This window comes from Phasianus colchicus, chromosome Z (assembly GCF_987193195.1).
Source record: "Phasianus colchicus chromosome Z, bPhaCol1.hap1.1, whole genome shotgun sequence".
NCBI lineage: Eukaryota > Metazoa > Chordata > Aves > Galliformes > Phasianidae > Phasianus > Phasianus colchicus.
The window spans coordinates 16,479,884-16,765,754 of NC_143476.1; the positions used below are offsets into that span (position 1 = coordinate 16,479,884).

Genomic DNA, 285,871 nt, shown 5'->3' on the forward strand with positions numbered 1-285,871 from the left:
TCTGGGGGAGGGTAAAGAACATGTGAAGAGCTTGTGAGTGAGAATTATCCAGTGGGCTTGTATGGGTGATACTGTTGGGGGGTGTACTACAGGTCACCAAATCAGAAGTGTGAAGTTGATGAGGCCTTCTATAAGCAGCTGAAAGTAGCCTTGCAATCCCAAGCGCTAGTTCTCATGGGGCACTTTAACCATCCAAATACCTGTTGGGTAAGCAACATGGCCAGCCATGTGTGGTCCAGATGGTTCCTGCAATGTGCTGAAGATAATTTTCTGTCGCAGGTGGTGAAGGCGCTAATGAGGCAAGAGGTGATTCTGAACCTTGTTCTTTCCAACAGGGATGGTCTTGTTAGGGATGTGAAAGCTGGGGACAGCTCAGGATGTAGTGATCATGAGATAATGGAGTTCAAGGTTTTGAGTGGAAGATATAAGGCAAAAAGTAGGATTGCTGCCCTGGACTTTTGGAGAGCCAACTTTGACCTTTTCTGGGGCCTACTTGGAGGTATCTCATGGGCTACAGTGCTTGAAGGCAAGGGGTCCTGTGAGAGCTGGGCAACATTTAAACAGTATTTCTTCCAAGCTCAAGATCTGTGCATCACTAAGAGTAGGAAATCAGGGAAGGGGGCAGGATAGCTGCGTGGATGAGTAAGGAGCTTATGGATAAGACCAAAGGAAAGAAGGTCTATGAAATGTGGAACAAGGGCCTGTCCTCTTGGGAAGAGTATAGGAGTGTTGTCAGGGCCTGCAGGGATGTTATGAGGAAGGCTAAAGCTCACCTGGAGCTGAAGCTGATGAAGGAGATAAAGGATAATAAGGAGGGTATTTTAAAGCATGTGAACAGCAAAAGGAAGACTAGGGATAATGTGTGTCTGCTGAACAAGGGGCATGCTCTGGTAATGGGGGATGCTGAGAAGGTGGAATTGCTGAACAACTTCTATGCTTCCATCTTCACTGCAAAGACTCCCCCTTGGGACTTCTGCACCTTGGAGGGAAGAGAAAGAGTCAAAAAAATGGAGAGCTTCCCTCTGGTTGAGGAGGGGATGGTCCAAGAGCATCTGGGTGGGATCAGTGAGCACAAATCTATGGGCCCATGTGTTTCTGAGGGAGCTGGCAGAGGTGATTGCTGAGACACTCTCTACCATCTTTGACCAGTCTTGAAGAACAGGACAGGTACCTGAAGACTGTAGGACAGCCAATGTCACTCTGGTCTTCAAGAAGGGCAAGAAGGATGATCCGGGAAACTACAGGCCAATGTCTCACCTCCGTCCCTGGAAAGGTGATGGAACAGTTTGTTCTAGACCCCATCTCCAAGCAATTGGAAGAAAAGAAGTTTGTCAGTAGTCAGCATGGATTCACCAAGGGGAAATCGTGCTCAACCAACATCAAAGCCTTCTATGATGTCATCACTGGCTAGGTAGATGGGAGAGAGCAATGGATGTAATCTATCTTGGATTCAGCAAAGCATCTGATAATGTCTCCAATGACATCCTGATAAAGAAGCTGAGAAAGTGTGAGATAAATGAGTGAACTGTGAGGTGGGTTGAGAACTGGATGAGCTCAGAGGGTGGTGATCAGTGGCACAGAGTCCAGTTGGAGACCTGTATTTAGCGGTGCTCCCCAGGGGTCAGTGCTGGGTCCAGTCTTATTCCATATCTTCATCAACAACCTTGATGAGAGAGTAGTGTCCACCCTCAGCAAGTACACCAAGGATAAAAAGCAGGGAGGAGTGTCTGACATGCCAGAAGACTGTGCTGCCATTCAGCAAGACCCGAACAGGCTAGAGAGTTGGGCAGAAGGAACCACATGAGGTTTAACAAAAACAAGTGTAGAGTTTTGACCTAGGGAGGAATAACTGCATGCACCAGTTCAGGCTGGGGGATGACCTGCTGGAGAGGAGCTCTGGAGAGAAGGACCTGGGGGTTCTGGTGGATGACAGGTCAGCCATGGGCCAGCGGCGTGCCCTGGTGGCCAAGAAGGCCAGTGGCATACTGGGGTGCGTTAAAAGGGGCATGGCCAGCAGGTCAAGAGAGGTGATCCTCCCCTCTTCTCTGCCCTGGTTAGGCCTCACCCGGAGTATTGTGTCCAGTTCTGGACTCCCCTGTACAAATAAGGCAGAGATCTCCTGGGGAGAGTCCAGCAAAGGGCCACAAAGATGATAAAGGGCCTGGAGCATCTCCCCTGTGAGAAAAGGCTGAGTGGCCTGGGTCTGTTCAGCCTTTTGAAAAGAAGACTCAGAGGGAATCTGATCAATGTCTAATATCTAAGTTGCAGGAAGCAAAGAGATGAGGCCAGATCCTTTTCAGGGGTGCGTGGCAATAGGACAAGGGGAAATGGCCAGAAACCGGAGCATGGGAAGTTCTGCACCAATATTTGTAAGAACTTCTTCACACTGAGGGTGATGGAGCACTGGAACAGGCTGCCTAGGGAGGTTGTGGAGTCTGGAGATATTCAATACTCATCTGGATGCCTACCTGTGCAACCTGCTGTAGGGAGCCTGCTTTGGTAGGTAGATTGGACTAGCTGATCTCTAAAGGTCCCTTCCAGCCCCTACAATTCTGTGATTCTGTGATCTACAGTGTATGCATGTAGATATACACATAGTATACGTACACGTGAATGCATAGACAAATGAGAAACCATTACTATAATTAGACCAATCATTAATTTAGTAACTGTTTTTTTTTTTTTTTTTTTTTTTAAAACTAGAGGCTTTGGGAAGTAAGTGAAGCATTTCTGAGAGAGATATAAAAGGAGATGAAAAAGCCTTAAAATCCCTGCCCTATTGTTAGCAATATCTAAATTTGCTTCAGAAGAAAAGCTTTTAAATCTGACAAATGAGAAGGATTGCACACTAATTTAAAATTTGCAACTGCCAGAGTAATGATGACCTTGGTTTTTGATCGTCAGAGCAAAACATTAGATTTTAATAAAAACATAAGGATTAGTGGGTTTGAACAAACAACAAGAGAACTGAAAATTGCCCCTGAATAGCACATTTAAACTTAAAGATGCCTTAAAATATACAGTTTGTCTTTTGTTGACGTTCTAGAGGTTGAGATTTGTCAAAAATGTTTTCATATGCACTACAATTAATACAGGCTTCCTAAATATGCAAACACAACCTATATTATATGCATAATAGTGAGCATAGCCTGTATGTGGCAACATAGCAGCACCTTCCAAATTTTTTTTTTTTTGAAGTTACAGAGTAACTACATGGAAACAAAACGACAACAAAACCCCCCCAAAGCCCACCAGAAAACAATAGTACAGTCCTTTTAAGGAATGCCTTGATGTTTCATATGTATCTTTCTTTTATTGCTCCTTGAATGATAATTAATAGACACAACCATGAAGGAATGGTCTCTTTTGACTCTCTGGGACTCTAACTACATGCAGCATGCTTGCTCCTGTCATTTGTACATATGAGACAAAATCGGCTCTGGACACAAGCATCCTCAAGCTCTGGTTACCCTTTTTCATTCTGTGACACATAGCCAGGTCCTGTGCTGGGCATTTGCAGCCAGCACCTGTACACACACCATGTTCTTCCCTGGTATGTGACACCTGCCTGGCCTTGGCCCTGCTCTGCTTTTTGCATCTTCCTTGTGTCCAGTGGCTCCGTTTCCAGAGCTGGGCTCACCCACACATGATAGGTCTGATAGTGGAGGGGCTGAATGTGGAGAAGGTGCTGCAGTGGGGCTGGGGGCATAGGAGGGGTAAGGATGATCCATGGGCTCTTGGCTTTGGGGAACAGGAGGGACTAAATTACCCTCCAGCCTAGCACAGACCCTGGTTGTCTCTAGCACAGTGCCCCGGTCAGTGTCACCTTCCTTGCAGCTACTGTGAATGCAGGTCCTAAGGGAGAGTCACTGACTAAATTCAGATGATCTGAGGCTTGGTGGTTCAGTGGAGAATGGAAATCTTCACATCCCCCAACCACATATCCTGGTTGCCTCACACTGCCCTGTACCCCAAAATGTCACTCACTGACCTCCACTGCACAGCACAGCTGAGCTTTGCTATGCTAAGTGCAGTGACAGAAGAAGCAATATTATTCTCAACCTTGGGGCAGAAACCTTTAACTATGACACAAACAGAGCTTGAGCTGGGTCTGAGAATCAACAGCAAAAAGGCTGATCCAGAGAGAAGATGACAAGGCAAGAAGGGCAAATAGAACAGGATGATATTCCTTAGGTGGTCAATGAGGCTTTCTGGAACTGGAAAACTGATTAAAACTATTGAAAAAAGACAGGAGCAAATATATCTTACAGCTAGTTGATGCAGTGCAGCATGGCAAGCCGCCTATTTAACCCCCTGCTGTAACTATCTGCAACAGAAAGGGTAATAAGTGTTTTCTAAAGCATTATCGCTAAGTAGATCAGGAAACCTTGATTCTAAAGCTCAAGCTGTGTAGTAACATGCCATGGAAGATCTAGCAAACTGACACCTGTGCCTCAGCAGATCAAGCAGAAAATAACTCAGTGATGAAATCTGGAAAGTAGAAATTAAAAAGGGTACTTGATTTTCACAAAACATTTCAAACTACGTATATAAAATTACTGGTTTGGAACAAGCATCACATTTTAAATGAAAAGTAGGGCAGAATTACATGTGTTTTCAGTTAAATTTCAGTAGTAAAAAGTTCATTGTTAACTACCAAATAAAGAAAAGACTAGCCCTTACATGCTGGAGCTTATACCACTAATGACAATAAAAATGTAGGTTAAAAAAGAAACAATTTATGTTTGCTATCTTATTCAGTGGAAGTTACCAAAGTTCTGTCTGCATGGATACAAAATCTATGCAAAAGAGAAGCAGCACATTTAAATCACTACTACTTCAGTGCCAGACTCTTAATTATTTAGATAAGTTTACTCATAAAAATTTCCAATACAAAACTGTTTCACCATACAAAAAAAAAAAAAAAAAAAAAAAAAAAAAAAAATCATTATGCCAGATAAGAAATTCAAACTGAAGAAGCAAATTTAAATAGAATTAAAATGAGCCCAGATCTTTCTCAACAGCACTGTGTTCCCGTTAAAAACAACAACAACAACAAAAAAGTAAACATGGTGCTGGAGTAATCTGGATTGTAACCAGCAAACCAAGTGAAGGAATAATAGCTTAGTGCTACTCAGCATTGGCAAGGCTACAGCTGGAGCAAGACATTCTTCTCGGGCATCCCAGTTCAGAGAAGATGTGAGCCTGGTGGCAAGAGTCCAGGAGTATGCAGTGCATGTGGAGCAGATGGCTGCAGGAACCATGTAGTGAGGAACAAAGGGAAGACACGGCCTCGTTCAGCCCAAAGCGATGCCAACAGAGTGTTCTTTGTGGGGTGCAGCGAGACAGAGTAGACTTCAGTGTCACAAAAAAGGTGTAGGAAATAGCTAGAAACCTGCCAGAGATAGAAGGATACGAAGAGGACTGAAGAGGACTGCTGAGAAGTGGTGGTTGGGTATCCCCAGAACTTTCAGAACAGGCCTACAAATGCCTCTGATTATTTCTGTTGCCTCTTACTCCAAGCCAGATGAGCCTATAATACAGGAATGATAGACAAGAACCAAGAATTTCTGCTTTTTTATGGCTTCCTAGAAACTTTTTTTTTTTTTTTTTTGCTGTAGATTGAGACTGAGTGGGCTGTGAGAACTGTATGCTAAAGCACCAGAGTGCTCCCTGCAGTCCTGTATGTCTCTGTTTTCCAAGACTCATCTGCACTCTGGTGAGATAATCTCAGGCATGCTATTTAAACCAACTTGAACACAATTGTCAACATATAACATTAGTTACTTTTCAAAGCAGCCTACTCTCGCTCTGAAGGCGAAAATCTAATGCTTAAATCTGTGGGTTTAAAGACTTCATCCTGTATGGCACTTGGTGCACACTGCTTCTCAAAGCACTTAGCTCCTTGTGACTCATCTAATATTTTCCAGCTGCTGAATCCAGAGGAAGAAATGTGACCCCACAGCTGATATTTTATAGAAAGAAACAGTATCCTGTTTGCACAGCACTGTTTCAGATTTGTATTGCACGTGTCCACAGTTAAACTCATGAATCTGTCCAGACAGATAATTGTATTGTTGGAAAATTTAATTTAGAACAAATCCTGAATGCCTGAAGAAGTCACGGCAGTAGGCACTTCTTTCTTTCCAGACACATGCTCAGGATGGAAGTACCATCCAAAATCTTTATGCATTTTTTTATGTGTTTTCTTGAAGATTCGAGTCTTCAGTTCATCTCAACAAATTCCTATTAATATAGGATCTAATTAATTTTAATATAATTAAAAACCTAAAAAACTCTTTGCTCCATGATTTCTCCTCTGAACACTTCATCATCCCCAAATTAGCATTTTTATCAGGAGGTATCAGGGTGTATTAAGCTACTATTTAAAATTCTCTCTACCCAGCCACTAAGGACTTACTACTGATTGTCCAATTTTCTACAGCACAGCTACTAAGCAGCAAGATTCAGATGCTGCTGACTTAGGGCAAGACTGCAATAGGTTTACCGCTCTATCTAGATTTATTTTCCCACTGCTTATGCAATCAGCCTTATTGCTGACTGTACTGACAGCTGCACAATTGTTGCTCGAGTTGAGCAAGTTTGCAGGCTGCCAAGGCACACTCATCTCTGGAGGTTTCACTTCCCTGTGAATCACTGTGGCTCAATCACTTTTTCCTCACTACTGTCTTCTGGGAGGGGGGGGTAGGTTTCTGCCCATTAGTCACTAGTTTGATTGTGGAACCCGTCTGGTGTGGTCTCTGGAGAGGATCCAGAGACATCAAGTTTCCGGCACACACATCAGTTGGCCATTCTAAACCACCTGTATCCTCTCCGAAATTCACAGTACATTTGCTTTCTTTTCAAGTCCAACCAGTTCTCAATGTTTCCTTGGTAGCCCATGTGAGCTGGCAGTGCTGCTCACAGGAAGGTCAAGTGAGGACGGGGCTGTGTGGGGCAAAAACAGCCTCCAAAAAAAGAAAGGGGAGAGGTATAAGAGGATGCCTGAACGTTGTATTTGTAAATAAACAGCAGTAAGTTATCAGTAAGTAACTGTAGCAGCAGGAAATGTCTCTGTCAGATGCTGGAAAGCTAACTGTTGGCAGGAAACTGTTATGTAAAGTACAGAATTGCTTCTATTTAAGTGTGTACTTTGATCAACAAAGTGAGAAGAGATGTATTTCATGCTTTTTTTCTCTGAAATACAGAAGTTCTGTACATTTCTTTCCAGGAGAGAGCCCCAAGTTTGCAGACTTGCAGTTTACTACCACTGGTGAAGCTCATGGCAGGTCAATTCAAGCACATGAGCTGAGTAAAGCTGATGTCCCCCTTCCCTTCTCCCATTGCTGCCTGCTTGCACATGTTTGGCCAGGAAGGTGAAGCTGTGCTGCAGCTGTGGGTGTGGAGCTGCATCCCTTCACTTCCTCACATCCTTCTGCCCAAGGGTCACAGGCAAGCATGGTTTAGCCACAAGCATCCCCTGTCTAGGAGTTGTGTGAGCTAGCTATTAGATAAAAGTATGTATTAAAGCCATCTCCAGGTGTGTTTGTTCCCATGAAAATGGGACACACAATGTCTTGGATCTGGGGAGAATCATACTAAAGGAGAGGAGTGGGGTCACCCAGTCTCCCCAAAGCAAGAGTGTCACTGATCTGGAACAGGAGGAATGACTCCCTGTGGTAGAAAAGAGGAACCTTAATCAAATCCTTTTACATGGCTAGTGTTATCTATCCTAATTTCCAAGAAATTAGGTGGACAGTGAATCCAAGAACACTATGTGTCTAAATCACATGCCAAAACACCAGGGATGTTGAAAGAGTAAGCCATCAACTTGATCTCACACAAATGTAAATCCTGAGCTATTCCACTGGAGTTACTAGGCTGAATAAACAAGGTCAGAACTAGATTCATCGGGCTGATCCAAATCTTTCTGTGTACTTGTAACGCGGATAGGTCAGCTGGGCAGGAAATTGGAGCTGTGAAGCTTACCCTCAATGCCTGGACAGTCACTGAACATGTTCCAGCAGAGTGCAGGCCTCGAGCAGGGCTAATAGCTGAGCCCAGTCAGCAGTATGGAGCTCTCTCCATCCATTTCAACCCTTCATTGGCATCTGAAAGGGAAACCTGAGATTTTCTCTTATGCACTTGACTTCAATCTTCTCACACGTTTTAAATGTGGTTGCTATCCTGGTGGTCAGTGGGTTTCCCTTCTGATCGAGATGGCTGTACTGCAGTGAGCCCTGCCAGCCTGCCCAGCTCTGCTTGTCACAGACACGAGTCACAGCTGCATTTGTGCTGGGGCAGCTTGGGATCTGTTTCTCCTTATCCCCTAGGAAACCAAGTCTAAATCACACTTAATCAGATACCAGGTAATTTTTGGTCAGGAAATAACTTTGTACTGATTTAAGGATCAAGACCCAGGGAAAGGAGTTATAACACAAATTCCATGAATACTCACTTTCCCTCAGCTGCTTTAATAGCTCTCGCACTGCTCTAATTTGCTCAAGAGATGAAGATGACCCAAGATCAAGGCCAAGAAGAATAGATCTTTGTTCTGCTGAGCCACCATGAAGGCACAAGAGGGAAGCAACTCCCTGCTGCAGTTCCTGTCTGCACCTTGCTGCCAGGCCAATATCCTTTTATCTGACACCCCCAGTCGTGTTTGGAAACGTTAATCCCATGTATGTGAATTGATGAAGCTATACACCAGGATGGAAACAGAGAGCATCTTGTTTGTGGATAGACAGTAACATTTCGTCCAGTGTTAAATCAAGTTTGTTTCTACTTCTGAAAACCCTTCTGTCTTGCTTATTGTTATGTACTAACATAGTTCAGAGAGCCTTCCTTATATCTTTTTGAACTATGCTTGAAGCACTAGGCCTGTTCCCGTGTACCCCAGACCATCATAAACATACTCTCTGTGTGATATAACTGTGTTGAGTAACTGCATTTTCAATGAGTGGTAGAATATTACTTTTTACTGGTGCATTTGTTTTTCTTTGGAAAATAACATACCATTTGCTGGTAGGCCTTTAAGCCTCAATCACCAGAAATGAGTAACAAATACATCGGGTAAGAAATACCACAGAAAAGCAAAAAATACATTTCCCCAGATGCCTGCAGGAATGGCAAACTCTATAGGCAGGTGTGTTCAATTTGAACATACAATTTCCATATTCTAAATTAACTAGAGCAATTAATAGCAATTTTTTTAACACTATGATGAAAATAACTAGGTATGCTCAAGGTGGTAGCTGCAGTGGAGCTGCATCTGGATTATAAATAACTAGGTTTGGCCTGGCTGCTACATGGATTATGCAAGTTTAGTGTGGACAAGCAAAGAAGATTAAGGGCCTCATGCTGCCTATCTGTGAGCCAGCACTTTGCTCTTACAACACCAACACAAGGCAAAGGAATAAGATTGGAGTGTCTGCTGTTCTGGTGATGGTGGCAAGCTGTTTCTGTGGCAGAAACATGAGACCATGGGCAACTCCAATGTCCTACATGCTAGGAGCAATTCCCGTGCTATGCAAAAGACACTTCTGGATAATCTGAGATTTTAAAGGATGCTAACTAGAAAGCTGTGCCCTCAGTATGCCAGTTCAAAATACCTCAGTGCCTGTTATGTGCTCCTGAGAGAGGTGTGAATATTGAAATGACTGTGGGTAGCATAGAGTATTTGTGGCTAATTGAAACTTCGCAGTTCCACTTGTGAACAGGCAGATCTCAGCCTGAACATCTCCTTTCAAGTACCCCAAAGTATACGATTTCTACTCCATGCATGTGCCAGAACCTGCTTTCCTGATTTCATTCACATTTCCTGAATGATGTGGAAGTTGCTTAAAAGTAAGAGAAAAAAAAAGAAATTGGGTCAGAGGAACTACTTTACCTAGTGCACTCAAAACTCCTATCTTCTACTGCTTGCTAGAAAAATCTTTCTTTTTCTTCTGTGAAAAAATATGGCAGCATCTTGGATCAAGGCATTTGCAGGAGTACACACCTCACACTGCCAATCTAAAAAGTAATGTATGTTCACTGTCATGTTATTTTCTTGATTTGTTGCTACATAAGGCCCATCCTTGGCCCCCATAAGGAATAGTACTTAACATAATACTTGATAAACAAGACATCCTGGTTTGATATTCTACCAAGATGGTACTCCGAGAATTCAGAAAAATTGTTGTCTGTAATAAAAGCAAACAGTTTTAAAAACAGAGGTAAAGTCTCCAAGGGAGGATGTTGATGACCACAGCAGATGAGTCTATTCCCCAGCGCTAATACATCTGCACCATTTGCAGTGGGACCTGTTGTTGCTGCTACTGATGCCAATAAAGCCATCTTTCTCCAGATGAAGGATCAGAGCCACTTGCCCCAGCACAGCAGGAGGCTTGGGCAGGTGACCATGGGGCTTGGTGAGGCACTAGGGAGCATCTTTGTGTGCCTACTGCACTGCCTCCAGTGTCACTGACCCTGAGGCAAATTTTGCAAGGAAGGATGGTTGCAACTTTTGGCTCCTGAAGTTGTGAATGTGGACAGCAGTACTGCAGCTGAGGTACTTTGCAGAATTTGTTAATTTGTAGTCCCTCTCAGTGGTGTTTGGGGATTGTGCTGTTTTCCTTTCTCATTGAGATTGTTTTGCATTTGGTAACAACAAGAGATTTCTGTAAGAGGTGAACAGGTTGAAGGCCTTCAAGATTGCAGGTCCTGATACACCAGCTGAAAAGTTCTTTTTGAAAACATAGCTTTAACTTTGTGACCCTCTTTTTTCCAGATTTAAGAAAAGATAATAATGTTTACTAGGCTTTGTAATGTGTGAAGTTGTAGTGTTCTTTGAGGGCAAATTAAAAACAGCCTATTAACTGCCAAAAGGCCATAACATGATCCTAAAAAATACAAGAAACTGGTTGATTCCATTGATTTCCTAAGCAAACTATGGCAAATCTGTCAGACTTTTTTTTTTTTTTTTTTTAAGTACAAAAAGTTAACCAGCTGCAGATTCAGTGCTGTAATCTGCTTACTGGTGTTACAGAAATGCAATTTCTATCTCACCTTGTCTCCCTCACTCCATAGTCCCTTTTTGACTGTAACAACACTTCCCTCATCAATGGCAGTGCTGCAGGTACACATTAGGGACTGTGAAACAGTGAAAGCATGCTGATCTTCTTCACACAGGTATGAAAGATTTGTACAGCAGTTGCCATTATCCTTTTATATATGCTATTACTACAGTGATCCACAAAACTGATTACTGATTTTTTTTTTGCTCTGTACAATTATGAAATGTCTACTATAGCTACCACTACTTGCCTCATCTCAGAAGATTTATCTGAATTACATTCCTTTATTCAAGGAGTAACTGTTCTAGGATCATCAGTGGTTCTTTCTTCTCCCTATACATTCATCTCTGGCTTACTTATCAGGAGGATCTACACACTTATTGCTTCCCCCCCTCCCCCCCCCCCCTTTTTTTTTTTGTTATTTGTGGCTGTTTGATTATATTCTTCATGAAAGCTATTCCTTGACCACCTAAGAAATATATGAAGTCACTCATCTCTTCCCAAGACAACTTTGCAAAAGCCTTATCATACCTCCAAATAGCAGTAGTCACTGCTGGTCATCAAAACTCAGAGAAATTACAGACCAGAATATCCATACCTTTCCATGCCTTTCATGTTCTCCCCTGAGCAAGCCGTCTGCTAATAGACAGAGGTTCCCAAACTTCCTGTGGAGTTTGACACTTACCCTGTTTCTGTTAATCTAGTCCTTGAGATCATTCAGATAGGTTGATCTTCTGTGCTGAGCAGCGCTTTGCAATATAACATTTTAAATTCGGCTCTGTCCTGCAGGGTGCAGTTGTGCAAGTTTTGTTTGTTAAGCTGATATTATCACAGATAAGATAATTTTGTCTTAGTCAATTAAATGAAGTGACTGAATAAAGTTTTAAGAAAATAAAATGAAAAACTTTAGTCCAAACAAAATGATCTACTGATATTAAAGCAAACAATTTTTTAATGGTGAGAAAAGATTCATCAAGAAGAAAATCACGTCCAACCAATTTCATTTCCTCCACAATAATGTCAAAGACCTGTGAATAAACAATGGAAGCCATAAATCTTACTTTTAATTATGCTTTTGACGTTGACTGGTGTGATCTTTATAAAAGTAAACTAGGCAAACCAGGTCAGGATGAAATATGGTTGGGTGGAAGGAGAAGTGGATAACCATACCAGAAAAGTGTTTGGTCATTTGCTACAAAAGCACAACAGTAGATTAAGTCCTATCTTGTTTTTTTTGTTTGTTTGTTTGTTTTTGTTTGTTTGCTTGTTTGCAAATCAACATATTCAGAACTAAGGTATCAAAATAGGAAGCAACCCTATTAAATTTTAGGCACCAAGATAGTGGCACAGGCAGTGATGCTGGTGAGTGTCATTAAAGCACAATATTTGCTTGACAATCTGGAGAAATGACCTTTCTTCCTTTCACGTAGGCACAGCTCAAAAAGAATATAGCATATGCAGCCATTACTCAGTGATTAGACAGAAACCAATTTTTTTGGGCAGTACTTCTGCAGATCTGAGAGCCACAGTGGGTCTGAAGCCAGCAGGAGTTAATCTGCTGCTGTTGCTAGAAAAGCAAGCACAGCACTGGGATATATAAACAGAGGCATTACCTACAGGGTTTGTACAGTATTTGTTCCACTCTAATCAGCATTTGTAGCCAAACTGCTGCATCCAGTTTCGGGAAAGGCACTTCCTGCAAGGTGGGAGTAACTGGAGGGAGTCCAGAAGGGAGCAGTGAGAATAGCCAGAGGTCTAGAAAACACATTTGGTGAGGTGAGACTGGGAGAAATAGGACTTTTCAGTTTGAAGTGAGAAGAACATGGCAACATGCTTGAAAGCAGCTGCAGAGGTGAAGGGGAAAGTTTTGTTTCCCAGCCCATGAAAATCAGGATAAAAAGGGGCCTACACACCTCAGTATGAGGCTTTAAGATAAAAGGTGGGAGGTGTCTGCTAATGGATAGGGCAGTGCTAGAGAACATCTTGGAAATTTTCGGATAGACACTAAGGAAATGTTACAAAAAATTGTCTCAGAGATATTGGAGCCATGCAGGTAGTTCATCCTGCTGCTGAAGGCTAAGAAGACCTTTCTGGATTGATAACTGTCATCAACTCCATTCATTTCATTTGCATCAAACAAAAGAAAGGGAAACTGAAGATGGAAGATTGGTACAGTACGGTAAATAATTTAGGGGTAAATGACGCCTCTATTTTACTTTGCAGTAATTTAAGAAATATAATGATTGAAGACTGCATGATGGAGATACCCTGGCTCCCCAGAAGTGCCATGTCCCTGGTCCAGCTAGTGAGATGCCTGTTGACTCTTGCTCTCTGTCAGCTAAGAGCAGATCTTCTGCAGACCAGCTGGTGGCTATAGCAGCTGCAAGAAGCTGGACCAGAGACATTGTGTGCTGTGCTGAATTTGTCCACCAGCAGCTTCACAAGATCACTAGCAATGAACACACAGAGAGGCCATGGCACTTCTCATCTTCTCTTACACACACGGGCCTTAGTGTCAACTCCCAGACTTACACATAAAATCCCTGAAGATAGCCACTCAATAAGGTTAGCTGAATTTTCACACCATATGGGTGATTTAAATTACTTTTAGTAATATATGATAAAAGAAGGCTTGGTGGATTTTCTCCTTACTTGCAGTCTCCCTCTACATAGATGAAAAAGAAATGGGAATGCCATGTCATATCAAAGAATCAAGGGCTTCAATGATTCATGCTTCAGATATTTCTATCCTTTTCTACCTTCTTCACCCCCATTTAAAACATTTCCTGTGTTTTTAAGTGCACTGCTGTCTACAGAGATACGAGCAGAGAAGCATGCGGTACTTCAAATAATGGCTGCTTGCTTTTCACACTGTTGTAGGGCTATATTACATTTTTATGTAACCTACCAAAGTCCATAGGCATAGCATCAGAAGAAAGTGGCAGTCTGTGGCCATCTGGCTCAGTAGTGATCTGAAGGTGAGGTGCTGAGTGTAACAAGCATGAAAGGGAAGATGAGCAGCATGTGCAGTAGAGTCAGCATAATCCACCATGCTACATTCAGTCTCCACAGTCTACTCTGTTTATGTTGTTTCAGCAACGATTTAAATTTTTCCCTTTAGAACACTGCCTTAAGAAAATTATTAATTAAATGCAAGGGATGGTTTTAAGACAGCCATCCAGGTACTGAGCAGGATTTCCCCTCAGAGCATCCACCCGATGCACTGCCAGGAAGCACAAGAAATTCCTGCAGCAGTACGCTGGGGATCTGTATGGACACAGTGCTGCTCAGGATGCCAGGCCCATCCTACTTCAGGGTGCTCACAAATGTGTGCAGCAAACCTACGCCTTACATGTTTTTCCTACTGCTTTGGTTACGTGAGGCCATGCAAGAGTTCACAAATTAATCTTACTTTCACATTAACATTCATATCATATCCCTCAGAATCTCTTTATTCTACCCATTAATATGCACATCCTTCACTTGAAATCATCATCAGGATGACTAGATCAATTCACACACATTTCAAATACTATAATTTATTATGAATTTCCCTGAGTATATAGATCTGTTTCTGGGCATCATTATTCTTTAATTCTGGGGCTCTTAGTGTTTTCGAGGAGTCTGTGCTGAAGTATGGATAGATCTGAAGTTGCACATTCAAACAAAACATTTAAACATTCTTTATTCTGGTAAAGTGAAAGAAAAGCACCTCTTTTCAGACTTTCCGCAGGGGAAAACTTGCTAGGAAGAATTATTCGTGTTTCTTGTGTGACATGGAAGCAGATTTGTGTCAATTACTTTGCTTTTCCTTGTGTTGTGAATATTAAAACCTTGGATTACTTTGTGTGGTTTTCCTCATTTCAGAACCAAGGCAACCATTACTGAACTTCATTAAAAAGAGCTTTGTAAGCATTCTTCTTCAGAGGTAAAGTCAAGAATCTGTGAAGATTTGTAGAGCTGGCTTTCATGCAGACAAGAGGACCACCATCAAACAGTATCTCTTTAGCTTCCCTTTATTTTCTTATTTTTGCTATTGGTGATAAAATGAAAGAGCTAACCTACTTTTTTGCACAGTTATCAAATGTATCTGAAACTAGTCACCCTAAGAGACATTGCACACAACCAATCAGGCTGCTGGCTTGACTTAGTACAACAATCCCTGTATATTAACATCAAAAGAGATTTACCAGCTTCTACTACAGTATAGATGAGTTGCTAAAAGGTAACTTGTAATGATGAGGAGAATTCTCCAAATTCTCAGGTAGTTGATATCTAGGAATGCTCCTATCTAGTCAGAAATCCTGGAAAATAACGTTTGTGGCAGAACACAAAAAATACAACCTTTGAAATATACAATGATCACTGTATTGCTATATAATACATTCTCTGAGCTAAATCTGTACTCACTAGACCTGAATCAATGTCTGACTGGTTTCCTCCTGGTGCAGCTCTCAGAGGTTTCTAAAATGATGCAGTCAATAGCAAACACTGCAGGCTGCTTAGGATCCCTTGAACTCCACATTATCCCTGCATTATTCCTAAATCACAGGAAGGGACAAAACAAGCTGTATTTCCATGTCTATAGAAAAGAGTTAATGTGCTCTCCCTTTTTTGAATGCTGTTGCTGGAAGACAGGACAGTGTAAGCACTAAGAGAGTCTGCAGCAGAGAGATCTAAGGGGAAAAGTGTGCAAAGCATGGAGGAAGCAGATTCATCCCAAATTTCTAGCAGGATTTTCTTTAACTTTGGCATGCTGCTCTTTATAGGCATTACTATAGGAATTATAAGAACTATTATAATTAACCCAGTGTTTTCTAGGTATTTCAGTTTAAGTAGAGTAGTACTGCTAGACATGAAAGGTACAGCACAGTCACAATGAGTCTTACCAGCTGCAGCTTGCTGCTTGGCATTGAATCGCATCTGTGGAAGTAGGATAGATCATTCTTTCTCTGGAAATCCTTTCTGAAACTGTATTGATTTTGGGGCTGCGTGCATGGCAGCTGTTACATGAAAACAAGAGAGAAGTAGCTTCTACTCCTGGCTTTTTCCTCTTTGATATTGTTCATACAGAATATCTGTACTGAAAGAAGTAACCAGTGAATGTGAGCATCCCCGAGCAAGCATTGTGAAAGTGGGAACTAAGCACAGCTTTTAAAAGGGGCTATACTGCTGATCTAGCTCCGTGGGAGCTCTGCTGTGTTTCATGTTTATCTCACACAAAGAAAAATCAGCATCCTGAAGGTCACCATTACACAGAGAACATCCCAGTGGCAATCCCTCAGGTTTTGATGCAGCATATTTTCAGCATCTGTCTGTTAGAAAGATACCAAGAACAAGATTGGGGCATTCTGAATGAAGAAAAAAATCTAGAAGCTGGTGATTTCAGATTGCCTCAGAGGTATTTTTTCTCTTTCATGTTCAGACAGGAAATTGTGTTTCACTGAAAGACTTTCCCCTCTCTATTTTTAGCTACTTGGCCCCTTTTTTTCCTAACAGTTGTGCATTTGTAAGCAAATATATAATTTCTAACTAAACCACCAATGCTGTTTAAAAACACAAAATAAAATTTCTCTTAAAAAGGCCATTAAAACCAAGAAGTATATCAATTAAGAGCCCGAGTATTTATGTTTCCCAGCAGTGGTGTGAGGATTTCTGGTCTTGTTTGCTTATTAATGTAAATACACTGCTAAACTGGATCCTCCCGAGGACCAAGGAGGAGTTGGAAAGAGGGAAGCTTGATCAGTTCTGTGTGATCTCTGTCTCAAACATTGCCATGGGGGAGCTGAAAAGGCACTGAGGTATGTTGTGTGTGATTGCTTATCAGATTTATCATTTGCAGGGCCTGGCCTACACACTTCACAAAACAGTCACTTTCCCAGAAGACGGTTTGCCCAAAAGTCTTTCTTTGTTTTTTAGTCAGTATCTGTGTTATGCACTGCCTTCATATCCATGCTTATTCACCTTCACCTCTTCTGTCAGCAAAACCACTGTGAGAAAAGGGAGAGCGGTGTGAACATGGTGAAACTTATTTGGTGGACTGGAGGCACGTGTTTGTGCTCAGCTAATGACACAATTTGGACTCAGTGCAACAACTTGGGCTTTTGTCCATGAATTTTAGGCAATTTATTGCCTGTCTATCCAGGTACAGCTCAGTGAATGGTTGCTTTGGACTTCCGCAGTGAGTAAATGTTCTGTGAAATTACTGGGACAACCTCAGAGCTGATGTGCTATAACCCTGCAGCACTACCACAGTGAAGGAGAGCAGTGAGTATGTGACCACAGAACACCTTCCAAAAGCCATAAAAAGAACAACACCAAAAAGTTAATTTCTTCCAGAATACTCAGAAGTACAAGTCAGTTCTTTTCTAACATTATCTTTCAGTATTCAATCCAAGTAATAGCATTTCTAGAGAAAAATAATCCCTTTAATTTTGAGATGTTGCCAAAACCCAGGAACACCATAGAATCTATATATGATTGTATGGACTGTTTCTCCTCCACCCACAATTTTCTAGTTCTATGACTAACAGAAACAGAGCATTAGACAGACCTTAAAGGAGAAAATAAAACGGAAATACCACACACACCCTCGTACTTTTCTTCCTTGTATTAACTGTTTCATTTTCTCTACAGCAGACCCATTAATCCCCAAACCAGACTTTTTTTTTTTTTTTTTTTTTTTAATTCAGTTAATTGTGATTTATGGGGTGGAACTCCACTCCTCTGAGCAATGTGCAAATACTGGGGCAGGCAGTAGCAAGCAGGCCATAAATTCGAAACACAGAACAAGTCAGAAAAGACAAGTGGAAAAGTGCAGAGGGAGATATTTGTCCAGAGTGCCTCTGAGAAAGCAAGCAGCACTTTGACCTTTAGCTTTGCTGGGACTGCTTGTGTGCATAAATGGTTACCTGGTCAAATCACTTGATGGGAAAAGAAGTAAGAGCAGAATGAAGAAACTGAGTGAGGGAGTAGAGAGGAGGTGTTGAAATTCTCAAGTTCATCCAAGGGAGCTGCTGTACCCATTTATTCTGACTCAGTACTGTGGTATCCGTCACTGCACTGCGTGAACAGCTTGGAGCAGAAAACACAGATTTACACAGACACTCATGTGCTCACATGTAGTGCAACACACACAACCTCCCAGAGCTCTGGAGAATCCAACCCAGTGGTGTGGTAAAACTACTTTGTGCACAGAAAAACATGTTGAGCAGAAAAAGAAAAGCAGCACTCTTCATCTACCAAAGCTGAGAATGATCTGCTGTGGCTACCAAGTGGCAGTGTCCTTAGCTGAGGAGAACAATAGTAGAGCCACTCCTCTCTTTCTGCTTTGTCTTTGTTCCTTTCCTGCTAGGAGTTGTGGTCATCTTTCAAACCTTCCCCCTATAACCCGCTTTTTTTTTTCAACATACACGGGATTGTTATATGTGGGACACATGCAATTCTTGTTCTCTTTGTTATGCCCTACACCCAGACTCATCAACTTGGGATGAGGACACACAATTAGTGACAAGTGGATGGCCATCTGCGATTGGTGCTTCCACCCCTGGTCTCCTGTGCCTGTATTTTAAGGACAAGCATCTTCTAACATATTTGATGATTTCTTCTGCCATCTTTTGGTTGTGTGTTTGAGGTCCCATGCTAAAGAGTAAGATAATCTGAAAGCTATGTAATTGGACATCCTATCTCAAGCCCTTGTTAGAGTCAAAAGTCCTTCAGTTTGAATATAATTGAAGGTTTTAAAGATTGTTCTTGTGTACATTTCCTACTGTAAATATAGATGTCAAGCATGCACAGGGGTCTGCATATAATGCTGATTCTGTCTCCAGTAGGGTTTCTTTTGTGACAGCAAGCACATGTCCTTCACATCAGTAGTCTTTAGCCAGACCTCAATGAGAAGTAGGACATAACCTTCTTATGCAATTATAAATACTGTAAAACTCAGAACAAACTCTGCCTGACCTTCAGCCACTTTCCAAGAAATAGTATAAGTATTTTCCAAAAAGGCAACAGTTATGTAGGAAGTTTTCCAGCTTGGCAAGTTTATGAGAAAGAAATGCCAAAAGTATAATCTCACTTTCCAGCCTCAGGAGTGTAATATGTACCTGCAAGTTTCCATTTGGTAAATCAGGGTTAAACATCAAACACTTTTCTTACATCATGAGAACAATGTATCTGCATAAACACAGAGCAAACTTTCTAGTTCACCACACTTATTTTGGTTGCTATGTTAAACCATAAGCTTTAAACCATCTTACTTAAGTACAAATGTTTTGATCTAACTTGCAATTCTATTTTAAATGGGCAGAATTCCTCCACCAGCACTCATTCACGTAAACTGAACTATAAACTAAACAAAAGTCAGATGTTTTGAATAATGGATCAGGAAGAATTATTCCAGCTTTTGTCTTGCATCTAACAAGTTTGCTCAGACAAAGTAAGGAATAGAAATATTTTGCCCTATGTTACTTTTTAAAACTTTCCTAGAAAAGTAGTTGTCTACAAAACTCTTTATTTTGAGAGCTATCAAACTCACGTGATCTCTTCATTCTCCAAAACAAGTACACACGACCGATTCTAAGCTGTATTTGTTCTCTGGTCTTCTTACCATCGGAGTCATGCAATCAGATTTAAAGGTGGTTACATTCCAAGCACTCTGCAAGCAGAGAACCCCAGTACTTTAGAGTTTCCTGGTTGACAATATTTTTCCAATGCCATAATACCACAAACAGTTATGTAGTCATATATATTTTTTTCTAAATATAGGGCAACAAGTTTACTGACAGGAAAAAAAAGAGAATTTTTTTACCCATCTCTGAAAATAAACAGGTCACAATATGTCTAGTATGACCAAATGCAGTCTGAGGCATGTGGAAATTATTTGTTTTAAATGGTCCTGTGGAAACTAGGCCAGTTTCCACAAGTAGCCCTTAATCAACCCTTGAAAAACTCTCTTGAAAATGTCAGGCAATTACTAGTTATTTTTTATAGAGTAATTCAACCATATTAACTTGATGCACACTGGCACACTTTGAACTTGAAAAATAACAAAGCAAAGAAAGGAAGGGCTGAGCTCTGAAATGATCCACACATCCTGGCTGTGGTCCAGCAAAGCACTTACTCATGTTCTCCATTTAAAATAACCAGTTCCCTGTGGGCTGCTCACATGCAGAACATCAGGTAGCACAGCTGTGCTGAGTTTTCAAGAGAAAGTTCCCATATACAAGAAAAGATTGCTTGACACAGTTTTTCTGTAAGGAGACCGCAGGTCAAAGAGAAAATATTTTTAAAAGAAGATATGAAATTATATTACTTTAAGCTTTGTTACCAACCTAAGTAGCTAGTAAATAGAAGAGTGTATTTACGTGCACTGCAGTTGAATTCCTTTACATGTATGCTTTTTCTTCCTTGGAAATTATGCCTAGATGCAGTAGTGGATTTGATTGTCTGGCTGGGAAATCAGACAGCCTGGGTGGAGCATAAGCTGCAGATGCCCAGAAAACTTGTATAAATATCTTGCATGTACAAACAGATCAAAACAGAACATCAGAATCTGCTGTACTTGTATTGAATGGACATTGCCCAAACTGCCAGTCAAGCATGCTATCATAGAAAACCTGCCACATTTGGATGTGCTGAGTTGTTGAACAGCAGATGCATGCAAACTTCTGCTGGGAAATAATGTACCTAAGGTCACTGTGAATATGTAGAGAGGATATGCTGCTGGCTGCATTGTAATTATATGATTTCTGCTCTCAGCTGCAGAGCTGAGTATTGTATAGCTGCTGGCGCACGAGCTGTAGTGATAAAGTAGTAAATGAGGAAAATCCACTAGCACAAGTAATCATGGACATTTTTTTAAAAAAGATAAAGTAATTATCTGTAGAGTACTCATTGTTGCAATTTGCTTTATCTGGTCTGTCATCCGAAACCCAGGCTGTGACAGCTCCAGCAGGATAAAATCAACAAACAAACCAAAAACAGAATAAGCAAACAGGTAAACAAACATCAATAACAACATCATTAAAATGGTTTCTGTATTTAACAAGGATAGCAGACAGAGTACAGAAAGTTGCACCTCGCTCTGCCACACAGCTCATGCACATACTTCAGGAGGAAAAGCAAAGAAAGTTAATGTGCACTGAATTTTGCAGTCCATGCAGGCAGCCTGGTAAACAAGCCACAAAATAAGAACAGACCTGAGTGCTCCTCGTCTTGCTGACTCCCCTTGTATTGAAGGTGTCACTGATCCAAAGGGCTGCTGCATAAATCTTTCATACTGTCCTGTGTGTTCCGGTGTAAACAGGACAGAAGTCAGAAATGTTAAGCTAGAACCATTAATGTATTCACAGCCCATGTATTAAGCTTGCTGGCTTGAAAGTTTACCAGCCAGAAAGCAGCATTTTTCAGTGTTATTAAAACATATTCCTATATGCTTGTGGGAAATCAGATGTTTATGTAGTACTGCAGATGAGAAGGTGGTGAAATCCATATACCAGTTTAGTCACCTATTTTTTTAAAAAGACTCTTGAAAAGACAGTTTATGTTTGCAGTGGAAATGCTAAGTCACAGCCTGAAACAGTGATTGAGAATCTGGTGGGAAGGCAGGGCCAGCCCAGGGGAGCTCAGGTGTATGCAGTGCACCTGAGTGACTGGAAGGGGTGCAGCCAGAATCCACCCTTTCCCAGACCTCATTTAAGAGTTGGCAGTGGAGGAAAGGGCAGCTCTTGCTGGAGATCCCTTCCTATTTGAGGTTTTCCAGAGGCAAGTAGCTCTTTTCCTTCATTTCTGCAGATGTTGTATTTGGGCTTGTTCTCATTTGCTGTAACCAAAGACTTTGCTGCCCCACTATTATTGTAGTACTTTCCATCCCATTATAGCATTACAATGTTGGTATTGTAACAATTCTATAGGTAAGCAAACAATATTATCACAGCAAGAAACTGCTGCAATTTGACAATCTCTCATAAATATCAGATTCCTTTCAGAGATAAAGAACATGCCCTTACATGTGGTACACAAGATGAAGAAGGGTGAAGGAACTGCATGAAAGTAGGGCTTCTGGAAGGCACAACTCAAAACTCTCAAAGGCTAACCCAAGACCCTTCAAGGAGAGACAATGAACTGCTAAAATACAAATAAAATAAACTAAAATAAGCAAATAAATAAAACTTTTTTTTTTTTGTTAGTTCTTTATGATCCAAGTTATACTGATAAAGAATTCAATACTAAAGTTATTCAATTCTTAAGTTATTGTAGGAAACATAATGCACTACCAGTTTGTAGTTATGCAAAAAAAAAAAAGAAAAACCAAATCCAAAGCAAACAAAAAACCCCACACATAGAAAATAGCAAAACAAAACAAAAAAGACAACCAAAAACCCCAAAGTCTGTTTCACACGTCAATACAGTATTACACAATGATAAATGTTATCAGAGCAGTATCTGGTGAGAATGTTAGGACTAGGGGGAGTGGCTTCAAGCTGTGCCAGGAGAGATTTAGGCTGGATATTAGGAAATACCACTTCTCTGAAAGAGTGGGCAGGCACTGGAATGGGCTGCCCAGGGAGGTGGTGGAGTCACCGACCCTGGAGGTGTTCAAGGAACGTTTGGATGTTGTGTTGAGGGACATGGTTTAGTGAGAACTACAGGTGAAAGGTGGATGGTTTGACTGGAGGATATTGTCGGTCTTTTCTAACCTTGGTATTTCTGTGAATGTGCTAGAGGGTGATGAGAATATTTCTGTTTAATTACAAGGAAATGTTTGAATTGATTATCCAGTATTTACTGCTGGTAAACCTGGGTCAAATATAGGCTTATTTATTCCTTATGTGACACTAAAAGATATCCTCTGGATTTAATCAAGAAACATTCCATAAATCTAAGCAAAATATGGGCAATCTTATTGTATCTTCTGTAAATCAGCATTTAAAAAAAAAAAATTGCTTTTTATGTGAACGATAAGATCTCTAAATATTAATAAACAATAGTGTTCTGTCAGGCATCCCCCAGAATAGCATGAACATGATGATTTAAGGGACTTGGTCATGCTTCCTGCATGTCAGTGGGGAAAGCGTGGAAGCAAACGTAGGAAGCTAAATTTTCTAGCAGGTACAAGAACTGTCCAATCAGAAAAACTAGAGTTTGAGCTGCCTGAATTGGTACTGGAGGTATTTAAAGACCAGACAGCAGCTTCCATTCCTGAAATCTTGAAAATTGATTTGCTCTGGTTCCATGAATACCTAAAATCCGTCTCTTGCACATTGATCTGACATCCTCTAGCCAGCAGAGAAGCACGTAAGGCACCCAGGTCAGGGTCAATTATAGGGCAAGATGTTGGCCAAAGCTGGAAGGTTTGAGTTCTGTTTGGAGGTCCTAATTCCTTAGCAAGGACACCCATGTTTACTTGAGACATGTTGGGTAAGACTATTATCTCATATCTTGTTAAGCTCTCTTATCTTCCTCCGCTGTAGGCTAATATTTCCATGGAAAGGGCAAGTTAAAAGGAGAGTAGCTTAGTAGTGAACTTGTTTTAACAGCATGGAGGAAATCCCAGGTTCTCCTGGGATATATATACATCTTGCATTGTACAGAAATGTGGCAAAAGTGGTCTCGAGCAGCCTGAGAAAGTGAGCCATCTCCAAGCACGGCACAGTTTGTGCAGCTTTCACAATACTTGTGGCAGAGGGCTGGATTCTTGTTACTGAGTGCCTCAGAAATAGCTTTTGCCAAGCAGTGTGAGCAGAACAATATCTATTCTATGGTTGATGCTCTCCATCTTTCATTTTGTGAGATTCACAAAATATGTTCCCTATCTGCCTCCTCCTACAAAGGCTGGGCCGGTAGAGGCAGGTGCCTGACTCCTTTTGTTAAAAGGGCTACGAAGTTCACTTGCCAAGGGAGCTGTGGAAAAGTTGTACTGCCTGTGAGGTTTTTCCTGTTTGTGGCAAGAGTCTTCTAAAGAAGACTCTTCTAAAGAAGATCGCTTCTAAAGGCTGTCTGACAAAGCCAGTGAAATCAGTAGGAGAGCAGCTGCTAGAAGAGCCTGGTGGGATAACTATGATACCTGAGGACACTTGTATACAAAATGGATAGATCTGGCCCCTCTTGAATAGCAGCTTTGAGGCTTGAGGTATGTATTTTGATGGGGTGCATTCTCCGGATTGACACTCAGGAATGAACAGTTATATAACTGTCATCTTCTGAGCGAAGCAACAAACAAAAGAGACAAATAGAAATAAGGACTGAGTGCAATTGCAAAAGTTTTTGAATTGTTTCGTGTATGTGAAAGGTTACTATTTGGAAGCTGTGTAAGTCTCTGTAATGGTGAAGCTCAAAAGCAGGTACAACCATATAAGACACTCCTGAATTGCAAATAAAATAGAAGGTTGAATCTGGGAGTGAATGATTCCATACTTAATACCATTATCCTTCAGAGCAGGGCTCCTTAGCTCAGGATGAGAACAAGCCTGACAGGGTTATGTCCTTTCTAGGGCAGAACTACTTGGCTGCAGCTAAGGGTTCTTCACAATGCTTTCTCGTCTGGGTACATCCTAGCTCAAAAATGGTGGAGCAGGTTGAAACATCCCTACAATGACCAGTGTTAGGAAGTTTGCTAAGAGTCAGCCACTAGGGTGACAAGACAACGAATACAGGAACTTCAACTGAAGATACAGAAATAATCAATTTAAAATCAGGCAAAGGAATTACATTTTGAACTAAATCATTAGGGGGTGGCCAGCAGGGACAGGGAGGTGATTGTCCCCCTCTACTCTGCTCTTGTGAGGCCCCATCTGCAGTCCTGTGTCCAGGTCTGGAGCCCCAAGAAAGACAGAGGGCTGTTGGAGAGGGTCCAGAGGAGAGCCACAGAGATGATCAGGGGACTGAATTACCTCCCCTACAAAGACAGGCTGAGGGAGCTGCACTCGTTCAGCCTGGAGAAAAGAAGGCTATGGGGTGACCTCATTGCAGCATTTCAGTACCTAAAGGGAGCCTACAAACAGGAGGGGAATCAACTCTTTGGAAAGGTAGATAACAGCAGGACAAGCAGAAGTGGTTTTAAGTTGAGGGAGGGGAGATTTAGGTTGGACGACAGCAGGAAGTTCTTTACAGACCAACCTGGCCATTCTGTGATTAGTAGAGTACCTTTCAACCCACACTATCAGAAAAAGAAAGGGTTAAGTCAGATGAAAAATAATTTTTTAAAATCTGACACAGCTGTTATTTGCTGTTACACTAAAAAGAACTTCAGAATTAACATGGATTAGATTTATGGTTTATGTCAGAATTAGTGACTGAGATTTACACTGTGAACAAACTCTTCTTATTGGCATGTTAAACTGTATAAATGGATTTGTGGAGGTCCTACATGTGTTTGTGAAGCTCCAAATCTATCAAAGTCAAAGACATCACTTGGCATTACAATGTTTGAGCTTCTTCACATCCACTCAAATTTTATACTATTTAATGACAGCATTAAAGTTGAAGATAGAAATAAGGAATGCTGCAAATATGTATAAACTGTTATTTTGTTTTATTAGGTTGTGGATAATAACACAATCCTTGGAGGTGTTTCAGATCAGGCTGGGTAGAACCCTAGGCAATCTAATCTAGTACTTGATCTAGCAGCTTGATCAAGCCTACCCATGGCAGGGGGTTTGGAGCTTGATGATCCTTGAGGTCCCTTCCAGCTCCAGCCATTCTATGCTTCTATGATTCCATTCTGTGAATACAAGAAAATAGTTTTTTTCATGATGTGTGAATGGTCACACAGGTTCCTAGAGAACCTCTGCTCTACTTAAACTTTGCCCAGACCTTGCTACAGTGCCTGAGATCTTTATCTGCTCTGTCCCATGGTTTGGCTCTCTCCTTCAGAGCACACTCCTTGTGCATTTCCCTACCATTTAGCAAAGTCTTTCATGACCGAGAACCATGGAGGAACAAATTTTAAAATATCAAACAAGTCACTTTCTTTCAATGTATACACTTAAACTATTTTATACCTTTATGCATTTGGAAAGGTGTAGGCAAGAACTGTGTTTTCTTAGGATCTCTCCATCCACAAATGTTGAGTATTTGCTGTCTGATTTAGAGCACTGATCAGAGTCAGTGTTCTTTGTGGAGAAAGGTCCATACCTATCTCATTACAGTCTGAGACTTCATCTGTATCATCCTGTTTATTATATTATAATAATATAAGATATATTATTTCTTTAGCAAACTGGAACACAACTCCTTCTGATGGAAATAGACTTTGAGAATACGGTTCAATAGAAACAGAGCATTTTTAACTCAACCAGATTTGATTCTAGTCTGGAACTACACTTTTTGATGTGTTTTCCCAAAGGACAAGAAAGTCCTCTGACAGTATGCTTAGGTGTGAATTGGTATATCACTTCTACCTCCAGACTAATCACAAAGCATCAAAAATGATTAATATCTGGTACCAAATTACAGAATGCTTTGTTTTGTAGTATATTGTATTGCTGTTTTTTGTTTTATGCTTTAAAAAAAAAAAAAAAAAAAAAAAAAAAAAAAAAACTATCAGGAGCACATAAAATTACTGGTAAACTGTCATTTTATTGATAAAACTCAGAGCCCTGTAGGAACACAACTTTCTTTAGAAGTAGGTGAGAATTCCAGCAGTTCTGTGTTCCCTGGCAGGTTCTCTGGCAATTTACGAATATTTTCTAGAAAAATAGTTTCATTCATATGCCACTAGAACAGAGTTCTTGCTATTACGTAGTAAATAAGTGATGTATAATGCAAAATTTAAACTTCTGTCAGCTACATCATTTAAACCCATGTGGTGGCATGCTATAATTCCTCTGTGTTTCATTTTAATAATCAGTAATGCAGTAGCCCAAAGGAGTACTACATGTGTAAATGTAATGTTACCTATGTAAATTTTTGTCTGAAGAGGATGCAGTATAAACAGATTACTGAAGAGTATAATGGGTTGAGGAGGAAGAGCAGAAAAGCATGCATTTCAAGGAAAGCAAGTGTTTCAAGAATTGTTTAGGTATTGTACTGAGGGACATGGTTTAGCAGGAAATTGTGGTGGTAGGGGGGCAGTTGGTCTGGATGATCTTAGAGGTCTTTTCCAACCATGGTGATTCTATGATTCAAAAATGACATTGGATAATTCTTTTCCAAAGTGACTAAGTTAGAGAGAATAGTAACATGTCCACTATTTTATCTTTATCTATAATTCAGGAAGACAGTTTGGCTAATACTCACATTTTTACTGCACACTGCCTATTCTTTTTTTTACCACTTTGATTATCCTGCTATATTAATCTTGAACTAACTTTAGGAAAATGCAAGTCAAAGGCCACTCAAAGGAAAAATCTAAGCTAAGCTCTACCCCTGGGAGGTAGGTCCTACACCTGTTGTGACCTTTGTGAAGTCATTTAAACACATTAAAGTCATTACATCAATTATACCACCTGCAGTTATACAGGAGCAGGAAAGGCAGCTGTGATTTTACCATGATTATGATATGACCTCAATGTTTGTAGTGTAATTGCCTTCTTGCTAATAGTGGCAGAAATACTTAATTTTCTGTGGCACAACCATTCCAGTACGTGTACTGAGGGAAATTAAGAAAAATATTTCATGTAGGAAAAACGTACTGAGGGAAATTAAGAAAAATATTTTATGTAGGAAGTAATTAAACCAAGTTACAGTGAGCCAGGACCAAGTGTTGTTCACATATAATGTCCTAGAAGAGTTCTTTCGTTCATTGTCTATATAGTATCCTCATTTAGAAGAGTTAGAATGGCAAAGAGAAAGTATGTAGTTAACACTGAGGTTTGTATCTTCTTCAATGCCATTTCTGGATGTGATTCCTGAGGGTAAGATGTGTGAACTAATTCTAATGGCAACTAATTTAATATCTGCATTTCACTGTGTCTCAAATTCCTTCCACATTTATCACACTACAACACTACATAAAAAAAAACCAAGCCCTCAGTAAAAAATAGGCTGGAAAGACTAAAAATACTTCAGCAACAACATCCTGAACTAGTATTCAAAGGCAATTTTCTTCATCTGCTACTTGTCTTTTTATTACACAAAAAATAAAAAGGTTCAAAACAAGCAGTTTACGTATCTACTGACCTACCAGTGTAACAGATTGCTAGTCTAGCCTGAGAAGAACAAAGTGGTACAGTATCTCCAGATTTGGAGGACTGGCCACAGTGCACATTTTTTTTTTTTTTTCTCCCGACAGCACATTTTTTGAGTAGAAGCTGTCATAAGTGTAAAGTCCTACACCTGGGAAGGAACAGCCCCAGTCATCAGTCAAAGTAATGCGAGCAAGTGGAGGAAACTGATCCTTTTTCCCTGCTCAGCACTGGTAAAGCTGCATATAGGGTACTGGGTCTAGTTATAGACACCCCAGTACAAGAAAGACATGGTAATACTGAAAAGAGTCCAACAAAGATACACAAAGGTAATTTAGACTGAAGCATCTGTCATGTTCTTCCCATAAAGGAGGGAGGGGTGAAATTCACACATCTCCCTGGTTAGACAAAGGTAAAACAATACTTACAGTTCAAACATAATCATTACCTGGTGTAGGGATCCTGCTTTGGCAGGGGGGTTGGACTCGATGATCTCTGGAGGTCCCTTCCAACCCCTACGATTCTGTGATTCTGTGATTCTGTGATTCTGTGATTAATTTTAATGAGAACCTCTGTACAACAATTACATTAAAGGTGTTGGCATTCTTACAATTATATCTAAGATGCATGGCTAAACTATGCAACTTCATGAGATATCAAAGTAAACATTGCTGTACTTAACAATTTTATGACAGAAAAAGAAAGAAAAGAGAGACAGAAGAGTGCAGGGAAGGGGAGAGAGAGTTGGAGGGAGAGGCAGAGGAGTTCACTACTTGGAGTATCCATGTTGGTCCAGTCAAAAGCAGAACATGAGGGTATCTTTGGTCTGTGAGACTGTTAATCAAGGAATTCTGAATTACCAAAGTCTCAAATGCTTACTAAGTTTACAGGTGTCATCAACAAGCGAGTCTGCAGCAAACGAGAAATATTGAGGAATGTTTAAGATAGAGCAAGATCATCCTGTTGTTCACAGCAGTCCCCTCTTCACCAGCTCTTCAGCCTTCAATCACAGTCTTATCTTGCAGTTGTTGGAAACAATTATAGGCGTACCACAGACAAAGTGTTTTTTGTTGGTCTGCTACAGCACCTCTTTTATGAGATAAGTCTAAGTGAGATGGGACTATTCTGGATAGAAAAGAGAAGGCTTAGGGAGGATTTCATCAATATATACAAATACCTTAAGGGACAGTGCAGAAGTGTTAAGCCAGGCATTTTTCGGTTATCTCCAGTGCCAGGACAAGAAACAATGGGCAGATGAGAACACAAAAGGGTCCTTTTGAACCACAGGAAATACTCAGTACTGTGCAGGTGATGGACCACAGGCACAGGTTGCCCAGAAATGATCTTCCAGATTCAGCTCTCAGCAAAGAGAATGCAGGCTTTTATTTTCATTTGTTTATTTATTTACTGACTAGAAAAGAAAGCAGTCTTTGGAACAGATAGAAAACATACCAGATTTGCTTCTCCTCATGTCTATACTACGTAAAATGTCATGATCAGAAAAACAGAAAAAATTTTATATCTGTCCCTTTTTCCTAACTTTTGTACTTTGTTTTCAGAGGAGCCAAACTTGAAAGGCAGAAAATGCTCTCACAAAAGGTATGTGTGGCCTGGAAATTTAGTCAGTATTCTGGTGGAGGTACTGCCAACACCATCAAAGTTAGCTTGGATCCTGAGCAGTTTTTTCTGGCTCTCTGTGGAAAGAACACAATGAAGTGGGTGGTATCACTTTGCCCTGAAGTCCTAGTTCTAATTAGTTGGACTTGATGACCTTTGGTTGGACTTGATGATCTTGAAGGTCTTTTCCAACCTGAGCACGTCTATGATTCTTTGATTCCCTGGCAAAAAACAAAAACAGAATATAAGGCATGTCCAGCATTAAGTGGATTAGATACTCACTGTCACTGTACTGCAGGGCTCCAGTGCACCTGGTGTTTCTTGTACCAACGTTGCCCAAAGCAATATTTCCTTGGATATCTTTACTTCAGCAGGAAAAAACACCTAAAAAAAACATCTGAAGACATACTGCAGAAGACTAGAAACCAAAGTGCTCAGAAACCCAGCTAGTTTTTGATTCTCTAGTTATCACAACATTATTTCTAAAAAACAGGCGGTGGAGTTCTTGGAAGTGACACCAGGGGTCACACGTATGTTTGCACACATACAATGCACTGTGTATGACCACAGTCTAATCAGAAGTGTGCTTCCTTCGAAGAGTAGGAAAAGCTTTATTAGCACTAATCTACTTGAAGCTGTTATCAGCATTAGCGTCAACATCAAAGACTTCTGCATGGGCCACCTAACGTGCTCTATCCAATCCCCATGAATGGAAGCCTATGACTTCAAACGCAAGCCATTGTATGATTATATGAGTCTTTGACTGTCAAATCTTCTCTCCTGTTGGCATTAACAAATCTATATTGCTGTCATCTTTGCTACAGCTATAAATGCTGCAGAGACATTCAACTGCCATGAAGACCTACTGTAGGCATGTAAAAGCCTTTAAATATAGGTTTGGATACTGTTGCCTCATCATGTTAGTTCCACCTGCTGCTTTCCAGTAATTTATTATATCCTCCTCCTGATTATTAATCTTTCAATTACGGTGGAAAATCATGGCCAAATGTAAGTAAACTAGAAAAACAACTAGGCAAGAAGTTGTAATAATAACATCACTTGAAAGCAGTAAATAATTTGGCCATCAGAAAATAAGACAAGTTGACAAAAAGCATATAACTGCCCCACTGGCACCCTTCTCCATAAGCTTCCCTGAAGATCTCATCAAAAATGAAAATTACACATCAACTAGTGATTAGCATACTGGTATTTATTCTTTCAATATGTAAGATTTTTTTTTTTTAAGATAAGGATACATCCATGAGATTGGCAATTTTAATTTGGAGAAACTTTGTAAAAGTTCAGGTGTTTACTAAGACTTACATAACTCACTCCCACTGAGTTCAAGCCTATAGATATATATGCAGATCAAAATACCCTGCAAAGAAAGACAAACAAAAATATAATTTGCCTTTCCTTTAAACGTGAGGAAACTTAAACATCTAGAAAGAAGACATATTCAAAGTGTCTGAAAGAAACAAAAATAGAATGCTCTCTGTAGGATATGAAGGTGCATACATGTGCACAGATACACAAACACACAAAACCGACTAAAGATGAAAAGTAGAAATTCAACACTGCCCTCCTGAGGAGCATGTTTTAATGGTGCATTTAGAACTCAATTCAGCAGATCAATCTTCACTGAGATTATCTCGTATGGAGAAACCTAAATGTTCAAGTCTTATTTCTAGTTGAACCAGTTATACAAACACAGTAGATAAGTAGGCTCAGATCATCAGTGTTAGAAAATGAGGAGATGACAATGCTACCCAATGATTGTAAGTGCTTTTGAAACCCATTAGGCAGAACCAGGATGAGCTAAGTGCTCTCCAGACCTACAATGAGGGCCTCTTCACATTCAAGGAGTTCAATTTATAAAAGAGTAAATGCTTAGATTAGGGAGAAACATTAAGTATAAAGCAACTTAACAACCAATTCTGCCTATCATGCTCACAATAAAATGGAAAAAAATTAAAAGCAATTTAAACACCAATACATTCAAAGTAGAAGTATATCAGTAAGATTTCTAGTGGCTCTTGACACATTTCTCAGGAAGCAGATTTCATAAAAAATTTCCCATTCTTAGCAAGTGAAATGGATGACAACCTTATAAACAAGTAAATTGCTTATTATCTGGAAAACACTGTGGCGCACACACACACAAAAGAAGGTGTAGAATAAGTGGAAGAGAAGTGTTTGAAGATCAAGTATTTACCACCTTTAAATGGATCAAAATACACATTTCCCGTGCTGCTGGGATTCTAAAAACACTCAACTACTGACACGCTCTTTATGAAAGCCTGTTTAAAAAGAGGTGACAGATGGACTGGAATAAAGTTACCTTTTCACAAGATAAATAGATGATTTAAATAAGATTACTTAGTTAATCTCCTCCTTCTATCATCCTGTGTACTGTAATTATATTCTTGAAACACTGGAATTTTAGAGTTAATGTTAATCACAAACTCTTACGTGTAGTTCTCAGAAAGGAGCCTTGAGGAATTTAATGACTACTGTTGAAAGAAAGCGAAGTTCTGTCTATGGACTCAGAACTACCATGAAGCAGTGGCCCCTTCACCACTTTCAGACAGAAGCAAGGACTGCCTACGCTGACTCTCCATACGTTTGGCTATACCAGACACAGTAATGGTGATGTTTTATAACAGCCATTCATTCAGCGTCAGCCTATATCATGATTCATGAATCTGAACTTTCTACTGCCATTTGCAGACTGGTGTTCCAGCAACATGAAGCAAAAGCACCTCCCAAAACCCAAGACGAGTGAATCTTCAAGTCATACAAAAGTCTTATTGAAGGCATTAATGCCACGTGTGAAGACCTTGTGTTTTGCAGTCACAGTAAACTTGCCTCTATGGAAGAAAAAAGCAGTTACTTACTGTATTTGAAGTGTATATGGATATTCTGATCTGTGCAAGCATTATAAACCCTAATGCTTGCAAGGACTAACTTGTTTATATTGTTATCCTCCACCTGAGGTGAAGGGTGATATGTCAAGGTATTTGCAACTCTGGAAAAAGTGCAGTTTTAGTAAAACATGGAAAGTCTTCCAGAATTAATTTGGAAGACAGAAAAGGATGTCCTGAATAATCAGAAAGACCTGTTTCAAAGCAGCACCTATTATTTATTGTCAAACCACGTACGAAGTGATAACTGAATGCTCAATAAAAACAAAGGCTGAGTAGTCACTGATGAAAGAAAAATGTTGTTTCAAATTGAAGAATAAATAACGTTTCTCAGGTCAGTAATACTGTGCCATTAAACATACTGTGTTGTTAAAACATAAATTCCTTATGAGAACATAGTAATGTATAAGCAAGTTCAAGAATGAATTAAAATACATGGACTACATAAAATGAAAGGATCTCTCTCCTGAATTAGGAATCCTGTTCCCAAAGATTTCAAAGTCTCCTTGAACTCCAGCCTTTTTCTCTCTGTTCTTCTTCAAAAGTACATAAAATCATTGAGAAGTAAGGAAATACCATTTATTCTATGCCAGTACAAACAACTCCTCCACGTTAGGCAAAGAAAACACCATCTGTCATGTTTTCAAGTTATAGAACAGAAAACTGAATAAAACATTTAGGGGCATAATTACTAGTGGAGATTCATAGTGGTCTATGAGTAATTATGTAGTGAGAAAACATTTGTCAGGAAAGGAAAACAACAACAACAGTAACATCAAAAACATCCTCAAACCACAGAAAATAATCTAAGGAACAAAGCCATCCAAACAACCAATGTCACAGAGGTAAAATCCCTGTTCCTGGACATGTCTCAGAGGTGCTCCTGGCAGAATAGAATTGGCCAACAAGCAAATCCTAACCTCCATCAATCAGTAGCTGATCTACCCAGATCCATTACTTGCAAATTCATGTTCATATTAGCCTAGTTTCACCTAAGGTACAAATGCTAAAACATTTGAAACAGGTGGCAAGGAATGTGATGCATTTATCTGGCAGATATTATCTTTAAAGAATCTCTGGATACCCTTTCCAAAGGAGATAAACTTTTGTCCATATAGAAGTACTAGCATATTTTATGTAGATTAGACTGAAAGGACACAGGAGAACTGAAAAAATGTTAGGAGAAATGGGAAAGAAAAAAAAAAAAGACAAAAAAGTGTAGAATTAGTTCTGAACAAGAAATTATTAAGTGAAGACTCTTCAGTGAAGATTTCTGAATGAGAACTTGTCAGTTTGGAAAAATGGAAAACAATGGAGTCAGGTATGTGACAAAGGTCAGTACTATCCAAATATCATGGAGGCATTGAGTAGGAATTGACTGTTCACTGTGTGTTTCACTTCAAGAGCTAGAAAGGACACCGAAGAAAACTGACAGAAAACAGATGCAAAACCAACCCAAGGAGGTGGTTTCCACATAGCATATGGCCATGTTTTGCATAGTAATATTTTACACGGGTTTGTAAAGTGACTAGGCAAAATCATGGAATAAAAATACATAACTTTTTTTTTAGTCTGTGAAAGGCATATCTGTCTTCAGACTGGTCAAAGGCTGGGAGAGTGTATGTGAGAAAATTCACATGTGGTCACCTTGTTATTATCTGTTTTTCAGGCAGCAGTCTTTAGCCATTGCAAGAGCTATTCTTATGTACTTTATAGTTCTTTATATTATGAAAACAATTTTGAAATACAAAAGTATAATGCTTCAGTGATTTAAGATACACTGTGCCGTAAATGGCATACTTTCATGAGATGTGGATAATCTGCTTTTTCTCTTTTCTAAAGAGAATTACTCATATGAATTTGAGCAGGAGGTGAGATCACATTTTATGTTTGATGTCTCCTGCTCTCCTCTCTTAGATTCTGTCAAAAAAGCTGTAAATATTGTTCATACGCTTACGTTCCTATGATTGTGACTAGCTGTATGTAAAAGATGTATATGGATACAGAGCTTTACTGAGTTGAACTCAATCCCTCCAATATCCTGGATCCTGTCCTTCAGTAACTCCTATAAGCAGAAATTTGGAAGTATTGCATATGATCACTTAGTAAAATAATCTCTTTTTCATCAGGAAGCAGCCAAGAAAAAAGAGAACAAGAGAACAGAGCAAAATACAAAGTATGGATGAAAGAAATAACTGAAGATGTGGGTAATGGCAATACAGGGGGAAAAAAAAAATTAAAAATCCACTTACCATACTGACACATACTTTTACTCGATATGAATATCATCTATTAGTCTCTGTGGACTCTTATTACTAGCCAGCTAGGTAGTGTGGGATAGAAGAACTGGATGGCTCTTAGTTCTACATCCCCTTCCACTTCTCTGAAAGGAACTTAATTCTCATTGGCCATGTTGCCAGCCACTGTCTGCTGGAATCAAGTGTTGCAAATTTCCCCTACTTGGAGACTGCTTGAGATGCAAATATCTAAAGCCATTAAAAATTCAACAGCTAAAACTCAAAGAAAAAATACTACAACTTACAAGATCTGCTATGATTGCAGGAACAAATCCAAGAGGATCCATTCCATATGTTTGAAAATCATTTGAGGGATATCGCAAGCTTGACCCGTTATATGCAGTTTCAATACAACAGAATTAAACACCAGTCAGAGGAAGGCTTCTAGGACAGAGATGACTGCTGTATAAATGCTATTATTGGAGTAGAAGTATTTATGAATGCACTTCACTTACACTTCATAAAGACTGGCAGTAACCCACAGAGAAAACATTTCTATTACCTGAAAAAGGTAAATGTGTGTCCTGATGAAGGAGTCAGTTACACAATATAAAGAGGTTATATTATATGTTTATACATATTATAAAGAGGCAACCAACAATACTATTTTATTTTTGAGGAATATGTAGGTTCACCACAAGAAATACGTTCTCAAATCAGATACATTTCACATTTCTTGTATCAACGGGGTATTAATTAGCAAGGCTTGGACCTGCTACTATCTACTCTTCTATAAGCAGGTGTAAAAACCCAGCAACAGAATAAACAGTAGTCAAAGAAACTGAAAACACATCATCAGGATTTCCCAATTTTCAAAAATCACTTTCACAGAAATGGATGTTAGGATTCTAGAAAATGGAAAGGAAAATCCTTTGGGAACATAATTTTAGTTCAGAGAGTAACAGAAATTGCCAAAAGCTTGTAGGATTTTTCCGTGTAGCTGAGGAATACTGTTTATAAAAGTAATGTATCATGTTGTTCTGTTCAAGCCCAAATAGCTCAATGTTTACAAGTCATACAGCTCACTCCATCCAATTCCATCTCCTAGAAGATTAAGGCAGATGGTTTCTTTCAAGGCATTAACTTTGAAGTTATTTGGACAGTAGCTGTAAGTATTCCAGACCCAGATTAAAAACACACACACACACACAAAATCCCTGCAGTTTACCTGCATTTTTCACTTCTCACATTAACTTACCATTACTATAAATTGTTATCTTGCAGAAACCAAATAAAAGCACCATTGAAACATACTAACGAGGTCTATGAACACCCACAAAAACGTAACATTTGTTGGAATGGCTCTTTTGGTGACGTATTTCGAATTTGACTTCACGTTGCAATTTCCATTTGGTTTCTTCAACCTTTTAACTACTTGATGTTAGCAATGTCTACACCACTAAATAGACCGGTATGGTTGAGCAACAGGCTTATTCATAAGCAAATCTTTTAATTAAATGTGATCTGGAAGTTTAATCACTTCTGAAGTGAGCTGTGGGATACAGTTGCCTATAAAAGCAGAAGTCTAGAATTATGTGATATTTTCTGGCCGTTCCTATAAGGCTGAATGCTTTGAATACTGACAGCGTCAAGCAGCTAGGCTGCCTTGGTGAGACTGAATGGTTTGCCTGGAGGATGCCTGAGGACTTCTTGGCAATGTATTTCCAGAATCACTTCAGGGAGAAGTGTTCATGTGCACTAACAAATCCTGCTTCTCTGTTTCATGTCACACCCAGAGGCATTTTGAACCTCCTCAAGAGAGAACAGGGTAGATTAGTGCACTGCAGTCCTGTGCGATAACCAAGGCAATTAGTGAAGAAGATCAGGCATTGCCAGAATCAGAGAATCACAGTTCTATGCCAGCAGCAAGACTGAACAAATACTGCTAGCAGGCACATAGATGCACCACATCTGTACACATACACAGCCAACCACAGTGATGAACAGAGGCACAGAGCATGTGGAGATGGGCCTTGGATGGGGCTGATGGCTCCTCTTATGAGTCTGGTAGCAGCCAGAGCAGGGTATTACTGGGTTCTTCCACCTGTCACTGACTCCATTTGCTCCTTTGTGAGCACAAGCAAAGGAGCACTTATCACAGAGTCTAACAGCAACAGCCAGTGACCTAGGCTCTCCTTGAGTCCAAATTATCTGGTTTTCAGAATATGAGCTGAGGTAATGTAAACACTGCTCTATATATATGTGGAAGGGCTAGCAGTGTGAATGTTTGTCAAAAATACTTGACTGGTTCCCTCCATAACATCAGTATATGTCAGATACTAAACAGTTTGACAAGGACAAAAATCTGTTATGTGGCCAAATTAAGGGAAAGGGAAAAGAAGAGAGTGAAGAAACTGACAGCTATCCAAATCTAAGAGATGAGACTGAAGATATGTGCAAGTTGAGACAGAAGAGTATAAAGTTTTGAACAGTACTTTGATAAAATAAAAAGTGCAAAATCAGAGAAAAAGCCATTAGTAGGACTTCCCAGAACTCAAAACCACCCTGCAGAAAACAAAACAAGAATGCAGTCACACTTCAGCAGAGGCATTTGCCATGCTGTTGATTAATTTTAACCTGCCTGCTTACAAAAGTTAAAAATGCATAAAAATATCCTTTGAAATGACTTTCTAGGACTTCTAAGACTTCTAAGACTAGTCTTTCAATTTAAATAGAGAATATTTTTGCTGTTCATTTCGGAGAAAGATATTTTGTTTTCTTGCTTGTTTTACAACTCTGAGCTTTTCTACTACTCATATGTGCTCCTAATGTACTCATAAGATCCTGAGGACTATGACAATCTACTTAGCAATCACTTCACAGCTATAATCATAGATGATTTAAGACATGGCTGTTATTTTAAACTATTTAACACCACACAAAAGCTGTGCCAGGCATTAGTGAGTGCGTAAAATGCCCAATATTATTTCAAATATAGAATATTCAAGGAAAGAAAATGAGTAAGAGTATGAAGCACTTCAATGTACAAAATGTGTACATACTGAAACTTGAGTAGACAAGTTCAGTGCATAAAGATGAAGCTGGTAAGGTATTTGTTATTGAACCACTGGGCCAGTGAAAAGTTTTACAATTAAAATATATGTACCCACATGTCACATGTATGGTTTATTCCAAGTCAATGGATTCTCTTTCTTCTTCTTCCTGTAAGGAAAATCAAACCAGAATAAAACACAAAACACTGGTTCTCTCTGGACTACAGATCCAACATTTTTCTGTCATAAAAACAGCAGAGGGATTAATTATGGAAAATTCCCATTAACACGGTTAATTTCACAGATCTCTTAGGGAAAGAAGAGACCAATTTGGCCTTCTAATATATCTTGCATTTTAAAATACTTTTCCTTTGAAGGATATTGTTCTCTTGACAAAATTTCAGTCTCTTATTTGTGAAGAACTGCATAAAATTATGTGTCATAGCATCCTTCAAATTTATTAAAATTCCTTCAACTCCATGTAGAGCCTTATTCAATCTATGCCTTGCTATGCACACAGGGATCAGTGTGACTGAAGTCACTTGAGGTTTTACAACTACTATGCTGTACACACATTCTTTCCAACCTCTATCATACTGCTTTTGTTGTTATGGAACTGGATCTTTTTTAATCAACTGAACTATACTCCCCAGATCTTGTTGCTTACATACATGGTTTCCTTGAGTAATAGCTTTGGGTTTGCTTTCATGTAAACTTGATTTATTTGCAGACTTTCTTCATATATCCTCCCTTGTGTCTTAAAAGAATTCTGTAGTCAGTGAGTGATTTTTTTAGACTGTTTTTCTCCTCCCTTGAAGTGGTCTTTCACAATCCCATTTGAGAACTGAGATAGTCTTCCTCCTTTAAATGAATCATTTCCAAAAAATGTTCTACTAATCATTTTAATCTCATCTGGGACTGCCTCAAGGACTCTCCTAGTACTTAGAAAAAAATAATTGTCTCCAATAAGGTTCAGAATATATTCTGAATTTCCTCCCCCATGCTATTGTTCTCCTCAAATACCGAGTCCCAAGATATATTTAAATAATAATCATCTGAAAAGAAAAGCCACACCTCCCTGATTCAGAAGAGTCTATATTATTTGGCCTATTGCACAAGCTTGCACCAGAGGTAAGAAGGCTTTCAAAATAATCAGGTTTAGTTTCCTGCTGTTATCTTATCTGAAAAACAGTTGGGTTTTTTTGCACTCATCAAGAATTCTAAAACAAAACTATGTTGCTCTATTAGTTTATTTAATACTTCCAATATTACATATGTAATTTAAAACTAGGATGAAGATAAAATCCATTATGTAAACTCTGTTTTGAACTGAGTGAAGAAACTGAGGCATTTATTATGTCCATATCATTAGCTGATTAAGACAAAACGTGTGTTAAAACAATCACAACAAGTTCAATTTGTTACTCAAAAACGTTTATTTATTTTCAACTGCTAATGAGTTTCTCAAAGGAAGTAGCTTAGACATTCATAGATAAATATATCTTACTTAAACGAAGAGTTATCAAATGTGCTTTAAGATCTTAAAGCTGTATATACTTAGCCTGGTTGTACTATATTGCTGTTCCCATTGTACAAATAAGATAAAATGGTTAGTTTTCAAAGGAAAAATAAGATGTAGGGAGTGTCTGTTTAAAGAAGAAAAATAAATGGCTGAATGAGACAAAGAGAGAAGTTATGATTAAAAAGTCAAGGGAAAACATTCCAGCTACTATTCCATTTGTGGGAAGGAAAGGTAAGAGAGTTAAATATTTCAGTGCATTTACTGTACAGAAAGAAATTACTGAAAACAAGTATTTCTCTCTAGCCTGGAAATCACAAGGGTCACAAGAACTCATGTTTTTCTTGACAGAAATCATGACCGTAAATATATGTTTACATAAGCTTCATGATGATGTTAGTCCTGTATATAGTTACAATGGTAAACACATCTGTAAAATTAGCATATTCAAACTGACTTTTAAAAATTACAAACACTGTAGAAGTAAATGTAGCATGAACAAGGCTTCCAGTTCTGCTAACATCGGAGCAGAGAGTTTTCATGGCATGTCTGCTGGAAAAGAATATGAAAGCCTGCAGTGTTGCTAAGGGATGTAATAAATGAAATAATTATAAGAGAAACAGAGAAAATGAATATGGTATTTACTTGTTACTGCTGGAAAATGACAGATAGTTGCAAGAAGCTTTCATTGTAACACATTTCCAGAGAAGGTGCATTACTGGAAACTTTCAGGATAACACATTTCTAGAAGAATTAGCCTTATACACAAGCAAGGTTAACTGTTGCTATAAGTTCTCCTAGGCAAAATCTAACATCAAATCATCTTATTATTTCAGTGCAGAATCCTTGCTTTGGTTCAACATCTGCCCTTCAAAAAAATGTCATCTCAACTTTCTATTTTTGTTTTCATATTTCTCTGAAATATGAGTTTTGTTTTTCTGAACCTGAATCGTATTTCCTGACTGCAATCTGACTAATATGCCTCTCTTCTCAAGGAAAACTTGCATTAGTCCTGATGGATTTTCAGATTCACACAAAGAATTTACTTCTGTTACTCACTAACAAGCTTCCATCTACACCGAATTAGGAATTCCTCAACATGACTAAGATAACAAATTAGAACAGGCTCCCCTGTAGCCATAATGCCTTGCTGATGGCACTCACACGCTTCACAACAATCATGGACAATTCACAGAAAAGGCAATGAAGCGACTGCTTTAAATGAAGAGACTGCTTTAGTGTATCAGCTGCTTTAGATAAAGCTTTTAACTTTACTTTAAAGCTTTTACACTTACAGTGAAGCAACATTTCAATAACAAAAAAATCACAAAGCAGTGTGCTGTAGTCCAAAATATGAGCTAATAAAATGTGATGATTATTTTTCCAGTTATGCTTTCCTTCTTTTATTGACAGGGGAACTAAGTATGCACAGATTGACCACGGTGACTTAACTGGCCTGAAAACCCACAAACTACTATTAATTTCCTGTGTGCAAAAAAGTTCTTCAATATGCTATCTGTGCTTTTGATTCATGGCCAAAACAAAGCTGTTGCACCTGCAGAACAGTGCACTTCTTGAAAGGCTCAATACAGAAATCTCTTTGCCATTGCCATATCATCAAAGTCATCTCCCCTAGTTATAAGATGTGTTCCTGGCAGAAGGCAAAACAGATGGCGGCAACAAATGAAAAGATTAGGAACAGAAAGGAGAGGTAATAAAATATCAGACAAAACTAAAGATAACACTTGACATTGTCATTAATGCCTGGCCAAAATATGTTCCACACAGTTTGGAAATAATAAATACTTCTTACACAGACTTCATAGGTGAAAGATCAGATTCAGAAAGCTCTCTGGCACTTCAGAGTACTTAGAGATTGGAAGACCCACCATCACAACAAATGAGGTGGAGTGGTGAATGTATCAAGAAACCATCGAAGGCAAGAGAGATTAAAAACATGGATTTTGGTCTTTTACTCAATTTGCTGCACTTGGAAGAATGTTCAAGAGTTCCTGAACATTAATAACTCCCATGTTCTGTTCTCTGGATTACAGTCAGCTCTATGTAGTATTATGGAGGATTTGTGGAACAGGACACATCCAAGCGATTGACTCCATCTCTCCATGAGCTATATATCTGAATGTGAGCCAGCAGTGCATCCAAGGTGGCCAAGAAGACTAAGGGCACTCTGGCTTGCATCAGAAACAGTGCAGTCAGCAGGACTAGAGAAATGACTGTTTGTCTGTACACGATAAGACCACACTTCAAGAACAGTATTCAATTTTGGGCCCCTCTGTACAGGGATGCTGAGTTATTTGAGCATGTGCAGAGAAGAGCAACAGAGCTAGTGGAGGGACTGGAAAACAAGAGAATTGGGGATGTTTAAAGAAACGGGGATGTTTAGAGGATGCAGTGGGGAGATCTCATCACTCTGTACAACCACCTACAGGAGACTGCAGTGAGCAGGGTGTCAGTCTCTTTTCTCAGGTGACAAGTGACAGAAACAACCTCAAACAGTACAGGGAGAGTTTAGATTGGATATTAGGAAGAACTTCTTCACTAAGAGGGTGGTCATATATTGGAAGGGGCTGCCAAGGGATGTGGTGGAGCCCTCATCTCTGGAGATAATCAAGAGATACGTGGACACAGCACTAAGGGACACGGTGATCTTGACAGTCTTTTTCAGTTTAAATGATTCAAGATTCTATACAACTATTACTGATGCTAAAGCTATACACTGTTACTGTATATTATTGCTACTAATATCATCCTGATGAGGTTTTGAGAATGAAGATGGGATAGAAAACAATCTGTTCACATTGCACAGAAAGAACTAGAAAGGAACAGAACCAACTCATTCGAAATCCACTTGTGGAACTGACTATCACAGTTTCTTAATATCAAGTGATAAAAGCAGATAAAGAAAAAAGATGATTTTAAAACACTTACCACAGAATCACAAAATGACTTGGGTTGGAAAGAACTTCAAGATCAGCTACAACCAAACTCTGATGTGGGAAGGATGGCCAACAAGTAAATCGGGCACTAAATCAAGTTTCCCAGGGTCCCATCCAAGTTCTATCTTTTATTCTTCGAAGTGAGATACCTTCTGAACCTCATCAGCATTTGACTGGTTTTGCAAAACCTAACTGCTTTTGCAGTCAACTTAGAGAATAATGTGAATGTTGTTTTTTTTTTTTCCTGAAGGCACAGATAGCACACACTAATAAAATATAATAAAATTGAGGATTAATCGTCATTCAGGAAAAATCATGGTTCTTCTTCCAGGTACAAAGAGACTTTATTCTGCGTCTCATTTTCATGCACACCACATTCCAGTGGAATCCAAACAGGAAACCATCAGGCCTAGCTTGTTTACTTGCTGTCTCTAGCAAAAGAACAAACAGCAGGTAAAGAAAAGGTACAGTACTATGATTTAGCACAGGTCACAGACCATGCTAATTAAAGTAATACCTAACTCATAATTTATTAAGGCTTTAGCAGCATTTCCATAAGAAAAACCAGTCAATTTCTCCATCGTATCTGTTTTCAGACAGTTTCCAAGTGCAGCTGCCTCAGCAAAAAAATATTTATTTTGCTTTTCTGCCATCTTGTGGCTTAACCACAAACACTTTTTTTTTTTTTTTAAAAAAAAAAAAAGCTAGAATTTCTATTTTGTGAAGAGATTGTTGTGTTGTTTTATTTTTTAAATATTACTCAGCCTAAACTATGATCCAGACCAGCACCCACTGTTACTTCCCAACCTCATGGCACTGCAATTTACAACTGCACAGACCTGAAATCCAATGATTTTTTCTTACAATTTGACCTAACAGAAATGCATCCTGTCTAACAACCATAGAGATGATTGGCCATTCTGATTTCCACAAACTCCCCTTTGACTCACATCTAGCTTGACTCAGTGACAGTCTTAACACAGTCTTATTTCTTGTATAACTATATGTGCTTTGAGATGTGAGAAATGAGATGAATTGCTCTCTCCCCCATTAGAATAGAGCCATATGCTATCAGGGCTACATCAGTAAAATAAGGAAGTCATTTAGCTATATTTTTGCCTACCTGGAAAGTTGCATCTGTGTACGTATGAATGCTAAGAAGCCATGCAAAGCCTTTTGGGTTTTGCATTTACAAGGAATGGTCGAGACAGATAATTTAATACAAATAAAAATAAAAATGAAATTTTAATGTTATTTTCATTACATGTGGGCCTGCACAAAAAAAAAAAAAAAAAAACCTAAACATTTCCTTTCCGTCACTGACAGCAGAGTAGCAGCACAATGTACATTCACCTGAATACACACAAAGAAGAATTCAAATAACTGTCTAAAGGTCAGACGTGAAGAATATTAGAGGTTTTCCACAAAAGTCTTTTGTTGAGGCTTATCAACAGCACTGCAGGAATTATGAGCTGTCTCCATTGTTGATGTGCTTGTCTAACAAAATTAACTTTTGTTTTCTTCTTTTTGTCCACTCTGGATTAAAACAGACTGCAGGTGAATTGGATTTAGTAGCTTGTGTGGTATTTAGTGGTTGGATAGAATCTGTGCTTGTTTTCAGCAAGAAACAAACATTCTGTGGTGAAAGGTCTGGATGTCAAACCGAGCAACAGCCCGCAAGAAGCACACAGCCCTGCGCAAAAGCCCGCGAGCAGCCGGCGGCCGCAAGGCAGCACCCTCGCACCGCGCTGACTGGCAGGAGCTGACGGAATGCGTCTCTCCTCCGCCCAATCAAAGCACGCGCCCGCCCCGCTGCAGCCAATAGCGGACGACGGCGGCCCGGCGGCACATCGCGCGATACGAGCTGACGGGCACGGTGGGCGGGGACTGAGCCCGTCACGCTCCCCCGTTCCCTTCCCTTCCCCGCCCCGAACCGCATCCTCTGCCGAGGCGGGCAGCGTCGCCATTGGCCGCGCCGGAAGACAACTGCGTTCTCATTGGCTGCCGGCATCGGCCGATCGGGCCGCGGAACGGAGACGCCGGGCCGCCCGCCGGAGTTAGCAGGGAGCGAGGTGCGGACCGAGGTGGAAACCGCGGCTGTGCGGAGCGGGGGTGGCAGCGGGTCGGGGCTGGCGCTGAGCTGAGTGCGGAGTGGGGGCACGTAGAGGGCGGGCTCAGAGCCGGCGGGTCCGGGCGGTGGGGTGTCCGGTGGCAATGCGTAGAGAGCCGTGTGTTCGCACAGGAAGAGCGCCGATGGACCTGCTGCCGGATCCCGCGCCCCTGGCTACCAAGCTGGAGAACACCCTGCTCCGCTACCACAGCATCGCCGACAGCGAGTGGCGGATCGCCAGGAAAACTGTGAGTGGTGCTGCGGCCCCTCCCGTGTCTGCTAGCAGGTGTAGGTCGTGTAGATGTTAACAGTAGTGCTCTGGCATCTCGGCTTAGCTGTTTGATAGGCTTAATGCCATCAATTTTTATCTTTTCCCCTTTATAACAACACTTTCGGTTGTTCTTATATTTTCCCTTGTTAGCATTGGTCAGAGGCGAAGTGTTCCAAATATGAGTTGGTTATTTACTAAATTAACAAATTCAGGGTCTTAAAAAGGAGGGACAGAGCACCCGAGCCTCTCACAATCACAGAATGGTTTGGGTTGGAAGGGACCTTAAAAATCACCTAGTTCCCCACTGCCCAGAGCCCCATCCAGCCAGGCCTGAACACCTCCAGGAATGGGGCACCCCCAGCTTCACTGGGCAGCCCATGCTGGCACCTCACCACCCTCTGAAGAAAGAATTTCCTCCTGGCATCTAATCTGAATCTCCCAGCTTTTAGTTTAAAGCCTTCATCTCTTGTCCTATTAATATGGTCTCTGACAGAGTCACTCCCCAGCCTTCCTGTCAGCCTCCAATAAGTACTGGAAGGCTGCAGTGAAGTCTCTCCAGAGCCTCATTCCTCCATGCTGAATAAGCTCTCCTTCATCATCCTGTCTTCATAGAAGAGATGCTCAAGCACTCTGATAGTCTTCAAGCTCTCCTCTGGATCCGTTCTGGGCCAGGAGCTGGATGCTGTACTCCACATGAGGCCTCATGAGGGCAGACCAGAGGAGGACAATCACCTTCCTGCTGGCCACCCCCCTTTTGAAGCAGCCCAAGATACAGTTGGCCTTCTGGACAAATTGAGGCACTTTGTGGACATCTTAAAAGGGTTTGTAAATGACTATTAACATAATATCTTTAATTTTTTTCCAGAAAGATGCAGTGGTGTGGCGTAAACCATCAGAAGAATTCAGCGGATACCTGTAAGTATGCTTGCCAAGAGGTTGAATTTTTAAGATTCCCCAAATATACTTCGTAGTTTAGAAACGATGGCTGTGAACAAATTACACAGATTTTCTGCAGGAGGAGCTAAGTAAATCATCTGCTGTGCCTTGTTGTCTTGTAAAGACCTATACTGTTTCTTTTTAGTGTTATATTTTGATGCTTCATGCTTGTTTGCTGTCTAGAATAATGAACAATCAAAACTATGGAGCACACCACAAAGCTCCCGCACAATGGGAATTGCCCAGGCATTTTAAAAAGATAGTCTGCAATCACATACAGGTTTGGTAGGTTTGCAGCATTGTTGAGTGACAACACAAACAGTGTTTGGACACCCTTACTGGCTATGAAACTGATAGAACTGATAGAACAAAAAGCGTGTAGTTGTGGGAGAGGTGTATGACACGTAGAGCCTTCCTATGAGTTTGTCACTGGTTTTGTAGTTATCTGCAGGTAGAAGTATTGAGTAGAAAACGTCAATCTGAAGAAATGGAAAGTGCTGTGAAAAGATAGTGTTTGATAAGAATCTCAAGGACCGATACACTCTAGGTACTCTGTTCTGGTGAATTTGTGATGGTACTGGGTACAGGGTGTCTACTGACCCTGTGCAGAGCTACCAGCACACTGTCAACACCAGATTGTGTAACTTGAATGACTGCCAGCAGGAGAGTGGCTGCTATATGCGAGTGACTGCGGGGTTGTGTATAAACCCGATTAAGAAAGCACACTTTGAAGAACTTTCCAAATGCAACACTACAAGGCCGTGACCCTTTAATATGGTCCTCTGAAGGAAAAACAGCTGAGGTTGGCCTCATTCCAGGTAACTGTGAGTGAAAAGGGAGTGAGCTGCACAAGTAAATAAATCAGGGAGTTGTGACACTAGTTATCTACTATTGAGAAGAGCTGCTCAATGGATAAGAAATGTTTTGAAAATAATGACTGTGATCAATTCCACCCCCTCAGGAACTTGAAACTCAGTAACTCAGGTAACCAAAACATCTGTTGTCTACTTAAAATACAACAAATGATCATTCTGCAGCCTTACACCAAATTATTTGGCACCGTAGTAGGCTACAAAGCAGAATGTAGTTTATCTTCATCTTGAGTCTACTACCGTTACTCCTACTTTATGAAAACTAATTTTCTCATTGTATTCTGCTCTCATTTTTGTTGTTGTTGTTGTTGTTAGTTTTACTTTTCCCTGGTGGACTCCCTTGCTCCCCTTTCAAGAGCAGCAAAAAAGCATGTTAGAGGAAACATGACAATTCTTCTGATTTGCAATTTAAGAAATACAGATTATAGCGTAAGGGTATTATTCTCATAATAATATTTATTGCATAAAAAAAACACAGATGCATGCTCAGATCTTTCCTGTACTGCCTTTCTAATGCAGTTATCCACTGACTATAAAGTTCCAGATACCAGGGTATTATAGTAAATATGCTGTTGCAGATTAACAGACTACTTCATAAAAATTTCTCTCTTTTAAGTATAAACTTATGTTTCTCTAGGTACAAAGCTCAAGGAGTGGTGGAAGATGTTACTAACAGAATAGTGGATCATATTCGTCCTGGACCTTACAGGCTTGACTGGGACAGCTTAATGACTACAATGGACATTGTGGAAGTGTTTGAGGAGGTGAAGACTTGTTTAGATTCTTAAGGGAAGTGCATGTAGACTCGTGTGAAACATTACAGAAGAGCATTTGTCCCAATAAGTACTGGTGTTTTTCTGCCTGTTTTATTCCATGCTTATTTATATGCATGGATAGTGTATATACATGCTGTGGGTAACCTTGCATGAGGCTTTCTGGCTGCTGAGAGTGGTCTCGCAATTTATTCATGGTCCTTTTGGACTTCCTAGGTAGTGGGAAAGCCATATAAAACATACATGGCTTTTAGTTTCCAGGTGTGACTACAGTTCTGTAGTTTTAGTCAGTAGTCAGGTTTAAAGGTGCCATATGTTCTCAGTTGCTGCAGCTGCAGATGGCAAGTCTGTCAAACTTCAGTGTTTAAAGCAGCACCTTCTTTCATACCTCACTGAAGTTGTCTGGAGAGCAGGTAGTTGATAGAAGCTGCCGTCTCTGTGGAAAAGGCTAGCTGCTGACAAGTATGAATACAGTGTCATTTATTATGCTAAGATGCTTTTGTTTTGTTTCTCTCATTCTTTCACTCAACAAGAACTGCTGTGTGATGCGCTACACCACTGCTGGACAGCTCTGGAACATCATAGCACCGAGGGAGTTTGTTGATTTTTCTTACACTACAAGCTATGAAGATGGGCTTCTATCATGTGGTAAGGCACCACTCAACTCTGCTTAATTCTTACCGTGACTGCTTGGCTTAAGATATGATTTGAATTAATAATGGTTCTGCAGTAAACATTCAAAAATGCTATAAGATGATCTCCAACAAGTATTTCAGAGGTGTTTAGAAGTTCTACAGACTTGAAAAAGTATACAAGTTACTGCGTTACCCAGGAGCCATCTCTGTGTGCCAAGAGTCATTTATGTTGACTGTGGGATGGTTAAGGCAAGCTGTGTGGCCTGTATCAGCTCATACATCAAAATGAGAAGAGTAAGAAGCTTGTTAGCTAGTGGAAGGAATGTCTTTTAATGTTGATTTCTGCTTGTCAAGCCCTGCTTGTATGTGAATGTGTTTGGATGGACAACAGACAGCTTTCAGGCATGAAAGTACCCAAAAACATAGAAGTGTTTCTGGAAGTACTTCTAAATTCTCCAAGCAGAAAAAGGAGTTGCTATGAAATACACTGTATCCTTATTTTTTTAATTTGCCTCAAATTCATTTCCCCTTTTTCATTTGTTTTCATGACAGGTATAAGCCTTAACTACGGAGAGGTGAGACCTAATTTTGTCCGTGGATTCAATCACCCATGTGGCTGGTTCTGCGTCCCTCTTAAGGACTGTCCTAGCCACAGCCTTTTAACAGGCTATATTCAGACCGAACTGCGAGGGATGCTACCTCAGTCTGCAGTAGACACTGCCATGGCTAGTACCCTGGCCAATTTCTATTCTGACCTCAAAAAGGCACTGAAATCATAGACAAAAAGTGACTTAGAAGCCCGTGCATTTCTTGCAATCAAATTATATTGATTAGCTTAATATAGGTTATCTACTGAACTCAAAGCTGAATAAGGTTGTTCCTGAATGATTCCTGAACCTTTCTGTAGAGGGATCCAGACAACTTTGATGTCATACTTAGAACACATTCCTATTTCACAGCACAAGATCTTGTTTCCTGCTCAGCACACTGCAGCTGTGTGAGTACTCTGAACCTATGCATCCCTTACTTCCTTAGGTGAAAAACAGAAGATGTGAATGTAAACTTGGAAAGTGAATCAGAAACTTGGCTCTCAACAACAGTACAGAGTGGAGTGCTCAGGATTTTGAGGGTGCACGTTGTTGTACAAACAGCAGCTCATAGGGGATGCAATTTTTTTATATATAATATATATACATATATATATATATTTACATTAAGTTTTTAATTTATGTAGTAAATTATGTAGTTATGTGGTACTGGTGCATCTTTAATTTCTATGTTAAAAATTTGCTTTGCTTTATCATTGAGACGATCCATAGCCATACTGTTAAATAATATTATTCATAAGAAAGCTATTTGCTCATGTTAGCAACTCAAGTATTCATTATTGGCATTTCTTTAATGTTGTAACTGCAGGTTGTTAACTGTTGTATATAACAGTCTCAGTGCAGTGACAAAGAAATGCCCTTACAGCTGATCCAAAGCTCATGTAAGTCATGAGGTGTCTTTCCATAGTTTTTAGTGGACTTTTAATCACACGTGTAGTTGTTAAAATAGCAAACCTGCAGTGGTTCCTCTGTAGCACTTGGCATTTCTAAGTAGTTGTTTTTACCAAATTTTGTGTGGAATTGTGTTTTCTAGCTTAATTTTTGTCTTCCTTAGCTGAAAATCCTACAGTTACCAAAACTACAGATAGTATCACTAAGTTGCTTAGGCATAGGCTTTGGTTTAACCAGAGCAGCACAGACTACGAACATGATGGAACAGCACAGTAGAGTTTTCTGTTGAAATTTAATATAAGTAAAATAAGCATCTTAAAATATGGCTGACTGAATGTCAAAAATACAAGCTGTGGAGTTGCTCAGAGTCACAGGAAGGTGGAGGATCATATTTTTAAGGATATTTAACCACCTAGTGATGCTGATAGATGTGGGGACTTTGGAAAGCCTACTAACTGTGCTGCTAAGTCCTTAGATCTCTTTAAAACCTGACACTGAGCATTCAGTGTTGGTATGCATCCATTTCTCAGTTGAGATTTTAATTTTCCCTGTGCTTTACCAGTGCAAGTGTAGCTGTGTTGTAGCTTGGGAAGGTACCTTGTAGCCCTAGTGTTTTGGGGCCAGTAGTACAATTAGAACAATTAGTTGTACAATACAATTTTGGTAGTGGACTCTAAGGAAAGTGCATTCACGTGGAAGATGTTCCTCTGGAATACTGGCTCTTTGGGCATTAGCCACTGTAGCTGAACTCTGAATAGTAAGGACTTTTCTTTCTCATTGCTTGAGCAGAGATGTAGAAAAAAAGACACCAAGTAGAAGAGTTCTTCAGATTTGCTTCATGTGTTAAGGTATACAGCACTGTTTAAAATGCTTAAAGATGATGACATGAAACAGCTTTTGTTGTGTTAACAGACAAAGAATTCACTTCTCTGTTGGGTTTTGTGTATTCTTCTGTTCCTTTTAAACTCCTTGGTTAGTTTTCCTGTCTTTCCTGTCTTCTTTGTTTCCCTCACAGCCCGGATGTTCAGAGGGTGCTCTTTTACCACCAATCATACTGAGTAATTACTTTTCCCTGGATGCTAGAGTGTGCTGCTTTCTATTGGTGCTGGTGTAGAAGCAAGTAAGAAAGCCCTAGCAATAGTTGTGTGGCATGAATGTTGACATGATTACAGAAGAAGTTGTGTGCAGTGTACCATATTTGCTCTTCCCAATTACACGGGCTACATAGATAGTCATTAATCTGCATATTCATTGTATTTTTTTTTAAGGCTTCAGGTACTAATTGAGGGGTTGTGATACAGATATATAGTATTTGATGTCTTCATAATGAGTTTAAACCTACAGAGGCACTTCACTGCTGGAGAAGCAGGTCAAAAGGAGCATGAGACGCTTGTAGACGTGAGGATGATGTTTGCAGAGCACTAGATGCTGTAGAAAAAATCACAAGGTCCCTGTTCACATCCAGTTTAAGGACTCTTGCATCTCTACAGAGTTATCCAGGCTTATTTGTTTGAAGTGAAATGGCCTTTTAAGCTTTCAGATGAAGATAGGCTGATGAAGAACAGTGTAGACAAAGGAAGAAGACTTGTAAGAAAATCCTTGGAATATTTTAATATTTGATGGGTTTTTTTTTTAATACACATTTCTCCGTGCATGTTTCTTTTTTATCAGCAGAGTTGTTTTCAGTATGAGGCCAAAGGATGGAAAGATGTAGTGAATGAGGACAAATATCTGAAAGCCAAGTGGGCCTTTTATTTTGCATTATGATGCATTATAATTTGTCCCTTAAACACCAAGTAAACTGGCTTTGTGTGTTTTAATGGATGTAGTCTGTTTCTGACAATGTGTCTGAACATAACAACAGAGACTGCCGGAGGCAGAGACCAGAGCCAGATCTTTTTATGTCAGCATTATACAGTTCTACAGTTTTCAGATGAGGAGAATACATGGAAGGTGCCAGCAAACCTTAAGGATTTATTTCGGATATTCTCTTGCTTCTAAAAATTTTCTAGTTTAAGAATGCAACGATGGACAGTGTACTGATGATGCTACTTAAGTGATGCGTTGCTGATACCTCTTCGCTGATCATTTAAAGCAGTTGAGCTATAGAGTAACACAGAACTGTAAGAAAAGTGTCTGGTTTTACAGAGTATTGTATTTGAAGTAACAACTTACTTTCTTTTCATATAGCTAGGGATTGAGAGGAGTGTCAGGTATTAAGGCAGAGCTGTTCTTTAACCAGAGTACACTCAGAACCAGGAAAGCCAGTATCAAGAACCAATCAGATCAGAAGATTTTCTTTCCCCTCCCATGGCATTGCTTTCCTCCTAAGTCAGTGAACAGTCTGGATGCAGAAAGACAGTACAAAGTACTGGGGACGAAATGCAGGAGCACATACTGTGCTTGTTAGGAGATAGTGGAAGGCAAAGTAAATTACTTTGTATACTTTGCTGTCATCAGTACAGCAGCAGAATTTATGCAACTTTGTGACGTTTGCCAGTGTTTTTGTTGTTGGGAAGAGCCACATGCTGCCTTCAGTACTTGAACTCAGTGTTTCAGCAAGACTGTGTCACCTGAAATAAGCTTCTGGGTGAGGTACACAAGAATAAATGGCAGATAGGTGTCAGTTTTTGCCAGGGAAATAGCATATATATAGACACATCAACATTATTTTTATATGGCTAGTAATTTAAAAAACAAAAGAAAACAAAAACTATTCAGGTGCTTAGGCAATATATTTGTTTATTTTAAGTCTGTCATTTTAACTATGTCCTGTATGTGTGGATGAGAAAGATGGCTAAAGATAAGACAATCATTATGTTTAGCTTTTATTTGTTATCTAAGGCCTCTAGCATTGAACTTTCCTTGTAGCTGTGCTGCTTATTTTGTTTGTGCAGTAAACAGATGTTGAGGTAAGTGCACTGGTGATGCAGCCTGAGGTGCTCCACTGCTCTGGTGAGAGGTGGAGCAGTACCTCAGCCAGGCACTCTGGGAACAGCACAAGCCCTGATCTCAAATTTGATTATCTTGCTGTGTTTTTAATGGATCAGAATGTAAAAACAGTGTATTCCTCCAGTGATCATAAACAACTAGAACTGTTTTGATAGCGTGAGCTAGTTATTCAGCTCACAGGTCCATTGCTGGAAAAGTAGCAATAGTTCTATTGAACCCAGTCGAGTTAGGCCTGTGTTTAGAAAATGAAAGTCAGTCTGGCTCATCAGTGGTTTGAAAGACTGTGTTAAATGCTTAAGATATTTATGTTTGTATTTTGAATGCAATTACAGAATAAATTGAGACATGAATGCTAACGGACTCATGGCATTTTTAAATGTGTTAAAAGGTAACTAACATTAAGTTCAACCTAAACACAGTTGCATTTAACATCTTGCAGAAGGCATGTAGATGGGCAATATGGGGTGACGTGCTAGCATGTTTATTTTGACGTGTGTTTAATTAGAACTTAAACAAATGAAGAAATGCCTGTACCTTTTGATTTGCCCGTGCTGAATTGAGTGAAGACTCATTGCCTAGGGCTGCACCTAGAAAGTTCATCTGAAAGTAATGCCTCTTATTTATTTAAATGCAAACTATAAGCAATACAGAGCACAATAGCACTAGTAGAGCAAATTTCCATCTACGAAACACTGTTTTTCAACACAGTCACTATTAGCTATGCATTTTTGCCAGCCATGAACAAGAAGAGCCTGCATGCAGCACACAAAACAGTCTGCACCAGGGGAGGTGACCCACTGTCAGTGCTGCTGAAATGCGCAGCGTCAGTGTGCTCACATCCACTGTTTCATTTCCATAAACATTCAGCAGGCATTGATGAATGCCAGTGGGTGCTATTTCTTCTGAATGGAGGAATTCAATTCCACTTCTTTGTTTCATCTGCACTTCCATGTCAGGTGCCATTTTGTCAGGCTGCCTCTCTTGCTGCCATCTGTCACACAGCAACAGAAAGGAACGGAACCTTGGTGGGAAGGTTCAGCCTCTACTACCATTCCACCAATATCTGCTTCTGATGTAGGCCAACCTAATGAAATAGGAGGCACAGCTTTCAGAGGAGCCCTCAAAATATAGTTCATGTATATAAGCAACAAAATTTAATGTGTTTTTGTTTTTAATTATTATGAAAACACTAAACATAAAAAACATAAAAACAGTGAAATATGTGATCTTGCTTTTCTAAAACTGATGAATCACTGTAGTTCAGTGGCAGAGGTTGCAATCCTTAGTGAGCTCTCAAGGTGCTCATCAGAGATTTTTGATGAAATTTTACTCTTCCTGCACTTCATCTTTGACAGTAGTTGCTTACAAATGTGTGAACTGCAAAAACTGATGACATGAGTCAGGTGTGGTGGTGGAGTGAGGGGTATTTCTCTGTGATAAGAGAGGTCTTACAGAAGTCTGATAAAGCGACTTAATCACATTTTGGATTGCACCTCCATACACTCCATTAGAAAATTTGCAGGTCATGTGTTTATGTTAACTGAAAATAGAGTTGCAAATAAAAAAAAATGATGTTTTTTTTTGGCTGTTTTGAAACTTAGTCTCAAATTCCTTTATCAAAAGAGAAAGCACAGCTGCATATTTTCGATGCTCACAGAACTGTGTTTAGCCCAGATATCATAATGCATATTTTTTGCCGTAGATTGAGTTGGAACTGCACTGTGCCCTCCTTGTGTCCCAGTTTCAGCCCAGATGAAGCTAATAGTGCACCAGTGTTCACTTGGTGCTCAGCGATGGTTGTGCCCGGGACTGGGCCAGGCCATGTGGTGGGAAGAGCCATCACTGTGATGGAGCAAGGCAAGGATGGCTGCACTATGAGCTGTGCTTCGGATACCCTGGCTGTCAGAAGATCCATCTAATTGTGGGGTTGCTGTGAGTGGAAGAGCAACAGGTACCCATTGCCACAACAATGGTGCACAGACAGCAGTACCGCAACAACAGAGGTTGCTTGCTCCCCATTCATAATTTGATTCATCAACTAGAGAGTCAGGGAGTGATAAGCAAAACTCACTCATCTTTTAACATCCCCATATGGTCAGTGTGTAAAGCCAGTGGAGAATGGAGGTTGACAGTAGGCTACTGTGGCCTGAATGAAGTCACACCACTGACTTCACTGAGTGCTGCTATGCCAGACATGTTAGAGCTCCATTATGAACTGGAGTCAAAAGCAGCCAAATGGTATGCCACCACTGACATTGCTAATGCCTTCTTTTCCATTCCTTTGGCCACAGAATGTAGGTCACAGTTTACTTTCACCTGGAGGAACAATTTGCCCCAGGGGTGGAAACAGCAGAAGTTTTCAAGAAAGGAGAATGAATAATCCAAATTCTTCTGCATGCTGGTTTTGCTATTAAGTGAAGCAAAATGAAAGGACCAGCCCATACAATTCAGTTCCTAAGTATAAAGTGGCAAGATGGATGTGGTCATATTCCAACAGATGTGATCAACAAAATCACTGCCATGTCTCTGCCCACTAATAAGAAAGAGACACAATCTTTTCTGGGTGTAGTGGGTTTTTGGAGAATGCATGTTCCAAACTACAGCCTCATTGTAAGCCCCCTCTATCAGATGACACAGAAGAAGTATAATTTTGCATGGGGTTCTGAGCAGAAGCAGGTTTTTGAGTAAATTAACAGGAGATGGCCCAAGCCATAGCCCTAGGGCCAGTATGGACAGGATAGGATGTGAAGAACATCCTCTATGCTGCTGCTGGAGAGAAAGGTCTCACTTGGAGTTTGTGGCAAAGAGCCTCTGGAGAGACACGAGGCCGACCCCTGGGATTCTGGAGTAGAGCATACAAGGGGTCTGAAGAGTGCTACACTCCAACTGAAAAGGAGATCTTAGCCACACATGAGGGGGTTTGGACTGCTTCTGAAGTAATTGGTACTGAGATGCAGCTCCTTTTGGCGCTCTGACTGCCAGTGCTAAACTGGATGTTCAGAGGAAAGGTTCCCTCTTCCCATCATGCTACTGATGTCACTTGGAAAAAGTGGATTTCATTGGTTACTCAACGAGCTCAGATAGGGAATCTCAGTTGTCCAGAAATCCTAGAGGTGATCATGGACTGGCCTGAAGGTAAAAGGTTTGGAACATCACAACCAGAAGAAATATTGCAAGCTAAAGAAGTCCTACCATACAATGAACTACCAGAAAATGAAAAGACATATGCCCTGTTCACTGATGGATCGTGTCATACTGTGGGAAAATATCACAGATGGAAAACTGCTGTGTGAAGCCCCACACGAGGAGTTGCAGAGGCCACGGAAGGGAAAGGAAAATTGAGTCAGTTTGCAGAAGTAAAGGCTGTCCAACTGGCCTTAGATGTCTCTGAATAGGAGAGGTGGCCAATGCTTTATCTTTACACTGACTCATGGATGGTGGCAAATGTCTTATGGGAGTGGTTACAGCAATGGGAGCAAAACAACTGGCAATAGAAGGGTAAACCTATTTGGGCTGCTGAACTGTGGAAAAACATTGCTGCTCAAATACTTTATTCGATATGGTTGTAAAGACATGGATGCTCATGTGCCCAAGAGTTGGGCTACTGAAAAACAACAAAATAACCATCAGGTAGATCAAGTTGCTAAAATTAAGGTTGAAGGCTCAAATAGACTTGGACTGGCAACAGAAGAGTTAATTATTTCTAGCTTGGTGGGCCCATGAGACCTCAGGCCATCAAGGAAGAGATGCAACACGTAAGTAGGCTAGAGACCAAGGGGTGGAGTTAATGATGGACGCTATTGCACAGGTTATTAATGACTGTGACACATGTGCCATAATTAAACAAACCAAGAGGATGAAACCTTTCTGGGGGAAAGGTCGATGGCAAAGGTATAAATATGGGGAAGTGTGGCAGGTTAATTATATCACCTTGCCACGATCTTGCAGTGGTAAGTGTTATGTGCTTACCATGGTGGAGGCAACATTGCGTGGCTTGAAACATATGCAGAACCCCACGCTACTGTCCAAAACACCATATTAGGTTTTGAGAAACAAGTCCTATGGTGACATGGCACTCCAGAAAGAATTGAGTCAGATAATGGGACTCATTTCAAAAATTCTCTTGTAAATACTTGGGCCAAAGATCATGGCATTGGATGGATTTATCATATCCCTTATCATGCTTCTGGTAAAACTGAATGACACAGTGAGTTGTTAAAAACCATGTTGAAAGCAATGGATGGCGGAACATTTAAGCACTGGGAGAAGCATTTGGCAGAAGCCATCTTGTTGGTCAACACCAGAGGATCGATCAATCATGATGGTCCTGCCATCTCCCTGTATACTAGCAAGGGAGATAAGGTCCCTGGCAAAGTCATAAGACCTGGCTCTCTCCCCTTCTGCTCACCCTGACTGCACGTTTTGCCTCAGCATTAGAGTAAGGCTTTCTGTTTTCAGACACTCTCTCTCATTTAAATTGATTTATTAGCTTCAATTCTAATTATATTGTATTATATTGTATTAGAGTGTGTTACCTTGCATTCCAATCTCATATTTAGTAAATTAGTTTGTTTCTCCTCAGATCGTTTTTGCTGTTTTCTCTTTCCAGGGCATGGGTCTGTGGGTTCCCCCACCATGCTAGTCACAGAACTGGGCCGAACCACCCCATAAACACTTGACACACCTTCTACAAAAAGTGGGATGGGAATAGGTACAGAAGCTACTTAAGATCATTAGACAGTAGTTAAAGATACTAATTAGAATGATTAAGAAATATTGTGATATTTAATCTTAATCTAAGCCCATTTCCTTATGGGAGACATAAGGATGGGTGAGATGAATAATAAAATCCAAGGTAAGGAAATGTTCTGTAGGAATGAACATATCCTGAAGTCCTAGACCAGTGGTTAAACTCTGAGACACATTCTGCCTCTTCCAGTCCCCACCAAGTTGTGCTGGTGACTCAGTGCTACTGGACAGGTAGCCTTCCAACCCAGACACAGCACCTGGGCTGGTTGTGTGCAGAGCAGGATAGCAAAGTATGATCCTGAGTCAGATCTCCTAACTTGCTAAGGGTTACAATCCAAGCACCGCCTTGAATTTGGGTTCCAATCACACTGCACTGAGGCTAGGAAGTTGGTGTATGATTTTGATCTATCAGCTCACTAGGACTACAGGACAATGCTTATAGACATGCATCTAATCAGTTGCAAGGAAGAATACTTTGCAATCCTACCCCAACTCCCTTAAATCCCAACAGGATTTTGAGCTTCACACAATTTGGAGAAAGAAGGAATCAGAGCTTGCCTATTCAGTGCAGCATGAAGTATGTCCCTACAAACCAGTATCTCTTATGCATACAGGATTAAGCAAGGAGCCTCAGTGGGCACTGCCATCAGGAACTCCATCACCTCTTTGTCCCAAAGGAGTTAAAGGTAAGCATTTAAAAAAAGCTGCAGCAGGACAAGAAAGTGACCAAGCATCTGTTCCGCAGGAGAGGAGCTGACAGTTGTGACCCAAAGCAAAGAGACAGGAGAGAATGCTTCTGAGGAAAAACAGCTGAGGAAACAGAGCAGAGAAACAGAAAGTAATCCTTCCAGCAACTCATTCTTGCAAGGCCTACACTCAAGAACCACTTGCAGCCATGGCTTTTGACTATGTAGGTAGAGAGTAACTAATTAGAGGTAGAAAAATCCAAGAGCAGTCAAAAACATGGGACAGACAACCCGTGGGGAAAGACTTGCTGAGAGAACGCTTAACAAAACTGCATTTTGATAGCATTTGGGTTCATAAGAAATAATTGCAGAAAAAAAGATCTCTGTGATGGGCAGGCTGCTAACTGCTAAGCTTTTGAGGAAGTTGGAATATTCCAAGTTGGAATTAATTCACAGCTGTGCTAGGAACAGGCAACACAACATAATTTCATCTTACTATAATGATGGCTACCATCCCCTGCTTAGCTGGACCTTAGCTGTCAGCAAATAAAAGATGTAGGCATGTTTAGATGAACTGGTTTATTTAGCACCAGATCAGTCATGCAAGTCACTTATTAAGAACAGACTTCCCATCATACAAGCACATTCTCGTGTCATATTGGCATTTCCATACAAGCACACAAGCAGGTACATTGGACCCAAATACAACACGCTTACACAACAAAATTGTCCAGGTTCAATCTGGTTCATTTACAGAGTATCAGAAAGTTACTACACAAACAGGTTTAACGTGAAGTAAATGTGCACCATCAAACAAGCAATCCATGAATTTCTGTTTAGTCACTTAGGCCTTTGCTAGTACAAGCAGTGTTGATAGTACAGGTGTTCTTAGACATCATAAAGTAGTAAAAGCAGGAGTCAGGTACTCAGGACATGGAGCTAATTTGAGAAAGTCAATACCTAGATGACACTTTCCGATATTATTCTTAGGAATCCAGACACCATTGCTCTGAAACCAATGAACTTCTGCAACAGGCTTATAAAGTACTCAGTGTGACAAGTCAGTAGCATTGTTAGCCCATTTGTCTTAGCAGCACGTCCCCTACCTCTTCAGCCTGAATTAGCACAAGCTCAAAGCTTCCCACACCCACCCTCCAGGAGCAACCAGGAGCCAACCAGGCCAAGCAAGGCACTAGACCTTCACATACTGCATCCCCTCAGGAAAAGAACAGCTTAAGCTGATGAACTTGACTAAGCTGATGTCTTGACTAAGAGCCCCTCTGCAGGGGTCTGTAGCAGACAACTGCCTTTGGTTCTGTGCCTCCTAAGCTTGCAAGGACATTCCAGCATAGCTCTGTGTGACTAATACATTTCTTCCTCCCAGTAAGGAAGTCTCTTTCTTCCTTCTGCTCCTACTCCCAGGCTGACTCAGCCACACTTGCTATCTGTCTTATTTATCTTAGTCCTAAGAACCAGAGTTCATGATCTCCCTATTCCCACTAGCATAGGTCTCTTAACACTGTTTCTTTTGCCAAAAGAAAAAAGAGAGGGAGAGAGAGCGAGGGATTGAAAGAAGAAAGTCCTCAAAAGTCCCCTTTGGAACATTAAACAAAATTTCTGCTCTTTAATCAGGAGCACTAGCATGACTTTCTCATGAGGAGTGTGCGGTGTGAATAAGGAAATAGTTCCTGTTGTAAGTAATGGCACCAAGCTGGGGTTTGCTCACAGCAGCAAGCTCTTGCTAGGAATTACTCTCAGTAAAAGCTCTTATGGTTTGCAGTCACCATCCTCTTGCAGCTAGGGCGGTGAAGATCTGAGCACAGTGATCGAGGTGCCCACCTCTGCAGTGAGGGCAGTATGGCGGCAGTGCCCACCTGGGACCTCCTGCAGTATGCTTCAGGTTCACTGGGCCCTGCTGTTCCCCAGCAGGGAATGTTTCTCATCAGGAATGTTTCTCAACACAGTTGCTCACATTAAAAACTACTGCCAGCTTTTGGAGTAACAACGCAGCTCTGAGGAAGACACATCCATAGCAAGCCAAGGAAAAGACTGGGAGATGCATTAATAATATAAACAGAACAGCTTTGGTTTCTAATAAATGAACAGTGGGGTCAGCGGTGAGAATTTTCCACCTAAATGATTTATTTGCTCAACTTTCATAAGCATGGCTGATTGCGAGGGCTGAAAAAGGGATAGAAATAAGGGAACCTGAGACCCTGGAAAAAGGACTTCTTAGAAAAACTTTGCTCTATCTTTGTTGTTCAGAGAAAGCTGGGGAAGAGCTCTACAGCTCTATTTGATGTGCACTGTAGCAAAATCCTCTGGTGTTCCTGTTGCAAGAACAACCCCTATCGTTTGGCAGGGCTTAGGGAATTGTGATGGTTGTAGTACTGGTTTATGTAAAGTTAGCCTTTGTAAGTAACAAAATAACATTACGAGTTTTGGTTTTTATTTTTCCTACATACTCTGGTTCCAGCAGGTGTGGGACTTACAATTTCTCGCACTATTATAAGACTTCTTAAGTAAGATTGGATGGGGCCCTGGGCAACCTGGTCTAGTATTAAATGGGGAGATTGGTGGCCCTGCCTGTGGCAGGGAGACTGGAGATTCATGACCCTTGAGATCCCTTCCAACCCGGCCATTCTGTGATTCTTTGAGATGATATTTGGTTGGTTGTGTGGTTTATACACTCTGTATTAATCTGCTAAGACATCATCCCATGATTGCCTTTACTGCTGTGATGAGGACAATTGATTTAAATCATTTCAGTTACATCATTCATAAGTGGGAGACAGACCTTAATAGCAGTATCTCAGATAGACAGCACTTCAACAACCACGGAGTTTTGCACTTCACCGTTCATATACCCAGTTTTGTTAGCTAAATATGGCTAAAACTGGGAAGTTGATCACTGGACTTATGCAAAATCTAGAGCTTCTCTGTCCTGCCTAGGAGGAAGAGAGAGAATTGCTGTGCAGGATTATAACTGCATGGCCTTGTCACAGCTGATGTGCTCAGCACTATTGCTTTGAAAGGGGATGAGAACAGCATTCTTAGCATTTTGAAGTGTCAGAGAGATGTGGCTGGCTTTGTGCACAATTAATTTACATTTCTTAGATTAACACTAAAGCTTTATTATCAGCAGCATTAGCTCTAAAGGGCGGAGAAATGATACTAGGGGCTGGAGTGATAAAGCAGACTTAGTGGCTACTGGAGAATATTGTCTCTGGAGATCACATGCCATTTGTAGCTATAAAGCACACCTGAGGGCTTGCCTTGCCTTTTGCATTACCAGAATAACTGCCTGAAGTCTAATAGACACTATTTTCATTTTGGAGCAGCATCTCAGACCTGCCCAGTAGCGGGATAAGGACTACAGTCATTTTTCTATTTGATTGACTTTCCCTATGTGTAGATATGTAGGTGCAATGATTGATTCCGCAGTGTTGTATTACAAAGCAGGTAACTGTTCACAGCTACAGACAACAGGGACCAAATATTATAAACAGACTTTGCTGCATCTTCTGCCAATGCTCTAAGTGGAAATGCTGCAAAAATAAGAGTACTATTATATCAGCTGGTATTAAGAACATCTTTGGTCACATATAGCACACATGACATCTTTTAGGGTTTCTGAGCCCAGTGTTTCTTTGGGGTGACTAAACTCACATCTCCTCCACAGAAAGGAGAAGACACAGTTTGACGTAGCAGCCCCTGGTACTGAGGAGCAGGACCTGTGTGGTACTTTTCTCACCTCACCACACTCTGAGCCTTTCATGCTCTACTCTGGCACAGCCCAAGCACTTGAAGCAGCCCAGGTGCCTTCCTTTTCTGTTTAAAACTAACACAAGACGTTGAATTATTTTCTGGTTCTGGCATTTGTTGCACAGCTTTGTGTTCTGTCACCCAGTTATACACTCTTAAGAAAGGAAAGGTGCCAGAAAACTGCGTGGTTCTAGGAAATGGGGAGGAAAGGAGATACCCCACCCGCACCCAGCTGGACACTAACTAGAGACAAGAGATCAGCCAAGCGCTCTCCTGCAGGCAATATGTTTATACTCAAGCACTACCCAGACTTTTGGAGCAAAACCAGTCTAAGGAGGAGGCATGAGCTCCTCAATGCCCCAAGGTGATGCAGGTCTTTCAGAGCTCCTGGAGCCTGCCAGGTGCAGTGTGTCTCCTCCCATCCAGCAAATGGCAGCCCTTCCTGGGCTGCAGCCAGGACACAGGATGGGGCATAAGGCAGGAGAAAAGCATGCCTCTGGCCTTGAGTGCGTGCTGGCAGTTGTTCTTGGAGTTGGAGCTCCAGACAGAAATGTACAGCTTCACTTTGTGTACTACCATATAATGCTGCAGTGCAAACAAAAAAAAGCAGCTGCTACTTTCCATTATGGGAGTGCATCTACAGAATTTAATAGGAGCAAACACATGGTGTTTAAAGCTCCTTGGCCAACAGACATCTTCCTAGTGTACAGATAAAGGGCTGGACTCATCTTCTCACTCACACTGTGGCAGCTTTCACCATCTCACAGTGCTGTGCTGGTGTTGTCAGCCTGCTCCAGCCATTTCTGCAGCACACTAAGGGAAGAGGCCACAGCAGTGCTCTTTTCCAGCTGTGTCTTGGTATGAAGGAGCCACAGCTGGGGAAAGCTGTTCCACTGTATCCATTAATCTTTCATACCTTGATGCCCCTGACACTGAATTTCATCCAAATGTGATCCATGTGTACAGGAATGTGAAACACCAAGGTTTCAGTTCCAGCTGAGTAATGCTGCAAATGGGAGAAGACAGCTCAAAAAGTTATTGCAGCTGTTGTGGCTCTCAGAGACTTTCAGAATCTACCTCTCTCTTTCAATACATTTAAATGTGTGTGTGTACTTTTATATAATTATACACGTATCTATGAAGTTAATTTAATTGACAACTTCAGAATTGGGGCACTCTATTTTTTAGTTCCTGCTTCTGTACTATGCCTACCTCCACATGCCTTCCAATAAAGTGCTTTTGTTTTGTGTTCCAAGTTGGAGGGGATGAAGAGCATCCAATGTAGTTTTTTGTTTTTGTTGCGTGTAGATTTCTAATCATATAAATGCACGTTCTCACATCCTTATGTTAGAGGATTCACAGTGTTTGTACTGACACTCCAACAAATATTCACTGAATTATTCTGGCCAAAGTTTTAAATCCCAGACATAAAGCAAAGTTTTGGTTATGTGGAGAATCTACAGTCTTGTCCACACAGATTTATACATGTCCTGAAATCAACATCCTTAAATTCCATAATTATGGACTACGTAATTATTTCATTCCCATCTTTCTCCTCTAAGCTACTTATCACATTTTTATTATTTTATTGTGTTCCAACACAGCTGATGATTTCTATTCTATACAATGCTGTATTATGCAGGGGCTTTCAGGGAAACCAAATTTCTTTATACAAAAGCAGAATTACCTTTTCCCACTGTGGTTGTATGTTCCAACTAGATTTATTCTGAAAAGGAGGGAAGGACATTTTCTGAGCTATTACTGTACTATGAAGTAGCTTTAAGGAAATTCTGGGCTGCCTCTCGGGTTACCTTTGGTATCTTTAGGACTTTGCTGTATCATTGCCACATCATCAAGCCACATGGCTTTCTACAGCATTTCACTCTATCCACCAAGGCATGAATCCTTGCAAAAGAGATTCTCAGCAGTGTTTGTCAATCTCCTTTCACATACCCAGCAACCAGCTCACCATCAGGGACTGAAGCATGTTGTATCAAACTTCTGCTCTTAGGGTCTTTTGTATTCAGAAGTTTGACTGTGGTGAGCCTGCATCTTACAGCATGCTTGTAAAAAGCCACGGACAAATGCCAGCTAACAAGCAAGCACTGGGCTGATGCAGTGCAATCTGCCATCAGCAACATCACAAGCAAAGTGTTCAAAATGGTACAAAATCTATCACTAGATTCACTGAGTGAATTTTTCTGAACTTGTAAAAAAACGTCTTGTTGTATAAAGGCAGGAAATCACTGGCTGTTTAACAGAGGCTGGATTCACAGTCTAGCTTTCAAATTTTAGCCTTTAATTTGCTACAGAATTCACATCTAGAGGAAAAGTTTTGCTAAGTTCAAATACTTCAGAGCGATGGCTATGTTCCCTCTTTTTTTTTTGTACCAGAAGAATTCAGATGATATGCTGAATGTTTAAAAAATCTAAAGCTTAAAGTGTCAACACAGAAGAACATCAGTAATTTTCTACCTAGTTTATAACTACAAATGTGGAACTGGCCTGCCTCCAGTCTCTTCTGGGTGTGTTCCTGTTTTTTATTCACTGTAAGACACAAATGTTGTGCTCCACTCCGAAGTCTGAATTATGGGGTGTGATTTTCTAGACAAAAACAACGCGCATAATGTTCCTCTCCTCATGTAAGTGCATACACCCTCGTGCTGCTGTTCCTTCTGCACAGTACTGACAAAAAAGGCATAATATTTTACTGAGCCAGATACTGGTAATTCCTCCAGCATAGACACTCTGATTGTTTTACACTGAAGATAATGAAAGTCAACTGAGCAAAAGCATTTTAAGCCTCAGAGCCGTTATGCACAAGGCTGAGCTGCACCCAACATCACGCTGTCACGGAGCAGTCTCTAGTTGCATGGTGTTGGTTCCTACTTATGATGCGCTACGCTATAATTTAACAACAAGCAGATTTAAGATTCAGCCAAGACTATACTACTTATAATCTCAGACACACCATGTTTCAGAAGAATATATTTCCATTATATGTGCTGTGACTGTGCCACCGGTTCCACTTCCTCAGATCAGAAGCAAGTATCACCACTGGAGAAGGAAATGTTACCAAAATCTCAACGAACTCGGATGCCTCCATCACTGTGAGAGAGGAAACCTTTGGCTGAGAAATGCACTAGTTCTGGTGCCCCTTTGCAGAAGATGAGAAAGATAGTAAAAGGCAAGACAAGTGAATGTGCCTATTACCTTCTTCAAAGCGGTTATTCCTAAAGAATTTTCTTCCAAGGGAAAATCTGTAAGTGGGTCTTGTTGGCCTGCTAACAGAACAATAAACTCAGGCAGAACCTTCAGCTCCGCTTTAGCAGCCCGCTGCCCCACCTGCTCCTCCAGCTGGCAGTGCCAGATCATCTCAAAATGTATCACCCAGAAGAGGCAGACACGTGTACTTCAAATTTCAATCACACGTAGCACAAAGTCAATGGGTTTAAGAAATGGGTAAATCATATCCAGAACAATATGTTCATTAGCATTCATTTTACTGAGCAAGCAAAGTATTCCTTCTTATAGTAATCTAGATTACGTTTTATGTAGCACATCTGCCAAGAGTAATGTTCTACTACCTTTTATTTTAACTTCTTCAGGAAACGTAGCTACTGAATGTTTTATCAGTGACTTTTGCAGCTGGTATACCTTTTGAAGGCAAGTTGTGCAAGGCCTACCTTAAAATAAAAACTGAACAAAACAAGAATCTTGAGTGTATAAAGGATGTAGGTCACTATCAGGACAGAAAGTTTAATAAACACAAATGACAGTGTTGTACATCAGGTTCTTTTTGCCACTTCTGTAATATAGCAATAACATGAAATCCCCATGCTATCAAAGTGATATCAAAGAAACGTAAACAGTCATAAATACTGATGCTCGGTAGTTTCTCAATTTCTACTGATCACATTCAAACAATGATCAAGACAGCTGAAGAGACTGATACTAATTTTGCAAGCTGCCGCATGCACACAGCTTGTAGCTTCAGACACAGGAGCTCTAGGTGGATGAATGATCTGTGCTTGTGGAGCATTTTGCATGAGAGGTCCTTTCTCAGGAAAATTTGGACTAATGGCACTGACAAGTGGAAACTGGTTACTTGTGATGATAAATTATCTAGGAAGCAGGCAGATAACACTAACTGTCTCCCAGAGTGGTTCCCCAGAGCAAAATCACTACACTGTGGAATAGCTTCCTCCAAGCATTTAAAACTTGTATAATTGCAGATTATTCTCAAAGGCCCTATAAAAATGTCTTCTAGCTGCACAGTTTAGAAAGTCACAAATAAATGCAACAGTATTCCAAAAATCTACTTTAATCCCCCATTTCTCTGTCATTTTGTTTGGCTAACGCTTTACTAGAGAATGAAATAGCAGGAAGCTGAGTAATTTTGGTTGTCATTAAAGCGTTGTATATAAACACGAAAATTCAGAGTAAGGCATTCTCAACAGAAGCTTGAGGAACATACATTTTCATGCCCGGTAGAACTAATATTTCAGTTTCTTCCCAGAAACAGTGGAATGTTTCTTGCATATAAATCCCCAAATACTTTTTAAATTTTACAGGTAAAAAGCATTATTTCATACAACATTTTTTAAAAGCACTGGTTTGGTATTTCCTTCCATTTTGTCTACTATAGGATTATGAATGTGGAAGGAAGCAGTTCAAAGAAAATCATGACATAAAGAAGACACTTCCATAAACTGAATTAAATAGCATTTGTTTCAAACAACATCTAGAAACACTTTATAGATGTATATGAAATATACGCATCATGGTAGGTAGTTATTCATCCCCATATTTTTGCCTGCCAGCATTACTGCAAATAACACGGTTTCGTTGACATGCCTTATGGAACAGTTTATTATTTTCATAAGTAGTCACATGCATTGAAGGTAGAATCACCAGCAGTGCATTTGGCACCCCAAAGCAGAACCAGAGAGGTCAAGCTTACGAATCTGTCCTGCTGAATGACAAGTTAGCTGGTGTATGAAATGACAGATCTCAGCTGTAATAAGGGAGTGCATTGACTTAAGACATTTCTTCTGGAGCTGCTTCTGCTTCCTGAGTGGATTTCTCTTCAGGCTTGCCGTCACGGATAGGAGATGCACTACAGCTGGGCTTGTTGCTGTCATGAGTGCTGTGACTGCTGGCGCTGCCAAGACGAGTTGATGCCACAACAGCTTTTACTGCAGCCTGAGAAAGACAGGATCAAACAAACATTCCTTAAAGGATATAATCTACCAGCATTACAGCTATAGAATCACAGCTGTAGTAGCCAGAGCATCACGGTGCTGGGAATACCATGCTGCTTGTTCTTCAGCAAAACTTCATCTAGATACCTCCAGGACACATTTAGAAGGCTATCTGAAGTATGTGTCTGCAGTTTAAAAGACCTGCTTTTATAATGTTACAAAAGTTGGCCAACATGAATATAAATTTTATTTCATCTGCACACACAGCATTATTTTTAAAACCATGTCAGACCTCTTGCACTGAGGTCAGATGGCAAAAACAAAGTTCCTTTCCATTGTAATAACTATTATCATTGATCCATTACTTTATTATGATTGATTACATAAAGAAAACATATATCTACATATGCACACGCATATATTCATACAGACATATATATGAGGGCTGTTCTGAAAGTAATGCCTCCTATATAAGGTTGAAGGTGGCAGCTTTCTGGATTGTATCACTACTGGTGATGAGATGTAGTGTTGCCACTGAGCCAGAGTCAAAGCAGAAGCCTATGGAATGGTGACATACGAATTCCCCATTAATGAAGAAATTCAAGATGTAGCCTTCAGAGGGTAAAGTGATGTGTACTGTCTTTTGGGATAGGAACGGGGTAATCCATCTGACTTTCCTGGAACCTGGACAAACCACCAACTTTGACTGTCACATCACAACACAGACTAAGCCAGGCATGTCTAAGCAGTGGCCTGCAGGCTGCATGCATTCCAACACAGCTTGTAATGTGGACCACCACTGGTGGTGACTCTTCCCTGTCAAGTGGCCAGGTGTGCATCCATTGCTCACAACAACCAAACAATGGTGTGCGATCTGCACTACTGGGGCTGATAGGAGGGCACAAGGAGGGTGCAGTGCAGCACTAACTCCAATTATGCACTGCAATACATTGGCTGAACACTGTCCTGTGAATAGAAAAAAAACACGCTGCCATGCTTTCTGTTTTCATACAGGAATTTGAGAACAGGCTTCAAGATTGCAAAAAAAAAAAAAAAAAAAAAAAAAAAAAAAAAATCATTTTTTGTTTGCAACTCCATTTTCAGTTGATGTGAATACATTGCTTGCATGTTTAATAATGCAGTGTATGAAGTTGCAACTGGATATTCAACTCAAAAATGTGATGTCTTTTTACCAGACTTTTATAAGACATTTCTTAACAGAGATAACTGTCCCTTGCTTCACAGTCATGCCTTATTCATATAATCACTTTTGGTGATTTGGACATTAGTGAGCAACTGTTGTCAAGGATGAAATATAGGAAAAGTAACATTTCATCAATAATCTCTGACAAGCACCTTGAGAGTTCACTAAAAACTGCAGCCACTGCTATTGAACCAGACTGATGCACTAGTTCACAAAAACACAGTCACATATCCTACTGGTTTTATGTTTTTGTTGATATCTCTAGTATATGTTTTACAAGGGCTAGTATGAAAGTAATGCCTCCTTTTTTTTTTTTTAATGTTGGACCACATCAGAGGTAGATGGTGGTGGTGTTAGAGGCTAAAGCTTCCCACTCATATTCTGTTCCATTTTGGTGCTGTGTGACAGATGGCAGCGGAGGGACAGCCTGACAAAATGGTGTGGAATTGCAGATGAAGAAAAAGTGTATCATTGAACTTTTGGATTACAAAAAAAAAAAAAATTGCACCCACTGACATTCACTGATGCTTGCTGAACACGTACAGAGACCAAACAGTGAATGTGAGCACAGTGGTGTGTTTCAGCAGTGGTGACACTGACAGTGGTACAGGTTTTGAAGAGTGTAGCATGAAGACTCTTGGTCACTGCTGGTGAAAATACTAATGGTGGTGAGTATGCTGAAAAATACTGTTTTGTTGCTGAGAATTTGCTCTATCAAACAGAATTACTGTATTCAATGTACCTGTTGTAATTTCCAAGGAAATAAATAGGAGGCATTACTTTTGCAGTGAGCTACATATTTTACACACACAGGCACACACACACATAAAATAGTAAATGTGGTGAACAGGCTCTCATACCACATTAAATGTCAAAACATGAGGACACACATTAAGGCAGTTATCTTAGCCCTTGCTTTTATTGCCTGCAAAAAACCAGACGTACGGAAGTGAGGAGAAGAAGCACTAATCTATAAACAAACCCTAGCTATTGTTGGCCTGGCCAGCAATTTGCAATTTGCATACTCACAGAAGACGTGAGTATGCATGAAGGAATGAGAAGGAATGTGTTTGTGGATGGTTTGAAGATGCAACCATACCAAAAGAAAAAAGAAAAAAAAAAAAACAGAAAAAATCAATATGCAATGAAAAAGCAAACTATATAAAAGTTGGCATCAACAAAGAGTCATCTGGTACATGAAGTCAGAATGCACCGATAAATGTGGCAAGAGTTTTGAAGGTGTCAAGAAGTCTAGACTTCTTAAAGGGAAATCACGTGGATCCATATTAGAAAGCATTTCAGAAAACATATTACAGCACAACAGGCCACTCAAAACAAGATCATTTTAATGTCATTTAGTCTCACTAGGCATGTGGATATTTATGAAACAAATTCAACAGAATCTATGAAAAAGCAAATAATCACTGAAAGCTTTAAAATTAAGTAATAACTGAAGTGCTAGATTCTGAATGTGGGATGGGACAATCCCAGCTATATGTACAGGCTGTAGGACAATAGGTGGGATTGCAGCCTATGACAAGGGATCTTTGTGCTTTGGATAACAGCAAGTTGAACATGAGCCAGCAGCGTGCCCTGGCAGCCCAAAGGGCCAACTGTACCCTGGGGTGCACCAGGCCCAGCACTGCCCCTGGGAGACAGAGGGGTTGTCTGCTCTGCTCTGTGCTGTGCAGCCTCACCTCCACCTGGGTGCAGGTGGGGTGTCGCAATGTAAGAAGGACATAAAACTCTGGTAACGTTTGGACAGCACTCTCAGACATTGGGTTTTGAATGCTGGGTGGTGCTGCATGGAGCCAGCAGCTGGATTCCATGATCCTTGAGGGTCCCTTCCCACTCGGAATATTCTGTGCTTCTATGATTCTATGAATTATTCTGTAACTATGTTCCTTTATGTAAAGAAAAACTGCTACTGGTCTTGTATATTGGGAAGAGAGGGTAATTTTATATTATTCTTACATTATTAACACAATTAAGCTTTGTATTTATTAACTGGTTCGCTGCTTTGTTCTTACTTTTATGGGTAGGAATTAACTATCTAAATACTTATGGCTCATGTTATATAAATATGATAGTATAAAAGACCAACTCTATAATAACTGCTAACTCTGGATAATTCTTATTAATTATTAGAGATTTGATCGTTTAGTCTTTGACAGAAAAGCAATGAAGAAATACCCTTACGAAAAGCAACATCTGCTAAGCACAGAGGTATAAATTTGTTGACTTTATTGGTCTGAATAAACTAAGCAGCTGGTGATCAAAAGTGCAAAAATATGTAGAGAATCAATTCCAAGCGTACAGAGAGGGAATCTTGTTCTTTGTGACTTTCTGGGCAGAGAATATAACAGCTCACTCATGAATAATTAATTTTACGACTCTTTTCAGTGCTCTTGAATTATTTCAGTATAACAAGATTGCATGACATCTTTGGTGAATACACAGCAATCCTGCTCTCAGACTATAGAAATCTTTTAGAAGGGAACTGTGTTAATACACGTCACCAGTTCTGCATGTGCAAAATATCGCTGTGAATTACATCTCCCGTGCCCTAAATGACAAAACTTTTTTCTTTGCTCTTTGTCACAGTACTGTAATAAAACTTATAAAAAATGAATAGAAAGAAAATTAAGGGTCATTTCTCTGTGTATTTAATTTTGCATGGGGTTATAAAATTCACAGACAAGATGCTTTTTAGTCTTATTCCACAGGGCTACAAAGGTAGCCTCACTCTAGCTGTTGAGAATGATTCCTGTGCTAAAGCCAACTTGGAAGTCTTCTCTAAGAAGATACAAATGTTGAACAACTGAAGAAGGGACCAGGGGAAAAGGAAGTTTCTTGATGTTATGTCAGTTAGGTGCTCAATCACCTGTAATTTATTATTTACACATAATAAATCTTTTCCTCTCTCCTCTCATGGTAGATAAGCAGATTAGATAGTAAAGGAGCAGTCTGATAACTCAGAATTCTCACTGCAGGTCTTACAAGCATTCTTGCTTTACAGTATGTAATCTTCCGATAAATAATTCCACAATTGCTTTCACAGATATTTGTGAATGTAAAGTTTGGGCCTGTTAATCACAGCTCAACACTTTGTATAATGCTGGCTCTACTATAACGCTATGAGTTAAATTCCTGTTTTGCATTGATAGATGTAGAAAATGTAGGTGGCTTACATATCAAAAGCTTACATGGTAGACTGTGTACTTCCCATATTTATGGATGCATATTTCATGAGAACACTGCTCAGAATTTTTTTTCTTCTTGTCAGCACTCCAAACATGCAGCGAGCAGTACTAAACAAGACAGACCAATGGATGGCAGAACAGATGGATGGATGGAAAGATGCGTGGAGGGAAGGGAGGTAGGAAAGAAGGAAATGATTTGGGGAAAGATGTTTATATTCTTGGCAGTTTTGTTTCTGTAGAGTTTTCAATCAAATCTCATTTTTAATTTGCCTGGCTGCAGATACTGACTAAATAATTTTTGACTTTTCCACCTACATCAGATATTTTACATAAAAAACTTTAACATGTCTATATGACATTGCTCTGGAAAGTCTACAAGGCCTCTGTAGGCTACTAATTTTATTGCACACTTTCAAAGCCAAAACAGAGACTAAGTCCAGAGACTTGCCTTAAGTTTACGTCGGGCATTGAATTCTTGAAGTTTCTTTTGTGCGTTGTCCATGTGTGCAAAATTTGCTGCTTTTCCTGTGACCCATGGATGCTGCAAAGCCTGTAGAGTGGTGAGGCGTTTCTTGGGATCTAAAACAATTAACTTTTTAACCTGCATCACAAAGACAAAATACAGTAGACTGTTAACCTTATTCCATGTACAGACTTGCACCATATAATTGCTACCAGATATGTAAAAAATCAAGTGCTTAATTCAGTCACTACATAACCTCTTGTAAACATGAACTAGAAAGTACTGTGTAAGTATTTTTTTTTGTAGCCCTCTCAGAAGCTAATGCTATCTATGCTATTGCTTCTGCTGTCGTTACCAGGAGAGTTGCACATCTACAAATGCAAGAGTAGGAAACTTTTGGGAAGTAAGTAGTGTAGACATATCTCTGGAATGGAGATGGTGCAGACTGCTGGGTGCAAGGTGTGTCCAGACAAGCTGCACTTCGTGGGGTTTTCTGCATGTTCTGGAAAGGTTATTTTATTTTTTTCTAAGGCTGAGAATGGAGTAAAGTAGTGTAAGCACAGTACTTAGCAGCAGTACATTGATGCAGGTTTCCTTCCCACATAAATTCTAAGAAGAGAACTGCAAGTGACAGCACAGTTCATTGCTGCTTCAAGCCCAGGTGTGAAAGGTGGATTTACTTTAGGTTCTCTGAAATTTCCTCACAAAGATCTTTTAAACAGTAGCCTCACAGTGCCTGACACATAGGCAAGGGAGTGGCCTCTGTGGCATATGCGTACTGCGAGACAATAGAAAAGGTAAAGCTAAACAAATCACCCGAACTAAACACACCAGAACTGCCCAAAGCATGAATTTTGAGAGCCATGGCTTTCATCCTTATCTGAAGCTTGTTACAAAGTGTTCAAAAGTGAAACTCTGAGCTTTACTATAGCAAAATGGTAGAAACCAGTTTGGACCAAAGCTCTTTGCGTAGGAAAACACATTGTTTTGCTGCAGGCTGCTGCTCGTCTGACTTTTGATGACAAAAAGGCAGTAAATGGTGCTTTCTTTAGCTTATGAAATCTTCAAATCTAATAAAAAATACTTTGAATTTCTCCAATGGCTTTCACTTGAGGCATCAGAAATACTTAACAAACACACCAATGCAAGCATTTTTATGATTCTGTTTGTACAAGTAAAATGGAATTGAGAATTTGTATCTTCAGTGTCAGTGAAATAACTGAGTTGAACAAGTAACCAAATAGGTATAATGCAAAAGATTCTGCACTCTCATTTTTGTTTTACTTACTAAATCCTTGGCATTCAGAGACACGTCATCCCACCAGGGGGACACAAAATCATATTCACAGTTCAGGGTTCTCTTATATATGTACTGATCTCCCCTTTCATCATAAAATGGTTCAAAGCCACAAAGTCTGCAAAGACAAAAAAGAGATAAGTTTATCAAACATTACTTGGTCTTATGTTGCTAGAAATAGTTCCTGATTGATTTTTTCCATCTTCATGACCTATGCCTCACTGTGGGAAACCAGGCCAGGATACATACAGCAGAGCAAACCAAAGTGATGTTATAAGCATTTACAAGCACTGGCAAAGGCTGATCAAACTGAGTATCTTCCACTGTCAGTTATCTGTGATTGGAGCAATTAATATAGTGACTTAACGTAAAAGTAGCTATAAAATGTCATACCAAAGCTTCTTTAAGCCTTTCAGCCTCTGACTACCTTAAATGAGATGTCTAGTGAAGAGTACAAAAACTGTGGCTCAGGATTCAACTTCCATGGATCTTCAGTCTCTTCAGTTTTTCCAGTCACTTTTTGAGATAGCTGAACATAAGCCAGAAGTGTGTCCAGGTGGCTAAGAAAACCAGTGCCATCCTGGCTTGTATCAGAAATACAGCAGTAAGAGGAAGGAGATCGTCTCCTACTGGTGAGGGTGCATCTCAAATACTGTGTTCAGTTTTGGGCCCCCTACTACAAAAAAGGCATCAAAGCCCTGAAGCACATCCAAAGAAAGGCAACGGAGATGTGAAGGGTCTGGGACACAAGTCTATTGGGGAGCAGCTGAGACAACTGGGATTGTTTAGTCTGCTAAACAATAGAGAAGGCTAAGGTGAGACCTTATTGCTCTACAACTGCCTGAAAGGAGGTTGTATTGAGGTGGGGGTTGGACTTTTTTCCCAGGTAACAGTGATAGCACGAGAGGCAATTGCCTCAAGTTGTGCCAGGGAAGTTGTGTCATGGTTTTGTGATTTTTGGTTTTCGGTATTCCACATCATAACATCACGTGGGGCACTTGGAGTTTAACTGTGAATGCTCAAGTTCTGGATACCTGTCCAGAAGAGAAGAAGAACTACACTCCCCAGGGGACTCTGCGGTCACAGAGAAGAGATATAACTCCTGGCAAGGTCACCTTCTTCGTGAGTTCTTCTTTGTCTCCCTGCTGCTCAACTGGACTGTGCATCTCAGCATTGTGGTGAGGCCTTCTTGCACCTATTCCTTCTGCAGATATCTGGCTGAATTCACTTAAATTATTTAGTTACTCCTTAGTCTGAAACCTTTGCTCTTTCCTACCCTTCTTTTGAGTCTCTTTCAGTGTTTTTTAAAGAATACACAAATGCTGTTCAGAAAGCACACTCTGTTGAGTTTCATATTAGCATAAATATGCTTCCTATTTTGATTTCAATTTCTTTCCTAACAGTTCCTGACCTTGGACCTGCTTGTCTGGATTGTTCACAAACAGAAAGGTAGAATGTTCAAGAGTAATTATCAGAATCCCTGTATCTTCTCCCTGAGAGAAAAAAAAAAATAACAGCAGTCCCTCATTTTGCCTGTGAAGTTAGAAGTTTTTATCTATCAAACTTGGATTGTTATCATTGTATATTCTTTCATTCTATCACTCAGATATTCAGTAATGTGAAACCCTCTGGCAGTTTTTCATTATCAGTTCTCATCTTTACTTGTAACTTAAGCATTAAAAGAAGTTCTGCAATGACACTAATGAGTGCATTTTTGAAAATACTGAACAGTACAGATCCTGACAGATCCCCATTGCTGATCCCAGGGAAAGCAAAGTGATAGAAATACTTTCTACTATATTGTGTATATTATGGTCTATTATATAACAACATTTTTGTGCTTTTCAATCATGCCTCCACAAATAATCAGATGCTTCAAAGTTTATTTCCTTTTCAACCAGTAAGTTTTCTGATCTAAACAAAAATTCTATCCACTACTCTGTCCCTGGAAAATGCAACAAGCAACAAGATGATTATAGGAAAATAACAGGAAACTGCAAAACAACAGATTGAAGTCTAGGTAACTTTACATTTTAATTTGTTTTTATTTTTATTTTTAAAGTCAATCAATGTGCTTACTGTCCTGAAGAAGGAGACAGATGTTCAAGGAACAAATGTGTTTTTTTGAGAGGTATTCAGTCTGAACAGCTGCATCACTGCACTGATGCAGAGAAAAAATTTTCCACCATAAGCACATTCTGGGTTTCTCAATTCTCAATTCTATGCTTGACAAAGATGGCTTATAGTATAAGGATTCAGTCTACAAATACAGGAGTTCAGTAGCTGGGAGCCAGGCATGGTCATCCTACCCCTTGCCTTCCATTTGCCTTTCTCAGAACCATATCTGAGCTTGTTTCAGGTTGGCTCCTTTCCCCAAGGAGTATCTCCACAATTAAAGCGGTTGGAACACTAATAGTTCAGCCAAAATTAGCTTCTGGTTACCAGGTAACTGATTACATATAGTGAAACTGTACTTAAAGCTTGCTCTGACTGTGTTGGAAGCCTTTAAAGTGAATCTCTATTTACATCTAAAAATATTTTCATCATAATTCACTACTACTGTCTACTGTAGTCTAATAAAGAACTTCTATACATGCATTTCCACTACTCAAAAAATCTCCATTTCATTAGGCAGATCATTTGCTACATCTCATATTATGTCAGTAAAACTACAGATTTCATTTCAAAGTAGATAAATTAAGTCGGTGAAATCCAGCATGGCTGCTCTTGATTTCATTTATAACAGGATTATGCCGATTCATTTTAAATCATTTATCAACACAATAAAGAAAAGTCAGTGTAACAAGGCTCAAAATCAATTAGCATTTGCCAGACATAGCTTTGTGTTAAGTCTGCTGGTAAAAAAACAAAACAAAATACCTTTATCCACACAATCCATGCGATCCTGACTATAAACAAAGCCTACATACTTGTTGATTGCTATGTAGCAAATGCACAGTGTTATTCCTAACCTATTGTTGGAATACAAAAGGATTACTCCTCTTTGTTGCTAAAATTATAAATGTGACTTCCTTGGAATTCTGAAATCAGAAATAACTGTTCTGTCAAGTATGTGTCATACTTGACATACATAAAGTCTGTATTGGTGAGAAGACAGAGGTTTATACACACATCTTCTGTAGCAAGGTAGTTAACTCTTATGTCTGCTCCATTTTAGGGGAACAGACAACCACATATTTTTGAACTGTGTGTGTGCTCATTCCTCCTGCTAAAATGTGAAACTGGGACATGCAACATTGCCCTTTAGGCTGCAGGATTGATGAATTAGGTATTGTGAAGGTGCCTTTCTGGTCTAAACATTCAGAAATGTTGATCTACAAAGCTTTACACTAACTGGAAAAATACAGCTGTGGAATGTTACTAAAGCTAAACAGAAGAGCCAGTCAAGTGCAACACAATACTACCCTTTTTTGTCTGGCCTACTCCTGTAGATCAAGCAGGATTTTGATGGGGAAGTATGAGGAGAACACCAGGAGGAAAAGCAGAGGATTATCTGTTCTGGTCGTGTTGAACAGCAGGAGCTCATATGCTTGTTTACACCAGTGCAGATATTTAATAAGGCTTGGGAGCATGTCCTGAACAGCTGGAAGATGTAGAAAGGCTGTGTGTAGCAAATAGCACTCCACATAGTATAGCAGAAATCTGCTATATGATCTCACTTGAAGCCTGACTACACCTGAAAGGAAGTTCTGCTTAAAGAAAGCTCTCAATTTCAAGCACAAAACCTATTCATCAATCATTCAATAGTCAGGCAAGCCCATGCCTTAATTCATACATCTGTGGAGAGGAAAAACACCTCTCCCGTCTCAGAGACAGCCATGCTTACATCTTACATCTCATATCTCTCTGTTAAGTGTGGGCTATTAGAGCTGATGAGAAAGGGTCAATTGGATGAATGACCCACTCCTTCACCAAACTCAACCCTGAGCCTGTTGTAGGATGACCACAGGGCCTGTGCACAGCAGCCCTGCACAGCTCTGGGTAAGACACTTCAACTTTTACACACACAAACGGTATGAGCTGAAATAAAAGTGGGAATTACAACTATGTTAGCACTATTAGGACACTGGGTATAAAGAAGAGGCAAAATTTGAGATGTAAAACAGATCTTGAGACAAAGATTCAAATTTAGAAAGAGCAGATAACAAAAGTGTAACAAAAAATGACAAGGATGGAAAGCATGGACTCCAAAACTCATCATTAAGACACGCATGCATTTCCTGACATATTAGAGAAATACTATAGCTTATTTTTTATATGACAAATGAGAGCCATTAATTCTTAGAAGCTTATGGACAGAAGATGTTTTCTATTATTTCCATCGGAGTGTTTATATACCCTTAAATGTAATTTTTGTATAAATCCTAGAAAATACAATTATTTCCAGAAGGCAGAAAGAAAATAATTGCATTATTATCCATTGTACTTGTGGGACACAGTGAGTCCTAGAAGGGGAAAGAAAATGGGCCTAAATATAGCAAACCTTCTGTATTTTTAATGTGTATGTGCAAAATCCCATTTTCCTCCTATAAAAGGCATCCTGCTAGCATCATATACAACTACACACGCCAGCTTAGCATCTGTGTTGCCAAGGGAATAAATGAAGTTATTCATTCTCCCATGAAGAGAAGTGCCAATACAAAAGACATAATTTTCCCTTATCAAAGATCTTCATTTGAAAGACTCCACTGATAGAATAACATAATTGCAATACTTAGCAACTGAATTGGGACTAGCCATATTAAAATGCAGCCATAAGTGCTTACCTCTAGATGCTTCTTTAGCATCTGACTTCTTTAAACAACTTTATAAATATTGTAACTCAAGTTTAGCATCTCTTCGTTTTCCAGCAGCACAGCTCGCACATAATGCTCATACATAATGCTGATACATAAAGTCATAGGTGATTTTTTTAAAACAAAGGAGGCAACTGCATACCACCTTATGACAACATCTGCACTTACAGAATGTAGGTGATGATCCCTAGGGACCACATGTCCACTTCAGGGCCATAGGCACATCCTCGTAGTATCTCTGGCGCTGCAGATGACAAAAGTCAATAAGATGAAATTTGAACCCAGAAATTACTGTCACAAAAGTCACCAGTATAAACTCAGTGCATATCTCCAAGCATCTTTGAAACAATGTCTACTCCTTAAAGTTCTTAGTTAGGCAGATGATTCCCTCCACTGAGCATAAAGAAATAAAAGACATGTCCAAGCACTGATAGAATAAAGTGCAAAATGAATGGTGAACTTCAGAGTCAAATAGCTTTTTGGATTTAGGCTTGCAAAAGTAAAAGGAGTAGCGACAAAGTACTGGAGCTGCAAAGTGACAAAAGTAGGTAGCATTCTTACTTCAGTTTTTATTTATTTACTTGGTACTTTGAATTTTATTTCTGAAATTTCAATTGTATGAATATATCTGAAGTTTATGAGAAACACTGCAAGTGTGCTTTATTCCACTCTACCATTCTCACCACATCCCAATATTACTTAATTCCTCTTACAGCCTACCCCTTTCTTCCCTAGTCTTTCATTTTGATTTTTCTCATCTGTGGTTCTGTACTTTAGTTCAGCTTGTCTACTCGACTGCATTACAAGGAAATTGAGCACCACATCCCTCTGTCTTCAGATGAGGGACTACAAGTATGGCCACCCCAGACACGGGTCTTTCCTTAATTTCCTATAAAGGAAATTAAGCCCTAAAGAAAGACAAGAGCAATTCAGGCAATTGCTCTTGCTGCATGTGTGCAGCAACATCCCTGCAAAGCAACACTCCCCACAGCATGACCTTAGTCTCCTGCCTCCCTGATGGCCTCTGGGCAGCTTGCTCAGACTTCTTCAACCATGAAAGATCTACCATGCCAAAACATACCAAGCATTTTTACAGATAATTAGTACAGAAGGAAAAGTGCATTAATCACCAGGTTTATATAGCCATACTTGGGAACTGGGCAAATGCTTCCTCCGGTATGCACAGACTTTCCCTGCCTTTTCATTCTTCTATCAAAGAATCTAGTGAACAGAGGGGGGATGTTTTTGCAGAGGAATGCCAGATCCCAACTGATCTGAACCCAGATGTAGCTAACAGAACAGCCTGGAGGCAAAGCAGCCAATGGCCTTGAAGAAGGAGATGCAGGGGAGCCAGAAGAAGAGATGTTACCTAATGCCCCTCTGTCATATTTGCTAATGTCATGCGGGGGGCTATGAGCTGTAATTCTGTATTCTGTGATTCTGAGCGAGACAGGACAATTTTTATGTTTATTGGCTGATACTGTTCTTCTAGAGGAAACTACGTTTCTTCTTGTCCAGGAGAAGGAAGAAGACTTTGTTTTCTGCTCCTTCCACCAATACTCTGTAAAATGACCACAAAACAGATCAAAAACCTATATGCTGAGGTCTGTCTTGCTATTTGGACCATGATTACACAATTACATGATTCCTCTGTAAAGTTTGCTTGTGGAGAATGGACTGCACTGATTTATTGCTGTTATTTTAGATGTTGGCAGTAACAGACGTCCATGAATCACTGGTCTAAGTTGTGTTGTTTTCTGTGCTACTGTAAGCAATCCCTTTCTTCTTAAGTTCACTCAAAGGACAAAGACTCAGCAAGTTAAGTTCTTTGTGTTCATCTTCTTGTTTCCAGTTTTCTGCATTACTTTGCTTGTTGCAGGCACTGTGGGATGGTGAAGTCTTGATTCCAAAATATCCAGGCTCCAAGTGTATGTTTTCCTTGCTGTGCCCTTTCTGGAAAAACAGCTGATGGGAGAGTGGGCAGGATGTGGGAGCTGGCAGCCTGAGACTATCAATTATTCATAGTTTAACTTGGCATTTCAACAGTACTCCTGGGTTTCTTCCACTTCTGGAAAGTAACACTTGATTATCTTCCAAGCACCAGGAATTCTGCATGGTCAGTTAAGTCAGATTATAAGGCAAGGATTGCAGGTCCATGTCTGAAGGAACAAAGCTCCTTTCACACCTTCTCAGCACAGACATTCCATCTCACCTCTCTCACCAAACCATCTCTACTCTGAGGGCTCTTTAGTGCGTAAAAGCCTCATCATATTTTTAACAATACATAAAGATAGTCATTAAAAGGCCTAAATAATAACTAGAGTTTTATGGCATTTGTAGTCTAACAGCAATGAGAGAAAACAAGAAGACTCAGAGTACAGTCTTATGACACTAAGTAGATGCTCTAAAGCATACTTGGCATACTTGGCACCTATGTATGCTTGGCAGACTAAGACATACAAGCCAATAGACATATTACCTGAATCTTATTATCAGCTGGGCTACAAGCTCATTAAGCTCATGGTCTTCTCCACTGTCTTCTATCCTTTGCTTCTACGCTTGAGAAGGCAAATATCAAGTCTTTAGTTTCCACCCAGCCTGGCTTAGTTCTGTCCTAAACTACCTGATATGCTTACCTGCCAGTACACTCCTAGGAAGCTGCATTCAGGACCAAGAGTTCACTAAGAATGACAGAAATTAGTTTCTCCACAGGATGACATAGGTGCTAGAGATGAGCATCCACCACAGCAAGCATAGCAAGTTTGCTTTAGGCTAAACAAGACCACCACTATCCTTGGCTATCAGCTTGTTTCCTGACACAGAAGCACCTAGCAGTGAAAACTAAGTACACTGCAAAGGTAACTGCAATCCTCTTTTTCATGAGAGTCTCTTTTTGCATGTTTTGTTAATGGAGGATCCACTTCTGGTGCATTTTCTGGCTCTAGAAGTCCAAGAGAGCTTCTCCTCCAGACATCCACAAAGTGGTTGTTACTTGCTCTGTCAGCCAGTGTGTGCATGCGACAGCTGTATGGCAGCTTGCATGGTATGGCCCAGAGAAAGCTGCTGGACAGACTGTGAGACTCCTGCACTGATACTGCACTCATTATTATATTGTATTGTATTATTGCATACCATACTATACCATACCATAACTTTATGTTACATTACGCTACGCTACGTTACATTATGTTACACTACATTACATTACATTAACAATTATATCAATTATATAGGTCCTGCTCTGGCACAATCTAAGTAAAACTGCATTTAAAACCATATATTATTAAATGGTTAAATGGTTTGAGATTAGGGAGTTAAATTATGAACTTACTGTAAGGGAAAATTCGATTTCCTCTGCATTAAAAAAGTATTATTTAAGATAAATTCACCATAATTAATATTCAAATATTTGTAACCTCCTCTATATTTTTAGTCTTTTCCATTATGCCTTGCAGTGTTCAAATTTCTGGAGATGTTTCTCAAGTATTGTAGCAGTAGTGTCAGTATTTTTATGATGGTTGGACTTATTTCCGTTCAAGTAATGAACTTGTACTGTAACATATGTTTTGATTAAGCTTCAGTACTGGTGAATGTATATTTAGAAAAGTTGAACATGGTCCCAATTCTGAATTTCAGTTTTCTATTTATTTCTGCTTTTTAGATTCTTTTTGAATTTTGAGTTTAGGAAAGAAAAAATGTAACATTCTCACATTAAGACCAGTAAGCTGGAAATAATAACATACCGCAGTACCCTGGAGTTCCACAAACTGTCTTCATGGTCACCTGATCTTCCACAATCTTGGAAAGCCCAAAATCAGCTGTTAAGATTTTTTAGAAATATTAGTGTTTTTACTTCTTTGAAAAATAATGATTGTTACATTGTGCATGTAGTTAAATGAGCAACTATACATTATATGTACAGTACTGTCATTTCAAGAAATGATGGTCAGTTTAAGGAACCTACCCAGACTGCAGTAAAGAAGCAAAAAACTGTCTGTACAAATGAGTATTCTTGGCTGACACAAATGTAACTTGTTTATCCTGAGGATTGCACACAGACAATACAGTGAGATGCCTGAGGGTGTAAAATCAGCGATACAGAAACTTGTGTTAGGCACATACTCAGCTTTCACTTGGTGAGTAATTCAATAAGTAAAATAATTCAATAAAGTAACAATTTTTAAGAATTTCTGTCTTAAAAATCATACAGTGGCGATTTATTGGACAATTTTGGTAATGACAATCTGGCCTTAAAAATGCAAAACAAATGTATTTGTGTTTTGTTACAGTGAATATAAAAATGTATATTTTGATCAGGGTACAAGTAATTCATATTTTATTCTATATATTTATTGTTAGTGTTCACTCATCCCTAAAATGTTCAACACTTACGTATTATAATTGATCTAAGCAGTACTATATTTTACAAATACTGTCATCCATTGTAAAACAGATCTATCTTTATAGCTTAATAAGCTTAATCAAAAGATAAAGAACTACTCAATTTAAGAACAAAGTACAACATACTGTCATTCCATCCCTCACTGCTGTAGGAGGTGCAAGATATACAGCACCTATACAATAAAGTGTGTGTAGTGCTGGGTTTGTCACCCAGAGGGTGTAATTTTGAAAATATGCCCATCTTATTCCAAAGTAGCCTACTTTCTATTTGTCTTAAATTTTGTAAGTTTTTAATGTCAGTAAGGTATAGGTAGCAGCTATGTCTTCATGTTTCACATAGAAAATCCTGCTTAGGAAAGATAATTGTAGCATTACACCTAAGCCTAGCTGCTGGATGATGATTCCTGCCATCTCTTGAAACTGACTAAGCTGAGCTAGTTAAATGAAGCTATCTTTTCAGCAGAGCAGCTGTACTTTCTTCTCACCTCAGTACTATCTAATTTATGATTCACTGATATGGCAGCACCTTTGGAACAGGCTGGCATCTGAGACAGAAAAGGGAAGGAGGGCTGAGGATGGGGGTGAGGTTGCTGCTCTTCTGAGGATGAATGCTCAGAAGCCCATACTACTAGCCATCAAACCATAGCTGCTGGGTACTGCATTAAACTACTGCATGTAACAATGGTTCAGAGCCATGAGAAAATGTAAATCAGATACTATTATCCTGAGATGCAATGCTTTCCTAGAAATGTGTAAGAAATGACTTAAAAATAGTTAGTAAAAAACTGGCTTCTGACACCTGTGATGATCACAAACACAATGAATATGAAACGCTTTCACTCCTCACGTGCTCACCTGCTCCCTGGCAAAGGAGCACAAAGTGGTACTTCCAAACAAACTGGGAGCAATGAGTATCTGGAATATCATTTGCTGGAAAACAGCACGACAGAGTTCTTTAAGAAGATGAGAGCAAAAGCGTCCGGGTTTTTGTTCTTTTAGTATGTACAGATCAGTCCTTTCCCAGCTTGATATATCTGGAATGCCACAACCCAGGGAGCCCTGCACTGCTCTGTTTGTGTGAATTAGGTCAGCAGCTGTCCATGGCTGAACACAACATGACGCCTGCTGGATTCCTCAGAACTCAGAACTTTGCTACAGGAAGAGTGGGACACGCTCAGCTTTTGGAAGTCAGGCCCTAGGCAAGCGGCTGCTGCTCCTGAGGGCACTGATGTATAACACCCTCAGTCAGGAGAGCCTGACCTCTTCTCCTCCTCACCCCTCCCTGTCGCTGCTTCAGGGAGCCTTTCCTGTGCCCTGTAATGATGAGCATTTCTTCTCATCCCAGGTCTGCCCTGAGGACATACTCGGTTTGTTTACGTTCTTCTCTGTCTGCAAACTTGCACATATTGTGTCTGTGAATCTTCTCCCTTATAATACTATTTTAGCAAAAAAAAAAGGACACAGAAGTGGTGCACACAGCTCACACCATGATCCTTCTTGTTCCACCTGTGCTCTTACTGTCTGTAGCTTTCTGCAGGATTTAGGCTGCAAATTAACCACAACAATAATTCACTTCTGTTTGTTTTTAAAACACTATGCACCATCACGTTTCTGAAGTAGTAATGTACTGTTCATTTAAGTATAAGCATTAGCTTAGAACAGAGTGGTGGTAAGAATTACATACTTGTAGCACATACTAGTGATAGTAAGGAATTAGGGAAACATCTATTTAGTGCTGTTTACCTATTTTCAGTGGCGCATCTGGTGCTGGTGTTGCATAGAGCAGATTTTCTGGCTTCAAATCACGATGCACAATCCCATTTGCATGCAGGTACTATAAAGAGAGAAAGTAAAAGCATTTACCTGAGTGTAAGATAGTACGGTCAAGCATGAGTTAACACCTTCCTAGTAATCTATAGCAGCAGTCCATTGACTGCTACTTCTGTGATACGAAGTCACTTAATCAACTTCCAGCAGCTTTTTACTGCAGACCTTCTCAGTATGGGATCCTTAGAAGCGTACTGAGGTCAGAATAGGAAACTGCAAATTGGGAAGGCAAAGAAGACATCACGTTCATTTGAGAAGAAAAGCTTCTCAGAAAACATAACTGACTTGTTAATACAGAGATAACTACTAGGAAGTAATCTAACAAACACTGAGATACAGAAGTCTGGCTGCCATGGTTTGACGATTTTTGGTATTCCACATCATAACATCATGTAGTGCACTGGCAGTTAAAATGTTAATGCTCCACTTTGGTACCTGTCCCAGAAGAGAAGAACTACTACATTCCCCACAAGACTGTTTGCTGTGTTGTTATCATTTCTACTCAGGGTGAATTGATATAAGGCCTTGGTAGGTCAGGCTTCCTTCCTCGTCAGGCTCTCCTCCCTGCTGCTCAACCAGACTGCGCATCTCACCTCAGTGTTACGGTGAGGCCTTTCCACCTTTCAGACACTCTTTCTCATTACATTTGATTTATTAGCTTCAATTCTAATTATATTGTGTTATAGTGTGTTATCTTGCATTCCAATACCATATTTAGTAAATTAGTTTGTTTCTCCTCAGATTGCTGCCACTGTATTTAGTTATTTTGGGATCCCCTGTTTCCCATTTCTGGAGGAGTGGATTCGTGAAATCCCTCCATCCCGCTTGTCATGGAACTGGAACTGAACCAGCCCATAGACTCCTGACACTGGCTCATTGGAGGGCAGATTCTGTATATTATAATATTATGAGAGATTAAAAAAAAAAACGTCATTCAATTAAACTGTTAGACTGTCAAATAGACAACACAGATAAGAAAAGATGTAGCATGTGTCTTGTTTAAACTATTAAAAACTTACAGTCTCTTTTGCAATCCTTCGAGGTTTTAATTCAACACAGCTGTAGACTCTCAGGTTTCCAGCTGTCTTGCTGAAACACATGCAGTACATGCAAATTCACTTATCACTGGATTCATGTAAAAGCATTCCTGCCTTGCAGCAATGGAAGGAAACACTTCTGGGACACCTTCTACATTGCAAGAGATAGACACTGACAGAAGGGGCAACAATGGTAAACTAGAGAAATAAATTCTGCATTTCATGATAAAATCTTCAGCAGAAATCTCTAAAGAGATGGAAGAATGATGCTTAAAGGTAGAATCTGAGTATCTTATTTGATGGTCTCCTGGTCTATCTTTAGTGGAATCTTCTCTCAAGTTTTCACTGGTGGAAAAAATTAGAGTGCTCATTACTATGCAGAAAACAAGTTTTTGAATATTTGTCTGGAAAGTACATTCACAGCGTTGAGTTAGACTCTGAGATGAATTCTTGACTGTGTATCTCTTAGTTTGCAAACTGCAGTTTGCCAGTTGCCAGTGATTACATAACATAAAGAACAGATAGCTCTTTCCTTGAGCATCATTTTAGTGACAGTGAGTGCTATTAAGTATGTTTCCTATAGTCTAATTGCTTGTCACAGCTGTGTTTTCTATAGATAGGTGGCTAACTACTTATCCTAGGTAAAAACAGACAACAATTTAAGGAGGATTCATGGATTACATTCTGCTACATCATTTATTGTGGCCACATCTGCATGGCTGAAAAAAAATTGTGTCTAGCCTGGATAAAAGTACATCTTTATCTGCCAGTGAAGACAATCAGCAAGGATGCTCCCAGAGTTTATGCCACTGATGTGCCTGACAAACAGAGGTAAGCAAAGAGGAAGCACCCAAAAAATGCATCAAAAGCAATCACATCAAAGTGGACAGGAAGAGGATTCTAAACTGATCAACATTCACATCCTGCAAATCGGTTCAGCTGACTCTGTAGAAATGAGAAGAGCAGATATTTCACACTCAGTGGAAAGCAGCAACTTCCAATTAATTCATATGACATAGTTTAGACCGAATTTGTGCAGACAAATGTTCCAGTCAAGTTTGCAGAAAGTCTTCTAGCAGGTCATTTTTTATACACACATAATCTTAAAAACACTATGTGGTGTGAGGCTGAAAACATCAAAAATCTCTTCTTAGCCCATTTTTATTCAAGGGAAATTTGGGAAGCACTTCGGAAAAACTCTTCAACTTTTCCTCTGTTAAATCCTGACAGTCTGACTCCCAGAGCTTCATTTCATGATTTGTAATGAATTTGCAGTGTGAGCTCCCTTTTTATTATATACCCATAAGAACACTTGTAAGAAAATCTCCTCCTCTATTCAGCCCACCATTTGCAAAAAGTAGAAGACACAGGTGGCCAACAGATGTGAATTCCCCAAATAACCTAGTCCACACCTTTCAAAAACTGCTAATACAGCACCCCTCCTCTATGTTCTCTCCTCACAACATTCCAGCTCTTCCTATCCGCTCTGCCACATCTCACCTTATTTCCCCAGCATCCAAGCCAAGATTTCCTGCCCATCCCTAATAACATCCTTACCTGACCTCTCCATGTGGCTACATAGGTTCTTTCATGATTGCTGAAATCTCTATCCCAGTTGTCTCTGTTTTGTCTTCTTTCTCCCACAGCCTCTTTGCTTACTTTTATACCGGGGGACAAGATCTGGTACTTGGACCAGCAAAGACCCACAGGTATACTGGCATGTCAGCCTGCTGCTGTCTCTTCCCTACTGGCAGAAGTAATGCGTGTTGAATGGGCTGCCAAGTCAGACATTTAACAGATGTCCTGTGTATCTGTGCAACCAGTATATCTGAAGGCCAGCCTGCTGTCATCTTATGCTGAGGTTGACAAATAGGGTTACTAGTTGTATTACAAACTGACAAACAAAAAGGACAAATCAAAAAACTCCTACAGTATTTGCACTCATGCAGACAGCCCATTCTTCAACAACCCAGAAGAAACAACTAGCTTCATGGAACTGCAGACTTTCAACAGGAAAGATCTCTGACTGGAGTCCTCTGTGATGTACCTGCGTCCAAATGGCCTTGTTACTGAATGTCTCCAATACATGCAGAAACCCTACTTCCTTCTTTTCAGCCTAATCTGTCCCTGTGCAAAGAAAAAACAACAGAGCTGGGGAAGAGACAAGAATATAAGAATTAAAAGGAGTGGTTGGAGGAACTGGGGTACTTTAGCCTGAAGGAGCCAAAGAAGAGAACTGATGATTCTCTTTGACAAACTGAAAGGAGGTTGCAGAGAGGAGGGAGTTCAGCTCTTTTTTCAGGTCACAAGTGACAGGAAGCAAAGAAATGATCTCATGTTGCAACAGTAAAGGTTTAGATTGGATAACAGGAAGAGTTTCTTCACAGAGAAGAGTGATCAAGCACTGTGATGGGCTACCCAGGGCAGCAGAGAGTCCATATGCCTAAGGTATTTAGGACAGGGCATTAAGAAACATGGTTTAGCAATGGGACTTGGTAGGCCAGCTGGCTGGTTGGACCTTAGGCCTTGTTAGTTTGCACCAGTCCCAAAAACCCAAGTCCAAAGCGTCCAGCAGCCATCTACTCATTATGTTGACATTAGCATCAAAGACTACTTGATAATTGTATTTTATAAAGTGAACAGTCTTCTGAATTTTACTGTGCTTTACAAATTTTTACTGAGTTTTTTTAGGGTCCATCTAGAAACAGATTAGTTAAATTACCATAACTCACACTGTTACAATTAATAGATATTTCAGTTTATATATGCTTTATTTCTCATATATTGATATTAATGAATGGAATTTTCCTTTTTAGTGCCTCTGTGGCGTAAGTTCAAAGATAACTCTTGCTGTCTTCCAATCTACAGTACAGCTTTGGGCATTACATACTGTCATACTACCAGAATAGTTAACCTGTGTTCTTCTACTTACATTCTATGTCTGTCTCTTTCTGGTTAAACAATATGATTAAGTGCAATAATCAGGGATTAAGTGTCAAGTTAGAACAGGTACTGATTCACCTCACAATCTAGGCTTTGCTGAAGTACATAATTTTTCCCATCTGTAAGTTACAGATGAGACTTGAAAAACATTTTAATTCTATGAATGATTGAAGAGTTTTTAGATGCACAATACTGTATGAACATTTAATAGAGAATGCATGTAAAATGTGATTATAACATGAAGAGAGAGTCTTCCAGTAACTAAAAAATCTTGCTTTCCATTTCTTTTGATTTTCAAAAGGCAATATTAAACATTGAAAGAAAGTACGGGTATAGCATTTGTCTGATTGCAGCTTTGCTCATTTGTGAAATAAGGTGGATACAGAAAATTTAGTTATACATTATGATGCTGTATTTCCATGGCAACGTTACATGGCTGTATTTAGAACTAGTATGCCTTGTAACATCTATGTACTAAAAGGTAAGACTTATTTACAGCAGCATTTCATCTGACTGATGAGATGTAGACAAGAGAGGACAGAGCACGGCCTGTGGAAGAAGTCTTATGGAAGAAGTACTCTCAGTGTCCAGCAGTTTCATCAGATAAGCAGGTCCATGGCACAGGGAAGACCAATTACATCTTCACATGTACCTGTTTTTCTGATTTTTTGAAACAGCAAAGCAGATGCTATAAAATGGGACAGTACTGATTTTAAAGAACACATGTCTATTCCACATAGCAAAGATAAATGAATAAGAAAAAATAAAATGGAAACTATATAGGATGCTCTGAAAGTAATTACTCCTATTTATTTCCATGGAAACTACAACAGATACAAATAGCACAATAACACTATTTGGTAGAGCAAATTCTCAAACAAAACACTCTTTTTCAACATAGTCACAACCATTAGCTGTGCATTTTCACCAGTGGTCAACAAGAACCGCCCTGCCATGCTTGTAATTGTATAGCTTTAGCAAAAACTTGTCTTTCACTTTGCACTTTCATTTTAGATGCCACTGTGTCAGGCTGCCCTTCTGCTGCCATCTGTCACACCCGAACGAAATAGAACAGAATACTGGCAGGAAGGTTCAGCCTCTACTGCCATTCCACCAACATCAGCCTCTGATGTCATGGGCCAGCATTATAAATAAATTATTTTTGGAGCAGTCCTCGAAGAAACAATAGAGAACTGCAGTATTTTGTATCAAAAGAATGAATATGAATGCAAAAGAAATAAAATAAACAGTGAAAAAAATATGCTTGCTAAGCACAGGGCCTTGCACATCCTGCAAACACACTTCTTTTTCAGTTGCTTGGGCCAATGAGATGTATGTAGGCCAGGCAGGTGAATCAGCTATACTTCAGGCATACTGTAGGGTACTGCATTATCAGTCCATAGCATATCAAATAATCAGGGGCAAATATATTCTAGCAAAATTGATTATGACAGTCTTATTACTCTTTGATAAACTTTGAGGACAGACTCAGCATGACACTTACTTGGAATAATACACAGGACCTCTTCTGAAAGACAAACCAGTTGAAATACAATCAGCCTTCATCTTGGACTTTATTTGCATGGCACACAAAGCAGCTCATGACTCAATCATTGCCATGATCCCAATTGTGAGTGCAGAAGAAAGATTTTTTTTCTTTCATTTGCCTTTTAAATCTTTTTTCTAATTGCTGCATGAGAGTTTCATTTTATGTTTGTTTTATCCCTTAATACCAATAGTACCTACCCAACTTTAATGATTTTATGACAGAAGGATGAATGATGACTGCTTAAAACTATGCCTTCTTTTTTTTTTCTTAATTTTATTTATGGAACCTGCTGCAGAGAAACGTAGAAAAGAAATGAACCTGAATTATCTACTCCTATACTCCTTGGCAGCATCAATTACATCTACAACGGATGTTTGTCCAATTTATGCTTAAAGTTCTCCCACACTATAGCCTCTGCAACCCCCCTGTGCCATTTATTTCAAGGCTGTGTTACGCTGACCATTCAAATGTTCTTCTCTGTGACTTACCTGAATCTTTAGAGGGGTAGATGAAACACTTGGTTTCTTATACACCATACATGCAGAAAGCAAACTGTTCTATTTTCTGCAAAGGTCTTTTGTGTACTTATTACCAAACATCAGATCAGACTTCCTCTTAACACTACAATACCATATTTCTAGATATATGATTCCTTCTGTTGCTCTTCTGCAGGCTGCACTGGCTTGCATCATTGTATTCAAAATGCAAATATGCATTTCAGCTGTGGCCTAAGAAAATTTACAGGACATACTGATCAACATGTATATGTCTTTCTGCAGCCCATTCCACTCCTGTTTGCTGTTTTATTCAGTGTAACCTTCAGGTCCTTTCCGTTTTGTTCCTACTTCTAGATTTGAACTGTTAACCATTTAGGTTCATACACAATTTTGTCCTTGACAATACAGAAAGAACACTGCATTTTGGCAATTTTTTTTTTTTTGTTTTTATTTTTATTTATTTATTTATTTATTAACACTAGTACTCAACATTCTTGCAGTCTTTTCTCATTTTATGTTGTCCAAAGTTTTCCTAAGTGTACTCTTTGCACCATCATCCAGGGTTGTCAACAAAAGCAATGAAATGAGCAGACCCAAGAAAACTTTTGTTGCCCCTCTGCTCCTGTTGATTCTAGCTTCACCAACAGCACTCTCTCCATACAATCAGCCTTAGAATCACAGCACTGTGATTAGATTTCTCCAATTTACTGTGAGGCCGTCAAATGAAACAAGTACCAAAAGCTTTATTCATGTTAAGTATGTATGATATTTTGTGTTCCTTTTCTATAGCAATGCCTCTTACCCTGCTTGAGAAAAAAAAGCAGACCTATCTGGCATGACACGATCTTGACAAAACCTTTGCATTGATGGTAACCTCCATATTTCGTCTCCAGGTGCCTAATACTACTTTGCTTAGTATTTCTACTTGTTTATTTTCTGGGGAGTCAAGTCAATTAGCCTATAATTCCATCTCTTGAAGTGTGTACTACATATAGGTGGCTCTCTGCCTTGCTTCTATGAGAAATGACTGTTAACAGTAAACTCTGATACAAATTCAAGAAGCTTGATCTTTAAAGAACATGCTAAGGAGGGCACTTGGTGCAGCCAACTATTAAAAGATCTAAAGGATTTGAATAACCTCTAGCCTAGCCTTTTCTCATTCTAGGCTTACATCTTACCACTCTGTAACTGTTAATTTTGGTGTTAATAGGTATTAATTTTGCTAGACATCCAGGAACAGCTGAACTTTTAACAAAAATAAAGCAAAAAATACAAAGATACTTCTCCTTTCAGAAAATTTCACCAGTGTTTCTTCATATGAGGATGACTGATTTTGCTACCATTTCTACCTCATGCTAGATGCATCTCAATTTTTCCCCTGGCCTTTTTCGACTTCATTCTTCACACTCTTGCAATTCTTCTAACTCCAGCTTAAACAACTTGACCTATTTTCTGCCTTCTATATACTCAGGCTGTGTTTAACTCCGGGATGTACAGCCCTTGGTTGAGCACTGTCCTTTGTCTGAATGGACCGGTGAAAAATGATCTGACCAGGTGTTGAAAAACCATCTTTGACCACATCACTGTGCTTATACCATCCTGCTCTCTCTCAGGCATAGAGCTGCAGCTGGCAGCGCTGCAGGTTCCCTTCTACCAGTAAGGAATAATTCTTAAGATGCCTTTGCTTCTACTTCTCCTCAAGTACCAGGAGAGTTATCCTATGAACTTCTGCCAAGCACACCTATATGACTGCTACACTCATGAACTCTGATAACATCAGAGTTATCAGAGTGATAACTCACTCCTGTTATCAAAGGGCAAACTTCTACTATTTTTATTAACATGAAAGTACATCAAATTGAATTGGTTAGGAAATCAACCTTGCAACTTCACAAAGGGGAAATAAAATCTGTAGATATGAAGTTAGTATTGGACACCTAGAGCTATAAATTCAGACACTAAACCTATGAAAAGCTGAAAAAAACAAGTTTTATTCTCCCTTTGCAGAAATGTCTAGACGTATAATTAAGCTATTTCTGTAGCCCTTAGAAAAGTGTGTCACTGTGTAATGAAAGCTACTGCCTAGCAATTTAGTTTGATTACAGCTATGTAATGTTTGATACGGCTGTGGTTAATTGATGAAGTTTCTGAAGAGAAAGTTTAAATAAACTTTTAATAATCTAACAGAATAGAGAGGGATTACTCACGAAAGAAGAAAATATATTTTCCTATTTCTAGCAAGGAAATTGAACTCTCTGTTAATCACTTACATACAGAAGGTCAAAGTCAGTCTCCATGTAACTGGTGTCTGTAATATTCACAAAGTACATACATTACAGCATACAGTGAGACAAATACTCATCATTCAGAATGTACATTTAGTCATACTCTCTACACTGGTGTACTTTGCAAAAGAAGCTACATGTAGCTTTGATAACTAGACTTTGGGGGATCTACAGAAATCTAAAATTTCAGTTAGTCAGGGGCTGTATCCTGTTATTGTCTTCTGTGTGAATCCAGTGATTTGCAATTCACACATATCATAAGTACCCAAAAACTAAAGATTGGTAGAAGATATGTGACCTGGACAGTGTTACCCTAGAGCAAATGATGCAATCCTTCTGCAACATGGGTTCCATAACCTTAAAACTGTTGAGACACATAAGTTGTTTACACTTCCCTAAGTGACAAGTGCAAAAGGGGAAAAAGGCTACCAAACGATCTGTCATTGAAATTGTGTTATCCCTGCTGAACTTGCTATAAAACTCTACTGCTTCAAGGGATTCAGGCCGTGTTTAAAAACAATAATACATCTACTGAGTGGCTTCTTTCCGTGCTTCCACTTATCTCTCAGACAGCAAGTAACCTGGGATGCAAAATTGGATCTGAAAACCTGCACCACTGGACTATGGCATTTAGGTCAGGTGATTTCTGCTAATTATGAAAAAGTGAATTTAATTATTTGCTTTTTACAGAATAAACAACCTATTTAAGACTGCAATTGTTTATTTGCTTGTTTCAAAATGGAAAAAAAAATCAAAATATCTTAGAAATGCAGGGACTGTTTTGAGAAGTGCAGCACAGTCTAAGAATTCTTGCTTAAAGGGCTTTAAAAAAAAAGATATTGTTTTTTTTTTAATGTTCCAGCTGCCCCTGAATCAATGAGGTTGCTGTGGTAAAAGTGTGAAATCAAGTTATTCAGTCAATGTAATTTTCTCTCTTTCACTGCTGTCTCACTTCCCTGACACTGACTTTGGGACCAAATGAACAGACGACCATTTTATCATTTCAGAAAATAAAAGCAATATTGATTTATTTTCAGAAAGTCTATATGGGTAATAATAAAAAGGGATGTTAGAAAGGAGCCAAATTCTAAAAGCCTACCTACAAGCTTATTCTTTGCATTCGTCTTGTTTTTACTGGTAGATATGGGGAAACGAAAGAGAGCACTTTGTTCCTGAAAACACTGACTTTCACATATTTTCATAAAACTTTCATTAGCTTAGTTAAAATAATTTAATATTATCTTAATGGAACAAAGCATATTTGCCTCTGCATTTTGTACAAACATGTATTAGCACACCTAATCCGATTTATGAATTCAGACTGCAAATCTGTGTCTTTTTAAAATATATGCAGAAATGCATCAGTACAGATGCACAGATCCAGACCATACTTTTTTCTTTGCGAGACTTCATACCTAAAGGTATGCTGAAATAATTCAGATGGGAATTTCTTAATTAAGCAGTTAGATTACGTAGAACTCTGTAAGCTTCAAAATTATTTTACATTTGGAAATGTTTTTATGTATGCTGATGTTTCAGAAGACTAAAGCACCAATAACGATGGCGACGCTTTACCGGGTGTGATGACAGCAAGTCACATACAGCCATTTCTGTGCAGTCTAACATACGCAGCAGAGGATAACGCGCACACCTTCCCACACAAATCCCAAACAAATGAGTTTGTGCAGGGAGCTAACTGCCTGCAGTGGCATGAAGTTCTCTGGAACTGTAAGTAGGCCACAGCATCAGAGTAGGCAGAACGGCTTTGCTGCAGTAGCTCTGCCTCAGATCCATGCAAAAGAGGCACCCACTTGCAGAACCTCTGAATTCGCTGAAGAATTAACATACATTAATGCTGTTCCTCACACAGCCGCTCTGCTCAGACTTTCTTTTTCTGTATGCCTAGGGTGAAGTGGACAAGGATGCTGTTTCTTTTCCTGCAGCAGGGCAGGGAACAAGGAAGCTTTCCTGCAGCAGCCTCCTCACCTACTGTAGGACACGCACCACAGGCCTGCCTTCAGTCGGGTTGCTTAAAAAAATGGCAAAGAATTTATGTTGTTTTGGGAAAATTCAGTCATTTCTGATAAAATTCAAAAGAAATGCCTATATAAGATGCAGCACGGTGCCACAGAATGGTAGTGGGCAGAACCCAGTTAAGTTAAAACTTTGTGTGCCAGAGCTGCCAAGCTGCAGTACGTTTCATTCTTCCACGAGGAGGAGTTGTAAAAACACAAATAAAAATAAAATGAAACACCACCCACCCCCCCCAAAAAAAACCCTACACAAAGCAAGCAACAACAAAATCAAAAATCAAAAACCAAAGGCACAGGAAAACTGTAAAAAAACACCATTTACTCCTTATGCAAAACACATGCCAAAAAGTAACAGTCCTGCTCCTAATACTGGCACCCATTCCTTCTGCAGTTCCCCATGACTCACAGCATTTCTCCATATGACCTACTTTACTCACACTACCACATAAAATCCTCCAAAATGTGCTAAGCTTCTACAGCGCTCTGTAAAATAGATTTTGTTCTGTTCATTCCCTGTCTTCAGCATTTTTTACTCTAATCACAATAGAGCTATCAACAAACAAACAAAAAAAATAGTTTGTAACAAGAACTGAATTTAATTACGAATAGCACTTAAAAGGTATTAGAGATGCAACTGTTTTAAGACTAAACTGAAAGAAAACTTGAAAGGTTCATAAATCAACTGCATATGCTTTGGTAAATTAATGTCATTATAGCAAAGGTTAAAGACCTCTTACAAAACAAAGTTCATAAGATTCATTTCCATTCTAGGTTTTCAAGCCTGAATTTGTTTCCAAATTATGACATTAACAGCATACATTTTTATCATACATGACAGGGTACCAGCAGTGTTTGTGAAGGAATTACATACAAAACACCCTGAAGCCTTAAAAATGACCTACACATTCAAAAACAAAATTGCATGTAATTAAGAAATTCTCACCTGTTAAAAAAAAAAGGAGTAGGTGAGGATGATTAGTCTGTGGACATCTCTATTATGTAGGTGATTTTCTCCTTTGGAAAGTTCTCTCAAATTGTATATGAATATAATTATGTGTTTTCTGGAAAGAAATATTACCTGACTTGTGCAGGTTCCTGAATGTGAAAGAACAATTCAGATTCTTCTGGGAAATGCAACAGTCTTGCTGCATGCTGCACTTTTTTCTCACTGTCTAGTGCTCAATTGGAATTCTGAAATATCATGTGTAACCTGGATAAATATTGAACTGTAAACATGAACCTGCCATCAGCTCATACATCTTCAGAAAGGTCACGAATAAATGAACGTGAGATGTTTTGTTTATATGCAACGAAGAAATCTTCCTACGTGCTCAGTGCTCTGCACCAGAACTTTAAGCAACATTATTTTTCAATGGTTGCCATTTTACTGGTGCCTAAAATGCAGAGAGGTTACAAATATGCTCCTCGGTGAGATCCATTGGTTAACAGAAAACACAATAGTAGATTTTATCTAGAGCTCAGTTTTATCAGTCAAAAAGTATCATGTTTTCACGCTTATTTTTCCTAGCTTCTACATGTATTCATTCAATCCCAAAATCTTCTGTTACAGCAGAGAAGTAACGAGCCTAAAAAAAGTTTTCAACTACTGTGCCATATTTTTCTCAGGGTTCAGAAAAATTTGGTAAAAAATATTTTAATGGAACAAAAATAGGATGCCAGGTAACAAATTCCTCCAAGATTCACAGCTCAGTTCAATTCTTCCAAGATTCACAGGAACTGAAAAGAAAATCTTGGTATTTTGACTTCACTTTGTGGGCAGATGGTATTTCCAATGCAATATAAAGCAATGTTTTCCAATCTGCAGACCCTGAGGCTATTTCTGTAGAAAAGCAACAGTAACTCATAAGAAACTCCAATAATCTGAGTGTTTTCTGCAGTAAGTAGTGACAAAATAGAGGTACATGTTGCCACCTTCAACCTTGCCTCAGGTTCTGCAGTTAGAAAAACTGCACATTGCAGAGGAGACCTGGATGGAAAATCAACTGAGATGTATTGTCTTACAAGATCCTCTTGGACGAGATGTTAAAGCACATGTGAAGCAAAGAGGTGATGCAAAACAGCTAGCATAGCTTCACCAAGGGCAGATCAAGCCTGACCAATTCGGTTGCATTCTATGACTAATAGCATCAGTGTACAAAGAAAAATCAACCGATGTCACCTACCTGGACTTCTGCATGGCATATCTTTATCTTATTGGAGAAATATGGATTTGAAGAGGATAAAAAGTTGGTTGGATGGATCACAGCCAGAGGTTGTGGTTAATGTTTCTATGTTCAGGTGAAGGCCAGTAATGAGTAGTGTCCCCCAGGGGTCTGTTTTGGTATCAGTGCTCTTCAACACCTATATCAATGATGGGATTGAGTACACTGTCAGCAAGTCTGTTGATGACATCAAGCTGAGTGGTGCAGTTGATACAGCAGAAGGAAGGGATGTCATCCAGAGGGACCTGAACAAACTTGAGGAGTGGGTCCACAAAAATTTAATGATGTGGACGTGAGCCAGCTGTGTTCTTGCAGCCCAGAAGGTTGACTGTATCATGGACTGCATCAAAAGAGGGGTGGCCAGCAGGGCAAGAAAGGTGATTGTCCCCCCTCTGCTATGTCCCTGTGAAGCCCCTTCCAGAGTACTGTGTCCAGGTCTAAGCCTTCTACAGAAGATGCAGAATTGTAGGAGCAGGTCCAGAGGAGGGCCATGAGGATGACCAGAAGGCTGGAGCAGCTCTCTTACGAAGAAAGGCTGAAGGAACTGAGCTTGTTCATCCCGGAAAAGAGAAGGCTCCAGGGAGATCTCATTGTGCCCTTCCAGTACTTACGAGAGCTTATTAGCAGGAGGCAGAATGACTTTTCACACAGACAGACAGGAAGGGGGGGAATGACTTTAAACCAAATGAGGGGAGATTTAATTAGATGTTTGGAAGAAGTTCTTCACTCAGAGGGTGGTGAGCACAGGCTGCCCAGAAAGGTTGTGAATACTCCTAGAGTTTGGATGGGTCCCAGACATCTAGTGAGTGGCAACCCTGCCCATAGCAAGGGGTTGGGGACTGGGTGGGCTTTAAGGTCCCTTTCAAACTAAGTCATTCTAAGATTCTATGATTACAGCTTACAGCTAGAGAAAACATTACCCACATGTGTCAAACTGCAATTAATTCTACGAAATAAATGGAAGTCTTTCTGTTATCCTCAATGAATTATGATGAATCACCATCGTAATTCAAGTATCTTGCTAGATTTCATCAATCTAATGCCAACACTGCTCACTCAGAGAGAGCTATGGCCTTCAAAATGATGAAATTAAATGCAGTGACCGTCATTCAATCACATTATTATTTTCCTGGCTCTGAGGGATGAAAAACAGTTTAAAGTTAAAAACAACTAAATATGCTCATACATGTTTGTTTCTGGATTTCAAGTTAGGACTGTTTTTTGTAGTGTATGCAAGAGGTTTAAATTTACCTCATGAGGTAAAATTTACCTCATACTAAAAACAACTGCAGAATAATTAGGACTCTTTACGATTCCTAATTATTCTGATACAGTCTAGTCTTTGGTCATTTATTCTGACTTCTATGAGGTAAAACGTGTATCTATTACAAATTGTGAATTGAGGGAATTAGGATGTTAAAATATTGTTCTTAAAAAAAAAATTAGTCAAAATCTCAGTAAATAAAATTAAAATGTACTGAGAAAGAAGCATGTCTTCTAGGGTGAAATTTTTTTATCAGATATCTCTGAACCTAAAATCAAATCAGTGTCATGAGGAACATGTTATTTAGGCCTCAATCAAGGCACTGGCTACATTATTATTGAGTAGAGTGAGAATCTGACTGAGGGACTATGAAGATTATGATAGAAAGTTATGCCCCCCTCGTTACATCCTAATAAGTAATGACTCCATTTAAACGTGCTTCTAATCATAGAGACTTCTGGCTTACTAAGACTTCAGTTATGAGTGTGAAAGACAGCAAAGAAAGATTCAGATAAAAATTCAAAGCCTTTCACAGTGCTATGTGGTAAAAATAAGTGAAAGTAGCACAAGCCCTCTTCATTTAGCCTTTTCAGGTTATGGTTGAGCCGATTTGCTAGGCTAAAAAGTGCTAATGGAAAATGAACCTGTGTTAATCTTAACATGTTTCAGAACATATTATGCTACTCCTACCTCTGGTGAGCCTGTGATCATGAAACCACAGCTACACTGGGCACAACAGCAGATGCAAATGTAAACACTGAAGGAGAAAATAGCAGTCTGCCTTTGGATTATTCATGGAGAAAAAAGGTATAATCTTTGGAGTTTTTGATCAACCAAACTTCATGCAACAATCACAGTTACCAATGTGTCTGGATTTCAGTAAGGTATTTTCTATTACTTTAGATCAAATGTTTGAAGAAAATGGAGATGAGTAAGAGAAATGCAAAGCAGATGGGAAACATGGCGAAATGGAAAAGTGAAGCTAATAAATGATGGGGAAACTATTTCCTCTTGCATTTTCACTTGTTTGGTATTTTATAACTTCCAAAAAATTAAGAGCACTTTTCTTTTACTGAACAAGAGAGCATTACCAGTACCTTCAAAAGGGTAAAACCAACAAAAAACCCACAAACAATCTTAACAGTATTAATAAATGCAAAGTCATCCATTTAGGTATTAATGGCAGGATTTATATTATGTTAGTTTCTTAGTTGGAACAAATGAGTAAAACTTAGCTCTAAGATCTGCTCATAGCTTATGTGCCACCAATCAGACATAGCTCTGAAAGAGATAAACGCAATTCAAGGACAAAGTTAGGCAGTAGCAGAAGGCACTGAAAAGTACTTAACTGATGGCAGAAGGCTGTGGAGAAACCTCTTTTGGAGAACTGGGAATCAGTGGGGGAACAGAGAGGCTGCTGTGTGATGACACTCAACCTTTCTTGTTCAGCAAAGCAAAGCATAGGTTTGATGAAGGATTTGACCGCTGCCTGTAACTGAAACACCCAGCGGGATGGAAGGATATGATTTAAGTAAAGGATTCTTGGCGCACACAAACACACAGAAACTAGCTATGAATATCTTTAGGCTAGAAATAAGAAAAAGCCTCCTAACTGTGAAAGTTGCAAGAATTCAGGGCAACCTTCCAAGAAATGTGGAGAGGTCAAAATATGAACTGCTGTTCAGTACTTAAAAGAGGGCTACAAGATACAGAGTCTGCGTGGGCAGAGACTGCAGTGAAGAGTGAAGGAAATACACAGCACAGCTTTCTCTGTGACTGCAAAGGCTGGTTCTGGGCAGATGCCTCTGCTCCCCACCGGGGCCGCAGCAATGCACACAGGCAGCTGCCCTCAGTCCTTCTGGGGAATGGTAAGCAGCAACCTGCTGGGACCTTCCTTCTCCTCTTTCTCCACCTCCTTCTCCTTGTCATGCTCCCTCTGCTTCCTAGATACCATTAACCAGAGTGTGTGTTGGACATCTCCTCCTCCTATCCCCTGTCTTCTAAGGATCTGTCTCTGCTCAGCTCAGGCAGCCATATACAAAGTGCTATACGCAAGGAAAAGGAAACAGCTTTCCCATCTGCTCAGAGCAGTAATGGAGGAATTTCAGTCAAGGAACGTCTTTTGTCAGACAAGAATAGTCTGAGCTTCAAGGCTGCTAACAGCATGTCAGAAGGGAATGATGTAAGGGGTGCTAGCTCCAGTTCAAGGGGCAGTGTAGAGCAGAGACATCTTGGAGCTCTGAGGAAGTGATAAAAAGGGAAGTTACTGCTGAAAATTACTTCTTTCAGTCTGTGAGGTTCTGAGAAAACTGACACACACCTTTTTCTCAGATTTCTGACAAGTACCAAAGATAGCACTGCAAGGCTATGAGGCTGAGCTCCTGCACTGTCTCATCTAAGATAAGGTCTCCAGTTTACATGCAATCTTTTGCTTGTATTTTTAAATTTGGGGAATTAACATTCTTATACTTATCTCTCATAAGTCTGTTAATCGATCATTTACAACCCATGTTAGAGGCTAACGCTGCATGTTATAAACAGTTTCCAGGTATTACTTTTCCCCCTCTACTCTCTTGCTTCTCATACTACAGGGCTAAATAGTCAAGACACTTGTATATTCTTTGTCCGTTGAGGGCTAGCCTCTCATCTTTACTATCACACTGACCACACTGATTCTCATGTTAGCCCATATCCTTCACTCAGGCTTGTGCGCTACCTTGCACTGCTTCTATTGCCTGCGTGCTCTAACCATGACCTGTGATATTCACCAGCTCACGTTCACCTCTGTGTACCTCCCAGCACCCTGTAACACTCACAGCTCTGTCATTTTCCTTGCACAGCATGGAGAAATGGCTTCATGCAACTATCAGGGATGAACAGCACTCAGTAATGCGTACTGTAAAATACCAACTCCTTTCAAGGGTAGCGGTCATTTCTGCTGCTGGACATCTGTATAATGTTGACAAGTACACAGATGTGGGATCATCAGCTAGAAACTGCAAAGAATGAGAAAGATAGAAAGATCTGTATACCACAAGATAGTTATGAAATCCTAGTGTGACGCTTCTTATGAATGAGATAACTGAACTGGAGAACATGCAGGTATTTTTGAAGAACATGAAAATGGTCAAGAAAAAGACATAACTGGGATGCAGTATTAAATCTATAACGTTGTCTATAATAAATCTGCTATGTGCAGAAAGAAGATCTAGCGGAACTGTCAGGCATGTTTATTCTATTTTTAATATTTTTTGCTTGAATATGTATGCCTGCAATGGTATCTAGTAAAGGTCTCCCACAAAAGCTGAAGTCAAGCACAGATTGCCCAGTAAGAAATACATTAATCGAATGCTGAGGTCATTATGAGCAGAAATTAAACATACAATTTTATTTAGGTCCAGCAAAAAGTGGAGGATTGGTGGGGAAGCAAGTGTTGTTTCTGAAGACATCAGGTAAACACCTGGAACAGAGAAAATGAAAAGAATGGAAATTCACATGTTAGATGTTCCCTAATCTCTGGGATGAGAACAACTTCCCAATAGGAATTTGTGAGCAAAAAACTGAGTGGTCTTATGTTTGAGGCTCACTGCATTGTGAGAAAGTACAACTCTGATAGTGGAACAAGGCTTGACGATCCCAGAGGACCTGCACAACCCTGCATTTCTAATGAAGAATAACCTTGCCATGTAAAATTGCCTAAACTAGAGCCAAAGAGAAGACAGAAACAAAAGGGTGAATTTCAGATTTGACTATCCACAGGATTCAACAGAGAATAGCCCTGTGAAGTCATGATGCTGTTTTCCAACCTGTGACATCAACAAGCCAAACTTTCAACTGCTATGTTTGCTCCACTGGCTTCAGTGCAGTATTGATGACCCAATGATGGAGGATCAAATCAGTGTAAAAGCTGTTCATACACAATGCATACCTATGTTTCAATATAGGCATGTTTTGTTTCTTTTTTTTTCCTGCTAAATCAGTGCACAGGAAGTCTGGGCTTGAGCTGATAGCTACGAGCAGTCAGCATTCAGTATCTGTAAGCCTGCAGAGATGAGAGTAACTGTATTTAGACACATATGACTAAACAAAGGCAGAACAGTTTCAAATAAACCAATGCTGTTTCCAAACAAGGAAACTTATTATCAGGCATACTGTCAAATGCAAGATGAGAATTATAACAGTGATGAAAATGCCAGCATTTTCGACCATTAAAATGACATTTACTGCAGTTAATCTCTAGATTAACTTAATTATCTTAAGTGCCACTGTGTTTCAGCTATCTTAGCCCAGGCTTTGGAAGCTTTTATCACTGAATTGTAACAGCATGCATATGAACTGTGTGCAAAAGCCAGTTTTCCACATACAAAAAAATACTACTGAGCAGACAGTTTTCCAAACTATTAAATTACACCGAAGACTGCATGCATATAACTACATACTAGCCAACACTACGCAAAGTCAGAAGAGATGCCCTGCTCTTAAAGCAAGGCACTCAGGTGTGTAAGCTAGTAAATGTTGGTGCAAAATTCAGAGTTGTGCAGCACACTGGCATTGCTCCAGGTGGAGCAGTGCACTCATACCTGGTGCTGCCCCTCAGTCTCTGCTGCAGCCAAGCAAGGCCACTGTCCACAAGTGCTCTGACACCTCTGCCTGACAAACTGTGCTGACATGCTCTGGGACACCAACCAGCAGCCAGCCCATATGGCATTATGAAAGCAAGGAGAAAGGTCACACAGTGGTAGCTACTGGTTCCATCAGGAGAGTAGCAAGCAGTTGCTTTAGTTGCTCTCTGCTGGCAGTTTTAGGAAAATATTTGCCAAAACCAAAGCATTTTGAACATTAAGATCAGACTTAAAATCAGCAGTCCAAAGGTCTTCAGTTTTTGAGACAGCCCTACTGGTTTCAGTCTATCAGGATGCAATACCCGAGGCTGTACACGTTACATCTTGAAGACTGAATACACTTCCCTGCATACTGCACATTAGAGTATGTCACTATGCAGAGTCACAGTCTTTTTCCTCAAGACAAACTGTATCTTTTCAGGAAAAATGCCAGAAGCAAAGAAGTAAAAAAAAAAAAAAGAAAAGAAAATCAAATACTAAAAGGAAGCTTTAATTGTAGCAGCTAAGAACTGTTGTTTTGTAAGTGGCTGCAGGCCATTTGCATTCATCTTTTCTTGCTGTATCTCAAGACTTTTTCTTTTTCTTTCTTTTTTTTCCTGCTTTAAGAACACAGCTTTCAAGGCAAATTCCACAAAAAGACTGCCACTGCAAAGGTAGTTGCAAGCAAAAATCCATAATGATTCACACTAAAACTCTCTCTCATGCTGCCATCTATTACATAGCCTCTTAAAATATCCTTTCTTCTGGTCCTCACTGCATGGACAAGAGACAAAAACTCACACATCTTGCAGTCAACAAATGCCTTTAGCTCTAACATGTAAGGCCAAAACATGAGTTACACCCCCTAACAATGCAGAGGGAGCTACCAATCTTCCAGACCTTTACTGTTGCTGTTATTGTTTTTGTTTTATGTCCCTCTTTATTTTAAATCTGGTAAGATGGAAGTCTGAAGGTTTCTTTTCTTCCTTTCCCCCAACCAGCAGGACTCCAAGGAACTCCCAATAACCTGGGGCACGGTGGAGTGCAAGGTGCTGCCCTCAACACTTGGATCCTCTTTGTGGAGTGATCAAATCCACCCATCACTGCTGATACGGCTTAAGTGCCATAGCCAGCAGCAAGATGCTGCAGAATAGCACACTCTGATCTCACAAGAAGGTGTCCAGCTCATGCACTTTGCAGAGGGCTGGGGCTTTACAATCCAACAAGGGATAACCCAGTGTGATTTCAGGTCTCAGCTTTTTTGCCCAGATTTGATGCTGGGTTTATTCCAGTCTCACCCAGGTCACATTTCAGAGCACACCTGCTTTCCAACACAGTCTTTTCCTTTTTATGTTGAAATGGGATAAGAAAGTGTATTCAAATGGAATACAATATGATGTAATATAATGTAATGTAATGTAATGTAATATAATATAAATAACACAACATAATACAATACAACATAAGAACAGAATGTGGCTTTGACTAAACTGGTCCAGAGGGAGGTGTTCCTGCCTATAGCGGGGTGGTTGAAACTTTCATCCCAAACCACTCTCACTTTATGATTCTATAAATAATGTTCTAAACAAATTATTTCTAACTTTGTGTTTTGAGAGGCTGTATTTATTTAGCATGCAGAATGCTATGCTGAGAAGTTAATTTCTTTGAAATAAAAAATTGAGCCATATTACTAAATCACTTTAAACAACTTTCTAAGTTCATTAAAATATAAGTTCTGTATACTCATAGTCAGCACTGGAGTCTAAGAAGCACACTAGTGTTATCAATAAAACCTACAATGAAAGTCGTCTTTAACACATTACTTACTGCAAGGAACACTGGCATACTGTTTGCCAGTAATGCTATCTTGTTTATATGAAAGCTAACACTAAATACATGGGAAATGCAACAAAAGAAGACCTATGCTAGAATGCAAAGAGTGGCCAAATTCACAGTGTCTTTCCATGCAGCTAAAATACATTCATTCACAAATAGCTGCAACAGTTACCTTCAAATACTATATTAAATGCAAGGAGAACTTTGTCCCTAAAGTGATCGTCAGAGAGTTGTCTGCCCTGTTGAATGGTCCCAGAGTCAGAAAATGCTTTCGACGTGTCCTACAAACATATTCACTGCTCAGACCTTTGCTGCAAGGTCAGAGACATTCCTGCATAGAACAGGAGTAGTGCAAAGAAACTCCATCCCTAAATACCATACCTTACTTACCACTTTCTTTATAGAAACAATTTACTCAAAACCTCACTTGTTTCAATAAGTTACTTAAATGATCATTGACAGTGAGGAGACTCTGCTTGAGGCTGAATAATAGCCAAGGGCAGGGATGAGTTTCAATGAATGCAACACTTGAGTCACTGAAGCTTCTTTTCTATCCACTGCAACATATACACCGGATCTCAAGTCACAGCAAAAATTACTGGAGCCAGAAGGGAACTATGTACTGGATTTCCTAACAAAAGATAAAAAATGCACAAAGCAGTAAAGAAAGTCATAATGTCTCCTACTTTGAAAAACATTACCTTCCCCACAATTTGCAAATGTCATGAGTGGCATTTTTTTGGGAAATGTATGAGGAAATGAAGAGAAGATTTCAGAGCCATATCATCATACATTACTCTCTGGACCTTGCACATTAGTAAACTCCCATTTAGTGAAACCACACAGCTAAAAGCAGCCAGTCATTTAAACAGTAATGTCCCATATGTCTGTGTTGTTATAGAAACAGCAGTCTCTGAATCTAATTATCATTAAGTATTAAATACAATTGCTGACATTGTCATGTATCACTGAGTGTAACAGCTTTTTAGGAGTACTAACATTGCTTAAACACTTTACCCTCACATACTTGTTACTTTAAAATAAATTTGACACATTTAGGTATAAAATCAAGAGAAAATAAGAACAGCAGCTGAAAAGAACTACAGTATGCAACGTGATGCAACTTAGTGTTACATGATATATGGGCACTACCATTGCATACCTAAGCAGCTTTATGGGCCTATTCCTGCAGCAGAAGGAAGGGACAAAAGCCCAAAAAGCAGAATCGATTTTGCTTCAGTAGAAAAGATTAAATTCTGAGAGAGGTTCAGAGCAGGGTCTCTGATCTCCCAATGCTTGAGATGTATACTTTGTTGCATTTCTCTGCTCAAGTGTTGGACTGCATGACAGGGTACAGAGTTTTAGGAAATAGCTGGCATTTTTGGTGCACCATACTGTGTTTGGATTCATTCATCACCAATAAACATGAATGCAGCAGTCCATAGCTAAGGATTCCAAGGGGAACTACAGAGAAGGCCCTCATGGTATCTGATAACCCAAATACACTGTTAAAGGACTGGCAGATAACCTCCTTCCTTCCCCAAACTAATTTCAGAGCTCAGAATGTTCATAAAATGCAGGATTTTTCTACTATCCTCTGAGTGTTGCAGGGTTCACAGAACAGCAATAGGCTAAAGCAGAATAATAAGCAAGTCAGTCAGGAACACCAGTGACTAAAATGCCTGCAGTTGCTTCTGGAATGACACACTTCTGTATACACAGTGCTTCTCAAAGAAGCACAGATTCATAGAATCCTTAAGGTTGGAAAAGGTCTCTAGTATCTACTCCAACTGTCCACCTACCACCAATACTGCCCAGTAAACTAGGTTCCTTAGTACCACATCTACATAGTTCTTGAGCACTGCCAGGGATGCTGATTCCACCACTCTCTGGGCAGCCTATCCAGTGCACAACCACTCTTTTGGAGAAAAAAAATTCCTAAGATTCAACCTGAACATCCCCTGGTGCAACTGGATTTCCTCTAGTCCTACTGCTAGTTATGTGGGAGAACAGGTTGACCCTCACCTCACCACAACATCCCTTCAACTAGTGGTAGGGAGCAATAAGGTCTTCCCCAGGCCTCCTCTTCTTCAGACTAAACAATCCCAGCTCCCTCAGCTGCTCCTCATAAGATTTGTGCTCCAGACCCCTTATCAGCTTCACTGCCATTCTCTGAACATGCTCCAGGGCCTCAGTTGTCTTTCTTGCAGTGAGGAGCCCAGAACTGAAGACAGTACTCACAGAGTGGTCTCACCAGAACTGAATAAAGGAGGATAATCACCTCCCTTGGTCCACTGGCTACACTATTTCTGACATAAAAAAAGATGCCACTGGCTCTTTTGGCCACTTGGGCATGCTGCTGGCTCATATTCAGCAAAGCATTGGCCAACACTATCAGGTCTTTTCCTCTGCACAGTTTTCCAGCCACTCTGCCGCAAGCCTGTAGCACTGCCTGGGGTTGTTGTGGCCAAAGTGCAGGACACAGCACTTAATTCTGTTGAACTTCATCCCATTGGCATCAGCCCAGTGATCCAGTCTCTCCAGATCTTTCTGAAGGGCTTTGCTACCCCCAGGCAGATCAACACTTTCTCCCAACTTGGTGTCATCTGTAAACTTACTCAATCCACTTATCCAGATCATCAATAAGGACATGAAACAGGACAGGGCCCTATACAGATATAGATCTCCAGGGAACAGTACCTGTGACCAGTCTTCAGCTGAATTAAATCCATTCACCACCACTCTCTGAGCCTGGCCATCCAGCTGGTTGTACAGGTACAAGCAAATCATGTACTTGTTCAGATCACAGGCTGCCAGCTTCCCCAGGAGAATACTGTGGGAGGTAGTGTGAAAGGTTTTGCTGAAGGTTGGCTAGACTACTTCAACAGCCTTTCCCTCATCCACCAAACTGGTCACCTGGTCATTGAAGGAGATGAGTTTGGTCAAACAGGACCTGTCTTTCATGAACTCGTGCTGACTGGACCTTATCCCTTGGTTGTCCTGCAGATACTGTGTAATCTCACTCAAGACGATCTGTTCCATAATCTTCCCTGGCACCAAGGTCAGGCTGACAGGCCTGTAGTTCCCTGGATCCTTACAACCCTTCTTGTATATGGAAGTCACAGTGGCAAGCCCCCAGTCCTCCAGGTCCTCTCCTGCAGACCAAGAACGCTGATAGATATTGGAAAGCAGGTTGGTAATCATCTTCTCCCAGTTTCTCAGCATCCTCAGGTGGATCTCATTTGACCCCATGGACTTGTAACAGTGCAGGTGAAATAGTAGGTCTCTAACTCTTTCTATCTGAATTCTGCTCCCCATCCCAGAGAGTACCTGGAGAATAACTGATCTGACCTTTAAAGACAGACGTAAAGAAGACATTGAGACCTTTAGTCTTTTTTTTTTTTTTTTTTTTTTTGCTGACCTCTCTCTTGACTTCATCAAGAATTGAGAACTCTACCATCTTTTGGACACTGCTTAAAAAGCTCCCAACCTCTATATCTCCCACCAGTCCTTCTCTGTCTGTAAACACCAGGTCTAGTGGGGCACCTCCCCTGGTAGGATCTCTTACCAGCTGCATCAGAAAGCTAGGAATTCTTGTATCATACCTCATGAGTAGGCTTCTGTGGGCATTTTGGGGCAGCAGGGTCTTGCATCTGAAGGGCTGTCAGGTACCTCTGGCTGCAAGATACTTTTGGAAGGGGCTGTGTCAGGATGATTTTAGTTGACTGCTGGGGAAGGGCAATGAAGAAGGCTTTTGTTCCCACGATCTCTGGTGGGTGTGCCAGCAGAGAAGCATAAACAACTACCTTGTTTGCCTGGCTTAGTTTCTTTCTACACTTCCAAAGCTGCGTGGAAAGATTTCAGCCAAAGAGCCTTGCCAAGTACACAACCCACTGGACAGAGCCCTGAAATAAATCTCAACTCCCTAAAGAAGACAGTGTTTGTAAACAACAGTTCAGTGAATTATTCCTTATTTTTCCTCAGCTGTGCCATACCACATTAAAAAAAAAAATTGGATTTTCCTCGCCTAAATCAAACATATCAACTCTAAGATTTTAAGCATATTCATCAAATTGAAAACCAACAATACTTTATGAACCAGCACCCAACTGTTTCCTGATTAGGTACATTAGGTAGTATTTCATTCTGAAAAGTTATTCTAAGAAACAATAAATACAAAAGGTAGTAATAGAAGAAAAGCCCAGGAAGAAGAGTAAGAGGTAACACCATAATTTACTTTTCAAAGCCACATGCCCATCCTGCATAGCAGTTTAATTACATCATATCAAGTAACTCCAGCTTGAATCTCATGAATCGTTGCTCTCACATTTTGAGGTCATTGAATCTATTCATTCCATTAACAGACCAAATGATGAAAAAATGGTCCCCCTGTGACTGACTTGTCCTACTCCAGATAGGCCACTAGCGGTGGATAGAACAGGAGCCCTTTTTCTTTCTCTTGCAGGAGTGCTGCTGTGATGGATTATTGCATTTGAATGGCATAGACACAACATTCATTACATACATCCTGAAAGCAGCCCACTGTGCTGCAACACACGAGATGATTAATCACGACAGAGGGGTATGAACTGCTTGTGTGAGATGCGGCAGCTGGTCCTTCCTACCCCTCCCCTCTCCAAAAAGCCAAAGATGGATATAGAGCATGTGGCATCGCTGCACTGCATGGTTTGAAGTGTGGTGTGTGGGGACAGTGTCTGCACTGGAGAATTTGTGATGCAAAAGAAGTCAGAGAGGGCCTTTCAGAAGCAAGAGAAACGACTGAGAAAAAAGGAAGAGGGGTGGAAACCCTTTATCCACAGTTCCACTCCTCAGGATCTTAGCAACACAGTTATATATTCTAACCCTTGTACTTTTTAAAAAAAGATGCCCATTCAATAATTTTAACTACATGTTGCAGGCAGCTTATTCCTTTGAGACTTAAGCATTCATCTCTCTCTTTAGGTTGAAAAAAAAAGAAGAAAGAAAGAAAAAAAGCAGCCAGGAAGAAAAAAGAGATATTTTTAATCCTGTCACCAAGGGAAAAACTACAATGTAAGACAGACCATCAATATACACCTGAATGCTCATGTGGTGCTCTAATTACAAGCACAGCAATGAAGCACACTTAGAGGAAAACAGCATTCTTATTATTGAGAGATGTGGAGTGTTAAGTTTCTAGTTTGTGAGTTAGTTCAATTATTCATCCTTTCAGTGACACTCCTTTCAGTATCTCAACGGGAGCTGTTAGAAAGAACAGGACAGACTGCCTAGCAGCGTCTGTTGTGACAAGACATATGGAAATGATTTCAATCTAAAAGAGGGTAGACTGAGACTGGATATATAAGGAAGAAGCTTTTTACAATATATGGGTGGTGAGGCACCAGAACAGATTGTCCAAGATGTGGTGGATACCCCACCCCTGGAAACAATCAAGGTCAGGCTGGACAGGGCTCTGAGCAACCTGATCTAGCTGTAGGCGTCCCAGTTCATTGCAGGGGGGTTGGACCAGATGATCACTGTGGGTCTCTTTCAACTCAAATAATTCTGTGATTCTATAAGCAAAGGTAATCTAGGCTGTTGTATCTGCACATAGAAAACTATGATTATTTTTTTGTTAGCAACAATATTCCGCAACATATCTCACTACATTGTAACAGCGTTTAAGATTAAATTTTGATTATTCAGTGAAAAACATAATATTCATGCTCCAAAATGGAGACAGATTTTTTTGTTGCATGCCATTCAAGGTTCGTTATAGCAACATTGAAATTTGCATCAATGTGTCACACAAAAGGATACGAGAACACCAGTGATGTAGGCACAGTTGAATGAGAGAAAAAGGACATACTTGCAGCTATGATAGTTTATGGTACCTAGCTCTACATTGACTGTACCATAAAGTACAGTAATACTTCACTGATTAGAAACCACCACAATGAATTAGTTTTAAAATGGAAGCAAAAAAAAGATGGGTGTGTTTACTTGATAACTGACAACATACTGGTTTCCTGCAATTAGTGCTTATCATATGGACTCAGTGGTGTGCAGTATTGAGGGAAACACATTCCAGTAATGAAATATAATGTCTGCTTACACTCCACCTTCTGTCCATCATCATTAATGTTTGTGTCAGAAAATCACCGAACTCCCCATGTCCTACACTACTCATCAGAAAATCAAATTTCTTAGTGCCTGGGAAACTAACCACTCCTTGCTTTGTCCTATGATCATGTACCATCAGATAAATTCAGAAGGCCTACATATCTGTGGAAGCCCCCAGCTTGAACCTGCAATGTGAATCAAAGAGACACCTGGACCTTATATGTATATTTCTTCCGCTAGCTCTCTTCTATCTCTATCCTTCTATACCTAGCTAATAAAGTAACATACATCATCTACATACATACAACATACTCCAAATCTACCAACCAGTGTTTTAAAGACAGCATTGACTTCTGAAAATAAAATCCTCATCACTCACCTCTGCTAAAGTTTGGATATTCCAGATCCAGAAGTCTAGAAAAACCTCAGGTGAAAATATGGGGTTTATGTTATTTAAAGCCAAGACACTGCTTAGCTTTGCTGAAAGCTATTGGGACGTATTACAAATGGAGGTACAAGAATTCAAAAAGCAACATGCATGTGTGAGAAGGCCAGCATACGACCACATCATATCAGTCACAGAGACATGAAAAGCCTCAGCAGAGAGTAAACAAGAAAAGGATGGAAACAAACTCATGAGTTTCAAAATACCCACAGCTGATCACATTTCAGGGGCTATGTATCATGAACGCACTGGATTCACTCATAGTGTCAGGGTCACAGAAACAGAATCAGATATCTGAAATGACTGGTAAATCATTATACCCTCTGCTCAGGAATGATAACAGTCAGTCTCAGCTCATGCCATCCCCTGCCACTTCAAGGGTCTCTTCTGAAGACCACAGGAATACTCTGAGCATTTACTCAAGCCACAAGTGGGGATGTTTGGGCAATTTTCCGTATTACCTTATAAAAAATATTGTTTTCTAAATAGCTACTTCTGCTGTGAACCTACTATCTGGTCAGTTTTATACTATGGGTTTTATACTGGAGACAAAAAATTGCATAAAAACGAATGTTGAGCAATTGCTTTGCAAATGTTTCTCATTACACAGGTTCACATGCATTTTTCTTCTAAACGATCAATGTATTTTTCTCCTAAGTGATCATGGAGGCAGGAGCAAGAAGACACAGAGAGGCAAGCCTGTCCTCACATTCATCCACAGGAACAGCAGGCCTTTGAATAGTGAGAACTAAAAAACAGGTCCTTCATAGGCTTCAGAAGATCTTTTGAGCAATAAAGCACTGACTTCTGCAGAAGTGCTGTTACTCAGCACCTGCTCATGGAGGTTGCAGTTTGCTGAACAGCAGCAATTACTTTTGATACTCCTGAGGTACCGGTTAGCATTTCTCCACTACCTACTAGCCAGCCATGCTGGGTTGTTTTCTAGTTTGGTAGTTCCCCTAGGGCAACTTCTGAGGCAAGACCTCCACAGTCTGCAGCAGGATCTGGCCTTTTACACTTTGCTTCTGGTGTGTTTTGAGTTAAAACACTTTCCCTTATTCCAAACATTTTTTTCAGAAGTAATGTTGTAATTACTTGCTTTCAAAATGAGAGAAGGATACCTTACTTAAATGAAAGTGTAATTTAAGATGTAAACCACCTAGCAAATACCACACTGACTTTTTGCTGCTCTGGACATTAACTGTAATACAGTAGGTCTGCAACGTGATCATTAGTGCTTGTTCCATTTCCTCTATTAGAGATAATAGCAAATACAATACCCTCATTTCCTTATTGCTGATGGCAGTACTGCCAGACTCTTTTGACTGTAAATCTTCTCTTTCCTCTATGCTGCCAAAGGAGTTTTGCACACAGCTCAAAACAGGTCTCTGAAAATGTTTTTTACAATGGTTCTGAGTCAAAGTATCTGATAAAGCAGATTGGTGTGACAACAAAACCCACTCTATTCCTTTGCCAACCTTTCAGTATTTAAATACATTATTAACATGAAAAAATTAGTTGTAAATCTTACAACAGATGAATGAAACAAATGTAAGCCAGCAAAATGATGAAGCTACTCATTCAACAAGCCTACACCCTGCAAAAAGATTATGTATGGAGCCATTTGTTGTTTAGCCTTGCAGCAGAAACAATATACTTAGGACATAAATCCCTTCCTCTCCCAGAAAGTGGCAGTTCTTCAAAAGGTTTTTTACACAGATAGTCAGTTCACCCATTTGCTTATTTGTTCTTGACAGGAATGCACTAGAAAGATCTTCACAGGATGCTCATGAGACCCTTGTTAAGATGTTGTCATCACTGAAGGGAAAAAAAGGAGAGACGATCTCTCAGCCTTTATGGGGTCATCTCTTTGTAGAATATGTTAAAGCAAAGCAAATCAAGCAAATTTTGAAAAAATAAATACATTTTGCCTGCAATAAATCAAATGGTATTTCAAAAAGAAACAAACACACAGATCAGGATGTTGTTCCTTCTCCACCACACGTCACCATGCTGTCTGCCACACACATGGCGATACTCCCACTTTTGACACAGGCAAAAAACTTGTATATTTGTCCCACGAAACATAGCTTGATACAAATACAATACCATTGGTTCAGCCTGCCTTTGCTGACTGTGACTGTAAGAGCGTACAGGCAAGGAAACAAATCCTCTCCTCTCTGTCAGACATCCTGCCTTGACAGGTAGGGTCTAAGATGTATCAGAGGCAGGTTCTTTTACAGAACTCTTTTTTTAAGAACGGTGTTAGAACCTCTTTACACTGCATTCTCCTACAGTGATCATTGAAGTGAGTGTTTATGTTATTCCAAGAGGCTGAAAATAAGATCAAAACTCATAGCCAGTAATATTTCTTCCTATTTTGTCTTGTGCTGTGATTTGCCTACAGATTTCTTCCCTTATCATGACAGCGGGTGCACTGCGAGCTATCCATACATTAGGACATCATTTAGTTACTGTCTCATACTTTACCTCAGGACACACTTGACATGGAATTTAGAATACCTGACAATTATTCAAGCTTTGCTATATCAGTTAGAACAATCAGCAGATCTGCAGTGACATTCCTTGCATTAATTTGCATAACAAAGAAATGTCATTTTGAAATCTTTTAAGAGTCTCATCACTGACATATCCACCTTCAGGCCAGGTATTCCATTGTAACCAACAACTGTTGGAAACACAGTCAGCAATTGTTATGACTACCATCACTTTAAGGTTATATCTACATACACATAATCTTGTCATATCCTCAAAATGAAAGAGACAAAACCATCATTTGATAGGCTTACATATTAGAATATTTATATGGGACATGTGTTTGATCTATGATCAGTTACATACAAGTTATAGCTGCCCTGTGTAATAGATAATCTGCTTCGAATCTAACACAGACCAAGCACAGAAGAAAAACATTAATTAATTTAGACTGAATGGGATAGCTGGACAAGAGTGAAGTTGTCTCTCATGTTGTGGATACGTATGGGTGCAGGAGAAAGAGGACAATTCAGCTTGTTGCACATGAGACAGAAAGCCCCTTGGACAAACCACTTTTGTGTGCAGCCCTCATGGGAAGCAGAGACAGGGCATGGGATACAGCACTGGACAGCAAGACTGATGTTGGACCTGTCTGCTCTCCTTTTCCTCCTAATTCAGCAAGCTTTAGAAACGATCAGGACTGCACAAATAGCATGAACGATTTGTGTTTTCATGTATTTTGCCCCCTGAATGTAATTAAGCAACTATGCAGTGATGGCCCTGAATATAGAGAAAACACTTGTGCAAAATGAAGGCAGTTACATATTACTTCCTGGGTCAGATTGACGGGGAAAGATTTGAGCTCTACATTTACTTTTATTTTTTGAAAACAACGTATCTTTCAATTAAGCAGAAAAAAATAAAACCAAAGAAAAGAAATCATTTCAGTGCTTTAACAGATGACAGAACTCAATTTGTAATTAGAGCTTTACAGCTGTTTTAGTAAATGTACTTGAATAAAAAGCAAATGTTCTCAGTGCAATGTTCAAATTCCTCTCAGATTTATGTATGGTATGCTTGTGCACCATGTGCTTACACAAATCTCTTATCCACTTAGACATGATTCTGGTTAGGCATTTAACTGGAAATGAGCATGCATCTGATTTGTGCAAGCCCTACTGCCACAAACCATGCAGATGTCCTCAATATGAAATTTTCCACATTAGCTATTTGTAAACAAAGCCAAATTTTTTTTACAAATGGTCCTTTAAGTACAATGCAGATCATGAAGAGATCTGAAGAGATTTGCCACAGGAAGTAATGAATTGTGATGGATGAGTGCACAGAAATATTGCACAGGTGGTAGTTCAGTTATTCACTTAAATTGTTTTAAAAATATTTGATAATTCTCACTATTAAAAATTCAGTAATCTCCTGCTTTCCAGGGTCAATGAAGCGAACTTTTGTACATACACATAACATGCAAAGTACCAGTAAAAAAGGTCAGTAAGAGGGGAGGACTTGGAAAATGTTGTTTGATGTCTTGTTACTTCAGTCTGCTTTCCTGAAATGACCTGAATTTTTAATTTACACTAGAAATCTTGATAGATCCTGTCCTGCATCAAGCTCCTTTGACTCAGTACCTCCTCTGACAGTCCATACAGAACCTACCTCACCACTACCATCTGCTCCACTACCAGGCCTTGAGGCTGGCCTCTTCTTTGCATGCCACTGACAGCTTGTCATGGTTTTATGATGTTTGGTTATCAGTATTCCACATCATAACATCATGTAGTGCACTGGAAGTTAAAGAATTAATGCTCCAGGTAAGGGTACCTGTCCTGGAAAAGAAGAACTACTACATTACCCAGAGGACTGCTCGCTCTTCTGTTAACATTTCTGCTCAGGGGGAAAACATAAAAAGCCTTTGTAGGTCATCTGATGGCCCTTTCAATCGTCTGGCTTGTGTCTTCACAGCATTAGAGTAAGGCCTTTGGCTTCCAGACACTCTCTCATTTAATTTGATTTATTAGTTTCTATTCCAATTGTATTGTATTTTACTACAGTGTGCAATCTTGCATTCCAATATCTTATTTAGTAAAATTGTTCCTCCTCAGATTGTTGTCACTCATCACTTTGGGTGATGCCCTACTGCCACAAACCATGCAGATGTCCTCAATATGAAATTTTCCACATTAGCTATTTGTAAACAAAGGGTGATTGTTGGGCCCATCACTCTATTCTTTCCCCCCTTTTTTTTTCCCCTTTTCCCTTCTGAGGCACGGGTCTGTGGGTCCTTTCGCCCTGCTAGTCACAGAACTGGGCCAAACCAGATCATAAGTCATTGACACAGCTGTTTTTTTGTTTGTTTGTTTGAAGAGTCCTGCACCCGAAGTCACTCACATCCCATCTGCACTAATCACACACTGCTGAGCACATTCCTGTTCCAAGATCTATGCAGTTCTGCAAGTTGACCCCTTCATGCCAAATACCTGCTGCAGGCTACCTCATGGTGCCTGTAATTTCAGATTGCATACAGGGCTAAAATGACCAACACGGAACATTATAGGTTTTGAAATTGGACAGAACATACACGCCACTGTTAACAGACAACTTAGAACATTAAGAAAATTAACTACATTGCTGACTGCCATCTTATGTCACTTCTTGCGCCTCAAAGTGCCACCACCTTAAAAAAAGTCAATACAAACATAATTACAGGAAGGAGGTTATGTGGACAGTCTCCAGTGAATTCCCGTGTTTCTTTCATGCTTAGGTATTTATTGAGCCATTAGGGGTGAAAGATTTGGTGCTGAGCATGTAAGGCTAGACAGTACTCACTGCAACCGCCTCCAGGATCTGTTTAACAGCATCAGCAGCATCTCGTTCACTGTAATAACCCTTTTCCACAATCCTACAAAAAAAAAGCAGTGAGAAAAACTGTGTTCAACGTTATGCATTAAGATAAATTAACTCTGCAGGCAAAAGCTTCTTTTGAAAAATGAGTGAGAAAATAACCAAATTTAAATACTATGAGGAGTGTGGAGTCCCATTTAAAGCACAGGAAATAGTCCTTTGGCAATTCAGGTTATCAGTGATTTCAGCTAAATGAGAAGACAGAGTTAAGGTGTCAGCTCAGTGAGGTGATAGGTTAACATAAGGGCTGCTCCAAAAGTAATGCCTCTTATTTTTATTATGATGGCCTACAAATATTCTGTTTCGTTTTGTTGCCGTGACACAGCTGGCAGCAGGGGTGCAGAGTGACCAAATGTGATTGACAAGGAAGTGCATATGAAGCAAAGGTGTGTCAATGAATTCCTCCATGCAGAAAAAAATGCAAGCATTGACATTCATTGACATTTGCTGAATTTTTATGGAGTAGATGTGAACACAGAGAGATGGTAGCTGGTACATTTCAACAGTGGTGACAGTGACAAGTGGGTAACCTATGCTGGTGGAGATTTTTATGAGGGCAGCATACAGGCTTTTTTCATCACTGGTGAAAATGCATAGCTCATGGCAGTGGCTATGTTGAAAAATAGAATTTGCTCTATCAAATAGTGTTCTTGTTCTCTTTGTAACTCTTGTTTCAATGAAAATAAATAGCAGCCATTACTTTTGGAGGGATCTATAAACATACACATTCAACTGAAAAGTTTTGCAGTTTTCTAAAATTGAAGAAATATGAAATGCTTTCATATAGATATAACCAGAAATCCTTTAGGAATGGCTCTTTTTTCTTTTTTTCTTTTTTTTTTTCCCATTTATAGTTATGTTTTTTTACCTCATTTAGGTAAATGAAGTAAAATGAGGTTTATGGCAAAAACGCATTATGCCAATGCCAATACAGATCTGGATTGCTTAGAAGAAATGCTTGGTGTGAAAACATTAATTTCAAATTATCCCTTCATATGATGGGCTATAACAATCATTCTTCCCCCTTCAGCATGAAATCAGGGGCTCTGTCATCAAAAAAATACAGCTTCATTAAAACAAAATATTTTTTTCTTTTTTTTTTAATGTAAACAGCCAGTATATTAAACTTATTTAGTACAAATGACACACAAAACTAAGCTTGTAAATGTTCTTATCGGGCACAGCTTTTGGTGAGTTCCATTACACTTATGAGCTCTAAACATCCAGAAAATCTTTTTTTTTCCTGTTTGCTTTTATATCAGTTCAATTGTGCTTATATCATACCAACACAAAGGTAAAACAATGCAAAGTTTACTCTGTGACCAACCTGACTCAGACAACTGTATGTCAGTACTGGTAGGATAATGTTTTCATTATTCACACTAAAATACTCAGTGGAAGAAGGGCACAGATGCTGAAGATGATGCAGTTGTGAATTTATACTTTACAACAAATGGATACGATGAAGTGTGGGCCCATATTTTAGGAGAGTAACACAACAGAACTGTAGAACTAGTGCTCAATGTACATGGCTCACCAGCTTAGGCTACCAGTGCACAGTATGCAGTAGCAAGCCAATTATTCCTCGTGTCATGTGCAGCTAATTTCCTCTTTTTTTTTTTTCAGAATTCTAGAGAACAGACTTAATAAGAATAAAAACACAACTATTAATTAACGATTATCTAGCAAGTAGAAAGCCTAATCTTCTGTAACAGCAGTAAATGAAAAAAGACATACTTATTCATTCTATGAACATGTATTTTTAGGGGAAGCCTGCTTTAAAACTGAAAACCTGAAAAGCTCTGAGGCAATAAAGATGAGTACCTAAAGAAGATTCCTGCAGTTCAGGTCCTGTAATAATGCTGGGGGATCATCTACATATCTATTTTTTGCACCCTCCTTGCAGCAGTTTACATAAGACAAATGGTAGGTGTGACACTGCTTTATTATCACAACACTCCTACCTGAAGCCAATGAAGCTTCTTTACAAGGATTTTTCAATTTCAGCTTGTAGTTTAACACTGAATTATTGCTCTTTCTTTCCATAAAGGGAAAGATATCTGCAGGAATGTCTTATTCTGTTATTATGGAAATTAAAAAAATATTTATACTTAGCTTACAGAAGGATCTTTAAGAAACACTTGGATGAAGAAAAAGTAAACCTTCACTGAGAGAACAGAAAGACAAGAACATTAATGGTAAGGAGCTAATTAATTCCTGCCTTTGATATGTAAATGGAAAGTCAAGTAGACCAGAGCTTGAGAGAAAAAGTGGGAGGAAGACAGAAGGCAACTGAGAAGAAAGTATACAGAAATGCTATTTCAAGGTCCAAGAAAAAAGAGGTAGGAAGAATTATAAATTTGGTGGCACAAGCATTCAGAAAATTTAAGATAGCCCTTCAAATTGATGATGACATTACAGAGAAAGCAAAAATATTATACCAATGATAGAAATAATCCATATTCTCACTGTGCAGAATCACATTTATGTATACATATTTAATGAAATATGTTGATAGTAACAGCCAGACACACCTAACAGAGTACACACTGATACATATCAAGTTCCAGGTCTCCTAAAAGGCCACATGCTCGAATGAATCTGAGACAAATCCTTTTTCTGCTGTACGGAAAAGCACTTCTCAAAGGCCCCTCCTCACTGCTTTTCTATAGGGCAGCTGGAAATGCTGGTACCCAACTATAGAAACATAGGACTGAGCAAAACCAGCTATAGTGAATACTGCCATGCAAACCCAAAGGCAGCCTGCAAGAAGGGTGCAGCCTTTTTCCTGTGATCTATTCTATGTAGCAGACAGCTGAAATTTCACAGCTTCCACCTGATCATCGAGACTATTCACAGAATCACAGAATGGCCTGGGTGGAAGGGATCTCAAAGATCATGAAGCTCCAACCCCCTCCACGACAAGCAGGGCCACCAATATGCTCAATAACTTGCAGTGATGCTCGCTAGCTCCCACCTAGTCTTTGTATCCTTTCTGTTCTGTGTATTGTGAGGCTTCTGACTATATAGATACTGCAGTTCCGTAGGTACTCTTTAGTGTAGTTGTGTAGATTTCTCGTGCTGCCCTTCTATGAAAGAGAAGGTTCCTCTGCTGCTTATGTCCTTCATTATGTGCATCTTCACTGCAGCATCATTCCATAGATGTTTCCACTAGTTTGCAGCCTGCAGATTAAGCTGGGAAGAACACAAGCTGGATTCTACTCCTGTTGGAACACTCTCCCTATAGTTTGGGATTGAGCTTTAATTCATCACATCCTTATGAAGCCACTGACAGCGAGAGGGTGTCACAATAAAGGCATGCACTAAGTGTTCCCACTCACTATGCTGAAATTTTGTTACTGACGGAAAAGAAATAAGAGTAGGAGCGTAGTCCACCTAAACATAATACATTTGAGCTGAAAATCAATGAGGAAAGAGGTGAGAAATCCTGATATATCATTTTAAAATCAATTTGCAGAGCAGCATTAAAATTACACTGATACACAACTGTGCAGTTGAATGTAGCACAGGTATCTGAAGACAAGCGTGTTGGGTGACAAGGTGAAGCAATCAACTTCCCACAGAGACAAAAAAGTGAACATTTTATCACGGAAGGATAGGACGAGGCTAGTGAGGTCCTGGCCAGGCATAAGTTGGGGCTGGGTGTCCTTCCTCAGGCAGCACAGACTCGGGGAGATCACCAGTCTTTCACAGCAGCAGCTGCTGAAACTTGTGATTCTGAGTACTAGCAGGTGGGAGAAGCAAATACTGAGAACAAACTGCACAAGGATTGGTTTCTGTACCACATATTGGACCCCAAAACTGAAAGTCTCTTCCTGATTGTTTTTCTTAGGAAGAGAAATCCACTGCAAAGACTATCTCCATAATTTGGAATAGAAGCTGTTTTAGTGACCCTTTGTGACCAAGTAAATCTTACCTACTTTAGCAAACTGACCTTTTCCTCCTCCACTCTCCATACTGACACATTCTCCTATTCTTAGCTCTAACTCCCCACTTCCTTCCTACGCAGGCCAAACTTCCCAACCTCCAGCTCAGTCTGAAATCTCAGCATAGAAAGTCTTGCTTCCTTCACCTCAGAAAGATAAGTGCAGGTAATTTTTATGTAAATCAATCTAAACAGTTACTATAAAATTGGCAAATTCTAGCCAATGCCTGATATTGTTAGTACAAATACTATTTCTCCAAGCTATGGAGCCGCTTCTAAAACAGTATTAAGAAATACATAATTTAGCTTTCAAATGCCTCCAAATACATTTAGCTGTCTGAAAGAAAAAAAAAAGAAAAATCACATCTCCTTTCTATTACGTTACCAGCTTCCAACATTATTTCTTTTTATATCTTGATGCTAAGCTTATATTTGCCTTTTTTGATCATTCTTTATAAATAGCACAATATCAGAAAAAGGTATTACTTTTGTAAGGGCCATTTTCATTCTTTTTCTGTCTGGCTTTTATGCCACCCTCCTGTACCGTGTTACTGGTGGTCTGCATGCCATTACATAACATACAGTACTACTGAGATAATTGCTTATACAAATACAAGACCCATTTGAATAGCACTATGTGCTGATTTTTTCAATATTTGATTTTATATAATGAATGTTCACTTATCTAAAATTCTCTGGTTGCCATGGAGATTTTCTCTGTACATATTCACTTAATTCTTACATAAAGATAATTTAAAAATAAAATTAATGTGCTTCTACAAGGTAAAGTAAGCCTGAAAATTAGTCAGAAACAGGGACAGAAAATGATATCACTCTATTCAATAGCAAAAAAGTTTTCTACAAAGAACGCCTTTCCAATGAGTGATTCATAAAATGGCCCATGCCTCTATTGAGATGGTTTAGATTCCTTACTGCTTTGATACATTTGATTAGTTAAAAAGTAAAGCTTTCTCTTTAACTATGGATGCATTTTTCTTAATAAAGCTTTGAAGAATAGTATATACGAATACCATAGCTCAGATTCAATTTGCTGATTCTCCCTTATTTTATGACCATTTTCATAATTCGTTTCAGAATAGCTTTTACTGTTACTAATGACCAAAACTGTCTGCCCCTAATATGAAGAAGGATAAGGAGAATTACAGAAATGGCTTTGAATCTGACTCTGGATCAACCGAGGAGGGCATTTTCCTTTAGTATCTTGTTCAGAAATGAAATACAGCACCCTAGTTATTTAGAGAAGCTGTTTTCCTTCCTCGTTATGATAATGAGAGGTAGTTAATAAAGAAGTGTGGCATACAGGAGAATTTGGGGGAAGATTCCATATTTCTTATAACAGGTACTAGTGTTTGTTTTCCCAACTTCCTCATCAGCATTTGTACAGCACCCACAGAACTAAAAATCCTCTGAGCTAAATAAAGAATTATACATTAAAAGCTTTGGTAAGACTAAATAAATTGCCACATCTTCGAATATAACCGTAATACAGCCATCTGCAGTGAAGTTAGTAGGAGCAGTTCAGCATCCATAATTTTCAAAATGACAGATTCATCTACCAGAGACTCCATTTCAGTCAGTACTATTAATGGTTTTTAATGGCTAAAGAATACTGCCTGTGCTCACCTGCTCATCACAGCCCTCCCTGCCAAAGTCAGACAGCTGTGGCTATCCTGACATTTTAAGCACACTGTGTTAGAGCTCACTCTGGATGTTGTTTTCTTCCCCAAAAAATAAACAAGTAAAGCAGATGGCCATCAAATTTTGAAACTGCATACTCAACATATATTGTGCTTATATCTCTGTCACAGTGCCTTAAGAACACTTGTTGTTGAGGATTACTCTAGGTTCACTGCCTCCAGCCCGTCAGCAACTTTGGCACCTCTAACAGTGCCTGGATGTACAATACATTCCTTACTCCAGCAGTTATGCTTCAACACTGACCAGAGAATTACATTTTCTGAAAAAGATTTGCTTTTTAGGTTTTGATTGTAAGAACAATTTACTTGTAGTTTAGGACAAGTGCTTTGGTGCCCTAAATACTCCAGATAACTGTACTTCCTAAAATGTTTTGGCTTCCCTTTGTACTTCAGTCATAATGTAAATCAAAGAAGCAATAGAAAACAGAATGTGCAAAGCACTCATATCCTGTATTTTAATTTCAGGAAAGGTTTTGAATTAGGGCACAGTGAGCTCTTGGGTCTGTCAGAGACCTTCTGTACACATACAGCTTTGGGTGTAGAGGCCGCAGTTAAATATATATATATATATCTGGTTACCTGCACAGAACTGTCAAAACCTCTGCATTTCAAATGAACTTAAATGCTAGGTTTGTTAATAATTGAGGAAATGTTCATATTTAAATTAAGTGGCATCTCTTTCATTTCTCTAGCATGCAGGTTGTGTCTATATTACAGTGATGAGGCCGTGGCAGAAAGAGAACATATTTGCTGAAACCACAAGGATCTATAACGACAATACTTAACAAAGTCAAGAGCTCTGCAAGCACCAATCTGCCCTCCCTCCATAAGCACTGTCCCCTTTCCCAAGTATGTCAGTGAGACAGAAGGACAATTCATGGCAACAATTCCAGCAAAGTTATCTTGAGTAAGAACAACAAAAGACAAGAGGATATTTTAAATGAAAACGTCTTAGCTGAAGGGGCTTCCACAGTGAAGTTGAGAGCCAGGCATGCTCTAATGTTGTATCAGTTCACATTTACAGAGTGGCATGAAGCCAACCAGTATTATAATTGCACCATCATCACAGTGTGAGTTGTTTATTCATACATAAAGCTGTAACTGAGTATCCTCTGATGTTTTAGATGCTTCATCTAATTCTAAGTGCATGCACTGACTACATTCTAAATTGTATTTTATAGTAGAACCATTTCCAAAAATTACTTTTTTTTCTTGTCTTGAAGAGAATATTGTAGTCTGCTAGATTCTGACTGACTTAAAAAGTAATTCTGACAGTGTCAGGTATAAAGGCATATCAAGTATATAGACGTATAAAGGTATTACAACTTTGAATGGGAAGGAAACAGTAAATTCTATTAGAAAGCCTACAAATGAGCAACAACACATACCTCTTTATTCTGTAAACTACTGTTATTTTAATTACTGCTGCAGCAGAAATCAAGAGACTTTAAATGAGCTAATATTACATCAATAAGCACTTTCACCAGAGCCAATTTGTGTGTTTTTCATTCTCCTTTTCATTGAATAGGGTGCATTTGGGTAAGTCAAGACAAAAAGAATTCTCCTTCATTTTATTTTGCTAGCCTTGAATGAGGGAATACTATCTCGTTCATGTGAAATAATGTCCAAAGCATGGCTCTGACTCAAGTTCGAAGGACAAATTAATGCGAATTAAAGAGACCAGTCATCAGAAACAAATGAAGGATGCTACTCTGCCACGGATTTATAAAAGGCACACATTTTTGTGGCAGATGAAGTCTTTGGCAATTCTTATTTCCCTATGCAGAAACAAGAAGCTTGAAGAAACTTTGTTCACAAGAGGTAATAATTTCAGCACCTATAAAAAAAAGGCAAGTTCTTCAGGAAAAAAAAAATCATGTTTTGTTAACTTGCACTCCATACAAGACAGTATCAGCTGAAATTGAAATTTCAGAGGAAATAATATTAAACGTGAAATGAAAGCAAGCTGAGAGACCTTCATCCATAAACAGTATTTTTAGACAGTGGTTGGTGTACTTAATAAAATGAAGGAAGAAATAAGAGAGCCTGCAGTCAAGATGACAAAGTACAGACAAGGAGAACATAAGGACTGTCATAATCATATCAAGCTGAAAAAAGAAAGAAGCTAATGAAAACTATTGTTATCAATCTTCATATATTCTGAGGAAAATGAGATCAGTCTTTGTTTTTTTTCTTTTAAAATAGATCCTTTTTTTCTGAAATTAATATTTGGAAAAGTGATTCTGCTGAAAATCAATAAATATCAGTAAAATCTGAATGGAAAAGATCAACTTGAAAAAGAGACAGCTCATAAAAGACAGACAACAGACTTCACTGTACTGCAAGACCTGTCACAGTTAAGAGGTTAACTGACAGAAGCAAAACCAGATCAACAGAGGGACTGAGAATCTGATAAAAGGCAGCATGGAATAGAAGAAAAAATCAAACTTGAAAGTATAAAGCAATTACATTACATTTAACCAAAGAATGCTGAAGGGACAGAGAGCAAAATATAGAAGCAAGAGAAAAATATAACTGAACCAGCCTTAGGAATAATTATCATTATTCCAAAAGGAAAGAACTGTAATGAAAATTGAAGAAATAATAATCAAAGGGTTTAACATAATAAAGAGAGAAGAGTGAGTACATATATAATCAAATCTTGGAACAATCTAAAGTTTACTTATTAGTAGTAGAAGTGTATTAAAAAATTATCTTGATTAACAATTTGATTATGTATGTAAGTCAAGGCTAATTTTGAACAGAAAACCTACATCAGTTTTTATGGTAAAGTCATTCTACATTCCCTGATGGTTGTTGAATTTAATCTTTGTTCTACTGAGATCCCTGACTCATATTAAAATGTTTTATTTAATTTATTTGAGCTCAAATTCACTCTCATCTATCTAAAAGTACTCAGAGAGTTGATTCTATCAATTCTTCCTTTAGCCTTCTTCTTTCAAATTGAAAAAAGCTTTCTGATTATAAATCTGCCTTTTAAAAGTAACCACATAGAGTTTATTACTTTATTTTGAATGCACAATATGATGCCATTCAAAAACCTAGTAAAACCAAATTACTTCTTTCCATCACTCAAACTCCTCTTATAAAATTAGTCATTGCCTAAACTCTGTGATATTCTTCCTGAGAAGTTGATGTAACAAGCAAATTGTAAGAAAGAGATGAAAAATGACCTTCTCCTGTCACTGTGCTTCATATCCAGCAATTTTCTATCCACAAGTACAGAGCAGACATGATATTTTTAAGAGGGACCATTCTTGCAGATGGAGAAAGGAGGGGTGCATCTTAGCATGATCACTCTATCATACATTTGAACAGTTAGGCTATTTCTGGGTTTCTGTTTCCTTCAGTAAGAGCCTTTCCTGGCTGCAATGAGGACTAGTGTCAGTATCAGAGTACTCTTCCAAGGCTCTGTCACAGTGCCCTAGTTCAAAATGTTCCTCAAGCACGCATAGTTGATTCAAACATACAGGGATGAAAGAGGAGAGGCAATTTTAAGAAGCTATATTTGCCAGAAATGGGCTGGAAACTAGAATATGACTTAATTTACACTTATTAGACCCATCCACCTTGACTTCAGCAAGGCTTTTGACATGTTTCCCAGAATAACCCTACTGATGAGCTTAGGAAGTCTGAGCTACACAAGTGGACATTGAGGTGGATTGAGAACTGGATGACTGGCAGAGTGCAGAGGGTTGTGATCAGACGTGCAGAGTCTAGCTGGAGTACTGTAATTAGTGGTGTTCCCCAGGGTTTAGTACTGGGTCCAATCTTGTTCAACATTTTATGAGACTCAACAAGGGCAAGTGTGGAGATCTACACTTGGGGTTGCATCAGTACAAGTTAGGGGCTGATCTACTGGAAAGGTGTTCTGAAGAGGTCCTGGTGAACAACAGGTTGGCCATGCAGCAGCAGTATGTCCTTGTGTCCAAGAAGGCCAAAGATACCCTGGGTTGTTTTGGACCTGATTCAAGGTTGGTCTTTTTTCCTCCTTTTCTCAAAAACAACTTCTGCTGTAATTCCTCACATTAACATACTGCAGGTGATAAAGAGCCTTCCCCTGTTCCAGTGCAGTCTGGATCAGCCTATGACAAATGCCACAACTGCATTTCCACCCCTGGGGCAGTTGATTCCAGGTGTTATGGACACCTCTCCAAGTAAAAGCAAACTCTGCCTGCATTTCCTCATACCCTCTCCATGGTCATGCAGGTAAAACCACAGGATGGCACATGGTGTGTACTCACTATATCCTTTCTATCAAGCAGAGGAACGCTTATTTCTAAAGGACAGCATTCTTGTTTGTACAGGTGGAGGAGCCATTGAACCAGTTTCTTTTTTTTTTGAGTGTCTGAACCAGTTTCTTTACAGGCCTGCAGGGAGGAAGAGAGACTATCTTCACATTGTCAAAGTAGGCTAGTCACTTTATCCACTGTTGGTCTTTCATTATCCTTCCAGTTTGTTCCTGCCAGGGTGCTGGTACAACATAATGGTGCACTCTGTACTACTCTCTACCACATAGGTCACACACATAACAGTGTCATCTGGATCTTGGGAGTTGGTATTATTGTTCAAGTTAATTCCATACATCGTCACTACCACATCTAGCTCCCTTAAGTACTGGATACTTTTCTCCATGGTAGTTCATTTCCATGGATTACATATAAAGTCTTCCTTGAAGGGATGTCTTTCCATCATGGCAGACAAGAGGCGCTGCCACAGGATGAAAGGCTGTGACCTTTTTCCAGTTGTTCTGTCAATGCCACTTTCCCAAGAAAGAGATCTGAGCTGCTTGGCTTCACTGCCTGCTAAGTCCAGGCTGCTGCTTACACCAACCCAGCAGTGATGACAGAGCACGTGTCTAGATGACAGCCATAATCTTTTCACAAAACTTGCACCTCACTAAACATTAGGAGTAATATGCTGTCTCTTTCTCCTCCTACTGTTTTTGCAATGGCCCCAGACATTCTGAAGAAAAACAATTCTGTCTTAGTTGAAACTAAGACAAGAACCCCACAGATGTCTTGCAGAAATGTTTTAACATGATGACTGGTTTTATAAATCCTATGAATTTCAAGTAGCATATCTTTCTTGTTACTCCACTTATCAACTTATTATCTGACATAGCACAGCCCTCCTGGCTGACTGGTTACCACCTACCATTTTTCATTATGACCTGCCTTCTGCCTGCCCCAGCACACACTGACACCACATACATGCTAAACACCTTCCTTGTACCACATAGGCTCTCCATAATTCACTGTCAATTTCTTCCGTTCCCAACTCACGTAATCCTTCAAAAAAAAAACCTTCCCGATACTTACATTTCCAAGCACATTTTTTAAACTAGTTCCAGATTGCAGATTAAGTCTCATGCGAAGAAACTGTATGCTGATGAAATAACTCCAGTAATTACTCAGACAGATTACATGCAGAGCTAAAAACAGGACCATAACATACCAGGAGGAAATACACAGTATGGTATGTAAAGACAGCTTACCTGTCGAACAGTTCTCCACCTGTGACCAATTCCAGAACAAGGCTGATATCTGTAGGGGTCTCAAATATCTCCTTCAGTTTTATCTGGTAAAAGACAATGAAAATCATAGAATCATCGGATTCATTCTTCATATTTTTCTTCTTGTAGAGCATATCACAGTGCCAGCAGCAAGACACAGACCACAGCTAGTAATGTAGAGGATACCAGCTGAAGTTGGTGTCTCCTTTACCTTGCATTCAAGTAGATTATTGTAAACATTCTCCCAACCTTGCTGGTTTTTGATTTTGTTTGGATTTTTTTTCTTTCCTTTTTTTTTTTTTTTTTTTTTGGCTACTTTTATCCCTTCTCCATTCCTCTTTTTTTTTTTTTTTTTATTGTTGTCCTCATACCTCCATAATCTCTGTAGAATACAGCAGTTTTAGAACCTGCTTTCTTTTGTTAGCATCCCTCTGTCAATCTTCTACAGTAAGCTGAATTCCCACTGAAGATGGACAAATGCCACATTTCTCTTATCCTTTACAGAACTCCTTTTGCACAGTTTCTCAGTCAATTCCATGAGAACAGTAATTTAATTTAAAACATACTTCAATGGTCTTTCATAATGAATTGTTAATGAAGACACGAGGAGAAACCAAAGCTTTAACTAAGATTCCTGCAAGTCTATATAAGTGACCTATAGCACAAGTTAACGTGGAGCTCTCAGAAAAATTCTTCTTTTTTTTTTTTTTTTTGAAGACATGGAGTGAAATGTGACTGAACTTACAATGTTGGGATGAGAGAGGCGAAGAAGAACTCCAATTTCCGTACGAACAATTTTCTTGTCTATCTGGTTGAAAGCATGGGAAAAAATAGGTAAATAACTGATTTCTTTGTTAGCCACAGAAAAGTTTATCATAGGAAACTAAGTATGAACAGCAATTCTAGGTCTCTTGGGAGATAACAATGAGGTGACATACATAATTCAAGTATACTGCGTGGAATTCTTCCTTCATCACAAGACAGATGGTGTAACAGAAAAAAAGATCAGCAACTAGCAAAATGATTGAAAACAAATCATGTGGAAGTAGATACAGGAAAGACATCTAAGTAAACTCCTAACATTCTATTTTTATTAAGTCTCTGCTCTTGTCTACCACTACTTAGGATGGCTCCATTTTTGCCAGAATAGCTTTCTTTTGGCACACTCTCATCACCAGCTGTACTTACAGTTTTCTGCAGGTAGGATGAGCGCACCAAAGCAGAGTACTAAGCTGCTTAGTACAAGAAAGCAACACAAAATTTAAACAGCCCTGAGCCACAGCAGTGCATAAGGTTTGGCTTCAGCTTGCTTCAGACATACCTTACAGACAAGCCTAGTTCTGCACAGACTCTCTCTGATTAAACTATGAGAGGATTAGCTCTTCCCTTCTCAGATTGCTAGGTTTAACAATCCAGGCATAACCTATGCTCTCTTGGGGTAAATTGATCATTTCTCACAAAAAATGCAGACCTGGGCAGTATTTCATTCAGGAAAGACAACTGCAGCTCTTCCTGAATTTGAACACTTAAGCAAGCAAGAAAAACACTTGTAAGAAATTATGCATGCTTTTTATGTTGCTAAGGCAATCAATACACTTATGAAGAAACTATCATGGTTGCAGACATACTGACAAACACAAGATAAATTCTACACTGATGAAAATAAACATTTTTCTTCTACTCCACTCTTCATCTTGGGATTATGAAATGCATGAGAATCAGCAAGTTAAGTCACCAGCTTTTTCCAAACTGGTAAAACAAATGACATGAAATAGAAAGATTTTGTTTCTTTCTTTTTAGTGGAGACATTACATCAAACATTTCTAGGTTTTGTTGTGGGGTTGCTGGGTTTTTGTTTTGTTCTTCTTTTTTTAACATTATATTGGAAATGAACTATGATACTACTTAAATCGTTCAAAGGAATATAAAATTACCTTCAAGTTCTTAATGACGAAGTCACATGCTTACAAAAAGATCACTAAAACCAGCTATCAGTGATCAGTGAAGTACAGGGCAGGCAGCATTTGATTCTCCCTGAACACATGGAAGTCAGGAACAATGCCAGATACGAGTATAGAGCAAGAGCCCTCAGGATCTATTGAAAGTCATTGACATTTACCTGCTTTTAGCAGCTCTGATAGGGAGCAAAATAAAAGACACAAAAATCAACATTCAATACGTTAAGAGCATCAGAGAAGCAGCAGAAAAGAAAAATAAAGGAGGAACAAAACGCTCCATTCTCCTAATACCTAATGGGAGATAAAGAGTGGTGCTTATATCTAAAATCTTTGCTGGGATCTAATAAAATGCTGTGGCTGCATATGCTGAGGAGTTCCTTCTTGGGCCCAGGATGCCTGTGGGTCAGCACAACTCCTCACCCCTGGGTTACCCACACAGCACAAAGGCACAGTGTCTTGCTCCAATTATAGGAGGGAGAGAAAGTTCTTTAATATATGTGTACCAGATGGCAAGATTAAGACGCAACAGATCAAATGTTAGCCCAAGTTTAGTGAAAATTCTAGTTGCTTAGGGAGGTGGGGAAGGAAAGATGGGTGATAAAAAGGGGAGAGGAAATAAAAGCAAGGAGTCTTTGTAGAAAGCAAGAGAGAGATAGTCACCACAAGGATTCCTGCCGTTTCCTGTAGTTCATATGTTTATCTTCAGTAGTGATGGGTTGTTGAAGGTTGTGTTGTTCAGCTGATGACTACTTACACTGACAGTACAAACTTATAATAAGTCCAAACCGGTCAAGTCAGCTCTTTTTGGAATGACAGCTTTTGAATCTCTGCATGAACTCCTTTGTTCCCATCTTCCAGGCCATGCAAATCTAAGCAAGCATATAAGAGCAAGGAGGCACCAACTTGCTTCCCCATCTTCCCAGGATACAACGGTATCATCCCCCAGTCTCCCGTACCAAGCTGGGGTTATTTGGTCACAGGACAGGTCTTCAGCCAGTAAATGCTCCTTGTCATTCCCTTTTGAAGGCAAACATCTTCAAAGAAATGCTTTCAAATGTAGAATTGTCCACAGAGTGATGTTGATTGTCATACAGCGACACCCACCACCTTCTAGATAAGTCTTGTGGCAAGGAATGCCTCAGAGAGTGAGATTTCAGCCAAGAAAAAAGAAGGGTTCAGACACATGGCCAGCAGCTCCGGTGATTCTGGCAGTAACACACAGCTGGGATCTTTTCATGGGCTTCACACCTCAGATCAAATCAGAAAAGTTAACGTGCATGACCACAGGCACAGCTGCTGCTTAGAATGAGCAATTCATCCACTCAAAAAGAGCCCATACAAGTTGAACAATCTGCAGCTTATTTTCTCCAGTTCTGAAAATGTTTGCTCATCATGAATGCCTGGCAGGAGGCATGTAAGAGCCTGTCCAAATCATAAGGATGTTTCCTTTGGCACTAAGTAGGCAGTACTGACCAATGACAAAGGCCCCCGCTGAAGTTGCTAGCAGCAGTAAATTAAGTGAAGTGACTTGAGACTCAGTTTCAGGTAGGGAAGTCCTCTATGATCCAGTGATCCAGTTCTCAATCAGACACACATTTTTTCTTTAAGCTTCTTCATACGGTAGTATGAGAAAAAGGTACCCCAAAATTTGAGATACCGAGTTGGAATAGTAAATAGGTCACATATTAATGCTTAGGAGTGCTAAACATTTAGAAGCATCCTAGAAAATGCCTAAAGGAATATATTTTACAATAGAAGCACACATGTGTAAATGATATGAATAGTTTCAGAGTAAAAACAGCAGCATATATAGTCACAACATTTTAGTAAGAAGAGACTGTTTTTTGAGTGACAGCAGCAAAGATTTACCAACCTGAATTTGGGAGAAAGATGCAGTCCAAGAACACTTAACTGAAATGCCTGTCTTCTCTGCAGTCTGTGTTGTGGCTTTGCTGTGACACCTGAGATTCCCAGACAAATGGTAGCATGTTGCATGCACTCAAAACTGAACTCTTAAGTCCAGCTTATGGAGAGACAGACAGACAGAGGGCTAACAATATTAACAGAGTTACAGTAACAGTATTATTTCACAATTTTGCTCTTTGCTCAAAGCAAAGACCCAGAGAGTTAGGACAATATCTGCCAGCGTGGCTCAGTTAAATTGGATAAATTTATCCAATTTATCAAATTATCCCCTCAAACCCTTACTTTACATTAAACATTTACATTAAAAATATTCCTGGATGTGCTAGTATTTTCTCTCCATTTCCCCCCCACCCCACTTTTCTAGAACTAGGTTGCTGCCTTGTAATAAAGTACTTTATCCTGAAAACAAAGGTGGCCCCTCAGACTTAGTAGAGAGCAAGAAGCAGAGCATATTCCTCATCCTACAAGCCTGATCTTTACTGCCCTCCTTCCCCAGGACCCTGAAGATATAGAGGTGTACATCTGGCCAGCTGTGGTCACCAGGGTGCAGGGTGCCCATGAAGTAACAAAACAGCAAATGCATATGGCTTTTCAGAAACTTCAGAGCACAGTCCACCTCGTGGATGCTGTTTTCCCCAGCTCTGCACAGCTTCTTATTTAATTTCTCTTTTATTGACTCATATGAACACCTCTAACTCATCACTGGCAAATGAATGCTTTATTGAACCAACAGCTCAGGCTCTGAGCAGGTGTTTCCTTGCACTTACAAGGAGCATGCTGCATGACTGGCTTGCCATTACACTCTGCTACATGTGTTTCTAAGAAACAATTTATATGTCCGTCTCAGTTAAAAGAATGCCTCTACTCAGACTTTATGATGTTAATTGATAACTACTCTTCTTAACTACATCATTATTCTTTGTTTGTTTGTTTTCTCCTTAAAAAATATACACAAATACAACTATTCACCAGCAGAGATGCACAGTCACTGGTAGTCTGAAAGAGTGTTTCCGACACTCTAACCTAGCAAAGGGCTGCTAGGTTACCAAGCTTCTTTTGAAAGTTTACAAACATAATGCATGAAGGTTTCTTTCTCTTCTGGAGAAAAACTTTATAATATACACTTCCTAGTCAGTTGTAGGCTTTATTTTTTAATTTCAGCGTGTCCCAAATAATGGGAATTACAAGATGAACCTTTTGAACAAAAGGATACTAAGGATAATTCTTTGTTCTAATTAGAGTAGTTATTTAACACCTATTTCATGTGATTTGATTCTTTGTGTAATTTTTTTTTGAATGAAAATAAGAGTTCTTGAAATAAAGAATTTGTCCTATGTTTTAGGGGCTGTTCTTGCCGGGTCGTTGCTTGACCTTCTCAGCAGCTTCTTAGCAGCTCTCTCTTTGAAAGGGAGAAACGTTTGTACTTGGACCAATATTATACTTAAAAAAAAAAAAAAAAAAAAGAATTGATTGAAAATAATATTTTCTGTATTTCAAGCTTAGCAGACTATTCTGTCTCTAACCCTATTGAAGCTGAACACAGGGCCCCTGAAGAACACATCAAACAATACAGTAAAGCATAGTAGTAATTGCACAGTGCTGCAGTATCTTCCATAAAGTCAGCAGGGAGTTCTTACCTTATAGGTTGCTGACAAAGTTTTTGAGCCTCCGTAAGTCTACTCGTATTATTAATGCAAGGAAAACAGACTATTCCTTATTAAATCAAGTATGTTCTGCCTTTAGATACAAGTCCACACTTCCAATTTGTATCTACAATGCTTCAATGGATGCACATTCTTCAGACTGTACACACTTGCATGCAACTACTGCAAGTTAGGTGCCCGGATTTGTCTTTTCAGGATGTTTTATTAGATGCTTAAAGATCTGCTTGTATGCAAATGTGCTGGTTGCAAATGCAGGTCAGATGGGCTTGTACAGGCAAATGGTACAAGCTTTTCAAGAAGGAAGAAAAAATGCCATTTTTTTCATATGATAATACTGTTAATGTTAAGTGTAAATTTTTTCCATCAAAGAAGCAACACTTCTGTTTGTCAAAAAGCACAACGCATTTGCAGACAAGCTATCACATGGACAGAGATAATTTGTGGGATTGTACAGATTACAAACAATAAGTTACATGCTGATTTGTCTGATTAATAGATCCTCCACATTACAACATAGCATTTTAAGGGTAAAGATGGCCAGAGGCAAACCATATTCTTCAAAACCACACAAAGTATCTTCCTGATTAACCTGATGGTGCCACATAAGGATGAATCACAAGGTTCTCATGGTTACACAACACAGGTGATTTAATGATTTACAATAACGTGTTTTCTGCATAGGTTCAGAACAGGTCATATGTTCACTAGAACTGGCCTTACTAAACACATAATGAATTACTGAACAAAAACGAATTTCAGACTACTGGGCATTCATGAACTGCTTGTTTCAGTTATTCACTGTTTATAGTGTCACTGCCATTACTGTTGCTCCCATAGCTGCATATAGGAAGACACTTATAAAATAGAAGAACAATGTGTAAATCTAAGTTAAGTGCATTTATTTCCTGAGTTCAAAATAGTCACAGTTAAAGGATTATTTAGAAAATTGTACTTGCCATTTCCTTGCCCATTCTTCCAATTTCACTTATACAGCTACAAACACGGTTAAAATTTATTAAGCTCTGTTTTAATCTAAGTGATGCAATCAGTATTAGACATCTGGCATTTAGTAAGACTTCATGTTATCACCACATTCCCAAATAAATAAACTGTATCACCATGTAGAATCACAGAATGGCCTGGGTTGAAAAGGGCCACTGTGATCATCTCGTTTCAACCCCCTGCTACGTGCAGGGTCGCCAACCAGCAGACCAGGCTGCCCAGAGCCACATCCAGCCTGGCCTTGAATGCTTCTAGAGATGGGGCATCCACAACCTCCTCTGTGTTCCAGCTCCTTAACAACAACTCTGGGTGAAAAACTTCCTCCTAATATCTAACCTAAACCTCCCCTGTCATAGTTTAAAACCATTCTCTCTTGTCCTATCACTATCAACTCATGTAAACTGTCATTCCCCCTTCTGTTTATATGCTCCCTCCAAGTACTTGAAGGCCCCAAGTCCTTCTCTGCAAGGCCTCTCTCAAGGGGTTCTTCACCCAGTCTGTATTAATACCTAGGATTATCCTCACCCAAGTGCAATACCTTGTGCACACTTGGCCTTGTGGAATCTCATCAGGTTTACATGGACCCACTTCTCTATCCTGTCCAGGTTCCTCTGGATGGCTTCCCTTCCCTCCAATGTATCAACTGCACAGCTCAGCTTGTTGTCAATCATAGTCCTTTGGAAACTGAAAGCTGTATGATTAGAATATTTCCTACCATCTACTATATCATTTTATCTCAAAGCTATTCTATTTTTTCACAAGACTTCAGCTGCATGAGAAAAACTGAGAACAAATACACTGTTCTTACTTACATTATTAGCAAAGTTTGATGCCTACAGCAATTCAAGAAATTGCACAGAAATATAAAGCTAATGTTCACATCTTTCTCTGCATTAACTGACTCACTCACACTGAGATCCATCTCAGCTTTCACTGCTGCTCAATGAAGGTTTGACACACAATACTATTGTAATACAGATACCAGATTATTCCATGTGATGAAATACATACTCAACCACTCAATTTTGTAATGCCTGGCTGGGAGTCTGCTGATCCAATGAGAATATTTTCTTTATCAAACATCAGACAGGAATAAACCTTGACAACTTCAGGTATGGATTAAGTCTTGCATATAATCTCTGAAAAATTACCCAGAATCTTTGGACCTGCACCTGGTCTTCAGCATCTCCTGATGCTGAAAAAGTCTTCTGGTAGATCAGCCCCAGCCACCAACAATGAGGAGTCCTAAAGTCACAATGTCACTTCAGTGTTTGATAGTAGATAGAATCTGTAACTTTACAACTACAGGAACCAAATAAGAGTCCATGTCCACAGAACTGCTTATAATTTACAGGTTATACTCTTTTTAATCTGGGTAACATAGAAAGCCAACAGATCCTCACAGAAAAAAAAAAAAATCCCACACAGAAACTTTGTAGGGAAAATGGAAAATATTTGATACAATATCAAAAGAGGACCCCAAGGAGCAAGTAGATACAGCAAGATGAGTAGAACAAGTAGATAGAGATGTGAAAGTGGAGCCCTATAGCTAAAAGAGCTCCATTCACAGATTGGAAAATGTAAACTGAGATTTCTTTTAGTGTTAACTATCAATGAGTATGAGAATGTGCAGGAATGTTTCTGTCTCTAAGTCTCTCCAAACCCTATAGAGGATATCTCAACGACATTAATGCCTCCTCTATCAGCATCAACTAGCCATGCAGGGAAAAAGAGAAGCAACCAAGCAGGCTGAGAGCATAGAGTGACTGCTCTGTCCAACAGATCAGACAGAAGATCAGTTTAGACTAAATCCCAACCTGTGAATTCTGTGCAAAAGAGCCACAGGTTGCCTTCCATATTTAATCCTGAGTTCCCTGATGCTTTATACAATTTAGGACTAAGTGGAGGAGATGCTGAAAGTAGGCTGTTGTATACTATGTGAGCTTGAACTAGAACCTGTGACCTTCTACCAATATTATTTGAAGTCCTCATTACAATTACTATAGTCTGCATATGCTCTCATAAGCTCTGGGAAGAAAAGACTATGCACAACATTCAGTAGTCTCTCTTTGAACACATTTCATATAAAGACAGAGAAGACCTGTCTTATAACACCAGTTGCAAGACGAACGTGGCATCCATAAAGACTAAGGACATTTCTGCATTGACAACATAATGTCAACAAATAAAATCAAGAACTGGGAAGAACAAGGAACCTTTATCAATCATCTGTAAAGCTGTGCCTTCTTTTGTACTGAGTCAATGAATCTGTGTTGTTTCTAACTCCAAGAAACATTTTAACAGGAAAGATGGAATACTGGTAGAAAAACTTATAGCTGATAAAGGCATTCTTCTGACATAGAGCTAGATCTCTCATATAGTGAAGGACACAAAACTAACTCCCACTCCTGCATGTGTGGTTCACTAAGGAGCTGCAATACATAAGAGCACTGGCATCACCATCCCCTAAATCCACATCCTTGAAAGTACTGACCAAGAGATCTAAAAGGCTTTGGATGCCAATCTCAACAGAGTGCTCCTTTCACCAATGAGTTTTAGAAAATCTGAAACATAATACTCAAGCCTCTCTCTTTAAAGCTTTTCATTTTGTTAGCTACTGCAAGGCAAGTAAAGTAATAGATAAGCAAAGTTACCTAAAGCCTTGTACATACGCACGGTATCTCCACGGATTTTATCTGTGAAGAAAAGTATGCTGCAGGTTGTTATTGCTGCTCTCTGCACTGTTGTGCTACTTGCCTGGATACAAATTCAATCCATATCCAGCTGCTAGCCTCAGTGCCTTATGTTACATTCCATCCAGAAAACATGAAAGAACTATTCTTATTACTGTGATGAAGCTAGAACACAATAATGACCCTACAAGAATAACTAAGATAAGCTGTAATGGTAACATGTATCGTTTTCCTAGATTTCTGTTAAATAATTTAACTTCTAATTTGCAGGAATTAGGATTCTCACCTGCAGAAATTAGGACCTTTCCCACAAATACTTGAAAGCTATGCCACAGAGTACTTCTGATTGTGTCTTCTTTTCACTTTACTTTCAAATCCTGTCCTAATGTATTTGTCACTAAATTTAGTAATCTATAACTAATTATCAAGTTATTTCTTCTCATAGCTTTGTTCTATTTATTGCAAACAGTTCAAACCAATATAAATGTCATGTACCCTTACAACAAAATCTACGTTTCTGCAAGTTGATATCCCTGAGACTATTGCTTAGAAATCCACAGAAGTTGGATCTTTGCAATTCTAAAATATGCTTCAAATAATAATTTTCTCAAAAAGACTGTAAATCAAAGTGATTATAATATTACTAAAATAATAATTTAAAATGTTATTTATGTAAATTCCTATTAATTACATAAATGCTTCCAGAAGGTTTCAACAATACTGCGTAATAGATGACCAGCTGAAGTTTCAAACATTGTCTCATTCAACATAACCAGAGTTGAATGGAATAGATTATTAGAAACAAATGGTAGTATTTGATGGCTGCTTAAGAAGAAAGGGAAGGAGGGAGTATTATTGTTATTATTATTTTACATTTATGGGAACATGTTTTATTACCCATAAATAATATAATCCTAGTAATAAACCCAGGATATGCACTTTTAAGTCGTAAATTGTTCCTGTCTTACTTCAACAACTGAACTACTTGCACTGAAGGGAGCATTATGGCTTCTCATCTTTGGCCTTTCCATACATGAAAGCAGATTTTACTTAATTCTTTGCTCAGCAACAAGTAGAACAAGAAAACTGAATCCATGCCCTCCAAACTAACTGCCACACCTGTGGTGATAGCATCACTGCATATACCTATAATGCAAGTAGGAAAAACTTTCAGAGATCCCCAGGGATCATCTATCTATGCCAAAGCCCTGACTCTTCTGAGGTACAGCTCCACAGCTTCTCTTACTGGCTGTAAATAATGATGGGTTTCTATAAAGAAGGGCTATAATCTGAGGATAAACCAGTATTTACCTCTGTCCATCAGTCCTCAGTACTTTTCAGGATTACACCTTTCTTTCAAGCACTAAATATATCTTCATGTAACAGCACATTTAACTTCTATTTCCTATCTTGCCTCTCTACACTTATGTACATACATTGCTCTAGAACTGTTTGAAGCCATGGAGAAAACAAATCACTGCAGATGAAAAGGAAGCAAGATGTGCTTGGATGGGTTGGTGGAAAAAAATATGCAGCTTAGATAATTTCACAAAAGATTCTGTCAATTGTCCCTTTTTCACTGAATTTTTTACTGAATCATCTAAGGGATATTATTTAGCTTCTTGGAAGTACTAATTCAACAATGCAAAGTGTGCAGTAGGTTGAGCTTCCTCAAACTGCAAAATGAGCTGAGCTTTATATTCTCCTATTTTAACTGATCTCTGTATTTCTGAAATGAAGAAGAAGAATGTTATAATGTTAGCTAATTGTGTGCAAATTTAATGCAGAAAGGAAGAGATACAACACACATACCCTTTCCTTAAAATCTTCCCCTGAGGGATGACTTACTCAGGAAGATCACAGCAATACAATCTAAATGGTGACACGCAAAAAAATATTACTCCATGTTAAATGATTTTTTTACATGTCATCTGCACTGCAATGCGATAGTACAATACACTGTAATGCCGATGGCAAATTAAATAACTTTATGCTGGTAGGACAGGTTCTTTCAATTCTAGAGTGATATCTTTCTCCTTTTCTGAAGGAAAGTAAAAAGTAACTACGAAACTGTCTCTCACTTTTCCTGTGGACTAGCTTATTCAGCTATTCCTCTGCTCTTCCTAGATGCCAATCCAGCAAAAGTACTGATGGTTATTGCATCAAAGAACCAGCATATATGGTCTCATCAGAGATTCTACAGCAGCAGAGAAATATGTAGGCAGCAGGGATTCAAGCTAAAAATCCTGCAAGGCCTCATGGAAGCAGATGAAAATTTCTGTTTTGTAGCCACAAACACAACAAATCTTCTCCAAAAGTCACTGGAAGTCCTACTTAATAAATTTGACAATCCCCAAGTATGATACACAGTCCCTACACTTTTTTCCGGAGTACACATCTATGGCACTTGCCTTCTCATTCAGGTTCAATGAAAACAGCACTACTCCAGGATAACAGACTCAACTTTTGCACAAGCGTCATGTCTACCACTTATTATCACCAATTCACTGCAACTCAGAATAAAAAAGCACAAATCTTTATATTCATTGTACAACTGGGAACATATGGAGTTTGTTACATATACACATATCACAATACATTTAAATTTAGCCCTTGCTATCCAACCCCATTTATTCATACATTTAAATTTAGCCCTTGCTATCTAACCAAGTACTCATTGCTCTCAAATAGTCTAATTTATTAGAATAATTACATTAATCCCAGTACAACTATTGCCAGCATGTGTAGCCTAAAAACTGTTGCTTTTTTTCTGACCTGAAGTATTAAGAATAATGCTGCCTCATAAAAATGATCTTAAGTACCTCAGAAATATTATTTAAACATCAAAAACCCTGTGAGAGAGGACACTCACATACTAAACAAAATGAAATTCTCCGAAGCAGTCTCTGCACTTGGATGCCTCATTATTGAGGCACAGAAGCTCTAACATTTCATAATATTTAACTGCTCTTATGAGAAAATATGTATCAACTAAAGCCTAGCAATATTGACTAGGATATCTTACAAAGCACTGCTGTAAAGATAATCAATAAACATTACCTCCACGCTACGGCTGATGAAGCAGAAACAAAAAGAGCAGATAAGTTGGCCAAGAGCACAGGTTGAACTGGGACCAGAGGAGCACCAAACTCCAGACAATCTGACTCAGCATCCTACTCTGCCTTTCTCAGAGCATGTGGCTTTACTGCAGCGATAGCTGCCAGATTACTTCAGTTAGAACTTGGTACCTTTAAAAAATAAGCAGGCATTCAGTGCCTCAACTTGGAAGCCACAGAGGAGTGGTTATCTATTTTCTCCAGTGGTGATACACTCTAATATTTTTTAAGCAATTTGTCCAGACTCTGCAGGAAATTTAATGCTGAGGTGGGCCTTATTTCTTGGATGGTATTTACCTGTTCAAACAATGACATGGCCTTCACGCTGGCCTCAGTTCATAGGCTTATTCAGCTAGCCCTAATATACTAAAAAAATACTAATTACAGAAGATTCTAAGAATTCACATCTTTCCACAAATCTATATTCTGAGAATTGGCTGATATGTCTTATACTTGTTTTTAAAATGAAATGAAAAGCAAAATGGAAAATTAATTACTTAAATGAAAATAACATGGTCATGTGTTTTATGTTTCTTACAATCTGTTCCCAGCACACAACTTTAATCCAAAAGCATCATTTGTTTCTTATCTGAACTTCTCCCATGAGAAGAAAAACATTAATTTCTGAGAAGCTTCTAGCAAGCAACACACCACTTGCTGCTACCTCCAGTGCAAGATGGATCACTTGCCTCCTGATTCCATTCTGTTCTCTTGGACAATCTTTTTCACCAGGTTACTCTTGTTCTGTGCTTTGCAGTGTTTAAAATCAGGCAGTTTGACTGGACATATTTGAGAATTTGCTCTTTCAACATATTGCTCTGTCTTCTAATCTCCTGTGCTCTTCAGAGCTTCCTTAAATGTATTTAAGAAAGAAAACTGAAGAAAGGTGACTGTGTATCAAAAGCAGCCACAGGCTCTTCCTCTCTCTCCATTCATTTCTCAGATACTGAGCTGCCATCTGTTTGTTTTGCTGGTTAAGGGTTTTTTTTGTTTTGTTTTGCTTGTTTAATAATTCTTTAAAAAAGCCATCTGAAAACTTAAGCCAATCAACATTTTAGTGTATAACTTGGCCCACATAATTATTTTTACTGAGATAGGCTCTGAGCAAATATCAGCCCTCCTGCTGTGGAAATACTAACACACAGTTAATCCTGTCTCTGTGGTAATAATTATGTGTCCAATTTGGACAGCAGCTACAACAACTCATGGCACAGAGACACAAACCACAACATATTGTTACAGCATCTCCTTTAATGTTCCCAATTATACAAATAAGCCAGTCACACAGTAATACCACTTGTTCTGATGGCACAATAAAGCCTCCCAAAGTATATGATTACACCAGAACAGCTCAGCTAAATGAGTTGCTTAAACACACCACTGATTCAGTGAAGGTTGCATTAAGCTAAGCTATTGCTGCTCTGCAATACATAACCATATGCTTACGTTCTTCTTGCTTGTCATCTTTCCCTATTATCATTTTAAAAACAAAATCCTAGTTGCAATAAGTCTATGAAAAATCAGAACCAAATACTTGATGGATCTAGTAGTAACATGATCATCATGAATGTGAATTAATCTCTAAAACATAAAAAAAAGGGGAAAATAAACTATGTAAAGTCATATCTTTCTTCAAAATGCACTGCCGAACATGAATTGTAAGAAAGTATATTCTTAAACTGTTACAGGAATAATAGGCATAGAAAACTGATTAAAATTTACAAATACGGCTCTCTGCATTTTGATTAAGAGAGAAGGCTCCAGCAATGCAAAGACTGTTTCTGCAATGCACCAGATGCTAATTCAAGTGCAGCAAAAAACCTAAATTTTTATGACAGTTTAAACTTTGGCTTACTTTCAGAGATGACAAATTAATACCAACCTTTTACTCATGTGGAACCTGCTTGTTATATGTTGCACAGAGACCACCAGTTAATTCAGCATTCAGACATGTTTACACCTACCCACCCTTCATTACATTGCTGCATGCAAACACTATTGAACTTTCTGGACTAATGAATGTTTTAAAACTAGAATAAACTGAATCAAAACCACACACAAATAAAAATCATACCCATATCTCACAGGCAGTTTCCTTCCCCTCAAATTTATCTTCCCTTCTTAGAAACATGAACTGCTCTTCCTCATCTCTCATTTGCCCAGGATGTTGTGGATGCCCCCATCCCTGGAGTCATTCAAGGCCAAGCTGGATGTGGCTCTGGGCAGCCTGGTCTGGTGGCTACCCTGCACAAAGCAGGGGGGTTGAAACCAGATGATCATTATGGTCCTTTTCAACCCAGGCCATTCTGTGATTCTATGATTCTATGATTTCTTTTGTGCTGCTTGAAGTTTCTCAGACCATTACTAAGCCTTCCTCTTTAGTCTCTCTTCATGCTTTCCACCATCTATTTTGTAACACGCAAAAATGGCCATGGTAGAAGTGATATATATGGAGTTCTAAAAATAAGTGATGTTTCAGCTGGTCCTCTGGTAATTTTGTAGGGGAGAAAAGTCTCCATGAAACATTTAATCTTACTTGAATGTGAATCAGTGTTTTAATCTGTTTCTGAAAAAAATAAATTATATGATGATATTTATACTTTGAGCAAGTCAATATACTAAAGCAATATGTAATCAAAGAAAATTTGAATGACATAGAACCCATTTCTTTTACATAGTGGAAGAAATTTTTGTCTAAAATGCTTTCCCCAAATCCAGGTCCATACAGATAACACCAGATGAAGACAGAAGCAAGATCTATAGGAACAACAGATTTACAACAGAATACTGTTACCTCTAAAAGCTATTTTAACTATGAGGAACATAAGAATCCCAGTTAGAGAAAATAAAAAGGTTAGTGAGGTCCTTAATCTAGTCCATTCCCTCCCACTGAGAAACCACATCCAAAGGAAAGAAAAACAGGAAACCCCAAACATATCCCAAAGTAAAAAAGAAAAACAAACAACTAAATGGCAACAACAACAACAAAAAACTGTAAAAACAAAAACAAAACAAAAAACACTTACTGTCTTCTTCAACTTTTTGATGGCGTAATGTTTCTGGGTCCCTTTCTGCCTGCATCTGTAGACAATGGATGTAGCCCCACTAAATCAAAAAAAAAAAAGAAAAAAAAAAAGGAAAAAAAAAAAAAGGAAGAATAGTTGTACATACATCTCTTTGAATACGTCAATAAACCGATTTCCCTAGCTAACATTTTCTACTTTTCCCACACTAGGTGAAAATACCTCATTTTTTCCGCACACATGGAACAACAACAAAAAAAAACAACAGTGAAACGTGCTCTCTATGAAACCAGTGCAGTTCAGTTATTATTCAGGCAATAGAACTGCAAGTGCTCAAGGTGCCTCTTTGCCACACCTATGGCTCTCGGCACACACTGAACATCACTGTGGCAGCAAGGAATATCAGCTGGCCCTGGATCCATGAGACCCAATCTTGTTTTTGTTAAGGCCATTTGCAACAATTAGTTAAGGCAGATTTTTTGTTTTTTATCGTTGTTGTTCTTTATTTGTTTTTCAACCACTGGTAGCAAAGTGGAGACAGAAAAGAGGAAAAGTACTGTGGTACTTCCTGCCCAGTTGTCCAAATAGCCAAATATGGCAGCAGATGAAGCACGCAGACTCTGATTAAGTCAGAGTAAACTAAAGAGGTTTGTTCAAAGCAAAACCACACAACTTGGGTGTAGAGCTTCAGGTCCTTTTCAAGACCCACCACACGCTAAATAAGAGCACTCATAATATAAAGTTATGGCACTGGTATCTGGGAGACGTTTATCAGAGTGGGAAGTTGGACTATATTCTCCAGAGATCAGGACAGGGTGTCTCAGCAGCTTTATTTGTTACTTACAAAGTACTACCTTTGTATTCTATGAACTAACTAAACAGAGGAAAAAGCTCTGGCTAAACCATGTTGGTTATAAACGATTCAGATTATGCTCTATAACATTTGTGTTTAGATACCTCTGAACAACTCAGTGTCAGCCAGTAGTAAAATGGATGGATTGAAGTGCTACATCTCAGCACAGTATTTAAGGCCCTCTGAGACACAACAATAGCACTGACTGTATGGGCCAAAGCAACGAAGTCTGTCCTCAGGAGACATATCATGCTTTCTAAGATCCAATAATTAATTCCAAAAAGCTGGAGATTTTTAAGTGAGAGGGGACTGGCTCTTATCATACACAACTTCCCGAGTAACATACGCTTTGGAAGTTCATATAATACACACCATACAGCCAACTGTACTGCACATAGAATCACAGAGTCACAGAATGGCCAGGGTTGGAAGGGACCTCAAGGATCATGAAGCTCCAACCCCCTGCCACATGCAGGGCCACCAACCTCGCCATTTAATACTAGACCAGGCTGCCCAGAGCCCCTTCCAATCTGTCCTTGAACACCTCCAGGTACGGGGCATCCACAACCTCTCTGGGCAGCCTGTTCCAGCACCTTACTACTCTCTCTGTAAAGAACTTTCCCCTGACATCCAACCTAAATCTGCCCTCTTTCAACTTAATACCATTTCCCCTCGTCCTGCTATTATCTACTCTTCCGGAGAGTTGATCCCCCTCCTGTTTGTAGGCTCCCTTTAGGTACTGAAAGGCTGCAATGAGGTCACTCCTCAGCCTTCTCTTCTCCAGGCTGAACAAGCCCAGCTCCCTCAGCATGTCTTCATAGGGGAGGTGCTCCAGCTCCTCTCTCTCATCTTTGTGGCTCTCCTCTGGACCCTCTCCAACACCTCCCTGTCTTTCTTGAACTGGGGGCCCCAGACCTGGATGCAGTACTTCAGATGGGGCCTGAGGCAAGCAGGGTAGAGAGGGGCAATCACCTCCCTGTCCCTGCTGACCACCCCTCTTCTGATAGAGCCCAGGATACCATTTGCTTTCCAAGCTGCAAGCACACACTGCTGACTCATGTTCAGTTTTTCATCTACCAGGACTCCCAGGTCCTTCTCTGCAGGGCTCTTAAGGAATGCTCCTTCCAGTCTGTATGGATACCTGGGATCCCTCCCTCCCAATGCAAGGAAAACCTTGCATCTTGCTGTATTGAACTTAATTACACACGTCTCTTCCAACAAGAAAAAACCCATGCCATCTATAAGAGATGGTCAAGAATAGTAGTTTGACACAAACAGCTTGCTTCTGTAGCCCCAAGGTCAGCACAGGAGGACGCTAGGAAGCTTCCTGCTGAACCTTGGTGAGCCTTCTTCTGAATCAGCACATATAACTTTTCAGAGACTGTATAACTTGGAGGGTCATAGTGATTCAAGACTTCATCACCAAAAGCAGTAGGAAGCTTCACTGGCAAAAAGCTCTGTGCAACTGAAAAGCTCAGAGAGATGGTAACTGGAGTAATCTCTTGCCTTCAGCTTTAATTGTTCAGCATTGGACCATGACTGCAAACAGTAACCCCTCAAAAGCTGGAATGTAATTCATATCAATGAAACATTTCATGGACATGTTTTGCCAGGAAATAAAAATGTAGAAAGCAAAAATCCTCATGGCAACATGCACATTACTTTCTGCAAGCATTCTCCACTACATCTGAATAATACATTTTAACAGTGCTACAGAAGAGAGACCATCTATATTCAATGGCTTGGGCACTTCTGTGATAAGCAGCAGGTACCACAACTAGGGAATATTTAATCCTCCAGCAAGAATAGTTTCAGCAGAAGAAACTGAGAGGACTTTAAGCCCAAGCAATTGGTAATCACTTGCAGATCCACACAGCAGAATGTGCTACAACCATTTCCAACTCAGAATAGAAACGTGAAATTAAATTTACTATACTCCAGATGAGACTGACCATAAGAGTACTCACTATATGGAGTTGACATATTTCAAATTAATCCTACCAATTCTTCCCTCTTCATAGTTAGTGAATATATACATACATATACATGCATATATGTACATATCCAGTCTGTGAAACTGAGAGAAAAGGCACAGTCACAATCAAATACACAAAGTCAGAAATAGTGGTGTGAATGCAGATGGAATGCCTATGAGGGACATAATGGAGACAGAAGTGTTGAGCAGAATTTGCACCTAAAGGCAATAAATGATAAAGTATATTTTGCAGATCAAGGCTTGGACTCATGGCAGAAAGAAAAGCCAAAGCAAAAAAACACTCAGAATTTGAGCTGGGTGAGAAAACACATCTTTCTCTCCCAGCTCAAGAAAAAGCCCTTCCGCCTCTGAAACAAGAGAACCAAAATAAAATAGTTGCACATTTATTTGGTCACAGGTAGTCAGAAAAGATAAATTCCTACAGCTGCAGTCTTTGTAATGAAAGAAACAGCACTGAGAGTATTTGCACTAGACACAGTAAAATTGATTATTTTTTTTTAATAGGTCAGCATTGCCATACTGTGCCACTCTGGGTTATATTCTGCATTTTGAATCAACTCAGTACAAACACACTCCTGCATGTAATCTCCTCTAAATTTCATTTGGATTAAATTCCTTAAGTTCTGAATTGATTTTTTAAAAATAAATTAGTTTGTGCTTCATGCAGTCAAAGAACGATTACACGATCTAGTTTGTCCAATTAAATTATGTGACAGAACGAACATTCTGTGGCTATGAAGCCACAGAAATCATTGCTGTCAGCACCACAGTAATACTGAAGTCGTGTTGGTTCCCATGGAGAATACTGAATTTTTATGTAGCCTACAGAGGTATGAAGCTAAAATACATGATTTTTTTTCTTACAAATACAGGATAGGAGGATCAAATGATCAATGAAATTATTGTTGCATGACTTCAAAATTAAACTCCCTGTTCAAATACCAAGATTGCTCAGAATAAAAAAAAAAATGCCATAGAAAACTGACAATTTCACAAATTGTCTTGGGAGTCTGGCAAGGTCCCTGCTGACTAGAAACTAGCCACTTTGCTGATAATGTTTAACTGGGAAATGTTTTAAACTCCCCAGAATGATGAGAGGCCTTCCAGAGACATCCAGACAGGTTGAAGCATAGAGCAACTAGAAACAGCGGGAAGTTCAGCAAAGGTAAATGCTGGGTGCTGCATATGGGACAGAACAATGTCAGACAAAGGTACACACATGAGACAAGCAGCTGGAGAGCAGCTCAGCAGGAAGAGACCTCAGGGTGATGCTAACAGCAGCTCAGCATAAGCATCAGTGTGCCCTGGAAGCGAGAACAGAAATACCACATTAAACATACCACAGCCAGCAAAGCAAAAGAGGAGATTCTCCCACTTTCTTAGTGATTGTGCCTTACAAGGATCCGATGAGGGAACTACAGTAGACCCTATTGCTCTCTCCAGTAGAAGAAGAGGAGGCTTAGGGGAGAGCCTATTGCTCTCTCCAACTACCTGAAAGGAGGTGGTAGCAAACTGGGGGTAATCCTCTTCTCCCAGTTAACAGTGATGAGAGGTAATGGTGTCAAGCTGCATCAGGGGAAATTCAAGTTAGATATTAGTAAAAAAATTGTCTCTGAAAGGTGGCAGTGCATTGGAACATGCTACCGTCCATTCCTAGAGGTTTTCAAGAAAAGGGTGGATGGCACATTTAGTGACGTGGTCTTGAGCAGACACAGGCATGGGTTGATGGTTAGACTAAATGATCCCATTGGTCTTTGCAACTTTAATGATTTTATGATTCACAATGAATATTATATGCTGTTCTTGGCTCCACAATATAAAAAGGATGATGAGGCCTTTGCAAAGGCAATTCCTAGTTAAGAGCAACTTCTAGACTTACTTGTTCATTGCTAGGAAATGCCACTGGTGTTGTGAGAGGTCACAGATGAGTTCATTAGCTAAAAGTAATCTGTGGTTGGAAAAGATTTCAGCAGCTTCTCATTCCAGTGTCTCAACAAATGTGCTTAGTTTCCTGATGAAACTAGTCACTATTTGTTACCATCTGCACAACACAGGTTTTAAAATAATATTTACACTTCCCATACAGTGATTAACACAACTAGCTATTCCAGATCCCCATATTCTTCTTCACTAAAAGCCTCTAAAATTTTGGTCCTAAAGAGGGAATACAGTATTCAGCACATTTTCTGTTATCAGAAAGGCCTAATGGCATTAATATTAAAATGAAAAAAACAAGAGTTAACCTCTGTTTTTATCTATTATCATCCTGAACAGAGTATGAAGATGTTAAATTATTCCCCTAAGCTTCAGTCTACTCCTATCAATTGTAGTGGCAGAAAGTCAGAGCTTCAGATCTTGTTCATTAGAATGAATTTAATTTGCAAAGAGTTAACAGTAATTACCCATAAACAAAGATTTACGGGTAATTAGTCTGGATGCTTAGTGTGTGGCAGTATAGTTTGTTTGATAATGAAAAACACCAGCTGTGATAAATTAAAGCCCCTTGTCTCCACTAAAGTAAAAGAAAGGAGGAGATCATTAATAAGAGAAATCTGGTTCTGAAATTTCATTACTCCATGGTCAGAAAGAGGCATCCATCAGTCTGCATTCATGAGATGGCATCCGAGGGGGGCAGGTGTCCACAAGAAGCAATATGCTTGCCTGTACCCAGAAGAAGCAGCATACCAGCCACAGGCCCCAGGACACAGGCACATGAGGGCTCCAAGGGGAGTACTGGACCTGCAGGGTTTGCCTGCTCCACGGAGAGAGCTGCAGCTGCTCTAGGGAGAGCCTTCTGGTGCTACTGGCATGTTACTGCTGCACAAACTACTTTGTGTGATCAAGCAGTTCAGTTACAGAAGATGCAAGAAAATAATTACAAGATAGCTGTCTAGAGCAAGCTTACAGCCTTTTTGTTAGTCACATGTTTTTGGGTTGCTCTGCGCTGCTCCTAAGAATTTGTGAAGTGTTGATTTGTCTGCAAAAACTTTGTAAGGGCTATTAGTTACAAAAACAGAAAGTTACTTTTTTACTCAACAATAAATTCCAATGCTGGGAATGGACAGCACACAATCTGAAATTACTTGCATTTACTCAAATACTCCTGCAGTGCCAAACATTACTATAAGCCAAACTGTTGTTTTGGTTTCACTTCAGAAATTCATGAATGAGTCAAAAAAAAAAAAAAAAAAACAAAACCTCCATAGTTATTTTTAGCAATGTTCATATGATTAAGTAAACATCATATTTTTACAGTGATTGTAAGAGGAATAACGTAATTGTAATTTTACAGTAATTGTAAGAGGAAAGCCTCAGATGCACACTTTGCAGGAAGAAATAACATCACAATCCGGTAGCAGTAGGACAAGGGGTAATGGTTTTAAACTAAAAGAGGGGAGATTTCGATTAGATGTTAGGAGGAAACTGTTCACTCAGAGGATAGTGAGGCTATTCTCAGTTTGTAGAAGGGTTTAAGGAAAGCTCACTGTGGCCTTCCGGTACTTGAAAGGAGCTTATAAGCAGGAGGTAGACTGACTTTATTCCACAGGCAGATAGTAATAGGACAAGGGGGAATGGCTTTAATCTGATAGAGGGGAGATTTAGGTTAAATGTTAGAAATTCTTTACTCAGAGTGGTGAGGCATAGGCACAGACTGCCCAGAGAAGCACCCTGGAGTGTTCAAGGCCAGGTTGGATGGGGCCTGTGCAGCAGGCCATGATCCTGAGGGTAACAACCCAGACCATGGCATGAGGTTGGAACTGGGCGTGCTTTAAGGTCCTTCCACCTAAGCCATTCCATGATTCTGTGTTCTTACTAAGTGTACAGACTCTGATGGTAAAACTAGGCCAACGTTTAGTTCTTTCTTCAGAGCAGTAAACATGATCTGCGCATGCTACGAAAACGTGTAGCCTTTCTTCATAAGGACTGAAACTGTTTCACTTAGCACTGGAAGGAGCTTAGAATACACAGCATGGAGACAGCAGTTGTTTTGGTGATCCTTATGGGTCCCTTCCAACCAGGCACAGTCTGTGATTCTATACAGGGGCACTCAAAACTGGATGACTCATGAATATCAACAATCTTGCTCTACCTTGGCTTTATTTCCCCATTTGTGTATCAGTCTGCAGTGCTAACACAAGTGTTGAATACCTTTCCTGAACCACCAAGCTACTTGTCTGACTCAAGACAATTCTCTTCTTTCCACCTGAATCTGCACAAAAATAGAAAGCAAAACTCATCCATTCAAATGTTATCATTTACTTCGGAGATAACTACCTAAATTCCTTTTGTAGGTCAGAGAGAAATGGGCAATTTTGAAGCATGATTCACTTTGTTCTAAGGATGTCCAGAACATATCAGGTAGAACATGTCCTGAAAGTGTTTATTTTTCTTTACATGACCATGAAGGAAGCTTTATATAGGCCACTAATAGCAACTCTGAAGAAGTGGTTAGAAGAATTACACCCACAAGTATTGCAAATAATACAGCAAGGCCTTAGTGAAAGACAGTCACAGTAGTCTCTTCTTATGACTCTACATAGCAGCACAAACTTCACCATGACTGCCCTTTCTTATGAACTACAGGTTCTGACATCCACACACCTCTGACAGGGGGCAATACTTCCTTGATGCAGCCAATACTGGGGAGGGGAGGGAAGGTGGGTGGGAAATCACATACCTATCTCCTTTTTCCTCCATGTCCCATACTGACCACTGAAAGCTAACATGAACAATGAAACCATGCTGAGAAGGCATGCTGCTTTGTGTGGTGTGGCATATACCTCACAAATGTATCACTGCAATCCTGCATTCAAAGCACCAGAAGAAAGACCACAGGGATGATCTCTGAAGATAAATCGTCCCAATGGTGAAATAGAAAAGAATATGTTATGTATGTATCTGTCTATATACGCAGAGATAAGATGGGCAGAGATAACAAGATGCTGAAGAAAGAAAGTTGTGGAGATAAGAATGGAAAAGACAGAACACAAGGTGGTGAGAGAAGCAAGCAGAAGGAGAGCATAGAGTGGGCCAGGAGACTTTCAAGCAAAGAGACAGCTGCCAAGAGAGAAAGCAGAAAAGGACTTCAGAATGGAAAGAGCAGCAAATAGCAAACGTATTGATAAGCTTACAGTTTCAGAGACTGAGGAAACAGAACATGCCATGGCAAAGTAACAGCAGAGAACAAGAGTAGGAGAGAAAACTGAAGTGTGAGGGGTGTAGTTGTATTTCCTTCCAAGTTCTGAAAAGGAAGAAGAGCAAAGGAAAGAATAAATTGAAGAAAAGGTAGGTTTTTTTCCTTCCTTTCTTTGTTCTTTTTTTCCATTTAGCTTTCTCCTATACATATATGTTATGCATATATGTAAAATATGCAAGTGGCAAGTATAAAAGTCAGTGCTACAGACCTGTTACATTTAATGCCATTTCAAACTTTCCACATCCTACAACTGAAAAAAAATTTCCACAAGAGTATATCCTCAGTGGCATCTGCATCACCAAACCCCAGACCTGTATCTGAATGTATTTTCACTAAAATGAGATTTAAACAGGACTGTGCCAGTTGTACACACATCTGTTGTGCAACCTAGTCACAGTAACGTGTACCCTCAGACTGCTAACATAAACAAATTTAATTAAACCAGATATGCCTGAATGTCTTATCCTCACAAAAAAGTAAATACTCTGTATAGGCTGAAAAAAATAAAACTTCTGAGGAGGAATGTAAGAAGTAATAGTATCAATCTACCTTTGGCAGGTTGCCTATACTCTTTCCCCAGAAGTCTATCATCTCTTGTACATGAACAGAAATTTCCTTGTGTTCATAAGCATAAGTTAAATATAAAAAAAATAATAATTAGCTTTGTCTTCTACTATTACTAACAATAGATTCTGCAAGCAAATCATGCCCCCTTGCACCATCTTTACTAACCTATTGGTCCTCCATGAGCGTCAGCTTTTTATGCCAAGGATAGCATTTATTTTTGAGTGTGCTTGCAGTCTGTCTCTTAGCATTTAAATAAAAAGGGAGCTACTTTTCCTGTTGCTGTTGTTATTATTGATCAACTAAGCATTTCTCTCACGGTAACACAAGAATAAATCTTTCAGTAGCCATCTGTCTCTCCTGGCATGATTGGAAGACAAGAGAATGCAATGGTTCTGGACAAATCCCAGCAGCACACAACAGAGGCTCTTCAGGCAACAGCTGAAGTAAAGCTGAGCACTCTTCACATCTTTTTGCTTTGAAGAAAAAAACAATCTGCATTCATTTTTACTGTGTAAGACTAAGGATAAAATGTCAAATTTTGAAAAATGATAATGGCATAACAGAATGGGATAAGCAAAGACAGGTCTTGGTTTTTATGGAGTGAATACAAAGAACTGGTTGGTTTACTCTAATTAAGTTCCACTGATATTCAAAAAAGATGTCATAAAAGTCATCACTGAGCTCATTAATTGGTAGATACTTCTCAAAGCATTTCCATGCTACCCTGTCCAGGCCAGCTGTAAATGTCATAGCTGACACACAAAGACAAGGAAGCCTTGTGAGGATTCAGCCATTTGCTGCAGTAGAATGAACACTGCACACAATAACAAAGTTTAATGGTGCTAAGTACAGCTTATCCAAAACTCATTGACAGGTAAGAACACTGTATCTACCGCCAGATTTGAAAAGAGATGTCTGAATCAGCTCTGTTACTCCTCATATCTTATTAAGTATAAAAAATTTGCCATGTCCTAACAAACATATTTGCTTCTTTAAAAGTCATTGACTCCAGAATTTCATTACAGAAGGGAATAGCGATACATCAAGAGCACTGTCGCTCGGTTCTAAACAGCCAGTGCCCATACCAAGTGGTTAGAGTGACCTAGTACAGGCATAAACCAGATGTACTCTTCAAAAGGTAAGAAAAAGGAAAAAAAAAAAAGGAAAGAAATTCCAAGAAAGCAAGGTGACAAATACTTCAGGAGAAAAAATAAATAAATAAATAAATAAATAAATAAATAAATAAATAAATAAATAAATAAATAAATAAATAAATAAATAAAAAAGAAAGAAAAAGAAAGAAAGTAAAGAAGGAAAGAGAGTAAGAAAATAGATGGGAAGTGATTTTGAAATAAAAGGATTTGAAAAACCAATTGAAAAACTACACAGTCAGGCATCACCACTACTATGTGAATACACAAGTACAAATTAACAAAACACTGCAGTTTTCTTTCTGGTTGTTTTAGTCATACAGCACGATAACGTGTCTAATGTTTTTAGTAAAATTATTTATATTTATGTTGTTTTCTCCTACCCATGTGTTTTGAAAAATGAAAAACAAGTCATAATAACCTTGCTAAAAAGCACCATATCTCTGCCATCAATAGTTATTTCATTAATAGGTGATCTCAGGGGAATATACTCAGCATCCAGTGTTCGTGGTTTAAGAAAAAAAAAAAAAAGGGGAGACCACAAATCCATAAAACGCAAAACTGCAGCAACACAATTTGGTCCACACCTGGCATGATGGCTGCAAATGGAAGTAGCCTGTCTCTGAGGGGTAAGAGGATATTAGCCAAGGAACTGGTGGGACTCATTGAAAGGTCTTTAAACTAGGTATGAAGGCAGAAGGGTGCAAAATCAGGGTTGCTGGGGTTGAGCGGGTCGTTTGAGAGCTTGTACCGAACTTGACGGGCGATGACCGTGAAGTACAAAGGACTGGGGGTGCTGGGGATGCTGCTCTTTTAGGGGAACCTAGATGCTCTATAAAAGCAGTGAGACAGAAAGCCCAGCTGAAGTGCCTTTATACCAATGCACAGCTTGGGAAATAACCAGGAGCTCCCTCTGAGAAATGGTCAGGAACAGGTTGAGAGCGCGGTGGGTCAGAATTAGGGATAGTTCTAACAAAGGCCAGCTGGTGACAGGAGTATACTACAGGCCACCTGATCAAGGGCAGACTGTTGACGAGGGTTTCTTGCTTCAGATGCGGGAGGCTTCATGGTTTGAAGTTGAGGGAGGGAAGATTTAGGTTGGATGTCAGGGGGAAATACCTCACCACAGAGAGAGTGGTGAGGTATTGGAACAGGCTGCCCGGAGAGGTTGTGGACGCCCCATCCCTGGAGGTGTTCAAGGCCAGATTGGATGGGGTCCTGGGCAGCCTGGTCGAGTATTAAATGTGGAGATTGATGGTCCTGCATGTGGCAGGGGGATTGGAGCTTCATGATCCTTGAGGTCCTTTCCAACCCTGGCCATTCTGTGATTTTGTGAAAAGCCATTTGTCTTAATTGCTTTTTGACAGCAGATCTTCAAAGATACCTGTGATTACAGCTAATTGGAAATACTGCAGCTGCTGTAATATGCTAGATAACATCAACCTCATCAGCGAGTGATTTCAATAGATTCCTGACAATGTTTGCTCATTGCAGGTTAATTCAAAATACTAACAGGCTGATAAAAAGCATACATCTAGTTTTGAAGGCAGGACAAAAATATGTTCCTTCTTAAGCAACACAGACAAGAATTAGATAAATTTAATTTAGAGGAACAGATCTGCATGCATAAATTTAGTCTGCAGAGATGGCAACTTGTTGCACAGAAACCTTAAAATCCAGTCCAGTCTTTACTCACTATGTGCTATAATTCACAACATACAGAAGAAGAAAATTTAAAGTGATTTACAATGTAAATTACGGTGCATTTTCTTGTTATGTCATTTAAACTGCATAACCACTTCCTGGAAAAAGGGAACAATGTGATTTTTCCTGACAAATCATTTATTTTACTTTAACTATTTTGTAAATGCTAGAAAACAAAATTTGCTGCCTCAGCAACAAACCATTACCCCCTTGCTCACCAAGGAGAAAAATACCAGAATTTACTTTTATCGGTACACACATCATTTCAAAATCAACCACCTAATAAATACTACCACTAGTTTCATTTTCCAACTTTGCTCACAGCTAAGACACAAGACTATTTTACCAATTTATTATTTTCTGCAACTGAATTCAGACTTGAATCAGTCCCCACACACTACTTCAAGAGAAGCAGCATTTTATTTCTACTGACTTTCCCTTCTCCAAATCATTTTCTCCTAGCAAATACAAAGCAAAACAAACAAACAACAACAACAACAACAAAATTTTGTTCTAACAACTTACTATACTAAACTGTTATTGGGAAAAGGCCACAGAAAAGAAATTGGCAGAGTGCATGCTTTTGCTGCACAGTGAATTCATTATGATAAGTATGGGATAGAAAAAAAGGACAGCAAGATGCCAGCTTTTAAAGTAATCAATAAGTAAGGAAAATTTTATTTTAATACCTATGTTTTCTTTTCATACAGAAAAGCAGGTTTATTTTATGTATTTCTTTTTTACATCATCAATAGGTATCCTCTGAAAATTTCCTGTCTTTCCCAAATTTGACATCTACCAATTTGACTGCATGTTTCTGTCTTTCAGAGGATGGTGATGCACTGGAACAGCTTGCCCAGAGAGGCTGCAGATCCCCCTTCCCGGAGGCATTCAAGGCCAGGCTGGATCTGGCTCTGGGCAGCCTAGTCTGGTGGTTGACAACCCTGCACACAGCAGGGGAGTTGAAACTAAATGATCTTTGTGGTCCTTTTCAACCCAGGCCATTCTATCATTCTATGATTTAATACATCATCAGTATTGAAGAGGTTAGCTCTTAACCTGTTTTTCCTGTTAACCTTCACAAAACATCTCATTTGAATCATTTTTGTCAGCATATCCACTACACTCTAGCCCGAAGGAGTAGATTTTTTTTGGATGCAAGTAAAGACATGTAATTTAATTTTCCCTTCAGTTCCTCAATAATTTTTTTATCACTTTCTAACTTGGAAAAATACTAATGACTCCATATTGGTAATTCCTTTTAATGACTCCTTAGCTTCTGTGAGATACTATTACAGATCCTAATCCGGAGGGCGAAACTTATTTGGATTTTTGAAAGAAGGAATATATTTTAAAATAGATTACAGCCAGTTCCCAATTAAGTCAAATCCATCTCAGCATTATTGTCAAAAATCATTTCCTGTCATGATTCTAGTCAAAACTCCCCAACAGACTTGACAAAGAGCAAATCAAGTAGCAACTCAAACATAGGATGCATCCTTCTCCAAGTCATTTCATAAAATCCAAGGGGTTAAGCAATAGCTGTTTCTTTGATAAATCTCTAGTTTACATACTGTCATGGTTTTGTGATTTTTGGTTTTCGGTATTCCACATCATAACATCATGTAGCCCAAGGAAGAAAAAAATACCAGCGACAACGATCTCTGGAGGAAAACTTATTTTACTAACTATGATATCGGAATGCAAGATAACACAATATAATACAATCTAATTGAAATTGAGACTAATAAATCAAATAAAATAGGAGAGAGAGTTCCTGAGACCAAGTGAAACCTGAAAAGCTTGGTACAGCTAGGAAAGCACCCTCCACCATCCACTGCAAGGCAGTAAGAGGCCACCCAGCTGGAAGGGCCAAATCCCATGACTTCCGCGATGTACAGGGACAGGCACCCAGAATTGGAGCATTAACACTTTAACTCCCAGTACACCACATGATGTTATGATGTGGAATACCAAAAACCTCCTGAGCAGGTCCTTTCACTTTACTTTGCTTAATAGCAAAACCAGCACGCCAAAGAATTTGGATTATTCGCTCTCCTTTTGTGAAGACTTCTGCTGTATCGCCCCACACGATATCATCAATGTAGTGCAGGTGCTCAGGAGCACTGCCCTTTTCCAATACTGTTTGGACCAACCCACAGCAAATGGTCGGGCTGTGTTTACACCCCTGGGGCAAACGGCTCCAAGTATACTGAACGCCCCTCCACCTGAAAGCAAACTGTGGCCTACATTCTGTGGCCAAAGGAATGGAAAAGAAGGCGTTATCAATGTCAGTGGTGGTACACCACTTGGCTGCTTTTGACTCCAGTTCATACTGGAGTTCTAGTATGTCTGACACAGCAGCACTCAGTGGGGGTGTGACCTCATTCAGGCCATGGTTATCCACCATTAGCCTTCATTCTCTACTGGCTTTACGCACTGGCCATATGGGGCTGTTAAAAGGCGAATGAGTTTTGCTGATCACTCCCTGACTCTCTAGTTGATGAATCAACTTACGAATGGGGAGCAAGAAATTCCTATTTGTGCGGTACTGATGTCTGTGCACCATTTTTGTGGCAATTGGTACCTGCTGCTCTTTTACTTGTAACAACCCCACAACAGACGGATCTTCTGACAGGCCAGGCAAAACAGACAGCTGCTTAATGTTGTTTGTGTCTACAGCAGCTATTCCAAAGGCCCATCGATATCCCTTAGGGTCCTTGAAATGCCCCCTTCTGAGGTAATCAATACCAAGCACACATGGAGGCCCTGGGCCAGTCACAACAGGATGTCTTTACCAGTGAGGCTTATCTTGGCCTCTAACACAGTCAATTCTTGAGAGCCCCCAGTCACTCCAGAAATACGGATTGATTCTGTCCCTCCATGACCCAAGGGCATCAGAGTGCACTGTGTTCCAGTATCCACCAGTGCCTTGTATTTGTGGTTCTGATCTGCCGGGCCATCAAATCCATACAGTCCAGTAAACTCTATTATCCCTTTCCCCCTTCTCACTGAGGGCAGGGCCCCTCTATTCATTACCTGTAGTAACTGGAGCAATTGCACTGGTGATTGATCTGTTTTGTAATTGTCTCACCCGTGCTCATAGTGCAGGAGTGACTTGGTCATGCCACTTCCTCATGTCTTCTCCATGGTCAAGCAGGTAATGCCACCAGGCAATTTGTGATATAGTATTCCTTACTGGAGCAGGAAAGCATTTGCCTTTAATAACTGAGATTTTTGATGGTGCATGTGAGGAGGAGGGTTCATCATCTTTAATTAGTTGGATGCTCATTAGTTTGATGAGCTCCTTCATTAGACTTTTTTGATTATCCTGATCTTCACAAGCATTTCTGATACTACCACATGTTTGTCACAATTAATCAGAGACAGATGCTCTCACATTTCATTCAGTTGATCCGTTACCTGTGAAATGGAAGCGTGAGTTGGAAGTAGCTGTTATTCATAGTTTTGGAGCATAAGAATCAATTCAAAAACTAAGCGTCTTCTCTGTTAGTCCTGGTATCTGTCAAACATTGCCATTAGTGTACTGGTGTATCTATCTGGTGCTGTTGTTCTGAGTTTCTACCATACATCAGGTGTCATCCTCACTCTCTCAGGGTCATGGTCTTGGCGTAGGTGGTTAGGAACAAAATTAGGGTCATACAACATTTCCACCACGGCTATTTCCCTCAAATACTGGATATCCTTTTCAACTGTATCCCACTTTTTCACCACAGGCTTCAAGCTACCTTTGAAGGGATACCTTTCCTTCACAGCTACTAACACTCATTCCCAGAGAGTGGCAGCCCCATCCAAACATCTACTAATCCCCTGTCAATAGCTGGATCTCTGGCAATGCCTCCTAGTTGGTGAGCTTCATTACCATCTAGAGACAAGCTACTGGCCCTGCTGTCCCAGCAGTGAAGCAACCAGGGAATGAGAGTTTCATTCGGGCACCATGTAAACTCCTTTCTTGAGCCTTGGATTTCAATCATCTTCAGAGGTCGATGAGCAGTGATAGAGACTACTCTCTTCTCCATGTCTCTTAGTTTTTTTCTTTTGCCTTCCCCGATGATGGTGGTTCTGAGGAGGGCCCCTTGCCTGGATCTTCCTCTACCTCCTCTTCTGCTTTTTTTTTCCATTCTTGACGCGAGGACACTTGTTTCCATTTCTTGCCTCCCACCGGGGCAACTGACATTGTTACTGGTGTCTCCTGTGATTGAGATTCGACTTGGAGATTTTCCCCTTTGGCTTGAACCTCAGCTCAGAAACTCTCTTTCTCCAGAGTAGTATTATATAGTGCACGGTTAGCACAAGCCAAGTCCCATATAAGTTGTACCTCCTTAGATCTATGTAATGTCCCTGACTCAAATACTGGCTAAGTTTCTTGGGATTCCACAGATGTTCAAGAGTGAAATCCCATGACACTGCAGGTCCCCACGCTTCTAAGATTTTTCCTAAACCTCTCCATATTCCCTGCCAGTCAGCATTCTCTGGTTTTGGAGGAGACTCTTTCCACATAACACAAACAGATAGGAATACATTCAGGGAGACTGATAACACGCACAGGAGTATGCCCACAAAAAGGAGCATTAATTCAGCACTCGAAAAACGTGTGACAAACTAAGAAGAAAGCCTGGAAACCAGTCTGAACATCATGTTGTTTGTAAAATTAGCTATTCCATTTGGGATATAGTTGTTTGTAAAATTAGCTATTCCATCTGGGATGTAAGTGTCAAAATTCAAATCATATCATATTGCATATAAGTACCATGCAGGTGTCTCCATCAGTGCCCTTATCTGGTTATATATGAACACAATTCCACAACAAGAAATCATGACATTGATAATTGTCCAGTAAGTTGCAAGGAACATAATGGCTTTAAATCCCGTAGACAGCACCCCCATGATAAACAGTGGGTAAATAGCTGGTAGCTGCTAAAAAGGGGTTAATGAATGGAGACTGATGAGAGGTGGAAAAAAAAAACCAAAAAAAAAAACCTGAAAAAAGCACTGCCCAGACTAAATAGTGCTCAAAGTTTACAAGTATCCCAGAATACTGGCAGCCCGCCTGGGCTTTTAAGGTCAAGTTTTTCAGCACAGAAACCTGAACTGCTGATAACGTTCCCTAACAAAGCTCTAAGAGAGCAGAGAGACAGATTTGTTCTAAAAGCTAAAAAGCAGCTATTGCCTGCATTCTTCACCAAAAAACTGTCATGGAGTTAACTAGATCAATCTATGTCCATTACAAGGGGGGGCAGAACTTTTGCAGGCCCCTTCTTGCCCCACAAAATGGGAAGGAAAAGGGAAAAGGGATAGAGAGATGGGAGCTGGGCTCAAGGAAGAAAAAAAAAAACAGTGGCAACAATCTATGGAGGAAAACTTATTTTACTAACTATGTTATCGCAATGCAAGATAACACAATATAATACAATCTAATTGAAATTGAGACTAATAAATCAAATAAAATAGGAGAGAGAGAGAGTTCCTAAGACTGAATCAAACCTGAAAAGCTTAATAGGGCTAGGAAAGCATCTTCCAGCACCCACTGCAAGGCAGTAAGAGACCACCCAATCAGGAAGGGCCAGATCCCATGATTTCCACGATGTATAGGGACAGGTACCTGGAATTGGAGTATTAACACTTTAACTTCCAGTGCACCACATGATGTGGAATACTGAAAACCAAAAATCACAAAACCATGACACATATGTTGGCACAAGAAACACAAATTAAAAAAGAAAAAAAGCACAGTTAAACTGTATATGCCCTTAAGATTCTTTTTTAGTAAGAGTTCATGAGAGTCTCCAACATATTTGAAATTTAGGTTGGATATCAGGAGATGCTTCTTTACAGAAAGGGTTGTTAAACACTGGAATAGGCTCCCAAGGGAGATGGTTGAGTCACTATCCCTGGATGTGTTTAAAAACCTTTTGGATGTGGTGCTCAGAGACATGATTTAGCGAAGGGTTGTTAGTTAGGGTAGTAATAACTACAGGCCAGTGAGCCCTGTCTCAGGGAAGGTCATGAAGCAGATCCTCCTAGAAGCTATGTTAAGGCACATATGAGACAAAGAGGTGATCTGAGACAGACAGCATGACTTCACCAAGGGCAGATGGTGTCTGACCAACCTAGTGGCCTTCTAAGATGGAGCGACAGCATGGGTGGACAAGAGAATGGCGACAGATTTCATTTTCCTGGACTTCTGCAAAGCTTTTGACATGGTCCCTCAACACATCCTTCTCTCTAAATTGGAGAGGTATAGATTTGAAAGGTGGACTGTTCATTGGATTAAGAATTGGCTGGTTGGATGGAGCCAAAGGGTTGCGATCAATGGTTCTGTGTCAGGGTGGAGGCCAGTCACAAGCGTTGTCCCTCAGGGGTCGTCTTGGGACCAGTGCTCTTCAACATCTTCATCTATGACACAGACAATGGCATCAAGTGCTCTCTCATCAGTTACAGATGACACCAAGCTGAGTTGTGCAGTCAGTACATTGGAGAGAAGGGAAGCCATCCAGAGGGACCTGGGCAGGCTGGAAAATTGGGCCCACGAAAACCTAATGAGGTTCAATAAGGCCAAGTGCAAGGTGTTGCACTTGGACAAGGACAACCCCAGCTATTAATACAGATTGGGGAAAGAATCCCTTGAAAGCAGCACTGTGGGGAAGAACTTGGGGGTCCTGGTGGATGAGAAGCTGGACGTGAGCAAGCAGTGTACTTGCACCCTAGAAGGCCAACTATATCTGGGGCTGTACGAAAGAAATGTATAGCACAGAACTAATACATACACGTATGTTGGCAATCAGGCTGATTCCACTTAATGATCACACAAGACACAGGCAATTTGGCCCTGCCCAGAATTAAGATCAAATAATCTAGTTGCACATTTAAGTTTGCCAAGTGGCAACCTACACTACATCAGATTATACAACTCCATTGCAATATTAAAAAATAAAAATAAGAAGAGGTGGAAAATGTGATAGTTTTATGCAAGAGAAAAGCAGACAACACTAGGAACCTGCATTAATTAAAATTCTGTAGTTCCAAAAGCTTTAGCAAGGGATATTTTGTGAGGATTTAAACTGCCATAGCAGTTGGCATTTAATTTAAAAAAAAAAAAAAAAAGAGAGAGAGAGAGCTAATAGGATAGAGTCCTTGAAACTAACAGGATGTGGTTTAACTTGACTTTCCTTCAAGACTATATTTATCTAGTGAGGTTCTCTGAGGAGGAAGATAGCTGACATTTTATTGTTTTATTTCTGATTCATCAATTATAGATATGCACAAATAGAGACAGAAATAAACATAGACATGTAAAAACACTGAAGAAATAAATAAATCAGATATACTTTGGATTAAAACACAATTCAATAATATTCCTTAAAATTTCTTCCAAAGTTACGTAAGCACCAATGCACTAGCATCGGAAATAGTTATGCCAACTCAGTAGTTGATTCCAAAGAAATTAAAAGAAACAACATATATTCTAAAATGGAAAGGATGGGAATTATATGAATGTGTACATAGCTGGTAGCAATTAAAGAGTAGAGCAGTTGCTACTGTAAGCTTTAGTGTGCAAGAATTAAAGAAAAAAGAAAAAAAAGCAATTAAATATAAGCTTTCCCAAATGCAAAATGTTTTTGAAAAAGAAGAAAGATCTTTCTTCTTTCAGAGTTGCACACTAAATCCCACTGGGCTGTGGAATTGTTTTTCCCTACATATTAAGAGAATAAACACAAACTATGTTGCTAACAACAAAACTCATTTCCTCTATGAAGCCCTAGCTTCCCAGAAGTTTATACTCTGATCCCAATACACAGATACTCAGATCACAAAAATTTTGCCACATCATATGCTGTAAGTAACTGCTTCTAGAATGACAGGCAACTATGAAGATTACATTTCTCTGTCAACACTTCTTTGCATTATCTTCGTATACATCTGCATATAAAAAAAGCAAGGAACTTAAGATGCATTCAGTGTTTATGCTATGGGTACATGAAGGATTTCATACCTGTAGGATAATTCTCCCATTTTTACTGCTAGGAAAAGGCAAAATGTTTAAACTATGTATAAAAACAGATTTTTGAAGGTGTTCTTAATTCAGCAGTGCCCAGTATGTTGCATCTCAAAACAGTAATTGAGCTTTATGCTGCCAGACTACACTGAACATTTGGACATTGGAAGTGTTTGCAATAAGATAAGTGTTAGAGAAAGAATGCAGATGTTATTCCAGTGAGTGCTCTGAAAATGCTAGCTGTGGGTGAAAATGAGAAAAGTTAAGGAATTCAAGTGGACAAAGAAGAATTTCCCTTGTGTAAGAAAACTATATTTTGCTGAAGTGATTAAGAAGAACATTTGAAAATTTTTCTCTAATCTCAAGCCCACTCAAACCAAACTTGGGTTAGGATGCAAGATAGTGCGTGAAGTTAGAAGAAAGAATTGCACAGATGGGAAAACAATCTGGAACATTCAATCAAAGTTGGCATGCTCTCTTTCATATCTCTTCAACAAAGTGCCCCAGAAGCTGTAATTCTGCTATGAACTTGAAGGGAGAGGTTCGTTTTGTCCTCCTTTTGTCATCACTGACTACTTAAGAGTAGCATTCTGAATAGAAAGAAGATAGGCAAAACTGGAAAAGAGACCAAAGTTTTAATGTCCTATCATAATTAAATGTTAGCTATCAAGGCAGAAGGAGTAAAAAAATCTGATCTTTGAACTGTCGACACTAAAATGGTGACTGTGTTTGTAGATCGTATTAGCCAAAAATAAACTCCAGAGAAAGGTAAAATTTATAAGACTGTTCTTAGGGAACTCCTGTATAAAAACAGAGACGAGGTAGCATTACCCATTATGCTCTTTATCATAAAAGAGTGAGTTTCTTTCATCACCTCTGGTTGCATGAAATGTATAGGGTTATATTAACAGATTAACATATATCTATAGAATAGGGTGCAACTATTACTCCACAAACAAGCTGTGCTATATTTTGCCTTCGTTCCATGACAGAATCTAGAAAGACAGTATTCTAAATTAAAAGTAAAAATTCCATATAACAACTTTTCCAACCAAAATTATTATTTTGCTTTCATGATAATAAAATAGCTGTTGCACCTAAAGGATACATGGATCTGGAGCTCCAGAGGTCAGTTTTTGTTAACTTTTTCAAAACTCTCCAACCAGTCACATAAACAGTCAGATTTATAAACTTCAATCTGTTCTGTTCTTCTATAACATATTTCAATGCAGCAGAATATGTTGTTACAGATCAAACTGTTAAACTGATGAATTCAATATTTCTCAAAGTTCTTGTGAGCTCACACTTTCCAGAAACTTAGTCTTCAGTTCACAAAAATCCCTTAAACAGCATTTTCCTCTCTGTGCTTCCAAATGTTTTTTCCTATTCAGGGTCTATCTCTTCATCTTCTTACTCCTATGACAACACTCCTGTGCTGACCACAGCATCTAGGTATTTAACCAGCAAATTTTTTTCTTCAACTAAAATCTGCTGTAAGCAGAGGAAACCACACAGAAAGTCTTCTGTCTGTCTTCTTTGGACAATCTGTTTATTTTTCTGTAAGGCAAAAACCAAGTAAACAAATTCACTGACCACCTGCCCATGTGCTCAAGCACTGCTTCTTTTCTGAAAGCTCATCTGAACTTCTCCAACTCACAACATCAAAACAAAAACCCAGACACAAAGCCTGGAACCAGACTTCTTTTTCAAGTTCAGAAACAAATCTTGATTCAGAAACAAATCAGATTAAGCAGTATTTTGGAAGTTGGAAATTTATTTCAAGGTATCAAAAGCAGAGAATATTACAAGGTCATTTTTATATACTCAATGAACAAATGCCTTCAGTCATACTATTCTGTTACAGTCCATCTGATTGCATACACAAACCTGATCATTTCACTTGAAAGCTGACCATTGGAGGAATTTTATGTGCAAACATGTATATCTGCTTATTCAGCAAATATTGTGCTTTCTTGCTTGCTTGCTTTTTTTTTTTTGTTTTCCTGTGGGGGCCCACTGGTGATTCACACACAGACCAGAAGTAACATTTTGCTCTTGCACAAGGAACATTGTAACCAGATGGAAAATTTGTTTGTAATCCATGCCAAATTTTTCAAACACTTAGCAATTATTTTCATGAAAAGCAAAACCATCCCATTTGTACATTTGCATGATCTACTGAAATTGCAAATGCGAAACTATTTTTGTCTGAAGTATTTGAGATTTTGAAAGTCTTTGCAATAGAGCACTGAATTGGGTTTTCATAAAAGTAGTACACTGAAATAATATCTTAAAAATTAATACAGCTTTTCATTAAATAATAATTGTTTTAAACCCGTAATGCTTTTGCTCATATTCACTAGTGTCCTACTACACATTTATTTAATGCTAGCCATAACTCTTTCAAACAGTGTACTGAAAGCTAGGATGACAGGACCTGATCTTACTAGATGAGATTCTCCAATTTCAAACTCCTGTGAAACTGACGAACTGCTGAGACCACAACTCTGAAAAGTTTATTTCTTATAGAACCATTTACTCCTGACTGGGTTTTGCTAGTCCACTTAAAGCTACACAGATAATCATACCGAAAGAAAACAAAACAACAACAACAACAACAAAAAACCCAACCTCAATAAAGGGTTCAAAATCTGTGTACTTCCATGACACTTAGACAAGTATATTAGACAAGAAGTAATGTTAGAGCATGTAAGGATCAGTTCTGGTTTCAGACTAAATTCGATCTAAGAATAATAAAATTAAAGAGGGGCTATGAGAACAATCAGCTTGCTGCAGCTGATTTTGCTTTTGAAAGTATCATCAAGTTTTTTCTGTTTCTACTCACACTTTAGCCAAAGAAAATGAACAATTCGTTGTTTTACTGAAATCAATTGTCTCCTAATTTCACACAGGAAAGATTTGTTAATAGCTACATTACCAACAGTAAAACAAAACAAGCAGAATGCCTTGATCATCCAGATTTTTTAATACAAACAAAAAAAGCAACTTGCAGAAGCTTTGAAGGGGGAGGATTTCAACCACAGATGGCTGGCTGCAAAAATGGGTATCAAAAATAATGTTGACTACTAATTAACTCATGCTGAAGAAATTAAGTGCAGGCTTGGCAAGTGCAAACACACTGATAAAGGAAGTTCTTATAAAATGTTCAGACTTCTCCATCTAATATGTTCAGATGAATGAGATGGGAACTGTATGCTGCACAGCATACAAAAACTTAACTTTTAAAACTGTTTTTGGCAGGCTTAATGGGGGGAAAACACTGACAGCATTTACAAAATTGCTCATCACTGACATATTTCCTACTCAATGGTGCTTTCGAAGGCATAAAGAAAAGTTCCTGTGACAGGCACGAATATAAGTCAGTGTTCAAAAATTTCTACAGTATGGGGAAAGGCTCTCAGATATGCCATTTTACATTTAACTTAGGCAAACCATAGAAAAATTGTTCTCTCATCTACAAGGAAGTACAAAAGTAGAAGCGTGTCACAAAGTGACTGGCTATAATTCATTCTTCTTCTCTCTCTCTTTTTTTTTTTTTTTTTTTCCTGCTACAACCACCAACCTCTAACTTTCAGCAAATTATTCTGCCATAAGTAGACACGCAGCTCATGGCTGAAATTATAACACTAGCAATTCTGTTACAATCCTCATCAAAAAAGGGTTTAAATTCAACTTGAATTATTTACCCAGAAAGTTTCATTTTTTCACTGTTCTCAAATTAAACATGGAGAAGGAAGATCTGACTGCTGCAAGTGAAGATCAGATTTAAGACCATCTAAAGAAAAGTGAAGGTGCAGAAGTCCATGGTACCTGATGAGACCCATGCACGGGTTCTGGGGGAATGGGAAGATGAAGTTGCCAAGCTGGTATGCATCAGATTTGAAAGTTCATGGTAGGTTGGTGAAGTTCCCACTGACTGGAGAAGGGGAAACATGACCCCCATTTTCAAGAAAGGAAAAAACCAAGATCCAGAGAATTACAGGCCAACCAGCCTTAACTCTGTGCCTGGCTAGGTTTAGACTAGATATCTGAAAGATATTCTTCACTGTGAGAGTAGTGAGACACTGGAACAAGTTGCTCAGTGAGGCTGTGAATGCCCCCTCCCTGGAAGCATTCAAGACCAGGATAGATGGGATTTGAGCAACCTGATCTAGAGGGAGGTGTCCCTGCCTATAGCAGACGGGTTGCAACTAAAGGGCTCCTTCCAACTCAAATCATTCAATGATTTTACATTGTTCTGCAGAGCACTAGCATGCTTACTTAGAAAAATAAATAAGCATTTGAAATCGTATGTTAGTCTTTTTTCTTATATTCTCCGTTGGAATCACCTGCCTCTTCCCTCTTCCGCGAGCAACACTTGTGGCTTTTCTTCTGCTTCAGCAGCAGAGCCGCGCGCTTCCCAGACCCGTCGCTGCCCGTCTCTGCGGCCCGGCGCTCAGTACCCTGGTCAGCGCCACGTCGCCTGCACCCTTGATCCCAGCTGGGAGAACAGCAATGTCAGCGTGGGTGCCCCAGATGTGTTATTTCAAAGAAGGTGTTGTTCCTGAATTACACTGTAGCATGCAAGGAGGAAAAAAAAAACAAACCAAACCAAAACAAAACAAAAAAACCCCCACAAAGTACGGTTTGCAAGCAGAAAATACCTGGCAAAAGGATGTTCTGGACAAGCAACTATTGACAAGGGGCTGCTGAGCAGTAGTCACTCACAATCTCTGTTCCTCCATGTTATGCTCAAATTTCATTATGCTTAAAGCAATTCCCTTGATAAAACCATCTGGGAATTCCAAAACACATATGTCCCAGTTCTGCTACATAAATTTATATAAACTGCTACATAAATGCATTATGTTGCAGAAATACCTAATAGTAATCACACCCTACGGCCCTACTAAAACTCAGTTACATTGCTTCTAATTTCTAAAAATGCTAAAAGCTATCTTGCATAACTTCAGTTAGAAAGCTTATTAACACATCTTACCCATGCTCCTTTTATTAAAAGAAAAATATAGGCAACCACAACAATTTATGACAAATTTGGTTAAGTTACAAGGTTTATGAATGACAGGTATTTAAATATATTTAAATGCTGGCGTGTTTGAGCTCACACATTTTCTGGATCTTGAATGCTATTCAGCCTCCACTCCTCCTTCATGTAGCTTTCTAAAATAACTGCAAAACTGCAACTGTCAGTTGCTGACAGAAGACACATCTGCAGCTACTCTGACTTTTTAATTTTCTTGCCTATTTAAAGATTTTGGATTTGAGTTCATAATTCACTGAAATTCTCTTTTCCTTTGGGGAAAAAAAAATAATGTACAGAAGCAAACAGTTACATATCAAGTCAGCAAATCACAAGTTGTGGTGAAAAGTTCCAAGCGACATGTATTTAAAAGATATCTACGCAAAGCTGCAGAGAAATTAAAAATAACTCTCAATCAAAATAAAGCATGCTTTTCATTACAAGAGAGCATTTTTTCTCTATAGCAGAGAATTTTGAACTACTAACTAGTCTGATCAGGAGACTATACTAGCGGCTACTTAAGTGGCATCACACTCTGAAAAGCATGTTTGAGTAATGAGATGCATCTACCCTCAGAAAAATCCAAGCACCTATGCCAGATTATGCTGTTATGAAAGACAAAAGTAATTAATTTCTTTTTACTAATCATTATAACACCTTACAGACTTGAATGTACATGAAATGTACAGCAGGTCTCTGTGGCAGCTTACCTTTTCAAGAATCATTATACTCAGTGTACCTGTTGAGTAAATGTGCTGACACTGGAAACTGTACTAGTTTTATGGACTCAAGAAAGCATGGTACAGTTTTACACGTTGTCTCTGCAACACAAGAGAGACCAGTAGAGAAGGGAGCTCATTATTTCATCAAAACATCCTGTCTTGAACTGTGATAAGTGGTGATGCCCTTTTACAGATCTTAAACCTAATATTAATTTTAAACATAAGAGTAATGCCACTGACTTCAGCTCACAAGTGCCTTCTCACTACTCGAGGCTTCAGTTCAGACAGAAAAAACATTATTATTGGTCAAGCCCTGTGATAAGGAAGAGTAAAAATCCTTTAAAAAATTTCAGGAGATTATATCTGTAAGTCAACAAAATACAAGAATGCATTTTTTCTCTGTAAAACCTCTGCAATTCTATTCACAGTACTACTTCTCAGAGTATACATGTTTTTGTGCTCTTTCTTTTTTCATAAGTTTCTATTTCTATACTACCCTCCTTTCTGTAAAGCCTTTCACTCTTCAAAAGAAGCTTGTTTTGCCATTTTAATCCCCCAAATCTCCACAATTTCCTAAAGTAAATAGTACTGGTTCACAGCAAATTTATGATCAATTTGAAAGCTTATCCTTTTGCTGCAAATTTAGAACAGATAAGTACATTTACATAAACTTCTAATAACTGAAATGGGATTTAGATGAAGGGTGAAAAAAAGATTGATTTTGAAGAAAAATACTTGAGTTTGCTCCAAAGCTTAGTTTAGGAAAAATACCTTACAAGCTACACAATTAATGTAATGAGATAAAAGAAAGAGGAGCATCCTCAAAGACTTAGAAAGACTTCTACCTTTCCTATCAAACAACCTTCTTCAGGTTAAGTTAAAAATCTGTTTGAAAGTAAACTGACAAATTTTTCTTTATGAGCATGAACAGACTCTAACTATACCTGTAATAAATCCCTTGCAATCTGGGTACTACTCTGCTTTCAGGATTTTTAGGACTTCAATCAGCATTTTGAGACATTAGAAGGAAAATACAAGCTAAGAATCATAGGATGGCTTGAATTGCAAGGGACCCCAAGGATCATCAAGTTCCAATCCCTACGCCACAGGCAGGACCACCAACCTCCAGATCTGGTACTAGACCAGGCTGCCCAGTGCTCCATCCAACCTTGTCTTGAATAGGGACAGAGCATCCACAGTCTCGCTGGGCAGCCTGTTCCAGCACCTCACCATTCTCTCTGTAAAGATGATGTCACCCCCTGACATCCAATCTAAACCTTCCTTCCTTGAGCTTTAAACCATTCCTCCCTGTCCTATGATTGTCTACCCTTGTAAAAAGTTGATTCCCCTCCTTTTTATAATCCCCTGAGCACACTGATGACCTTATTAAACTATATTCAGTATAACAGGTCAAAGAAAGAAATTTATTTTGAGAGCAGCCACTTGACATTTACTAACTCATTAACCTATTTGCTGTCTGTACTTTCTGAACTGTCTCTTTTTGCATTTTTCTATTAGAAGACTGTGTCTTTCACACAGTAAAAATGTGACCCTTATTAAGTGGACAGTTAAAATTGCAGAGAATTTTGCAGTTTTAAAGAAATCCTATAAATCAAACACTATTCAGTAGAACCACTTATATATTTAATAATATGCGTTCCTGATAACTCTATTAAAGTAATTTTCGTGGTGCAACTGCCTGCTCTTCACTTCAGCAGCTGAACAGACACACCCAGTACTATCAAGTTGCATTTGTAATTTCAATGAGCTCTTTCACTTCCTTATGTCTTAATGAAATGTTCAAAGGGCATCTCATCTTGCTACGTACTTCACAAAACCATATGAAAAGCCTAACATTGTTATAAAAATTTCAGAATGTTTTTCACTGCGTACATAACTTTCTGTCATCTCACATGATTCTGCTGTTGGACAAACAGCTTCAACTCTGTATATAGGCCAAAAGTAGACACCACAACAGATGCTAGCTTTACATTCAACTTATTACATGCATGCTTGACAGCTGCATCATAGCAACACAAATGAACTGACAACAGATCAGGAAATTGAGAAGAAAAAGTAAATCTTAAAGATTGTCATAGCTGCCATTGTTTAGTTATGTGCATCTCTAACTAAAGAAGGTAATTACTTGAGTAAATGGTTGGATTTACAAACATATATATATTGGATAAAGTTATCTCAGAATTAATCATACTAACTCACTAATTTGCAACAGAAACTAAAGAACAAAGTTGTTCTACATGAACCAAAACAGAAGAAAACTTCAGGTCATTGCTTGAAAGCGAGTGTAGACAGACAGCCTCAGGTCTCAACAACAAATTTAAAATTGAACACTGGTATTATAAACTACTTGAAGTTTGTTTTTATATCACCAGCTGCCAGATATTTCTCAAAGTAAAAGTTGACATAATCAAGGATTCAGTAGAGCAGTGCAGGAAAAGAAAAATGTTGCCTTACAATGTGCATGCATACTGCAGCCACATTCACAGGCCACAGGTTCACATTTTAAAAGTGATTACAAGCATTTCACTATGCTGGATTCATTTTTGTATGAATCTTAATGCCAACTAACACATGCCAACTAATAAATTTAAACTGAACTCGTCAGTCAACATGCTAACCACACTTCCTTGGTGCAGCAAGTTCAGTGAAAAAATTGTACAGATTATTAAAATTGTAAAACTTTATCCTTAATGTTCAGATGTTAATGACACAGTGGTATTTTAGTTCTAGGAAGCACTGCATTAACAACTATTATGTTCTTCAGAACATAACAGTAAACTCTGAAGCTTTGCATTAGTACCTCCATTGCTGTGGCATTATGGCACTACTGTAGGATCACATGCCTATCTATTTTTCACTGTGCTTCCAGAAACATCTCTTCCCTTAAAAACTGACCATTACACATCTCTCCTCTTCTGGTTTCTTTGTTAATACTTTTTCCTCTCATTTTGTCTTTATTAAAAATAATAATAAAAAAATACAGTCCTTTCCCTTCCTAACACTTAGAATAGTAAAAGCTCTAGAACAGCCCATTTTTTCTGAATTACAGATAGAAAAAAAAAATGTTCCCATATTCAGAGAAGCAGAATGACTCAGGAAAGATTGCAATGAAAGTTCAAGAAATTGAAATCTCATATTTAGAATGGAGAAATACAACCATAAATACAACTAAAACCTCCTAGTATGATATCTCTTAAAAGATTAATTATATTTTGGAGAATTCAACTTTTAAGGAGAGAAAGCTTTTCAATATCTCAATATCAATTTTTCCTCACTTCTAGAAATGCAAACAAAGTAAGAAAATTATTGCCAAGAAAAATAGCGTTTTTGTCAGTTTCTTAATGTAATCTATATAATTATATAATTATCTATATAATCTATGTTTGTAGGGTGTTTTTTTTTTTCATGGAATCTAGTTCCCTGAGTTTATCTGGGAATGTTATCCAATGTAGGTATATGTCCAGTACAAATACTAACAGACTGTTCAGGAACAGAAGAAAATCTCTATATTTATGATCAGTATATCCTTCCATTTCTGAACGGTGTCCACAAACTGTCCACTCTTCAGTCTAAACACATTTGTAACAGTCTAAGCTATTGTTCACTTAGACATTAAAATCAAGTGTTTCCACTGACTAACTTAATTCAGTATTCTATTGTAGTTGACAGGTCTACACTACAAAGGATCACATTTGGAACTAGATCATCCTAAAGCTCTCCTCCAACCCAAACCATTCTATGGCTCGATGATTTATGAAGCAATCAGTGTCTTTCCTGTTTCAAACGTAAGGTAGAGATTGGTACCTCTCTAAATAAAAGTCTTTTCAACACTACACTTCTAACAACAGCCAGATTTAAAATCCGCTGTACAATCTTCCCCACTACTATTGGATCTATTGCTTAATGAGTAAATGATATTTTTATTAAAGTAATTTAATTAAGTGAACTTTAATAAAACACATACAATCCTCAAAGCGTGAATTTGTCAGTTTTAACAGTCCTGAGTGTGCAGAGGTGGAGCAGCAGGATTAGGAATAAACAACAGAACAAGTGAGGAAGCCAAGGAACCATTCATGCCTGTCCCACTGACCTTAACTGTCATATGATAATTACTTTATTTCTTACAGTCTTTTGCCGAGAAAAAAAATCTTAGATCACTAACTATAAAAACTTTGAATAAGGCAGTGAAGAAGCTGAGCAGTTTGTCTGTAACCTATGTTCAGCAGGATAAACCATGTACACAGTTCCTGAACATGATGCGTTTTCACAAAATCAACAGAAAATGGTTGCATACGTGCACAAGGCATAATAAATCACAAACTGAACACTGGATTCACTGTTTTTAAGTCAACCTCTATATGTTAGAACTCAAGCAGGCAAATGTGCGGAAAAAGAATGGAGACCTGTCAGAAAACACAGCAATGCACAGCAATGCAAACTATCCCAAGGCAGCATAGGAACAGGGAAGTATAATAAAACATGGACTAAATTGGACTCTTCCTTGACTACTGTGAAAATAAATAAATAAATAAATAAATAAATAAATAAATAAATAAATAAATTCAAAACATCAAGCAAACCAGAAATTAAACAAATCGTATTACTGGTGATTACAAAAGGGAAAACAAGCAAACAAACAAACAAACAAACAAAAAGGCTTGCAGGGCAACAAATTTTAATGGCAAATTGTAACAGTCATATCAAAGGCAAGGAGAAGTTACAAATTGAAGAGCAGCCTTGGCATCCTCCTTGTACACAAGGAAAGCGACCATGATAAAACCTCCACAAGACACAAGTCTAATTTCTTTCCTACACTCACAGTTTCACTGTCCAAATGAACAGAAGAGTTGCTATTTTAACAGCTTAACACTAAGAAAAGCATTTACCAGAGAGTACCTGAATAAATTAGATGCTATCAAATAAATTAGTCTTTGTGAATTTTACCTTAACATATTAATTAGATCTGAAGACATTTCAAAGCCATCACTGGCAATACTTGATAACTCAGGAGAAAACAGTGAGGGAGTAGAAGACTGGATGAGAGTTAGACTACTGTTGCCTTGAAGAAATAAAAAAAAGAATACAACAGAAACTAGAGTCCAGGCAGCATTACAGCCTGGAGAAATTGAGAAGAAATGTCCGGCAAACTATCTGTCAGCACCAGAGAATGAGAAGGAAATGTTGGGCAACCAACTTGGATTTTTGGAGAACAAATCAGTATCAAATTGAAACTTACTTTTCCATTGTAGCAGGTCCTATTACTGATGGAGGCAGCACCAATAACGCTGCACTCCTCACATTCACTAAGCCTGTGACACTGTCTCACTTGGCATTCTCAGAAATAATAGTGTAGGACAAAATGCTAAAGGAACAGCGCAACGCTCTATAAACACCATCACATAATAGTTCCAAACAGTCTGACAGTTAAAAATAGTTACAATTTGTTCCAATCGATAGATGTATCATCCATCAGTTCTGTGTCTGCTTCCATGTCTAATGCTGCTCAGTGTTCTCACTGATTTCCTAAATGAAAAAGACAATTAATAAATAGGTGGCTTAGGCTATTAGTAGATTAGGAGGATAAAAGCATGGTAGCATGTTTGTTGTTTTTTGTTTTCATTTTTAAACATGGATACTACAAAGCTGGGAACATGCAAGAATTAAAAAGCTCAGCAGGCTAGAGTGATTGGGAAGATCTCTCCCCAAACAACTAACACTAAAAGGTACAGATACCTTCCTGAGCCAAAGTGAATCACTGCTCTCCAGATGGAGCTACCTAACACAAACAGTCTCATGACAACAACATGCCCTCTTCAACACAGAAGCATATCTGGAGACAGCTGAATATATTTCATTTTCAGTTATTTCATTTTTAGAGGAGAAAAAAAAAAGGTCCCAAAGCAACTGTATTTATTTTTGTCTCAACAGTTTCTCACAAGCTACTGATAGCAAACGAAGCTAGCCCAAACTTCCAAGTTTCAGTTATGTTTCATCGTGCTGTTTGGGTGTGCGTATGTTTAACTGCAGATCTGCTACAAGAAAACAGTGGTTGTGAACCCTCTCTTGTAAAGTCAACTAAGCCAATGCATTAATATTTTTATATTTCATAATTTCAGCTTCAGCAGCTGCTCCTATGAAACTCTATCAGAAGTGTAATTGATTGGAATATGTCTATGTCTGGACACAAGTTCACACTGAAGTGCTTTATTATAGCAACTCTCCCACTTCCTCCCTTACTAGAGAAAAATGTTTTTATTTAGCTAAAAAAGAAAGGATTAAATTAAAAATAATTAGAGAACAAAAAATCACATTAAAATCAACCATAAGACTCTTCTAGTAAAATTGATATAATGCCATTCCATAATACAATTTCATCTGTTTGGTAGCAAGACAGTCCACACAATCTTCATGTATAAGATTGCATTATTCAACGATTTGATGCTACTGTTTCATTTTCAATTCTGATAGCTTATTTAGGCCTTTTATCCTATTCAGTATAATTTAGTACATTACTCAATCTGGAAAGATAAGACAGGTGAGTTGATCTGATTTGCTGTACTAATATTTTTTGAAATGGATGCACAAAACTGCACTTACGTATCAGCTCTAGTCAGGCAAACAGAACTCATCCAACAGTCAGTAGTTTATGGGCTGGTTCGGCCCGGTTCCATGACTTGTGGGGTGGAGGGATCTGCAGATCCCTCCAGAAAGAGGAAAAAAGGGGACACTGAATAATTAAAAGCAGCAGCAATGATCTGAGGAGAAGCAAACTAATTTACTAAATACGGAATTGGAATGCAAGATAACACACTATCATACAATATACTGAGAATTGAAGCTAATAAATCAAATACAATGAGAGGAAGTGTCCAAATGGTGGAAAGGCCTCACCATTACACTGCAGTGAGATGCACTGTCGGGGTGAGTAGCAGGGAGGAGAGCTGAAGGAAAAAGGAACATCAGGTGACCTTGCAAGGAGTTGTATCTCCTCTGTGAACACAAAGTGTTCTGGGGTATGTAGTTGTTCTCTTCTGGACAGATGCCCAGAACTGGAGCATTAATTCCTTAACTCCCAGTGTACTACGTGATGTTATGATGTGGAATGCCAATAACTAAAAATCATAAAACCATGACAAACAGGAAAGAGTTTACATTACAGCTCTTGGAAAGGTGCTGCACAATTTCTCTGAGCTATGAAATGGTCTAATTCATTTCTTACCGTGATCTGTAAAATGCATTTGTTTTATTCCTACTGACAAGGCATCCTCTACTGTTAACACACTCATTTATTTGCAAGACAAATGCTGAACATGAATAGGACAAAATATTTGCTTCGCTTTCCACTGACCACTGAAGTGATTAACACAGCCTTCCTACGACACTAGATAAGTAGCTAAATAAAAGCTAGCATTTTTTTTACTTTTATCCTACTGAAGCTGGAAGCCAATTAAGAAGTACATTGTAGGTTTTTTTAGGATGTTCACAAGCCATATTTTCCTTTAATATGCTTTACATTCAAAAGCTTCAACGAATGGTAAGTACTAAAGCTAAAGATCTGATGTCAGTTAGTTCCACATAAATGACATATTCTATTCAATTATTTGAAAATCATCAGTTACCATTAAAAAAACAAAAAGAGTTTCCAATCATATTTCATGGGCCATTTCTCTGAGCATATTATAGTTAATTCATTTCTTAATGTGATCTGTGAAAATGCATTTGTTTTATTCCTACTGCCAAGGCATTCTCTACTGTTAATGGAAGCACATTCAGAAGGTCCTCTCTGACCCCCCCAAGACTTGGGGTTCCTGGTGGAGGAGAAGCTCTACGTGAGCCAACAGTGTGCACTTCTTACTACCAGCTGGAGTCATTCAGATGAACGCATCCAGCGATCACGTTGCCTTGCTGTCTTTTGCAACTTTTGTGACTGTTAAAAGATTCGGTTTTCTGTTTTCTACTAACAGTAGGAATTCAAATTAATTACTGCTTTATTAACTTAGAGTTTCAGAAAATCTTCAGACAGTGTGCTCTTGCAGCCCAGAAAACCAAGTATATCCTGGGCTGCATTAAAAAAGGGATGGCCAACAGAGAGAGGGAGGTGATTGTCCCCCTATACTCATCTCTTGTGAGGCTCCATCTGGAGCACTGCATCCAGGTCTGGGGTCCCCAGTGCAGGAAGGACGTGGAGCTCTGGAGCGGGTCCAGAGGAGGGCCGCTAAGATGATCAGAGGGCTGGAGCACCTCTCCTATGAGGAAAGGTTGAGGGAACTGGACTTGTTTAGCTTGGAGAAGAGAAGGCTCCAGGGAGACCTCATTGTGGCCTCCCAGTACTTGAAGGGAGCGTATAAACAGGAGGGGTATGACTGTTTAAGAGGCTGGACAATGACAGGACAAGGAGAAATGGTTTTAAGAAACAGGGGAGGTTTAGGTTAGATATTAGGAGGAAGTTTTTCACCCAGAGGGTGGTGATGCACTGGAACAGGTTGCCCAAGGAGGCTGTGGATGCCCCATCCCTGGAGGCATTCAAGGCCAGGCTGGATGTGGCTCTGGGCAGCCTGGTCTGCTGGCTGGTGACCCTGCACATAGCAGGGGGTTGGAACGAGGTGATCATTGTGGTCCTTTTCAATCCAGGCCATTCTATGACTCTATGATTCATACTACCAAAATAAATAAATAAATAGATAAATAAATGAGAAAATAAATAAATAAATCTAGTGTGACCTCACACTTGCATCTTTAATTCAGGTTGAGAATGTAGGTATTGCATGGGCAAATTAACACCAGTGGACTTCAGAGAAAGGTAACATTCTATGAGCTGTTGAGGAACTTCAGGATAACAGCAACTTTGTGCCTTCCCTTTGGAAAAAGAGAAACAATGAGAGCTTCATTGCTTCTTATACGCATTTTTTCTTCCCTAAAATAATCAGACTGGCAGACTTGTATTACACATACACCTTCACTTGCAACTGCTTTGCACTTCTAAACGCCATGTATATGAAAAGTCTTGTAACAGTTTTCAGAATTGTATGTTTGGTCTCCCCAAATAACTCGAAGAGCCCTATGTAACAGAAGCAGTTGTCATTCCTACAGGAAATTTGGCCAGCAGGAGGAAGAGAACAACGGAACCAATGCATAGGAGGAACAGTCATTTAAATATGCAGAGCGTGGAATAAAGTCCTTACTGCTGAAGAGGTGAGCAATGAATTTACTGCAGCGTATAAAGCAGAATAGAAAAGTCTATTTTCTGAGAACCTGAAATCCATTTAAGTAACTGACTTTAATTACAACAAAAGCGCCAGCCCAGGCAATCATATATGAATTCAAGACAACTTTCAAGATATCATGTTATTTCATTGACTGATGGTGAGAGGTAAGAACATGCTGAAGTCAGTTTTTAAAGTTGAATTTACCACATTTTGAAAAGTTAAATGAATGTATGTTTTATTTTATTTTGCTGTGAACCAAGCTGTACATAACACTAGGGTCAATATTTAAAAAACAAAACAGAAAGATATTCTACTATAAAAGGTTCCATTTTTTTCCTTTAAAATACAGTATTCTTCTTATGTTACATGTATATTAGAGACAAAAATACATCAGCTTTCTTTCATGATGTCTGTAATAACAGTTACCCTCTCCCTGGGAATTAAAGAGCACTCTCCTTTCTACAACTTTTATGAATAAAGCTTCAGAAAATTGCAATGGTTCTGGTGGTAGATTCAGCTCGTACTTTGTGCAGAAATTAAAAGATCAATGAAAAGAAATCATAATAACAATCCCAATGTTGTCAGAGTTCAATCTTATGAATCCCAGTCACAAAAGTTTGCAATGTCAATTACAACTTTTCATATTTCATGTAAATCTTCAAGCTTAGATTAAGCTGTTCTGGAAGACTGTCTGACACACAAGAATTGTCTTAAAAAGAGGTGTGTTTAAAACATGTATTTTGCACTGGAGTTTGAATTCCAATCATTGCCATAATGACATACTACTGGCTCACTTTAGTTACATGGCAGGTAAATCCTGACATGAGTACCTGCTCAAAGTAGAGTCCTCCATGAAGTTCAGCAGAACACAAAAACCAGAATGTTTATGAATTACATAATGCTTGTTTTGCTTACCAATCTCCTATTCAGATTTTTAAGAACAGCTGATTTTACAACAGTAATTTTCCTTTTGGAGTGAATGACAATATTAATCTCTAAATGAACTTGAGATCAGATTAAAATGTACTGATTCCCAGTAGCAAGCAAAATTCAAGGTTGCAGAAAAAGCAAAATCAGGGATAACAGGCTTCTGGAAGGCTCACTGAAATACGTAAAGATGAAAAAAACCATATTCCCACAGTTGCTTTTATCTACACTGCTCACAGAATCATAATAGGGCAGCTAGGATGCAGTGAACGCACAGTCAGATTGTTTACATTCAATAACTCTATGAGCATCTATGATGTGGAATATATAGTTTACACATAAACATATATAATTGTCATGGTACTGTGGATTGTTATGTTATGATATGGAATATCAATTATACAGTGCACTGAGATTTAAAGAGTTAATGCTGCAGCTTCAGTCTCAGAAAAGAAGAATAAACGATGATTCCCAGAAGACGTTGCTTTTTCATATCTGTCCTCCGGGAAGAGGGGAAGACAAAATTGGCTGGAAGTCATGACATAATCTCTTTGCTTCCTGGCAGATCAAACTAAGAACTTCAGTTTTCAGAAACTTTCTCCCTTGTTTATTTGATTTATTAGCTTCAATGCTAATTAATTTGTATTTCACTACTAAAATTTGTAAACTAAGATGGTTTTCCTCCTCAGATCACTGCTGCTGTTTTTTTTTTTTTTTCCCCTTCGTTTCTTTTCCTTTCTTTTCCTTTTGGACCAGGGGGCTTGTGGGCTTGCTGTCCCCTGTCATGGACACAGATCTAGAAATAAAAACCGTGACAATAATTATCTCTGTTCTGCATACACACACTTAAAAACTGAAGATCAGAGGATGATATTGCCTCTGGCTAGCAGTCATGTCCAAACTTTTGAATGGTGTACAATTAATTTACACAAGTAAGTCTTCTTTTGCATTATCCATCCATATCTCTTGAGAGGCAATGAACTTCTTGCTGTCTTAATATGCTTTGAAATATTTCACAGACTGTAAGAAAACAAGATTTTCTTATAAATCACATTATTCACATGAAGACCCTAAGAGGACGCACAAAATGAGAGTTTGACTGAAGGCCGACAAATCAAACAACCTGTAGCTTCTACTAGATTTTTACTAGTAATTGCAGACTACAACTATGAAAATAAACTTGACAATCTAAAAGGAGATATGGAATCAGCAAAACGCAGACATGGAAAGAGTCACATAGATCTGAAGCATCTCCTCTGACATCTTTGTACTGGGTGGGAAAGGAAGTACTGAGCACAGCACCAGCTGGGATGCTGACAGCACCTCAGAAGTTTCCATGCCTGGAGAATCCCTGGTAAGGGGGAGCACAGACAATCCCTGATGGAGTTAAATGTGCCTTCAGAATCTGACACCTGGCCGGGCACAGGGGAAAGTAATGCACCTCCTGGGCTCGCTGGCTTAGGGCCAAAACAGCTTGCACCAAATGAGTCATCTAGGTAAAACTTAAAATGCTCTGTCTACCATATCTGAAAGATCTCAAAAGCAGTTTTGACCTGCAGCTTCAAACACTCTTCAGAGAGAGGTTTCATTTGAAATCAGAATGCTATATCATCCATCATTGATACAAGCTGGGACTAGCACTTCCAAAGAAAAACAAATCTTACATTAGGCTTCAGAATGTGTCCATCCATTTCATTTTCAGTTCTGTATACTCTCTGAGAGTTCCCTTTCATCTGCCAATACAAGGTACCATAAAAGTCATTACACTTGAATAATTTTTTGGTTACCTTCTCATCCATCTGAGGGTGTCTGAATGTGTGTGCATGCTCATGCATTCACATGAACTGCAGCAAGTTCACAACAGCAACTCTTAAATTATCATCATAGAATCATTGTGGAATCATAGAATCTTTAGAGTTAAAAAGAACCTTTAAAGGTCATCTAATCCAACTCCCCTGTAACGAACAAGCTATTGTCACAGCTAGATGAGGTCAGGGCCTATTCAGGTTGCCCAGGGCCTGATCCATCCTCACCTTGAAAGTCTCTAGCAACAGTGCATCCACCAGATCTCTAGGCAACTTGTGCCAGTGCCTTTTTTCTTATAGCCAACCTAAATCTGTCCTCTTTGAGCTTGAAGTCATTTCTCCTTGTTCTATCAACACAGGCCATGCTGAAAAGTCTGTCTCCTTCTCTCCTGTAGCACCCCTTTAGATATAAAGGGGATAAAGACTGCTATCACATCACCTATTTATGGATAATTCTAAGCAGTTTTGCACTATTCGTTTCAGTCAATACTTATTTACTTTACTTCCAGGCAGTTAAACAACATTGATTGTTCTTCTACAGCAGAACTGATACTGTAACGTACGGTCATCAACGAATGTTAACACAAGGAAAGAATGAATTAGTAAGTTAAAGAATCAGCAGCCAAAATTACTGACTAGTAAATACTAAGACTCTCTTTATGAGCGAGGCTAGAAAAAAGAAATTTAAACATGAATTTCATTGGCTAACAATATTTTTTCCAGCCATTCAGTCACACATGCTTTTCTTAAAAGCTACACGAATAAATTGTTATCTGAATCATTTCCAGTACCACTCGAAAGTCTTGCATTGATGTATGACTTCTAATTTTCATTCACAATCTCTATACCAAAAACAACATGTAAGTACTATTAGCTTCGAGTTTAATTTTTAACTCTTTGCTTCCTAAAATGTTCTATCCCTTGATCAGTTCACCAAAAAGGCAGATGAACTAGTCACAACATGTGACTAGTCACAAACCCTTGTTCACCTTTAGCCACATAGGTTTCTTCTTGGAAGAACTTACAGTCACTAACACTATGTGAATGTATGTGAAAGAAATAAAACTATGCAAAGACCTTCACAATGCCCAAACTGTAGTAAAAGACAGCAGAAAGAAGGCATATGATGAAATATCACAAAGATGAATGGCAGTCATCTACTACTGCCTCACTCCTCTTTTAGAATTTCGACTGACAGGCACTTGCCCCAGAAGTGAGGCAGGAGGACAACCTCTTGCCTATTATTCACTGAATGACAAATATTGCTTTGAAGACAACCTCTACAACATTTTGCACAATATCAGCATAACACATTGAAAACATAACACATTGAAACACATATAAAGGGTGAACTGGCTTCAATGGACAAAGAGAAAGCTGAGGTACTGAACGAGTTCTTTGCCGCAGTCTTCACTGGCAGCCAGAATTCCAGCATTTCTCACATCTCTGAGCCCTGCATCCCTAAACCTCTGGGGTGGTAAATTCCCTCCCACTGTAAGGACAGAGCAAGTCCGAGACTGCCGCATGAGACTGAATGTGTACAAGTCTACGGAGCCGGATGGCGTGCATCCCAGGGTTCTGAAGGAGCTGGCTGAGGTGGTTGCTGAGCCGCTGTCCACCATATTCGAAAAGCTGTGGCTGTCAGGGGAGGTCTCAGATGACTGGAGGAAGAGTCACATCACTCCCATTTACAAGAAAGGGTGCAAGGAGGACCCCTGGAACTACAGGCCAGTGAGTCTCACCTCTGTGCCTGGGAAGATCATGGAGCAGATCATCCTGGATGACATGCTTGATCACATGAGGAATGAGCGTGTGATCCGTGACAGCCAGCACGGCTTCACCAGAGGAAGGTTGTGCTTGACCAATCTGGTGGCCTTCAGTGATGGAGTGACAGCATTGGTGGACAAGGGGAAGGCGACCGATGTCATTCACCTGGACGTGAGCAAGGCCTTTGACATGGTCCCCCACCACATCCTCATCTCCAAATTGGAGGGATGTGGATTTGATGGGTGGACCACTCGATGACTAACTGGTTGAAAGGCCGCAAACAGAGGGTGGTCATCAATGGCTCTATGTCCAGGTGGAGGCGGGTAACGAGCGGCATCCCACAGGGGTCTGTCTTGGGACCGGTGCTCTTTAACATCTTTATCAATGACATCGATGACGGAATCAAGTGCACCCTCAACACCAAGCTGAGTGGTGCAGTTGACAAGGTGGAAGGAAGGGATGCCATTCAGAGGGACCTTGAGAGGCTAGAAAGGTGGGAGCAGGTGAACCTGATCAGGTTCAACATGGCAAAGTGCAAGGCTTTGCACTTGGGCCAGAGGACGCCCAAGCATCCAGACAGACTGGAAGAAGTTGTCCTTGAGAACAGCCATACAGAGAAGAACCTGGGGGTCTTGATAGATGAAAAGCTTAACATGAGCCAGCAGTGTACTCCTGCAGCTTGGAAAGCAAATGATATCCTGGGCTCCATCAGAAGAGGGGTGGCCAGCAGGGACAGGGAGGTGATTGTTCCCCTCTACTCTGCTCTTGTGAGGCCCAATTTGGAGTACTGTGTCCAGGTCTAGAGCCCCCAGTACAAGAAAGACAGAGAGCTGTTGGAGAGGGTCCATGAGTGTCACAAAGATGACCAGGGGACTGGAGCACCTCCCTTGTGAGGATAGGCTGAAAGAGCTGGGCTTGTTCAGCCTGGAGAAAAGAAGGCTGCGGGGTGACCTCACTGCAGCCTTCCAGTACCTAAAGGGAGCCTACAAACAGGAGAGGAATCAACTCTTTGAAAGGGTAGATAAGAGCAGGACAAGGGGAAATGGTTTTAAGCTGAGAGAGGGAAGATTTAGGTTGGATGTCAGCGGAAAGTTCTTTACAGAGAGTGGTGAGGTGTTGGAACAGGCTGCCCAGAGAGGTCGTGGACACCCCGTCCCTGGAGGTGTTTAAGGCCAGATTGGATGGGGCCCTGGGCAACCTGGTCTACCATTAAATGGGGAGTTTGGGCCATGGATGTGGCAGGGGGGTTGGAGTTTCATGATCCTTGAGGTCCCTTCCAACCCTGGCCATCCTGTGATTCTGTGAAAAGCAAATGCACTGTTATTTTAAAATTTTAATTCTTAAGAACGGAACTGTTCTAGAGCTGATGTTGGATAAATTGAAGTTTTACCTGTAACAGAACAGAAGATAAATGTTAAATATTTTTCAAACCAAAGATTCTTCAAATTGAGGACAAAGAAAAGAAGCAGAACAGGTCATGAAATCAACAGATAAAATGAGCAATTGTATGTCATCAGCACCAGCTGGGACTCACTCGGCACTTTAACTGAAATTCATGGATGAAGAAGCTCAAGAAGTGTTCTGCAACATCTTATAAAAGCAGTTAGCATCTTAGCCCTCTTATGTAGGATAGAAGCAAATCTTACAAACATTTTTAAGAAGGCTTCTGAGAGGCATCTGGAGAACTGGAGGACTATATGCTTACTTCATGTTGGCCAAGTCATTCAAAGCTTCAGGCATAGGATCAGGGGATTTACGGGTAAATATCAGTATAATACTGGACCAGTATTCTTACACGCTTGCCCTTTTTTATGTAACTTCGTATGTTATTTGCTTCTTGCTACAGCTGCAAGCAGCTATTGACCTTGACTCACCTCCAATTCAACCCAATGCAGCTGCTGTTACACTGTTAAAGTTCAACAAATCTAGAACTACCAGATCATTTTACACTTATATGAGAAATCTATGAGGTTTGCTCCAAAAGTAATATCTTCTATTTTAGTATGTTGGCCCACAGCATCAGAGCCAGACACTGGTGGTGTGGGAGTAAAGGTTGAGCCTTCCCACCAATATTCCCTTACATTCTGTGGCTGTGTGACAGATGGCAGCAGAGGGGCATCCTGACAAAACAGTGTGTGACATGGAAGCGCACATGAAGCAAAGGTGCATCATTGAAATGAAGAAAAAACTGCATTTATTGACATTCTTTGATGCCTGCTGAGCATTTATGAAGTCCAAACAGTGGGATGAGCACAGAGAAGAGTAGTTGGTTTGTTTCAATGGTGGCAGTGGTAACACTCGTCACCTCTACTGGTGCAGATTTTTACAGCACAGCATGCAGAGTCTTGCTCATCACCAGTGAAAATACAGAACTAATAGTGGTGACTATGTTGAAAAAATGGCGTAGCTGAGATTTTGCTCTGTCAAACGGTGTTTGTGTAGTTTCCATGGAATCATTACTTTCAGAGTAGCCTACATACATGCACATACTACTCGATCTACAGAAGATGGGATTTCTAGGTGAGACTCTGAGATTTTGAAATGACTCTGAAAATAAAGCTTACTGTTTCTAGATAAGATGTTTCCAGAAATATCGGCATGAAGCAGAGAAAGCTTATCCATCCTACCACTTGAGTTACTTTTTATTGAAAGCCAAATGTAAGCTTTCCTTAAATACCACAAAAGCATATACAGTGTGCTACGTACTCATCTCTGACAGCAACAGCCTCAATTTGTATACATTTTCCATTAGTCAGACATTAACAATGTAGAAGAGCACAACATCAGCCACCATAGAGATTCTGATTTTAATTTTAGACAAGAATGTGACCAGGAGAAGTTGGCTGATCCCTTATTGATGTCAACAGATCAATACTGAACTTTTGTATCTATCAACAGAAGGATGCTCTCCCAAATCATCAAAATGATCCCTGGTATCATGGGCAACTATGTCATAAAGCCTCCTCCAGGCAATGATCATATACAAATTTTGCACACACTTCCTGTGTCACCTGTTTGTATTGAAAAGGCTGTTACAGAACTGCAGATGGCTAGACATTTTCTCCTAGATTACATTTGTTATTGTAACCACAGTCAAGTTACTTCCCTTCCCCTCTGCCTGCAGGAATAGTCCTTTTATTTAGGTGAAATATTCTACCTCACAGGTGTGATTCTCTGCTGGAGAACTATCATCACCTTTCCCCAGCACCATCTGCTCCTAGCCCAACTCCTCCACAGTACGTTTGCAAACGATAAAGTTTACAGATAAGTTTAAACCAAATTTTTCATAATACACATGAAGGGTTTTTATATCACTGTTGCCATCAGTCACTTTCTACATCTGTGATTATTATGCTGTATGAAAATCAAGGACAAATCAGGATCTCAAATACATAAATTTCAAGTGCCATTTAATAACACACTATTTTTCATTTTTGTTTGACAGAGTTACTGAATCTGGGTCCTTCTACATTCAGGAATGATGAATTTGATCTAAATTCCTAAAACGGGAAGAGGAAAATGGGAAATCTATCCAAGTAATGAAATTTAATCACTTATTTCTCTGAAACATCAAGATTTTGTTAAACTTTCTGACTAGCATATGAATTATATCCTGCTTGGCATTTACTTCAGGAAGATAGGTGCAGAATGACCAATTTCTCAGCTTCTGAAACTGCACCCATGAAATACAATGGACAATATTTCTTCCTCTCTGCATAAAGTAGATTGAGATTGTTTTCTAAAAGAAAGTGTTAGGTGCTTAGGGAAAGGGGAAAATAGTCCTAGACTCTTCTAACTGAAAGGAGCAAGGAGTTACTAAAATAAAGTGAAACAGATTCAACATTGGTATGGGAAATACAGTAAGAATTCTGATCATTACACTATTGCAGTTTAATTGAAATAATGGGGAACATTTTTATAACAGTTTTATGCTGGTTGGGATTTCTCTCCCTCGCAAGGAAATTTTCCTATGCAATCTAACCTACAACAAAAGCCTGTCAGCTCTTCATTACTTCAGTGTCATTTTGTTCCAACGTGCACATTTGAACGATATTATTTTGGTTTGCTGTATAATCTACTTAGTAACTTCATTAGCAATTTTGGCAGAAACTTAGAAGTATACTAAGCTCAACTTGATGATGAAGGTGGGAGGCACTGGCAATGCAAGAGAAGGCTGTGTTATAAGAAAGGAAGAACTATACTGCCCGGGGATTGGTAGCAAAAGGAACGGGAAAAGATTAACAGTGTTAAATGCAAGTTCAGCCACTGCAGACAAATAACTGGAATTTTGCAGTAAGACAGAAGTTTTGTCAGCCACAAACAGGAAATGAAAATGGAACAACCGAAGTTTGGGCAACAAACAACTAGATGACTATAAACAACCACGATAACAGCTGTGAGAAGGGCAAATTTGATCTTATCCAGTTCAGTAATGTTCAGTAATGTTCTTATTAAAAAGTATTAGAATTTTATGACTGTAGTCAGTAGAGAAATGCAGCTTCTGCAACATCCCTCCTGTTCCAACAGGAGCTCATATTGTATGAATGTATCGTGGTTTTGTTGTTTGTTATTGATATTCCACATCATAAGATTATACAGTGCACTGGGAGTCAAAGAGTTAATGCTGCAGCTATGGTCTCAGAGAAGAATAAACCACAATTCCCAGCAGACGCCACTTTTTCATTTTCATCTTCCAGGGAGAGGGAAAAATAGAACTGACTGGAAGTCACAAGACAATCTCTTTGCTCCCTGGCAGATCAGACTAAGAACTTTGGTTTTCGGAAGCTCTCTCATGTATTTGATTTATTAGCTTCAATCCCAATTAACTTGTATTTCACCACTACAATTTGCAAACTGAGTTTGTTTTCCCCCTCAGATAATTGCTGCTGTTTTTTGTTGTTGTTGTCATTGTTGTTTTCCCTTTCTTTCCTTTCCATTTCCTTCCCACTTTACAGCCAGTGGGACCACTGTCCCCCAGTCACAGACAGACATAGAGATAAAAGCATGACAAAATGCTGCTCCACATTTATGTATAACACATAAAATACAGTGCAAAGAGGAACCACATACAAGATGAAAGCAGGAAAAACAAACATCTGTATTAATACCCTCATTTGACACCACTGTACAACTGATCCTAAATCTGGAGAATTTGATTGTGTATCTTTAATAACCAATGAATGCAAAATGGGAAAACGTTCATAAAATTTCATTCAAAATTGTTGAAAAGTTCTATGCTATGAAACAGCACATTATTCCTACCCTTCTGGTGCTCTAAAATAAGATAAAGTAACTGAAAATAAAAACAACTGCTAATATACTGAAATTCATTGTGGTATGGAAAACCTGTAGTTTCTCAGCTCTGCCTATTCACTCTTATAAGCGTTTGAATACTCAGATAAAACAAGCTGTAATAGATATGACCCTCCAGCATGAAATGTGGCCTTCCAACAGTTATATGCCATTGTGTATATCACCCTTCTGCTCACCAATGTTCTGTCTGCAAATTCATGTGGGTTGTGAGTAGTAAAGAACACAATAAAATGGTCTCATTATGTATTCAGCACAGTTAGAAGGCATGGTTTATAAGAAGCACTAAGTCAAATTACTTTAACATGGTAAACATCTGGTAAACATTCATTGTATTCATTGACAAACATAACCAGTTCACAAAATATAGACTGACAGTAGAGAAACTATTTTAAAAATAAGTTTCACTGGCTTAAATTTATATGGTCATCTGCAAGTTCAATTCTAATATGATTACTTCTATCATAAAAGATGTTTCATCTTATTTCAAGTCATGTAGAAATAGACTGTGGGGTGGTCCTGGTTTCTTTCCTTTTTAATACACAAGTGTTGCAAGAATAATAAAAATAGATGAAGCCAGCTGAAATGACTTAAAGGTAACTTGGGCTATTGCTTTAGCTAGATCAGCCAAAGATTCAAATGGTCAAAAAAAACACTGTTCTGCTGAAGAAGAGAAGGCAGAGGAGGAGACTCAGGTTGTTTTGTCATTTGAAATGTCTAGAAATAGAAGGGTATTCTTTCTCTGCTACTGCCAATCAAATAAACTCTATGAGCAAGTCCTTATAGTAATAAATGTGTTTTTCACTCGGTTTTACTCGTGTTCCACCTTCTTTTTAGCACCTGAAATATGAATTATGCATGGAAATGGATGTGAATTTAAATTTAAAAAATAATTTACCTGTATATTTATTATGATGGAGATGGGTTTCATGTTCATGAGAGTGAGAATGAAAAACATGCCAGTGAATTTCAGGGTGCCTCTTTCTATGAAAATTTTCCACTACATATTGACCCAATTTGGCAACTGATCAGTGATCCTACTCATACACAGACTTAATTTTATCTGCAAGTTCAAATTCTGTTCTTGTTGTATTTAAGATATTCTCGAATTAAATTTATCAATTTCTTCCCTTCCTGCAGGAAACAAAATCAATGTATTGCTGCCTTTTTAGCATCAAATGCACTGCTCCAGAAGTAGCAGTTATTTGTTGTTACAAGAATATTTTATCAGGACCAGCTTTAAATTTAAATTTAAATCAATTTCCTGCTAAGTAAAGAAGACCAAAATATAGTGAGTGAATGCTGCACTCCCTAAACACTTGCAACACCTGCATTTCACGTCAGGTTGCAAAGAACAAGTCAGAGTGGGGGGAACAAGACTGTTTGTCATCTTTTTTCATCTGGACACCCAAAACCTGAAGTCACTGAAACAAATATCGTAAATTATTTTCTAAACAGTCATCACCATACACCATATAAGTGTTTCACCTTGAGTACTGTGTGCAGTTTAGGGAAACAAACTATAAGAAGGACAGGAAGTGATTTGAGAGCCCTTCGAAGGAGGGCTACAAAGACAGGGGAGGGTCTGAATGGGAAGACTAGGGTAGGCGTCCTGGTTTGTTCACCCAGAGCAGAGGAGCTGAGGGGAGGCCTGATGGTGGCTGCAGCTCCTTACAGGGAGCGAAGGGCTGCGCTGAGCTCTGCTCTGTGTGACAGCGACAGGGCCTGAGGGAACGGCATGGAGCTGCAGCAGGGGAAGGGAGCTGGGGGTTAAGGACAGGGGCTGCACCAAGGGCAGTGGGCATGGAACGGGCTGCACAGGACAGCAGGCACGGCCCCAAGTGTCCAAGTCCAAGAAAAAGTTTGGATAATGCTATCAGATACATGGTTTGAATTTTAAGTGGTCCCATGTAGAGCCTGGAGTTGGACTCTGCGATCCTTGTGGGTCACTTCCCACTCAGAATATGCTGTGCTTCTAAAAAGTGTTACAAAAATCAGCTTTTCAACCTTTTTCATTTTAATTTTAGTAAGCTAATCAGCCAGAAAAGCATGAAGGCTTGAAGAGAATTTAGAGAGATAGATTGCTTGCTGTCCATACAGCAAAAAAGAACCGGGTGAGATGAATACAGCAAAGCTACAAGGTAAAAGCATCCGTGCACACCTATCTTGCATGTCTCTAAATTACGATTATGGCAAAGATGGTATGGAAAACTGACAAGTGAACATCCCCCACCAGGAAAACAAACAACTGTAAGGTACTGCATTCATATGCCATAGCACAATTGCAGATAGTTAATCTAGAAAACAAATAGAACCATAGAGTCATAGAATCATAGAATTACTCAGGTTGGAAGGGACCTCATGAATCATCAAGTCCAACCGCAGCCTAACATAGTACCCTAACTCTAACAACCCTCTGCTAAATCATATCTCCAAGCACCACATCAAATAAATATTATTAAAAAAAAATTAAATCAATATTCATCCGTGACAGACTTTAACTTGAGGAATCATAAGATCTACTAAGCGATCCACTTTCCCTGCAAAACTATACTGTAAAACACCTCTATTTTTTAAAAATACCATTTTATGCCAAAGGAATTGAAATAAACTTCTGGCCAAAGTATGTTCTTAAAATACTCATTGGTCCAGAATATTAGACTGGTGCAGGACATCTAATAAATCAAATGGCAAATACCATTTTGCACATTTAATGAATCTGGAATTCATACTTTCTTTTGTTTGAATAAAATTCAAATTTAGTCTCCAAAGAGTATAAGCAGGTAGGAAGACTCATTACCATCTGAAAGTTGTACAATTTATGATCAGTCTTCCACAGAAGGGGCACGAAAATCCACTCTTTTCAAGACAGTATTTATTTGTTTTTATTTTTACTGCCAAGCACAAAGTAAAATCCCATAGCATAACTGTCTTTTGTACTGGCAGCAAGCTTCTGTTAACTGGATTATTCAGACAAATAATTAAGAATATTCATTTCAAAAGTACATTAAAATAATGCCAGACTTCTTATTCAGTGGTATTCATTAACATCTTGTACGCCTTTTTATTTCCCTTCATTTTAGATTAAAATGAAAATCCTGGATTTTATTATGAGCTACCATCAACTTAGTTACATGCATTTGATACCTACTAGTGTCAGTGGTTTTGGTTTTTTTATATGAAAATAAAAAGTCCACAAGCAATTCAAAATTTATCATGACTGATACAGTTGACAGATTCTCTCGATCACATAATGCTTTCATAATGTTTTCACGAGAAAACAAAATCAAGATATCTGTAGAATATTTTTGCTTACACAATATTCAGTTTTCCAAAAGTTAGTGGAGCAATCACGGTCATCCTCAAGAATTAAAGCATTAAAAATAAATGAGATGTAGTATTATCTCACAAAAGCAGCAGCTTGGTAGATATAGATGTGTTTTAAAGATTAACAATAAAAAAAAAATCAGGAACAGTATTGATATGTTTATGACAACCTGAATACAGGAAAACATTTTTCCTTGCAATAAGGAAAAACTGAAATTCAGAGAGAAAGAAAACTGTTCTAGAATGCTACCTCTTTCTTAAACCTGATTAACTGCTTTTTTTTCCCCAAGAAGCTTGGAGAAAGGCCAGAGGAAAGATGCATCATTTCTTTCTAGTGGAGAGTGTTTGGGGAAAAATAGCTGAGGAAATGACATCAGTTCTGAGGTCAAGTTGCATTTCTGGCATCTTACCCGTGGCATATGGACACTCATCATGAGCTATGCATCTAAGCAGAGACTATACATTTGTTCAAAGGTTTAGATTTGGGTGTTGATGTTCTTGAGGAATCTTGCGCTTGTCTTGTCACTGCCTTATCTACCCCAAAAGCCAATATGATGGATGATGATAAATAGATAGTAGCCTTAATAAACGGTAAAGATAATTAGATAGATGGGTCCTTATTCCTCATCTTTTGATTTACATGTTATGGTTCTTGAATTCTAACAGGAATAGCTGCATATGTGGAAAAGACAACTAAGTTTTTCAGTTGATAACTTTGGTCATGTTGCAATTCATGGGCAATACTGACTATGGAGCATGGTGGTTCATGCCAAGTAATTCCTCTCTGGTTATTCCCTGCAGATCAAATTCAAGAACATAAGTTTTGCTTGTTACAGACTGAACAGTCTTCTCCAAGGTCATTGTTGTACAGTTTCATATCTTTACAATTATTTTACAAGGAAAGCAATACATCTTTAGGAATCTGTTCTCAGATAAACAGATGCAAATATTGATAGCTTCTGACAGTCACTGTGTTAGTGGCAGTAATCGATGACAATTAACCATACTATTTTTGCTTTCATTCTTTTTCTATTTATAAGGAAGCAAAATTGCTTCTGATAGGTTCTTGGTGATAAAAGGCAAAGTATTTGCAAGTAGGCCAATGGTTACACACAGAAAGAAGAATGGGATTCACCCAACTGGTGAAGGGGATTTCTGGCAATGCAACACTTATTTGCATAGGTTCAAGGGACACTCTGCCTTTAGTGCCTGGCCCTAAACATGTGCCCAATGTGGCTCCACCCTATGTCTGCCCCCTCCGGTGGCATGGAGAGCACATGTGCAAACATTTGCCTGTGCAAACATTCATCAGGTGTTCAAACACCAGTTCAAGCCATGGCCTAACAGTTCCCCTACAAATGGATAACAAAAAGGTTCATTTGCAACATATATTAGTATGCAGTCTAATCAAGACTACTTCATCTTTCTGTTTTAAACACTGTATAGTCCAAGAAATTGAGGACACACAATGCATATGTTTCTCAAGCAAACAACACCGAAAAATGTTCCAGGGTATTTCATTCCCCATGACCTTTTCTGTGGCACCATGCTGACAGATCCTAAAAAATACACCTTATATACACAGTAACGACCAACCCTACTGCCCAGTAGCCTCAAGGGAAATGTCATACCGCCCTAAAAACACAAAATACTCAGCAGTTCCAATATACCGGGGCTGCTGCAAGCTATGCTGCCAAACAGATCATTCTGACCTGAACCTTTCCTGCTAAATCTAATCATAACAAAACATGAGTTTTATTTTGCAGGTTAGAAATAGCAGGCTAAGAGTAACAGATAATGATCTAGGGCCTTGGAGAAGAGAAAGGAAGATATGCCATTCTCTTGCCTTGTTAGGTAGAATTTTCACGAGTTTAAAAATACAGGTAGGCTGGGAAAACACATCCTGTGCACTTTTCTTTCTGAAAAGATGTTCTGTAGCACTGAGACAGAAAAAGTAAGACAAAAACGAGAAGAAAACAACATGCTTCTGTAACATAAAGATTCCTAAATTCAGTTCTTTATGATTAGCTATCTGACATACCACAGAGCTGCTGGCTCAGACACCAAAAACAAAGACGTGAAGTTACTTAGGAATGAGTTCAGTTTTTAAGAACAGGAAGCAGTAATTTAAAACCTATTTTCTGGTGATTCACCAAAGACAACAGCAGTGCAAGAAAGGCCAAATAAAGCATAGCTAACAACAAATGAAGAGTACTTCCAAGGTATCAATGACTGTCATTCCAACTTATTTTTTAAAGTGGAGCAGAAAGGGAAAAAACATAAATAATGAAAGTTGTAAAGACATTACACAAACAAAAGACCAAAAATCAGTATCATTATTTGAAAACACACAGCATGTTTGCCTACCTCTTCTCAAAAAAGCATCACCACACTGCAAAAAGATTACCCCTTGTGAAATTAATGCCTCTTTTCAGACAATAAAGGTCTGCCTATTGTGAAGAAGAGGGGGAGCAGAACTGGTAGAAACTCCTAAATTAAGAAGTTAATAGCAAATATGCAAGTTTGTCAGTCTAAATTCTGCTTCACTGTGAAAGCACAGAATATTACAATTGTTTTCTTTTCATGCAATCAGAACTCCTACCTAAGATTCAGAGTTACTGTACATATGTACATAAAATAAGCATTCAACTCTTAGTACTTAAATTTTGACAGAACATTTCTCAGAGCTAGGCCAGCCTTTTGGCTAGCATATACCACAGAAAAGCCATTTGTCACTACTATTATAAAGCCAGCTCAGTTACTTGGACAGTTACTAAGAGCAAGTGACAAGGCTGGGAACTGTAATGTTTTTTCAAATGACATATTCTTGTGTCGACAAACAATGCCATTATTTTGAACTTCTAGAAGTTGTATGTGTAAAAAAATGGTTTGGTATTCTTCAGAGCACTTACTTCAAGAGCTTTTTTTTTTAATTAAAAAAGTAATTAATTAAAAAGAAGATAACCAAAATCACTAACAAAAACAAACAAACAAAAACAAAAACAAAAATGCAGGGACTAAAAGAATAAATAGCTTCAAAATAAAGAAATAACACTTCTGTGATATAGTACTTTTTATTATTAATAGCTCTTTAAATCCATGAAAGCTGTGAAAGCTATACAGAATGATCATCTACGTGTTCGAACTATTCCACACTGCTCCAGTAGTCATTTTTTAGAAGTACATTAACAGTTCAATTTATTGGAAGAACAGTGCACTCGGTATACAGACTAATAAGCATACTGAGATAATGTAATACTCTCTACGGTCTAACTACTCTTTCACTGCCCACTCTATGCACTAAATTTTCATTTACATAATATATATTCTCAGTGGCTTACAAGTTAATTAAAATTTGAGCAGAAAGACACTGACCTGAGCATTATGTTGAACATGTGGTATCATAAGCACCCTGTTATCATGCTGCAGAGTAACTACAGTAAGGTTCAAACACAGTATCACCCTGGCACTATCTAGCAGTACACTGCAAGGGAGCACAAAGTGGAACACGGTGTCAATGCATTAATACAAACAAACTTTCTGCAGCTTCTACTGCAGACAAGATCCAATCTGGTCCTGTGAACTGAACGTTCACAAGAGGTTCTGAACGGTTCACATGGTCCTGAACTATATTATCTGGTTCAGTTATATTCAGTTTGCTCTGTGCCTGCCAAGGATGTCCCCTCATGCAGACAGAAGCACAGTGGGAGGGAATAATTCAGGCATTTGTTTCCAGTGCTTCACTCATGATCCAAATTAAAACTTCAATGTAGATGCACCCACAAATTGCGCTTTAAAAAAGAACAGTGCAATAAAATATTACAAATAAAATCTCAGCACTCCTGTGAATGAAAGCAAGTAAATACATGCCCTCATCAATAGCCCATTTTGGTTCATATTTAAAAGATAACAATTTTGTTTCAATTACAGAATTTTTAATACAGTGCTTTTAGGACTTCAATAAAACATTATAGGCAACTTTGTTCACATAGTCAACCAGGCATTAATCAATTCCTGAAAGGCAGTGGGCTGTAGCAGCATTTAGTTTCTCTGATGTGATTAATCACAAGCATGGACAGCTAAACATTTCATCCACAGTAGACAGAATCAAAAAACCTATCATCTTCCATCATGCCGTGATGGAAGCAATGCCTCAATCACAGTATTAACAGGATTCAGATATACACATAAGCCATCACAGAAAAAGCATATGTCCTCGTTTGTTTTTTAAGCCTCTGTGAAGCAGGTGCAGAGTTTGTAGTTCAACACAAAATCCGTAGTTGCAAGAGAACAACAGTTTTGCCACAAATTCCAACTGTAAAAGAATTTAAGTAGTAGTCTCTATCATTCAGATAAAGTTGCTTTTTAGATAAGTAAATAAATAACACCGAAAGCAGAAGTTTTGACAACAGATCAACAGCAAACTTTCATGAAATGGTTCAAAATGCCAGACTTTTTTTCTCCAAAATACCTGTTCATTTCTCTCCCGATTAGAGCCCTCAGGTGAAATGGCATGTCCATTGCCAAACTGCTTTTATTTACAGAATAGTACAGGAAACTCTTTTCTTACTTCCTCAATTCATTTTTTGTTTTTGTTGTTCTGAATCAAACTGCTGAATTGATCAAGATACAATGAAGAAAATACCCTTCCCTGCGCTTATAAAAGTTTCAGTTGTTAAAACCTGGATAATTACATGGTCAAGCTCTGGTTCCTGCTACCCAAGCTAGGCATTTCACCAAGAACACTGGGCTGAGAAACTATAGAGCTTCTACATAGCACATTCAGTGCTTTGTGTCAACTTACATTTATGACTCTGCAGGTAAACATGTGTTTTAAGACGGACTGACTTCTCCCACCTCTTAGACACGCATCTTAATAGAAATCTCTCTAATGTTCTCTTTATGGCCATCTTAATACTGAACTGTCTTCTCCACACAAGAATAACTTCAACAGAAAGAATAAAGCGCATGTTCACCATGGAAGAACCTATTCTCATATGTTAAGGACGTTTTTCAAGGAGGATGATGAAACAAGCAGAAAAGAACATTGAAGTCTTCAACTAGACCTCTGATGCCAATGCAATGTGTGAAAAAGACAATTCTCAATGCCCACCTACCTTATGGATGCCTTGGCCACACAAGGATACCATGGCTTCTTTTATTCTTTCTCCTTCAACCAGGGCTCCAGTATAACACTAGCTTAAAACAGTTAAAGGAAGCCTCAAAATCCCACCTTCAGCAGCCTTCTCTATTCACTGACTAGCTGCCTTCACAGAACCTCTTGTTACTTTTCTGCAGATGAGAACTGCCAGGGTAAGAAGTAAGTTGCAACTAATGGAACAGGGACAAGCAAATCTATACCTGCAGTTTTTGCTAATATTTTTGCAAGAGGAATTCTCACCCCAGCTCAGCAAAGCACCCTCCACACAGATTTGGTTACAGCTAGCACTACATACTGTCAGCAGCAACACGTCTCCCAGAAAATCATCAAATCCAGTACTGAAAGCTGCAAACCACAAAGCAAAAGTATTGCTGAAGAAGTAACCTACCCCAATGAAAAACAAGTATTTTTCAGAGTAAACCCAGTGAACAGTCTGTATAACAAATGACTCTTCCAGTAGCCAGAAAAACATCCCACTTTTTTTTTTTTTTCATAGAATCACAGAACACATCAGCTGGCAAGGACCCACAAGAATCATCAAGGACAACTCTTGACTCCACACGGTACCACCCAAAAATCAAGCCATTCTAAGAGCATTATCTAAATGTTTCTTGACTAAAATGATAGCTATTGAAAGGAGTTGCCTCATTTCACCCACTACTGCTATTACAAAAGCAGATGCTATTATGCCAGCATTCATGAATATGACAGACAGTGAGATTTGTAATTCTGCAAAGAAATCAACATGGGTTGCTCTGAAAGTAATGCCTCCTATTTATTTTCATGAAAACCACAGCAGGTACAAAGAGCAAAATACCTTGATAAAGAAAATTCTCAGCTATAAAAAGTTATTTTCAACAATAGTCACCACTATCAGCTATGATGTCAAGCTCTTGTAGAAAATGCATATCTTGTCACTAGTAATGATGTGATCCAGGAAACCATCACCTTCAGCCTCATATTGGTTCAGCAGGTCCTGACAAACTTGCATATGGTATTCATTCTGTTATTTTGTGAGCATCTGTGGGACCCATATGGTGCAATGGTTTGCAGTGTTCCAACATTGCCACCATTGTTCCAAATACCAACATTTTGCTTCATATTTTGTCTTTGTAATCCATTGATTCACAGGAATGAGCTTATCAAGACTTTTTACATTTTGTAGTATGACAGCTGTGCATGGCTGTCAGGAATATGGCTTGTCTTTCCTGTCTGAAATCACCCACTGCCTCACTGTGCTCACATCCACCGCTTGGTCTCCATAAGAATTCAGAAAGTGTCAACTGAAGCCATTTTTCCCACATGGAGGAATTCAGTGACACATTTTCATACACATTTTCATGTCAGATTCCATTTTCTCAGACCACCCTCTGTCGCCATCTGTCACATGGCAACAAAGCATAATGGAATACTGGTGGGAAGGTTCAACCTCTGCTGCCATATCACCAACACCATCTCTGATGTTGTGGGTCAACACAGTAGAATCACAGAATCACAAGGCTGGAAAGGAGCTACAAGATCATCTAGTCCAACCATCCTCCCATTACCATTGCTACCACAAGCTACTAAACCAGATCTTGTAGCTCCTCATCCAGATGCCTCTTGAACACTGCACGGGATGGCGACTCCACCACCTCCCTGTGCAGCCATTCCAGTGCCTGACCACTCTCTGAGAGAAAAGCTTTCTCCTTATGTCTAATTTAAACCTCCTCTGGTGCAACTTGTGGCCACTTCCTCGGGTCCTGTTTGTTGCCTGGGAGAAGAAGCCAAACTCCTCCTCATCACAATCTCCTTACAGGAAGTTGTAGAGTGCAATAAGCCTCCTCTTCTCCAGACTAAACAATCCCAGCTCCCTCAGCTGCTCCTCATAAGACTTGTGCTCCAGATTCCTCACCAGTTTCAATGCCCTTCTCTGGACATGTTCTAGGGCCTCAATGTCTTTCTTGCAGTGAAGGCCCTAAAACTGGATATAATACTCAAGGTGCAGGCTCACCAGTGCTGAGTACAGGGGGATGATCACCTCCCTGCTCCTGCTGGCCACACTATTTCTAATGCAGGCCAGGATGCCGTCTGTCCTCTTGGCCACCTGAGCACACTGCAGGCTCATGTTCAGCCAAGCATCAACCAGTACCCTCAGGTCCCTTTCCTCTTCACAATCATCCAGCTACTCAGACCCAAGCCTGTAGCGCTGCAAGGGGTTACTGTGGCCAAAGTGCATGACCCAACACTTGGCCTTGTTGAACATCATCCCATTCACCTCAGCCCCGCGATCCAGCTTATCTAGATCCCTCTGAAGAGCCTCCCTACCCTCAGGCAGACCAACACCACCTCCCAACTTGGTGTCACCTGCAAACTTACTGAGGATACACTCAATCCCTTCATCTAGGTCATCATTAAACAAGACAGGCCCCAGTACTGAGGCCTGGGGGACACCACTTGTAACGGGTCGCCAGCTGGACTACTACCCATTGGGCACAGCCCTCTAGCCAGTTCTTTACCCAGTAAAATAGAAGGCATAACTCCCACAGCAGTCTTCATAGCGTATAATCCACTCTTTGGACTTAAATTCTCTCAGAACTCCTCAAGGCACCCATGACTCAGCTACCACTATCAATTCAAGGCACACTACAAATACAGAGAATCTTTAGGCGTTCAGCAAGGATCAGAAAACTGAAGGTGGTTTTGGATAACTCTACGCATCCTTCTTACACAAAGAAAAATTCTCATAACATTTCTGTTTTTTTTTTTTTTTTTAATTTTCTTTTGTGTTTGTTTGCAAAACTAAAAGTGCTAAGCATTTTATAGAAAATACTTCCAACCTCTCTTGACCATTTAATATATCTGCAATACACCTGCAGTAATAACATTTGGCAGTTTCAAATCAAACAATAATGAAGTTTGACACAATTAGGCAAGAAAGTGCATACTAAGTAAAATATTAATTACAATTTCAACAGAGAAATTTTTGAAATATTTCTGAGTATTAAAATATTTGTTACTGAACTACTTCTTCCCTCATATAGTACTGTTATACCAATCCTAATTTCAGAAACACTGTATCAAATGATACTGAATGAGTTATAAATGGCTAACAAAATGTTTTAGTCTTTATGGAATGTACAAGCTTAGAACCCAAAATTATTAAAATATTTTTCCAAGAGTGTGAAAAATAATCTTTCAGCTGACGTACACTCTGAAAAAAATCCACAAGTCACCAATATATCCACCTTCAGCGAACTAAGACATACATTCTGTGAAACAAAGACCAAAATTTCATCTTTACAGCAGTTCAGAAATGGACTAACGGACAGGTAAAGCAGCCAAGCAAAGAAGCACGTAAAAATAGGTGTCCTGGTTCAAAATATTAGTCTCATTCAGAACACTGTCTCTAACAGTGGCCAAACATAGATGCCTCAAGACGAACACGGGTAGAGCAAACCTATATTAATACTGTCAAAGAATATGGTTTTAACACTGAAGGACTTATAGTTCAATAATTAGCAATTTTATATTTAATTAGTTTCAATGGGTTTCTCTAAAGTAAACCTGCCATGCTGCCTCTTGTAAATTTACAGCATCCACAGTATCCAGTGGATATGAGATCCATCACCTAACTAGACACTGTTCTACATCCAACTTAGTGGTTTCTCTCCATCTGCTTTTACTCATCTAAACTAAATTTCATTTGTCATTTAAACATCCTATTAGTCCAGTAATGTCTTCCTTCCCCACAGGCACTTCCCCACAAGCAGCGTTGTCTTTAAAAACCCTTCATAACTTATGATCAGCAAATACCGCTCTTTATCTCCTTTACTTATGAGTCTATGAAGAACTATAGACCCCTGTGAATCTAGAGCTGAGATTCCCAATCTCTTCCCATCACTCCTTCATTCGCCATACATGAATCATAGAATGGTTTGGGGTGGAAGAGACCTTTAATATCATCAAGTTCCAACTTCCTACTATAGGCAGAGACACCTTCCTCTAGACCAGGTTGCTCAAAGCCCCATCCAGCCTGACCTTGAATGCTTCCAGGGAGGAGACATTCACAACCTCACCAGGCAACCTGTTTCAGTGTCTCACCACCGTCATAGTAAAGAATTGCTTCCTAATATCTAGTCTAAATCGACTCTCTTCCAGTTTAAAGCCATTTCCCTTTGTTCTGTCACTACCTGCTCTTCTGAAAAGCTCCTCCCCAGCTTTCTGTAGACCCCCTTCAGGTACTGGAAAGCCTCTACAAAGTCTCCTCCGGAGCTTTCTCTTCTCCAGGCTGAAGAGCCCCAACTCTCTCAGCCCATCCTCATAAGGCAGATGCTTCAGCCCTCTGATCATCTTCGTAGCCCTCCTCTGGACCCGCTCCAACAGCTTGATGTCCTTCTTGTGTTCAGGGCCCCAGATGCAACACTCCAGGTGGGGCCTCAGGACAGCAGAGTAGAGGGGCAAAATCACCTCCCTCAACCAGCTTCTTAATCACACTTCTCTTAATGCAGCCAGGATATGATTGGCCTTCTCAGCTGCAAGCACACATTGCAGGTTTACACTGAATCTTTCATCAACCAGCACCCCCAAATCCATCTCTTCAGGGTTGGCGAGGGAGCAAGATCTACTGATTACAATGGCTAAGAGATTTGGCAGACACATTTTGCGGAAAGGTCTCCTTCCAAGGGGATTCCCATATTTGGCAACAGCTGTCCAATTAGAGACCTTTGCAGTCTGACAAAAGACATACGCCAATCCTTGCATCTTGAAGATGTTTTAGGACAGTACCTCCTGATACTAATTTTAATATATTACTTTGTCTTACTGCGTCTAACAGGATGATTTAACCACATTTTTCAACCTCATCTAGATACACCATCACCACCACTAACCTGAGTATGCTTTGTAGGTGTACTCAAACTCACTTCCAAATTAAAAGGCCAAATGTAAGATTACCAACAGCAACTGACACACCCGAGCTACTGGAAGAGGTCTGAGATTTGCAGCAGCACTCTGGATGCTAGCACACAACGCACAGGTTTCTAGGTTCACCCTGGGACCTGAGGACCAAGATCTTCCTGCTAAACCACTGGTGCAATTCCCCCTTGGAACACGTACACCTTGGAATTCTCTGTCCCACCAGTACCCCATGATCTTTCAGGTTGTTTCAGATGGTTATATTCTCCCGTTTGCATTCTGCTTTTATTTCAAATCTCATTGCCTACCTCTATCCAGCAGATTTAGTGGCTCATATCTCACCTAGTTGGGTGTGGTTGTTTCTCACTCAAACCTCCTGTTACGGTTTCAGCATCTATGCCCCACCTTATATGATGCTGCTCTCCTTGCCCCCCACTCTGCCTGGTTATTATGTCCAAGGCCTAGTGCATATAATGAATTGCGAAAGACCTTATCCTTGGGACTAATAACAATCAAAGTTTCACCACTGGTGCTCAGACACCTAATAACAGAAACCTATTTCAACAGAACCAATTCTAAGTTGTACGACTACAAGTCAGTCATCTTACCCCATAAGCAGGCAAAGAACCCCCTGGAGAGTGTTCTGCACACCAGAATCTCCCCTTGATCAGGGATACTTCTCAAGGTGCAGAGATTCACTCAGAACATGGTTATGCCTTGCTAACAGATCCTTGGTAAATAATTTACTGTTTTTAAGTTACACTAGCATTGCTAAGATTTGATTTTATATTCATTATGCACCCCCTACCCTCTATGTAGCAAATAATAAAGGATATTTAGTCATTTTGAATTTTGTTAAGTTGCTGTTATCATTGCTCAAATTACCATCTTGTTTATATCAATAAATATCTTTCTGCCTTTTGAGAGGAGTGCGCACTGCTTTGGTCTCCTTCTGCGATACCTTGCAAGGTAGAAAACCCCACTATACTGCAGCGTTTAAGGACTTGACGTCCTCAGAAGTCAACATTTTTAATCCCCTTCTCAGGCGAGGAGATGAACGCACGTCATATCACCACTATGGATTCTCCAAAAACTAAGCTCACAATCTTTAGCAGATATGCTGAAAGGACTCCGGGCAAACCACACAGAGCAGCACTTATTCAGGTGATAGAGTTGTTATCAACTGCTGTTGCTCAGCAATGCGCACTACTATGTCAGTTCTGGAAACAAAACCGACCTGACTACTTCCTCCTCCATTTTCATGTTCCTGCACAGATGTGTGATAATGTATAAACTTGTGAAAGGGTATAAGATCCTGTTTAAATCTGAGTCACAATAGTGGCAAAAACGTAGCAGCAAATGCTTGAGACCTAGCCAGCAAGCTAAGAAAAATATTTTATTGTGTTCCTACAGCTTCTCCTGCCCCTTTTAGCTACAGTAGGCAAATACAGGTGTGTTCACAGCAATACTTTTCATTGACCTCTCAGAAAAGAAATGTGCCAAGGAATCATAGTATCACCTGCAAATTTCCCACTGCCATCTGGGATTTTAATAATGATTGTTGTTAGAATTCATGATTGCTATTATTCACTGATTTGCTGACTCAAGTCATCTGGTGCAAGATTCTTTCTAATGCTTTAATGCTTTCCATCTCCACTACTTTTTAAAAAGCGTTATTTTCTACCTGTAAATTCAACATAAACCAACATCTGTATTTTGAGGGGGAGAACCTGAATCTCACATGGGGCTCAGATTTGACAGAAAATGAAAAAAAAAAAAGAAAAAGAAAAAGAAAAAAAGAAAGAAGGAAACAGACAAACTGAGGGCTTGGGACCCTTAAGCCGCCACGCAGGAGCGCCAGGGCAGGACTCACTGCAGTCCGCGGATGACAGCGGCCTGCTCGCAGCCGATGGCTGGGCTGTGAGCTGACACCCAGGCTGAGGGGCTCCGAGGGGTGGGACGGGGACTGCAGGTCTGGCACGGAGAGAGGGAGGGGCAGCAGGCAGCACCTCGGGGCGCCTTCCCTCCCACGGAGGGGACGCAACAGGGCACCGCAGCCCGCCGCTACACGGCACCTAACTAAGACGAACGCGCACCGCGGCTCAGCCCGGGGCTGCCACCTCCCCGCGCCCACCCCCGTTTTCGGAGCCCGACCCCCGGCGGCGTTCCTTCGCCCGCAGCCACACCTCCCCGCGGCTCCGCGTACGCCAAAGTTTCGGCGTTCCCGAGCCAGCGACGCGGGGTCCCTCCCCGGACCCGCCGCCCTCCGGGCCTCCCCCCTCACCGTCCCAGCTCGGACTCCAGATCGAAGTAGTGGGTCAGGGTGTCCCTGTTAGAGCCGTCGATCCAGTAGTCGGGCGCGGGGCGGCCGGCCGAGCCCGAGGCAGAGGCAGAGGTGGAGGGCATGGTGACTTTCAGCGGGCCGGGACGGCTACCTGGCGGTCCCCCGCTCCGCTCCGCGCCGGCTGCAGGCTGCGAGCGGCGGGGCTGCTGGAGCAGCGGCTGCAACGGCTTCCCAGCGGCACCCCCAGCCTGGGGGGCGGGCCCGGGGCGGGGCGCGGGGCCGAGGGCGGGGGCTCGGCGGCTGCCGGTGGTGGGCGTGGGGCCGGGGCTGGGCGGTGGGCGGCGGCGCTGGGACGCGGGCCGGCGGGAGGCGAGCGATGCGGCTTCCCGGCGCAAAGCTGGAAGGCGGGTAAGGAGATGAAATTGCCGTGCTGCAGTGGCACTCCGGGCAGGTTATGAAATCTGCAACTCATGAGATGCATGCGGATGTAGCGTACTGTATCGCTGGGTACAGCGATCCCAGCGAGGAGCGTCGGCGCGAAGGCAGCTTCTGTCGGTATGCTGGTGAGATCCAGCAGCAGCAGCAGCCGTGTGTAGATCGCATGTACCGCACCAGCCGCTCACGGCCCCGCCGTGCCGCGCACTCACCGCCGCACCCCTGCACACGGGCCATGTGGAGGCCGACGTCGGGTCCTGTCCTCCCGTCCTCAGCCACACGCCTGCTTCTGAGCGCTGAATTCCCTACCTACAGCACAGCGTCCTATGTGTATAGCCGTGTTTCTCAACGTGTCTTGTTTTCCCCCTGCAAACAAGTCTGACTCCTGCTGTTCCCCCTCTTCCTTCCCTAACCCAGAGGCAAATGATCTCCAGTTTAAATTTCTTAATTCATCAAAGGGCTACACCATATATAAATAAAAATAATATATAAGAAAAGCCCTTTGTTCAATCAGATAGTGGAAAAACATCTGTTGGTCTGGCCTTTTCAAATGGAAGGATAAAAAATAGAAATACGAGAGACAAAAGACAGGTAATGTCCTTTCCCATCAGTTAACTTCTTGCTGTTTTAAAATTAAATACAGATCCCCACTGCGGTTTGAGATTGCATCATTTTCAAACTAATCTTGGGAAGAGTGAAAAAAAAAAAAGTAATCCTGAGCCCTGCTTTGAAAACCAGAATCCCCTCAGACCCAGGGTACGCAGATCCTGACCAGGCTGGGGCTGGCAGTGGGCACACAGCATTTCGCTGCTGATCGTGCCCGCACCTAGCCACAGCTCACCTTCTCTCTCCTGACCATGGAACTTTTCTTCATAGAGCTTTGGTTGCTAGGTGACATTTCCTTCTCTCTTCTCATGGCATTTTCTGACACATCTCCTGAGAAAAGGAACGGCCACTGCTTGTGAAAACCCCATACGCTCACAGAATGGCCAATCAGTGTGCTACAAGGCAACTGTGTTCTGTACTGTATATTTGTTCAGTCACATATCTAACATATTCTGTAATCCATAGGGTACATATGTGGGTTTTTTTTGAACAGTTTTAGTGGATTTTTTTTTTTATCAGAGTCATATCTCAGGTGTTCTAGATATGCTTCTTATGGGACTTTCTTTGTTAATGGCATAGCAGCAGCAGATCTTTTTATGTACTGGGCTACCTAGATAGAATTAGATCATCTTTAAAGGTCCCTTCCAACCCAAACCATTCTGTGATTTCATGTGAAAGGCACTGACTTCCCTTAAAATCCTGTCTCAAAGTGAGTTGGGTCACACCATACTGACAACCAAATACTTTAAAACTGACTGGCCTTGTTCTCCAGAAACTCCATAGAATCACAGGATCATTAAGGTTGGAAACGACCTCTAAGATCACCAATTCCAACCATCAATCCACCCCCACCATGCCCACTAACTATGTTCCTCAGTACCACATCTACATGTTACTTAAATACCTTCAGGGATTTCCTCCACCTCCCTGGGTAGCCCAATCCAATGCATCACTACTCTTTCTGAGAAGAAATGTTTCATAATATGCACCTTAATCTTCCCTGGAAATGAAGAAAAAGAAGCATAAGAAGAAGAAAAAAAGATAATATAGCAAAATGTAAATATAATCATATGCACCTGAAGTCTTCAGGTTGCACACTGTGTGTGACGAGTACATGAATGCCCCTTTCAGCCATCAGAGAACCGAGGCAGCATTTCAAACATGAGGTTCTCTGGTTGTGTCAGAGATTTGTTCACAATGCACTGATTTGCAATGTCATTACTGGACATGAGATTAAACTGCTAAGGAAACCTCATTTATGTATTTATGGCATGCTGTGTGTGAAATTTTATTTTGGAGACACAAATACTATAGTTTTCCTGACAACAAACCTAGGTTACAAATTCAGAGGAAAAATGCAAGTCCAGAAGGCGTGCAATTTTTGCAAAGGAAGCAGTTTTTATGAACACAAAAATAAAGACAGGAACTGTCCAACCTCCTACCCCTATTCTACCACTTACAAATTAATTTTAAAGCAGAATGTTTATCTGGTGTGTTGGTGGAGATGGGATTGGTAATCTTTCTGCCCTGCTCTGGCTGTGATTCTGCCTTGTGAAATAATGTTACGTTTTTGTACAGTCATCACTACACTGGGTATAAGCAGTTCACAGTTCACTGAATTTCCTTCACAAATAAATACAGGACAAGAACTTTTTGAACTTTGCTTCTAATCTTTTCATACAGTTCTAGCAGCTAGATCTTGGGAAGAAAACACAAGAACAAGCAAATTCTGTCCAGAGTTTTGAACAGATTGTTTGTAAGTTGTGTACGTGTATTGAAGAAGCAGTATGTTAGCCTTGCCATCTTAGGCCAATATTTCTTCTTAAACAAACTGCCTTCAACCAGCATTTATATTCAGGTTATTAAAATAAAAATGGTTTGCCCCATAGGCATGTAAAGAAAGTGTTGTGGTTGCTTATTGAAGGTACGAAGTGTCCATATCCAAAGTTGAAAACATAGTTACATATAATAAGCACTCTGTCAGAGATTGTCCACCATTTCCCCTTGTCCTATCATTGTCCACCCTCGTAAACAGTCATACCCCCTCCATCATCCTTCCCCCATCTACCGAAGCCACCACTCCATCATAGAAGGCTACCAGATTGGTCAGGCACAATTTGCCCTTGGTGAAGCCATGCTGGCTGTCTCGAATCACCTCTTTGTCTCATATGTGCCTTAACATAGTTTCTAGGAGGATCTGCTCCATGATCCAGGCACAGAGGTGAGGCTCACTGGCTTCACCCGTTCTTAAAAATTTGAGCAATGTTTCCCTTTTTCCAGCCACAAGGAGCTTCACCGGACAGCCAAGATTTCTCAGATATGATGGAGAGCGGCTTAGCAACCACATCAGCCATCTCTCTCAGAACCCCGGGATGGATATCATCTGGCCCTGTGTACTTATATACATTCAGTTTCATGCGGAGGACTCGGACATGTTCCATTGTTACAGTGGGACGGAATCCCATCCCACATCTAATTCAGATCTCTCCTCCTTTACATTAGAACTATTCCCCCTTTGTCCAATCACTGCCGCCATACAAAAAGTTCATTTCCCTGCTCTTTATAATCTCCTTTGAAACAATGGAAGGCTGCACTGAGCAGCCACATTAAGTGTTGGTGGGGCAGGCACAGAGCAATGCCTGTGACACCACAGGGCCGTACGGGTCACTGAGGGGCACTGTGAGCTCAAGGGAGAGGGGCTGACCCCAGCAGTCACGGAACCTTCCACTGCCACTCTCGAGCTACCATGGCAGGTAAGGCAGCAGATTCCTCTTGCTCCTGGCACTGCGGCCCTCCAGGGGATCCCAGTGCCCCAGATCTCACCCCAGCGCCCATTTGGGCATTTCCCCACAGAGAGAATTTCTCCACGGATGCTGACGGTGCTTCCGACACCCGACGCACATTTTCCCGGATCCTTTGTGCCTCCACCGGCCACTGCTGCAGTGCAGCCCACCATTGGTGGAGCAGTGCCTGTGATGATTCAACCCCTCCCTGTCTCCAATGTCACCGACATGGTGCCTCAGGCCTCTGTCTGCCCTGGGGTACCAGGTGTCCCGGGACAGGGAGTGCAGCTCCCACCTGGGGGGCTTCCCCTAATGGTGGTTCAGCTCCCACCTGGGGGGAAGCCCCCAGCGGCGGGTCAGCTGCCACCTGGGGGAATGCCTCCAAATGTGGGTCAGCTGCCACCTGCGGGGGTGCCCCCCATTGTGATCCAGCTCACACCTGAGGGGCTGCCCACTGTTGTGGGTCAGCTCCCACCTGGAGGGCAGCAGTTACCCCTGCTCATGCTCCTACCTGGCGGGATGAAGCCAGGTATGCCTCCCCCCAATGCCCCTGCTCACTGCTACCAGGGGATAGCAGGGACGCTGCAGCCCCAGCAGCAGATGGGGCTGAGGTCTGGGGCTGTATTGCGTGGGAAGCCCCCACAGCCCGCAGGCAGCTGCCTGCTGCAGGCCCCCGGCTGCCCCGTCCCTTCAACAGTCTTCCAAGGACAACCAGTGCAGCAGCAGGTGCTCCCCGTGCCCTGCACCCTGCTCGCCAGCAGGGAGCAGGTGGTGGTCCAGCCCTTTGGAGATGCCATGGTGCTCACGGAGGACCAGGGGCACGCAGCAGCCACCAACGTGTGCCCCCATCCCACCGTGGCTCCGCTCACCTGCAGCACCACAGCGCTGGACTCAGGTGGTGAGTTTGGGGGCTGCAGAGAGGGTGGCAGGCTGTCCACACTGGGTGGGAAAGGTGGCATTGCCTCACGGGGGATGTTCTTGCTTTTCCAGCAGTGATGAGCTCAGACATCCCAGCGGACATTGGTGACATCAATGACCTCCTGAGTTGGATGAACAATGGTGAGTTTGGGGGCAGCAGAACTGGCAGGGGGGTGTTTGCACCGAGTGGGTGTGGGAAAGCTGGCATTACCCCTGTGGGGGTTTTCTTCCTCCTCCAGAAGTGGCACCCAAAACAGAGGTCCCGCACATGGATGATCTGTTTATGGATCACCCGGCCGAGTGCCCAGCGCCCACCTACACCAACAGCAGGCACCAGCAGCGCACTGGCAGCATCCAAGGCACTAAGAGGAAGCTGCCGCAGGGCCAGGATGCTTCACAACCGAAACGCCGGTGCTAGGCGAAGCTGGGTAGGCTCAGCACAAATGGGAGCGTCTGCAGAAACCAGCCAGCATGGTGCAGCAGGAGACATGGCCATGGCCAACAAATAAGGCTACCTGTAGCTCTGGGCTCCTCGCTGGCCTCCGCAGCGCACACAGAGCAGCGGCAATGCTCCAGGGGCAGTAGCACCGGCCACAGCCTTTCCCCTCCAAACCTGGGCTGTCCACCAACAACGCCTTAGATGGGGACAATGTGGGACTCCATTAGATTAAGTTATGTTATGATATTTTATGTTATTTTATGTTCAATTATGTTAAATTACATTAAATTATTTCAAATTATTAAATGTTTTGTATTCTCTTTGCTACACCTCTGCCTGCAGACGTTCATGCAGCCCCAAAGCCCTCCCAGCCCCCCGTGCCCACCTGCAGGGCAGGACGGGGCAGCACAAAGGGCCCTGTTCCAGGGCTGCCCCACCGGCCCCATCCCGCCCCTCAAAAATCCCCTCCCCTCCTCAGTCAGCTCCTCCTCACTGATGGTGTACATCACCATAACTCCCTGCCATTGCCATCTCCTGAAGAAGAGTGCAGAGGAAACAGCTGAGGTGCCCAGGAGCAGCCAGGCCTGTTGAGAACCCACTGGGAGGCAGAGGCCGAGCTTGTTGTCCAGGGGGCAGCTCCCAGCCCCTAAAGGTGGGGGGGAGCAGTGATGGTACCTGGGGTCAGCAATGGGGCTGCAGGGCATCATGCAGTGCCCAGGTGAGGGGCAGGCGAGGAGGATGTCCAGGCACACACACAGGCTGCTGGTGACAGGTCCAGCTCAGAATCAATAGAATGGCCTGGGTTGAAAAGGACCACAATGATCATCTCGTTCCAACCTCCTGCTATGTGCAGGGTCTCCAACCACCAGACCAGGCTGCCCAGAGCCACATCCAGCCTGGCCTTGAATGCCTCCAGGGATGGGGCATTCACAACCTCTTTGGGCAACCTGTTCCAGTGCCTCACCACCCTCTGGGTGAAAAACTTCCTCCATATCCAACCTAAACCTCCTCTGCCTCAGTTTAAAACCATTGCACCATTCCCCCTCGTCCTATCACTATCCACCTTGTAAACAGCCGTTCCCCCTCCTGTTTATAAGCTCCCTTCAAGTACTGGAAGGCCACAATGAGGTCTCCCCGGAGCCTTCTCTTCTCCAAGCTAAACAAGCCCAGTTCCCTCAATCTTTCCTCATAGGAGAGGTGCTCCAGCCCTCTGATCATCTTAGCGGCCCTCCTTCGGACCTGTTCCAACAGCTCCACGTCCTTCTGGTATTGGGGGCCTCAGGCCTGGACACAGTGCTGCAGATGGGGCCCCACAAAAGCTGAGTATAGGGGGACAATCACCTCCCTCTGACTGCTGGCCACTCCTCTTGTAATGCTGGCTCATGTCCAGCTTCTTGTCCACAGGACCCCCAAGCCCTTCTTTGCAGGGCTGCTCTCAAGATCATCTTCCCCCAGTCTGCATAAATACCTGAGACTGCCCCGACCCAAGTGCAGCACCCTGCATTTGGCCTTACTGTACCTCATTAGGTTTTCATGGGCCCACTTCTCCAGCCTGTCCAGGTCCCTCTGAATGGCTTCCCTTCCTTCCAATGTTTCGACCACACCACTCAGCTTGGTACCATCGGCAAACTTGCTGAGGGTGCACTTGATGCCATCGTCTGTGTCACTGAAGATTTTGAAGAGCACCAGTCTCCTGAGGGACATCGCTTGTGACCAGCCTCCACCCTGACACATAGCCATTGATCAAAACCCTTTGGCTGCATCCAGCCAGCCATTTCCTAATCCCTCCAACAGTCCATCCTTCAAATCCACACCTCTCCGCTTTAGAGAGCAGGATGTGGTGAGGGACCATGTCAAAGGCCTTGCAGAAGTCCAGGTGGACCAGGTAGACCATCCAGGTAGATAACATCCACCATCCTTCCCCCATCTACCGAAGCCATCACTCCATCATAGAAGGCTACCAGATTGGTCAGGCATGATTTGCCCTTGGTGAAGCCATGCTGGCTGTCTCGAATCACCTCTTTGTCTCATATGTGCCTTAACATAGCTTCTCTCCAAACAGTTTGCAGACAGTAGGGCTTCCTTCCTGACGCAGATGATCCAGTACTGTAATCAACATCTATATTCATTTTCTTGGTCCAATGTTTGTGATATTGTATGCTATGCACATAACGCAGATTAGGTCTTCTAAAAAAAACCTCTGGATCCAAGCCTCTATAGTATATGCCCATCAGCTAGGAATGCAAAAACCCTCTATTGTCTCTGTTGGAAAATAAGCCTTATGACTTATATTGAACAAGTTTTTCATAGTCTCATCATATTTCATGCTGTCTTATATGTAAATCTGAGCCTACTTATTGATTTTTAGAACTGCTGGATAAAGACAGACTCTTTTATCAGCTGTTTACGTGAGTAGATTAAATCTGGTAAGAACGAACACAGGGTGCAATGATTAGCCATCAGAAGAGTTGTGGTTGGGATGATGTGTTCTTATGCCATAAGAGGGGGAACAAGCTGTCATGAGACCCTTCGCAGAGTGGCAATAGAGGAGAAAGAAGGACGGTAGCAACAAGCTCAGATGTTTTGAAGTCTAGACCACTCTTTTACCAGTGTCTGGGGAAAGGAAATACATAAATGAAGATAAAAAGGCGACTGTCTGAGGAAGGACAATTAGAAAGCAGTGTGATTTAGCCATCCCTGAACTACACTCTTTGTGTCCCAGATATCAGTAGGAGTATCATTTTATAGTCACTGTAGGAGGATACATAGAACAGCTATCTTTCCAACATAGTCATGGTTCTCATCTTTTGTGTCCCTTTATAAATGATTCAATCAATCCTTTGATTTCTAGATTGTAGAAGGATTCTTGAAGCTCATTTTCAGGATCAAAATGTATTCTCTTACTCACTAAAGAAAATAACACTGACCCACACGAATTCACAAGTCATTAAAAGCAAATAAACCAATCTATTGATGGCAGGCTCCACAAATCAAAATTACCTGGTAGGACCACTGTATGGGAACAGCTGAATCACGGCCTGAACCTCTGATTGATCACCTGAGGCGAGCAATAAGTCAGCCATGGGAGCACAGGTGAAGGCAATTCACCTGTGCTGCCAGAAGAGGTGGAGCCAGGCTCCACCCCTCCTAGACTCATTTAAGAACTGACTACCAGTGGGGAAGGGTCTCTTCTGGAGATCCGCTCCACTGGAGTTTCCTAAGCAAGTCCAGGATGTGGCTAAGTGTCCCTATGTTTTCTGCTTTGATGTAATATCTATGTAGCCAAGCTCTCTGCTCTACTATAACATCTGCATATTCATTAATTGTACATTTGGTGAGCCAGGCAGGCCAAATATACTTTATATTATGTCCTTTCTGTGCATAAGCGTTGGGGTATATCAGATCTCTGTATTAGGAAATGCTTATCCTTTGGTCAACCTAATCATTGATTCACGCCGTGATGGGGTGGAGTGTTTGGGAACTGCAGAATCATGGCCTGAACCTCTGACTGATCACCTGAGGCAAGCAATGAGTCAGCCATGGGAGCACAGGTGAAGGCAATTCAGCTGTGCTGCCGGAAGGGGTGGAGCTACACCCCTCCTAGACCCATTTAAGAGCTGACTACCAAGTCAGCAGAAGTTCAGCAAGGTGTGACATTGCCAAGAAGAGACTATGAGTCTAAAAGCTATTTGTTCAGTTTCATTGGCAACACTCCAGATTCAGCAGAGCAAGTTCACTTACTATGTACGTAAAGGAAATCCAAGACTTGTCACTGCCAGATCTCAGAACCTAATCCACTGTGTTCAGTAGCTGGTCCACTAGCAGGGAAGTTAATGGCCATGGCTATGGTCATTGAGCTAGAATTCAAAGATAATTCTTATTGATTTTTTCATATAGCTGCCCAAATAGTTCTAGGTAGTCATTTTTGCTTTTCTAGTTGTACGACTTAGCAACAGCCTTTCTTCTCAAAGGAAATAAATAAAACTGCCTGGAGCTGTGGAAGACAAAAAGGAATGCTTAGTTGCAATCTAGTTTCTTTGAGTGGCCTGTCAGGTATTGATGATAATAGATTCATTATGTGCTAGCATATAGGGTTCCTAGAAGAGATCAAACTGTGGAGGAAACCAAAAAATATTAAAAATAAACACACACACACACAAAAACAGAAAATAGAACATAATCCAATTTAAAAAATAGAAGCTAGGCTAATTAGCTATATATTAGGATTGAGGATTAAATTGTACTTTGATATTTGTGGAGATAATTATTTCAAGTGACACACCTGATACTTGTATTCATGGCTCTCATGAAGAAGAATGAAATAGCAGTGATGGAAAAAATCTTTATGCAGAAAAATCTTTATGCAGTGGAGTATTTCTGCCTGCACCTACTAGAGAATTCCTACATTTACTCCTCGTTAGATTGAATGTCAATGTCCTTTCCTTCTTCACAGGTCCTGTGACTCCTTGTATCCATCTGGCACTAGTCAAAGATCCATGGAACAGTTTGGGTTGGAGGGGATCCCTTTGCCATGAGTAGGAATGAATCCTTCCACTGGATCAGGCTGCCAAGGTCCCCATACAGCCTCACCTTGAATGCCTTCAGTAGTGGGGTATCCACAGCCTCTCTGGGCAGACTGTTCACATCACCCTCATAGTAAAGAATTTCTTCCTAATATCTAATCTAAACCTCCCCTCTTTTAGTTTAAAGTTGTTACCTTTCTCCTGTCACTACAGTTCCTGATAAAAGAATTCTTCTCTGTCTCTCCTGGTGAGGTACTGGAAGGCAATTATAAGGTCTATGCTGAGCCTTCTCCTAGCTAAACAAGCACAGCTCCCTCAGTCTCTCTTTACAGAGATGCTCCAGCCCTTTGAACATAATTTGGCCCTCCTCTGGACCTGCTCTAACATATCCATGTCCTGATGTTGGAGGCACAGTGCTGAATACAGTGCTCCAAGTACTCCAGGAAGTCATCACTACTGATTTATGTCTAACGTAGTTTGACCAGAGATACACAGCAGATGAGCATCCTTATGCCAGAAAGTACTATTTATCAGCAGACAAGTGACAAGGAAAGGATAAGGAAAACCCAATCTTGAAACTGTATTTTCTGACCTGAACATGACACTAGCTTCAGGTTAATAGAAAGGTTTGCTTGAGATTACCTCCACTTTTTCTCCTCAGATATCTAACTCTTACTTAAATCCTTCTCTCTTAACAGTTCTCATATAAAGTCTTTAGGACTTTGAGATTAAACTTTCTTGCTGTGATCATCCTTTTCTATCTCCTCTCTGGATTAACCTCCAACTACTTGATTCCTGCAAATTTGCTGATTAAATTAACTCTTAGGGACAAGAACAGGTTACCATTAGGCAAAAGGAAGACTTACCACCAATTAATCTGTTCTCTGATATCCATATGAAGGCTTTATTTATTACATTTCGAGATTAATTCCTATAATTCAAGTGTGTACATCGGGATAGCTTACACTAAGTTGCTGATGATATGCAATGTCTTAGCATTATTCAGCAACTCAGCGTTATTAAACCTGCTCATATCTCATCGTAGAGACGTAGGTCTATACAGCTATAGCACAGATAGATAATTTATGCAGCTTTCATAAAAATTAGCAGTCTTTATGACTTCACAAATTCAGTGTGACATTTGATTGTAAGAAATAACACTTTCATAGAAAAAAATCATAGAATACCTCCAAGGCAAAAAAGAGCATAATAATACCAAGTTTCAGCACTGTAATTTCTTCTTCAGGGGATATACATATTTTATCCAATTACACCAATAAAACTGTGCATTTCTAAGTAAGTGTGATTAGGATTTTTTTTCACATTTTGTGAAAAACAGCTAAAGTTTATTTTGTATACCTAAATCTTTCTCATTTGTTTAATTACAGTAGCATTAGTTAATAATAGAACATTAATAGATTGAACAAATATTCTATTATTATTGTACTTGCCCCATCAACAACACTTTTTTTTTTCTGAAAAAAATTAAATAGGGGTTAAATGAAGATTATAAAGAAACCTGACAGAATTTAAATCAGAGTTTGGTGGATATCATGTATAAAGATTGTATTTCAGAAACTACCTTCATGCTCCAGGATAACCATCATACGCCAAAAGCAAGAAGCAGAAGGATTTCATTGCTCACATTAGCAGCTTTTCTTGTTTATTTCTCACTCACTATGCTTGCTTCTCTATATACCTTCATCATTGCTTAGACCCTTGATTTATGTAATGTTTCTGAGAGCTTTAATAACATCTAAGTCAGACAAATCACTTTATAAAGAATTCCTTTTACTTCCATTAAAAATTTTAGCAACAGAATTAGGGGCATTGTTTTCCTCCAAGTATTGTTTGTTACTTAGTTTCTTCTTATTTATTTATTTATTTATTTATTTATTTATTTATTTATTTTCAATCTAAATACAAATACAATCAGTAAGATACCAAGTATTGAATTCAGTGAAAAAGAACTCTTCACTAAATCAAAATGCTGCAATCACAGATTGGCATATTCAAATTAATATTTTCTCTTAGATACTCATTGATGTTCAAAATTAAACAAATAAATAAAACTGAGTTGTGGTAGTCTTTGTAGTAAAGCTGAGCTCAACCGTAGACTAAAAGTGATTCTTCAGCATTTATAAGAATAAATGGAAATATGCACATGTAAATCATAGGGACCTCAAGGATCATGAAGCTCCAAACCCCCTGCCACAGGCAGGGCTGCCAACCTCCACATTTAATGCTAGACCAGGCTGCCCAGGGCCCCATCCAACCAGGCCTTGAACACTTCCAGGGATGAGGCATCCACAACCTGTCTGGGCAGCCTGTTCCAGTACCTCACCACTCTCTCTGTAAAGAGCTTCTCCTTGTTGACCAACCTAAATTAGATCTTTCCTCCTTCAACTTCAAACCATTTCCCCTTATCCTACTATTACCTACACTTTCAAAGAGTTGGTAAAAAATCTTGCATAATTTAAATGTTGATCTGCACACACACTTACTGTTGCTGTGTGCAAAGCCTTTGTGCTTACAAAACAGTTCTTGCTTCCACAGAACTGATGTGCAGAAAGGCACATCATATATATGTGTCTATCATACATACTTGTTAAAATAATAAAGCACTGTGTGAAAACAAGCAAACCCAAGTATCAGTCACTCTCCTGCTGATCCTGATGCACATTTCTCAGTGTTTCTCTCTTAGATAGTGGCTTTCAATTCTAGATATATTTTTTTAATCTTATTAAGTATGAAAAAATTATTTGTATGTTTTAGTAATAGATCAGAAACTGGTGCTGATGTTATTTCCAACTGTTCAGTGCCAGTGATCTCTGCACATCGTGAACAGACTGTCAACAGTTTTCTTTCAGAGTCAATAGCTGTGAAACTGATTTGGAAATGGGTGTTTTCTCAATACCAGATGAGAACGGCACAGATAATGATCTATCTATCTGGTAACCAGCTAATCTCGCCTTGACTTACACAAAGTTTCCACTAAACAAGCACTCTAACAACGGAAGTCTGCTTTGATTTTACCTGCCACTTCCACGTTTCTCTAGGAGCTGTAGAACTCTTATCTATGAAACATCAGCAGTTATATAGATAAGCATCTTCACTCGTAGGGGGAAGGAAATGTGAGTTATCTAAACTGAGCTGGAGAATCACAGAGTTCATTATGCTTTTCTGACTGCATTTGTGAAATGTGCTTTCAATAAGAAATGAAATAAAGCAACAAAGGGAGGCTCTTCAGCCTTGACTAGAGTGAAAGCAGTGTGTGCACTTTCTCTTTTGTCTGAGTCTTCTTGGTTACTTGTCTGAATCCCACACAGACTTTCACAAGAAAATCTGGAATTGCTATTTTGGGATTTTACAGTAAAATGCAAATTGTTTATTTCAAGTATTCAAATACTTAGTTTGACTCGGTTCTGGTTATCTTTTTCAACATATTTTTTGTAACAACAGAATTAATTTTAGAAGCAAAATGGTTAACTTAAAAAGTATTTACATAAAATATTTGATTGTTTCCATCACTTTTTTTATATAACATGATTCACTGAGTATAGTTCAAGGAGTATGTTTGATTTGTACAAAGGCTGTTTAAGATGTTAAAAATTTCCCCGGCTCAGTGGCAGACAAACAGCAGCACAGAAAACAAAGAAACTTTGTTGTTAGAAAAGAAGAGCTTAAAAGACAGGAAAGTGGATAACCATCTATTTGGTATTCGTATCTTGGCTACAGCATTTTATATCTATCATAGTAACACAGTTTAACATGGAGGAACATTACATGCTTTTGGGCAGTGTTTGCTGCCATGTTCTTGAGTAATTCTTCCCTATTGGGATGTCAGTAGGAAAACTGTTCAGCAGATCACAAGACGAGAGATCAAAATAGCCTGTATCAGTGACTGCAACTTATTTGAATACATGGAAATAATAAAAAGAGACAGGAAGGTAACTGGTGTCACGTAAATATTTTTCTTTAGACTTCAAACACAATGCAGATAGGTTAATGTCTAGTGATGAGTAAAATTGAGTGATACGAAAAAAAGCATCATCATAAATAATTCAACTCATATATATATGAGTTGGCTACAGCAACTTATTTTTCCCAGTAGATATACAGTTGTAAACTGGTGTCTGACTTAAAATATGTCTATCAAGGTCTACGCTGTTATTTAGATCTATTATTTAGTCTTCCTCTGCTCCTAAAAGGAGGAGAAATGCACAGTATTTCTGAGAAAAATCTTGAGGTCCTTGCAGGCAGATCCAAAATCCACTGACATCAAAAAGAATCTTTGCTCTCAAAGGCTAAGATTTAAATGGTGTGCTTCTCCTTGTGCAACTGCTCAGTAACTTTTCATGGGACCTCAAGGTCCGTGAGCGGAAAAAAAAATTTCCTTAATAAAAAGCAGCATGAAAGTATCACCATGGAGAAAGTATCCCTGAGACATCTGATGGATCTGAGCAGAAAATGAATCTGCCATCACAGGCCCATCTCCACTTCCTTCAATCTCACTTCAGCAGGGTATAAAGGCACTTTACTGCTCATTGTGTTGCTTACTGCATTGGAAATTAAAACAAGACAGAAGTACTAGGGTATGGCCAAATCTTAATTATCATGTTCAGGTACAATAAAGAAGAGAGTGAAACTGCTAGTAAAACTACTTACAATGCCTTCTGCCTATATCCTCTATATAGTCTACTTGCAGCATTGTCATAAAAATTGTTTCTGTATGTATCTGGCCTGCATTTTAATGACAGAAGTAAGAGACCTAGTTTAATTGGAGGCCATATTAACTACTCTACTCATAGAAGGAGAAAGCCAGGCAAAAAAGATACTGAAAATCAAAGCATTCCAGGTTTTACATCAATCCATTTAATACTATACATTATGTTCTTCTCTATGTTCTCCAAATGTAATTCTGGGCTTCTTTCTAACTTATTAAAACAGAACTTTTCTGCAAATGCTGAGGAAATATGTCATTGTTAGGCCTTGACAAAACCCAACATTTTCAGTCCGAACATTGTTCTCACTTAAATAATATAAAAATAAAAATGTCTGAGATCAGCTCTCGATTTAAGACAAGTTTTTTCCTCTAGAATTCCAGTCAGCAATCCATACATATTTTTATGAAGATGGGTTATACCATCATGTCAACTATCCATAGATTTTCAGAGTAAATAACATTTAGCTTTCTCTAACTCTCCAAGAATCTCTCCCTCAACAACAATATACATTTACATATATATTCTACTTAAAGAAATTCAGGAGAAAAAAAAAAGGGGGGGTGGAGGAAGGAAGTTGTGATAGCCAGACTAGCAGTAGAGAACAAAATGAAGATAAAGAATATTTTGTATTTGCTGTGACAAATTACAGAGACAGATGTGCAGATATGATCCTGAATGCCTGGTGCCACTCATTTTAGTGGAAATTGTTGCCATAGACTTGCACTACAATTACATATGTAGATGATATTCACACAAACCTTGCATCATTTCTTAAATAAAGGTGATGTGACCAGCTCTTGCAAACAAAACTATCTGGTTTCAGTTTAATCAGGGAGCGCAAAAGGTTCTTCTGAAATCTGAAATTACTTCAATTTATTTCAGCTGAATTTGGATCATGAACCGATATGTAGGATTCTGAGCATGCCTTTGCACTACCACATCCTTTCCCAGTAAATACAGGTGATGACATGATCCACTCTCCCCAGAAATGCTTCTTTAATATTCTTAATGCAGGAACATGGAGTCAGAAGCTTTACTTTCTTCTGATTGATTATATACCCTTAATTAGCATGAGCAACACCAAAAGTAGAACAGGTTTCCTTGTTTGAGTTCTGGTTTACATCCACTACATACTCATCCTTGGAAACGGTCTGTTTCTGAGATCTAGTGTCTTTGTTTAGAAAGAAGAAAAATGCCACTGATTTTAGTGGAACTTAAGCATGTGCATATGTCTTGCTAAACAAAGTCACAGACTGGTTAGTAAATCTCTGGATTAGGGAAAACAAACCAAAGTCCCAACCCTCAGTGCAGCTGATAGCGAAGTTCTGATCTAAAAAGAAGAGAATTTGCTTCTTGCTACTGGATTATTTATTTTCACTCATCAAAAACCTAAAAAATACACATTCTTGAGAACAGAAACTGCACAAACTGCAAACTTCTGTAACCAGCTACAGAAGGTGTTACCATAGCCAGGAGTCTCCACCACATTTTCTTAGATAGAAAAGTTGGTAAAGGATTCAATATGCATATATACTTAAAACAAACAATCAAACAGAAGCCAAGTCCCTCTACCTAAGTAGCCTGTACTTGCTAAAATGTTCAACCCAAATCGTGTCTATGTACTTAATTCTTAAAAATTTGATTTTAAAATGGAAGCACTGTCAACCTCTAAACAGCAGTAGGAGGAGCACATATAAATTTGAGTGAGGTCTCCAGGGATGGGCTCTTCAACTTATTAGAAATTTTCTAGATGGATGTTCTCCATGACAAAATTTAATTACTTTGCAGTAGTTTAATAGATCAGAATATATCTATGAGCAATCACGCATAGTTCACATACCTGAAGTTCAGGCAGGTTTGATTTTTTCAGGGAAAAGAAAAACCCTCTGACAAACAGAAAACTGCTTCAGAAGCTGAGTCACTTATGTCATTATTGAAAAAGAGGAGTCCTGGGCAGTGGTGCCAAATTTAATACATGCATTGATACAAAACAATTTTTTTTTCTTTTGTTTTTCTTTCAGGAAGATAGAGCAGTGACATGGTGTACTCTGTAGGTCATTCTGGCTGCATTTTAATTTAGAAGACTATGGCAAATTGAAAATAATCTGAAGAAGTGGGAAGAACAGATCACTGCAAATGATGGAGAACCACTTCTAGTCTCATCCTTGCTCCTTCCATATCAGAAAGAGGATAAACATCTCAGGCAGGCAGACGTGGCCTAATTGTCCCTGATGCAGTGCACATCATGCTGGAGAGGCTGACCGTTGTGCCTGCCTGGGCATAGGCATTCCTACCTCTCAAAAAAGAAAGAAGAAAAGATGCCAGGTGGGAAGGGAGTCCTCCCAGCAGTGGAGGTGCAGATGGTGGGAAGGATGGCCTCCTTCATAGAGAACAAACAGCTGGAGCTTGAGCTTGAGCTGCTGCCAGCTTTGCAGGGCAGGGCCAGAGAGATTGATTCACCAGGGTCTTCATCCAGGACCAAAACAGCAACTGCTGCAGAACAGAACTATAACCCTGCTGCTTTCTAACTAGGCCTCTCTGCCTTTGGGCAGCCTCCAGGAGCTGACACTAAGGTTCTCATCTCCCTTCCCCCATTTCTCTTTTTACCACTTGCATACACCAAAAATTTTATAATCTGAATGCAAACTAACAGATGAAGACAGAATACTATAGAGTATTAGTTAGTTACAAAATTATCTTCAGGTGATATCATTAAATTTCAGGTCAAACGTATCTGTTGCCTGCTGGCAGTGTAAGGAGAGTACCATCAGTGAGGTGCTATCAGTATTTTCGTTTTTTCCCATTTCTGGATCTTCCTGACCAATGTATCAACACGAAGATTAGCATTAAAATTCAGCAGTGTTCAAATTATGTACATATTTGTGTCTTAGACCCACTCAGCTCCAGGAAGAACTTCAATACTTGCACTAAGCACTGCATCATTGCTATCATTACAGATGCACTTCCCTTTGTTACACGCATGAAGGTTTATTCCCAGCAGGGGTTAAAATGATGGACCAGGCAAAATTACTAACAATTATTTAAGAACTTAAGGTAGCAGCATTGCTGAAAATGTTTTCTGGCTTGAAAAAGGAAAAGGAACAAAACAGTATGAGTTAGTATGGCTACAAATCTTTGATGCCTTGCAGTAGGTAATGTTCACTTTGTTAGAAGATTCAAAGATTTTAAATGTATGCAGCTCTCCTCTAGATTAAGAAAAAATCCTAGACACATTTTGTCTAAGCAAATGTAACAAGAGCCAGCTAACAGCATAGACAGCATGGAGAACATTATTAAGAAATCTCACCCCTTTCTGGCTGATTACACAAAAATGCCATTACCAGCACGACTGACTCTTGTGATATTCTGTCTTTTCCTGACATTCTCAGAAGCTGCCACGTGTCTGAATCAGAATTCAGTATCAATATACAAAAGTAAAGAAAAAAAATCTTTCTGATTAAAAATGATGTTCAGGGAAGAAAAAATTAAAAGGTGTAATTTTGAAAGCAAGAATGGAGAAAAAGAAGAGTAGGAAAGAATTCATCAGTATCTTTATCAATCTTAAGTCTTTTATATATCTCAAGAGCGTTCACTAAGGACAAGTACCCAGTGGATCTCCTCCCTTTGTCACCTTCAGTGAGAATGAACAGAATCTTCCTATTGACTGATAGGTCTTGAACTTGGTGTCCAAAGAGGATCTAAGCTGTTAAGAAGACCATATTTTCTTTTTCAGGTACTAGACTTCCTTCTGCTATTGTTACCAGTATGTCACTTTTTACCACAGCTTCGTGAGTGAGTAGTTTTTGTATTCAGTATCACGCATTGTGCCCAACCTCCCATTCCTCCATGCTACATCAGACTTTCCTTTTCCTATGCAGACAGTAGCTCAGCAACAGTGAAGTCATTAGCTTTTCAGGGTAATCCAATCCCTTAACATAGCTATTGAGGGCCATTAAAATAATCAGTCTTAAAGCATACTTACAACTGTGCCAGAACATCTGGACTCTTTAAAACTGAGAAATGGGTCCTGAACTGACTGACCACACCTCCACAAAGTGAGTCACTTTGGTCCCTGAGGCTCTCCTGGACTGACTGTACTAAAGGTGGGGGACCAACACAATGAATTGGTGCTGTGGGCAAATATACAGGAACTTGTAATGATCTGAAGTTCCAGCTACAAAGGGGAAGTGGGTACAGCAAGCTGTAAGGCACAGGGACTTCAGAGAAGGTAGGGCTGCTGGAGAACTTGTCTGCCAAAAGGAATGAATAGAGCTTGTGGAAGTCACTTTGGCAGCCCGCTTAGGATCTCTCTATAACTTTTAAAATATGATTTCTACTGACTAAAGTGTTTTCAGCCCATACTTAATTGCATCTACCAGCTATCTGGATCTCATCTATGACTCTGATGTCCCTGGCAATGAAACAGGCTGTTGTCTGAGTCTTGCAGTTTCTTCCCAGACAGTATTTTTGAATATTCTTTATCCTACCTATTCATGTAACCAAAGATATTCATAGCTCAATTAGTTCAAGTTCAGTTTCTGAGCTTCAATGAATGCAGTTTTGCCATACACAGAACGATGCTGATAGAGTAACTTGTGTTCCAGACTGGTGTTTTGTTTATTTAACTCCTTTAGTTCAACTCATCAAACAAAAAATTACTTGTTCATGCCTCTGAATCCCTTCGTAGCCCTTGACCACAACCCTCACTCTTCCATCGTTAACGCAGCAGTTCTCCCATTCAGTAGGCTGTCATTTGCTTGTTACATCTGTGCAAAATTTCAGTATTCCTTCATGTTCTGCCTACACACTCAGCATGGTAGTGCTGCAGCCACCCTCTATGACTATCATACCAAGAAAAAATTTCACTGCCCGTAGTGAAAAAGGCTGAACTTTAAAATTCTTCAGGAATCTTAATACGCCAAAATTTGACACTTATAATCAAAAGCTGCCAATATAAAATTATAGCAAACCATATGCTTCTCTGATTTGAGTCAGGTCCAGTGATGTTTCTACCAGTTCCTGTAACAGAAATTCCTGGCAAATGTTTTTCTCCACAACACACTCACTCTGAAATGATCTAGGTTATTGGGAAAGGAGCCTTGGAAAGCAACCAAATTACTCAGTCATTCTGACGGGTATGGGAGACCAGCTACTGGAAAGATTTTGTGAAAGCTAAATTCAACTGTTCTAACAAGATATGCAGAAGCAGAATATGATACTCTGGCACAGAGCAGACCACATCCACGCAGTGCCAAAGGATTTCTCGAATATTGAGCAGGATGTTCCCTTCTAGACTGCCACTTTGTTTTGCTCATTTATTTAAAAATTCCCTTGAATTCCTGGTAACAGTAACACACGGAGAATTGCTCACTGATGAACGAACTAATGATTTATTTATAATCACTGAGAGACTGTGAGAGACCTGAGAGCAGAACTTTAAACTTTCAGTTCTAGTTTGGCATATGCATGACTAGAAATGCTGGTTTTCTACAACCTCAGTTAACTGCAAGTTTTCATCTTTCAGCTCTGCTCCTTTCTGTGACCCTGCCTAGCACACTGCAGGGCAATTAGGCAGAACAAGCAAAAAGATCAGACAGGAGCAGTCTGAAGTGCTACTGAGAAGAAGTACCCTTAACAGGAACAAATACATGCCATACTCCATAATTTCCATTAGCTCTGGGTCAGTACAGAAGCTAGGATAATAAATGTCATATTTAATTTATCAATAAGCAGCATTTACTTCACAGAATGTGAACATTAACATTCAATTTGCTTTTTATATATTTTTAGTGAAGTTACTGTGTTTTCAAGCGTGGTAAGAGATGCCTTTAAAATAATAAAAGCATTTAAATGTCTATGCAAAAGAGAGAAGACAATTAACTACACATTTTCTCTGAGATCCTTCTCCTGTTCAGGTGTTAAACATAGGGTCACTTAGTAATATAGGCAACAAAACCTTTTTGTTTTGATGTTATAAATAGGCCTGAATCCTCTTTATTTTCTTGCTCTTGCTGCTTCCCTTCACCACATGGGAGCACCCTCCTTGGCAGACCCAGTGCTGGATTCCTTACTGGTCATGTTTCTGCTCCCTTTCTTTCTTTCTTTTTTTCTTCTCTTTCTCTGAAAGTTGTTAAGTAACACAAGGCTTGCTTGAATTTTCCATAAAACGACACATCTTAGGTAGATATGGAAGGCTGATGCCTATAGGATAACTGCTTTGTAGAAATTTCTAATTAAAGTTATCATCTTTTTCTTGCGTGTGAACACTGAGCATGGTTTTGTCTAATCTGGGCAGATTGGCAAATGTGCTCACCCCATCTTTCCACCACAGGTGGGATGTAACACTAAGCCAGAGAGAAGATGGTAGGCCACTTTAATAAGGAATTGTACCAATAGCTCCACATTTAATGAATATCCTGAAAATCAAGTGTACTGAGTCAGACATGGAAGGAAAGCCTGTTGTCTGGACTTTCATTACTTCTGCAAGCATATTTATGACCCTTCATTATATGAACTTCAGTGCTTGTATTATCTGAAGCAGAAGTTAGGTCAGTTTAATGTATTATAATCACTAAGTACTTTTTCCAGTCCTACAGTGCAGGAAAAGAAGTTAATGCATCCCTACAAGTAGTAGTACACAATTAGTACATTGACCTTGTTGTTTAATTTCAGATGATCTTTCTTTCTTTCTTTGCACTTTGACTATCCAGACAGTGGTCCTCCTAGAGGAAATGCAAAAAAGGATTCTACCCACCCATGAATATGAACTCTGTTACATAAATCATTCTCACTGGGAACCAGATTTGATCATTTAACATTCTTTTATTCTTGCTAGAAACAAATTGGCTAGAGTTAACGTACAGTGAGGCTGTAAGTTCTTGGCAGGGTGGATAACTTGCTTTGCATAGCGATGATATATTATTTTTTTTTCCAAGTAAACCTAGAAGTGTCATTTGGAGTCAATGCAGGTGTGCAGTGAAGGTTTTTTGCCAGAGATGGAGAAGATAGGCAGAATTACTAGAACTTGTAGGCAAAATGCCTGAGCAGTGATCTCCATGAAAACGGACGGACAGATATCGAAACCATAGTTCACAACATGGGAACTAAAAGATGGGGTTTGCTCAATTCCAACTTAACATGAATGCATCAAGCTTGATCTTTGCATCATCCTCCACTCCTGACCTTTACAAGATAGAAGTAAACTCAGGGGTAGGACAAGGAATCTAGAGCTGCAATTCCTCTGTGGTATTTCCAGTCATTTCTGGTGACTTATTAGTGGATTTAGTACGGATCAATGGAGCAAGAGTGCGTGATAAGGAAAGCAAAATACAGCACCGAACTACTTAGACATGGAAGCTTTAAGTGGGAGCCCAGTGCTGTTGTACAACACTCCTACACAGCAACATACACTTCTAAATACTTCTAAACGGTGCCATGATACACCATCTATTTTTCTAACTGTAACACCCTTCTCATAAAACTTACCTACATTCACGGATCGCTGTCAAACTAAATATATCCAAGTTCTAAGGCTTAGGATGAAAAGACCTCCCTGTAAGCAATAGGAAAATATGAAATGAGTAGGAGCTGCTTGGACTGAGAATTAGCTCTTTGTAACTTGGTTGCTAACAAAGTAACAATGGGAAAAAAGCAACTGCCTTTCAGGTTGGTCTCTAACAGGAACAGAAGCAGACTGTAACAAAGGATAATGGTTACAGTTGGAATGCTGCAGTGGAAATTAAAAAGATTATTGGAACAAACAGGATTTTTCCTTTATTTTTGTACAATCTGAGGAACAATCCTGCCATTTTAGACAGACATCCTCACTGTCAGTAAAAGCAGAAAAGTGTAACTAGAAATGTAAGGAGAGAACCTTGTTTAGAAATACCAAACGTAGATTAGAAAATGCTGAAGTGAACAGACGTGCCCACATGTGATATTAAGGTCTTAAAATTGCTGCGGATGGCATATGGAAGCAGTAGTTTGAATAACATAAGAAAAACTTCACCAAAAAATAAGAGAAGAAGTTATAAAGTTATATATGGAAGTAATAAATTTATTAATATTAATACTTCTGTTATTTAACCTTACTAATATTAACTAATGATTAATACTAGGAAACCTTTGCTTTTCTAGTTTGGGGAGGATGGCAGCAAAGCTAAGAAGATCTTGACAGTGTCTTTTGGGGAAGAGTAAAAACCAATTAGAAGAGAAAAGAAGTAATACTAGACAATTATATTAGGCATCAAGTTTTACATTTTATTAGATTTAAAATCTGTCTTAATTCATCTTTTGCTATTCCTGCTTATTTCTGATAGTTGAGTGAATAATTTTGAAAGACAGAAAATCTTATGGCCATCTTGACTCATTTCAACAGAGTAATAGAGGCTGGAGCATCACTTAAAATTGTGTTGTTTACCTTTTCTTTTTAAAGGCAATCAGTTATTTCATTTAATCACTCCAATGCACATAAAATAATTAACTGGCTTTTCTGAATGTAGTTCTCAATCTTGATTAATTAAAGTTCAAGGACTTATTTGGCAGTCTTTTCTTGACAAGCTTAACAAAAATCTTTCTTACTTAGAGCACTTTCCTGCTGCTCCTTTCCAAATAATATAGTATTTTATTACAGGAAGACAGTAGAAAATTAATATAAAAAAGTGTTCATTGCCATTTTTGTAGTAGACTGTATTGCATCATAGAGGCCTTTTCTTGTCAGCAGCTGAAGATTCACTCTGTGTTTCTCTCTTTAACGCAGAGGAATCTGTCATCTCAATTGACAGTTCATTTAGGGCTGTCAGTTATTAAATTCAGAGCTAACACAGCTTAATAGTTGCATAGATCACAGCATTTCTTTTAGGAATGTACTGAGTATTCCAAACAGCATTTAAGGCAGAGAAACAACAAATATGTACAAGTGCATAAACCTGTACTTTAGAGAGGCTGTTGTAACCACTTTCTTTCTGATCAAACTCAGAATATTCTAACAGCACAGTCTGGGTTTGTTTCCATCTCTACTATCAGCATTCAGCTTAAAATGGACACTCCATTCCAAAATACCAGCCCAAAGGTCTTAATAGACTAATTTAAATAAGGTTAGATTAATCTTACCTGAACTGTTTTCATCTGAAGGACTATGTCACTTCATCATGTGAAATCAGAAGACATTACAAATGATTGATTGATTGATTGATTGATTGATTTTGCATTTGGCTGAGCTGGAGTATCCAGACCATGACCCATGGTAAAGCTATGCATCAACCAACAAGCCCAGGTTCTCCTAACCCCAGAACTTCATCCATGTGTCTCTTAGCCCAGAGGCTGAAGTGGAGTTGGTGCTGATAAATGTAGACTACCTCAAACATCTGTAATAACTCAGAGCTCAGCATTTTGTCCTTCAGCATATCGAGTTGATAAAATTGCTGAGAGAATATGTATCTGGACTGTGCTTGCTATGGTTCTGCTTGAAAACTCCTTTCAACACAGAAGCAAATGGCATGTGATAGAAGAACAGCACCTTCCCAATCACAATAGAAAGGGTCTCTCTTATATATGTGTGATATAACCAAAGTTTGTTCTCAAGGTATTGAGCACTGGGGTCAGCTAAGAGACATTCTCTTATACACAGAACAGAGAATCTAACATGGTAAAATTTCATTACCACGTAATACTGACCGTATCTTTATCCCTTACAGTGAAAGATTACTTCACTGTATTGCTTCTAATATTTCACTGATTTTTCTTTTCATACTGAGTCTTCAGTATTTTATTCCTTTGTAAAGTAGATTAATGTAATCAAATATTTATAAAGTAGGTTATCAAATTTTTCAGACTCATAGGAATGGATATTATAATGAAAAAATATAATTGATGTCTTACCTTTACCTTACATTTTGTAGTAGAAATATAATCTATTCAGGTCTTGACAACCCCTCAGAATATTCAATATATCTCAGCAGTAGATTTCTGTTGAGAAAAAAACAGCACATTTTCAAAATTTTTCACATCATTATTATGAAGTAACGTTTGTATTTTCCCACCTCATCATTTTGTTCTGTTATGTTGCCCTTTAAGATCTTGACACTGGCAATTGCAAAACACAGACACAAATCCCATTGTATATTAAATCTACTCCAGTTTCCTTACAAACTGATTTTCAGTGCTGGCTATCCTCATCATCAGGAAATCATCCCTGTCTGGTCCCTCAAGGACGGTGATGAGACATCATACAATTTGCATGTAACAAAAGAATGATGTCATGCTGATGATATCCTCAGTATTTAGCAGTAACCATCTGGAGTCTCTTTGGGATTCTGCAGCCCTGTCCAGGCAGACTTGCCAAAGGAACTATGTAAGGCCTAAAGACCAAACCCAGCCATATGCTGGCTGTGAGGAAAGGATGCCATAGTGCTTCCACTGCAAGTGGAAGAAGTGTGGATGCCTGTATCTATCTACTGCATGCTTTCAGCAAACAAATCCCTACTTCCCAACAGGGTCACTGCTATTCACTTCTAACCTCTTTTTCTCCAGTGTAGAAAGAACAAAGTCTCTGTGTTCTTTTCCTTCAAGCAATTTTTTTCTCATAACTCTTTCTGATGTGGTATCCAGGTATCTGCTCTGCTGTTTTCATTTGTGATTGTGGAAGATGCTCTACAGGGGATAGAATCGCTGATGAAGAGAGCATCTCCTTTCTCACTTCAGTCTGCACAGGTTCTTTACAACACCTTTTTTCTTAATAAGGAGCAAGATTTATTTGTCATAAAACCCCCAGTTCCTGTAAAGTGATATCAGTCTGTTTCTTTTATTATTTTGAGATTCCCACTGTCACTAAGCAGCAGGGTCTTGCTCCAGAAATACATTCTCAGACACTACTTTTTCCTCTAAAATAGCAGCACTTTTTCTCTAACTCAGCCAGCTATTTTCTTTTACAACCTTTCTTAGGGAGGTTGCTGGACCTGTCAGGTACATCAATCCCAGACTTGGTATACTGGGAAGAAGGCCTTTGCTCAAGCAGAGCTATGTTACTCAATGGTTATAAAATTCTCAGGCTTTAGAAGCTCTTATAAAAAGATCTGTAATTGCAGCAGGGGATATAATACAGTGGTAATACATGAGAATGAAACCTCCAGAGATAAAAGTCATGAACTTGTTCAAATGTATTGTGTCACACACCAATTTTAGAATAATATTTCTTATCAGGCATTTACTTGAAATACTTTCAACTCATTTGGCAGACTAATTCTTCTATGCCTCACTGCAAATCTCTTGAATGCCAGTAGGATTACTCAATATTGCTGTATCTTAATTTATTGAGCTTCTTTGCCATGGGATATTTAACAGAAAATTAAAGCATTAGGCATAATTAGAACATGACTATATTAATTCCTGTAATGTTGATTATACTGAGTTACTGAAAAGTATTACAACCCTGTGCTGCAGACCCTGTATCACCCATAAACCAGCTGACATTACAGGAGATATATAGCAGAGAATGTAATAAGGAGGCACCAGAGCTTGCAACATTGCAATTGACAGCATGCCCATTGGTTCTAATGCTAGAAATTTGCAATGTTTAATAACAGATTACTAAGTAATTAAGTACTGTTATACTTGCTGAGTTTTATTATTACATTCTCAACTCTTCCTTCGTTCACCTAACCAGCCATTCAATCCTAGAAAGCAAGCAGCTTTGTCAAGCATGGTTCAGCCCTGTGCACCTCTGCAGGTTGCTCTTCATCATCTTGTCCTTGGTGTATCTGGAGATGGATTCCAAAAACACATGCAGCACAAGATCCAAGATTGTTTGATGACTAAGATAAATTTGGCCAACATACAGATCCATAGATCCTTCGTTGCAAAGTTCTTAAAAGCTGGCACAAAAGTCTCAGCCTCCTTGCTGGGGCCCCTGGAACCACTGCATTTTTTTATAGGTAACAGGCAGTTTTTTTGTATTAAGCAGCTCTCAGCATTCATGAGTGATTCCTATGCAGACTCATGGTTATGGGGACATAAGTAGAGATCTAAGGTCCTTCTGAACCAATGTTCCCCTGCTCTTCATCACAGAGGATGTCAATACACACAGAAAAATAAAAGCAGACTTTGCCTGTGAAGGCTGAAGGAAAAAAGATAGCAACTATTTTGGTACTTTCCATTCCATCAGTAGGGTGACTCCCTCAACCACCAGATCTCTATCCATTTGCAATGAGCATATCTGTAGATTACCTTCACCTTGCTCATTCCCCTTGCCAGTGTTAGTCCTGTATTTGGTCTTCTTAATTTTGCTAAGTACTTGAGAAGTGTTTCTTCTTTGTTCCTTCTTGTCTGCCCTTGCTTTCACCTCTTGGGTGCTCTATTGCTTATCTTATTTTGCTGAGAAGTTTCCTTCTTAGTCAAGTAGGCCTGCTGCCAAAATCACCCTCCTCCATGAGAGAATTGCTCCCTCCTGAGCTCTCACTACATTTTAAAAATCAGGCAGCAATCTCAGGCCCTTCTCCCCATACAGATAATTTCACCTCCTAGTAATTTCTTCAATTGCTGATCTTCAGTATGGACCTGAGAGGCAGCACTCTCATCCTCCTTCCTTTGAAGGAAGCTGCAGGAAATTTTTGTACAGATTATGCTGTTCTAGTGCCTGGAACAAAGCATTTTGATAAAAACATTGACATAGGCCCTCCTTAAATAGCGTATGTTTATTTTGATTTGGATGGAATTGAGATTTTTGAGGAGAATTACGCTCACCCTTTTATCTGTCTTAGGCAATGAGTGAACATAAATGTTAATTTCAGTGATCTCAGTGATCTGCTCTTCCCTTTAAGAGAAAATGTTATCTGACTCTGAGAAAATATTTACCTGGGCTTTAAGGATTGCCTCATGTGGCAGGAAGGGATGAATTTCTTTGCAATGAGCTGAGCTTTTTCAGATCCAGCCATGCCAAGAGACACCAGCACTGTCAAAGCAGTTGTTATGAACATCAGTGCTGTAAGAGTGGTATGTCATAGCCAGACTCTAATGAGCTAAGTTTCTTCAAGCCTGTTGAGACATAGGAATCTGAATAACCCTCAAGAAGAGTCTGAGGCACTGAGGAATAAGGCTGGATGGGTTTTTAAATTCACATCTTCTGAGACCCCTACTCAGTACGCAGAAAGTACTAGAGAGTTGCACAGGATGAAGCAAGCTTTAGGATCTAATTAAAATGGCAAATTTATTTTTACTTCATTGGCCTTCACATATGTTGCAAATGAGTTAGCCTTCTACACGTACATTTACTCTACCTTATTCTAGTTTATTCTGTGGGTGACTTCAGGGGACTGCCAGTGCTAAGATGGTCTACTTCTTCAGATGTATGGCTGAACACTGGCATACTGGATCTCTCAAAGTCAGCACATCAGTACTCCAGCCCATGGGAAGGGAAATGGTACGCTCTTCTGCTTGGTGATACAGACTGTTCTGTGACCTAGCAGAGCACGCATCTGTGGGCAAAAGAGATCTTACACAGACTGGCATTAACCAGCAAGGCTCCATGATGTGCAACAAAGATCGAAGATCCCACTCAGTCCTCCTGCCTAGCATGTACTAGCTCATTTAAAGCAATCTTAGTGTCTGGCCTTTGTTTCTCTTTCTGTAATTTACCCCTTCTTCAGGAAAAGAAAAGCCTGCGTGCCAAAGGTTGTACATTACTCTCCTCTAAAAAAACACTGCAAACTCATCAAAAATGACACACAGTCTCCTTGCATTGTCATCTAGGAAGACACTGACTGGACACTGACTGGATTCTTCATCTATAAAAAGATAAATTATTTTAAAAAACAATCCCATTTTATAAAATAGTTCTCTAGAAGCACAGCTTTTACAACAAATGATGTGCTAGAAAGGCTGATACACTAACAAGCCATGCTCACAAAGATTCTGTTGATGTTGATATTCAAAAGGGGAAACTACTTACGTTTTGGTGATCTTCAAACAACACTGAACTCCTTCCACACAGCCCAGCACTAGAGTTCAGACATGCCAATAGGCTCTTTGGCTTTTCTACTTCACAGAAAGTAAGCCAGTACCTTCCAGTTTCTACGTTCTGGGGCAATGACACTTGTGTTATACCATTTTGCACAGACTTTGGCTATTCCTAGCATTCCTTCTGAAGAAGAAAGTTAACAAATTTGAAATGCACTCAGCGTTCAAGCCCTCAGGTCAGTGGTCTGTGCTGCTGCAGAACAGGGTGTTAACATTTGCATCAGTTTATGCTTGCCTTACATGTCCACATTTTCTCCACATAATATCTTTATTTTTACTTAGGGGGGAAAAAAAAAAAAAAAGTTCCAGTGAAAGCTTATGAAGGCTCAGAGAAGAGTAACTTTCATTGTTCAGAACCAGGACCCACTAACAAAGGTCAAAGGACAAAATCTACCTGTTTTGGTGGCAACTCATTCACAGGTAACAAATCAGTTTTCAAAGCACAGTTGGAAGAAAACAGAGGAAGTACTGAGATGTGACCGAATAGGGTTGATGCAACAGGAGTTGCTGTGTGGAACACCACCATCAAAAGCTGAAAGGGAAAACTATGGGGAAAAGGGACACGTGCAGCCACAGACAAGTAGCAGAAGAAGGTGGGATCAGTGCTGAAACACAAGGCAGAGTGGAGAATCCTAACTGCAGGCTGCCTAGGATCAATAAAGTCATCAGTGGCTGTTCTGCTTTGAAGAAAACCAAGGGTTAACACCAACTGCTCTGCTGGCCAGCTAATCTGTTATCTTGCATCATACCGAATATGATTTTACAATGAAAATTAGCTAAATTAAAGCTCTTACAGGTAATACAAAGCCAAATCCAGCAATTCAGTTGTACTATTCTAATCTATGATTAAGCAAGTCAAAACCATTTCTTATTTCTGAAAAAGTCATTGGTGGCATAAAGATGCTCACCACTTTGACTGGGGTGGAAACACAAAATAAAAGGCTGAAAACAAGGAGTCAAAACTGCCTTTACAAGCCTTAAGAATAGTCAAACCCTGCTGAAATAGCAGTGATGATAAGGAGTGTTGGGAAAAGGACAAATGAATAAAGAAGGATATCACAGTGGCTATTTTCTGAAGAAAATGACTGAAATGTTTAAGGTGGACTTAAAACTCATCTCTTTATGATTAACGGCATTAACACACCTAGGAGATTGTTCAGACCGAAAATGTTATGTCCACAGTGCTGCACATAAACAATTAAAAATAGTTTGCTGGTTCTGCTTTCAAGAGCACAGCCTGTTTGGCAAAAAGCATGGCTTTTTTTCCAAGCTCCTTCAGGTAGTCCAGCATAAATAATCTGGGAACAAAGCAAAACCAACAAACTCACACATTACCTCTCCCTACAAATTTTACAAGTTCTGAAAACAAATGTTGTACGTATGATTCCAAATGTGCTGAAACAAATCTTCTACAGCTATGAAAAAGAACATGAGCAGACTCAGTAAAATGAAGGGACTGGAGCACCAGTACCCACTCACACTGTATCTATAAGAAGTAGGAGGGACATACCATTAAAAGGTAGCAGGTCTGGAGTACACAAACAGAAATACAATTTTTTATTAAATTTTTAATTAAATTGTAGGTCCTGTTTACAACAGGATGTTATGGAAGACAACTGGGATCTAAAAGATATTACTTTAACTCACAGGGAACAAACAAGTCTTTCACAGACTATTAAGCACAACTGCTAAGAATGCAGCTGGGTCGGGAAGTGTCTGAACAGCTGACTGCAGAAAGCTGGCATGATGTGCTTGAGAAGGATCACTTCTATACAGGACTTGTTTTTTGTTTCAGCTGGAGTCAGGGCAGTACGCTTTACAAATCTTTGCTCTCATTCAGGAAGAAAATTCTTTTTCCCCGTGTTGCTTCTTGCAAAGTGTACTGGCTTACATATCTTTGTACTTCCTGCTGGCTCAAGAAGCGAATCACCAAGATCTCCTAAATCAGGCAGTTACTGTTAACACACTTGCAAGGTCAGAGATTTATTACGCATTTACTACATTTGAAGTCTGAGGGATTTGGGTGCTGCCTCAGATCTGTTCAAGAAATTGGGAATAATGAGCTCTTGAGGACTACATCATCAGAAGCTAACCATTCGATGTTGAAAAAGATCTTCTTAAATCTTAGAAAGATGCTTACAGAAAGGCTTAGATGTACACCCCCCCCTCCCCACTGACTCTGTATTCTCAGCCCTATCTAGCCAAAACACCGGAGTCTAGAAACTTCCGTACTATTTCACCTTTCACAAAACCTTGGAACAACTTGGGTTGGAAGGGACTTTAGGGCCCCTCCACCCAGATCCAAGACACTGCCCTAAGCTGGGTTGCCACCCAATAAATCAATTTAATGTGACTTCAGGTTAAAGAATTGTCAACTTTCACAGCTTCTTTATGTTGTTCTAATCTTCCATCACTTTTGCACTCCTTTGATAACCTTAATAAACTACTGCAAATTTGAGAACAAAAAGGATGCTGACCTCATGCTGTATGTGGGCTCCTGAAGTGCTTCACAGTACTCCACACCACATCTACGTGCTAGAGGTGTTTGCAGAGTACATGACAAATCAGTTCAAAAGTGTGATGGCAGCCCTCTGCCATATGCAAAGCATCTACCTTTTGAGTACTCTCATACATTTACATACATTTGTATAAGCTATTCTTTTATGCTATGTCTAGCTGGAGCAAGTGCAACACAGTAAATGTATTGAGTGAGCATGTCAATAGTTCGGGACAGACCATAATCACTTCTAAGATTTCTGGATGACTGAGGTCCCCATCCAAGCTCACTGTGTAGTCAGAACAATCCACTTACTCCAAGTGGCATCAGTAGCATGATGGGTGGAGGGAACCTTTCCCTTGAACATAAAGTTCAGCACTGGCAGTCAAGGTGCCAGAAGGAGCTGCATTTCAGTACCAATTACTTTGGAAGTAGCCCAAACCCCCTCATTCATGGCTAAAATCTCCTTTTCAGTTGGAGCTCAGCCCTCTTCCGACCACCTGTATGCTCTACTCCAGAATCCCACGGTTTGGCCTTGGGTCTCTCCTGAGGCTCTTTGCCACAAACTCCAAGTGGGACCTTTCTCTCCAGCAGCAGTGTAGAGGATGTTCTTTACATCCTGTCCCATCTGTACTGGCCCCAGGGCCACGGCATGGGCTATCTCCCGTTTAATGTGTCCAAAAGCCTGCTGCTACTCGGGGTCCCACATTAAGTTATTCTTCAACATCACCTGATAAAGGGGACTTACAGCAATGTCAGTGGTGGCATACCACTTGGCTGCTTTTACTCCAGTTCATACTGGAGCTCTAACACATCCGGTACAGCAGCACTCAGTGGGGTGCGACCTCATTCAGTTAGCCTACCATCAGCCTCCATTCTCCCCTGACTTAACACCTTCTGAGTCTACAGCAGCTATTTTATTTCTGTAATTTCTGATCTCCTTAAGAGATCGTAAGAACTTGATACTACAAACTAGACTGAAAAACTTGATGTAAAATGTTTTTTTTCCCCCACTTCCCCACCGATTTCCATCATTTGTGACAGCCAGAAACCTCTGCTTGGTGAATATAGCTCAGCAATATGTGAAGAAAACATTTACAAGGTTTATGTAAATGTACTCTGATTTCAGGAGAATGCAATTTTTTGTACTCCTTTGTCTTAAACCAATATTTAGAATTGGTTAATGATTAAAATGCTCTTCAATTTTGCATTAATGGTACTGATTTATTAAGCATAATAAATATTACGGACTCTCATACAGAAAAATATACTTCCATTTTTTTATTTTAAAACATTTCTTCTTTGGGAATGACATGGAACTTCCCTGGGGACAGTCAGTGGGGGTTAGGAAGAAGTTCTTCACCAGAGGGCGATAGGCATGGAACAGGCTCCCCAAGGCAGAGGATACAGCCCAAGCTGTCAAGAGTTCAGGGAGCATTTGCATATCACTTATGTTCTAAAACACTCCGTTCCAGACAGACATATAAAATACAGCATCAGAACTTCCAGTATAAATCTTGGAATTCAGTAACTTTGGCAGAAAGTTGTACTGTTTTTCTGAGGAAATTTTTATGTAGTCAAAACTCTTAAATATTTTATAGCAAAGCACTTTTCATATATGTTAGCACACACAGACTCTGATTGAAAAGAGTCCGCAAATGAATCCAGGTTTCCTCAAGTTGTATTGACAGTCTAGATATTTCTTCCAGTAGGCTGTGCTCTGATGAAATAATCTTAAGATGCAACTGAAAAATAAAAATAAGCAGCAGTTAGTAAAATTAACACAGACCAAATTCAGAATATCAGCTTCTTCAGTTACATTACTGAAAGCAAAGTACTGGAATTGAATAAAGACAGTTCTTCAATTCATTCATTCAATTTAATTCCACCTCTCTTTTTTTTTTTTTTTTGCTAGTCTTTCAGAAGCCATTTTCCTCCCAGATATTCAGTAGCTAGAATAAGGCAGCAAAACATCTTACTAGATGTACTGATGCTGCTGAATCTATCCTAATCACATACTTCTCCAAAGGGTAACTTTTTCCAAAAACTGCATCATAAACTCGTGTTCAGCTTAGAAACATCAAAGAGATGCTCTGAGATCAATCAAGATTATTATTTCAATTATCTGTATTGAATAAAGCAAGAAGAATCATGTCAGCACACTCCTAAAGATATGGGGGATGTTTTTTCCTTATATAAAATGTTTTCTTTATAGATAGTAACCTTGGTAAAGCAAAAAGGAAAAGCAGTATTTCAATCATGTACAGAGTCACTGTATTATTAACTGGTAACATTTAATGGATGGAATAGTAATTTTCTCAGCTACAGCATATATCTAGGAGTTTTGATAAGCTCTTAGCTGTCTTCTCTAGAATCTATAACAAAATACATCGTTGTGCATTTAGCACAGGGGGAATTTGTATTTTGAACTGTTTCACTCTACAGATTTAGTTATATTAGCTTGTAGCATTTGCTCTTGTTGACATAACCCTATGTATTCCACTTAACACCAGCAGAAGAAAGAGACAAAGAATATGCACACCTATTTGTCTGCCGTAAAATAAAATCCTGAAATAATTAAGAAATGTGCTGTTAAATAGATACTACCACATACCTGAATGCTTTAACAACTTTCCCATTAAGTTGTAATTAATTGCTTTCCCACAGCTTCACACAGTAGGTAAGAGGGTACAGCAGTATCAGAAGGGTTTTGATTCTCTACAGAATCATCTGAGTAAACGCTATTTTTTTGTTTATTATATAAACATTTTATCATGGTAATTTTCTAACTTCTACACCTCTGGGAATAATTTTTCAGTTCTGTGAACACACAACGTAAAGTCAGACTTCCAATCTCAAGGGGTAAGTGCAGTAAAATGCTTATTTTACTTTCCCAAACACTGTGCACTCTTATTACTTAAAATACAGAAAATCTTAGCTTAAAAATGAACAACCATTAAGAAATTATCTGTGTTACAAAAAATGAAATACGTGGAACAAATAACAGAGTAAAAACCTGTAAAAAAACATGTTTGGTAAGTCTTTTTAAAACCATCCCCAAAAGAAACCATTTAAGACACACAGTTCTAGCAGAGAGTTCACACAGATTTTGTGTCCTTTTGCTGGACCATTTTATTTAGGAGTAACATAAACTTTTAAAAGAATATTGTTACCTTTAAAAATAGCGCAAGGTACGCTTGAGCAAGTTCAAAGTTGTACTTCTTGTTCAGCATCATCCCAATCATTCTCAAGAAGCTCAGCATCACCTCCAAGGAACCACCACCCTCGGGAGCCAAACTTCTCAGTTCTATCTCAATACTAGATGGTCCCAAGTCTTTCAGCAAATTAAGTGAAGCTGTATCTGTGTTCAAACATAGAGCAATCCATCATCATTAACATCTGCAGAAAAGAATCTCAGGAATCCATCCAATGCAATTCAAAACACTTGATACACAGTGATAAAGCAAAAGCTCAAATTTCTAATGTTTCCTTACTATTCTTGCTTTCCACAGAATGTCATCATGCCTCTAATTCATCACGTTTCTCTGAAAAATACATCTCTAACAAGGAAACAACTTTTTTTTTTCCTAAGTCCACCTTGACAAATACAATTAATACCTCTCCATAAATTTCCTTTAACTTCTGTGTCTTTAGATAAACTATGTCTCTGATCAACTAGTTAAGACTGCCATTTTCTATTTGTTTTCAACAAAAAGAAGGGATGAACTTGTATTCTAAGCCATTACAGAAAATATATCCTAGAAGAAAAAAACCAATTACTATTGTCTCTAGCAATCTTTAGTGTTTATTGCTATTGACATTAAGCGAAGTAAAACATAACCTGGTGCATTTAAGGGAATTATTCCTTGTTAAGTAAATTCCTTCTGTTTTTCTGGGGCAGAAGGGGAAAACTTCTCTGTAATAGAAATTTGCAAAATTTACCAGAAACTCTTTTCTCCTCTTCATATATATTCGTCCTCATAATTACTGAAATCAAACCTGCTCTTTGAGAATTGTTTTAGAAAGGAAGAAATAAAAGCATACATGGATGAAAACACAGCTTTTGATATCAAAATTTTTGATGCTGTCAGCTGATTAACATTTCAGTTTCTTTTTACTAAGAAAAGCAGTTTCTTGTACTCTCATATCATTGTAACTACTAGCTGGTTTAAATTTATTTCTATGCATGAGTATTTAATTCCTGTGAAGATAATTAGCTAAAGTAAAGGTGTGATATTAACAGTGCTAAAGGGCTGCGTTAATTCATTTCTGTGCTGTGAGAGATTGAAAAACCAAGCATGGAATACAAAGTGAAATTAGTATACATACAATATGGAAAAGGTGCCCAGTTAAATTGATATTCTACAGTCCTGCTCTGCAATGCAAAACCCCTGCATCTATTCCAATGTTAAATTAGGATGGCTTCTAATGTACCACTACTTATTTGCATGACCTACTTGTCTTTAGAAGAGGTGCTTGTCAAATACCAAGCACAGAACCATGATACCCACCAACATAGTACTGGGAGTGGACCAGCAGATTCCCTGGACTAGGATTACAGCACAGACCCTGCAGCACACTGTTCTTTCAGCAGAGATGATACAGCCTGAGGGCAGCCCAGGGGATCACTACTGCAATGCATCATGGAGTACGTTTGCTCCCTGGTGCAGCCAGAAGCAGCTTAATTTGGTTTTTATATTTTCAACTCTTCAGAACTGCCTCACAGACAAGGTTTCAACAGCTGTCCATTTTTAAATTTCCAGGTCAGTTACATTGCCAAAAATCCGAATTTCAGTGATTCTGTAGCAGCACTGTATCAACAAGGAAAACAGCACTACGTTCAATTCTCACCAGCATCTTAAGTAAACAAATTTCAAGATTAACAAAATGTTAAAAAAATTTAAAAAAACAACAGATTTTGTCAATTATGTCAGTTAAAAGTATGTTTGCTGAAAGTTCAGAAGTAGTCTTTGCAAACAGAATTTGCTAAGCAGATCAGAGTTCTCACGTTTCAATGAACCACCAGATTATTCCTTATCAGATCATTCCCTTCCAAATAATAAAGAGCATATTTTCTGGATGACAGCATCACAACCTCCAAGAACATCTAACAGTCTTAAGAAAATCACTTGCTTTCTCTAAGCAGTTTTTAGCCATTTTGGCTCCATGCTGCCAGCCAGCTTGATCTTTGGTCAAGACTGGATATGTGTTCCTCAGCTTTACATCTACCAGACCATTCTTTTTGCATTTGCTACTGTACTAAGTGCATTTTCCTACATATATTGCAATTCTGGCATTTGAAATGAAACATGCCAAAATATCACTAGCTTCTACACATTAGTGAAATTTCTTAACTTACATTCATTAGTGCTCAGGGCTTCTTCCAGACGAACGCAGAAATCAGATTTCTGGGCCAGTACTCCAATATTTACTATCTTTGACTAAACCATGAAAGAGTTAGTAAATATACATAAGAATGTAAATATATTTACATTTCAGTTATACTCTTTTCCTGACATGATGAAGACTTACAGAAAAGCAGCATTAATGTAAATACATTAAAATTGGTGAAGTCTATAGCAAAATTTCAGTTAGGATTAAAAAGCTCTAAGATTTTATTGTAAAAATACACTAGATAAGCATTACTATGATTTTTTTTTATTTTTTTACCTGTGTATCATTTTCTTGCTCTGGAGCAGCATATCGGGGTATAAGACCGGGAACCGTTGGGATGAAGAAAGGGGCTGACTTGGGAACTTTTGGTGGTTCTCTTGGTTTATTTTTTTTCTGTTAATAAGATATTTGAATAAAACCGTTATCACAGTAGGAACAAGTGGGAATTTTCGTTGTCAAGAAATTTATTTTTAGAATATCACAAAAAATTCATTTTTAGAATGTCACAAGAACTGAAAAGTAAATACACAGAAAAACACTTTACTGCTGAATATGAACTGAATATAAATTATTTAGAACAATCTCTCCCTCAAATCCCAGAAACTGTGATTAGAAATCTTTTGCAATCTTCTACTGCAAAATCCAGAACAACACCTGAAAAGTGAGATCAAGTCCTCTGAACAGATAAATGCAGCTCATAGGTCAAAGACAAACTACCCAGCTGTATGCTAGTATTTTTTGTTTATTCCCTCTTTTTCTGTCTATAGGAATGGCTGCCAGAGGTTTGGTGGCACTTAGAACAGATTTATGGACACTCACAAGATGCACTAAAAAAGAAATACCTTGCTTCAGACAGTTATTTTGCACACTGCACAAATCATTATGGCAAAAGTTACTAAACAGTTTTTCTCAGAGACTGCTAACAGAAGAAACAGCCTTTATTTTACCTACTTCTTCAGAAACAGATACTACAGTAGATAAACAACAGTGTACCTCATAATATTACCTTGATAACATCAAGACTGAGTAGATTTTTCCATCTTGATTCAGGTAGTAAGGATAGAGTTACCAGCTGTTCTCCCAGTTGCTCTGGTGAGTCATATTCTATCATCTCATCACATTTGTCTTCACCTTCTGCAACATCCACATCTTTCAAGAACAAATATATTTTATGAACATATATAACTTTTTAATTATTACAAATAAAAACATGATTATTTATTTTGCAATTTAAAAAAAAATGTGTGTTGCAGATATATGTCTCTTAGTATAATAAATATCTGACAAGCTCCAGTAATAAACTTCTATCTATTGTGCCTTAAAGTTAGAATTTAACAGACAAGACTGCAAAGATACGTTTGCAAAGTAAACAGCTTCACTTTCTGCTTTCTTTTTGCATAATATTACACAGCTGAATCCATGAATGTCCCAGAAAAGCCTAAAATCACAACACCAAAACATTCTAAGTTTTGAGCATCTAAACAGAAGCCTTACATTGACTGAAGAAAAGAAGGGAATCCAAGCATTCTGCCAGAATCAATTTATAGGATTAAAACATGAACACCTATGGGAGAAAATCCTGTCTCCCTAATTTAGGTATTTGGAAAGAAAATGTGGCTAACATTTCAACAGATCAACAGAGCAGGTTACTTGTTCTTTTAAGCAGTCAATAGTTAGGTGTGTCTCTCCTCCAGCTGGAGATCAGAATGTACGCACTTCACCTTACAAGAACTGCTAAAATTTATCATACAAGATCTCCATCTAGAGGCTTTCAGATGCACAACTGTTGGCAGTAAATGCAACTAGAATGCAATTTAGGCTGTTCTTCCACTGGGAATTCAATACAGAAATATGGCAGGTGAGCAAAAGCCAGTCTTCTTGCCCATGTGATAATACACAGCTCTGAAAGTACCATTGCACAAAAGCTGGAGGGGAAAGGAACAAGCAGAAACCCTGTCCCGAATGCTAAACAGAAATATTTATTTCAAGCACCTCTGATTGAGGTCACAATGTAAGGTACTTAAAGCAATCTGAGCTTAAAAAAGCAATCAAAAAGCACAAGCATTCTTATTATCCACAAAACCTACTTGAACCAGTGAAGATAATCAGAATGTAATTCTGTATATTTAAATGTAGAAAAATAAACAGACATTTCTGTAAACATTAGAGCACAAGTTGTAGGCCAAAGTCCGCTAGAAATGGTAGAATAAATAGAAATTCAGAAACAGAATAATAAGACACCAAGTTTTCACCAAGGAAATAAAAAGTGTCTTCTATTTGAAATTCAGTATCAGATAGAAAATAATCTTTTGTCTGAAGGTTACCTTGCAGAGGGCAGGTGCCAGGCAGTGTTGTCACAGAAGGTTCATAGTCTGCTGGAAGGGGCCGTAAAGAGACAAGTGAATATAAAGAACGGTTGGACCTAAAAAATAAAACAGACATTTTAAAACCAGTTTTCATGTGAATGGGAACAATTATTTCAGCCAAAATTCCACTGCAGCCTAATATTACTACCCTCTAATTAAACACCAGGTTTCACTAAAGATAACCAGATAAACATGAAATGAAATGCAACAATATATACTGTCAGAAAGTCTGAAATAGAAAAGTTATGCTAAAGTATTACTGCCAAAAACTTCATATAGCAATATGAATTAGTTTTATTTCAACCAGTGCTAATTTCTGCATTTATTTCCAATGGCAAAATTACCTAAAAATCTTGCTTGCACTTAGTCGGTACAAAGTAGTATGCAAATATAAATGATTCATCCTACTTTCAAATAATTACAGAGTGGCATTCGTAACAAATTTTCTAGAAGTTTGAAACCTGCGCATGAGCAATTAAGGTAAATGACTTTTTGCCATTATAAGCCTAAGTTAGATAAGAAAAGTTTTGTAATTATTTCTAACAAACCTCTTTTACTTAATCACGGAAAGGTCTAACAAGGGAGCACCCCTCAGGTAACCCCATGAGGAGGACTGCATCCAAGCCTGGGGCCCACAGCAAAAGAAGCTGTAGGAAAGGGTCCAGAGGAGGGCCACAAAGTTTATCAGAAAAGCTGGTCCAACTCTCCTATGAAAAAGACCACCCTGGAGAAGAGACAGCTCTGAGGAGAGCTCCAGTACTTAAAAGGAGCTTACAAACAGGAGGGAGACTGACTTTTAACATGGTTTGATAGCAATGGGACAAGGGGGAATGGCTTGAAATTAAAAGAAGGGAGATTCATATCAGATGTCAGGACAAAATTTTTTAATCAGAGGGCAGAAAGGCAATGGCACAGAGTGCCCAGAGAAGCTGTGGCCAACCCCTGAAAGTGTTCAAAACCAGGCTGGATAAGGTCCTGTAAAGCCTTATCTAGTGGGTGGCAACCCTGCCCATGGCAGGGAGTTGGACCTGGACAGTCTTTAAGGTTCTTTCCAATCCAAGCTATTCTGTCAGCCTTAAATCCACCTATCTGACAACAGGAAAACAAAAACTAACCATGAAAAAAACAAATAATGTGTTACTTCCATCCTACCCTAGCCAGTCATTTTTGCTTTCAACTTGTATCAAATTTAACTAAGATGCACTTTTCACTTGTGCTGATCTAACATTAATAAACAAATAATCATAACTTAATAGTTTAATTAATATTAATAATATTGTTATTATTTGAGAAATCTCAGACAATTCTGTATATTAATGAAAGCCCTTCAGATACTAACACTGTATGAGCAATAATATTTCAAAAAGTCAAGAAAAAAGTAGACTCAGAAATAGTTTACAGAACTGCTTACAGAGAGAAACAGAAAAAAAATCATTCCATTATCAGAGTAAATATATTAATGACAAGAGATTTAAAGATTTTCAGCTCACAGCAGCAGAGAATACCTCAGTCTTTCAGAAGACAAGATCAGAAAGCTCTTGAGATGATACTTTGCAAGCCAAACGTACATTTGCCATGAAGGTGGTTGAAAGCATTCAGCCCCACCTGAAGTTGTTTACAGAAATAAGTATTACATACCACAAATAAATTCCAAGATCATCCACATGGGCTGAAGCTAGAAAATCTCCTGTAGGAGACATAGTAAGACTCACTGCTGCAGAGTCTAGCAGAAAGCAATCTATGAGGCTAAAAGAGAGAAAAGAGATGTCTTTAGCAAAATGAACTTTTTGTTCTATACATATCTAAATTACAGTACAAATAGGATTGAAAGCAAGCAGGACACCGTAAGCATATATGCAAACTAGCATAACAGAAGTATTCAAATACATCATATAAACACAGTGAAGGAGTGGCATTGAGCAACAAACCACTCACATTCATAAAGCTTCGTTATCAGCTACAACTGGAACATTTATTCTGCTTCCTAAGACACTCTGAGGAAAGTTTGATGAACTGTCTGTCCACACTCAACTCCTTAGGCCTAATGAATGCACCTTCAGTGGCAATAGATTTCATATTTCCATGCAGCCCCACACTGCTCTGAACTCATATTTTAATTCTCTGCCATCTGTTGTTAGTTCTTCCATTTATACACATACTTCACATGCACTTGGTTAACTTGGGGGTCTCAATGTCCCTAAAGTAAAAAATGAATAACTTTCTGCAGTATCTGCAACACTTTTCTCTTGACATTATGATAATTTCAGCATGTTATACCATTCCCTGATCACTCCTTTTACTATTGCAGAAAAATGAAAAAAAAAAATCACATAAGAAGGAAGTTGAAATATCCAGAAGTGTGTGACTATTGCAACAAGTCGCTTTTGAGTTCTAACCATTGCTGCAACTACTGGATGACACACACCCTAGCAGAGTTCCATGTAAATTCATGTTCAGTGCAAGGTTTGTCACTTTTCACAGTGTAAATTTCAGTTACTTCAAACTACAAGAAGTACTCGAACATGTTCACTGACAGACACTTGGACCCATGAAAAAGGATGTGAATAGATCAAGTGAATGGCAGTGTGGATGATGCCATGCTCAGGGCTTTGGGATCTATGATCTCATTGCACCTTGGAGGGATTGGGCATGCTGATGTCAGATAGGATGCAACTGACCAGGTGGGACAAGAGTGTTCTGGACAGCAGAGGGGATGGACTCATCAGCAGAACTAGATTCTATGAGGGAAGGGATGCACTTCTGACTGATGGAAGAGCTGGGGAACGCTCAATTTTAGAAACAGCACAGAGAAGACTCAAAATTGTTCCAAAGAGGGCTCCTCCAAGAATGTAACACAGCCAATACCTCAGCTAAAGTGCCACTACACCAGTGCACACACATGGAAAACAAGCACAAGGAGGAGCTGTAGTGCAATTAGATAACTATGACCTAATTGCTGTCACAGAGACATGGTGAGATCAGCCAAAAACCTGAAATACCTCAAATGAAGGCTATGAGCTTTTAGAAGAGATAGGCAGGTGAGCTGCCCCCGATATCTGACTGATGGCAAAGAATTGCCTCTGAGTAACAGCCACAAATAGGCTGAAAACTTGTTGGTAAAAATTAAGGACATCTGGTTGTCAAGGTCTACTTCAGGCCACCAGATTCAAGGGAGCCTGTTGACAAGGTCTTCTGGCCTCAGATGCAAGAAGCATCATGCTTGCAGGCTCTTATCCTGATGGGGTATTTCAACCACCTGGATTATCTGCTAGGAAAGCAACTGGAAGTCCGCAAAAAATCCAGGAGACTCCTGGAGTCCACTGAGGGCTACTTCCAGATCCAGATGTTAGATAGACCAACCACTGTTACTGAAACTGGTGCTCACCAAGCAGATGAGCTCATTAAGATGGGAGGTATGCTGGGCTGTAGCAATCATTCCCTGGTTGAGTTCAAGATTTTTATTAAGAGCTGTTGCTCCTTTTCAATAAATTCCTCAGCCATTTTCTTATAATTCTAAAAACAAATAAACAAAAAAAACAAAAAAACAAGCAACCAAACAAACAAAAAAAAAAAAAACAAGAAATGTGATGTTCTATCTAGATCTCTGCTTTACCAGAATTTCTTGAAATTCTGAAGTACAATTTATATGTTTCTAAAATGAATTTAATGAAGAACAGGCTTCGGTTCAAAAAACAAACTGGCTTAATATCTCAGTATAACAGAAGTAATTCACCTTAAGCAGTCTCTTGCTATTTTGATTATATAACTGCTTTGAGACAAAAACATTTGCATTTTTTCCACACTTATATGAAAACTCTTTATTTCATAATCAGATCTTCAGGACTCTGTTATATTGTATTCCCTGAAAAAGGCACAAAACTTGGTCCTCACAAGTGGTTTCAGTTACTTGAACATTTGTTGGGAAAACAACATAGTGGTTCATGTTTTGTCCATCAGGTTCCTGGCATGCAGATAAACTGCTTCTGTTACAGATGCTAGGCATGATGAGTATGAACAGCACATTACTGTATTTGCTGCTCACTCATCAAGATAACTTAACAAAACTTCAAATATCAGATAGTACAGTTTGGTGACAGATAATCAAGCCAGAAGGTTTTTTTGCCACTCAGAAGATGGAAAGGAGTTCACACCATGTGTTGCTACAGCTTTTTCAATCAACTCACCATCCAGAGGGAAGGTCCCAAGTCTTAATAGTACAGTCCATTGATGAAGTTATTAGCCAACGACCATCAGGACTGAAAGTCTAAAATAAAATACTCAATTTAATGTCATGCTTGTTTTAGATGACTTTCAAAGATCATGATGAAATGATCTGGCCATAAAACAAAACTGACAACACCTTATTAAAGAAGGAAAAGAACAAAAATAGAAACTATTTCACAACAGGTTTAAATATATCGACCTGTTTCACATGGCTTTAAGTGAAAGCATTTTGGATCTCATTTTTATGTAAATGATGAAGCATAAAATTGAAGAAATCAAATAAATCAAATACTCACTTTCTAACATGAAGAATTAAATCAGACACTAACAACAAAGTATCTTAGTGAATGCTGCAAAAAACAACTACATAAATCATAAAATAAGGAAGTATCGGTCTGTTATATCATCTCAGATCTGTTTACACCATGTATTTACCTGGTTCATCTTTTCCACATACTTCAAGACTAGCTGAATTCTACACCTCAACCTGACTTTCACTATTGCTGATGCTTTATTTTGTTAAATTCCAAATTAGCTGCCTGTAAAGTTATAATAAAATGCGAAGGTACCCTAAAAAGACACATCCATTTGATCAGGACACATTTTAACATGAAAATGAACATTGTCAAATTGTTTTTACAGTTTTACCATTCACTGCTGAATACAATACTCAGTGACTGAATATTTGCAAAGAAAATTCTGTCTTTAGAATAAATAAGGTACGTGTGTATATAACTTACTGCAAAAAATGAGTTAAAAATTACCATGTCATTAATACGTCCATGGTGTCCTGAGAACTTCCTGACAATCTTCCAGGTTTCTATATCCAAAACACTAATGCTGAAGTCATCAAAGGCAATTCCCAGAATGCCACTGCCAAGAATAAATAACATATATGTCAGTGAATACTCAGAGATAAATGAAAACAACTTACTAACTTCACTTCAGGATATTTTTATCCTGAATTAATCTGAAGAAAAACAGGATAACATACTTCTTCAGTCTAGCAATATGATTTGTACAACCAGCAGCCTGTTGTATTTCAAGCATCAAAAATGAAATTTCCATTAGAGTATTTGTCACCTAGAATTTCATATCTACAGCAAACAATATGCACATAAAACAGCTTTATTTTCTTACCTATCTCTGTGAAGCAGAATTCCACTTGGAGAAGAAGAAAGATCAGTAGAGTGAACTAGATCTTTAGCTTTGAATTTCCAAAATTTAATTAATCCATCACTTCCAGCTGTGATTGTCAATTGGTTTAATCCATCCACTGCTACCCCTCTAATAGACCCCTCATGAGCTGGAAATTAAGAGGAAAGAGTTTTATCTCAGAATTTAAACACAATTTAGAAATCAGTATAATACTAATCACTGCATGACTTTGCTTAGCCTATTTACATGAAATGAGCTGTAAAATGTGACAAAAAAGTCTAAAGTGACCTGACCAGCTGAGTTTCATTATTTTTTTAAAAAAATCAGTACAGAAACCAAATATGTAAAATTAACTCATTTTCAAGTTAACATCCAGGCAGAACATAATTTAATTCAAATCACAAAACAAAAGGTGCATATAGTTGAACCTGAAGATTAACTTTAATTTCTGCTTTCAGTTGGGGAGGTTTTTTTTTAACATTAAGTTTGAAGATCTTTTTTCAATCATTTATGGAGACCACTACTCTTACTCTACACAGAATTCACTGCTTCAGATCTTGCACAAAGTACGTTCTTTGGTTTTTGTTTTGTTTGTTGATACTACAGTGTAAAGATAATGCATAACTCCTTAAAAATTTTCTCTTAATCTCTGTCTAGGGCTTTTTCACCCTGCTATTTTAAGAGATAACTTCAGGTTTCTTAAACTAGACAGCTTTCAAAAACCCAGCAAGCTTTGAGGACTCATTGGGATTCCCTCTTTGTTTCTACAAACAAAAACATCAGACTATGAAGGCCCTAATATACATTTCAGATTTACAAAACAACAGCAAACACACATGACATGGAATATCTACATAAGCAATGTTAAAAGGAGATGTTTGAATACCATCACCCACAAAGCCCTAAGTTTGCAGCTGCATATTTAAATACCAGCACATGCAAAGAACTAGAATTGCTTAGGATTTCAATTTCTTGTATAAAATATTTTTTCATTTTTAAGCAGAAAACATTTCATGTTTTGTGAGATGTATCTGGCTAACAAGAAGCCAACACTAAAGACATGAGTATTTCAAAGATATCTATGATCCCAGGGTCTTATTTTAATGCTAAACATTTTGGTAACTGTGTAGACTAAAACCAGACACACATATCAAAACCAGCAGGTATCATGCTCTGAGTAAGTGGACTCAAATTACTTCCGATTATAGTACAAACAGAACAGCATAGGTTACTTACAGAAAAAGAACAGATTTCCAAATTCAACTCAGAAGGTGTGCTAGACTATTAACACAGAACTCAAAGTTGTTGCTACTCCGTTAAGACTTAAGAAATTCATACCTCTTTCTCTGCCATAGCGTCCTCTGTGAATGCCAGACTGCATGTTATACACATCCACTTGTCCTGTTGACATCCCAATTACAGCAAAGTTCCCACATGTGGTAATATCAACAGCCTTTCAAAGTGAATGAAAATGCCTATGAAAATAATTCTTAAACTGCCTAATTAGAAAAACTGTTAGGAACGTTAACAAAATGTATTAGGAATATTAGTATGTTTTTATTAGACTTCAAAGAAAACTGCATGGAATAAACCTCTTGAATAAGTAGACAAAAGAGATCTTAAAAGAAGCAAATTGGCAACAAGTAATAAATGAGATGGTCCATGCCTATAAAAGATAATGAAATAATGACTTAGTGACACCTGATTTTACAGAAGTCATATGTAATAACACCCAAGCTGTGGCCTAAATGAGTAACCTATATAAAAAGAGCAACTCAGTAACTACAAAACAACTCAGTAACTATAAAGACAAAGCACGCCTGCTGCCAATGCTTCAACATCAGCCTCGACAACAGTAGCCTGATAGAGCATGAATTCACAGAGTTTAAGTTGTAAGAAACAGAGAAACAATGCTCTAAGCTCTATCAAAAGAGATCTAATTAAGAGAAAGTAGATATTTACAGCTGAACTCGTCCACCAGTTAACTGCTAAGCATAGGGTCATAAAAACAAAACATGAGATAAATAAGTAGTCTGGGTGGAAAGCAAATGAACTGTATATGCTACAATATCTACTTGCGTTGCAAACGCACAAATCCTTAGCAAACATTTGCATGTATTTTATTGACTGCTTGAGTTTCATTGCGGTCAGCTCAAGTTCCAAAGCATTTTAAAAAGAATACCCTGTTTGCAACTTGAAAATAAATTTTTCCATATTGCCAGGAAAAACCCCACATTTTCAGCAATTTCCCTTTAGTCTGATAATATACAGCACAAGCATATAATTACTGATGTGTAGTTGAATCTAAGTCAGTTTGAGAAATTAAAGGTAAACATCAATCACCAATCCATCTGAATTCAAAGATAAAATGTGCAATTAACCTGTATGTGTAAGGAAAAAAAAATGCGTATTTCTTTTAACATTACAAAACAGTTAGGCATGCTAAGACAGCCATCATAAACAACTCTGAAAAGTAACCAAAACACTCTAGGTAAGTGCTTTTCCATTATAAGTACTGCTTTCTACAAACAATTCAAAACAGCACTGTAATGCTGACAGTATCATAAATGAACTAATAAACTTACTGTTGCATATATATCAATAGGCTTGTTTTTGCTAAATTCTTCTGGCCTCAGTTTATGAGTTCCCATAGAAGTTTTCTGATAGTTCCAAGTTGTACAGGTTATATACCCCTGATGACAGGCAACAATACCATCCCAGTCATTCTGATGAGCCACCTCTGCAACACAATACACATTCATTTTAGAAACAATCACTCTAAAGTCAAATAACCTTTTTCTGATATAAGACACAGTATTTTGAAATACCCTTACACAAAACAGTATACATTCAGTTTTCTTGATGGACAACCAAGGGGTTATTCAGAAAAAAGAAATCCACCAAAACAAAGTTGTTCACTTACCATTGTAACTGAAAGGCTATCAAAACCAGAAAGATTTTTTTCATATGCCACATTTCAAGTCTTTATGTATATGAGTCTATGTGATTTGAAAAGCATATTTAAGCTTAAATGGTTAAATTCAGCTGTTCAAGCTGTACACATTTCCAGCTTGACACTAGTTTAGCCACCTAGAGCAGTTTTTAAGAGCTACACCTGTGTTACATAGCAGAAGCTTTTTCTGCATTTGCAGGAAAACCTTTCCCCTACAGCTTAGTAATAAAACTTTAAATCTAAACATGATCAGTCATGCAGGATTCTAAATAATGAGCAATTTTGCATCTTATTCTGGAATTAATGAAAACATGAAGAAATGTTCAGATCTTAAAATTGGTAATTCTACACCTTTAAAAAGTAAAGCAATCAGAAACAAACTGGTACACAACAGCACAGCCAATATAGCAAAAAAGGAGCCATTCTGTCTAGAATATACTTATATCAGTGTTTGATGTCTGCAGACATACCTAGGGTAGTTTTTCTTTAAATTAATCAAGCAGAAGACGTAATATTCATTAAAAAAAATAGCAGGCATTTTATATATTTAACTTTACAAGTATCGTTGAATTCCACAAAATATAAATACTATATTTAGTAAAAGGACTACACAGTATCATAAGTCCAAATCTTTCAGTGTAGGCAACACTGAACCATAGTTGGAAGACAAAACAGCTGTCTAAGACAGAAATATGAAGAAGACATTCTTCATTTAAAGAAAAACCTCTTTGATAAGGCACAGATAACCATGATTTTGCTTCTAAATGATAGACTTGCTGAAGTTCAAATGACCTAGTTAGTTCAGAAGTAACAGAAATTTGCCTTTGAACAGTGACTCAAACACAGAAATTGGGAGATCATAAATCAGCTGTTGCAAACAGGGTTTCCTTATCTGACAAAGATCTTCACCTCCCTAAGTGCTTGTTCACCAGCCAAGAGTAACACAAGTGCCACAAGATTCTGGCTCTCGTGTTGGAAATTTTCAAGACAATAGCTGGTTAAATTGGAGACATTTAAACTATACTGCTCTTTTAAAATGTAAGGAGTTTACGAGATAACGTACAATTCTGAACTGTATTCTATGGCTCATGAAGAGCCACAGTCCCAGTGATTTCATTTTGATAAAGGCTTTCAAAACATTTTGTGTCTTGAGGATTAAAAGATTAAAGATCTGATGAGCTGACACATGTCTCAGACTACTTACCTGAAGCAAAGGCTGTAATTGGTGGAAGTGCCATTGTATCATGCTGAAGACCTTTCTTTTTTGATTTCTTTTTGTTAATTGAACCTTAAAAAAGTAAGCAAGTGTCTCAGTTTCATGGTTAGATCTCAAAATAGAGCTTAAAAGTAGTTTATTTACTACATGTAAAGTTCCTATTAAACTCTGATAATGTTCGCTTTCAACAAGCACTGGTGTTCAGTAGGGTCGGTCTGAAGATTCTAAGGGAGTGTCTGTCAAATTTCATAAAATACTGAGCTAATCACTCCACTGATATGTTCACAGATGCAGTACTCAAATAATTTGTTCCAGGATCTTGTACTGACACTCCAAGGCAGAGATCTACCATCACAACTAAATGTGTGATGTTAACAGGACTACATAAAGCAATACAAACATTCACCTATTTGAACAGCCACACTCAAAAATTCCAAATTTATCCCCAGAGGATATAAACAACAATTAATCATGCCTATTTAGATACACACAATTCCATATACAGACATTTAAAAGAATTATCTTAGTCTCACTCCATAAGAATAATGAAAATGTGGCCCTTAAGCACCACAGCATACAAAGATGCATTTTTTTTTTTTAAACAAAGCTCTCCACTGAATCAAAGAAAATAAAGACAATAAATCCGAACTAACTGTAACAATTTAGCCTAGCAAACAAAAAAACGAGAGAAAAGAAGTTAAAATTAAGTATCACCTACTGATTTATACATTTGTGATACAAAAATCACACCATTTCCCATACTGAAATAATACGCCATTTTAGGTTACATAAATTACTTTTCATCAGCAAACACTTCTGACAACATACTTTAGCAGGAAGGACTGAGTTTGCAGTGAGGTTAAATAAATTGTTTTCATGCAACAGTTAAAGTGAAAACGCATCTGTTTACATAAATACTTTTCAAGTGTTTTCAACAATATTTGTATGTTGACTGAAACACTCACCACGTCCTAAACTTTTATTGAATCTTTCATGCACTGTTGAAAAAGACTGCAATGTTCCATCTTGACCTGATAAAATATTATCAAAAAAGACTGTAGTGCAAAAATCAACTTTCTATTTACTCATAAGCCATATGAATGAGAAAAGCAGATTAATTCTCAGAAACCCGAAGTAATTTAACAAACATTCTTATCTGAGACAAAAATATAAGTACTGTAACAAATTAAATCCAGTTCTTTATGGTCTATATCCTAATACTTTGTATCATAGACAGAAGTTTTTTTTAATTCTTCTTACTGTTCAACTCCTACAATATCCCCACTTTGTCCCTCACAAAATCAAAATGTTGCACATTTTCTATCATTACTACCACACAAATACCGTTCTGTTCTTCAAATACTTCCAAAGTCTCCCATGACCTTATGCTACTCTTACCACCAACAATATTCCTTTCTTTACCCCTTCTTTCTCTACTGAAGATATTCCGCATTTGGTTAAGAACTACAGCTAAGTGAGCAGTAAATTAACCAAAACAAAAAATGGTAAAGGCACAGCTCTCCATCTCCCAGCAAACAAGATGACTCCCTCCTCTAGGCAGTCATCAGTATTCAAAGAACTTTGAGTAATTCAATTTAATAATGGCACAGAAGACAAATATGGATCTGGCAAATAGAACAAAACACTATATAGGGGAGATATGACTGAGAATCAGAAACTAACAGAAAATGTAATTGTGCAAATGTAAAATAAACAGCACTTTATTTGAAGGCAGGAAGAATCAGAAAATACTATCACTAGGAAAGAAAATTATTCTCAGCAATTCATACTTAAGGAATCTGAAAAACAAAGGATTAACTACTGGAACTCAAACACCTTTGCTTCCGTATGATAAATGGTGTAATAAAAAGCCTGCATAAGGCAGAGAAATTCACATTCACAGGCAGGACACTGCAAAGAAATAAGATTTTTCAGCCTGGGAGGCAAGACAGACACAGCAGGAACTCAGAGCAACATCAAGCAAGATGAAGCTACAGACAGCAGTGAAATTTTATGAAGTTTACTTGGAGGGAAGCCCATTCTAGAGAAAAGACTTAAAACAAACAATCCCTGCTCACTCTCACTCTGCTCAGAGGAGTTTTCCTCTGAGCATCTTCTTGACTCTATGTTGGAGTTTTTCCAAATATGTTCATGTCTCTCTTACATGGTGGGGCCAAAGGTGGTATAATCAGTGTACTGCTGAGCCGTATTAACATAAAGATGTAATGTTGTCAAATGTTGCACATGTGGGCAATTTAATTACTTCAGCATGATTAAAGATTACATTAAGTTTCTCTTATGCCATTTTGGAAGTGTTCTTGGCCACCAAGCATTCTGAGCTAGTACTTAATTTCCGTAGTGGTCTATTAACTTATTTTTAAATAAGTACTAGTTTCTAAGGAAGGGTAGTCTCTTACACACTCACAGATCAAAATATTGGTATCGAGTGATCTTGAGAAGACATACTACACATAAAACTAAGCTGTAACAAATTACTAAGAAACCATAATCCATAAATCCTGCTAAGCTAGTGGGAAAAGTATTCTGCTTCTTCAAACTACTAAATAAATGATGTTGCCTACTTTTTTCTGTCAACAGAATTGACAAAGTTGTTAAGTGGTTTTCTCTTTGACTAGCTGATAGATTCTAAGACAAAAATGAAGGTTTTATTTGTTAAACACATAAACGCAGGCAATAAAAACAGCTTCAAAGCTTGTCTGCTTGTATCTACTTTTCAGCCCAAACACCACTGCACGTTCCTAAAGGGAAACCATGAAATAGTCTAATGCAGTAACAACGTTATCTCCACTCATTAATCACTTTCTATATTTCATAATATATCTCATGGGTAATACACAGTTATCTTTTACATTAATAAAACAAAACTTGGTAGGCTGTGTGCCTTCATCACAACAGGAAATCAGACTGAATAAGAAGAATTAAAATTCATACCTGCACTAAGAATTTGCTCTCCATTTTGCCCATGGTATCTAATTTTTGTTGGTGGTGCACTATGTCCCATTCGGCTTCTCAATACACGTCCTGTACCACCAGGTCCATCAAAAATCCACACCTGCCTCCCCACAGAAAAGCAGAAAAATTAAGGTGATAAATACTGCAGTGCCAACAACTACACTTCCTGGAACTGAGAGAGGGTAAGCTGGAAGCTGAGCAAACTCCACATACTGGCATTCATGTTTGACACCAAAATTCTGGAGGACTGCAATGCAGCAGCTGATTGCTGCCCACTGTTTGTTATGACACTCTACCAGATCAGAGAAAGCAAGGTAGAAAAGAACGTCTAGCAACTGCAACAGTTAATGAGTGAGAATACTAATAAAAACTAAAATAGATCAGGATTGAAGTTAGTATTTCAGGATATAAATTGTGGCTTAGGAAGCATGGATACAAAGCTTTACTCTTCAGGATTACCATAAAGCAATAAATGATGAATAATAAGGCAACAAAACCTTAGACTAACAAATCAGCTGACAGCCAGCAACTTCAGTCATTTGAGTTCTGCTGTATTTGTATCTCTTGAAAGTTACTACTTCAATCTAGGGTACACATCAACACTTTAGAGGACTGCAGGATCAAAAAAAAAAAAAACCACATCATCAGACAACAGCCATTACTATCACTTACCCTTATAGCATTATCAGCACCATTAGTAATAAGAAGTGGTTCTCCAGGGACAAATGACATACCAGCTATTGCTGTGGAATGAGCATTTCGCATTTGACTCATTAGTTTCTTCTCTTCTAGATCCCACAAAGCTATGTGACCAATTGGGCTACCAGCTGCCATTACTGGGTGTCCATCTGTTCAGAAAAAAAATCAAATTTTTTTTGTTTGTTTTTGACTTTCATTTCATCAGGTCCCTGCTTACTTCTCACATATTAAAACTGATGCAGGAAAAGGCTACAATCACAAGAAACGAGTCATTCTCATACTAGCTCTAAAAAGGTGTTTTAACTGTAATATTCTAATATTTCAAACAGAAAATAAATGAAGGTCACTTGTAATACAACAGGATTTTTTTCATATCAGATAGAACCAAACATATTCAAGTTCAGCAGGCAAGACTAGTTTTCTTTGAAAGTTTGAAAGATCTTAAATTCACTTAAGTCATTCTATACCCAGTTTCTTCCTCAAAATTACAAGCCTTCACACTTCAGAATCTGATAGCCACTGTATTGCCTCAAGTTGACAGCCTTTTTTTTTTTTAAAGAAAAACTATTGTTTGTTTGCTCAACAGCTTCAAAAATGAATTCCAGAAGTTGATAACATCTTTATTCAAGCATTCTAAGTAAAATTATGATTTCACAATATTTCTAATTTTTGTTATATTTCTTCTGCCCTGTCTAATATCAAGGAAACTAATTTACAACACCAAGTTCCACAGATATTCAAGTAGTTCACATCAATGTAAAAAAAAAAAAAAAAGTCTATATCCTGCATAGTTAGTAACTGAACTTTTATCTTCAATAAAGGACAGTTTCCAATCCGGAGTCACATCCATGGACAGCTAAAACAGGCCTAGAGTTTTCTTTTTATGGTTGTGCTTCACCAAAATGTAAAGTTAACAAGTTCATTTTGATTTAAATGAAGAGTACTTTACTCTAAGACTGAAAAGGGTATGTGAATTCAAAAGAACCAGGTTATATTTATACACAAGACTCTGTATCAAAGCTCACATTGTTAAGATCTACATATTTCTCTATTCAAATGAGAGACTAGACTCAGTACCGTAAGTTCTGTAGGCAGTAAACAACACTACTGTAACTAGCTTGGGTGTTTAGAGGACAAAATAAAAGCTGCAAATATATTCTGCAGAAACATTCATTCATTAGTCATTCAAGAACTGACATATTAATGCACATTCACGGAGAAGATGCTTCTGAGAATTAAGTTTATACACTCACAGCATACTGATCACTCTGCAGTAACCCCAACAGCTGTGTACTACGATAGCTATTGGAACATTAAAAAACTTCTTACTTTTTACTGAAAAGAGTACCATAGGTCATGCCTCCAGTGCAGTACACAAGAAAGTGCTAGGAAACAGCCAGCATGATGAAGGTATCTAACCTCCATTTTTTTTTTTTTTTAAGTAACTCTCCAAAATTATCTTCAGTCCTTAAAACTAGTATTCTCATTCCAAACTTTGTTTCTGAAATGCTTGTTCAAAACATTTTCCCAAATTCCATTTAGTTTTAGTGATGTTACACGCATTTTAAAAAGACCTACCTGTACGAAAAGATATTGCTGTGATGGGGCCCCAGTCTTGTTGGAATTTCATAAGAGTTTCATCAAACTTAATATTATGTATAATGATATGACCAGATACAAGACCAACTGCAATAACATCTACTGCTGGGGCCTGTGGAAACATTGAAAGAAAACTAAAAAAGCTTGCAACCACCCTATAAATATCAGTATCAAAACAAACAGTAAAGGCATCTTTTGCATGAGAACCTCTATTAAGCATGTAATACAAAGAGAGATGCAAGATTTTACACCTGCTCTTCACTGAATAGAACAGTTACATTTTCAGAAGTTTTGACTCCTTAGAAAAATATTTCAAGTTTCCAGTAATTTTGGTAGATTGGTATGTATATAGTCACAGATACACATTCAGAAGTTTCACACAATATCAACACAGATCATTTTCAGAGGTGTTAGCAATGCTTTAAATACTACTGGTAAGTTTAAATTCATTTTTATATCTGGAAAAACAAAGCAATTAAAAAATCTTTGTCTGAATCAATAAAATCTACAACTTACTACTATTTCTGATGTGAAAACATTTAAGTAGCAAGAAAATAACAGTGTCATGGAAATAACACAATACACTGGTGCCTTGTGAACACCTTGTTTGTTTTTGTGAACTCATTATGTAATTCAGTGAATAAAGTCTACAGTAGTAACGAGCCAAAAACATGCAAGATGCTAAACACGACAGAGCTAGGACTAGCCTTCAAATCTACCTCTCTTCAGTATCTAATAAAGGGTTATTTGTGTATCTTGAAAATACAAATTATTTTCACTGATGCCATTTAAAACTACAATATCTTGCCTCCTATTGCCTAATATGCTGTAGGGTGTTACTAGCATGCCTTGAAAAGAACAGATATTATTTCCATTTTAAACTACAGTATTTTGCTTCCTATTCTTGAACAGTTGCATAAGAAAGTAAGATGAAAGAAATACTAACTTGTGCGAGAGTTGTGATCCCCAAGCCCCATCCTGGAAATGAGTACAAGAGTTTGCTGGAAAACAAACAAAACCAAAAATAATCAATCAATCAACTTTCCAGGATTTTTCATGTAAAGGTGAATGCTTTTCATGCATTTACACAAACAAATATGTAAGTTTTTTGCTCTTAAATACCTCTTAGAAGAAAAAAATATTAAATGATTACATTTCAGAATAAAACTTTCAATAATTTCTATTTGAAAAAAATAACTGTGTTAATGTTTTAAAGATTACATAATTATGTAACAAGAATACAGAGGAAGACTCATTTGTTGTTAGTTGTTTCCTGTACTCTTCTGCTTTAAACACACCTCTTCAAAATTCCTATCAACACACAAAGCAAGTCTCAGGTCAGCTTCTAAATAAAAAATAAATCATTTACATGATGCAACTCCACTGCAAAGTAACTCATATTTATAGTAGAGATATACCAACATTGTTGCTGTTACTATTTATATTGTTGAGAGAAAAGACAAGGTAGTCACACAGCATAATGTGAATTAACTAAGGCAATATTTAAGAATAGACATAAGCAAAAAATTATTCCTCTACCACCAAGTTAGTCATTCTTGAAAGACTGCTAGCAGGCATCTAATCCTTATCTCTCTTTTCTTTCTTGCTAGAGATTACCAAAGCTTCCTTTCAGTTCTACAAGTTTAGTCTTTATCTAATTGTGCCAATACGTATCCACAAAATAATCTCTGGAGAGAACAAACAATGGAAAATAGAAATTGCTCAACACAGCAAAGTTGCCAAAAGGACAGTAACAGTTATATAAATTCTCATATAGCAAAGCAAGAAACCCAGACATTTAAGCAAGAATTTTTAACATCTGGGATATATTGCACCCTACATGCTGCAACTTGAATTAAAGAGACACAAAAGTAACACAAGTAGAAACATTTACTTCTCTTTCTGGATTATTTCTATTTCCCCACTTTCATAGCATATGTTTCTGAAACATCAGGATGTGAAGAAAAAAAAAAAACCTTTACTTTCACAGAAAGTACACAGCAGGTACAGAAATAAAAAATTCAACCATGCAATCTGAGTTAACAGCCATTTGCAGTACGTATATTAACATACAGCAAAAGTTAAGCTCCATCAGTGAGAAAGCAGTTGATCATAGTAAACATGGTATACTGTCATCTGGACAGTGTTCAACTGGGACATGTTCAGAGACAACTACGTGTCTACACATCTCTTTCTTAAGTCTACTGATCAAATGCTAAGAACCTCCACACTACATGCCAGCAGCTCCTTGGAGCAGCACCAACCAAAGGGAGGCAGGAAGCCTGGACATGCATTTACTATCCTTTCAACTATTTTCATGAGAAAGGTATGTGATTCCAAGAAATTAAAAAAAAAAAAAACAACTTTAATAAAAGAGATTCCTGAACAACCCCCGACATTCTGCAGAGACAGTAAATAACACGTAGTTTGAAAGATACCAGCATACAGGGAGCAGCAACATTCTCTGTTCCTGGAGACAGGCCAAGTGAAAACTTAAGCCAAAGAATTCAGTAAAATATTCCATGTTCAAAAGCTACCACACTTAAAAATATTAGTTGTATAACTGCTTGGAGCATGAAGTATAACTAAGATACTAAGAATCTTACTTGGATCTTATATTCCACAGCTGCAAGCTCCCTTGTTCACTCCCAAGGAGAATTTTATTCAAATAGGTGCTTGGATGCAGAATTGCAGAAACTGCAAAAGTGGCCTTATCAAAAGCCACTTGAAGATACTCCTCTGCAAAGAAAAAAAAGAAAAAAGAAACAATTGAATTGTGGTTAACCCCACGAACCTATAGCTTGTTATCCCCTGGCAAATGTAAAAGGCAGAAGAAAGTTTACATAAATCACACAACTGGTGTTTCTTGCATTAAAGGATTAGCTAATGCATAACAGGACACGCTAGGCTTGTTTACTTCATAGCATCTGCTGGCTTCAACATATATTTTTTACTTATAAGACTACCTAGCACAACAAAGTTGGCAAAACTGTAGTGATTTATATCTTTCCGAAGGATTCAGGCTCCTGCCTGAGCAAAACACCTCTTTTCATTAGCATACCTTTTATTTGTTATAGCAACTTCAAATCACTAAAGCCTGTTTGCAGCCCTCCTGATAATACTTCCTAAAGATAAAAATTTCAGGCCACTGAAGCTGGATTCCACAAGGCACTTCAGTGGCATGAGAAGATGCTGACACAATCATAAGATTATTTATGAGAATTAACTCTTATCCAGACTGCTAAACATCAAGGAATTATAGAATTTCCAAAACGGTGCCAAAGCCACTGTACCCAAAGTCTTTAACCAAAAATGTACCATTAGTGTGTTATTTCTGTAAAGCACATTTCTTTTCACTTTCATGGAATGTTAAAAAGAATCTACACATGGTGAGAATCAAGCAATGAAAAATTACTCTAAAATTATGATTTCAAATTACTGTTTTAGTAACGTCATTTAAGATTTTTTTTCTTTTTTGAATAATCTACTTCCTAACATGCATGTTCACCTTTTTTAATTACTGAAAGTTTAACAGCATTATACCGTAGCATAGTAACAATAATAAAAATTGTCTCTCACCTTCTGACTGTATATCCCAAACAATAAGAACATTAGCAGTATCCACAGAGATGATGTGATCACCAAAAGGCTGCAGGAGGTGTATTCTTGCCTTGTGACCTTCATAGGTATGTACTACCTAAAAATTTTTAACAGGAAAGTTTTCAATATAAAATGTTCAGGTAGCATACAACATTAGCACAATGCTTGAGGATGGCTAATACACATGAGCATGAGTACAAACTTAAATAAAATAGATGGAAAGACCACACAACTTTAAGCAGAATATACATATATATAACTTTCTTTGGTATTAAAAGCTGTTTGTTTGCAAGATATTTTAAATAATCTTTAAATTATTTATATTGATTTAAATTAAGTAATTATGAATAGAATTTTAAGAAATAACTATTGCAATTAATACATAAAACATAGGTCAGCCATCATGAAATCTGTTATTACAAATTTCCATTTTATGCTATTTGATTTTCTACATTAGGAGCAATAAAACAGTTTCTTAAAAACAAAGGTAACAAACAGGAATTACAAGTTTGCAGAAAATAAACTGTACCACTAATTAATAAGTAAACTCTTAAAAACCTCTTTGTTCCTGGCAATAGCATGGAAAACATCACCATATGAAGCAAATATCAACATTCGGTCCGCTGCCAAACAAGTAATGTCTTGTAGCAAAGCATTGCCTGCAAATCAAACAGAAAAATTCAACAGGTTTCACCTTCATAACCAAAGATAAAGTCTGACCATGTGTTTGTTTAGTTTGGTGACACACCAATAAGACTGTTTTATTACAGGTATTTCTGTAAGAACACATTTATTTCAAATAGCTCTTATGAATATCACATCTGGTAGAATCTAAGTAACATCACACTGATGAACTGCAATGTTGTTCTTTCACAAATTACTGAATTATTACTTCATGTGAAGGCACATGTTAGCTTCCTGAAAGCTCACAGATAACAACAATGTAACACTTTCTAAGACTGTTAAAGCCACACAGCCCAATGGAAACACTACACAAAGGTGTTCCTGCCTATAGCATGGAGGTTGGAATTAGATGATCTTAAAGGTCCCTTCTAACCCAACCTATTCTATGAGTCTATGCTCTGATTCTACTTATGACGATGCAGGGATACAATCAGGTTACAGAAATCAGGTACCCTGCAAAGGCAGAGACTGCTTAGGTCAAGACACTCAGGAAAAAGGGCGCCAACCACATAACATCAATAAACAACAACCACTCATCAGAGAGGTGGATCATTTATTTTCTCAATCACGACTCTACATTTTAACATCTCCAATTCTGTACTTCAACATCACATTTCACAATAAAGTGTAAGTGATCGTCTATTAAAAGATACAGCCTACTAAAAAGGATTTCAGAAAATGTGCAATATTTTTACCATTTTGTACACTGAAGGCAGAAGGTATGTTTGTTTATACCATTACGTCTTCACTGCTGAATTTATACTCTGGTCCCACCTACGTAACAGTTAATTGTGCCATTTATGAGCTCAGCTATTAATGAAAAATATTTGGCTTGTATGAGATCCGTGTAAGAACTTTATGGAAAACTTTACTTTTCAGGACAGCATTTATGTTCCTGAATCACCTAACTGCTGGCCAAGTGTTTCAGATGCCATCCCACTCAGTTCCTCTCAAAGCTAGATTACAACACCCATTAAGTCAAGTTAGCTTTAACTATGCCATCTGAGTCTTGAAAACTTCTGGGAAACTCTCAATATCTATGTCGTATCATAGCTCTCCCTCAGGGATACTGACTAATCACCAGCCTGAACCTGCAGACTGGCTGTTGCCCCTTGTTATAGTGTCAACCACCACCCACACAAGTTCAGCTTCGTGAGTGCCTTTCCAGTAATAGGCTACTTCTCGTGATTTATCTCCTCACCAAACCAAGCAGATCCAGTTACTTCAGTGTATCTTCTTACGCCTTCTCCTGAGCTGGCTATCACAGTCTACTTCTGGTTTCACCATCACAAAGTACAAAGCAACAACAGCTTTTGCAAAACTGCTGGTTGTCTTCCTACCATAGCTCAGCACAGTCTTTATCTTATTTAGAGTTACTGCACTACTGTTGGCCCACTCTCAACTTGGCATCAGCACAACCCCAGTTGGTTGCAATGCAGGCAGTCAGCAGGGTGCCATGCAGGCAGTCAGCTCCTGGCTTGTTGTTCTAACCCAGGTGCAGCATTCTCTGCTTGCCTGGCTGAATACTGCATGGTTTCAGCTGCTGGGCCCCTCCCAACACTCTGCAACACCTCGCCAGACTGAAGCTTGTTGAGGTTGTTGATGAAGGCACTGAACATACTGATACCTAGTGTATGCTTTGTCACCCACTACCAACTCCACATCAAGCTATGCTATCATGTCCTTTGTCCCCAGCAGTTCAGCCCATTCTTAACAATGTGAAGACTTTCAATGCCATCTGTTATGATCCTGTAATTATTTTCCTTCAAGTAGCCATAAAAACAATAGAGTGGAAATTACAGCTTTAATTGACGCTCGCTCCTTTAAAGTCTAGAGGTGGTTTTGGAAAAACAGAGTGAGAAGAGGTTCACACGGCATATACATAAGAGAACTAAATCATAGTTGCAACAGCAATCCTGTTTCCAAATTAACACTCAGTACAATAGTAGCAAACATAAATCATTCTGCCCTTTCAAAATGAGAATTGGTTCAGCTACTATATTAAAAAAAAAAAAAAAAAAAAAGAACCTGTGCATACTTACTCACTGCAACAATACCAAGCTTCTTCACCTGTAACAACAAAAAGGCATTTTTAGTGATGAATTTGCTATAGAAATTCAAAATTCAAGTATCTAGCCTAGCTGAGATTAGGAATTTGCATGCCTCAAAAGAAAGAATGATAGATTTCTCTTAGTTTACAATAGATTTCTCTTAGTTTACAATAGTGTCTAAGGTGAAACCTGCAGACAGCAGTTCCAAAGGAAAGGGACAATAGTTGCTGAAAGACAGCCATTCTGCAAACTCTATGTCAAAGTGCATGGAGCTAAACACACGTGGGTATCTCGCAGCGTCTGAACAAACCTGTTTCCACACTCTCTCTGCTTCTACTTCATTCCATATTTTGTCAGTCCTAACTCTGCTCACATGGAATTTGCTTCCGTGAGTGTCATCAGCACCCAGAGATGCTGATGGTTCAAGCTCTGTGAAGAAGCCTGACAAAAGCAAACACTAAAAAGCCGACAGAAAGGCACAGGAAAATCACTATACAACTTGTGCTCTGCTGTAAAATACAATAACTTGATACAGTTATTATTTTTATACGCTCTATTTGTAAGGGAAAAAAAAAAAAAGAAAGTCAGCATCACATGACGATCGCATTTACGTTACAAGAATCAACTGCACTCATTTCTTTCCCTGTCGGTTCGCCCCTCAGATCGCTGCAGCCCCAGACTTTAAAGGCGCGGTGCTCCATCCGCGCGGAGCTGCGCCGTGGCAGCGAAGATCCGGGCACGCGGCAGCCCCCGGCCCAAGCCGCCACGAGCGCGGCCTCGCCGCCCGCCACCTCCCGCCACCGCCCCGACTTCAGCGCGGGGGCCGCGCGCGACTCACGTTGTAGGTGTGGACGCTGCGCCCGACCGCGGTGGCCACGTAGAACTCGCGATGCCGGCCGTGGTAGCGCAGAACGTGCGGGACGTGGCCGGAGTAGCGGCCGAGCGCGCGGAACCCGGCGAACAACGCTCCCCGCTCCGCCGCCATGTTGCCGCACGCGGCCGCCGTGCCGTGCGCAGCCCGGAAGTCGCACCCCATTTCCGGCGGGGCCGTGCGCCGTTCAAAGCGCTCCCCCGCGACGGCGGCGGTGGCGCGGAGACAGCGTACGGCGCGGTATGGCGCGGTATGGCAATGCTTTAATGGCACACCCGTACAGCGCGGCCGCGGCGCTCCTCAATAAGTTAAGGCGATTTGCGAGAGGGTTCGGTCCGCGGACAATAAATAACGAGCCCAGTGGAAAAATATATATCGCGCATCTGTCCGTCCGTCTATTCCAAGTTCATGTAGCTCCTCCACATGGCCATCACCTCCTGCACCTTGCTCTCGTTGCACCGCACCCGGTCCCGCTGCCGCCGCTCCTGCACACAGCGCCGTCAGCACCCGCCGTCGGCCGCGCCCCGCCCGCAGCCCCCCCGCCGCACCCACCTGAGGCGGCCGGTAGCCGCGGCAGCGCCGCCGCAGCACGCGCACCGTGCGCACCCACAGCTCCCCGCAGCCCCGCGTCCCGTCCAGCACGCACTCCAGCAAGCGGCCCTCCTGCTGCGCCCGACGGGCGTCCTGCGGAGCACGGCCGTCAGGTGCGGGGCCGCGTCGAGCACCCTCCCGCTGCCGAGCCCCCCTAAAGCCCCGCTCCCCTCTCTGTCTTCTCTGTTTTCTCTCCCCTTCCCCCGCTTACCCCTTCTCCGCCCCTCCCTCTCTTCGCGTCCTTCCCCCCTGCCTTCCTCTCCCGCTCTCACCCCTCCCTTCTCTCTTTCTGCTCGTGTCCCCTCTCCCCTCCTCTGTCCCGCTCCCCTCCCTGCCTCCCCCGCCCTCGTCCCCGTCCTCCCCCCTCTCCTTCCTTTCTTCTCCCCTTCTATCTTTCTTCCCACGCCTCCTCCTCCCCTCTGCGCGCTTATTTTTATCTTTCGGCTCCGCACGGACTGGGGATGCCACGTAGCCGTCGGGGGCCGCGTTCACCCGGGCGAACCTCGGACAAGTGCGGGCCCGCGGACGCGTCCTCGCAGGTGTGAAAATCGAGCAGCGGCCCCTGGAAGGAGACAACAAGATGGAGGGGGGGTCATCTCTGCGCCCCAGCGGGGCGGCCAGGGCAGCGGGCGATACTCCGCCTGGCGGGAGGCGGCGGCGGGCTGCTCGGTGCGCCCGGAGCCTCCGATCCTCGGGCTGGACGCTGTCAGTGCAAGCGAACCGCCCGCGGAGCTGCTGGACCACTTATCGCCTTTGCAACCGTGAAACCGTCTTCGGCGTCGGCGCGGTTTTACGCTGTCATCTTAGGGCTCTGCCGGGGTTCGGGAGCGCTCTGGTAGCAGAGCTCCTGCACTCCGTCCCTGCCGGTCCCAGCTTCGGCACACGCTTTAGGAGGGTCGCCGGAGGAGGAGAGGAGGAGGTAATTTCCCCGTCCTGTGCTCCGGGTTACTACACTAGCCAGATCCCGGCTTGCTAATCAGCGTTTTCGGAAAGCAGCTGCCAGCATCGAGGACAGAATCGTGGAGGCAGTGCCGTGCCGACAGTTTGCCGCCGATGCCACCAAAGCAACCACCAACCTCGTTGAAGGTCATACGCTCATCGAAAGCGTTTAGGAGATCATCTCGTATACCCTCGTGGTGACAGAGGCTGAAATTGTAGGCGGCCTCCCGCGGTAGGTCGGCGATCTGAAGAAAGATGATGAAGCCACAATAGACTGTGTAAGAAAAAGCCAGAGGTTAATTCTCGCGCCCGCGACGTGACCCGAGGAGCACGGAGGGCGGTCTGCAGGGAGCGGCGCGGGTGCTCAGGAGCGCTAGCGGAGCCGGCTGATTACCCTTTGCGTTATCCATGGTGCCTTTGCACGTTGTGTTTCTCCTGCTGGGCTTCGGATCGTCGCCTGCTTCATATATGTACCTGTACGCCTACGGAAATGATGGTTTCCAATTCCATAACCGGGGCTTATTTGGACGTCTCATGAGCCTCTCTCCAGAACTGTAAATAACAAGCATTCAGACTCGAAGTGTCACTGACTCTAAAAGAAACCCGGGATAGTAAACAGTAATCAACCGCAGCATCCAAACCCCAAACAAACCAAAGCAAGGAACTCCACAGCAGCTGATGCTGTTACAGCCCTCGGGCAGCAGCGCGTGGCTCACCCCGGAGACTGCAGCGAAAACACGCGGCGTGCTTCAGATAATGGAGATTATAGGAAAGTGGCTACCGGCAGGCAGGGGCGATATGGGGCTTTCATGCACAGGCAACCGAACGACCCCGCGGCTCACAGAGCCGTGCAGGGGCCCGAGGGCACATCCAGCGAATCGTCTTCGGATGCTGACGGCTGGAGGACAGAGGGATGGGGCCAAGTGGTGGGGCGGGCAGCCGGGTTATGTTCCCGGCCCCGCGGAAGCGGTTCATGGGAAGAGCCCCGGGACCCCCGCCGGGGCGGTGGTTGCAGACGCAACCTTCTCTCTGTTTCGGAAAAAAAAAAAAAAGTTATTTTTCGAGGAATGCTCTCTGACTTGAGTCATTAAGGAAACCCAAGAGAACTGCCGTTGCCGTAGGAGAAAACACGATTTTGTTTTCTTTTGGTCCGTGGAGCTGGGGGCGGGCGAAAGTCGATGAAGCAATATTGCGTGCATGAGCATCCTCTTCTCATCTTTTCCTGGTATATCACCAGTGGACTTTCACTCCAGCCGGCTGCTGCCTCCTTCTTGCCCAGGGCTTGGCCGTGGGGAGCTGGGAACTGCTCGTTCATAGGGCAGCATCCCTCATGCCGGGCTTTGTGAATGAAGAGAGATGCTTTCTGATTGCAGTCTTAACATCTGTCTCACTAAGTGAGGTGCCATGCACTGACCTCCTGCAGTGTTCAGGGAGGCCTTAGCACCCAGAGAGGGAAGCCCCACCTGGGCACATGCTACTGAGACCCTTAAATGGTCAATACGTACCATGTGTGTTGCTATTTCCTGCAAGCAGCAGTGCTTCATCTTTTTCCAGATGGCACAGTGAACACCTGTTGGGGATGCCTGCATTCAACACTCTCCCATAGTTGCCAAATAAACCAACAAACCTCCATGTTCCGAAAGGATGCCTTGTTCTTGCATTCTGGGTGATGCTGGGTTTTCTTTTTCTAATCACAAACCCATGCACCTTCACCTTTCTCTAGGACTTTCTGTCTAAAGCTATCAATAAGCTTCATAAAAGTTAATAAATTGCTAATAAAAACAACACAGTTCTTCCAAATAGATTTTTTTTCCCACTTGTATAAACAACGCTGCAACCTACTACAAAGGCATTCACATTAGGTGAATTTTGTGATACTCACGATAATCAGCAGCATCACTGCCCTGCTACGTAGTGAGAGTAATTCTGATCTGAGAAATAAGTTTGGAACAAGGAAAATGCCATTTGTTACTTTCCATTTTTAATTTATCTTTACTAAACAGGACACAGTGGCCCTGCTAATAAAGGTGTTTGTTTACCCTTACTTCATGGGGTGTGAAAGTCCTGTCAATAGCTGAAGTGTACAACTTGTTTTGCTTCCCATGCAAGCCATATTGTGCTAACATTCTTTTCCATCACTTATGATGTACACATGGTTTTATTTCCTCCATGTGTGTCAGCAGCAGAACAAATTTGCAGCAGAATCTGGAAACATAATCAGATCAGCAAATGATAAAGGCATTTTTTAGAGGAACCAGAAAAATATTTGCCTACAAAAGACAATTTAATGTTTAAAACATGCTTCTATCTACATTCATATGGAAGATTATTAAGAATCAAGGAATCCAATTACTTTTTCTTTAATTGGATGCTTTTCCTATGCATGAAAAGATCTTTTAATAAATAGTACCTGTCAGCTCTCATTTCCTCTCAGTGTTAATCCTGAGTGCCTTCCCTTTGTTGTTGTCACTTCCCTACCATGCAGCCAAGTAGCTCCCTGCTCAGACTCGGATCAGGTAGGTAGGAGGAGAAATAACAAAAGTATATGAAGTGCTTATAAACCAAGCATCTCAAAACTTTCAACTTTTACTTACTTCAGCCATAATAATATCTAGGGCTCACTTCTGACAGCAGATTTTTACCTGAGGTGTTGGCCAAATCTGGGGGATTTGTAAGTGGCTTCCATTAAGAGAAATAACCCAAGACGAGGAAGTTTTTGAATGGAGCCTTAGAACAGACCTCATTTCTTCCCTAATGCTTGTGCCTGGCAGTCCTGTTCTGTCTTGAAGACACCACATTTGCAACTATGCTAGAGCAGTGGAAAGAAGGGATTAAGAAATATCTGTTGCTACTTTGCTGCAGGTCAAGATGTTATCTTTGTGGGCAGGAGTGCTGCCAGCCCTCACTGGGAGAGGAAGTCTGAAGCTAACAAGAAGTCACTGACTTTGGTAGACATTTCTGATCAATATTATTAATATTACTGGCAGTATAATTTATCAGTCTGACTTGTATTTGCTGAGACAGTTTTAGATCATTACATCTTGGTACATGTAGCTGAAAGGCAAATTTTACACTTTTTTTTTTTTGTTATTTGTTTTTTTCATGCATGAGCAATATGTTCCTGCCTGAAATGCCTTCCTGCTGCAGAAATGCCAGTCATATCCAGAATGTTAACATAATTACACTTTGGGGGTGTAGGATTTGGGAATTTCTTAAATTATGAAATTATACATGTGGAAAGGTGAGGTGGAGGGAGATAGCAATTACCCAAGTGAAGTTTGGGAGATGGGAAGGAAGTGGGTTGGTGCTTGAGAACTTGCAGAGTGTGTGTCACAGCCTGAGAGCACAGGGTAGGCAGCCCTGGGCAATGCAGGTGCATGCAGCCTGTCTGTAGCCTACCTAGTCTCGACAGGAGCTATGTGAGACTGATCTGACTGGGCACACACTGCTCAGATTGCTATTTTCAGGAATCTGGCTATGGTAAAAGAGTCCCCTTATGGAACCTCTTTGCTTGCCTAGACTTTGGTCTGCCTCTCTGTCTCTATTTGTTTCTGTATGCTTAGAATCTTAGCTACCAGAGCAAAAGCAAGTGCTGAGTGCTGTTCAGGGCCTCCACATGCCACTTTAGAGAGACAAGGGTATTCAGGAGCACCCCATATGGCTGGTGGCTGGCAGTGAGCAAAACAGCTATGAGAGAACATCACAGATCCTGCTGTTGGTTGGTATACCTTAGTTCCCCTCTGATATGAAAAAACTTTTCAACAAAAGACAGAAGTTCTGCATTACTGGAAAAGATTGATCCTTTTGATGACAGTATTTATTTGGATGGCTGCTGATGACTATCAGCAGAGCAATGGGTCTTAGGTTTGAGATGAATATAGAGTATCATTCCCCTAAGCCTCCTAATGCTTCTGGCTTCTACATAGCACCTCAGAAAGTCCAGGATTGAACATCCAAGTCCCACAACATAGTGGCTGGCACATACTAACTTTTAAAAGCTCCATATGGGATCTAAATATTATTCTTAGGGAAATCTGTTTTTAAAAACAGATTCAGGAAACACCCTTCAGAAAGAGAAGTTTCAGCAACAGGAATCAAAGAAACTGCTACCTTGCTTGAGCAGGATCCAGATTTTCAACTGAGATCCTTTCTGTCTAGCCTGACAAATCGTAACAGTGAGGATCCTCCATTTTCTGTGCAGGACAAATAAAGATATTGGTTGCATCTAATCACATTCACATGTGCTGGTAAAAAGTGGTGTCCCCCAGGGTGCTCTTTAACATCTTTATCAATGACAGCAATGATAGAATTGAGTGCACCCTCAGCAAGTTTGGTGATGACACCAGGCTGAGTGGTGCGGTTGACAAGGTGGAAGGAAGGCATGTCATTCAGAGGGACCTTGACAAACTTGAAAGGTGGGCCCGGGTGAACCTGATGAGGTTCAACATGGCAAAGTGCAAGGTTTTGCACTAGGGCCAGAGGAATCCCAGGCATATATACAAAATGGAAGGAGCAGTCCTTGAGAGCAGCCCTGCAGAGAAGGACCTGGGGGTCCTGGTGGATGAAAAACTGACCATGAGCCAGCAGTGTGCCCGTGCAGCTCGGAAAGCAAATGGTATCCTGGGCTCCATTAGAAGAGGGGTGGCCAGCAGGGACAGGGAGGTGATTGTCCCCCTCTACTCTGCTCTTATAAGGCCCCATCTGGAGTACTGTGTCCAGGTCTGGAGCCCCCAAGAAAGACAGAGAGCTGTTGGAGAGAGTCCAGAGGAGTGTCACAAAGATGATCAGGGGATTGGAGCACCTTCCTATGAAGAAAGGCTGAGGGAGCTGGGCTTGTTCAGTCTGAAGCTTGTTCACCCCTGACGACTGCGGGGTGACCTCATTGCAGCCTTCCAATACCTAAAGGGAGCCTACATACAGGTGGGGAATCAACTCTTTGAAAAGGTAGATAACAGCAGGACAAGGGGAAATGGTTTTAAGTTGAGGGAGGGGAGATTTAGGTTGGATGTCAGTGGGAAGTTCTTTACAGAGAGTGGTGAGGTACTGGAACAGGCTGCCCAGAGAGGTTGTGGATGCCCCGTCCCTGGAAGTGTTCAAGGCCAGATTGGATGGGGCCCTGGGCAGCCTGATCTAGTATTAAATGTGGAGGTTGTTGGCCCTGCATGTGGCAGGGGGGTTGGAGTTTCATGATCCTTGAGGTCCCTTCCAACCCTGGCCATTCTGTGATTCTGTGATTCTGTGTTTCTGTGATTCAGTGTGCTCTCGCAGCTCTGAAAGCAAATTGATATCCTGGGCTCTGTTAGAAGAGGAGTGGTCAGCACAGACAGGGAGGTGATTGTCCCTCTCTGTTCTGCCCTCCTGAGGGCCCATCTGGAGTATTACATCCAGGTCTGGGGCCCCAGGTACAAGAAAAACAGAGAGCTGTTGGAGAAGTTATGACATGCCAAAAAGAAGTCAATGTGGGTAGCAGTAAAAGCAAGGGGGATGGGTGGCCATGTTGTCTGCCCAGTCCTGTGGCCCAGACTCCTATCCCAACCTACAAGAGGCTAAAGCGCAACTTGCTGTCCAAAGGCAGCTGCTCTGTGCCAGTTCACAGGATGTGGAAACTGAGAGGAAGCACACAGTGATCCTAGTGGATGTGAGCCTGTTTGTGGTAGGGTTTTCCCAGTGGGAAAATCATTCTTAGGGAAGACAAGTTCAAAAGGGCTGCTGCTGTGCAGTGCCTTTGTACTTGTGCAAATGTATCTCCAGTTGTGCTTTCTGATGAAAGCTGTCAGCAGCTAGGCCCAACTCATCTGGCTGAAAGTTGCAACTACTTGTGAGCTGGCAACCTATGCCACAAACAGGTTTTCAAGGGCTGTCTGGAGAGTGGAGCAAAGATCTGTGACACATACATGTGTGCGTAGACTTTCAGCTGCTGATGTGACGAAAGATACTGAACCTGTTGTTTTCCTCATCTAGTATGTCTGAATTGGTTGTGGAGCATGCAGCAAGAATTTGATGCAAGGTATTTCCAGATCCAGCACTGTTTTAAGAGTGCCACGCTCTGATTTTCTACTTGTGGCATTAATAGAATCACGGTTTTGGTTGGAAGGGATCTTAAAGATCATTTAGTTCCAACCCCAAGCGTCCCATCTTTAGGCACACCTTCAACTAGATCAGGCTGCCATGACCTTGAACGCCTCCAGAGATGAGGCACAGCTTCTCTGGCAGCCTGTTCCTGTGCCTCAGTGCTATGCATTTCTTCCTTATATCTAATCTAAATCTCCTCTCTTCTAATTTAAAGCTGTTACCCCTCGTAGTGGCTCCCTCTCTGCATTCCCTGGCAGAGAGTTCTATAGCATCTTCCCTGTAGGACTCCCTTAGGTACAGGAAGGCTGCTCTGAGGTCTCTCTGGAACCTTTTTTTTTTGTCAGACGTTGATAGATGAGTACATATTTGTGTGTTAATGTGGAACATGTTATTTCCTATTGAGAATGTGTTAGTAAACCTTTCCAAATACATATGGCATGACTCTTGATGGTATTTAATTATTTGTAAAGCCATGGCAACCTGGTGACTGGAAAAAATGTGGTGTTGTACCCATTTTTAAGAAGGGTGGGAAGGATGACCCAGGAAGTTACTGATTTGTCAGCCTCATCTCTGAGCCAGGAAAAAATGGGGAGGATGTCCTCCCAACAGCTGTGCTAAGACTCATGAAAGAGAGAGGTGAAGTGAGACGACCAGAGACTTGTGTTTTTGTAACCGCTGGGGTCAGCGAAATTACTCTAACTCAGTGAAAAGGGCATAATCACCATTTTACAGATAACTTTAAGTAATGTTCATTTGACGTGGCTTTTTAGCAGTGCACATGGTGGAAAACCTTTTGGATTATCTGTTTATTGCCATAGCAGTATGTTATAGTACTTGGTACATCAAAGAATTGTAGAATGAATAACTTGGAGGGGACCTTAAAGCCCACCCAGTTCCAAACCCCCTGCCTTAGGCAGGGTTGCCATCCACCAGACAGAGGGCTCCGTCCAACCTGGCCTTGAATGTCACCCTGGAGGGGGCATCCACAGCTTTTTTGGGTAGCCTGTGCCAGTGCCTCACCACCCTCTGAGGAAAGAACTTCTTCCTGACACCTAAGCTAAATCTCCCCTCTTTTAGTTTAAAGACTCTCCTCCTTTTTCTATTGCTGCTAGGCAGTGTAAAGAGTTGGTCCCCCTTCTGCTTATAGCTCCCTTCAAGTATTTAGAAGGGTGCAATGAGGTCTGCGAGATCTTTCTCTTCTCCAAGGTGAAGAAGCCCAAATCCCTCAAGTTTTCTTCAAAGGAGAGTTGTTCCAGCTATTAGATCCCATGTATGATGGATATATACTCCATGTACAAAGGAATGGCTCGGATGTGTAAAACTTCACTGCAGAGTGGCTGGTGGAGAGCTTAGAAAAGAAAGCCAGAGACGAAGGCAAAATGGTGGGTGACTCTTACAGACAACCAAAAGTTTCTTAAGCACAATTGGTGTGAAACCAATTTTATCAAGGCTACACAGAATCAGGACAGAAGTGAGATAAGTCATGTTTATACTTGGACAGCCTTTGAGATGAAGATGTATTTATTAAAGTATTAACACAAACTTTCTGCAAATCTCAGATTAAACCAACTTGATCTTCAGTGTTCGGAAAAAATATTCAAAAGCAGTAGGCTCTTGATATTCTCCCTCTCCAAATATTTGTCCTGTTAGGAGAGTGATTTTCAGGAAGTTCCTTGAGATTGCTGTCTCTTTCTGAGAAAGAAAGCATTTTACCCCATTACGGAATCAAGGTGAAGAATAAAATATTTACCTAGAGGAAGGACATCTACCTTTTGTCAAACACAAACACACAACCAAATAAATAAATGTAGGAACTGAGTCAGAAATTGTATTGAGAGGAAAAGTCAAAGGCAAGCAAGGGCACAGCACTTCTGGTCCATCTTCTCTCATTTGATGCAGTTAGTTACAGTCATAACTCTATCTTTTTTTCTCTAGAGCCAATACTTGCCATAACAAGGGTTTGTATGAAGGAATTGGATGTTTTCCTTTTTCCTTTTGGAATAAAATTTTAATGGCTGAGGTTAATGGCTGAACAGCAACTGGCAGGGACTAAAACAGGTGAAGGCAGCAGTTTCTACAAATCTACTCACTGCTAGTGAAAGTGGGAAGCACTGTCCGACACTTAAAAAGGAAACATAAATAATGGTGACGTTCCCTTATTTGTAAAAATACATAGATAGAAAAGCTGTCAAGAGGCGGTCCTTCATTTTTTTAAGGCAAAAACAAGTATATCTACACTATTTTGACAGAGGTGCTGCTAGCATGTGCTTGCATCAGGATATGAAAATGATGATGGTTCAAAACAAGCTCCAGTAGTTTGTAATCCATATCTTTTCTACCTCAAAAAAAAAAAAAAAGAACACATTAGTCCCTTCTTCACTGCAGATGTTTTCTGTGCTCATGAGGGATGTTGTTTTCTCTCAGGGTTCTTGTATTTTTTAAAGGTCAGTTTTTTTCTAAACTTCTGACATTCTTGGTTGACAGTTTTCTGCAACAGAAACTAGACTCAATGTTGCAGCTGAGAGATGATCAATTTCCTTTGACTTGCCAGATGACTTTTGAGTTTACACAGCAGATTATGCTGTTTGCTTTTCTTTTCCTGCTGTATCACACTGGTGAATCATATTCAGTTTTTATACTGTTTTTTGTTTTTGACCTGAGAAAAAAGCTATACTGTGGCTAGATGTTCTGTGTATTTAAAATGAAGTAAAGATAGTACCAGAGACCCAAATAAGGAAGGTCATTTCCAGTATTATGTTTATTACTTGTCTTTTCTCTGAAGTCAAGGGTGTTAGAGGAATGTATTTTCCTCTATGTGTCTTAGAAATGTAGTTTCCATTTCTAAGAAAAAATAAATAAAATGTTGGGATTTTATAAACTTTGTAAACATTTCCCTTCTTACTTTGGAAATGATCCATATCTTCCTCCCTCAGATTCTTGTTCTCTTCTTTGCCTCTCACTCTCTTTTTTAAATTTCAAGTCTCAAAATGGGTGTCTAGGATTGACATTTTCATTTTCCACCTGAAAATAATTTCATTTTTAAAATGAAATTAGAAGATTTGACAAATTGGGAAGTACAAGGTAGAGGTATAGAAGCTCTTTAAACAGTCTAACTCTGTTAATTGTTAGTATAACAGGACCCAAAGAGCAAGGAGTGTGGGAAGCAGAAGTGTCAGGAGGAAATCCCTGTCAAGAGAATACCACACAACGCCAGCACTCCTACTGTGAAATATGAACACACACTTTGAAGTTATGGTACGTATTTGCTCAGAGAGTGGAATAATTCATATGGTCATTTATGAATTTTGAGCTTGCTCCCATGGTCCTGAAAGACCAATTGTACTGAAGCATACATCTTAACTTGATCAACCAACCCCTCCTGCCTCTTTCTTCTGTGAGGGCTCATTTTGTGTAGTATCTGAAAGCCCACATTTCAGGAAGCTCTTCTCAGGACATTATCAGCCATGTTTTGTGTTTTCCAGAGGAAAAATCCTGGGATTCCTTGCCATTTAGAGAGAGTGGATGGTCTTAGTAAGTCTATCAGCCAATCTGGAGAAAAGTGGGTCGAGCAAATTCCCATTTGCAAGAGGAAGCAACGGGAAGAACTCCAGTGAAGTTGTGGAGATGGAAGAATAGAAATGAGACCATCAGGAATGTTCTAATAGATGGTGGTGGATAGATGCACTGGAACAGGTTTCCCAAGGATGTTGTGGATGCCCCATCCCTGGAGGCATTCAAGGCCAGGCTGGATGTGGCTCTGGGCAGCCTGGTCTAGTGGCTGGTGACCCTGCACATAGCAAGGAGGTTGAAACTAAATGACCATTGTGGTCCTTTTTAACTCAGGTCGTTCTATGATTCTATGATCCTTCTACAGTGAGTAAGCTCTTAGCAAGAGACTTAGTAGAAACCTCCAGTATTTGGTAGTAGAAACCTCCAGTATTTGGTAGCAGGTTGAAAAGTGGCCCAACACCAAACTTAATCTCTGCATGTCCCTTTTTATATCTATGTTCTGAAATAGTTCCAGCTGAAGATAAAGTGAAAATCAAGGTCCATCATGGCACATTTGTCCTTTTATCCTTCCTCAAGTACTCTGGAAAAGACTGCTGGAAGCAGAGGGAGGAGAAAATGAATATAGCATTATTAATCTAGCTCCTGGCAGTCAGTGGTTCAAGGTCTTTCTTAACTGGATATTACCTTTAAGCAGTGGCATAGGCCCCAGTGGACCCATCCTAAGCCCCAGTTGATTTCTTTCCTACTTTTGTTTGCCATGATTTCCAAAGAAATTTGTACCACAGGTGTGCATACCACAGCTTTCTAAAAATCTCATCACTACTGTCTATTTTAAACTAGAGTTTCATGTTCTTTTTGTAGTAATGAATAATGTCCATCCCTTTGGCCAGAGCCTTTTTCATGTCCATTCAGATTTTATGAATCACCCACTACAGTCCTTGGTGATTCTTACTCTTACTTGCAGAAGAGACTCAGATATTTAATCTGTTACCTTGGAGAACCCCTCCTCTGCCCCTTTTCCATTTTGCTTTTTTCAGACAAGGGCCGCAGCCCTCTAACTGTGGCCATCCAATCTGTGCTCTGTCCACCAAATGTTCCAGCCTTCCAATCCCCGTTTCTCCAATTCAGAGATAAGGATGTGGTGCAGGATAATGCCAAAGACTTTGCATCCAAGTATATTTTTTACCAAGTACAATTACTTGTTTTTCTTGTCCACTCTTGGATCCTCATTAAAAATCTGGTGTCATACTTGTCATGATCCAGTCCTTCCTTACTAAGGCTTGTTTATCCACTATTACATGCTTACACTGCTTTGATGACTAGTTCACCTCTTGGTTTATTTCAGACACTTGGGTGAATGCCAGCTGGACCTAACAGTTCTTTGCTCTCTTTCAAACCATTTTCTGGGAAAAAAAAAAAAAAAAAAAAAGGAATTTTATTTTGAGCCAACTCTTAAGATTTTCTTCTGATATCTGAATCTGAATTAGACAACAGTGCAATATTTAAATGCTGTGGGTGTTTTTTTTTTTTTCCTTAGAACACCTTTCCATCTGTTTATCAGTTTACTCCACAGCTTCTCTGACACACTTTCAGCTTTCAGTTTAAATGAAAATGTAGTCATTTGATTTGCAAGTTTTTGTGCAGTTATTCTGCCACGTAGTTTTTTTAAGTCTAGTTTGTCAGAAGTTTATGGTTGTTATGCCTCTTACTTGGACTTGATTTCTGTGTTAAATATTCTTTGTTTTACAACTGATCATCATCCTCAGGCTGTTGAACAGAGTTGCACTCTGTATTTGTACGCATATGCATGTGCTTGTTCTTTTTATAATTCCTCTTGATCTACCAAAAAATTACCTGTTTTTGTAAGTAGTAGGTCCTTCTGATGTTTGAAAGTGTTTTATACTTTGATCTGTTATTTCCAAATGCCCTCTAGCATCTCCTTCTCCTTCTCCTTCTCCTTCTCCTTCTCCTTCTCCTTCTCCTTCTCCTTCTCCTTCTCCTTCTCCTTCTCCTTCTTCTCCCTCTCCCTCTCCCTCTCCCTCTCCCTCTCCCTCTCCTTCTCACTCTCTGTCTCCCTTCCCCTTTCCCTTTCCCTTTTCCTTTTCCCTATCCATATTCCTCAGAGCAACAACCCCCATCTCATAAAATTAATATGAGTTCAGCTTTTTTTTTTCTCTCTGCAAGACAACAGCAATTGAATGCCTTATGCTATATGCTCAGAGGAGTATAAGACACATGCTGAGTGAGGTCTCTTGGATTTTTTATAGCTAACCTAACTGTTTTATTTTTCTTGTGAGTTCCCTGATATGTTGCTTCAAGAGCTAACAACTCACTGCATCTAAAATGTCGGTCCCTGAGTCATATGGGATAGATGTCCAAAGACTGGAGGAAAGCCAATATGTCTCCAGCCTTCAGAAAGGGCAAGAAGAACGAGCTGTAAAACCACAGACCAGTCAGCCTCACTTCCACCCCCAGGAAGTCATTTCCAAAGAGATGGAAGAGAAAACATTTATGAGGAGCAGGCAACATGGATTTGACAAGGGGAAATCCTACTTGACCAATGTGGTACATTTCCATGTTGTCACAGGTAGATGGAAGAGAGCAATGGATGTTTTATGTTGACTTCTGCAAGGCTTTGCCACTGTCTCCCAGCTTCCAAGTAAGCTTTGGAGAATGGGCTAGTGAGTGGACAGCAAGGTGGATTGAAAACTGACTGGCAGAGCTCAGAAGGGTGTGATCAGTGACGTAGAGTCTAGTTGGAGGGCTGTAGACAGTGGTAGTCCCCAGGGGTCAATACTTGTCCTGGTTTTGTTCAACAACTTCATCAGTGGTCCGGCTGAAGGAACAGAGTGAGCCCTCAGCATATCCTGCCTATGAGCTCTGTCTGAGTAAGAGAGATATCCTGCCTACCCTTTCCTGCTTTGTGCAAGTTTGGACACTATTTAATTTGGATGATATCAAACAAACTAGTCAGAACTACAGGCAAAGTATTAAAGTTTCATATTTGTGAATAATGATTTTGCAGTTCAGTGCCTGAAAGAGGTTACTCAACAAAATAGGGAAGATAATGTAGGTGCCGGTGTACTTAGCAGGGCAGGTATGCTTCATTAATACTGTATGAGAGAAACTCAGCTTCAAAGAGAACTTCTTCAGAATATCTGCGGAAATATGTGGGAAGAAGAATTGGGAAACTGTTCTCCATCTGGCAGAACCAAACCGATTACATAAGAGATTCAATGATAGACTTAAAATTACCCTGAAGTAAAAATGTGCATCTAAAGACATTTGTCCCAAGAGCATTTATAGTGAACTGATTCCTCTTTAGGACCATGGTTGAGAGGGTCCCCTGGGAGGCAGTTTTGGAGGGCATGAGAGCCCAGGAAGTCTGGGAATTCTTTAAGGAAGTAATCTTGAAGGTGCAGGAGCTGACCATCCCCAAGTCATGGAAGACGCGATGGGCAAGGAGACAGAACTGGCTGAACAGAAACCCTTGACTGGAGCTCAAGAATGATATTTGGAAGAGTGCTTGAGCAGCTTATGACGATTACAAGTTCATAGTGAAGATGTGCAGGGAGAAAATGAGAAAAGCAAAACCCAGCTAGAACTGAACTTGGCCACTAAGGTAAAGGACAACAATAAATATTTTTATAAATACATCAACAGCAAGAGGAGGGCTAAGGAGAATCTCCATCCCTTGTTGGATGCTGAGGGCAACTTGGTGACCAAGGATCAGGATAAGGCTGAAGTACTTAATGCCTTCTTTGTCTCAGTCTTTAATAATAAGACTTGTTACTCCCTGGGCACACAGCCCCTGTGCTGGTAGATAGGAATGGGGAACAGAATAGGACCTGCATGATCCACAACAAGATGATTTTGGACCTGCTCTGAAAGCTGGATGCTCATGAGTCCATGGGGCCAGATGGATTGCACCCTAGCGTGCTGATGGGGTTGGTGGATGTGGTTACCAGGCCACTCTCCATCATCCTTTGGCAGTTCTGGCTTACTGGGGATGTCCCAGTTGATTGGAGACCGGCAAATGTGACATCCATCTTCAAAAAGGGACAGGAAAGATGATACAGAGCTATCAGTCTCACCTCAGTGCCGGGGAAGGTTATGGCAGAGATAATCTCGGGAGCCATCATGGACCAGCTAAAGGTCAACCAGGGGATCAGGCCTAGTCAGCATGGCTTTACGAATGTTAGATCCTGTTTGACAAACCTGACTTCATTCTATGACAAGTTGACCCGCTTAGAGGATGAAAGTAAGGCTGTTGATGTGGTCTACCTGGACTTCAGTAAAGCCTTTGACACTGACCTCCACAACATCCTCGTGGAGAAGCTGGATGCCCATAGTTTGGATGGGCATAAGCTTTGCTGGGTGAAACACTGTCTGGATGACTGGGCCCAGAGAGTTGTGGTCAATGGAGTTAAATCCAGTTGGCGGCCGGTCACGAGCGGTGTCCCCCAGGGCTCGGTACTAGGGCTTATATTTAACATCTTTATTAACGATCTTGATGAGGGGATTGAGTGCACCCTCCGTAAGTTTGCAGATGATGCCAAGTTGGGAGGGATTGTTGATCTGCCTGGGGAGAGAAAGGCACTACAGAGGGACCTGGATAGACTGGACTGATGGTCCAAAGCAAACTGTATGAGTTTTAATAGGTCCAAGTGTCAGGTCCTGCATTTTGGTCCACAACAATCCCAGGCAATCCTATAGGCTTGGGGAAGACTGGATGGAAATTTGCCTGATGGAAAGGGACCTTGGCGTACAGATGGACAGTTGGCTGAATATGAGCCAGCAGTGTGCCCACGTGGCCAAGAAGGCCAATGGCATCCTGGCTTGTATCAGCAAACGGTGTGGTGAGCAGAAATAGGGAAGTTATCCTGGCCCTGTACTTGGCATTGGTGAGGCCTCACCTCGAGTACTGTGTTCAGTTTTGGGCATCTCAATACAGCAAGGACATTGAGGTGCTGGAGCAGGTCCAAAGAAGGACAACAAAGCTTGTGAAGGGTTTGGAGAATATGCCCTATAAGGGGAGACTGAAGGAACTGGGGCTGTTTAGACTGGGGAAAAGGAGGCTGAGGGGAGACCTTATTGCTCTATTCCAATATCTGAAAGGTGCTTATAGGAGAGCAGGGCTGGTCTCTTCTCACTGGTGGCAGGTGACAGGACAAGGGGAAATGGCCTCAAGTTGTGCCAGAGGAGGTATAGGTTGGATATTAGGAAAAACTTCTTTACAGAAAGGGTTGTTAAGCACTGGAATAGGCTCCTCAGGGAGGTGGTTGAGTCACCATCCCTGAATATGCTTAAAAAACAGTAGGATGTGGTGCTCAGGGAGATGATTTAGTGGAGGGTTGTTAGAGATAAGGTAGTATGGTTAGATTGTGGTTGGACCTGATGTTGAAGGTCTTTTCCAACCTGAGCAATTCTGTGATTCTATGATTCTAATAAATCAATTTGACTGAAGAAAAACTGAAAAATTGTGCCTTGAACAGTGATCAGTTATGTAATTTGTGATCTGCTTCTCTGTGCTCTTCGACAGCTGGGAGGGTACTAATGAGAATTAATGCTTTCAGAACAGTTTAAGGAATGTTCACGAAACTTTATACATAGGCAACTGGGACATAATGTCATCACAGCAAGTTTGTGAAATAAAATCTTAGGAATATAAAGAGGTAAAGAAAACATTTGACAGAAAGAGTATGAGACAACCTAACTAAAAGTACTGAAAAGACAATGTCATTTACATGGTCTGCATTTGTGTTGTTTTAACCTGGCAGCAGATCAGCACAACACAGCAGTTCACTTACTCCTCCTCCCACAGGGATGGGATAGAGAGTTGGAAAAAAAAAAACAATGCAGCAGAACTTGCGAGTTGAGATAAAAACAATTTACTAAGAATGATAGGGAAGAGAAAAGGAAAATAACATTAGTAATGTTAGTGATATAATAAATACTTATAAATCAAGTTGTACATGATGCAATTGCCCACCACTGGCTGAACAACGCCCAGCCATTCCCTGAGCAGAGGCTGCCCTCCCAGCCAACTCACCTCGGTTTTTAACTACTTTTCCCACATGATGTCATAAGATATGAAATATTCCTTTGGCCTGTTTGGGTCAGCTGTCCCGGTTCTGTCTGCTCCCAGGACCTCCTGCCTCCCCGGCCCCCTCACTGTCAGTAAAAGAAGCTGAAATGCCCTGGGTTCTGTGCAACACTGCTCAGCAATGAGTAAAAACCAGTGTATCATCAACATTTTTTTCTCCCAAGGCCAAAACTCACTGTCATACATGACACTATGAAGAAAAAGTCAACTCTGTCCCAGCTAAAAGCAGGATTATATGACAGTTTTTAATTCTTTTAACAGTGCTTATGACTCATACCATTAACAAAAAGGATTACTCACTGCAGTTCAACATCTCATCACAGAATCACGGAATCACAGCATCACAGAATGGCCAGGGTTGGAAGGGACCTCAAGGATCATGAAACTCCAACCCCCCTGCCACATGCAGGGCCACCAACCTCCATATCTAATACTAGACCAGGCTGTTCAGGGCCCCATCCAATCTGGCCCTGAACACCTCTGGGGATGGGGCATCCAAAAGCTCTCTGGGCAGTCTGTTCCAACATCTCACCACTCTCTGCAAAGAACTTCCCACTGACATCCAACTTAAATCTCCCCTCCCTCAACTTAAAACCATTTCCCCTTGTCCTGCTGTTATCTACCCTTTCAAAGAATTGATTCCCCTCCTGTTTGTAGGCTCCCTTTAGGTATTGGAAGGCTGCAATGAGGTCACCCTGCAGCCTTCTTTTGTCCAGGCTGAACAAGCCCAGACCTCTCAGCCTATATTTGTAAGGAAGGTGCTCCAATTCCCTGATCATCTCTGTGGCTCTCCTCTGGACCCCCTCCAACAGCTCCCTGTCCTTCTTGTACTGGGGGCTCCAGACCTGGACACAGTACTGCAGATGGGGCCTCATAAGAGCAGAGTAGAGGGGGACAATCACCTCCCTGTCCCTGCTGGCCACCCCTCTTCTAATGGGCCCAGGATACCATTTAGTTTCCGAGCTGCAAGAGCACATTTCTGGCTCATGTTAAGCTTTTCATCTATCAAGACCCCCAGGTCCTTCTCTGCAGGGCTGCTCTCAAGGACTGCTCCTTCCATTTTGTATATATGCCTGGGATTCCTCTGGCCCAAGTGCAAAACCTTGCACTTTGCCACGTTGAACCTCATCAGGTTCACCCGGGCCCACCTTTCTAGCCTGTCGAGGTCCCTCTGAATGGCATCCCTTCCTTCCACCGTGTCAACCGCACCACTCAGCTTGGTGTCATCAGCAAACTTGCTGAGGGTGCACTCGATTCCATCATTGATGTCATTGATAAAGATGTTAAAGAGCACCGGTTCCAAGACAGACCCCTGGGGGACTCTGCTCGTTACCGGCCTCCACCTGGACATGGAGCCATTGATGACCACCCTTTGTCTGCAGCCTGTCAACCAGTTTGTTATCCATCGAGTGGTCCTTCCATCAGATCCATATCCCTCCAATTAGGGAGGGTGGGGTACCATGTCAAAAGCCTTGCTCAAGTCCAGGTAAATGACACTGGTTGCCTTTCCTTTGTCCACCAATGCCATCACTCCGTCATAGAAGGCCACCAGATTGGTTAAGCATGACCTTCCACTGGTGAAGCCATGCTGGCTGTCTCGGATCACACACTCATTCCTCATGTCATCAAGTTGAGAAGTACCATCAAAGTAGGTACAAATTGTCATCTGGGTGCAGCACAGAAACTCATGGCACCAATATCATGTTCTAGGACGGTCCCTGGGGAATGCAATGAAAAAATATCTTTTCTTGCTAGGTAAGCCAACTCCCAGATAAATTTTTATGATTATTTTGAATTATATTAAATTCCTGTTACTCTAAATGTCATGCTACAAAAGGGAACCATTACAGTGTCTGGTACAAAAACTGACAAATGCAAAACCCACTTTATTTCCTGCCAGACTTCTCTTTTAATGATGAAAAAGCTTACAGTATTGTACCCAACACGTCTATTGTTCAGAAGTATAAAGTTTTGTTGAGTATTCTTTTTTTCCATGCCGCAACAAAAGAAATTCACAGCTGGGTTGTTTTTCTGTATTGGAAGACTCAACACCAGCTTCATATGGGTTTCATCAATGTGTTGCAGTGATTTGTTCCTTTCAGAAACTTGTTCGTGCTGTTTTGCCTCATGATCAGAAGACAAGCAAATTTGGCAGCCTGGATCTCTCTGCTGCTCTCTCGGGACTGACTGTTCTCCTGTTTATCTGCCTTTTGGAGTAAAAGTCTGGGACGCTGGGAAGAGGTGGGTGTTATTCCACAACTGCACTGGAGACCACAGTATCTTGGAAGCTTAGCATCATCCGACTTCTTCCTTTGCTTTCACACCTGACATGAAAGTGAGTGAAAAGCCTCTCTGATTCCTGCCTCCCTTTCTCTGTCAGAAAGCCTGGCAAGAGATGGAGAGAGGAAGGACCCTTAGAGCTGTTTTGTCACCAGTGCTGCAAACAAGGATAGAATCATAGAATCGTGGAATCACCAGGGCTGGAAAAGACTTCCGAGATCTTCTAGGTCAACCATCCATATGTCACCAACATTTCCACACTTCCCTTAATACATCTAAATGTTCCTTAAACACCTCCAGGAATGGTGAGTCCACCACACCCCAGGGCAGCCTGTTCCAGTGCATGACTGCTTCTGAGAAGAAATTTTTTTATAATACCCAACCTGAACCACCACTGGTACAACTGGAGGCCATTCCCTATAGTCCTATCACTAGTTGTGCAGGAAAAGAGGCTGACATCCACTTCACCACAACTTCCTTTCAGGCAGTTGTAGAGTAAACTAGACTAAACAATACCAGCTCAGTTAATTTCTCCTTGTAAGAATTGTGCTCTAGGCCCCCCACCAGTGTTGTTGCCCTTCTCTGGACATGCACCAGGGCCTCTATGTTCTTCTTGTAGTGAGGGGCACAAAACTGAACACAGTGCTCAATATGTCTCCTCACCAGAGCTGAGTACGGGGAGACAATCACCTCCCTGCTCCTGCTGGGTACACTGATTCTCATACAAACCAGGATACCATTGGCCTTCATGGCCACCTGGGCATACTGCTGTCTTATATTTAGTAAAGTGTCAGTCAACACCCACAGGTCCATTTCTTCCACACAGTCTTCCAGCCACTCTGCCCCAAGCCTGTAATGTTGCCTTGGGTTGCTGTGGACAAAGTGCAGGACCTGGCATTTAGTATTGTGGAACTTCATCCCTTAGGCCTCAGCCCAGTGATCCAGCTTTTCCAGATTGCTCTGAAGGGCCTTCCTACCCCAAAGCAGATCCTTTTTCCCAGCTTGGTGTCATCTGCAAACTTACTGAGAGGGTGCTCAGTCCCCTTGTCCAGGTGAATAAACATATCAATAAACACATCAAACAGGACAGGCCCCAGTACCAACCTCTGGGGAACACCATGTGTTAACGCTAGCTGGATTTAATCTCCAGTCACCACTTCTCTCTGGGTCTGGCACTTCAGCCAGTTCTTTAACCAGCAGAAAGTGTACCAGACCACAGGCTGCCAGCTTCTCCAGAACACTGTGGGAGACAGTGTCAAAGGCTTTGCTGAATTCAAGCTTGGCTCTTGCCCGTCTGATTTTCTCAATGCATATCCTGAAAACCTCTTTGTACTCTCTCCCCAAGTTGCCTGTCCTTTCTTCCACAGCAGGTAGGCTCTTTTTCTCATTGTCTTACATGGGAACAGCCTAATCCTGTGCCTCTACAACTTCTTTCTTGAGGAGGAGGAGCCTTCCTGGACCCTTTTACCCTTCAGGACTGACTCCCAATGGACCCTCCCTACCAGCATCCCGAACACTTCAAAGGCTGCCCTCCAGAAGTCCAAGGAAGCAGTTTTGCTGACTCTCTTCCTGACTTCACCTAGAGAACTCTACCATTTTGTGGTTGCTCTGCCCAAGACAGCTCCCAGCCTCCACATTCCCAATCAGTCCTTCTCTGTGAACAGCAGGTATCTCTCAATGAACCCTAAGCTCCTGGGATAGCATCTATTTCCCACTTTGAGACAGGTGAGACCCATCTGCAGCTATCATATCAGGGCCTAGTAAACCATCCCATGGTCAAAGAAAACAAAATTCCAGTGATTGCATCAGCCTCTTAGCCATGTATTTATGAGATGAGGTGAGGTGAGGTGAGGTGAGGTGAGGTGAGGTGAGGTGAGGTGAGGTGAGGTGAGGTGAGGTGAGGTGAGGTGAGGTGAGGTGAGGTGAGGTGAGATGAGATGAGATGAGATGAGATGAGATGAGATGAGATGAGATGAGATGAGATGAGATGAGATGAGATGAGATGAGATGAGATGAGATGAGATGAGATGAGATGAGATGAGATGGGATTTCCTGGTCTTCTCAGTATCCCTTGCTGCCTGAAGGGATGGAGGAAAACACTATCCAGAGTCCTGTTCCACCAACTAGCTGCCTCACTTCCTTGAAGTCCCTTTTGATAGCCTTCAGGCTTCACTCAGTGGCTTCATCACTGTCAGCCGGAACTATTGGTAAGCGATAACAAGCCAGATTCAGGAGTCTCCTAGTAATGCAGAAAAAGGACTTCACAGGCAGGCTTAGTAGGTGGGAGTGAAGAAAACCTGGTGTGCCATTAGGAAAGCAGTAGGTTAAGGAGGAAATGAGAGACATGGGGCAGAGCAGGGAGAAGTTGTGCATGCCTAGGAACATGACTGTCATAGCAAGATGACTTGCGGGGCATTAAAAAATTGGCAACTGTAGTTAGGGCAAATAATTATATTTGAATTTCAGGTTTGAGGAAAAGTTAGAAGCTTCTTAAAGCAGGCAGCCTTTATTTCTGTGCGATTTGTTCTGATGCACTTTCCAGTAGGGGTTTCTGACTTACAGCCATCACTGAGGTCATGCAATTTAGATGAGCTGCTTAATGCTGCATCAACACAAGTAAAGCATACATATTCTGGATGCACCCAAGGAGGAGAAAGGACTCGGTTTTTCTTTCGGTCTCACAGTTCTTGGCAATTAGGAATAAGCATACAACTCAGGAAAAATAAGTACTTG

At 39.8% G+C, this 285,871-nt stretch overlaps 4 protein-coding genes and 1 long non-coding RNA gene across 12 annotated transcripts; 2 read left to right on the forward strand and 3 right to left on the reverse strand.

The window, feature by feature from the left end:
• The first annotated feature begins 44,431 nt into the window (after positions 1-44,431).
• Positions 44,432-52,894, forward strand: STARD4 (StAR related lipid transfer domain containing 4). 4 transcript variants are annotated; one of them, XM_090131727.1, is made up of 6 exons: positions 44,432-44,562; positions 44,733-44,848; positions 45,737-45,786; positions 47,317-47,443; positions 47,986-48,100; positions 48,640-52,894. In XM_090131727.1, exons 2-6 carry the CDS (start codon positions 44,744-44,746, stop codon positions 48,864-48,866), a joined length of 624 nt encoding a protein of 207 aa, XP_089987853.1. In that variant the 5' UTR covers positions 44,432-44,562; positions 44,733-44,743; the 3' UTR covers positions 48,867-52,894. The 4 variants fall into 4 exon arrangements, with proteins under 4 accessions (XP_089987853.1, XP_089987855.1, XP_089987854.1 ...); XM_090131729.1 differs by having other exon boundaries at positions 44,449-44,562; positions 44,737-44,848; XM_090131728.1 differs by having other exon boundaries at positions 44,478-44,574.
• An 11,194-nt stretch (positions 52,895-64,088) lies between these two features.
• Positions 64,089-203,174, reverse strand: CAMK4 (calcium/calmodulin dependent protein kinase IV). 3 transcript variants are annotated; one of them, XM_031609913.2, is made up of 12 exons: positions 202,915-203,174; positions 142,966-143,044; positions 128,326-128,388; positions 127,563-127,645; positions 116,306-116,378; positions 84,071-84,161; positions 81,891-82,001; positions 81,670-81,744; positions 78,095-78,170; positions 73,101-73,227; positions 71,798-71,950; positions 64,091-66,943 (listed from the first exon to the last, which is right to left on the reverse strand). In XM_031609913.2, exons 1-12 carry the CDS (start codon positions 203,034-203,036, stop codon positions 66,779-66,781), a joined length of 1,218 nt encoding a protein of 405 aa, XP_031465773.2. In that variant the 5' UTR covers positions 203,037-203,174; the 3' UTR covers positions 64,091-66,778. The 3 variants fall into 3 exon arrangements, with proteins under 3 accessions (XP_031465774.2, XP_031465773.2, XP_031465775.2); XM_031609914.2 differs by lacking the exon at positions 128,326-128,388 and having other exon boundaries at positions 64,089-66,943; XM_031609915.2 differs by lacking the exon at positions 81,891-82,001 and having other exon boundaries at positions 64,850-66,943.
• Positions 203,175-203,876: 702 nt separating this feature from the next.
• LOC149912666 (uncharacterized) lies at positions 203,877-206,721 on the reverse strand. Its single transcript, XR_016462092.1, has 3 exons — positions 205,032-206,721; positions 204,860-204,955; positions 203,877-204,285 (listed from the first exon to the last, which is right to left on the reverse strand). It is a non-coding gene; the product is annotated as an uncharacterized LOC149912666 (long non-coding RNA).
• Positions 206,659-208,337, forward strand: LOC116241706 (uncharacterized). Of its 2 annotated transcripts, none has more exons than XM_090132086.1 (4): positions 206,659-206,708; positions 206,809-207,636; positions 207,729-207,797; positions 207,896-208,337. In XM_090132086.1, exons 1-4 carry the CDS (start codon positions 206,702-206,704, stop codon positions 208,072-208,074), a joined length of 1,083 nt encoding a protein of 360 aa, XP_089988212.1. In that variant the 5' UTR covers positions 206,659-206,701; the 3' UTR covers positions 208,075-208,337. The 2 variants fall into 2 exon arrangements, with proteins under 2 accessions (XP_089988212.1, XP_089988213.1); XM_090132087.1 differs by having other exon boundaries at positions 207,732-207,797.
• Positions 208,338-235,062: 26,725 nt separating this feature from the next.
• Positions 235,063-264,357, reverse strand: WDR36 (WD repeat domain 36). 2 transcript variants are annotated; one of them, XM_090131169.1, is made up of 24 exons: positions 264,193-264,357; positions 263,608-264,125; positions 262,761-262,788; positions 260,593-260,693; positions 260,014-260,131; positions 259,041-259,173; positions 257,381-257,435; positions 256,414-256,546; positions 254,809-254,984; positions 254,116-254,236; positions 252,129-252,194; positions 251,152-251,235; positions 249,580-249,734; positions 248,333-248,447; positions 246,977-247,142; positions 246,601-246,709; positions 245,797-245,876; positions 243,251-243,358; positions 241,571-241,668; positions 240,253-240,395; positions 239,523-239,639; positions 239,212-239,293; positions 237,026-237,213; positions 235,063-235,597 (listed from the first exon to the last, which is right to left on the reverse strand). In XM_090131169.1, exons 2-24 carry the CDS (start codon positions 263,803-263,805, stop codon positions 235,448-235,450), a joined length of 2,724 nt encoding a protein of 907 aa, XP_089987295.1. In that variant the 5' UTR covers positions 263,806-264,125; positions 264,193-264,357; the 3' UTR covers positions 235,063-235,447. The 2 variants fall into 2 exon arrangements, with proteins under 2 accessions (XP_089987295.1, XP_031465758.2); XM_031609898.2 differs by lacking the exon at positions 264,193-264,357 and having other exon boundaries at positions 263,608-264,173.
• Between the last annotated feature and the right edge of the window lie 21,514 nt (positions 264,358-285,871).

Excerpts from the sequence above, each read along its gene's own strand:
- STARD4 (XM_031609910.2), top strand. The coding sequence starts at position 44,705 with ATGCGTAGAGAGCCGTGTGTTCGCACAGGAAGAGCGCCGATGGACCTG. Across the intron at positions 44,849-45,736 it reads GGCGGATCGCCAGGAAAACT|AAAGATGCAGTGGTGTGGCG; the intron begins GTGAGTGGTGCT and ends ATTTTTTTCCAG. Across the intron at positions 45,787-47,316 it reads GAAGAATTCAGCGGATACCT|GTACAAAGCTCAAGGAGTGG; the intron begins GTAAGTATGCTT and ends ATGTTTCTCTAG.
- CAMK4 (XM_031609913.2), bottom strand. The coding sequence starts at position 203,036 with ATGCCCTCCACCTCTGCCTCTGCCTCGGGCTCGGCCGGCCGCCCCGCG. Across the intron at positions 127,646-128,325 it reads GCCTCTCTCATCCCAACATT|ATAAAACTGAAGGAGATATT; the intron begins GTAAGTTCAGTC and ends GTCTTTTACCAG. Across the intron at positions 78,171-81,669 it reads TGGAACTCCAGGGTACTGCG|CGCCAGAGATACTACGAGGA; the intron begins GTATGTTATTAT and ends TGTCATCTGCAG.
- LOC116241706 (XM_090132086.1), top strand. Across the intron at positions 207,637-207,728 it reads CACAGCGCTGGACTCAGGTG|CAGTGATGAGCTCAGACATC; the intron begins GTGAGTTTGGGG and ends TTGCTTTTCCAG. Across the intron at positions 207,798-207,895 it reads CCTGAGTTGGATGAACAATG|AAGTGGCACCCAAAACAGAG; the intron begins GTGAGTTTGGGG and ends TTCCTCCTCCAG.
- WDR36 (XM_090131169.1), bottom strand. The coding sequence starts at position 263,805 with ATGGGGTGCGACTTCCGGGCTGCGCACGGCACGGCGGCCGCGTGCGGC. Across the intron at positions 243,359-245,796 it reads TGGGACCTTCCCTCTGGATG|CCTCATAGATTGCTTTCTGC; the intron begins GTGAGTTGATTG and ends TCTCTCTTTTAG. Across the intron at positions 237,214-239,211 it reads AGCCCTGAGCACTAATGAAT|ATACAGCTTCACTTAATTTG; the intron begins GTAAGTTAAGAA and ends GTTTGAACACAG.